Source organism: Oncorhynchus masou, chromosome 31 (assembly GCF_036934945.1).
Source record: "Oncorhynchus masou masou isolate Uvic2021 chromosome 31, UVic_Omas_1.1, whole genome shotgun sequence".
NCBI lineage: Eukaryota > Metazoa > Chordata > Actinopteri > Salmoniformes > Salmonidae > Oncorhynchus > Oncorhynchus masou.
In genome coordinates, this window is record NC_088242.1 from 68,349,070 (window position 1) to 68,637,427 (window position 288,358).

At 44.3% G+C, this 288,358-nt stretch overlaps 8 protein-coding genes, 2 long non-coding RNA genes and 2 pseudogenes across 12 annotated transcripts in view; 5 read left to right on the forward strand and 7 right to left on the reverse strand.

Annotated features, from left to right (window-relative positions):
- The window catches only part of LOC135524331 (peptidyl-prolyl cis-trans isomerase FKBP4-like), a 6,487-nt gene extending 1,677 nt beyond the window's left edge, over positions 1–4,810 (reverse strand). Inside the window, exons 1-10 of the mRNA XM_064951788.1 lie at positions 4,377–4,810; positions 3,219–3,363; positions 2,990–3,132; positions 2,756–2,876; positions 2,488–2,644; positions 2,108–2,198; positions 1,855–1,938; positions 1,551–1,736; positions 1,291–1,434; positions 1,077–1,172 (exon numbers count right to left, since the gene is read on the reverse strand). Coding sequence (XP_064807860.1) covers positions 1,077–1,172; positions 1,291–1,434; positions 1,551–1,736; positions 1,855–1,938; positions 2,108–2,198; positions 2,488–2,644; positions 2,756–2,876; positions 2,990–3,132; positions 3,219–3,363; positions 4,377–4,469 — 1,260 coding nt within the window. The 5' untranslated portion in view covers positions 4,470–4,810. The remainder of the gene's footprint in view (positions 1–1,076; positions 1,173–1,290; positions 1,435–1,550; positions 1,737–1,854; positions 1,939–2,107; positions 2,199–2,487; positions 2,645–2,755; positions 2,877–2,989; positions 3,133–3,218; positions 3,364–4,376) is intronic.
- Positions 4,811–12,205: 7,395 nt separating this feature from the next.
- On the reverse strand, positions 12,206–38,518 carry LOC135524330 (WASH complex subunit 1-like). The gene is made up of 11 exons (XM_064951787.1): positions 38,455–38,518; positions 29,736–29,876; positions 22,556–22,667; positions 22,310–22,456; positions 16,758–16,894; positions 16,542–16,677; positions 16,194–16,386; positions 15,928–16,086; positions 14,097–14,252; positions 13,404–13,472; positions 12,206–13,284 (listed from the first exon to the last, which is right to left on the reverse strand). Exons 1-11 carry the CDS (start codon positions 38,469–38,471, stop codon positions 13,136–13,138), a joined length of 1,416 nt encoding a protein of 471 aa, XP_064807859.1. The 5' UTR covers positions 38,472–38,518; the 3' UTR covers positions 12,206–13,135.
- A 9,909-nt stretch (positions 38,519–48,427) lies between these two features.
- On the forward strand, positions 48,428–49,241 carry LOC135524338 (uncharacterized). Of its 2 annotated transcripts, XR_010452928.1 has the most exons (4): positions 48,428–48,470; positions 48,780–48,850; positions 48,938–49,114; positions 49,205–49,241. It is a non-coding gene; the product is annotated as an uncharacterized LOC135524338 (long non-coding RNA). The 2 variants fall into 2 exon arrangements; XR_010452927.1 differs by lacking the exon at positions 48,428–48,470 and having other exon boundaries at positions 48,507–48,850.
- A 1-nt stretch (position 49,242) lies between these two features.
- Positions 49,243–49,774, forward strand: LOC135524339 (uncharacterized). The gene is made up of 4 exons (XR_010452929.1): positions 49,243–49,266; positions 49,349–49,435; positions 49,523–49,564; positions 49,633–49,774. It is a non-coding gene; the product is annotated as an uncharacterized LOC135524339 (long non-coding RNA).
- A 360-nt stretch (positions 49,775–50,134) lies between these two features.
- On the forward strand, positions 50,135–51,809 carry LOC135524333 (putative nuclease HARBI1). Its single transcript, XM_064951790.1, has 4 exons — positions 50,135–50,572; positions 50,642–50,757; positions 50,854–50,965; positions 51,060–51,809. Exons 1-4 carry the CDS (start codon positions 50,140–50,142, stop codon positions 51,395–51,397), a joined length of 999 nt encoding a protein of 332 aa, XP_064807862.1. The 5' UTR covers positions 50,135–50,139; the 3' UTR covers positions 51,398–51,809.
- A 4,736-nt stretch (positions 51,810–56,545) lies between these two features.
- Positions 56,546–108,191, forward strand: LOC135524323 (IQ motif and SEC7 domain-containing protein 3-like). Its single transcript, XM_064951779.1, is given in 16 exon segments — positions 56,546–57,647; positions 71,225–71,290; positions 74,342–74,471; positions 75,174–75,397; positions 75,399–75,516; positions 75,637–76,385; positions 77,502–77,663; positions 80,814–80,936; positions 89,196–89,362; positions 91,377–91,516; positions 93,982–94,113; positions 103,052–103,151; positions 104,448–104,606; positions 104,873–104,968; positions 105,049–105,092; positions 105,880–108,191. Coding segments are annotated over 16 exon segments (3,402 nt in total). The 5' UTR covers positions 56,546–57,114; the 3' UTR covers positions 106,339–108,191.
- A 535-nt stretch (positions 108,192–108,726) lies between these two features.
- LOC135524992 (phosphatidylinositol phosphatase PTPRQ-like) lies at positions 108,727–166,429 on the reverse strand (annotated as a pseudogene).
- On the reverse strand, positions 165,787–230,214 carry LOC135524993 (otogelin-like protein). Its single transcript, XM_064952790.1, has 56 exons — positions 230,142–230,214; positions 229,546–229,588; positions 229,244–229,289; positions 228,963–229,041; positions 221,000–221,092; positions 218,939–219,215; positions 218,034–218,239; positions 217,408–217,532; positions 217,162–217,268; positions 216,844–216,950; positions 215,531–215,656; positions 215,335–215,443; positions 215,219–215,265; positions 214,948–215,093; positions 214,628–214,760; positions 214,288–214,465; positions 214,025–214,149; positions 213,726–213,935; positions 211,327–211,495; positions 210,728–210,802; positions 210,538–210,581; positions 210,062–210,245; positions 209,153–209,260; positions 208,490–208,628; positions 194,748–194,879; positions 194,229–194,375; positions 193,965–194,084; positions 193,403–193,519; positions 179,360–179,516; positions 178,984–179,010; positions 178,636–178,815; positions 178,270–178,548; positions 178,053–178,170; positions 177,841–177,920; positions 177,476–177,759; positions 176,933–177,235; positions 176,615–176,792; positions 176,348–176,490; positions 176,188–176,211; positions 176,004–176,096; positions 175,713–175,902; positions 174,973–175,332; positions 174,523–174,708; positions 174,123–174,335; positions 172,074–172,178; positions 171,873–171,980; positions 171,620–171,721; positions 171,398–171,502; positions 171,194–171,234; positions 171,029–171,092; positions 170,776–170,954; positions 169,689–169,793; positions 169,458–169,577; positions 169,342–169,387; positions 167,226–167,305; positions 165,787–167,146 (listed from the first exon to the last, which is right to left on the reverse strand). The coding sequence occupies exons 1-56, from the start codon at positions 230,212–230,214 to the stop codon at positions 166,946–166,948; spliced, it is 7,536 nt and encodes a 2,511-aa protein (XP_064808862.1). The 3' UTR covers positions 165,787–166,945.
- Positions 230,215–232,282: 2,068 nt separating this feature from the next.
- LOC135524994 (synaptotagmin-1-like) lies at positions 232,283–235,220 on the reverse strand (annotated as a pseudogene).
- Positions 235,221–235,758: 538 nt separating this feature from the next.
- Positions 235,759–239,504, reverse strand: LOC135524334 (calumenin-B). 2 transcript variants are annotated; one of them, XM_064951791.1, is made up of 7 exons: positions 239,398–239,504; positions 238,653–238,879; positions 238,367–238,560; positions 238,089–238,255; positions 237,944–238,004; positions 237,561–237,760; positions 235,759–237,465 (listed from the first exon to the last, which is right to left on the reverse strand). In XM_064951791.1, exons 2-7 carry the CDS (start codon positions 238,874–238,876, stop codon positions 237,361–237,363), a joined length of 951 nt encoding a protein of 316 aa, XP_064807863.1. In that variant the 5' UTR covers positions 238,877–238,879; positions 239,398–239,504; the 3' UTR covers positions 235,759–237,360. The 2 variants fall into 2 exon arrangements, with proteins under 2 accessions (XP_064807863.1, XP_064807864.1); XM_064951792.1 differs by having other exon boundaries at positions 239,375–239,474.
- Positions 239,505–245,661: 6,157 nt separating this feature from the next.
- LOC135524319 (NACHT, LRR and PYD domains-containing protein 12-like) lies at positions 245,662–258,162 on the reverse strand. The gene is made up of 16 exons (XM_064951759.1): positions 258,043–258,162; positions 257,311–257,554; positions 257,096–257,194; positions 255,606–255,704; positions 254,147–254,245; positions 253,428–253,526; positions 251,017–251,130; positions 250,811–250,912; positions 248,882–250,675; positions 248,611–248,784; positions 248,320–248,493; positions 247,740–247,913; positions 247,313–247,486; positions 246,981–247,154; positions 246,681–246,854; positions 245,662–246,477 (listed from the first exon to the last, which is right to left on the reverse strand). The coding sequence occupies exons 2-16, from the start codon at positions 257,487–257,489 to the stop codon at positions 246,297–246,299; spliced, it is 3,810 nt and encodes a 1,269-aa protein (XP_064807831.1). The 5' UTR covers positions 257,490–257,554; positions 258,043–258,162; the 3' UTR covers positions 245,662–246,296.
- A 19,065-nt stretch (positions 258,163–277,227) lies between these two features.
- The window catches only part of LOC135524996 (zinc finger homeobox protein 3-like), an 11,934-nt gene continuing 803 nt past the window's right edge, over positions 277,228–288,358 (forward strand). The window contains 9 exon segments of the mRNA XM_064952791.1: positions 277,228–277,348; positions 277,405–277,635; positions 277,671–277,864; positions 278,076–278,093; positions 278,246–278,629; positions 278,801–279,029; positions 282,778–283,028; positions 283,955–287,578; positions 287,681–288,358. The exon segment at positions 287,681–288,358 is cut by the window's right edge and continues 803 nt beyond it. Of these exon segments, the coding sequence (XP_064808863.1) occupies positions 277,228–277,348; positions 277,405–277,635; positions 277,671–277,864; positions 278,076–278,093; positions 278,246–278,629; positions 278,801–279,029; positions 282,778–283,028; positions 283,955–287,578; positions 287,681–287,926 (5,298 nt within the window). The 3' untranslated portion in view covers positions 287,927–288,358.

Genomic DNA, 288,358 nt, shown 5'->3' on the forward strand with positions numbered 1-288,358 from the left:
CACAGCCATGTACAGTGCATTTGGAAAGTATTCAGACCACTTGACTTTTTCTACATTTTGTTACGTTACATTTTAGATTGTATCTGGGGGGTTTTTTCAATAAATTGGCAAAAAATTCAAAAACCTGTTTTTGCTTCGTCATTATGGGGTATTATTGTGTGTATATTGAGGGGGAAAAAATATATTTTATCCAATTTAGAATAAGGATGTAGAAAAAGTCAATGGGTCTGAATGCTTTCCAAATGAATCAGGCTAGGCCAATTGTGCGTCGCCCCATGGACCTCCCGGTCGCGGCCGGCTGCGACAGAGCCTGGCCTCGAACCGAGTCTCTGGTGGCACAGCTTAGACCATCGCGCCACCCGGGAGGCCCATAATTATACAATCAATTTGACCTTTTTTTTTACCAATTACACAACGGTAATCATTTATTTGAATGGTAAATCTTGATTTACCCAGTTTATCAATAGAGATGTAGCGTAGGCCTATCCACAATACAGGTGAAGGCATTTTCAATAGGAGTGTGTACAAGCATTATTGAGTTATTGAGAAGTTATTAAGAGTTATTGAGCTTGTGTTGGCTGATTTCATGGGGCTAAGATAAAACAACCTGCTTTCCTTCCATTTTGGACTTATTATAATGATCAACAACATTTGCATAGAAGTATCTTAATTTATAAATGACTAAGTGGATCGCCCAAATGGAAGGAAAGCAGGTTGTCTATTATAAGCTATAATAAGGTGTCAACTGCACTGATAAACAAACTTGATCCGCGAGACACATGAGAATTACCGGAATTAAACACATTCTAATACCAAAATGTTTTTCATTTTCTAATATTGAAAAAGTACCAACGTTTTGGTATACCGTCACTTTTGTTGATTAACAACCAACCTGTCTATAGGATGCTAAGTGTGAGTTAGTCTGCCACCTGGTGGTTAATTTAGAGAACTACAGCCTTGTTTTGTGTTTTCTTCAGTATTCCATCAACACTTACATTGGGGCAAGGGGAATTGTGTGGTGTGGAAGGACTAGGAAAAGTGTGTAGTGTGTAGGGGCTAAGGGCTGTTTGTCTCACCTTAGCGTCTCTCTCAGCAAACTTCTGGAACATGTTGGCATAGAGCCTCTTGTCCTTCTCATGCTGCTCCTTAATCTGTTTCTGGCACAGAGCCACCTGGAAGGGCAGAAAAACAGAGATACCCAGATCAGACAGACAGCAGGACATGAGATGGGGCATCCAGAAGAGGGGGAAGTTTCGACTGAGGTACACAAAGACCATTCTAGTACAGTACCTGGCTTTTGGCGGCCTTGTTGCTAGGATACAGTTGTATGACACGCTGGAAGTCTGCTCTCGCCCTATCAAACTCCTTCATGGCAAACAGCGCCTCCCCCCTCCGGAATAGAGCCTTTTCATTAGTGTCGTCCAGGTCCAGGGCCTACACACAAGAATGAGAGAGAGCAGGAACCATAGGTGAATAAGTGTGGTGTGGAATATTCAGGTGGTCAGATATGTTCAGATACAGTCAGGTGTGTGTCTTCTGAGTGAGTGTACCTTGTCACAGTTGTCAAAAGCAGAGCTTGGTTCCTGAAGCTTGAGGAAGCACATGGCCAGGTTGAGGTGAGCAGCCAACCGCAGGGCTTGAGCCTTCTGCTCCTCCCCCTCGGGTAAACTCGATTCATTCTCCAGCCAGGACACAATCCTCTTATACTGGACAGACGCTTGGCGATACTTTCCCTCCTACACACAAACACATATCATATTACATCCTGTGTAAATCTGCACCAATGTTTGAAGCTACTTCCCTTCACACAAAGAAACGTTAATACACACAACAGAAACGTTAATACACACCCACCTTGAAGTACTGTGTTCCCTTCTCCTTGACAATGATGCTCTGCTCCAGTTTCTCTGCAGAGTTCATTTCCCAGGATTCCTTGGCCTGTGGAACAGGAAATACTTTAGTCAGCCAGCTAGCATATCACCTCTCAGAACACCAGACACATCTAGGGAACGTTCAGTAGGCAAAATGTGTGGAAATGCCATGAACAAAATGCAGAAGGGATGTTTCTGGACAGGACCGTCTAGTTGATATGGCTAAAGGGTCATACCTTGTCGAAGGTGGTCAGTTTGAGTTTGTACTGCAGAGTGGCTTCACCAGGAATATTGTACTTGCTGTTGCCTGTGTTTCCATAGCCATACCTTCACACACACACACACACACACACACACTTAGATATACAGAGCACAGGGGGCTGCTGAGGGGAGATCAGCTCATAATGGCGCAAATGGAATGGCAAACACACGGAAACCATGTGTTTAATACCATTCCGCTCCAGTCATTAACACGAGCCCGTTCTCCCCAATTAAGGTGCCACCAACCTCCTGTGATATAGAGTGAAGACAACTCGGCTAATATGCCCAGAGAACACACAATTACACATTTCTCAAAACAACATAGTATGTACACTGGGTTTGTAGTGGGTATTACTTGGGTTTGATGATGAAGAGGGACTCCTCTCCCTGCTCCATAGCCATCAGGGCTTTTTCCACTCCGCTTGGCAGACCAAGGCTCTCTCCATCTCCCAACTCAAACTTCAGCTCCCTCTTGTCAAACACCTTGCCCTCACAGCTGCCCTCCAAACACACTGCAGGGGAAAGAGAAAGATAGGTGTGTGTGTGAGAGCTGGTAGGTCTTAGTTTGGTTTAGCGTATCCCTGTTCCTTATTGATGATACATTTGTGTGTGCGCGCTCGTACCTTCTACTGCAGCTCCTTCATTAGGCTTAGTGTATCCCTCTCCCTTAGTGATGATGCGACGGATGATTCCTCCATCCTCTCCCTCAGTGATGTCCTCCCCCCGAAACTCAAACAACTCCACCTAACACACACAAAACATTAAATTTGAGCACTCTTACAAAGTCACACATCAATGTTGGCACAGAATGTGTATCTCAAAAACACAACTTCTAAATCCCTGACACAGAGGGTTACCTGGAAGACAAGTGTAGCGTTGGGGGGTATCTTCGGGGGGCTGCCAGCAGTGCCGTAGGCATACTCTGGTTTACAGATCAGCTGGCTGATCTCTCCTACTTTCATAGTAGCCACTCCCAGGTCCCACGCCTTGATGACCTGGCCTACACACACACACACACACACAGTTATAGTAGCCACATCAAGGTCCAACACCTTGATCACCTGGCCTACACTAACAGACACACACCTTTTCCCAGCTCAAAGGAAAACTTCTCTCCTCGGTCACGACTGGAGTCAAACGGGGTTCCATCCAGCAGGGTGCCAACATAGTGAACAAACACCTTGTCCCCAGTCATAGGCAGCTCTGTCCCTGTGCCTTCCTGCTTCACCAACTAGAGATGGAGGTGAGGTAGAGACTGAAGATTAGTTGTGCTGTAGCAATGTATGTGGTCTAGTACACTGAACAAAAATTCAACCTAACGTGAAGTTTCATGAGCTGAAATAAAAGATCCCAGAAATGTTTCAATACAGACAAAAAGCTTATTTTTCTCTAATTTGTTTTACATTCCTGTTCTTGAGCCTTTGTCAATATAATCCATCCACCTAACAGGTGTGGCATATCAAGAAGCTGATTAAACAGTATGATCATTACAGGTGCACCTTGTGCCGGGGGCAATAAAAGGCCACTAAAATGTGCAGTTTTGTCACACAACGCCACAGATGCTTCAAGTTGAGGGATCATACAATTGGCATGCGGGCTGCAGGAATGTCCACCAGAGCTGTTGCGAGAGAATTGAATGTTCATTTCCCTACCATAAGCTGTCTCAAATGTCATTCGAGAATTTGGCAGTATGTCCAAAAGGCATTATAGAATTTGGCAGTACACGCAACCATGTTCGGGATGCCCTGGATCGACATTGTGTTCCAGTTTCAGCAACAATCCCCCCTCCCCCCCAATGTTGCGTGTATTGGTCTCCAATGGAATGCTGCACGGTTGTTGCAGCACCTTCTGTGTGTGGTGCATACCTTAGATATAGTATTGTCTCGGCCGTAGGCCAACATCATGGTGGCAAGACATATGAACTTAAAGGTTATAGATCTGCTGGCTATCAAAGATGTGGGGAGCTAGCCAGTTAGCTTGCTAACCATATAAGTCCAACATATTTATCGCTGGCTAACGTTAGCAAACGGCAAAACCCAAATGTTGCCAATTCAGTCGTTGTACTGCGCAAAACCATCTAAGTAGTCTTAAGTTAACCTAGCTAACCAAATGACGAAAATAAAATGTTAGAAATAGTTTAGGCTACCGTAGTTCTGGTAATATCATTCATTGCATTGGCTAGGTAAGCGAGGAAGCCCACGTTAGCTAAGCTAGCTGACTAACTAACATAGCTTTCTCAGTTACCTTTAAAACCCCTCCATCTTTCTTCTGCGTGATATCCTCTCCCTCCATCGGGATGTTGTTCTGTTCTTCGTTGGTCACCTCTTCTGCAGTCATAGCCCTGGAGCCCCTGGCCTGAAACAATGTCTGCTGACGTTAGCTAGCTAACAATACGGCTGGTTAGCAGGGCGCAAGCTAGCTAGATAACTATGGTTCGGAAAGGAAATCAGCTAGATCAAGAATCCGTTTGTCTTGTTAGCTATATTTCGCACATTTAGCGCCAAATTATGCCGGATATCGATCGTTGTGCACCAGTCTCCAAACTGAATGTTTGCTATTGAGCTGCTTGGCAAATAAGTCAAGGGATCCACGTTGCCGTGTTGTTTGCTTAGTTCTAGCATCTGGAGGAAAAGCCGAGAACTTTCCAGATACGCAGCGAGGAAAGGGGGGTGGCGGAATTGTCGTCGTGTGAAGCAAGTGACTCAATTGCCGTCTAACGAAACACACATAATGTCCATTAGCTCACACATTGTTTTATGGTGTGATAAACACATGTATTGTGATCTTTTTTAAACAATGTTTTATTTGGGGGAAAGATGGCGTATTCAGGACAACTCGGAAACGTAACATTTCGACTTGTAAACACATTGTAGAAAGATGAGGCCCGAGTTTCCCAATTGGAAATGGTCAGAATCGACTAATATGAAGCTCTACGCAAATAACTTGCTTTAATTTTAACTCGGAGTTTTCGACTTGTCATGAATAAACTCTCTCTTAAATAATACATGTTTCTTCAAATAAAAGCCCAGCGCTGCGTTCATGATAATTTAGAACTCGGAAATGTCCGACTTGGAAACTAGTAGTAGAAAGATGACGTTTGGAAACGATCAGAATCAACCAATAGGAAGCTCTATGCTCTTTTTAACTCAGAGGTTCCGAATTTCAGAGTAGTCTTGAACACGCATGAGGTCTGAGCATAGATGACAGAGAAAGAGACATCTGTCACTGGCAAAAAAAAATCAAGTTAGGGTGGGTGAACAGGGAAGGGAAAATTGAGCACATTCGAGTGGATCACTTTGTCAAGACCAGGGGAGAATGACTGCCCCATTTCTTTGAAGACACTAAAGTTTAAGGCAGACCGTAGTACTGCAGGCATGTTTCTAAGACAATACTGATTGACTGATTATTTTTTAAATGCACACAGGGACACTTAAAGTCAATTTTAAATGGATCATTGTTTATTATCAGTTAACTGGAGAAGTTCCAACAAACTTGATGCACCATAGTGAACGTCTGTCAGGAGCTCTAACAGGGCAGTCCCATCAGATTGCTTATATATAGACAAGTTATATTTGCATGATTTAGCTTATTCATAATTCATTCATCATTAATGTTTGCTTAATTCATGTGACAAACAAATACTGGGTCATGTATATGACAGACCAACACCTCACAAGGCCTTTTCCTTGCTGAGACCTTGACACTGAGATATCTTTCATTCTCAAAACAAGGGTCTGGGCGTACTGCCAAATTGCAGATACTGATAGTGAGGATATGCTTAGTCAGTCACTTGCATGAACACAGAAAACAGTTATCAGTAAAGCACATGAATAGAGCACAGAAATTGATTTTTAGAAAAGCACAATAACATTTACATTTAAGTCATTTGGCAGACGCTCTTATCCAGAGCGACTTACAAATTGGTGAATTCACCTTATGACATCCAGTGGAACAGCCACTTTACAATAGTGCATCTAAATCATTTAAGGGGGGGGGGTGAGAAGGATTACTTTATCCTATCCTAGGTATTCCTTAAAGAGGTGGGGTTTCAGGTGTCTCCGGAAGGTGGTGATTGACTCCGCTGTCCTGGCGTCGTGAGGGAGTTTGTTCCACCATTGGGGGGCCAGAGCAGCGAACAGTTTTGACTGGGCTGAGCGGGAACTGTACTTCCTCAGTGGTAGGGAGGCGAGCAGGCCAGAGGTGGATGAACGCAGTGTCCTTGTTTGGGTGTAGGGCCTGATCAGAGCCTGGAGGTACTGCGGTGCCGTTCCCCTCACAGCTCCGTAGGCAAGCACCATGGTCTTGTAGCGGATGCGAGCTTCAACTGGTAGCCAGTGGAGAGAGCGGAGGAGCGGGGTGACGTGAGAGAACTTGGGAAGGTTGAACACCAGACGGGCTGCGGCGTTCTGGATGAGTTGTAGGGGTTTAATGGCACAGGCAGGGAGCCCAGCCAACAGCGAGTTGCAGTAATCCAGACGGGAGATGACAAGTGCCTGGATTAGGACCTGCGCCGCTTCCTGTGTGAGGCAGGGTCGTACTCTGCGGATGTTGTAGAGCATGAACCTACAGGAACGGGCCACCGCCTTGATGTTAGTTGAGAACGACAGGGTGTTGTCCAGGATCACGCCAAGGTTCTTAGCGCTCTGGGAGGAGGACACAATGGAGTTGTCAACCGTGATGGCGAGATCATGGAACGGGCAGTCCTTCCCCGGGAGGAAGAGCAGCTCCGTCTTGCCGAGGTTCAGCTTGAGGTGGTGATCCGTCATCCACACTGATATGTCTGCCAGACATGCAGAGATGCGATTCGACACCTGGTCATCAGAAGGGGGAAAGGAGAAGATTAATTGTGTGTCGTCTGCATAGCAATGATAGGAGAGACCATGTGAGGTTATGACAGAGCCAAGTGACTTGGTGTATAGCGAGAATAGGAGAGGGCCTAGAACAGAGCCCTGGGGGACACCAGTGGTGAGAGCGCGTGGTGAGGAGACAGATTCTCGCCACCACACGCCACCTGGTAGGAGCGACCTGTCAGGTAGGACGCAATCCAAGCGTGGGCCTCGCCGGAGATGCCCAACTCGGAGAGGGTGGAGAGGAGGATCTGATGGTTCACAGTATCGAAGGCAGCCGATAGGTCTAGAAGGATGAGAGCAGAGGAGAGAGAGTTAGCTTTAGCAGTGCGGAGCGCCTCCGTGATACAGAGAAGAGCAGTCTCAGTTGAATGACTAGTCTTGAAACCTGACTGATTTGGATCAACAAGGTCATTCTGAGAGAGATAGCGGGAGAGCTGGCCAAGGACGGCACGTTCAAGAGTTTTGGAGAGAAAAGAAAGAAGGGATACTGGTCTGTAGTTGTTGACATCGGAGGGATCGAGTGTAGGTTTTTTCAGAAGGGGTGCAACTCTCGCTCTCTTGAAGACGGAAGGGACGTAGCCAGCGGTCAGGGATGAGTTGATGAGCGAGGTGAGGTAAGGGAGAAGGTCTCCGGAAATGGTCTGGAGAAGAGAGGAGGGGATAGGGTCAAGCGGGCAGGTTGTTGGGCGGCCGGCCGTCACAAGAAGCGAGATTTCATCTGGAGAGAGAGGGGAGAAAGAGGTCAGAGCACAGGGTAGGGCAGTGTGAGCAGAACCAGCGGTGTCGTTTGACTTAGAAAACGAGGATCGGATGTCGTCGACCTTCTTTTCAAAATGGTTGACGAAGTCATCTGCAGAGAGGGAGGAGGGGGGAGGGGAGGAGGATTCAGGAGGGAGGAGAAGGTGGCAAAGAGCTTCCTAGGGTTAGAGGCAGATGCTTGGAATTTAGAGTGGAAGAAAGTGGCTTTAGCAGCAGAGACAGAGGAGGAAAATGTAGAGAGGAGGGAGTGAAAGGATGCCAGGTCCGCAGGAGGCGAGTTTTCCTCCATTTCCGCTCGGCTGCCCGGAGCCCTGTTCTGTGAGCTTGCAATGAGTCGTCGAGCCACGGAGCGGGAGGGGAGGACCGAGCCGGCCTGGAGGATAGGGGACATAGAGAGTCAAAGGATGCAGAAAGGGAAGAGAGGAGGGTTGAGGAGGCAGAATCAGGAGATAGGTTGGAGAAGGTTTGAGCAGAGGGAAGAGATGATAGGATGGAAGAGGAGAGAGTAGCGGGGGAGAGAGAGCGAAGGTTGGGATGGCGCGATACCATCCGAGTAGGGGCAGTGTGGGAAGTGTTGGATGAGAGCGAGAGGGAAAAGGATACAAGGTAGTGGTCGGAGACTTGGAGGGGAGTTGCAATGAGGTTAGTGGAAGAACAGCATCTAGTAAAGATGAGGTCGAGCGTATTGCCTGCCTTGTGAGTAGGGGGGGAAGGTGAGGGGGTGAGGTCAAAAGAGGAGAGGAGTGGAAAGGAGGAGGCAGAGAGGAATGAGCCAAGAACAAACATTTCCATCACATTACCCATGGTGCTGGAGATCAGAGGTGTCTGGTGTGAGAATGGCAGATTGAGTAGTGCAGAAGGTGTCGTATGCTGAGGCAGTGAAGAGAGTAGTAGAGGAAGATAGGTTCAGGGTGAGGGACCCTAAGAGGATCCCAATGAGTAGGCTGAGGCCAATAGAGAGTGATAGGAATAACATGTGCTTCAGTATTATTTGTGTGTGTGTGTGTGTGTGGGGGGGGGTGATAGTGATAGGGTCCCGTCCTCCCAAGCTGCTGGCGTGTTGTAGGATCTGATAGGGCCAAAGTAGTGGAATTGTGGTGAGGTTTTAATGGGTGCAAGGTTAGTTGGTTGGGCAACTTTTTCACAAAGTGTAATGAATTCCTCTCCAAGGCAATCAGCAATTTAGTACCGGGAGGTGTGCTCCTGTTTTCTCAGCGGTCCCGTCGCAAAACTAAGACTCTCGTCGCACACAACCCATGTGGAATACCTGGTCTCTGGCAGCGTTTGGAACTGCCGATCTGCAGTTAAGAATGCAGAGTTAATCTCAGCCTATGCTGCCCTTCAGTCCCTTGACTTTTTTTGCCCTAACGGAGACATGGATCACCCCAGAGAACACTGCTACTCCAGCTGCTCTTTCTTCATGTTTTTTCTCATGGTCCTAGAGCATCTGGTGGTGGCACACTGCTACTAATTTCTCCAAAGTGGAGATTTTCTCTTTTCTCCCTCTCTCACCTGTCCATCTCCTCATTTGAATTCCATACTGTCACTTGTCCACTCAAGCTTAACATTGTTGTCATCTGCCCACCAGGTGTCCTTAGAGAGTTCCTCAATGAGCTTGACACCTTGGTAAGCTAAATTCCTGACGATGGCTTACTGCTCTTTGTACTTGGCGACTTCAACTTCCCAACATCTGCCAGTTGGCACTATGCATTCAGGCAGGTAGCGTTCTCCTGGCATCCGCTAAACCCAGATTCGTCTGTCGGACTGCCAGATGGTGAAGCGTGATTCATCACTCCAGAGAACGCATTCCCACTGCTCCAGAGTCCAATGGAGGCCAGTTACACCACTCCAGCTGACGTTTGGCATTGCACATGGTGATCTTGGGCTTGTGTGTGGCTGCTCGGCCTTGGAAACCCATTTGATGAAGTTCCTGACGAACAGTTCATGTTCAGATGTTGCTTCCAGAGGCAGTCTGATATTCGGTAGTGACAGTTGCAACCTTGGACAGATGATTTTTATGTGCAACGTGCTTCAGCATCGGCGGTTCCTTTCTGTGAGCTTGTGTGGCCTACCACTTCGCTACTGAGCCATTGTTGTTCCCAGATGTTTCCAATTCACAATAACAGCACTTGCAGTTGAGCGGGGCAGCTCTAGCAGGGCAGAAGTTTGACAAACTGACTTGTTGGAAAGGTGACATCCTATGATGGTGCCAACGTTGAATGTTCCTGAGCTCTTCAGTAAGGCCATTCTGCCAATATTTGTCTATGGAGATTGCATGGCTGTGTGCTCAATTTTATACACCTGTCAACAACAGGTGTGACTGCAATAGCCAAATCCACTAATTTGAAGGGGTGTTCGCATACTTTTGTATATACTGTATAGTGTATATTAAATATTCCCACAGCACCCCCCCTCGCACCACCTCCCAAAATAAAAAAATACTTTTGTGAACTAACACTCACATGTTACTCCCCCCCTCCCCTTACAGCTCTGACTTGGCTGGTAGTAAGTACATTTTTCCTCAATAAAGTAGCTATAACTGTGATATGTGGTTGCCCCAACTAGCTATCTTAAGATGAATGCACTAACTGTAAGTCTCTCTGGATAAGAGGGTCTGCTAAATGACAAAAAATGTACAGAATAGTAGGCTGCATGCACCTAGACTATTTGTTGCGGCCCGCCATAATACAGAAGAATATATCTATTTTTAAGTTGGCTGTTATCTTTGCATCAGGTGACAGAAATCTAAATTCACTACCAGCGCTTTGAAAAGTTTATTTAATTATACTTTCTTTTGGATATATTATCTCACATTCCTGTCAAAAGGACCAACCACACGGACAACCAGTAAAGTATGTTAAAATACTTTTATTCAACATTCTGGCTTGTAAGTGGACATTTTCCAAAGAAATGTATGGCATTAATCTCAGACTGTGAACCAGAGGTATCACAGTCTAATTGTCAGGCAACCTATACTAGATGTGCATTTCCCTTTCTAAAAAGTTTTGACAGTACTGGTAATTACAACTGTTGTATACCCGAGGCAGCAGGAGCATTATTATCAGTTATGGAGGAGGCTGGTGCCCCCCATTTCCCCTACCAGCCATACCCCATCCAGGAGCAGTTCATGCAGGCCCTGTACACTGCACTGGAGCACGGCAAAGTCGTCATCTTTGAGAGCCCCACTGGAGTCTTGTCTTGTCTTGTCCTGTCCTGTCTTGTCCTGTGTGTGTGTTCCAAAACAAATCACTGTGTCTGATATGTGGAGCTCTGAGCTGGCTGAGGGATCATGCGGAGAAGAAGAGACAGGAGGCAGACAGACTGCCTGCAGGGGCACAGAGGTAGATCTCTCTCCATCCCCCCATCCTCCTCTGATGTGCCTAACTGGATCACTGACTTTGTGCAGAAAAAGGCAAAGCGGGATCTGGTGTCTAAACTGAAGGTAGTGGAATAGTTGGGGGGTCTTGGAGGTAGCTCGGTGTCGGTGACTTACTTGTTTGCCGATTGTCAGCATCACATTGTGTGTGTGTCTGTGTGTCAGAATGAAGAGCTGCGGAGGAAGAGGGAGGAAGCCTGGAAATGAATGAAATATTCTTATTAAATACTTTTTTCTTTACATAGTTGAATGTGCTGGCAACAAAAATCACACAAAAATTATCAATGGAAATCAAATGTATTAACACATGGAGGTCTGGATTTGGAGTCACACTCAAAATTAAAGTAGAAAACCACACTACAGGCTGATCCAACTTTGATGTAATGTCCTTAAAACAAGTCAAAATGAGGCTCAGTAGTGTGTGTGGCCTCCACGTGCCTGTATGACCTCCCTATAACGCCTGGGCATGCTCCTGATGAGGTGGCGGATGGTCTCCTGAGGGATCTCCTCCCAGACCTGGACTAAAGCATCCGCCAACTGCTGGACAGTCTGTAGTGCAACGTGGCGTTGGTGGATGGAGCGAGACATGATGTCCCAGATGTGCTCAATTGGATTCAGGTCTGGGGAACGGGCGGGCCAGTCCATAGCATCAATGCCTTCCTCTTGCAGGAACTGCTGACACACTCCAGCCCCATGAGGTCTAGCATTGTCTTCATTAGGAGGAACCCAGGGCCAACCACATCAGCATATGGTCTCACAAGGGGTCTGAGGATCTCATCTCGGGAACAAATGGCAGTCAGGCTACCTCTGGCGAGCACATGGCGGGCTGTGCGGCCCCCCAAAGAAATGCCACCCCACACCATGACTGACCCACTGCCAAACAAGGAAATGCTGGAGGATGTTGCGGGCAGCAGAACGTTCTCCACGGCGTCTCCAGACTGTCACATGTGCTCAGTGTGAACCTGCTTTCATCTGTGAAGAGCACAGGGCGCCAGTGGCGAATTTGCCAATCTTGGTGTTCTCTGGCAAATGCCAAACGTCCTGCACGGTGTTGGGCTGTAAGCAATGATCAACAACCAGAGCTTGAATAATTTTTAAAAGAATAATGTGCAAGTATTGTACAATCCAGGTGTGCAAAGCTCTTAAGACATACCCAGAAAGACTCACAGCTGTAATCGCTGCCAAAGGTGATTCTAACATGTATTGACTTAGGGGGTTAAATACTTAAATATTTAAGATGTTTTATTTTTCGTATTTTGTGTAGATCATCGACAACAAAATGACAATTAAATCCATTTTAAATCACACTTTGTAACAACAGGTGGGGAAAGTCAAGGGATGTGAATACTTTCTGAAGGCACTGCAGGTTTAGGCTCGGTCTGTCTCACACACACACCTCTCCAGCAGTACAGATCAGTCAACTCTCCACTGACAGTTTTATTTTAAATGCAAAAAGCCATTTATTGAATGAAATGTGTTAACATTTTGATTGAAATGTTCTGCTACTTTAGTGTGGTGTTACACATGATGTAATATTTACATGTTACTTTATTAAACATCTTTACAATGCTGAGATCTGACTTTTCTCCTGTAGCTGTTTGTCCTTTCATTTTCTCAGTAAAGATCAGTCCGTGATGGTTCCTGTGTGTTGATCAAAACTACAGAAAACCAGCAGAGGGAGTCACTGAACTATATAACACACCTGGGTCAAATACATGGCAGGCACTGGAATTGCGGCTGATTGCGTACGTAGGGACCATGTCACTATCGTCAAACAACCATATAATCTGCAAAGAAACCAGTGGCATTCCCGGTCTTTATTGAAGTTATGCTACGACCTGGAATGCCACCATTGTCTATCATCTAGAAGAAACTCAACCAACTGACAGCACAGCATTACCTCTCCTCAACAAGCGTTAGCTTCATCCTTCAGAATCGCCTCAGTATTCTGTTCTCTGATTGGCTTAGAGATAGATGTGCTCAGAGTTCCATTGGTTCTGACTGGCAAGTCTCAGTTGTTAGGCCTCCCAGTCGTCCTCGTCTTCAGCGGTTGGCTGATGGGGGGCAGGAAGAGGCGGGATTACATCGGACATCCTAGCGAATGCGCTGCCAGAACCAGCTGGGCCCTCCCCAGAGTCCCCGCCTCCAGGACCCTTACCAGAGATACCTAGGAAACACACACACCACGATCACCGACACAGAAATACTTATACACCACTTTACGACAATAACCCAGGGGAGATGAGCAAAGGAGGGAGGGACAGGCAGGGAGAGGGATGTGCTCACCTTTCCTTCGCATGGCCAACTTATTGAAGAGATCTGACATGAAGTCTCCTCCACTAGCTGCTGCTACCACTGAGAGAGAGGGAGGGAGAACACAGTAAGAAAGCAGTGATGATGGATTCCATTTCTATGTCCTTTTTAGTACAGTGGAGAGAGACCAGATAAGTTACATTACTGTAGCTACATACTACATAAATAGTATAGCTGGTGAACAACTGTAGTAGTTTTCATGACATGCTCAAATTAACCCAAATGTTAAATGTTGGTGGCCCGGCAGCAACTGAACCAGCAATGATGACGGGACTTACTCTCACACATATTCTCGCGCTCACAGCAAATGTCATAGAGATAAAAACAGCATGTAGTTTAATCAGTGCTTAATGAAGATGATGTTTATACATCTTAAGGTCATGCAGCCCTGAGCTGTTCTCTATGACTAGTTAGGTAACCCTGTGGTGTGTCTTTACACACACTAACACTATGTCCCAAATATGCTCTGTAAGTTAAAGAACTGGAGGCAGGTAGCATTGCTCTGTTGGTGCTACATGTTCTCAAAGAGTCACCAGATTCAAGACTGATTTCTCGCTTGTTATTCAAGTGGAGAACCAAGACACTCAACCAACGGCAATCTGTTTATTTCTCTCTCCCTCTATTCTTCTTCCTCCTCTCTCTCCCCACCACCTCTCCCTCTCACACCTTGTTCCTGTTCCTTCTGTTTCTTCTTTTCCATCTTGCGTTCTTTGATGTTGCGTAGTTTGGCCTTGCCGATGCCTCCAGCGTTGCGGATGGACTCTAGTAGACTGGCCCGGCTGTTTGATTCAACTACCTCGCTGGGAGCCCCCGCTACAGGAGCTGGACGTAAACACACAGTTGGAGAGGAGTGTGTGTGTGTGTGTGTGTGTGCTTGCATACAGTGCATTCGGAAAGTATTCAGACCCCTTCCCTTTTTCCACATCTTGTTACGTTACAGACTTATTTTAAAATGTATTAAATTAGTTTTTCCCCCTCATCAATCTACACACAATACCCCATAATGAGAAAGCTAAAACAGGTTTTTAGTAATTTTAGCAAATTGATTAAAAACAGAAATAAGTATTCAGACCCTTTGCTTTGAGACTCGAAATTGAGATCAGGTGCATCCTGTTTCCATTGATCATCCTTGAAATGTTTCTACAACTTGATTGGAGTCCACCTGTGGTAAATTCAATTCATTGGACATGATTTGGAAAGGCACACACCGGTCTATACAAGGTCCCACAGTTAACAGTGCATGTCAGAGCAAAAACCATGCCATGAGGTCAAAGGAATTGTCCGTAGAGGTTCGAGACAGGATTGTGTCGAGGCACAGATCTGGGGAAGGGTAAAAAAAAACATTTCTGCAGCATTGAAGTCCCCAAGAACACACTTGCATCCATAATTCTTAAATGGAAGAAGTTTGGAACCACCAAGAATTTTCCTAGAGCTGGCCGCCCGGCCAAACTGAGCAATCGGGAGAGAAGGGCCTTGGTCAGAGAGGTGACCAAGAACCCAATGGTCACTCTGACAGAGCTCCAGAGTTCCTGTAGAGATGGGAAATCCTTCCAGAAGCACAACCATCTCTGCAGCACTCCACCAAGCAGGCCTTTATGATAGAGTGGCCAGACAGAAGCTACTCCTCAGTAAAAGGCACATGACAGCCCCCTTGGAGTTTGCAAAAAGGCCCCCAAAGGACTCTCAGACAATGAGAAACAAGTTTATCTGGTCTGATGAAACCAATTTGGCCTGAATGCCAAGCTTCATGTCTGGAGGAAACCTGTCACCATCCCTACGGTGAAGCATGGTGGTGGCAGCATCATGCGGTGGGGGTGTTTTTTAGTGGCAGGGACTGGAAGACAATTCAGGATCGAGGGAAAGATGAACGGAGCAAAGTAAAGACAGACCCTTGATGAAAACCTGCTCCAGAGTGCCCAGGACCCCAGATTTGGGCAAAGGTTCACCTTCCAACAGGACAACGATACTAAGTACACAGCCAAGACAACGCAGGAGTGGCTTGGGGACAAGTCTCTGAATGTCCTTGAGTGGCCCAGCCAGAGCCCAGACTTGAACCCGATCGAACATCTCTGGAGAGACCTGAATATAGCTGTGCAGCGACGCTCCCCTTTCAACCTGATAGAGCTTGAAAGGATCTGCAGAGAAGAATGGGAGAAACTCCCCAAATACAGGTGAGCCAAGCTTGTAGTGTCATACCCAAGAAGACTTGAGGCTGTAATCACTGCCAAAGGTGCTTCAACAAAGTACTGAGTAAAGGGTCTGAATACTTATGTAAATTTAATATTTCCATTTAAAAAAAAAAAATTTTTTTTGCAAAAATGTCTAAAAACCTGTTTTTACTTTGTCATTATAGGGTATTGCGTGTAGATTGATGAATGGCATTAATATATATTTTTTATACATGTTCAAATAAGGCTGTAACGTAACAAAATGTGGAAAGTGAAGGGGTCTGAATACTTTCCGAATGCACTGTATGTAGCATGTGTGTGTGGTGTACCTGTGCTCCGAGTGCGGTTGGGTTCAGCAGGGCTGTCTGCAGGTGGAGGTGGGGGAGGAGGTGGAGGAGGGGGGAGACCAGGGGGAGGGGCGGGGGTGTGTGTGGGCTCTGGTGGCGGAGGAGGGGGAGGAGGCGGGACTGCAACTTGGAACTGAGAACCTGTAACACAACAAAACATCAACCAATAGAAACAGTTCCGTTAGTAGACATGACCGATTTCCAGGAAAACGTCTATATAATCCACACAATAGAAACAGCGTGTGTACCAGACATGTCCTCCCCAGTGAAGGTCGGTAGTTCAGGGAAGGTGTGTGTTGGTCCAGAGGGTGCGATGCCTGGCCCCAGGTCTTGGCTGTAGGACAAGTCGTCAGCAATGCCTGGCAAGTCTGGTAGGTAGGAGGGAACATCTATCTCTGGGACCTGACCCAGGTCTGGAACATAGAAGTAGCTCTCTGCTGTCTACAGGGGGACAGATGGAGAGGGAATGAGAGAAGAAGGGAGAGAGAAAGTGTCCTAATTCAAAGGTACACTTTAACCTGTTTGCAAGGCCCTTTGAAATAATCTTTCAGGCCTCCAGTTCTTTAGTGAACACATGTAAGGGAGTGTGTGTGTACCTGTCTCTCCAGCTGTTCTCTCTTGGTTATGGATAGCGGAGCGTCAAATGGTTTCTCTTCCTTCTCTGTCTCCAGGGTGGTGTGTGTCTTAGTCACCGCCCCAGCCAGGGGGTCCAGGAACACATACTTCTTATACCTAAACACATACACAAACAGTTAGAGGAGTGTGTGTTAAGAGTGTGTGTGTGTGTGTTAAGAGTGTGTGTATGTACTAACAGGTTCTCTGTAGTATTAAACAGCAGCAGGGAGCTGACAGAGGAGATGTTTCGAGGCAGACCGCCCAGCCCCTCCTCGGTCTCATCCTCTGAACGCTTCTTACTGCTCACACACACTGGGTAATAACACAACTTCTCCTAGATGGGGATATAGAGACAGGGGGTGTAAAACAAGAGAAGACCGATATTAAATGAGTCTGGTAAGAACCTACTTTTCTTTAAAAAACACAAATGGCCACCAGACATAAACATGCATCAGCATTGCTTTCCACCTCTGTTTTGAACAAAGAAAGAGTTTTTTATTTCTCCTTTATTTAACCAGGTATAATATAAAAAGGAATTTCATGTGTAGAATTTATTTTTACTTAAGTATGACAATTGAGTACTTTTTCCACCACTCTACTTAAGTACATTTATAACAAGATACTTTAAAACTTTTATTTAAGAAGTATTTTACTGGGTGACTTTCACTTTTACTTGAGTCATTTTCTACTAAAGGTATCTTTACTTTTACTCAAGTATGACAATTGAGTACCTTTTCCACCACTACACGCACACAGTAGTTTCCTGAGGGTAGTTTTAGTCAGGGCTTCTCATGTCATGTCCCCAGGTCAGAACAGGTCTGTCCTCAGGCAGGTCAGAGCCTAATCTAGCGGTAGGTGTCTCCCAGCCAGGTTAAAACCCATCACCTCAGTCCCCAGGTTTGTCTATGTAGCTGTTAATACCTGTGGACTCAGCTGTACGGTTGAGTGGAGCAGAATGTTCACTACCGTTCAAAAGCTTGGGGTCACTTGTTTAAAAAAAATGAAAGCACATTTTAAATCTATTAAAATAACATCAAATTGATCAGAAATACAGTGTAGACATTGTTAATGTTGTAAATGACTATTGTAGCTGGAAACGGTGGATTTTGTATGGAATATCTACAGTGGCGTACAGAGGCCCATTATCAGCAACCATCACTCGTGTTCCAATGGCAAATTGTGTAGGCTAATCCAAGTTTATCATTTTAAAAGGCTACTTGATCATTAGAAAACCCTTTTGCAATTATGTTAGCACAGCTGAAAACTGTAGTGCTGATTAAAGAAGCAATAAAACTGGCCTTCTTTAGACTCGTTGAGTATCTGGAGGATCAGCATTTGTGGGTTCGATTACAGGCTCAAATGGCTAGAAACAAAGCACTTTCTTCTGAAACTCATCAGTCTATTCTTGTTCTGAGAAATGAAGGCTATTCCATGCGAGAAATTGCCAAGAAATTGAAGATCTTGTACAACACTGTGTACTACTCCCTTCACAGAACAGCACAAACTGGCTCTAACCAGAATAGAAAGAGGAGTGGGAGACCCCGGTGCACAACTGAGCAAGAGGACAAGTACATTAGAGTGTCTCGTTTGAGAAACAGACGCCTCAAAAGTCCTCAACTGGCAGCTTCATGAAATAGTACCCGCAAAACACCAGTCTCAACGTCAACAGTGAATATGCGACTCCGGGATGCTGGCCTTCTAAGGCAGAGTTCCTCTGTCCAGTGTCTCTGTTCTTTTGCCCATCTTAATCTTTTATTTGTCAGTCTGAGATATGTCTTTTTCATTGCAACTCTGCCTAGATAATGGGGCCTCTGTACACCTATGTAGATATTCCATAAAACATATCCAGCTATAACAGTTATTTACAACACAAACAATGTCTACACTGCATTTCTGATCAATTTAATGTTATTTTAAATGGACAAAAAAATGCTTTTCTTTCAAAAACAAGGACATTTCTAAGTGACCCCAAACTTTTGAACAGTCGTGTATCTTGAGTTAAAGCCAAAAAGGCATGGTCATATTTCATTTATCTAAACAGCTAGGACTATTCTGCTATAAAGCTGTGCATTTAAACTATACATATATCAGCTGTAATGGGCAGCTTTAGCTGCAGAGGAGACAGTGCTTTCTGTGTCCAAAATCCAGCAATCTGTATGCTTATAAGAAATCCCGCTATGCCCTCAGACGAACCATCAAACAAGAAAAGCGTCAATACAGGATTAAGATTGACTCCTACTACACCGGCTCTGACGCTCGTCGGAATTGGCAGGGCATGAAAACTATTATGGACTACAAAGGGAAATCAAGATGCGAGCTGCCCAGTGACGTGAGCCTACCAGACGAGCTAAATGCCTTTTATGCTCACTTCGAGGCAAGCAACATTGAAGCATGCATGAGAGCACCAGCTGTTCTAGATGACTGTTTGATAATGCTCTAGGTAGCCGATGTGAGCAAGACCTTTAAACAGGTCAACATTCACAAAGCCGCGGGGCCAGACAGATTACCAGGACATGTACTAAAAGCATGTGCGGACCAACTGGCAAGTGTCTTCACTGACATTTTCAACCTTTCCCTGACCGAGTCTGTAATACCTATATGTTTCAAGCAGACCACCATAGTCCATGTGCCCAAGGAAGCGAAGGTAACCTGCCTAAATTATTCCTGCCCCGTAACACTCACATCGGTGGCCTCGAAGTGCTTTGAAAGGCTGGTCAAGGCTCACATCAACAGCATCCTCCAGGATACCCAAGACCAGGTATTCCCAAACTGGGTGCAATGCCAAATGTGATTCACATTTTTTTTTTATGCCTGGCAGGTCTGGTAGGTAGGAGGGGACATCTATCTTCACACTTTCAAACAGTCCTGAGTAGCCGAGTTTCACTGCCAAAAATAAAATTAAACCATTTAGTGTTGAGCAAAATAACAACACATTGTCAAATACAGGTAGCCTAGTCAAATAATTAACATCCAATCCCATTAACCGTTTTTCTGTCCTGGGAATTCCACTAACGATCCTTATGTATCTAAACGTAGCTGCTGCTCATGTTGGCATCTGTACTGATGGCACAAAAGCCATGGCAGTGAGACATAGTGGAGTGGTAACGCACATGCAAGCAGTTGCTCCCAATGCCACTTGTGGGTACCCTGCAGCATCCACCGAGAGGCTCTTGCTGCCAAGGGAACGCCTGACAGCTTGAAAGACATTTGACACTACAGTGAAAATGTTTAACTTTGTTAAAGCAAGGCCCCTGAACTCCCATGTATTTTCTGCACTATGCAATGATACGGGCAGCGATCATGTAACGCTTTTACAACATACAGAAGTGCGCTGGTTATCAAGGGGCAAAGTATTGACACTTTTTTCTTAATTGAGAGATGAGCTTAAAGTTCTTTACTGACCATAACTTTCACTCGTCTGACCCCATGCATGATGACAAGTTTCTCACACGACTGGCCATCTGGGTGATGTTTTTTCTCAACTGAATTATCTGAATCCATGATTACAGGGACTCTCCTCGACTATATTCAATGTGCGGGACAGAATTGAGGCTATGATTAAGAAGTTGGAGCTCTTCTCTGACTGCATTAACAAGGACAACACACAGGTCTTTCCATCATTGTATGATTTTTTGTGTGCAAATTATCTCAAGCTTACAGACAATGTCATATGTGATATAACGAAGCACCTGAGTGAGTTGGGTGCGCAATTACGCAGGTCCTTTCCCGAAATGGATGACACAAACAACTGGATTCATTATCCCTTTCAGGCCCTGCCTCCAGTCCACTTACCGATATCTGAATGCGAGCCTCATTGAAATTGCAACAAGCGGTTCAGTGAAAATTGAATTTAATCAGAAGCCACTGCCAGACTTCTGGATTGGGTTGTGCTCAGAGTATCCTGCCTTGGCAAATTGCGCTGTTAAGACACTGTTGTCCTTTGCAACCACGTACCTATGTGAGAGTGGATTCTTGGCCCTCACTAGCATGAAAACGAAATAGAGGCACAGACTGTGTGTGGAAAATGATTAAAGACAGACTCTCTCCAATACCACCCAACATTGCAGAGTTCAAGCATACCCTTCTCATTACTGTGTGATGAGTTATTCACAATTTTCGATGAACAAAAGGTTTTATATGTAAGATGGTTAAAAAAAAGAAGCAAAATTATTGATTATTATTAAATTATTATTTGTGCCCTGGTCCTATAAGTGCTCTTTGTCACTTCCCACGACCCCTTGTTGTGACAAAAACACATTTATCAAACATAAGAATAAGTGAATCATATAGTGTGTGTGGCAGGCTTATAACAATGGCAAAAAAACAACATTTGAGAGCACGCTGACCCTGGTGCTAGAGGGGTATGCAGCTGGAGGCTAAATGTTTGAAGGGGTACTGGACTATAAAAAGTTTGGGAACCACTGCTCTAAACCCACTCTAATTCACATACCGCACCAACAGATCCACAGATGACGCAATCTCAATCGTACTCCACACTGCCCTATCCCGCATGGACAAAAGGAACACATATGTGAGAATGCTGTTCATTGACTACAGCTCAGCGTTCAACACCATAGTGCCCGCAAAGCTCATCACTAAGCTAAGGATCCTGGGATAAAACACCTCCCTCTGCAACTGGATCCTGGCCTTCCTGACGGACCGCCCCCGGGTGGTAAGGGTAGGCAACAACACGTCTGCCACGCTGATTCTCAACATTTGGGCCCCTCAGGGGTGTGTACTTAGTCACCTCCTGTACTCCCTGTTCACCCACGACTGCGTGGCCAAACACAATTCTAACACCATCATTGTGGACTACAGGAAAAGTCGGGCCGAACAAGCCCCCATTAACATCGACGGGGCTGTAGTGGAGCAGGTCGAGAGTTATGCTCCTTGGTGTCCACATCACCAACAAACTATCATGGTCCAAAGACACCAAGGCAGTCGTGAAGAGGGCACGACGACAACTTTTCCCCTCAGGAGACTGAAAAGATTGGCGTGAGTCCCCAGATCCTCAAAAAAGTCCTACAGCTGCACCATCGAGAGCATCCTTAACGGTTGCATCCACCACCTGGTATTGCAACCAACTGCTCGACATCTGACCGTAAGGTGATACAGAGGGTAGTGCATACGGCCCAGTACATTACTGGGGCCAAGATTCCTGCCGTCCAGGACCTATATACTAAGTGGTGTCAAAGGAAAGCCAATAAAATTATCAGAGACTCCAGCCACCCTAGTCATAGACTGTATTCTCTGCTACCGCACGGCAAGCGGTACCGGAGCACCAAGTCTAGACCAAAAGGCTCCTTAACAGCTTCTACCCCCAAGCCATAAGACTGTTGAACAATTAATCACATGGCCATCGGACTATTTACATTGACCCCCCCTCCATTTGTTTTGTACACTGTTGCTACTCGCTGTTTATTACCTAAGCATAGTCACTTCACCCCAACCTACATGTACAAATTACCTCAACTAACCTGTACCCCAACACACTGACTCAGTATCGGTACCCCCTGTATATAGCCTCATTATTGTTATTTGATTGTGTTACATTTTATTATTTTCAACTAGAGTTTATTTGGTCAATAGGGCTTGATTAAGGGCTTGTAAGTAAGCATTTCACAGTAAAGTCTACACTTGCTGTATTCGGGGCGTATGTGACAAACAAAGTTTGATTTAACCTCTTTGTACTGCAATGTTTTGCAGATGATCACATAAAGTATTGTATTTGTGTGTTTGTCTGTGTTACCTGCAGGGCCTTGTCGTCAAGGGGTCGTAGTTTGGCCTGTATGTGGTATCTGGGGCGTGTTTGGGAGGCGGGGTCTGTGGCTCCACTGAAGATGGAGGAGTAATCCTGGAGACGATCTGGAGCTGGATACTTAGCACTGGAGAACACCTACACATTGTCACACATCAAAATCTCGTAGTACTCAAAAGTATTGTAAGTAATCTGTTTTGCAGATATCTGCAACTCTGTGTGTGTGAAGCGTGTTACCTTGGTGGCCTTCTTGCTGCCTTTGATCTTGTCGACGCGGGCCTGGGCCAGCCTAATCCGATCTGTCACACTCTGCAGCTGACAGCGATTCCGCTCTACACTCTCAGACACCCTACACACACACACCAGGGGAAACTCAAAGTGTAAATGCGTGGGTGTGTATGTTCTGCTGATCAAGTTTTTTTTTGTGATCAAATGTTTATTCAGCAAACAAGAATAAATACAGTACCAGTCAAAAGTTTGGACACACCTATCTCATTAAAGGGTTTTTCTTTATTTTTACTATTTTCTACATTGTAGAATAATAGTGAAGACATCAAAACTATGAGATAACACATATGGAATCATGTAGTAACCAAAAAAGTGCTAAACAAATCAAAATATATTTTAGATTGTAGATTCTTCAAAGTAGCCACCCTTTGCCTTGATGACAGCTTTACAAACTCTTGGCATTCTCTCAACCAACTTCACGAGGTTGTCACCTGGAATGAGTAGGTGTGTCCAAACTTTTGACTGCTACTGTACATACAAAATGAAGTGACACCCCCCTCCCCCATCACAATCCCACCCCAGTCGAGGACCTTAGGGGCAAAATTATATAAAAATAGATGGTTCAAATTAACAACAAAAAAACAAAACAAATCAAAGCAACACATCAAAGTGTTTCAGTGGCATTAAGACATTGGTTCAAAGTGTCTTTTTTAGCTCTATGAATGCAAGCAGTAAAATGCTCCATATCAATTACATCCAAGAAAGTGAGGATCCATTGACGGATAGAAAGTGTGTGGAGGCATCCATCGTACTGCAATATTTTTTTGCAGCAGTTTGGCCAGCAAGAAGAATGCGCTTCTGACAAAGAGATAAATGAAGTACAGAGAAATCATATCAAAGTCAAACAAAAGGAGATGCAGGAATATTTTCTGACAACAGAGTGGATAAGTTCGAAGCTACTTCCTCCCAGAATACAGACACCAGAGAGCATTCCCAAACCATGTGTATAAAGGCACCAGGTTCATTAAGAGGGCACAATGTACAGGAAACATTGCTGATGAAGTATGTGTGTGTGTGTGTGTGAGAGAGACTGTCAATCCAATCAAAATCAACTCAAATGTACTTGTCACATGTGCTGAATACAACAACAACCTTACCGTGAAATTCTTACTTTCAAGCCCTTAACCAGTTAAGAAAATATTAAGAAATAAACGAAAGTGAAAAAGGATCACACTAACGAGGCTATCTTCAGGGGGTACCGGAACAGAGTCATTGTGCAGGGGTACAGGTTAGTCAAGGTAATTGAGGTAACATGTACATGTAGGTAGGGGTAAAGTGACTATACATAGATGGCTGATAAACAGCAAGTAACAGCAGTGTGAAAAAAAATGCAAATAGTCCAGGTATAATTGTTTTATTAATTGTTCAGCATTCTTATGGATTGGGGGTAGAATCTGTTATGGAGTCTTTTGGACCTATATTAGACATTCTGGTACCACTTGACATGCAGTAGCAGAGAGAACAGTCTATGACTAGGGTGGCTAGAGTCTTTGACAATTTTTTGGGCCTTCCTTTGACACCGCCTGGTATAGGGGTCCTGGATGGCAGGAAGTTTGCCCCCAGTGATATACTGGGCCATACGCACTACCCTCTGTATCGCCTTACGGTCGAATGCCGAGGAGTTGCCATATCAGGCGGTGATGCAACCGGTCAGGATGCTCTCGATGGTGCAGCTGTAGAAGCTTTTGAGGATCTGGCTACCCATGCCAAATCTTTTCAGTTTCCCAATTGGGAATAGGCGTTGTCATCCCCTCTTCACGACTGTCTTGGTGTGTTTGGACCATTCTAGTTTGTTAGTGATATGGACACCAAGGAACTTGAAGGTCTCGACCCGCTCTACTATAACCCTGTCGATGTGAATGGGGGTGTGTTCTGCCCTTCTTTTCCTGTAGTCCCTGATCAGCTTCTTTGTCTTGCACACGTTGAGGGAAGAGGTTGTTGTCCTGGCACCATACTTGCCAGGTCTCTGACCTCCTCCCGATAGTCTGTCTCATAATTGTCCGTGATCAGGCCTACCACCGTTGTGTCATCAGTAATTTTAGTGATGGTGTTGGAGTTGTGCTTGACCACGCAGTGGTGAGTGAACAAGTACAGGAGGGGACTAAACACGCACCTCTGAGGGGCTCCCGTTTGAGGATCAGATGTGTTATTGCCTACCTTTACCACTTGATGGTGGCCAGTCAGTAAGTCCAGGATCCAGGTGCAGAGGGAGGTGTTCAGTCCCAGGGTTCTTAGCTTAGTGATGAGCGTTGAGGGCACTATGGTGTTGAACGCTGAGCTGTAGTCAATGAACATCATTCTCACGTGTTCCTTTTGTCCAGGTGGGAAAGGGCACTGTTGAGTGCAATGGAGATTGCGTCATCTGTGGATCTGTTGGGGCGGTATGCAAATTGGAGTGGGTCCATTGTTTCTGGGATGATGGTATTGATGTGAGCTATGACCAGCCTTTCAAAGCAATTCATGGCTACAGATGTGAGTGCTACGGGGCAGTAGTCATTTAGGCAGGTTACCTTTGCGTAATTGGTCAGGGAGAAGTTGAAAATGTCAGTGAAGGCACTTGTCGGTTGTCACATAGAAACTTAAAATTAGAAGGAAGGATGTTTTTGATACATTACACATTTGTATGACAAACTATTTTTGAGAAAATCATGAAAGTGGCCATTCTGGCCCTTTTTAGATTGATACATGCCTTCTGTTAGACCCTATCATCTGTGAACTGTACATACTACAGACAACATCTGTCATTATACTCCTTATAGTGAGTTCTAAAATAGAGTATCTTAATTCTGAAAAACACATTTTAACATTAATTTATTCTACATATAAAATGACATTTTTGATGTTCATTTTAAGACATATCGTTTTGAACAATATACTCTTCAAGTACATACTATTTCCAGAGTGGGCTCTCTGCTAATTCTGATGTTCTGATCAATTTCATGGGCACCAATAACACATTGAATGGTAAATGGATTCAAAGTGAACTCCCCCAGCTGGTGATTTACTGAATGTGCAATCCTAAAAGAGGGCTGTGATTGGTTAATGACCTATAATGTACAGTGGTTGCTCAACGAAAAGTTTTGCGATTATGCTGTGGGACTTACGAGGTTATTTGTGGTTTAGTACAGTACCCTGCGTCACTACTTGCATTACCCTAAACGACTTCAGTATTACTTACTAAAACTATTGTTTACACTAACGTTTTTATTCTAAGAGAGACTTAGACTCCAATTAGGGTGTGGAAATGTTAGGACTATTTTGCTCTTACTGTGGTACTGTAGCCTACTCCCGCCCGGTCACATTGTACAGCACCCGAGTGCATCGCAGTGAAAACTGCGTTGCTACAGATGCTGGTTCAATACCCGTGCCTGCCGCAACAGGGAGACCCATGAGGCGACTGTAGGCTTTTGGTTTCTCTCCCTCTAAAAACAGAAATAAATCATTCTAAATAACAAACTTGCTTTATTTACAAATGAGTAACAATGTCTCACCAATGTCTCACAAATTACTAACAACGTCTCAAGCAAACTTCAGGTCACCGAGAAAGTCTGGACATGGCCTGCTCTCCGTTATATAAGGAATTAGGCACTTTAACATGTTTACTACAGTATGTACTGTAGGCTGTTTACTTGTCAGACTTCACAGTAGCCTAAAACAAATGCAGGTGGCTTCTATCTTCAAAATGTTTTAAATACTTTATTATACAAATGTTTAAAGTGCGTGTGGGCATCCTCAAGCAACCGCAAAATGTCAGATAAAGCATACAGTGTAAAGTACTGTATTTCTTCATCAGTATCTTTATGCTTTCATTAATAAAATAATGATAAAAATACTCTTTCAAACACACAAGGTCACGTTGAAAAGAGCCAATTATGGCTCTTAGCAGGATAATAAAATCTTGCCTTGGAGGGTAGGGGGAGAATTGTATCGTAAAATTACTTTCTTAGGTTAGATTGGCTGTATCACAACCGGCCGTGAATGGTTGCAATTTCAATTCAATCCACCAGAAAAGACAGAACAAATAATACAACAAATATTGTGGTCAAACTCAAATATACTAATTGATAAAAACTTAATCAATTGGATCTTTGAACATGTTGGAAGGGGAAAAAAGTAATTATTATTATTAAACCCTGTTTTTCACAAGCGTAGCAGGCTGTGAATTCTGCAAACGTTTCTAGGATGGGTTATTAGCAGGACAATATAAACTCAGCTAAAAAGAAACATCCCCTTTTCAGGACCCTGTCTTTCAAAGATAATTTGTAAAAATCTGTCTTCACAGATCTTCATTGTATAGGGTTTAAACACCGTTTCCCATGCTTGCTCAATGAACCATAAACATTTAATGAACAAGCACCTTTGGAACAGTCATTAAGACACTAACAGCTTACAGACGGTAAGCAATTAAGGTCACAGTTAGGAAAACTTAGGACACTAAAGAGGCCTTTCTACTGACTCTGAAAAACACCAAAAGAAAACTGCCCAGGGTCCCTGCTCATCTGCGTGAACGTGCCTTAGGCACGCTGCAAGGAGGCATGAGGACTGCAGATGTGGCCAGGGCAGTACATCTGAACATCACACCGACAGGGCAGGTACAGGATGGCAACAACAACTGTCCGAGTTACACCAGGAACGCACAATCCCTCCATCAGTGCTCAGACTGTCTGCAATAGGCTGAGAGAGGCTGGACTGAGGGCTTGCAGGCCTGTTGTACGGCAACAACGTTGCCTATGGGCATAAACCCACCATCACTGGACCAGACAGGACTGGCAAAAAGCGCCCTTCACTGACGAGTCGCAGTTTTGTCTCACCAGGGGTGATGGTCGGATTTGCGTTTATTGTCGAAGGAATGAGCGTTACACCGAGGCCTGTACTCTGGAGTGGGATCAATTTGGAGGTGGAGGGTCCGTCATGGTCTGGGGCGATGTGTCATAGCATCATCGGACTGAGCTTGTTGTCATTGCAGGCAATCTCAACACTGTATGTTACAGGGAAAACATCCTCCTCCCTCATGTGGTACCCTTCCTGCAGGCTCATCCTGACATGACCCTCCAGCATGACAAAGCCACCAGCCATACTGCTAGTTCTGTGCGTGATTTCCTGCAAGACAGGAATGTCAGTGTTCTGCCATGGCCAGCGAAGAGCCCGGATCTCAATCCCATTGAGCATGTCTGGAACCTGTTGGATCGAAGGGTGAGGACTTGGGCCATTCCCCCCCAGAAATGTCCAGGAACTTGCAGGTGCCTTGGTGGAAGAGTGGGGTAACATCTCACAGCAAGAACTGGCAAATCTGGTGCAGTCCATGAGGAGGATATGCAATGCGTTACTTAATGCAGCTGGTGGCCACACCGGATACAGACTGTTACTTTTACATTTTGACCCCCCTTTGTTCAGGGACACATTATTCCATTTCTGTTAGTCACGTCTGTGGAACTTGTTCAGTTTATGTCTCAGTTGTTGCATCTTGTTATGTTCATACAAATCTTTACACATATGAAGTTTGCTGAAAATAAACGCAGTTGACAGTGAGAGGACGTTTCTTTTTTTGCTGAGTTTATATAGCCTACCAGCTGTGGTCAACAATTTCAGCATAATTTCAGCGCTGCTCTGAAACTAGCATGGAGAAACTAAAATGTTCAATTATATTCCATGATATTCTTAAGATATATGTGTTGACTGAATATAAGCAAGGCATGTCTGCTAAATAATCAATTTGAAGGCACAGTCATATAGCCTCGACACCTACATAAAGCTGAGTGACTCACTCATTCATGGCTTTGGATCAAAATAAATAAGTACCAACATTCTTAGTCTTTAATAAAGAAATGTTTTGGTTATCCTGACCTGGACATCATGTACTGTATTATAATAGCCCATTACAGGTTATGAGCAGGACAATGTACGCTTACCAACACCTCTCTGTAATTTGATACTTTGTGCAAGGCAATTGATCACCATTAAAAACTTTGTGGATTATTATTATTACTATTAATTAACTTAGAATTTAGAAAAGCCCCTCAGATATTCTCACAGATCAGATTTGTCGTAATGAAAAATGCCCCTTAGATATGAATTTAGAATCCTCTAAATGTAATTATTGGCAGAGAGTCACGTCATTGAAAAAAATATTTTTCAATATACTGTAGGCCTACCGTAGGCGACATGACTCTCACTAGTGTTGAGTAATGTGCAGTTAAAAGTGGTGTAGATCTTATTTATTTAAAAATTATATTGAAGTTAGAATGCTATGCTCTTACTACTGTAGCCTACTCCCGACCGTCACGTTGGACAGCGCCATATTTTCCGTTCAATCCTGAGGGTTTTGTTTTACTTGGAAATAGAAACACCATAATATTAATCAAATTAATTAAGCAAAATTTCTTAAAATCAATCCCATATATGACGTTCTTACAAAAAAGCATTAAAAATTCTCTAGTACAGCCACTATTGAAGGCTATCAAATGCTTCTCAAAGATGCCATCTGGAGGTCAAACTATCACTAACTAGCATTAATGGTAACACTGGCTGACAATTAAATAACGTGCCATTGAACTCTGTGGCATGCCGCAAGATGTGCTGCAGTATGACGCAACTTTTAAAGGAGGAACCACTGTTCATTTCTATGTATAAGATGGGTCATATCATTATAAGTACCAGAGAGCCCACTATGGAAATTTGATGTGTTTGAAGAGTATATTGTTCCAAGCAATATGTCTAAAAATAAGCTAAATCAAAAAGGGTTGAGATATTACTATTAATATTTTTTTAAGTTGAATAACTCAATGTAAGAAAATATATTTCAGAATCTAGACACAGTTCATATTTGAAAGCGCATTGTATAATGACACCAACATATTGTCTTTATCGTGTACAGTTCACAGCCGAAAACGGCCACTTTCATCATGATTTTCTCAAAAATGATTTGTGATACAAATGTAAAAATCATGTTGAACATCCTTCCTGCCAATGAAGTCTCTGTGTAAGAATTCCCAGAACAATCTGAGACACCAAAATATTTTCCACTCCCGCTGGCATGGAATAAATCAGGAGGATCTTTGCTAAAAAACAACACATATAGCACATGCTTTTATTGGACGACTTATACTCCTCGATCTCAGTGTGTGTGTACCTGGTAAAGATGTCAGTAGAGATGGTCTCTAGGTAGAGCAGGGCATCTGCTATCTGGTGAACAGCCTCTTCCCTCCTCAGGTCTGACTGGATCAGAGGCACAGAGTACACCTGACCCTCGAGACACTGCTTCACACTCATCCTACAAACACACACACAAAACAATGAGTGAGTGATGAATGAATGAGAGGGAGAGAAAATCCTCTACATTATCATTGACAGCAGACTCCTACATTTCCTCAAATGTCAAATTGGCTTCTTACCAAATTACTGTATGACAGACCAGGTATTCACCTTGCACACCCTTATTGACAAACAAACAAAACAAAAGCCTTTTTCATGCTTTGTTGATTTCAAAACAGCTTGACTCAATTTAGCATGAGGGTCTGCATTATAAATTTATGGAAAGCGGTGTTGGGGGGGGACATCCAACATTATCAAATCCATGAACACAACAAATGTGAGGTTAAAATTGGCAAAAAACACAAACATTTCTTTCCTCAGGGCCGGGGGGTGAGACAGGGATGCAGCTTGAGCCCCACCCTCTTCAACATATATAGTGAACAAAAATATAAAACGCAACAGACAACAATTTCAAAGACTTTACGGAGTTACAGTTCTTATAAGAAAATCTGTCAATTTAAATAAATGAATTAGGTCCTAATCTATAGATTTAAAATGACTGGGAATACAGCCTTACATATGTTGGTCACAGATACCTTAGAAAAAGTTTGAGGCGTGGATCAGAAAACCAGTCAGTAGGGCCTCCCGGGTGGCGCAGTGGTCTAGGGCACTGCATTGCAGTGCTAGCTGCAACTCCCGTACGGGCTCGGGAGAGATACCACGAAATTGGGGAGGACGCATGCTTTCGACCTTCATCTCTCCCGAGCCCGTACAGGAGTTGTAGCGATGAGACAAGATAGTAACTACCAACAATTGGATACCATGACATTGTGGAGAAAAGGGGGTAAAATTCAACAACAAAAAGTCAGTATCTGGTGTGGCAATAATTTGCCTCATGCAGCGCAAAACAGCTCCTTTGCATAGAGTTGATCAGGCTGTTGATTGTGGCCTGTGGAATGTTGTCCCACTCCTCTTCAATTGCTGTGCGAAGATGCTGGAACAGGTGGCTTAAATTAACATTCAATTCTATGGCAACAACTTAAATTAACATTCAATTCTCTGACAACAGCTCTGGTGGACATTCATGCATGCAACTTGCACGCTCCCTCAAAACTTGAGGTGGCATTATGTTGTCTGAAAAAACTGCAGATTTTAGAGTGGCCTTTTATTGTGTAATGATCATGCTGTTTAAATCAGCTTCTTGATATGCCACACATCAGGTGGATGGATTATCTTCCCAAAGGAAAAATTCTCCCTAACAGGGATGTAAAATTTGTGGACAACATTTTAGAGAAATAAGCTTTTTGTGCATATGGAACATTTCTGGGATCTTTTATTTCAGCTCATGAAACATGGGAACAACACTTTACATTGCGTTTATATTTTTGTTCAGCGTATATCAACGAATTGGCGAGGGCACTAGAACAGTCTGCAGCACCTGACCTCACCCTACTAGACTCCGTAGTCAAATGTTTACTATTTGCAGATGATCTGGTGCTTCTGTCCCCAAACTGGAAGGGCCTATCGCAGCACCTAGTTCTTCTGAATAGAGTCTCTCAGACTTGGGCTCTGACAGTCAATAACGGTGTTCCAAAAAAGGTCCAGTTGCCAGGACAAGCATCACATTTAACTTCCACAAAGATGATGTGAACAATCTGAGAGACAAGGCAAGAAGGGCCTTCAACACCATCAAAAGAAAGATCAAATTTGACACACCCGTGTGGCTCAGTTGGTAGAGCCTGGTACTTGTAACGCCAGAGTTGTGGGTTCAATTCCCATGTGGGACCAGTAACAAAAATATATGCACTCACTACTGTAAATCAATCTAAATAAGAGTGTCTGCTAAATGACAAAAATGTAAAACATACATTAGGATCTGAGTGGAATCAGTTATATAACACATTGCCCAATATGGTTGTGAGGTCTGGGGTCCACTAACCAACCAAGAATTCATAAAAATGGGACAAACACTAAATTGAGACTGCATGCAGAATTCTGCAAAAACATCCTCTGTGTAAAACACCAAATAATGAATGCGGAGCAGAATTATGATGATTCCCGCTAATCATCAAAATCCAGAAAAAAGCATTCAATTCTACAACTACCTAAAAAGTAGCGATTCTCAAACCTCCTATAACAAAGCCCTCACCTACAGAGAGATGAACCTGGAATAGAGTCCCCTCATCGTGCAGGTACGGGAACTCTGTTCAAACTCAACAGAGCTCCAGGACAACAATGCAAATCAAGAGAAAACAAAGAGATAATTACTTAACACATTGGAAAGAATCAACTACAAAACAGAGCAAACTACAATGTTATTTTGCCCTAAACAGAGAGTACACAGTAGCAGAATGACTGACCATCGGCAGACCTGGCTCTCAATGGAAGACAGTCTTTGCCCACTGCCCAAAAAAATGAGGTGGGAACCGAGCTGCACCTTCTGCCAATTGCGTGACCATAGTAGAGATGCATAATTTCCTCAGATTACACAGACCCACAAAGAATTTTAAAACAAATCCAATCTTGATAAACTCCCATATCTATTAGGTGAAGTGACACCACAGTAGCAAGATATGATCTGTTGTCACAAGAAAAGGGCAACTAGTTGAGAACAAACAACATTGTAAATATAATGTATATTTATCTGTGATCTTTGTTTTCCCATTCATACTTCAACTAATTGTGGACTGTTACAACAGTTGAAATGTCTATATTCTTTAAAAACTTTTGTGAGTGTAATGTGTACTTTTAATTTCTGATTGTTTATTTCCCTTTTGTTAATTGCCTATTCCATTTGCTTTGGCAATGTAAACACATGTTCCCCATGCCAATAAAGTTTTTTGCATTAAATTGAATAGAGAGAGATCATCCTGATCCAAGATGGTGTAGCAGTCAGACGTCTTGTCCTCGTCTTGTAATCTCCCCAATGTCAATATGCCTTGTCCATTGCTCTTTTGGTTAGTAATTATTGCCTTATTTCACTACAGAGCCCCTAGCCCTCCTTAGATAACCATTTAGTTCCACCTCCCACACATGCGGTGACCTCACCTGGTTTAAATGACGTTTCTAGAGACGATAGCTCTCTCATCGTCACTCAATGCATAGGTTTACCTCAACTGTGTTCACATCCTACCATACCTTCGTCTGTACATTATGCATCGGATCTACTCTACCGTGCCCAGAAAGCTGCTCCCTTCACTCTCGGTTCCGAACGTACTAGACGACCAGGTCTTATAGCCTTTAGCAGTAACCGATTCCTACTCTGTTCCTCTGGAAATGTAGAGGTTAATCCAGTCACTGCAGTGCCTAGCTCAACTCCCACTCCCCAGGTGCTCTCATTTGTTGACTTCTGTAACCATAAAAGCCATGGTTTCATGCATGTTAACATTAGAAGCCTCCTCCCTAAGTTTGTTTTATTCACTGGCTTAGCACACTCTGCCAACCCGGATATCCTAGTTGTGTCTGAATCCTGGTTTAGGAAGACCACCAAAAACCCTGAAATTTCCACCCCTAACTATAACATTTTCCAAGAAGATAGAACTGCCAAAGGGGGCGGAGTTGCAATCTACTGCAGAGATAGCCTGCAGAGTTCCGTCTTACTATCCAGGTCTGTGCCCAAACAATTTGAGCTTCTACTTCTAAAAATCCACCTTTCCAGAAACAAGTTTCTCAACGTTGCCGCTTGCTATAGACCACCTTCTGCCTGTGGCGTACTGCATTAGCATTGAATAGCCCCTGCGATATGTAACTTTTCAGGGAAGTTAGGAACCAATATACACAGGCAGTTTGAAAAAGCTAGCCTTAGCTTTCATAACAGAAATTTGCATCCTGTAGCACAAACTCAAAAAAGCACTGGGACACTGTAAAGTCCATGGAGAATAAGAGCACCTCCTCCCAGTTGCCCAAGACCTTTCTAAGGTCTTCGAAAGCCAAGTTAACAAACAGATCACCAACCATTTCGAATCCCACCGTACCTTCTCTGCTGTGCAATCTGGTTTCAGAGCTGGTCATGGGTGCACCTCAGCCACGCTCAAGGTCCTAAACGATATCATAACCGCCATTACATTTACATTTAAGTCATTTAGCAGACGCTCTTATAAGAGACATTACTGTGCAGCTGTATTCATCGACCTGGCCAAGGCTTTCGACTCTGTCAATCACCACATTCTTATTGGCAGACTCAACAGCCTTGGTTTCTCAAATGACAGCCTCACCCGATTCACTAACTACACCAACTACTCCAGCATCACTACTCTAGACGGTTCTGACTTAGAATATGCGGACAACTACAAATACCTAAGGAGAGGTCGACCGATTATGATTTTTCAACGCCGATACCGATTACTGGAGGATCAAAAAGGCTGATACCGATTAATTGGACTATTAATTTTAATTAATTAATTTTTTTACATTTATTTGTAATAATGACAATTACAACAATACTGAATGAACACTTATTTTTACTTAATATAATACATCAATAAAATCAATTTAGCCTCAAGTAAATAATGAAACATGTTCAATTTGGTTTAAATAATGCAAAAACAAAGTGTTGGAGAAGAACGTAAAAGTGCAATATGTGCTATGTAAGAAAGCTAACGTTTCAGTTTCTTGCTCAGAACATGAGAACATATGAAAGCTGGTGGTTCCTTTTAACATGAGTCTTCAATATTCCCTGGTAAGAAGTTTTAGGTTGTAGTTACTATAGGAATTATAGGACTATTCCCCTCTATACCATGGCAAAACGCACGAAAGTGCTGTTTGAATGAATGTTTCCACGCCTGCTTCTGCCTACCACTGCTCAGTCAGATACTTAGATACTTGTATGCTTGTATGCTCAGTCAGATTATATGCAACGCAGGACATGCTAGATAATATCTAGTAATATCATCAACCATGTGTAGTTAACTAGTGATTATGATTGTTTTTTATAAGATAAGTTTAATGCTAGCTAGCAACGTACCTTGTCTTACTGCATTCGCGTAACAGACAGTCTCCTTGTGGAGTGCAAGGAGAGAGAGGCAAGTCGTTATTGCGTTGGACTAGTTAACTGTAAAGTTGCAAGATTGGATCCCCCGAGTTGACAAGGTGAAAATCTGTTGTTCTGCCCGAACAAAATCAGTTAACCCACCGTTCCTAGGCCGTCATTGAAAATAAGAATGTGTTCTTAACTGTCTTGATTAGTTAAATAAAGATATAAAATAATAATAAAATACATTTTTAAAAATCTGCAAATCGGCGCCCAAAAATACAGATTTCCGATAGTTATGAAAACTTGAAATTGGCCCCAATTAATCGGCCATTCCGATTAATCGGTCAACCTCTAATACCTAGGTGCCTGGTTAGACTGTAAACTCTCCTTCCAGACTCGCATTAAGCATCTCCAATCCAAAGTCAAATCTAGAATCGGCTTCCTATTTCACAACAAAGCATCCTTGACTCATGCTGCCAAACATACCCTCGGAAAACTGACTATCCTACCGATCCTCGACTTCGGCGATGTCATTTTCAAAATAGCCTCCAATACTCTACTCAACAAATTGGATGCAGTCTATCACAGTGCCATCCGTTTTGTCACCAAAGCTCCATATACTACCCACCACTGCGACCTGTATGCTCTCGTTGGCTGGCCCTCGCATCATATTCGTTGCCAAACCCACTGGCTCCAGGTCATCTACAAGTCTTTGCTAGGTAAAGCCCCGCCTTATCTCAGCTCACTGGTCACCATAGCAGCACCCACCCGTAGCACACGCTCCAGCAGGTATTTCTCACTGGTCACCCCCAAAGCCAATTCCTCCTTCGGCCGCCTTTCCTTCCAGTTCTCTGCTGCCAATGACTGGAACGAACTGCATGAATCACTGAAGCTGGAGACTCATATTTCCCTCACTAGTTTTAAGCACCAGCTGTCAGAGCAGCTTACAGACCACTGCACCTGTACATAGCTCATCTGTAAATAGCCCATCCAACTACCTCATTCCCATACTGTTATTTATTTTGCTCCTTTACACCCCAGTATCTCTACTTGCACACATCGATCACTCCAGTGTTTAATTGCTATATTTGTAATTATTTCTCCACCATGGCCTATTTATTGCCTTACCTCCCTTATCCTACCTCATTTGCACACATTGTATATAGACTTTTTCTATTGAATTATTGACTGTATGGTTGTTTACTCCATGTGTAACTCTGTGTTGTTGTTCGTGTCGCACTGCTTTGCTTTATCTTGGCCAGGTCGAAGTTGTAAATGAGAACTTGTTCTCAACTAACCTACCTTGTTAAATACAGGTTAAAAAAGAGAGAGTATATAGCCATAATATAACATTTGAAATGTGTCTATTCTTTTGAAACTTGTGAGTGTAATGTTTACTGTTTATTTATGATTGGTTATTTCACTTTTGTTTATTATCCATTTCACTTGCTTTGGCAACGTAAATATATGACTCCCATACCAATAAAGCTCTTTGAATTAAATTTTGAGAGACAGATGGCGCAGGGACAAAGGGATATTGCTAATGGAACTCTCTCTCTCTCTGATAGCAGAATGCAGAAACGAACCGCTTTACCCGTTCTGTCTTTTCACCATCTGTCAGCAAAGATGGGTAGCTCACATCATAGCTGCTTCTGAGCTTTCTTCTTTGTGGAGTTTAACGACGATAGACAATCCAATATGTTGCATTACCGCCCCCAGATTAATTATAGTATTAATCCTTTACACTTTGTGATACAAAATGGGAAAAGGGAGAAAATTTTAGAAAAAAATACTAATATAATGTTTTATTACCATACCAACTAACCCTACACTCATTAATACCCACCACCTTATTCCACTACCTAAACCCTATCTGATCCTATCCCAGGTCAACGACAGAGGACGAGACACTACCACTCAACACACCCTGTAACTCTTCTGAAGTCAAATCTTGTACCCCCAAGTACTTCTCTGCAGCTGCCACCACAACATCTATTTTCTGTTGATAATCATTGCTATGAATGCTAAGAAGCCAACCTTACTGAAACATATATCACTCATTGGGCTATCCCTCTATTCTGGACCAGATGTACTATTCACAGGGATCCTATCAGAATTCCTCACCCTTGATCCACTCTCCTCTACCTTCTTCACTGCCTCAAAATAGGACATCTTCTGCACTACTCTGACCCTGGCCACCTCAACCTGCCTCTTTCACACAGGACACCATTGATCCCCTGCAACATGGGCACCCCTTACACAACTTTCCCCGCCGAAACTACACATTCTTCTCTCCCATGTCCTCCTGCACACTTCCCACATCTTGGAATCTCCCTCCTACACACTTCCGCAACATGCCCATTAACGCAACACCTGTAACACTGCAGTGTATTCGGCATAAAAGCTTTAACGGTATAACTCATATATCCTAACATTACTGGTCAGGTAAAGACTCCGAATCAAATCTCAAAAGAGCAGACTGTCACCTCTGTTTCATCAAGCTCCCCATCGCACAAACACCAGGAATCTTCAACTTAAATGCTTCCACCTTTACACACAGCCGCGGGAAATAGTTTGGGGGTGGGGGTGCTGCGATTATTTTGCTGACGGGGAGGAGGGGGGATGCAGAAAAGATGTATAGCCTGCGCTGAAGACATCTATATCAGTCCGCTAATACAGAACAAAGGGACTGGTTCCAACCTCGTAAAAAATCTCACTCCCACTGGACCAAATGTATCTTTACCATAACCATGTCCATCAATACAGGGCTCGGGCTTCGAGCTCCTCACAACACCTTCTACCCCTTCCATTTCACCTCCAAAACTCAAACTGGCGTCCGACTCACTCTGAACTTGACACCAATCAACCCTCGACATACAGAGGGTTATTGTTATTGATACCTTCAACAGATTCAAACCTATCCTCTGCATCCCTCAGTCTTTTCAAAATCCTCTCTCTTTGCCTCCAATCCTCCTTCCTTAATCAATTACCCGACTCCTGAAAATATATAACTTTTCCAAGCCGAAATATCCGTTCAGCCTCCTCGAGAGTCATACCAAACCTGCGTTACAACTCAACCAGTTAGCAAGTCTGACATTTCCCAGGTTCCTAGTTCCGACCTGTCCATGAACGCGGCATCTGTATCGGTCTCGGCTGACTGTCATGTGACGGTGTTTACCACTTCCCACCCTCAGATCCAGGAAGGCATGTTCTGTCAGCTGTCCTTCACAGATAATCAATAACTATATATACACACAGATAACTAACTCGGGAGTGAAGCAACAGCCTTGACAGCTCATCTTTATGTTAATGTCTCATATTATATGACAACGTTAGCATTCTTAGCAAGCTAGCTAGGTCACGTTAGCATTGTCCAGTTAACTAATTAGTAATGTGCAGCGAGACCATGTAAATCCTGCCTACATGAATTTCACCACTACGAAAATACTTAACACCAGAGAGCTTCTCATATCATGCCCGCTCTCGGCAGAGACGCTACCCGGCTACATCCCCAGGGCCGTGGACCCATATCTCGGCACTGACACTCACAAATTATTAAAATAATCACTAAACTTTATTATGATCGATAATATAATTAAGTTAATGTATGTTTCATTGGTCTTACCTGACCGCTGACAGCATATAGTGTGTACACGGCCACTGAGAGTTCTTTCTTCGATGAGGCTTAATGTCGGTTGGCATCCAATATGTTACATTACCGCCACCTACTAGACTGGAGTACAACTCGCGTATACTTTGCCTGAAAAAAAAAAATATATAAACAAATAACCTACTATCTAATATTACACTCGAAAAATTCAAAATAAAAATAACACCATCATACTCCACTATTTTAAAAATATTTAGCCCTGCCTCATGCCAACAACCTGAAAGGATGGGACACCACCACTAAACACACCCTGTAACTCTTCTGATGTCAAGTCTCGCACACCCAAATATCACTCTGCATCTGCCACCACCACATCCATTTTCTGCAACTTACGTTCCATCCTTGCAGGCCAGTTGATAACCATTGCTATAAATACTAAAAATCCAATCTTACTGAAACATATATCACTTGTTGCCCTATCTGACAGTTGCTTGTTTATTATTCTCCGCTAAAACACAACGACCCTCTGTGTCTCAGCATGAAACTACAGCCACAATAACGATAAGCCATAATAGTGGAATACATGTCACCCGTTGAAACTTATTCATTAGGATACAAAGAGGATTTAATGCCGTATTTAGACTAGATAATGTTAAACTAGGTTGGAATGTTCTGTAGGTTAGGCTTTACAGTCCAATATTAATATTCAATACCCACAATAGACTGAGTGGTGAGGTGATTCCCACAGTCAAGTTCTGCAATAAGAGCTATGACACTAATATTTGTGGGTGTCACTGAGTCGGCTGATACCACATGGGTAAGGCTGTACACCGCTTATACACTGTGGACAAAACATTAAGAACACCTGCTCTTTCCATGACATAGACAATTCAGGTGAAAGCTATGAAATCTTATAAACTCAGCAAAAAAATAAACATCCTCTCACTGTCAACTGCGTGTATCTTCAGTAAACTTAACATGTGTAAATATTTGTATGAACATAACAAGATTCAACAACTGAGACATAAACTGAACAAGTTCCACAGACATGTGACTAACAGAAACGGAATAATGTGTCCCTGAACAAAGGGGGGTCAAAATCAAAAGCAAGAGTCAGTATCTGGTGTGGCCACCAGCTGCATTAAGTACTGCAGTGCATCTCGTCCTCATGGACTGCACCAGATTTACCCGTTCTTGCTGTGAGATGTTACCCCACTCTTCCACCAAGGCACCTGCAAGTTCCCGGACATTTCTGAGAGGAATGGCCCTAGCCCTCACCCTCCAATCCAACAAGTTCCAAATGTGCTCAATGGGATTGAGATCCGGGCTTTTTTCTGGCCATGGCAGAACACTGACATTCCTGTCTTGCAGGAAATCACGCACAGAACGAGCAGTATGGCTGATTGCATTGTCATGCTGGAGGGTCATGTCAGGAAGGGTACCACATGAGGGAGGAGGATGTCTTCCCTGTAACACACAGCATTGAGATTGCCTGCAATGACAACAAGCTCAGTCCGATGATGCCGTGACACACCGCCCAGACCATGACTGACCCTCCACCTCCAAATTGATCCTGCTCCAGAGTACAGGCCTCTGTGTAACACTCATTCCTTCTAAAATAAACGCAAATCCGACCATCACCCCTGGTGAGACAACACCACAACTCGTCAGTGAAGAGCACTTTTTGCCAGTCCAGTCTGGTCCAGCGACGGAGGGTTTACGCCCATAGGCGACGTTGTTGCCGGTGATGTCTGGAGAGGAACTGCCTTACAACAGGCCTACAAGCCCTCAGTCCAGCCTCTCTCAGCCTATTGCGGACAGTCTGAGCACTGATGGAGGGATTGTGCATTCCTGGTGTAACTTGGGCAGTTGTTGTTGCCATCCTGTACCAGTCCCGCAGGTGTGATGTTTGGATGTACTGATCCTGTGCAGGTGTTGTTACACGTGGTCTGCCACTGTGAGGATGATCAGCTGTCCGTCCTGTCTCCCTGTAGAGCTGTCTTAGGTGTCTCACAGTAAGTTCATGGCAATTTATTGCCCTGGCCACATCTGCAGTCCTCATGCCTCCTTGCAGATGAGCAGGGACCCTGGGCAGTTTTCTTTTGGTGTTTTTCAGAGTCAGTAAAAAGGCCTCTTTGGTGTCCTAAGTTTTCCTAACTGTGACCTTAATTGCCTACCTTTTGTAAGCTGTTAGTGTCTTAGCGACCTTCCCACAGGTGCATGTTCATTGATTGTTTATTGAACAAGCATGGGAAACCGTGTTTAAACCCTTTACAATAAAGATCTGTGAAGTTATTTGAATTTTTACTAATTATCTTTGAAAGACAGGGTCCTGAAAAAGGGACGTTTCTTTTTTAGCTGTTTAGATGTCACTTGTTACACCCACTTTAATCAGTGTAGATGAAGGGGATGAGACAGGTTAAAGAATGATTTTTAAGTCTTGAGACAAAATATATAAGGCCCATTGAATGGGTTATGATAGTTCTGACTTGTATTTAACTAGGCAAATCAGTTCAGAACAAATTCTTTTTTACAGCTGGATGTGATTATAACTGGATTTGAACCAGACTGTAGTGGCACCTTTTCCACTGAGATGCTGTGCTTTAGACCACCACGCCACTCAGGAGCCCAGGATCACCAGTTTGTGTCAAGAACTGCACCGCTGCTTGGTTTTTAATGCTCAGCAGTTTCCTGTGGGTGCAACTCAATATTAGGAAGGTGTTTTTAACGTTTTGTACACTCAGTGTATATATGCTCCCAATGCAATTATGCAGTCTAATAAATCCACACTGGGATTTGAAACTTAAAAAACAAACATTTTATTGCCTAATTAATGAATAATTGTATTTATTTTGAAGTTATATAACAACATTCCAAACTTGTTTAGCACTATCTACACCAAATATGGCATTATTCCACTATTTGTGTCCCTTTGGATCAGTTTCAATGGGGGACTTGTATTTTGAAGGCATACCGCAAATTCCACTATTGTGGATAATCCTTATTCTGGCTAGTTTCTCACAGGGGTCTGTCTACTTCCGCATAGTCCTACCGCGTGATAGGTTCTGGTACTTAAAGTGACAGAAAGCCATGAATTTTAACGTTAGAGTCATTCCACCTCAAAAAGCACAAGAAGGAGGATTTTGACACCCACCATCTCGGATTGTTATGAAATCGTTTCTATATTTACAAACAGATGTATTCTGTATTTACCTCCAATGTATTCACATCCTACCGTACCTTTGTCTGTACATTATGCCTTGAATCTATTCTACCGTGCCCAGAAACCTGCTCCTTTTACTCTCTGTTCCAAACGAACTAGACGACCAATTCTTATAGCCTTTAGCCGTACCCTTATCCTACACCTCCTCTGTTCCTCAGGTGATGTAGAGGTTAATCCAGGCCCTGCAGTGCCTAGCTCCACTCCTATTCCCCAGGCGCTCTCATTTGTTGGCTTCTGTAACCGTAAAAGCCTTGGTTTCATGCATGTTAACATCAGAAGCCTCCTCCCTAAGATTTTTTTATTCACTGCCTTTGTACACTCTGCCAACCCGGATGTCCTAGCCGTGTCTGAATCCTGGCTTAGGAAAACCACCAAAACCCCTGAAATTTCCACCCCTAACCATAACATTTTCAGAGAAGATAAAACTGCCAAAGGGGGCAGAGTTACAATCTACTGCAGAGATAGCCTGCAGAGTTCTGTCTTACTATCAACGTCTGTACCCAAACAATTTGAGCTTCTACTTTTAAAAATCCACCTCCCCAGAAACAAGTCTCTCAACGTTGCCACTTGCTATAGACCACCCTCTGACCCCAGCTGTGCCCTGGACACCCTATGTGAATTGATTGCCCCCCATATATCTTCAGAGCTTGTGCTGCCAGGTGACCTTAACTGGGACATGCTTAACACCCCAGCCATCCTACAATCTAAGCTTGATGCCCTCAATCTCACACAAATTATCAATGAACCTACCAGGTACCCCTCATCACTGTCAAACACTCCCTTGAACACTTCAGCGAGCAGGCCTTTCTAATCGAACTGGCCCGGGTATCCTGGAAGGATATTGGCCTTATCCCATCAGTAGAGGATGCCTGGTTATTCTTTAAAAGTTCCTTCCTCGCCATCTTAAATAAGCACGTCCCAATTCAAAAAATGTTGAACCAGGAACAGATATAGCCCTTGGTTCATTCCAGACCTGACTGCCCTTGACCAGCACAAAAACATCCTGTGGCATACTGCATTAACATCGAATAGCTTGAATATGCAACTTTTCAGGGAAGTTAGGAACCAATATACACAGGCAGTTAGGAAAGCTAAGGCTAGCTTTTTCAAACAGAAATGTGTGTCCTGTAACATAAACTCCAAAATGTTCTGGGACACTGTAAAGTCCATGGATAATAAGAGTACCTCCTCCCAGTTGCCCACTGCACTGAGGCTAGGAAACATTGTTACCACCGATAAATCCACTATAATTGAGAATTTCAATAAGCATTTCTCTACGGCTGGCCATGCTTTCCACCTGGCTACCCATACCCCTGTCAACTGCCCTGCACCCCCCACAGCAACTCACCCAGGCCTCCCCATTTCTCCTTCACCCAAATCCAGATAGCTGATGTTCTGAAATAGCTGCTATATCTGGACCCCTACAAATCAGCCGGGCTAGACCATCTGGACCCTGTCTTTCTAAAATTATCTGCCGAAATTGTTGCAACCCCTATTACTAGCCTGTTCAACCTCTCTTTCGTATCGTCTGAGATAAGCGATCTCTGCCATGATCATCCCCCTCTTCAAGGAGGGAGACACTCTAGACCCAAACTGTTACAGACCTATATCTATCCTACCCTGCCTTTCTAAGGTCTTCGAAATCCAAGTTAACAAACTGATTACCAACCATTTCGAATCCCACCGTACCTTATCCGCTATGCAATCTAGTTTCAGAGCTGGTGATAGGTGCACCTCAGCCACGCTCAAGGTCCTAAAAGATATCATAACCGCCATCGATAAGAGACATTACTGTGCAGCTGTATTCATCGACCTGGCCAAGGCTTTCGACTCTGTCAATCACCACATTCTTATTAGCAGACTCAACAGCATTGGTTTCTTCAATTCTCGGGCCGACTCTCTTCCCTGTATACATCAATGATGTCGCTCTTGCTGCTGGAAGTAAAACTAAATGCATGCTCTTCAACCGATCGCTGCCCACTCCTGCCCGCCCGTCCAGCATCACTAATCTGGATGGTTCTGACTTAGAATATGTGGACAACTACAAATATCTAGGTGTCTGGTTAGACTGTAAACTCTCCTTCCAGACTCACAATAAGCATCTCCAATCCAAAATTAAATCTAGAATCGGCTTCCTATTTCGCAACAAAGCATCCTTCACTCATGCTGCCAAACATACCCTCGTAAAACTGACCATTCTACCAATCCTCGACTTCAGCAATGTCATCTACAAAATAGCTTCCAACACTCTACTCAACAAATTGGATGCAGACTATCACAGTGCCATCCGCTTTGTCACCAAAGCCCCATTTTCTACCCACCACTGCGACCTGTACGCTCTCGTTGGCTGGCCCTCGCTTCATATTCGTCGCCAAACCCACTGGCTCCAGGTCATCTACAAGTCTTTGCTAGGTAAAGCCCCACCTTATCTCAGCTCACTGGTCACCATAGCAGCACCCGCCCGTAGCACACGCTCCAGCAGGTATATCTCACGGGTCACTCCCAAAGCCAATTCCTCCTTTGGCTGCCTTTCCTTCCAGTTCTCTGCTGCCAATGACTGGAACAAACTGCAAAAATCACTGAAGCTGGAGACTCATCTCTCCCTCTCTAGTTTTAAGCACCAGCTGTCAGAGCAGCTCACAGATCACTGCACCTGTTCATAGCCCATCTGTAAATAGCCCATTCAACTACCTCATTCCCATAGAGTATTTGTTTATTTATCTTGCTCCTTTGCACCCTAGTATCTCTACTTGCACACTCATCTTCTGCACATCTATCATTCCAGTGTTTAATTGCTATATTGTAATTACTTCGCCACCATGGCCTATTTAGTGGCTTGCCTCCCTTATCTTACCTCATTTGCACACACTGTATATCAACTTTTCTACTGTATTTTTGACTGTTTGTTTGTTCCATGTGTAACTATGTGTTGTTGTATGTGTCGAACTGCTTTGCTTTATCTTGGCCAGGTTGCAGTTGTAAACGAGAACTTGCTCTCAACTAGCCTACCTGGTTAGATAAAGGTGAAATTGTTTTTTATTTTATTTTTAAAGACAAGATTAGCATACAGTAAATATTATTTTGTTGAAATATAATGTGATCTCTGAGAAATTAAGATAATTGACTACCCCCAAATGGCTATTTTAATTTATAGGATTCATATAATTTTCAATAAATATAGTACCTGAAATCTAATTTGTACCATAATTCTTCTTAACAATGAGGAAGACATGAGGAATCCAATAAAATGACCAAAAGCCACCCATGGACCCCCACATCCCACGCCAATCCCACCCGAACAACCAGTATACAGTATCTGTTCTCTTTGTCCGACAAGTATGGGGATGCTGCTTGGGATATGTGAAGTGGAAGAGTTGAACCTATGAACAGAGAATGAACCAGACCCGGAATCAGCGATTTAGGAAAAACAGGATATTGCTACTTCATCCTTGTATTCCCTTTAAATCTGGCGATGTTTTCCTCTCCTGTTGAGGTAAATTCAGTTAATCAAATCAAACCACATATAACCACTTACAAAGCAAAATATGTTAATGAGCTAGCAATTATTTTCACTCCCACAAAATGTGTCCACAATGCCCCATAATTTGCAGAATTCTACAGTTAATATACAGCAAAACAGCACATAACTGTAAAATTGTATTGTAATTGGTAATAGTGATGACTAAATATACATTATAGCATACCAATTAATATTTTGTGTTTTAGAGTACATTCGGAAAGTACTCAGATCCCTTCCCATTTTCCACATTTTGATACTTTACAGCCCTATTCTAAAATGGATTAAGGTCATCCCCCCCCCCATCAATCTACACACAATCCTCATAATGACAAATCGAAAACAGGTTTTTAGAAACTTTTGCAAATTTATAAAAAATTCAAGTTCAGGCCTTTTGCTATGAGACTCGAAAATGAGCTCAAGTGCATCCTGTTTCTGTTGATCATCCTTGAGATGTTTCTACAACTTGGTTGGAGTCCACCTGTGGTAAATTCAATTGATTGGACATGATTCGGAAAGGCGCACATCTGTCTATATAAGGTCTCACAGTTGACAGTGCATGTCAGAGCAAAAACCAAACCATGAGGTCGAAGGAATTGTCCTTTGAGCTCCGAGACAGGATTGTGTTGAGGCACAGATCTGGGGAAGGGTACCAAAAAATTATGCAGCATTGGCCTCCATCATACTTAAATGGAAGAAGTTTGGACACACCATGACTCTTCCTAGAGCTGACTGCCCTGCCAAACTGAGCAATTGGGGGAGAACGGCCTTGGTCAGGGGAGGGTGACCAAGAACCCGATGGTCACTCTGACAGATTTCCAGAGTTCCTCTGTGAAGAGGAACAATCATCTCTGCAGCACTCCACTAATCAGGCTTTTATGGTAGAGCGGCCAGACAAAAGCCACTCCTCAGTAAATGGAACATGACAGCCCGCTTAGAATTTGCCAAAAGGACTCTCAGACAATGACAAACAAGATTCTCTGGTCTGACAAAACCAAGACTGAACTTTTCGGCCTGAATGCCAAGCGTCACATCTGGAGGAAGCCTGGCACCATCCCTATGGTGGAGCATGGTGTTGGCAGCATCATGCTGTGGGGACGTTTTTCAGCGGCAGGGACTGGGAGACTAGTCAGGAACGATGGAAAGATGAATGTAGCAAAGTACAGAGAGGTCCTTGATGAAAACGAACTTCAGAGCGCTGAGGATCTCAGACTGGTGCAAAGTTTCACCTTCCAACAGGACAACGACCCCAAGCACACAGCCAAGACAACGCAGGAGTGGCTTTGGGACAAGTCTCTGAATATCCTTGAGTGGCCCAGCCAGAGCCCGAACTTGAACCCGATCAAACATCTCTGAAGAGAACTGAAAATAATTGTGCAGTGACGCTCCCCATCCAACCTGAAAGAGCTTCAGAAGATTTGTATAAATTTGCAAATATGGCTAAATGCTCAACCATTAAAGGTTAGAGACTTGCTGACACTCTTATCTGTCCCCTATATACATGTAATTATTAGGGAACTACTACCACGTCACTTAAATTGGTACAGCACTCTCATTAACAGGTGCAGCAAGTATAGCCTCTTACAAGGCACGCCTCTAAATTTGTTCATAAGCCACAACAACACCATGCACCCACAAAATGTTTTTTATGCTCCAAAACTACAGTATGGTATTGTATTCTGTGGGGGTGGTAATTACAGTCAATAACTTGCAGCACAGTAGCCAGTAAATTACTGTTCCAGGAAAAGGTTTTTAGATTCCAAAAATAGAATGTGGTACTGTATTCTGTGGGATGGTACTGATTTACAATAAATTACTGGGAGCCAGTAAATTACTGTAGATTTACAGAACAAATAGAAACAAAATATGGTATGTACTGTATTCTGTGGGGTACAGCATTCTCACTCATGGGTGGAACAAATATATTTAACAAATAAACAGTATATTGTCACTAGAGGTCAACCGAAGATTTTTCAACACCGGTACAGATACCGATAATTGGAGGATCAAAAAAAGCCAATACTGATTAATCTGCCAATTTTTTACATTTATTTGTAATAATGTCAATTACAACAATACTGAATGAACACTTATATTAACTTAATATAATACATCAATAAAATCAATTTAGCCTCAAATAAATAATGAAACCTGTTCAATTTGGTTTCAATAATGCAAAAACAAAGTGTTGGAGAAGAAAGTACAAGTGCAATATGTGTCATGTAAGAAAGCTAATGTTTAAGTTCCTTGCTCAGAACATGAGAACATATGAAAGCTGGTGGTTCCTTTTAACATGATTCGTCAATATTCCCAGGTAAGAAGATTTAGGTTGTAGTTATTATAGGAATTATAGAACTATTTCTCTCTATACAATTTGTATTTCATATACCTTTGACTATTGGATGTTCTTATAGGCACTTTAGTATTGCCAGTGTAACAGTATAGCTTCCATCCCTCTCCTCGCCGCTACCTGGGCTCGAACCAGGAACACATTGACAGCAGCCACCCTTGATGTCATAGCTGATTTCCTCCTCTTCCTCTGAAGAGGTGTATCAAGGATCGAACCAATACGCAGCGTGGTAGGTGTCCATGTTTTTAATAGGGAAAAAACTGAACACACTTTACAAAATAACAAATGTGGCAAAACCGAAACAGTCCTATCTGGTGCAGAGAACACAAAGACAGGAAACAATCACCCACAAAATACCTAAAGAACATGACTGCCTAAATATGGTTCCCAATCAGAGACAACGATAAACACCTGCCTCTGATTGAGAACCAATCTAGGCAACCATAGACTTACATAAACACCTAGAATGATCACAACCCCATAAATCTACAAAAACCCCTAGACAGTACAAACACCCTAGATGAGACAAAAAAACATACATCACCCATGTCACACCCTGGGGCCTGTTGCACAAAAGTAGAATTAAGACATCCGGGATAAATGACTCAGCTGAGCTCAATGAAGCCAAAACATGTGCGTCCAGGCTTAATTGGTTGCACAAAGACCAAGCCAGGATGAGCAGACACCGATTCATTAAGCCAGGTGAAACCAATCCTGGATAGGTGCGCGCTCACGGCTCACTCAAATAGACCCCGCCACAGATCACAGATTAACTGATTTACCATGGCAACTAGAGCCGCGTACTTTTCCCCGTCGGAAGCACAAATCCTCATGGAGGCATACGAGGAGGTAAAAGATATAATTAAGAAGAAAGGCAACACCGCCACACTGATAAAGCAAAGAGAAAAAGCGTGGCAAAGTATTGCAGACCGCCTGAATGCGTAAGTAGTGCACAATTACACACTCACCGCTCCGCTGAAACATCACAATTACAATTCAAATATTTAATTCACATCTCCAAAAATGCAGTTGTACTGTAATTATGAAACGGTTAAATTTTTAATTGAAATGCACTGCAGATATGAGTGAAATTGTGTAAAGTAACTCCATCACACTGTATAAAGCTATGATAAATTTTTTGATATTTTTACTGAAAACAAGACAAAAATACCAAGTAATTTTTTGCAGTGTGACTCCATTAAGTGTGTGTGTGTGTGTGTGTGTGTGTGTGTGTGTGTGTGTGTGTGTAGATTAAACATGAACGGGCCAAAACGGACATGGCAGCAGGTCAAAATCAAATACAAGAACATTCTGCAGAATGGTATGGTCCCTGACTAATATTTAACAAAGCACAAGCATATATTGTACCCAGAAGGTGCCTGCTCACACATTGTCTGTACTGTTTTAGCAGTGAAAAAGAATACCCACAGACAAGGCACGGGTGGTGGGTCACCAAAGGCTGACCTTACCCCAGCAGAGGACATGGCCTTGGAGCTAAATAAAGGCAGGCCCGTCTTAGAGGGGATCCCTGGGGGGAAAGAGACGAGCATAGGTTCCTCCCAAGATGCCACCCGCTTCATTCAAGGTATGTCCTTCCATCTCTACATGGGATACAACCACATTCATATTGAATCAATTTGGACTGTCTGACTTTGGTTTACCTATTGCCTTGCAGTGTCTGGCAGCACTGTGTTCCTGTTAGAGCCACCAGCGCAAGCACCAGACGATGCTGATCCAGTGAGTACTCCATCAAAGGCATACTGTAGGCCTGGCATGTCTTGTCTACTAGCTTCAATATGAATCCGATTAAATGTGATAGGGTGAAGGCCCCAGTGCAGCAGCAACAGCACATGATGGAGACGATGATGAGGAGGAGACCATCTCTCTGGATTCCAGAAGGCATGAGGTATCATGTTAAGACTGTGAAAGTACTATTTACTCTACAATGGTGAGGAGTCCTCATCAAAATCAAAAAATCTAATTTATTTTACAGGACCCAGATGCTATACAGTGGGAAAACCAGCCTGGCAACATAGTGCGTATTAATAAAAGGACACCACATCCTGCCAAATTCCAGCTGCGCTAATTGTATTGTGTTCACAGAGCTCACAAGCTATCAGAAAGTTGTATGGCAACCACCTCCGGCGCCAAATAGAACTGGCAGACATAGACATTCAGTACAAGAAGAAAAAGATGGAAAATCTTGCACTGGAGTCCGAAATAAAAAAGAGGACAATTAGGAAACTGGACCTTGAGAAAAAAAAACTTGAGAGGGAGGTGAGATATGCCTTCAATGTACACTGTATGCTAACTGTAACACAAATGTATTAATCATTATTTTTCTTTCCTCCCCCAGCTCCAAGAAGATGACACAGCTCAAAATAAAAATTAGGTATATTCTCGTAAAGTCAAGTGAGCCATGACATATGAGCTCTTATTGTGAGCACACAGGACGGTGGCATCTTTCTAAGGTTTTTTTTATTTTCCCAGCAATCAGTACAACCAAGTCATCGTTATAAGGCATCGCCTCTTTTGCCCACCCCCCAGCACCAGGTGTGGCCACTAGCCTATATGAAGGCCCAAAATTGTGTGTTCCTTTCTGCTCTGACAATGGCATGCCCATTCGTGCAAGATGTGGTGGATGAAGAAGCACTTGTGCTGAGGAGAGCCTTCAGGCGAGAAAGGGTCTTCAGGGACCGGTTGGACCCACTGGCCTTCCCTGATGACCATCTATATGAAAGATACAGGTTTTCTGCAGATGGCATCAGGTATCTATGCAGACTACTGGGTCCCAGGATTAAGCACCGCACTGCACGGAGCCATGCACTGAGTGTGGAGCAAATGGTTTGTGTGGCCTTGCGCTTTTTTGCTAGTGGAGCCTTCCTGTACTCAGTGGGGGATGCAGAACAGCTGAACAAGGCCACAATTTGCCGCACAATAAGGAGTGTGTGTCTGGCTATCAAAGCATTAGCAGATGTCTTCATCTCCTTCCCTGGCCACAGAAGACTCTGTGACATCAAAGAGGAGTTCTATAGGATTGCAGGTAAGAGGATCTACAAATTACAGGACAACTGTTAACACATAGTAGGATACTCATTACTTTGTGTGACAGGTTTCCCCAATGTCATTGGTGCAGTGGACTGCACACACATAAGGATAAAAGCCCCCTCAGGTGCCCATGAGGCCGATTTTGTGAATAGGAAATCCTTTCACAGCATTAATGTTCAGGTGAACATAACTTTTTGATATTGTCCATTGACGAACACTCTGCATTGCCAGTGATGTGCATTGATTGGTGTAATATTCCTCATCTTATGATTTCAGATGGTCTGCAATGCTGACTGTGTGATCAGCAATGTTGTGGCAAAATGGCCTGGCTCAGTCCATGACTCCAGAATCTTTCGGGCCTCTGAAATCTATCAGTGCCTATCACAAGGTAAGCCACACAACCCCTATTTATAACCATCATGGCTGTGTCAAGAATATCACTGTGTTTATGAGGTAGTAATGATGAGATTTTGTGTTGACAGGTGAATTCTCTGGTGTGTTGCTGGGAGACAGGGGGTATGGCTGCCAGCCTTTTCTCCTGACACCTTTCACAGACCCCCAGGAAGCACAGCAGGCCTACAACCATGCCCATGCCAGGACCAGGGCCAGAGTTGAAATGACCTTTGGCCTCCTGAAGGCACGCTTTCACTGCCTTCACAAATTAAGGGTCAGCCCTGTTAGGGCATGTGATATTACTGTGGCTTGTGCTGTCCTCCACAATGTGGCCTGCCTGAGGAAGGAGAGGGCCCCAGAGTGCCACCAGCCATGGACTGGGACAATCCGGCAATCTTCCCTGATGACGACAGTGGTCGGCTGCTGAGGGACCAATATGTGTTGAATTATTTTAGTTAGTATGTGTGCTTTCAATTTTGGTTAAATATGTCCTGCGGTGGCAGAGGAATTTGGGTTTTTTGGGTTCGTTTTTTGACGAATTTGGCCTCTTATGATGTTTGTGCGGTATACTGTGTGTAATACAAGGCTGCAGGGAGGCTACTGCATCCATTCATTTGTCTGTTCAGTTGATGTGTATGGATTTGTCCTGCATTTATTTTAGTGTGCAGACATGCAGGGTGTGTTATATACAGACCTTTGAATGTGTATGTATCATTTTGTATAATATGCTTGGATTCTGTGCTTTCCATCTTGTAGAGTCACTGTGACTTCAGTTTCGAAAGGAGCTGATGGTTTACCTGCTTTGTTTTGTCCTTATTCAATAAAGGAACATAATGTTACACATTGTGTTTTTATATTCATATGGAATGTGTATTTGTTTATATGACAGAGTACTAGGGCCACACTGAAGAAAAAGGATAAAGTCATACATTTATGAGGCTGGTTCTTTCTGCAGAAAAGCTACATATTGTTTTTACAGTTTTGATACTTATGACAATGTGATACTTAATATTCTGGCACATCAGCATGTCTTTGTTTATGAAACCATACTGAAGTACAATTTCACGAAATGCCCCACATCTGTCATTTTAACAACTGTCCTCCTTTAAAACAACTGGTTACAATATTATGACGTGTTTTTTTCCCCTCTGTGGCCCTAATATTCAATCATTTTATATATAGCCTTATAGTCTATGGGAAACTGTAAATTATCTAATGATAGCAACATCATCTAAAATCATTTTTTATCCAAAATCATTGAAATTAATGATCACAAACGTTTAAATAACAGTGGGTCTAGTTATATGTGATAACAATGTATAGTGAGCAGTGAAATAACTATTGGTTTCCATTTGTGGTGACTGCTGACTGACATTAGGGATGAGATTAAATAGATCCTGGAATTTAGCCTGGTCTGGAGCAGGCTAGCTCCACAGAATAAATCTCCATGGTAATTTATACCATAACATATCCTCCTGCCCCCTATCCATCTTTAGTGCAACCGGATTGCGGATCAATTGAGCCAGGATCACCAAGATATCCTGGCTTAATCCCTTATCCTAGTTTTGTGCAACAGGCCCCTGGCCTAACCAAAACAATAAAGAAAACACAGATAACTAAGGTCAGGGCGTGACAGTATCCCCCCCAAAGGTGCGGACTCCCGGCCGAGGTTCTGGGTGGGCGTCTGTCCACGGTGGCGGCTCTGGTGCGGGACGTGGACCTCTGGCAGATCCTGGCTGACTGGCGGATCCTGGCTGACTGGCGGATCCTGGCTGACTGGCGGATCTGGCGGCTCTGGAGAATCCTGGCTGACCGGCGGCTCTGGCGGCTCCTTGCAGACCGGCGGCTCCTTGCATACTGGCGGCTCTGGCGGCTCCTTGCAGACAGGCGGCTCTGGCGGCTCCTTGCGGACAGGCGGCTCCTTGCAGACCGGCGGCTCCTTGCATACTGGCGGCTCTGGCGGATCCTGGCTGAACGGCGGCTCTGGCGGCTCCTTGCAGACCGGCGGCTCCTTGCATACTGCCGGCTCTGGCGGCTCCTTGCAGGCAGGCGGCTCTGGCGGCTCCTTGCAGACTGGCGGCTCTGGCGGCTCCTTGCAGACTGGCGGCTCTGGCGGCTCCTTGCAGACTGGCGGCTCTGGCGGCTCCTTGCAGACTGGAGGCTCCTTGCAGACTGGTGGCTCTGGCGGCTCCTTGCAGACTGGCGGCTCTGGCGGCTCTAGCAGCTCTGGACAGGCGGGAGACTCTAGCAGCTCTGGACAGGCGGGAGACTTCCTGTGTGCCCCCCCAATAATTTTTTGGGGGCTGACTCTCAGGCTTCCATCCGCGCCGCCGTGCTGCCTCCTCATACCAGCGCCTCTCCGCCTTCGCTGCCTCCAGCTCTTCTTTGGGGCGGCGATATTCTCCTGGCTGTGCCCAGGGTCCTTTTCCATCTAGGATCTCCTCCCAAGTCCAGAAGTCCTGATTGCGCTGCTCCTCCTGCCACTGCCTGTTACCACGCTGTTTGGTCCTGTACTGGTTGGTGATTCTGTCATGGCTAATTTCCTCCTCTTCCTCTGAAGAGGTGTAGCAAGGATCGGACCAATACGCAGCGTGGTAGGTGTCCATGTTTTTAATAAGGAAAAAACTGAACACTTTACAAAATACAAAATACCAAACGTGGCAAATCAGAAACAGTCCTATCTGGTGCAGAGAACACAAAGACAGGAAACAATCACCCACAAAATCCCCAAAGAACATGGCTGCCTAAATATGGTTCCCAATCAGAGACAACGATAAACACCTGCCTCTGATTGAGAACCAATCTAGGCAACCATAGACTTACATGAACACCTAGAATGAACACAACCCAATAAATCTACAAAAAAACCTAGACAGTAAAAACACCCTAGATGAGACAAAAACCATACATCACCCTTGTTACACCCTGGCCTAACCAAAATAATAAAGAAAACAAAGATAACTAAGGCCAGGGCGTGACACTCGAAGCAGCGTTACCCATGCAGAGCAAGGGGAACAACTACTCCAAATCTCAGAGCGAGTGACATTTGAAACGTTATTAGCGCGCACCCCGCTAACTAGCTAGCCATTTCACATCGGTTACACAAGCCTAGTTTTTGGAGTTGATAGGCTTGAAGTAATAAACAGCTGGCAAAGAGCTGCTGGCAAAACGCACGAAAGTGCTGTTTGAATGAATGCTTACGAGCCTGCTGGTGCCTACCATCGCTCAGTCAGACTGCTCTATCAAATCATAGACTTAATTATAACATAATAACACACAGAAATACAAGCCTTAGGTCTTTAATATGGTCAAATCCGGAAACTATCATTTCGAAAACAAAACGTTTATTCTTTCAGTGAAATACGGGACTGGATGGCATCCATAAGTCTAAATATTGCTGTTACAGTGTACAACCTTCAATGTTATGTCATAATTATGTAAAATTATGGCAAATTACTTCGCAATTAGCCAGGTGGCCCAAACTGTTGCATGTACCCTGACTCTGCGTGCAATGAACGCAAGAGAAGTGACACAATTTCACCTGGTTAATATTGCCTGCTAACCTTTCTTTTAGCTAAATATGTAGGTTTAAAAATATATACTTCTGTGTATTGATTTTAAGAAAGGCATTGATGTTTATGGTTAGGTACACGTTGGAGCAACGATCAATTATATTCAATGCAGGACACGCTAGATAAACTAGTAATATCATCAACCATGTGTAGTTATATCTAGTGATTATGATTGATTGTTTTTTATAAGATAAGTTTAATGCTAGCTAGCAACTTACCTTGGCTTCTTACTGCATTCGTGTAACAGGCAGGCTCCTCGTGAGGCAGGTGGTTAGAGCGCTGGACTAGTTAACTGTAAGGTTGCAAGGTGGAGTCCCTGAGCTGACAAGGTAAAAATCTGTCATTCTGCCCCTGAACAAGACAGTTAACCCACTGTTCCAAGGCCGTCATTGAAAATAAGAATGTGTTCTTTACTGACTAGCCTCGTTAAATACAGTAGTAAAAATAAATAAATAAAAAATCGGCAAAATCGGTATACAAAAATACCGATTTCCAAATGTTATGAAAACTTGAAATCGGCCCTAATCGGCCATTGATCGGCCATAACACTGACAGAGGAGATTTACGATGTCTTTGGGTGATAAAACCTAAAGTGCATTCCAGAGAACATGGGTTAATGTTTCTGCTATATACCGTACCAGGGAGAGATGGTTCTCGTTTGGAGTCTTAACCTTGTGACACATTCTATGTATCTGTTGTTCGTCATGTAGGTTGAAAGGGGTGTATCTTGACTATAAAAGACCTTTGTACTTTTGTCTTGACACTCTCAACGGATCATTAGAAATGGTGAATCATTGCTATTGCAAAGCTTTGTTTAAAGAATAAACTTTAGTTTTTCAACACTGTCTGCACCTGGGTCATACCTGAAACATGATAGTATATAATGGTTGAGTGTTTAGCCATGTCCTTTTGATTTGTTTTGTCCTGTAGTCACTGCCAGTTTAGTAGCCTTTGTTAAGGCCTCTACAAATGCAATTGATATAAAATACAAAATACTAATTGGTATGCTGTAATACATAATTACTTATTCACTGTTAGCAATTGCTGTAATTTTATTACAATACAATTTAGCAGAATACCATTAAGTTCCTATAAAGCGTTGCTCTTTACAGTACTGTACTGTAATATAGAATTACAGTAGCTAACTGTTCAAGGTTTGCTGTAAATTTACAGCAATTTGTTAGTGTACTACATTGGTGCCAGAAATGGGATGTGTGTGGGTTGATAGTGACTGGGTCACAGATAATTATTGCAGGGCAGATTGGCAAGGGAATAGGCACGTGGGTAAGTGTGTGTTATATCACAGAGAAGTGCTCCTTTCATCTTTCATCTTGTCTGCTGCTGCACCATGGAAACTATCAGGGATACAGGATTTTCTTTCGCTCTCGCAACTCCCCATCACACACATACCTGAAATATTATTATCATGAGCAAACGGATAGGAGACAGGTCAAACACACACATACATGACTGTAATCAAGCAGCCGCATGGCAACAGCGCAGTCAGTATGGGGTAACCATGGCAACAGTCAGTTCTTGGCTACCATAGCAACAACAATAAAGCACTGGATTACAAACACCAGCTTGATTTCATTCAACTTTGTCCAGGTGACCTATTTGAAACATTAGGCCTTCCAATGATGACCTAGAGACAGACACAACTACAAACAACCACATACAGATCTTTCTCTCTCTCTCTCTCTCACTCTCTCTCTCTCTCAATTTAATTCAATTAAATTCAAAGGGCTTTATTGGCATGGGAGACATATGTTTACATTGCCAAATCAAGTGAAATAGATAATAAACAAAAGTGAAATAAACAATCAAGAATGAATAGTAAACATTACACTTACAAGTTTCACAGGAATAGACACATTTGAAATGTCATATTAAGGCTATGTACAGTGTTATAATGATGTGCAAATAGTTAAAGTACAAAAGGGAAAATAAATAAACATAAATATGGGTTCTCTCTCTCTGTGTATGTGTGTGTGTGTGTGGGGGGGGGGGGGGGTGCGTGAGTGCTTGCGTATGTGAAGGGCTATAGTGCACAGACAGAGCATGTGTTGCATAATTCTGAAATACAGTAAATAACTCATAGATACAGAGGCGTGTTAAACACGCTAGGCTGAGTGTGTGCGCGTGCGCATTCATGTGTGATGACGCCACACTCCCCCGCCCAACTCGCTTTGCGTCGCATCTGGATCTGAAAACTGTCATCAGCAGCAGCAATCAGCAGCACAGCGGTATCGGTGGCCGCAAGGGAGAAGAGGACAATCTCATCACGGGAAGACGGGAAGGTGTACCTCTACATCTGATCATCATATCTATTTTTTCCTGTCTCTCTCTTGCTTTTTTCCGTTTGAACGGAATAGTCTCTTCTCTTACACCTGATCATCTCTCACAGAAACAGAATAGGTTTAAAAACAGAAGAGAAGAGTAACGTTACAACGAAGGGAGGGACTAATGGAGGCATAAAAAGCAAAGGAGAAGAGAGGAGAAATTTACCTCTCCCCTAGACTACACTCGATAATCTCAATATCGCTCTCCTTTGCGCTATCTCTCTCTGGTCATGGCGTTGCAGGGGACCAGCCTGCTAGAGAACCCGGTCCAGGCAATTCTGTACCTTAGAGAACTGACCACTATAGTTCAGAACCAGCAGAGCCTCATCCAGACACAGCGCCTGCGCATTGATGAACTGGACCGGCGCGTGGACGAGCTGCTCGGGGAGAACAGGAATCTGCGCGAGGCAAGAGTACAACATCATTATCATCATCACCCGGACTCCAACAGGAACCTTCATCATCCTCAGCACCAACATCCAGACACACATCCTCTTGACACCGGGTCTCTGCCTGCCCAGCCTCCGCCTGAAATCCACCCGGACCAAGAAAAGCCGCCTCCACAACCCGCTAATCCGGAGGACATGCAGTTGGTACCGGCCCAGCCGCAGTCAACGAGCCCTCCGCCAAGCGAGGCCGGCCCGGGCAAGGGGGAGGACGGCAGGACCAGCCCGGGCTGCCGCACACTGAATCCCCTGGTTCCCCTAGCTCCCCTCACTCCTACCACTCTCTGCCGCTCGGTGGGTCTTGCCAATCAATCAGAGTGAGTCCATTTACTATCTTTTATCAACGCGAATGTGATAAAGTGTGTGTGTACTGTAAAAAACAAAGCAACAACGAGTTGTTTCAACTAATTACTATTAAGTAACTGCTTCCACAGACTTTTCTTTTGTTTACGTAAAACTTCAATTAAACACTGAGTCTCAAATAGCCACCTGTCCCTTTTAATAGCCAGGCAATATTACACATTACAGCAAATAAACACCCTTTCAAATAAACGCGGAGCCTAAATGAATGGTTTAGGAGGTTACCATGAATTGTTTTAGGTTTAATGTTTGACTTGTTACATAAAAAAAATCAGTAATGACTCGAAAAAATGATGGCAATCATCCGTTTTTATTGTCAGCAAGAAACTGCTAGCCATCTGCTAACAGCTGAAAACTGCTTATTTTTTAAATATTTTTCTTTACATTATGGCAGACTACACCTGTTGGTGTATTGCCGCCACCTACTATACAGGGTATTGAAACAAAAAAAGATTACATTTGGGGAAAAAGGGGGGACCCGAAATACTGTATTACAAAAATAAATCAAACAACCATCCCACTCCTTCAGTCAACTCTCTACATACAGTGCCTTGCGAAAGTATTCAGCCCCCTTGAACTTTGCGACCTTTTACCACATTTCAGGCTTCAAACATAAAGATATAAAACTGTATTTTTTTGTGAAGAATCAACAACAAGTGGGACACAATCATGAAGTGGAACGACATTTATTGGATATTTCAAACTTTTTTAACAAATCGTAAACTGAAAAATTGGGCGTGCAAAATGATTCAGCCCCTTTACTTTCAGTGCAGCAAACTCTCTCCAGAAGTTCAATGAGGATCTCTGAATGATCCAATGTTGACCTAAATGACTAATGATGATAAATACAATCCACCTGTGTGTAATCAAGTCTCCGTATAAATGCACCTGCACTGTGATAGTCTCAGAGGTCCGTTAAAAGCGCAGAGAGCATCATGAAGAACAAGGAACACACCAGGCAGGTCCGAGATACTGTTGTGAAGAAGTTTAAAGCCGGATTTGGATACTAAAAGATTTCCCAAGCTTTAAACATCCCAAGGAGCACTGTGCAAGCGATAATATTGAAATGGAGGAGTATCAGACCACTGCAAATCTACCAAGCCCTGGCCGTCCCTCTAAACTTTCAGCTCATACAAGGAGAAGACTGATCAGAGATGCAGCCAAGAGGCCCATGATCACTCTGGATGAACTGCAGAGATCTACAGCTGAGGTGGGAGACTCTGTCCATTGGACAACAATCAGTCGTATATTGCACAAATCTGGCCTTTATGGAAGAGTGGCAAGAAGAAAGCCATTTCTTCAAGATATCCATAAAAAGTGTCGTTTAAAGTTTGCCACAAGCCACCTGGGAGACACACCAAACATGTGGAAGAAGGTGCTCTGGTCAGATGAAACCAAAATTGAACTTTTTGGCAACAATGCAAAACGTTATGTTTGGCGTAAAAGCAACACAGCTCATCACCCTGAACACACCATCTCCACTGTCAAACATGGTGGTGGCAGCATCATGGTTTGGGCCTACAGGCTGGAAGAAAACCTTTTCTTCAGCAGGGGCCAGGGAAGTTCATCCATGGTTACCATTGAAATTCAGCCCAGTTGCTCTGGAATGGTGGATGGTCAATCACCACCTTGGAAACCCCACCTCTTCAAGGAATACCTAGGATAGGATAAGTAATCCTTCTCACCCCCCCCCTTAATGATTTAGATGCACTATTGTAAAGTGGCTGTTCCACTGGATGTCAGAAGGTGAATTCACCAATTTGTAAGTCGCTCTGGATAAGAGCGTCTGCTAAATGACTTAAATGTATGTTAAATGTCTGCAAAAGACCTGAGACTGGGACGGAGATTTGTCTTCCAACAAGACAATGATCCAAAACATAAAGCAAAATCTACAATGGAATGGTTCAAAAATAAACATATCCAGGTGTTAGAATGGCCAAGTCAAAGTCCAGACCTGAATCCAATCGAGAATCTGTGGAAAGAACTGAAAACTGCTGTTCACAAATGCTCTCCATCCAGCCTCACTGAGCTCGAGCTGTTTTGCAAGGAGGAATTGGAAAAAAGGTGGCGCTACAAAGTATTAACTTAAGGGGGCTGAATAATTTTGCACGCCCAATTTTTCAGTTTTTGATTTGTTAAAAAAGTTTGAAATATCCAATAAATGTCGTTCCACTTCATGATTGTGTCCCACTTGTTGTTGATTCTTCACAAAAAAATACAGTTTTATATCTTTATGTTTGAAGCCTGAAATGTGGCAAAAGGTCGCCGAATACTTTCGCAAGGCACTGTAGGCTCAGGTGCCTGGGAGGACGGAGCATTCATCAACATAATTCCTTGTAATACCTCTGCAGAAAAATCTCTTAGTCACAAAAAACGCTCAGCCGCACTCACAATGAAACCTATTTTCTTCGATTTCCTCTCTGTTTGCACTGTGCAGTTGATAACCAAAGTAATAAACGCTACAATGTCCACCTTCTTAATATGGAACATGTCAGGATTCCTCTGTTGACAAGGAACATCATCTTGTGTCTCAACTCCTACTACCATTACTTCTTTAACTTCACTCCTTTCTTCCACGTTTCTCAACGTCTATGGAAAGGAGACATTCTGGACAGCCCTTATTCTTGTCACTTCCTTCTGCTTAGCTAACTGGCAAGCACAAGAACAATCAACAACTTGGTGAGTACAGACCCCCAGAAATCGGCCGATCGCCTTCTAGTGGCGAAAGTAAAAACAGCAAAAAATGCATAGTCAAAGAGGAAAATAATTATTCTGTCTAATAGGCGCCTGTTGTGTTCAGTGATTTAACCTTTTTGGGATAGGGGGCAGCATTTTCACTTTTGGATGAATAGCGTGCCCAGAGTGAACTGCCTCCTACTCTGTTCCAGATGCTAATATGTGCATATTATTATTAGTTTTGGATAGAAAACACTCTGAAGTTTCTAAAACTGCTTGAATGATGTCTGTGAGTATAACATAACTCATATGGCAGGCGAAAACCTGAGAAAATTCCAACCAGGAAGTGGGAAATCTGAAGTTTGTAGTTTTTCAAAGCTTGTCTGCCGAGTACACAGTGTCTATGGAGTCAAGACTAGATGTCAACCGTCCTTAGAAACATGTTTCAGGCTTTTGCTATAAAGGAGGGGGGAATGGGAGCTGAATGAGTCATGGGTCTGGCAGAGTGTCTCAGGCTCGCGACGTGTGCTCCCGACAGAGTTAGCTCTCGTTCCAGTGTTTTTCTTCAGACAATGAAAATCTCAGGTTGGAACCTTCTTGATGATTTATGTTAAAAACATCCTAAAGATTGATTCCATACATCGTTTGACTTGTTTCTACGACCTGTAACTGAACTTTTCGAGTTTTTGTTTGGACGAAGTGCTCACGCCTCATGAAGATGGATTACTGGGCTGAACACGCTAACAACAAGTGGCTATTTGGACATAAATTATGGACTTTATAGAACAAATCAGTAATTTATTGTCGAACTGGGATTCCTGGGAGTGCCTTCTGATGAAGATCATCAAAGGTAAGTGAATATTTATAGTGTTATTTCTTACTTCTGTTGACTCCAACATGGCGGATATTTCTGTGGCTGGATTGGGCTCTGAGCGCCGTTCTCAGATTATGCTTTTCCCAGATTATGCTTTTCCCGGGATTGTGTAAAAGTTTAGCATAAAAAAAATTTCTGACAGAAAATAAGCTACTCTCAAGTTTGCATTATCTCAGATTTTCAAAATAGCTTTTCTATCTTTAATTCTGTGAATAACACTTGTATCTTTTATCAATGTTTATTATGAGTATTTCTGCAAAATCACCAGATGTTTTGGAATCAAAACATTACTGCACGAAACTGAGATTTTTTGATTTAAATATGCACTTTATCGAACAAAACATACATGTATTGTGTAACATGATGTCCTATGAGTGTCATCTGATGAAGATCATCAAAGGTTAGGGATTCATTTGATCTATATTTCTGCTTTTTGTGACTCCTATCTCCTAAAAATGGCTATGTCTTTTTGACTTGGTGGTGACCTAACATAATCATATGTTGTGCTTTCGCTGTAAAGCATTTTTGAAATCGGATACATTGGGTAGATTAACAAGATGGTTATCGTTCATTTGCTGTATTAGACTTGTTAATGTGTGAAAGTTACATATTTCAAAAAAATATTGCTCTCTGCCTCTTCAGCGGAATGTTGTCGAGGGGTTCCGCTAGCGGAACGCCTGCTCTAGAAAGGTTCATAAAATAAACGGCACGATATTAATTAAAGTTTTAAAATAAATGAGTTAGCCCAAATGTAGCTAAAACTTGAGAAAACGTAGGCAAAAATTCAGTTAACTTAAAATTATTTTTGCTCACTTTTTCTCATATTTATTCAACTTTAAATTGTTATTTGGCCATCTTACCTAAAAAAAAATGCAGTGGAACTAGTTACAACAGGGGAGAACGACCGAACCCTCACATTGAAGCCACGGCAGTTGAAGGCCAACTGCGGTTCTGCAGGAATTTCCATGGCTTCAATGAGAGTGGGCATTGTTTCTCCCCTGATTTGAACCTCTTGTTTCATGGCATTCTGAGCTTCCTGCTACTCCACCGTGTCTGTTTCAATTTTCATTTAATCTATTCTCTCATCATTGATTTGTTTTACTTATTTCAGCAATTGTAGGTTTTAATGTATAGTTGTCTAATGTTTGTGGTGCATATTTAATGTTTCTCCTTAATCACTATGATAAATGCAATAATTTTCTATTTTAACATAGTTGAGATATACTTTGAAGTACAAAGTGTAGCAATACAGGTGAAATCAGTTATTGACACAGACATGGTGGCTTAGCAGGAAGACTGGAATGCTGTAACCCAACAGGTTGTGAGTTCAAGTCCCAGGTGAAGAAATGTTGAGTATATTTGTAAGTACGGTGTCTAGTAGAGGTCAGCGGTTGAAAGTAGCTTGGAATTGAAGAAAGCACTGGAACCATGGTGAAAATCTGTGGGATCTCATATTTTGGAACACATGGTTTGAAAAAATGACATGTGATCAAATTTGTGACATATGGAGCTCTGGTATCAAACTTAACATCACTATTAATTACTGTATAAATGAACATGCACAATGTAACATCATTGATGAAAACATTGTATGTTAAAACATGTGTAAATAGTTCCACACTTTAAGGTAAGTAATGATTTTACAGTGAAATGAGACAATTTGAGCAACCAAATCATTTTAAGTTGACTGAATTTTTGCCTACAGTATGTCAAATCCAATAATCAAATTTGTGTCACATGCTTTGTAAACAACATGTGTAGACTTACAGTGAAATGCTTACTTCTGGGCCCTTCCCAACAATGCAGAGAGAAAAAAAAGACAAATAATATAAAAAATAATAACACAATGTCACCCTGACCTAACCAAAATAGGGAATAAAAAGGCTCTCTAAATTCAGGGCGTGACACACGAGGAATAAATATATCATGATTAACGATAACTTGGCTATTAAGTGCCTTCAGAAACTATTCACACCCCTTCACTTTTTCCACATTTTGTTGTGTTACAAAGTGGGATTCAAATCGACTGAACCAGGTTTTCTTCTAGGATTTTGCCAGTGCTTAGATTTATTCTGTTAATTTTTATCATAAAAAACTCCATAGTCCTTGCCGAAGATAAGCATACCCATAACATGATATGAAAAGTTGGATATGTGTTGTTGGATTTGCCCCAAACATAACTGTTTAGGACCTAAAGTTAATTTCTTTGCCATTTTTTTTACAGTTTTACTTTAGTGCCATGTGAACAGGATGCATGTTTTGGAATATATTTTTTATTCTGTACAAGCTTTCTTCTTTTCACTCTGTCATTAGTATTGTGGAGTAACTACAATGTTGTTAATCCATCCTCAGTTTTCTCCTACCACAACCATTAAACCCCTTTTAAAGTCATCGTGGGCCTCACGGTGAAATCCTTGAGCGGTTTCCTTCCTCTCCGTCAACTGAGCTAGGAAGGACGCCTGTATCTTTGTAGTGACTGGGTGAATTGATACACCATCCAAAGTGTAATTAATAACTTCACCATGCTCAAAGAGATATTCAATGTTTGCTTTTTTTTTTACCCATCTACCAATAGTTGCTCTTCTTTGCGAGGCATTGGAAAACCTCCCTGGTCTTTTTAGTTCAGAGTGAGGCCATGCAACATATTACGTGACTTGTTAAGGAAAACTCTACTTCAAAACTTATTTAAGCTTGCCATAACAAAGGTGTTGAACACTTATTGACTCAAGACATTTCAGCTTTACATTTTTTATTAATTTGTAAAAATGTCAAAAACATAATTCCACTGACATTATGGGGTATTGTGTGTAGGCCAGTGACACAACATCTCAATGTAATCCATTTTAAATTCAGTCTGTAACATAACAAAATGTGGAAGAAGTCAAAGGGTGTGAATACTTTTATAGGCAATGTATTATCCAACCACTGGACGCAGATGTCAATTCAACATCTATTCCACATTGGTTCAATGTAATTTTCTTGAAATGACGTGGAAACAACGTTGATTCAAACAGTGTGTGCCTAGTCGGCAGGACCTTGTTCAGTCACCACTTCGAGAAACATAGGACATAACAGTTCTTCAAGTCCCGTTGGTAGGATAGTCTCGAACGGTGCTCGTCCAGTTTGTTCTCTAGTTATTATACGTTCGCCAATAGAACGGAGGGTAGAGGCAGTTTATTTACTCGCCGTCGTAGTCTCATCAGGGAGACCGCTCTTTTTTCTCTTTTGCACCGTCTCTTCCTCTTTCGAGTCACAGGGATTTGTGCCTGGTCTGGAATGAGCAGTACATCCACAGCTGCTGACTCGTTGAAGTAGAAATCTTCATCCAAATCGAGGTTTGTGATTGCTGTTCTGACGTCCAGAAGCTGTTTTTGGTCAAACGTTTATTTATTTTTTTGTAACACTTGGACCAAGAAGTTAAGTAAACTAAAAAAAGGCAGTGGAATCAGTTACTTAATAATAATTAGTTGAAAACACCAGATTATTTTTTATAGTGCGTGTGTGTGTGTGCCAACTTCAATTTCAACTTGAGTAGACCCATAGGGTACCAGGTTGTAAGATGGGCCTGCCTGCTTTCCTGATGATTTTGGCTGGTACAATGGTAGGATCATCATGAGTGTGACGTGGATAATTTAAAGTAGCGGATTATTTGCAGAGAGAGCCCAAAACATAGGAGATTATATAACACACAGCTGTGTGTGTGTGTGTGTGTGTGTGTGTGTGTCTGTTTGGGTCTGTGTATGTGTTTGTTTGGAGGGATATTGCTCAAATGCATGCTACACCCTTGGCAAAGAAACACTGCTTTAAAACCTGGTTGAGGGGTGAGGTTTAAAAATCAGACTGTAGTTGGATTGAATACAACTCTACTGTTGTAGCTGTGTAGGTTACTGTTACAGCTGTTGTAGACCTACTGTAGTTGGTTTAGCTGCAGCTCAGCTCTACTGTTATAGCTTTAGTGGCCATGTCCTTGGTTCTGAATCCATTTGAATTAAACCCTGTGTGCGTGTGTGTGTGTGTGTGTGTGTGTGTGTGTGTGTGTGTGTGTGTGTGTGTGTGTGTGTGTGTGATTTGATTATGAGTGAAATCCCAACATGACTGCTGATTATGCTCTCTGGGACTCCTCTCCCACTGAGGACAAGAATAGAGTAGAAGAGATAAAGAGGGAAGAGAGGAGGGGAGATTGATGATGTTTAACTGTGAGGAAGAACCAGGGTTCCATGAGGCTGTTGGACCTGTGGACTGTTACTGATATTTAGACTTTGGAAGCATTGAGGAAATGGCACACGGGATATACAGGAACTACAGTAGAAAATATCCAATGAGGTTAAGTCAAACATTTTTATTCTTGCAATACATAAACCATAGAAAATAAAGGCTTTAAAATGTTTCCACTACATTCATTATTTCTGGAAGTTTTTTGCACAAAGGCTTTTTTGTGATTGTTCATTATCCAGCATCAACCTATTTTTGTTCTATCAACATTTGCTATACCGTGAATATTCAAGAACAAGAATATTAGCTTTTAAGTCTTAATTTGAGGTTAAGATTGGGTTCAAATCGGGGGTAGTTTTAAAATACATTTTACAACCGTTTCCCCCCGATGATGACAACCATGTCTAGGGGTTAGTGTTCAGAGCTCTCTCCTACTCCTTCTCTCATTTTCTCTCCCTTCAACCGCTACGTCTCTCCATATGATTGACAATACTCTCACATTACACAGTGCACAAACTGCAAATGTGGGGGGATGACGTGGAAGTTGACGTAGAATCGGCACACTATATAACATACAGTACACACTAAAATAGGGTGTGTGTGTGTGTGTGGGTACGTGGGTCTGCTTATTTCTCCCCCCGCCTCCTTCCAGCTGGTCCAGATGTATCTGGCCCGCTTAGCCCTTAGAGCAAACTATAATCAGTTACTCTCAGGACAGAGAGAGAAATAGAGATGAGAGGGGGAAAGAGAGAGAGTAACTGTCTGCACTGACCCCCGCTCCTGGATAATTTATAACATGTTAGAGTGTCTAGGCTAGGGCTAGGGGAGAGAGAGACTGAGTGAGAGAGCAGAGAGAAGGAGAGAGAGAAGAGGGAGATGTGTAGTGTTAAAATATTAACCTGCTCTCTGTGTTAGAGATGTTACAGCATTTGTGTGTGTTGTACAGACAGAGAGGTGACCTTGCTATGGCCAACACAGACAGGAAGAGTACTCCACTGTTACCTGAGATAAAGCTCTGGGTTGGTCCTATGAGCGTTTTGAACCAGCTGGGTTTGAATTCTTCCTGTAACGGAGTTCCTACCTTGATGTTGTTTTGACAATATTTGGCATGACAACAAACATGATTTGCCACTGGTCTTATAAAAGCTAGAATGACTTTGTATGCGGATGATTCCCCACTCTACATGTCAGTACCCAAAGCCAGCGAGCTCACTCTAAATAAGGAGTTATATTCAGTATCACAAACGGGTGAATAATAATAAACTGGTCTTAAATACATCAAACTAAAAACATTGTATTTGGTTCAAAACTTTCTCTAAGACCTACACCTCAACTGGAGTTATGTATAAATTATGTGACCATTGAGGAAGTCGAGGAAGCTAAACTCCTATGTATAACATTGGATGATAAATTATCTTGGTCAAGTCATTTTGACAGAGTTGTTGTGAAGATGGGCAGGGGGTATGTCTGTTCTAAAAAGATGATCTGTGTTTTTGACACAAAAATCACCTGTACTAGTTGTTCAGGTTCTGGTCTTGTCCCATCTTGATTACTGTAATATGGTCAAGTGCAGCAAAGCTGCAGCTGGCTCAAAACACAGCAGCACACATTGTCCTTAACTGCACCTTGTTGGTGATTTTTCGTTGTATGTATTGGTGCTTTGTATGTTATGGTGTGCGATGGGATTTGTACCTACTTTCTTTATTTTATATATGTTGGTTTTCAGAGTTTGTGAGCATTTATTAAAATACTCTGTTTATACCAAGTTCCTTCTCCTGCGCCTGACTTCCCTGCCACCAGCACGCACCCCATTACAAAATCACTGACCCTTCTATGGAGTCAGCAGGAGAAGGTACCCCAGCCATAGAGGTAGAGGAGCGCGTCCAGGAGCATGCAGTAATACTTTACCATCTTGGTGCCGCCATGGACCGCGTAGTCCAGACAATGGACTTCTGGGAGAGACAAGGAGTTCTTCCAGCACCTCCACCAGAACAACCCGGGTCTCCCCTGAGCGCCCCTTTCCCGCCTGAACCCAGTGGGATCCGTCTCTCCTTACCACAGGAGTACGACGGGAGTGCTGCCAACTGCCAGGGTTTCCTCCTTCAATTAAACCTCTATCTGGCCACGGTCCATCCAGTTCCATCGGACCATGAGAGGGTGTCCACCCTCATCTCGAGCCTCAAAGCCCTGGAGTGGGCCAACACCGTATGAAGAGAAGGAGATGCGGCGTTGGACCAGTTTGAGGAGTCCACCCAGTCTTTGACCACCCACCCGAGGGTAGAGCGGCTGGTGAGCACCTCTACCATCTGAGGCAGGAGACAAAGAACACCCATGTTTTTGCCCTGGAGTTTAGGACCCTGGCTGCCGGCACGGGTTGGAACAACAGGGCCCTGATCGATCATTACCGCTGCAGTCTACGCGAGGACGTCCGTTGGGAGCCAGCTGGTGGACCAGGCGCTCGTCTATTCAGGCGCGGCTGGGAATTTCATTGATAAAGCTTTAGCCCATAGTTTTGGGGATCCCCATTTTTCCCGTGGATGTGCCTTTCCCCGTTCATGCCTTAGATAGTCGACCTTTAGGGTCAGGGTTGATTAGGGAGGTCACCGCTCCTTTGGGCATGGTGACGCAGGGGGGTCACATGGAAAGAATTAGTCTTTTCCTTACTGACTCTCCTGCGTTTCCCGTGGTGCTGGGCCTACCCTGGTTAGCTTGTCACAACCCTGCTGTTTCTTGGCCACAGAGGGCTATCACGGAGTGGTTGCGAGAGTGCTCAGGTAGGTGTTTAGGGGTTTCCGGGTTGTGCTACTACGGTGGAAAGTCCAGACCAGGTATCCACCGTGCGCATTCCCCCTGAATATGCCGATTTGGCTGTCGCCTTCTCTAAAAAGGCGACTCAATTACCACCTCATCGACGGGGCAATTGTGCGATAGATCTCCTGGTAGACGCTGCACTTCCCAGGAGTCACGTGTATCCCCTCTCACAGGTGGAGACGGAGGCTAAGGAAAAATATGTCTCCGAATCCCTGCGTCAGGGGTACATTCTGATATACTCCGCTACATGCGCCGAACATGTATTCCTGGTGCGCAGAGTGCTTGGTTGCCTGTTGGAGCATGACCTGTACGTCAAGTCTGAGAAATGCCTGTTCTTCCAACAGTCCGTCTCCTTTCTAGGGTATCGCATTTCCACATCAGGGGTGGAGATGGAGTGTGACTGCATTGCAGTCGTGCGTAATTGTCAGACTCCTACCACGGTAAAGGAGGTGCAGCAATTCATAGGGTTTGCCAACTACTACCGGAGGTTTATCCAGGGTTTTCGTCAGGTAGTTGCTCCCATTACTTCACTGCTGAAGGGGGGTCCGGTGCAATTGCAGTGGACAGCTGAGCCGGACAGTCACCTGAGGGGTTTGTTTACCTCGGCTCCCGTACTGGCCCATCCGGATCCCTCTTTGGCGTTCATAGTGGAGGTGGACGCGTCTGAGGCTGGGATAGGAGCTGTGCTCTCTCAATGCTCGGGAACACCAGCGAAGCTCCGCCCTTGTGCCTACTTCTCGAAGAAGCTCAGCCTGGCGGAGCGAAACTATGACGTGGGGGACCAGGAGTTGTTGGCTGTCGTCAAGGCCTTGAAGGCGTGGCGACATTGGCTTGCGGGGGCTAAACACCCTTTTCTCATCTGGACTGACATTGAGCGGACATTGAGTGGGCGTCACGTGCAGAGCCCGCTCCCCCCCAGTGTCCAGCTTCACAGGGTAACACCACTATCCTGGTCGTAGTGGATCATTTTTCTAAGTCCTGTCGTCTCCTCCCTTTGACCGGTCTCCCTATAGCCCTATAAATTGCGAAGGCCCTGTTTACTCACGTCTTCTGGCACTACAGGGTGCCTGAGGATATAGTGTCTGATCGGGGTCCCCAGTTCACGTCGAGGGTCTGGAGGGCGTTCATGGAACGTCTGGGGGTCTTGGTCAGCATTACCTCAGGTTTTCACCCCAAGAGTAACGGGCAGGTGGAGAGAGTTAACCAGTATGTGGGTAGGTTTCTGAGGTCTTATTGCCAGGACCGGTCGGGAGAGTGGGCAGCATCCGTGCCCTGGGCAGAGATGGCCCAAAACTCACACCGCCACACCTCAACTAACCTCTCTCCCTTCCAGTGTGTTTTGGGGTATCAGCCGGTCCTGGCTCCTTGGCATCAGAGTCAGACCGAGGCTCCTGCGGTGGATGACAGGTTCCAGCGCATGGAGGAGACATGGGACACCGCCCATGTCCACCTTCAGCGCGTTGTGCTGCGCCAGAAAGTTGGAGCAGACCGTCACCTCAGTGAGGCTGTCATGACTTCCACTGAAGTCGGCCCCTCTCCTTGTTCGAGCGGTGTTCGGCGGTCGACGTCACCGATCTTCTAGCCATCACCGATCCATTTTCTATTGGTTTTGTCTTGTCATATATCACACCTGGTTCCAATCCAATCAATTACATGTTGTGTATTTAACCCTCTTGTCCTTGTCGGTGATTGTTCGTTGTATGTATTGGTGCTTTGTATGTTTTGGTGTGCGACGAGTTTTGTACCCACTTTCTTTATTTTATTATTATTTTTAGTTTTTTTCCCCCCTCTGTTCCATGAACTGTGGAGCCACACACAAACAAGCACACACACAGACACACTCTAACACGTCATGACAACGCCTCTTCCCCCTCAGATCCTCAAAAAGTTATACAGCTGCACCAGCGAGAGCATCTTGACTGGCTCCATCACCACTTAGTATGGCAATTGGTTGGCCTCCGACCGCAAGGTGCTACAAAAGGTAGTGGGTATGGTCCAGTACATCACTGGTCCCGAGCTCCCTGCCATCCAGGAACTCTATACCAGGCGGTTTCAGAGGAAGGCCCAACAGACTCTTGCCACCCAAACCACAGACTGTTCTCTCATGATAACATACGGCAAGCGTTACCAAAATGCACCAAGTCTGGAACCAACAGGACCCTGTACCTCTCTTGTACGGACTCTTTGCACACACACTGGGCTTTACCCTAACATTCACACATACTTACACCAACACCCCAACACACACACACACACACACACACACACACACACACACACACACACACACACACACACACTACATATGCACACACACACACCCTAACCTTAACCCTTAGCCTAAACTTAACCCCAAATCCCTAACCCTAACCCTAAGCCTAAAACTATACCTAACCTTAACTCCTAACTCTAAACCTAATCGTGACCCCTAGTCTGCATTGTTGGAAAAGGACCCTTAAGTAAGCATTTCACTGTTGTTCTACACCTGTCGTCTACGAAGCATGTGATACTTAAAAATAAAAAATATAATTTTTAGTTGTATTGTTTGTACTGTATATCGTATAATTGTTTATTGTGTGACTGTCCTGGTCTATCAGTGTATCAGTGTTTTGTTACTTGTCACTGCACATGTGTGCATATGAATGAGTGTGTGTTTGTGTGTGTGTGTGTGTAAGAGGGAGCGAGAGAGATAAAGAGAGAGAGAGTAGCCATCTGAGTAACCATCTGTACTTGTTAAATCTTACTAAAACAACAGATATGTCTGATGTCTCAATTATTTTCATGTAGATAATAAGGTTTGTGTGTGTTGAGAGTTTGGTTCTGATTAAACTCTGCTCTAATACCATAAGAGTAAAATAACTCTATCCAACTCTTTGCCCCCTGTTGTCCCACCCACCTCTCCCCTTCTCACCACACTCCCATCTCCTCTGCCCCATCTCCTCCCCCTCTCTTCCTCTACAGAAGTCAGACAATACTACATCAGTTCTGCTGTCCTGCCCCAGAGGCAGCTCCCACTGGCTCCTCCAGGTAAGGTTGAAATCTGAACTCTGAAATCACTCCATCGCGATCTCTTTTTCTCTGCCTCTTCCTCTGTGACTTTCTCAGTCTATTAGCTGTTCTTCTTCTTTTTCTTCTGCCCACCTTTCTTTTCTCTCTCTCTCTCTCTCTCTCTCTCTCTCTCTCTCTCTCTCTCTCTCTCTCTCTTTTTTTTTTTCTTTCTTTCTCATTTCATCTTCCCTCTCTCCAGTCTACCCTGCAGTGCCATTACTGATTCTCTCAGAGGGGCTATCTAATGGCTCTGTGATTGTGCCCCTGTGGAACTCCCTTTAGTTTGTCTGTATGTGTCTGTGTGTGCTGCTCAAGCCATGTCCACACACTACACAAATGCCATCAGACTCATTCTCTGTCTGTGTTGCGAAGTAGTGAAAGTGCTGCCAGTGATTGATTCAACCTCTCTAGCCCTGAAGGGGTTGGAGGGAGCAGAGCAATGTTGTCATTACATTTTATGTCTATGAACTGGGAGTAGAGAAGTCAAGACCAAAACCGGGGGGAGGGGGGATACCGAGTTAAGACCGAGACTGCAAGTGGGGCGAGAGGTCCAAGACTGAGTCAAGGCGATAATAAATAAATGTGTCATGAAATGAGTGTGGATATTTGCCCTGGCAAAGTGGTTTAATGCAGGGAGATCGTTCAAGATTGACGTCGAAATTGGACGTTTATCCATGTCCTGAGGAGGTTGGGAAATGTCTTCAAAACCAGCCACTAAGGGTAACAGTGATCGCTATTACCATCAAGTAGACTTGGGTTTTGATAGGGTGTTGATGAGTGCCTAACCTTAATGTTTTAACCCTATCCCAAACCTTAACCATTACCTTAACCATTCGGAACGAGTGCATAAACTTAACCCTTAACTTCGAAATTTGATGTTTAGATAAATGGAACAATACAGTGCAGCAGGAGGAACGATACAGAGAAGCAGGAGGAACGATACAGAGCAGCAGGAGGAACGATACAGAGAAGCAGGAGGAACGATACAGAGAAGCAGGAGGAACGATACAGAGCAGCAGGAGGAACGATACAGTGCAGCAGGAGGAACGATACAGTGCAGCAGGAGGAACGATACAGTGCAGCAGGAGGAACGATACAGAGCAGCAGGAGGAACGATACAGAGAAGCAGGAGGAACGATACAGAGAAGCAGGAGGAACGATACAGTGCAGCAGGAGGAACGATACAGTGCAGCAGGAGGAACGATACAGTGCAGCAGGAGGAACGATACAGTGCAGCAGGAGGAACGATACAGTGCAGCAGGAGGAACGATACAGTGCAGCAGGAGAAACGATACAGAGTAGCAGGAGGAACGATACAGAGCAGCAGGAGGAACGATACAGAGCAGCAGGAGGAACGATACAGAGCAGCAGGAGGAACGATACAGTGCAGCAGGAGGAACGATACAGTGCAGCAGGAGGAACGATATAGAGAAGCAGGAGGAACGATACAGAGCAGCAGGAACGATACAAAGCAGCAGGAGGAACGATATCGAGCAGCAGATGGGACGATATTGAGAAGCAGGAGGAACGATATAGAGAATCAGGAGGAACAATATAGAGAAGCAGGAGGAACGATGTAGAGAAGCAGGAGGAACTATACAGAGCAGCAGGAATGATACAAGCAGCAGAAGGAACGATATTGAGAAGCAGGAGGAACGATATAGAGAATCAGGAGGAACGGTATAGAGAAGCAGGAGGAACGATGTAGAGAAGCAGGAGGAACTATACAGAACAGCCGGAGGAACGATACAGAGCAGCAGGAGGAACATCAAAATTTGACATTTGGGGAATGTGTATTAACTTTTATTTATGCAGTGAGACTGTGAGAGCTTGTTGGCTTTATGCTCTGACTGATTGTGAGCTGATAGTTATGGTCTCGGCTAGTCTCAGGAAGAAATTACGAGTCCTCATTGTCCGAGACTGAGTCAAGGCCGAGTAAAAATATACCCGACACCGAGACAAGACCGAGACACTAAATATGTGGTCTCAAGACCGGACTCGAGACGGCCTACTACAATACCGTTGCATATTATCTATCTAAAATAAGATTGGGGTCATTGCTCCATCGTATTTTAGATAGAATTGTGCGTGTCTGTTTGTGTATGTGCAGGTGTGTTTGTGTGTCCTCTGGCTGTAGGTCTCTGTGCGGCTCTTGAGTGATGTGAGATGACAGATGTTAATTTCTCTTTCACTGTGACAGAGGAGTAGGCGGAAAAACCAGTGTGTGTGTGTGTGAAGCAGGAGTACTATTAAATAGCCATTACTGTCCATATCTACTTGTCTGTTAAAGCCTTAAATACATTTGAATGTACTTTGTTGTATTCTGATGCAGTGCTGAGGCATGATGGTGTTTTTAATAGAGTCTTAATAAAATGCAGCCTCCAGCATGCGCCAAACACACACACACACACACACACACACACACACACACACACACACACACACACACACACACACACACACACACACACACACACACACACACACACACACACACACACACACACACACAGTGTGTCAGGCTGAATAGCAGAACCAGAGAAGAACATTATTGATGTAGTCATTATTTAAGCATGAGCAGTCTGCTTTTATACAGTAGCTGCGGTGTTAGAGCTGGCTTATATAACAACTGAAAGACTAAGAAAGATAAGTAAAGGACACACACATACATACATACGTTCAAAAGTTTGGGGTCACTTAGAAATGTCATTGTTTTTGAAAGAAAAGCTATTTTTTTGGTCCATTAAAATAACATCAAATTGATCAGAAATATAGTGTAGACATTGTTTATGTTGTAAATGACTATTGTAGCTGGAAACGGCAGATTTTTTAATGGAATATCTACATAGGCGTACAGAGGCCCATTATCAGCAACCATCACTCCTCAAATCAAATTGTATTTGTCACATACACATGGTTAGCAGATGTTAATGCGAGTGTAGCGAAATGCAGTGACCCCAAACTTTTGAACGGTAGTGTACATACACACGTTTTCCCAGGGGTTGAAGGTGAGTGTTGTTGTTTCCATAGTGATGGGCAGCTGCTGAGTCTGGAGGGCGGGAATTCCTCCAGCGGACAGGAAAAAGAGGGGTCGGAGGGCGTGGCTCGGAGAGAAGGACCCAGCGACTACGAACTTGCCCTGGAGAACAAGACCAAACAGGTGTGTGTGCAGCGGGATACAGGCCGGCAGAAACGGACCTTGCTAGTGCCTGTGTGTGTTTCTTTCTCTCTCTCCCCCCTTCTCTGCATCTCCTTCCCACTCCCCCTCTCTCTGAGTCTCAGAGGATGTAAAAGGGGATTGCTTGCTGAATTGAGATGTTGGATCTTAATTTGTGCCAGTTTGCTACAGCTGGAAAATACTCCTGTAGCCACAGGAAATTTGAAGTATTATGTGGATTGTAATTATTGGGCATTTTTGTAGGGGTGGATCCATTTTTCGTACGGGAAAATCTAGTCTGAACTTTTTAAGTGGAAATGGCAAACTTAAAAAGCCTTTTAAAACCTTCTAAATCTCCTGCATTGCAGGAAGGTTGTTCTGCAACAGGGTGATCAAATTAAGATCCTACATCTGTATGTGAAACAGAAGAACGTCTTAATAAAATAGCTTTCTTTTTTACTTCTGTTTCCCTGAAACACAGTGATGTAGTGATTGGTGTCTGTGATGGAGAGGGATTGGAGTCTGTTGTACTGTTTTAGGAGAGGAGAGCTTGTCCTGCTATCCTTTTATTTTGGAGAAATATCCAGTTTAACAAATGGAGGCTTGTAGAATTGCTCTGTGACTACAATATCCCTCCCCCCAAAACCTTACTAACAATATTTTTCTATGTTCTTCTCTTTCCTCTCTCGCCCTCTCTGTTTGTAGATAGAGGAGTTGGAACAGAGGTACGGTGGCCACCTGGTGTCGCGGCGTGCTGCATGTTGTATTCAGATGGCGTTCCGTCAGTACCAGCTCAGTAAGAACTTCCAGAAGATCCGTAACTCTCTGTCAGAGAGCAAGTTGCCACGCCGCATCTCCCTGCGCCGGCCCAACCCCAGCCGGAACCAAAAATCCACCCAGCGACACAGCTTCCTGTTAGAGACCGGGAGACCCCCTGCACCCCAAAACACCCCCACCACCCCCTTCACGCTCCACCTCCCTGCCCCCCTCCCCCGCCACGGGCCCCGGGCCCTCGCTCACACAGCTGGAGGACTGCTTCTCAGAGCAGGTGGGCTTTATATGTAGCACTTTAGCCTAGCATAGTCTAGCATCAGTAAACAGTAAGCCTAGCGTAGCATCATAAAACTTACAGGTGTTCCAATGACTCGTATTATGATTCTTATTCCAGGTACGCTCACTGGCCCATTCGATAGACGAGGCCCTGCGTGGGTGGAGCCTGTCGGAGGGGGTTGAGGGGGGGACAGGGGGGCTGCTGATGGACCCCGGGGCGTTTCGGATGGCTGCACAGAGTGCCTGCATGCCTCGCAGTGCCAGCTCCCTGCTCATGGCCTTCAGAGACGTCACCGTTCACATCGACACCAACAACTACACTGTCTCCACGACTACCACCTCCACAACCACTGCTACCCACGGCAACACAGGGGCAGGAGCGGGAGGGAGCAGGCAAGTCTCAGTGGATGGGGGAGAGAGGGGAGGAGGGGTGAGGACTCAATCAACAACCTCCCAGCTAAGGGGTGAGGCGGAGTTTCCTGCCCCCCCTCCCAGTGAGTTGTTGGAGGGAGGAGGGTCGAGAAGGGGGTCAACTGTGACAGGGCAGGGGGGAGAGATGGGGAGGCAGAGTGGCTCAGAGAGACTCAGTTCCACCTCCACCTCTACCTCAGCCCAGTCTAACCAGTATACCACTCAGTCCTCCTATTCCCAGTACCCCCAGTACTCCACATACCCCAAGGCTCATCACCCCCAGTCCCAGCCAGGGTCCCAGTCAACCAGGGACCCCACCTCTGAGGCTCTCCAGGCCCTGGTCCTCTCTCTGCCGAGAGACCGCTGCCAGGACCCTACCTCCTGCCGATCCCCCACACTCTCCACTGATACGCATCGCAAACGACTCTATCGCATTGGACTCAACCTCTTCAACGTGTGAGTGCACACACACACACACACACATATGCACGCAAATACAAATACGCAAATACTTTATATACCTAATACCAGGGTTGTGCTCAATTACGAATTTTGGAATTGACTCCCATTCAACTCATGATTTGAAATTTTAATTGAATTGGCCACAACCCACAGGATGTAGAATTTGAATTTGAGTGACAGGAAGTAGAATTTAATTCAGTACAATTCAAAGAAATTCCTTTCAGTCATAGAACATGAGAGTTTCATTTAATCTGAAAGGTCAAACTTCCAGATACCAAAGAATATGTAATTCTCTGGAAACAATGTACTCTTGTTCATGTACTCTTTAACCTTAGTGCTTAGAATAGCCAATTATATTCAACCAACCACTTAATTTGTTTGGCTTGTTTTTTTAAGGGTCAACTTGATGGTCAAATTAATGCATTCTGGGAAAAGTAGTATTTCCCCCATATTAAAACAAATGTAAGGGATTAATGAAATATGGTTGAATCAACGTTGTTTCCATGTCATTTAAATGAAATTACGTTGAACCAACGTGGAGTAGACGTTGAATTGACGTCTGTGCCCAGTGGGTTTGTTTTCCTTGATCATTCCTTTTAAGAGTTAGTCCTGAAAATCAATTGCTTCAACAATATTTTATATGCATGTATATAACGACATGTTTGATGTTTTATGTACAAGATGCATATTTGTATAGACTATACCTAAAATAGCAGAGGCATTTGCATTGTATTTCTTTTCACTGAATTCAATTCTATTTCCTTTAATTAAAATAAAAATTGCAATTCTGCATCCTGTTTACTACTTCAATTGAAATTCAATAATTGAATTGGAATTTATGAGGCACACACAGGGTCGAATTGTCCTTTAGCTACTCACAGAATTATTCACAGAACAGGTATCTGGTCTAGAGAGGAGTAGAGGGAAAAGGGAGAGAGAGAGAGGTGTTCTCTATATATAGTGGTACATACTGTTGGCCTGCAGCCTGTAGTTAATGTAAATTAGCTAAAGTGCTTCACTGATAGAGTTGCCTGTTACTTTACGGTCCTATCCACATCCACCCACACACACATGCATACACCGATATTGTGCTGTCTATCTCTGCTGTAGGAACCCAGAGCGAGGCATCCACTTCCTGATCACCCGTGGTTTTGTCCCAGACACACCCATGGGCGTGGCCCACTTCCTGCTACAGAGGAAGGGCCTGAGCCGACAGATGATTGGAGAGTTCCTGGGGAACAGTAAGCTACTCTTCAACAGAGATGTCCTGGAGTGAGTCCACACAAAATATAGCACACACACATGCACAGACAACCACACATACACACTTGAATGCATGTATACGGCATATACAATATGTTTTACACATACAGTAGGGTCCGGAATGATTGGATCCCTTAATAAAGATGAGCATAAAAGACTGTACAAATACTTAGCTACTGTATATTGTATGCTGTGGTGGAAAAAGTACCCAATCGTCATACTTGAGTATAAGTAAAGATAACTTAATAGAAAATGAAAAAGTTAAAATTGAAAGTCACCCAGTAAAATTCTGAATAAAAGTCTAAAAGTATTTGATTTTAAATATACTTAAGTATCAAAAGTAAAAGTATGAATCATTTAAAATTCGTTATATTAAGCAAACCAGACAGCGCCATTTTCTTGTTTTATTTATTTATTTATGGATAGCCAGGGGCACACTCCAACACTCAGACATAATTAACAAACAAAGCATGTGTGCTATGAGTCCGCCAGAACAGAGGCACAAGGGTTGACCAGGGAGGTTCTCTTGATAAGAGCGTAAATTTGACCATTTTCCTGTCCTGTTAAGAATTCAAAATGTAAAGAATACTTTTGGGTGTCAGGGAAAATGTATGGAGTAAAAAGTACATTATTTTCTTTTGGAATGTAGTGAAGTAAAAGTAGTCAAAATTACAGATACCCTGAAAAACGACTTAACTTCAGTCGTGGCCAAATGTTTTGAGAATGACACAAATATTAATTTTCACAAAGTCTGCTGCCTCAGTTTGTATGATGGCAATTTGCATATACTCCAGAACGTTATGAAGAGTGATCAGATGAAATGCAAATAATTGCAAAGTTCCTCTTTGCCATGCAAATGAACTGAATCCCCAAAAGACATTTCCACTGCATTTCAGCCCTGCCACAAAAGGACCAGCTGACATCATGTCAGTGATGCTCTCGTTAACACAGGTGTGAGTGTTGACGAGGACAAGGCTGGAGATCACTCTGTCATGCTGATTGAGTTAGAATAACAGACTGGAAGCTTCAAAAGGAGGTTGGTGTTTAGAATCACTGTTTTTCCTCTGTCAATCATGGTTAATTGCAAGGAAACACGTGCCGTCATCATTGCTTTGCACAAAAAGGGCTTCACAGGCAAGGATGTTGCTGCCAGTAAGATTGCACCTACATCAAAAATGTATCGGATCATCAAGAACTTCAAGGAGAGCAGTTCAATTGTTGTGAAAAAGGCTTCAGGGCACCCAAGAAAGTCCAGCAAGCTCCAGGACCGTCTCCTTAAGTTGATTCAGCTGCGGGATCGGGGCACCACCAGTACAGAACTTCCTAAGGAATGGCAGCAGGCAGGTGTGAGTTCATCTGCACGCACAGTGAGGCGAAGACTTTTGAAGGATGGCCTGGTGTCAAGAAGGGTAGCAAAGAAGCCACTTCTCTCCAGGAAAAACATCAGGGACAGACTGATATTCTGCAAAAGGTACAGGGATTGGACTGCTGAGGACTGGGGTAAAGTAATTTTCTCTGATGAATCCCCTTTCCGATTGTTTGGGGCATACGGAAAAAAAGCGTGTCCGGAGAAGACAAGGTGAGCGCTACCATCAGTCCTGTGTCATGCCAACAGTAAAGCATCCTGAGACCATTCATGTGTGGGGTTGCTTCTCAGCCAAGGGAGTGGGCTCACTCACAATTTTGCCTAAGAACACAGCCATGAATAAAGAATGGTACCAACACATCCTCCGAGAGCAACTTCTCCCAACCATCCAGGAACAGTTTGGTGACGAACAATGCCTTTTCCAGCATGATGGAGCACCTTGCCATAAGGCAAAAGTGATAACTAAGTGGCTCGGGGATCAAAACATTGATATTTTGGTTCCATGGCCAGGAAACTCCCCAGACCTTAATCCCATTGAGAACTTGTGGTCCATCCTCAAGAGGAGGGTGGACAACCAAAACCCCACATTCTGACAAACTCCAAGCATTGATTATGCAAGAATGGGCTGCCATCAGTCAGGATGTGGCCCAGAAGTTAATTGACAGCATGCCAGGGCGGATTGCAGGAGTCTGGAAAAAGAAAGGTCAACACTGCAAATATTGACTCTTTGCATCAACTTCATTTGACACTTATGAAATGCTTGTAATTATACTTCAGTATTCCATTGTAACATCTGACAAAAATATCTAAAGTCACTGAAGCAGCAAACTTTGTGGAAATTAATATTTGTGTCACTCTCAAAACTTTTGGCCACGACTGTAGTACTTTGAAGTAATTTTACTTAAGTATTTTACACCACTGATTGTATGCTCCAAAAATATTGTATGCTAAACTTAAAATCACCAGATTTTACAGTAGGGATGAGGTATTTTCTGCATATGCATTGTTCTTTCGAAGGCCAAACCCACTGCTGGTGTGCACGGCCATTTTGTTGTGTGCTTGGGGTTATTGCTTTAGTACAATATATGTAGTTTGAGCATACAATATAGTATAGCATAGTATTTGTATGATTTATTTTATACAGTCTTTTTGCTGATCTTTATCAAGGGATCCAATCATTCCAGACCCCACTGTAAATGCGCACACACACACACATGGATGCATGCTCTCATACTGCAGAGAGAGAGAGAGCCAGGAGAGAGTGTGTTTTGCTTTGAGAAAAAATAGGTCACAGCACTCAGCACAATGTTTTTCTCTACATCTCTCGCCCTTCTCTCTCTTCTTTTCTCTCTACTCCCCCTCTATCTCTCTCTCTGTCTCACACAGCTTTCTTTGCCCTTATCCATTGGACGGAATATGTACTGTATATTTGCATTTGTCAAGTGTGTAAGCATATTTGTGTGTGTGTGTGTGTGTGTATATGTGTTCCAGGTCAGTGGTTCTGTAATGAAGCTATGACTAAAAAAGGATGAAAAAAAACACCAAGAGCAGTTGTACACTCACCCTCGTACACACACACACACACACACACACACACACACACACACACACACACACACACACACACACACACACACACACACACACACACACACACACACACACACACACACACACACACACACACACACACACACACACACACACACACACACACACACACACCAATGACGTCAACAGTGACATGAGCGAGACATACGCAACTAACCTCTCCTCCCCCTCTGTCTCTCTAGCTGTGTGGTGGATGAGATGGACTTCTCTGGGATGGAGTTGGATGAGGCTCTGAGGAAGTTCCAGTCTCACATCAGAGTCCAGGGAGAGGCCCAGAAGGTGGAGAGACTCATTGAAGCTTTCAGGTCAGACCCATCAACCAATCACATCACACCCTTAAACTGATCAGTCAATCAGGGTTACTCCAGGGTTAGGCACTCTAGTTCTGGAGTGCCATGAACAGCAGGTTCCAATGTAGCACCACATTTGACCTAACTACTAATAACCTCAGCAGCTGAGATAATCTATCAATATCAGAGATGAGCTCAATTCCACCTACCGAGTGTTCTCTCAGGTCTAAAACAAGAAGTGTCCTACATCCTGGATTAGGGTCTTTGGTATTTGGTATTGGTATTTTACTAGGATCCCCATTCAGCAGCTACTCTTCCTGGGGTCCACACAAAACATGAAACATAATACAGAACATCATTAGACAAGAACAGCTCAAGGATGACATAATACAGAACTGGGAGGGGGTAGTAGGGTAGACATGGTATTACAGGTCTGTTAGGTAACGGATGTTATGTCATCTGTCATAAGGGTGACATAGGAAGTCATTTTAACAGAGTTATTCCTTTACGGATAAACACATTAATTTCGCAAGTGATCATGTGAGCACGTGATCTTGTGAGATCTCATTTAATGTGAAGTTAATGTGATAACATGTGACAACCATGTGAAGCAATATGTGACAACATATGAAGCAGTGGCACTCATTATTTTGGCATTAATACATGTCACATATCAGTTTGCAAACAAGGTTAAAAAAATAACAAAAATGATCATTGATTAATAAAGCCACATTTTGTAAGGCATCTCCAAATGCAGGTTTTTCAGCCTAGCTCAGTGCATTCTGTGGTTGTGGGGCAGCCAGCGGAAAATAGGGAACGTAGGGGTTGGTAATGTTTTCTAGTTGCGCCATGATTGGCTCAATGTTCTTTCACTCGTGGGGAAACTACGCCTTGAAAAATCTAAGGGTAGAGCTCAAGAATTCGAATCCCTTAGGTGCTGCCAAAGAGTTACATTAGAAGTGCCCATCCAAGAAGGCTCAAGGTCATTGGCCACAGATAAAATCGAGTCAAATTACATATATACAGTAGCTTTGATGGCAAGCTAGCATTCATCAACATGAATGAAGTCGACAATCTACTGGCAAATCCTTTTCAATCCCTGTCATATGAAGATAAATAATGAAGAGAAATTATAGATAAAATGTATCGGTGCTCATCGGCCATTGGACATAAACATTACACAACAAGTTGGAAATCGCAAATTCAACAAGGAGCTGTTTGGAAGGAATCAGTGTCTAACTGCAAGCATTGCAAAGCAATCGCTAGCCTGCTATTCAGTGGAGTGGGTGTGTGGTCCCAAATCTGGGTTTAAGGGTGTCTTTTCCAAGCTTAAAAGAATTAACATTCAACATTGACAATGCTGTCAATCCAGCATGACTTCTGCCGTGCTCAAAACAACTGGAAACTCGTAACTGGAAAATCTGACTTGCATTCAAGACAATTGGGAACTTGGAAAATCGAGCTCCGACTGGGAAAATAAGTTTTGAATGGTCATCCAACTTGGAATTGCAAGTCACCTCTTTCTAGAGCTCCAACCTGAAGATCACTGATGTCATCATGATGTAACCTTGTTTTTTTAAGTGTTCCCAGTTGTCTTGAAAGCACCATAAATCCTGAGAATGACAGACTTTAACGATAAAGTTTGATGACAAAATTTTCCCACGAAGGACCGCCGTGCCACCTTCCTGTTCAAGTGGGCAAAGCACAAAAAGGTGAGTCCAAAAATGTCTTGTATGCTGCTGCATAAATGATATAATATGCCAGGGATATATGTATACTGTAGCTAAGAAAGTAATACTAGGTGTATGTTGTGTAGTAAGCTGTTTAGCCTATAGCCTGTTTTAGAGAAATGTCATCTTCAAATATTGTAAGAGCTTTCATTGTATGCTTATATGCCCCCTTTATTTATCCACGGTTCTGACTTGGGAAAATACTGTAAGACCGGCCCATGTTCTGTATTCTGTCACTGTACATTTCAAAAGTGCTAAACAAATAGTTATATGACCACGTCCATCCTAGTTCACTCATTAAAGTCTCAATCGAAATAACAGATTGCCTCTTATCCGCTCGTCATCCCCTTATGACAGTTTGTACATCTCAATTGTCAGCAGAAACCAATTTTTTTTCAAGCAAGTAAGCCATATTAGCTCAGTTTTTTTATGCACACTTAGAATCTAGCCCTATCAGATCTGCACTAACAAACACCTGCATAGCGGTTGTTTTGGTGGTGGATGTCACGTTGGCATGAAGGATCAGGAGACAGACGCAAGAATGCGTAATAGTTTTTTAAATTAAGCCCAAATTACGGCGTGCCGTGTAAATGAAGACCTAGCAAACAGGGATGAAGACCTAGCAAACAAGTAACAAAACACAGGGTAGAAACCCAAAACAAAAGAGCGAGGGGTACCTTGAATAAATAATACACGCGCACAATGATTAACCCACAGGACGAGACCCATAATCATCTGCGCAATCCACAATGGCAAGAAAGCCATTGTAACAATAAACGACAGCCCAATGGAGACCAAAGGGCACACTTATACAAGTACTAATAATTGGGAACAGGGTACAGGTGTGCGTAATAAATGTTCTGGAGGGATCCGTGACAGTGGAACTGCATTAGAGCTGTCAAATCCACAAGTGGCTCCTGGAATTATAACAGGACTTGCATGTTTACTAGTTGGAACACCAGGATATGGGGTGGCAGTGTAGCCTAGTGGTTAGAACATTGGACTAGTAACTGAAAGGTTGCAAGTTCAAATCCCCAAGCTGACAACGTACACAATCTGTCATTCTGCCCCTGAACAGGCAGGTAACCCACTGTTCCTAGGACGTCATTGAAAATAAGAATTTGTTCTTAACTGACTTGCCTAGTAAAATAAAGGTAAAAAATATGATACGTAATCTACACCTCAATTAGGCTGATAGAAATCCTCACTATTTTGATTTTAAATTTGAGTGTCATTATTTCTATATAGAGTAGCCTACACTTTCTCATTCTGAAATACGAATGTGAGTAGGACTGGTGTGGCTTCGTGACAATGATTACACAGGCAGCTGCTCACCGATTTTGACAGGTCTGATGCAGTTACAACTCCATCACCGCCAAAAAAGGTGTCGGCAGTCACGTTTTTATGCTTGATCTGATTGAATCTAGGTCTTAATGTCAAGTGTCCCAGAGAGCTGCTTCATTTTTGTTGGTGTTGTTAATCACACGTTTATTGACTTGATTCCAGACAACTTGAGAGCTCTATCAGAGTGACCATCAGGTTCTTGGTCACCTCCCTGACCAAGGCCCTTCTCCCCGATTGCTCAGTTTGGATGGGCGGCCAGTGTTGGTGGTTCCAAACTTCTTCCATTTAAGAATGATGGAGGCCACTGTGTTCTTGGGGACCTTCAATGCTGTTTTCGCTTTGTCATGATGGGGTATTGTGTGTAGATTTATGAGGATGAGTATTTAATCCATTTTAGAATAAGGCTGTAACGTAACAAAATGTAGAAAAAGGGAACTGTAAGTATAAATAAGAGGTGATACTATACTGCAATGTAAATTATTGGTGGTAAAATTATACACTGCTCAAAAAAATAAAGGGAACACAAAAATAACACATCCTAGATCTGAATGAATTAAATATTCTTATTAAATATTTTTTTCTTTACACAGTTGAATGTGCTGACAACAAAATCACACAAACATTATCAATGGAAATCAAATTTATCAACCCATGGAGGTCTGGATTTGGAGTCACACTTAAAATTAAAATGGAAAACCACATTACAGGGTGATCCAACTTTGATGTAATGTCCTTAAAACAAGTCAAAATGAGGCTCAGAAGTGTGTGTGGCCTCCACGTGCCTGTATGACCTCCCTACAATGCCTGGGCATGCTCCTGATGAGGTGGCGGATGGTCTCCCGAGGGATCTCCTCCCAGACCTGGACTAAAGCATCCACCAACGCCTGGACAGTCTGTGGTGCAACGTGGCGTTTGTGGCCTGCTGGAGGTCATTTTGCAGGGCTCTGGCAGTGCTCCGCCTGCTCCTCCTTGCACAAAGGCGGAGGTAGCGGTCCTGCTGCTGGGTTGTTGCCCTCCTACGGCCTCCTCCACGGCTCCTGATGTACTGGCCTGTCTCCTGGTAGCGCCTCCATGCTCTGGACACTACGCTGACAGACACAGCAAACCTTCTTGCCATAGCTCGCATTGATGTGCCATTCTGGATGAGCTGCACTACCCGAGCCACTTGTGTGGGTTGTAGACTCCGTCTCATGCTACCACTAGAGTGAAAGCACCGCCAGCATTCAAAAGTGATCAAAACATCAGCCAGGAAGCATAGGAACTGAGAAGTGGTCTGTGGTCACCACCTGCAGAACCACTCCTTTATTGGGGGTGTCTTGCTAATTGCCTATAATTTCCACCTGTTGTCTATTCCATTTGCACAACAGCATGTGAAATTTATTGTCAATCAGTGTTGCTTCCTAAGTGGACAGTATGATTTCACAGAAGTGTGATTGACTTGGAGTTACATTGTGTTGTTTAAGTGTTCCCTTTATTTATTTTTTAGCAGTGTATATATATCATATATAATAATATATAATAATGTATATAATTAACACAGAACATATTTGAATAAGTATTTACACTAAGCAGTGTGTAAATTGAACACTTTTCCAGTGTCTATATGGGTCCACAGACTCCACACTTTCAGTGACAGATTTACCACTCTCAGTGTTAATTATTATTATTAATTATATATTTTTGGACATAAAAATGTGTCTATCATATGTCCATGTCCTAGGCCATTTGTCCATGTCCTAGGCCAGTTAAAGAATCATAGGCTATGACAATGATGTAAAGAGTAATGAAATGCAGGATGTAAAGCAATTCTGAAAAATGTCAACACTTCTTTGGCAGTCAAATAACTTGCATATATTCAAATACCTTCAAATATTATTTGTTTTTCTGAGACCTGTATTTGAATATCAGAGGAAATAGATGCCAATGAGATGCCTTTAGTTGAATCTCTAAATTCGACTACCTCGAGTATTGAAAAGGTATTTTCAAATAAATTACAAAATACAAGTATTTTCTCTAGCTGTGAGTAGAAGATCTGTTTAGGAAGCCTTGAGTCGATATCCTTGTCTCACCGTGCACCAGCGACTCCTGTGGCGGGCGCACATTGGTGCGGCTGGCTTCCGGGTTGGATGCGCGCTGTGTTAAGAAGCAGTGTGGCTTGGTTGGGTTGTGTATCGGAGGACGCATGTCTTTCAACGTTCGTCTCTCCCGGGCCCGTACGGGAGTTCTAGAGATGAGACAAGATAGTAGCTACTAACAATTGGATACCACAAAATTGGGGAGAAAAGGGGTCAAATTCATGCAAATAGTCTGGGTAGCCATTAGATTAGCTGTTCAGGAGTCTTATGTCTTGGGGTTAGAAGCTGTTAAGAAGCCTTTTGGACCTAGACTTGGCGTTCCAGTATCGCTTGCCATGCGGTAGCAGAGTCAACAGTCTATGACTAGGGTGGATGGAGTCTTTGACAATTTTTAGGGGCTTCCTCTGACACTGCCTGGTATAGAGGTCCTGGATGGCAGGAAGCTTGTCCTCAGTGATATACTGGGCCGTACGCACTACCCTCTGTAGTGCCTTGTGGTCAGAGGCCGAGCAGTTGCCATACCAGGCAGTGATGCAACCAGTCAGGATGCTCTCGATGGTGCAGCTGTAGAACCTTTTGAGGATCTGAGGACCCATGCCAAATATTTTCAGTTCCCTGAGGGAGAATAGGTTTTGTCATACCCTCTTCACGACTGTCTTGGTGTGTTTGGATAGTATGTTGGTGATGTGGACACCAAGGAACTTGAAGCTCTCAACCTGCTCCACTACAGCCCCGTTGATGAGAATGGGGGTGTGCTCGGTCTTCCTTTTCCTGTAGTCCACAATCATCTCCTTTGTCTTCATCACGTTAAGGGAGAGGTTCTTATCCTGGCCCCACACGGCCAGGTCTCCGACCTCCTCCCTATAAGCTGTCTCATTGTTATTGGTGATCAGGCCTACCACTGTTGTGTCGTCTGCAAACTTAATGATGGTGTTGAAGTCGTGCTTGGCCATGCAGTCATTGGTGAACAGGGAGTGCAGGAGTGGACTGAGCACGCACCCCCTAATGGCCCCCGTGTTGAGGATCAGCGTGGCAGCTGTGTTGTTGCTTACCCTTCCCAACTGGGGGCGGCCCGTCAGGAAGTCCAGGATCCAGTTGCATTGGGAGCTGCTTAGTCCCAGCGTCCTTAGCTGAGTGATGAGCTTTGAGGGCTCTATGGTGCTGAGCTGTAGTCAATAAATAGCATTCTCACGTATGTGTTCCTTTTGTCCAGGTGGGAAAGGGCAGTGTGGACTGCAATAGAGATTGGATCATCTGTGGATCTTTTTGGGCGATATGCAATTTGGAGTGGGTCTAGGGTTTCTGGGATAATGGTGTTGTTGTGAGCCATGACCAGCCTTTCAAAGCACTTCATGGCTACGGACATGAATGCTACGGGTCGGTAGTCATTTAGGCAGGTTAACTTAGTGTTCTTGGGCACAGGAACTATGGTGGTCTGCTTGAAACATGTTGGTATTACAGACTCAGTCAGGGACAGGTTGAAAATGTCAGTGAAGACGCTTGCCAGTTGGCCAGCATGCTTCCGTGTTGCTAGCCTCAAAGCGAGCATAGAAGTAATTTAGCTCGTCTGGTAGGCTCTTGTCACTGGGCAGCTCACGGCAGTGCTTCCCTTTGTAGTCTGTAATAGTTTGCAAGCCCTGCCACATAAGACGAGCATTGGAGCTGGTGTAGTACAATTCAATCATAAGTCTTGTATTGATGCTTTGCCCGTTTGTTTGATGGTTCGTTGGAGGGCATAGCGCCATTTCTTATAAGCTTCCAGGTTAGAGTCCCACTCCTTGAAAGTGGCAGCTCTACCCTTTAGCTCAGTGCGGATGTTGCCTGTAAACCATGGCTTCTGGTTGGGGTATGTACATACGGTCACTGTGGGGACAACGTCGACGATGCACTTATTGATGAAGCCAGTGACTGATGTGGTGTACTCCTCAATGCCATCGGAAGAATCCCGGAACATATTCTAGTCAGTGCTAGCAAAACAGTCCTGCAGCTTAGCATCTGCGTCGTCTGACCACTTCTTTATTGAGTGAGTCACTGGTGCTTCCTGCTTTAGTTTTTGCTTGTAAGCAGGAATCAGGAGGATAGAATTATGGTCAGATTTGCCAAATGGAGTGCGAGGGAGAGCTTTGTACAAGCCTGTGTGTAAAGTTGCTCTAGAGTTTTTTTCCCTCTGGTTGCACATTTAACATGCTGGTAGAAATGAGGTAAAACAGATTTAAGTTTCCTGCATTAAAGCCCCCGGCCACTAGGAGCGCCGCCGCTGGATGAGCGTTTTCCTGTTTGCTTATGGCCTCATACAGCTCATTGAGTACGGTCTTAGGACATTATCCATTAGGATATTGGTGGAGAGGTGGCTACCTAGGTATGTGAAACTGGGAATGTTTTCAAGTATTGTATTGTTGGCAGTGACCTTGGGGGATGGTAGGTTGCTTCCCATGGTTGCTGGAAGTAGTTCTTTGTTTTTCTGGGGTTGAGTGATGTATGCTTTTGTGAATACGTTAGCAGTGACCTGGAGATCAGTTTCTGAACTCACACAAACACTGCTCCTTCCCAGTGTCAAGAGTATTTGATGTGCAGCAGGACTCTCAAGAAACTGAAAACTCAGGAAGCTTGTATGTGTGTATCTCTTCTCAGGATGTAAGAACCCACAAATAAACAGTATTACATAATGTCTCAAGTTAAGAAAGAAAAATTAAATAGTTACTAACTAATGACACGAATGGACAAGCAGTTTGTCTTTCAGGCCATTACAACAGAATAGCTTTCTGTCTTGGCAGAGCCTCGTATTTAGTATTGGGCGAGAGACAAATTGGAAAATCTGTTGATGTGCCATTGAGCAAGGCACTTAACTCTAATTAAGTCAGGGTTGCTGTTAAGAACTCTCACTCTCAGGGGGAGTTGGTATATGCAAAAAACACATCCAATTCATGTCCAGTGCACAGAAATAGGACACATTTATGCATCCACCAAATTATTATTGTTATTATTTCACTTTGTCTTTGTGTCCCTTTCACTGTCTCTCTCTTTGACTATCTCATTCTCTGTCTCTTTTTCAATATCTCCCTCTACCCCCTGTTAGAGGTACTGTATTTCTAACAACAACTCTCTTTACATCTCTCTCTCTCCAGTCAGAGGTATTGTATGTGTAATCCCGAGGTGGTGCAGCAGTTCCATAACCCAGACACCATTTTCATCCTGGCCTTTGCTGTGGTCCTCCTCAACACTGATATGTATTCCCCTAACATCAAACCTCAACGCAAGATGGGCCTTGACGACTTCATACGTAACCTACGAGGTGACTGGCTGTCTTTGTATATGTGTCTGTGTTTGTCTGTCTGTGTGTTGTTTGTGTGTGAAACACAAATCTATAAACGGTACCTAGCTTATTAAATGGTACCTACCTTATTAAACGGTACCTAGCTTATTAAACGGTACCTAGCTTATTAAACAGTACCTAGCTTATTAAACGATACCTCGCTTGTAGCTTGTTAAACGGTACCTAGCTTGTTAAACGGTACCTAGCTTGTTAAACGGTACCTAGCTTGTTAAACGGTACCTAGCTTATTAAACGGTACCTAGCTCGTTAAACGGTACCTAGCATGTTAGTGGGGTTGCGTCTTTGTTTTTGGCTTTTTTGCTTTTCTTTTGAGCCTACTGATAGAAGAAAGAATAAAAATAATCTGAAGTCCACGGTGGTAATTTATGGACAGTGTGTGCCTGTGTGTGTTTGACTCAGTATAATAAGCTGCAGAAGTCTTGCAACATTTATGACAGTGTTTCTGAGCCTGGTGTTAGAGACTAGAGACACTAGAGCGGTTATTTATAGAACAGGTGCACAGACAATGCTTTGTACACTTAGTATACCAAACATTAGGAACACCTTCCTAATATTGAGTTGCACCCCCTTTCGCCCTCAGAACAGCCTCTATTTGTCGGGGCATGGACTCTACAAGGTGTCAAAAGCGTTCCACAGGGATGCTGGCCCATGTTGACTCCCACAGTTGTGTCAAGTTACACACGGGAAACACACGGGAAACTGGAGCGTGAAAAAAACAGCAGTGTTGCAGTTCTTGACACAAACCGGTGGGCCGGGCACATACCACCATGCCCTGTTCAAAGGCACTTAAATGTTTTGTCTTGCCCCTTTACACTCTGAATGGCACACATACACAATCCATGTCTCAATTGTCTCAAGGTTAAAAAATCCTTATCTAACCTGTCTCCTCCCCTTAATCTACACTGATTGAAGTGGATTTAACAAGTGACATCAATAAGGGATCATAGCTCTCACTTGGATTCACCTGGTCAGTCTGTCATGTTTTGTATACTCAGCATATATTTTAATACAACACAGGACCAATTTCATATCTAATGATTGACAGCTGGTTGAAGCAGACAGATTGAATTGTGGGGGATCAGGGATGGTGAATCTAGAGAACACACCAAATCGGGGGGTGAGAGAGAATGGACTGGGAGCTGAACATCATTAACTCCTGTCCTCTCCCGAGTGGCGCAGCAGTCTAAGGCACTGCATCTCAGTGCTAGAGGCATCACTACAGACCCTGGTTTGATTCCAGGCTGTATAACAACTGGCTGTGACTGGGAGTCCCATAGGGCGGTGGACAATTGGCCCAGCGTCGTCCGGGTTTGGCCGGTGTAGGCTGTCATTGTAAATAAGAATTTGTTCTTAACTGACTTGCCTAGTTAAATAAAATAAATAACTCAGTAAAATGTTCTACTGGGGATGAGGCTTCTGTTGAGTCTCTCTTGACTGAAACACAGCACAAGATCTCTCTCTAGTGGTGAGATACAGCCACAGCAGGGTGATAGATTTCCTTTTTATTTTGTCACATGCACAGGGTCGCAGATGAAGTTGCTGTGTACAGTGAAATACTTAAGCTCAGTGCAGGTGTGAATGAAACAATAATATTAATAATAATGATATGGTAGGAATAGTGGTGGCTATTCAGTATGATAAATGTCCATCGGGCTGGGGGCAGGGTTGATGTCCAGTGGGGAAGCAGATAAGGGTGGTGGGGGGGGCTGACTAGTGGTGGCTATTCAGCAGTCCGATGGTCTGGGGGTAGAAGCTATTGGCCAGTCTGTTCGTTTTAGCCATGATGCTCCTGTACTGCCCGCATCTGAGTGATGGAAGTGGGGAGAACAGGCCGTGGCTTGAATGGCTGAGGTCCCTGATGATCCTAACATCAGCCACTCCTGCCCTGTCCTGCAACGAGCCTGAACCAGGGGTGGAGCAATTCATTTTCGGAATTCCCTTTCTAGTTCCTTGTGTGTCCCTGTTCCCTCAGGAGTGGACGACGGGGCAGACATCCCCAGGGAGATGGTGACAGGGATCTATGAGAGGACCCAGCAGAGAGAGCTACGCTCCAACGAAGACCACGTCACCTACGTCAGCCGCGTGGAACAGTCCATACTGGGCATGAAGACTGTGAGTGTGTTGTGTGACTGAGCGAGAGCCAGAAAGAGAGATTGGTGTATGTGTGTGTGAGAGAGAGAGAGAGAGAGTGGAGTCTGTGTGTGTGTGTGTGTGAGAGAGAGAGAGAGTGGAGTCTGTGTGTGTGTGTGTGTGAGAGAGAGAGAGAGTGGAGTCTGTGTGTGTGTGTGTGTGAGAGAGAGAGTGGAGTCTGTGTGTGTGTGTGTGTGAGAGAGAGAGAGAGTGGAGTCTGAGAGAGAGAGAGTGTGTGTGTGTGTGTGTGTGAGAGAGAGAGTGGAGTCTGTGTGTATGTGTGTGTGAGAGAGAGAGAGAGAGAGTGGAGTCTGTGTGTGTGTGTGTGTGAGAGAGAGAGAGAGTGGAGTCTGTGTGTGTGTGTGTGTGTGTGAGAGAGAGAGAGAGTGGAGTCTGTGTGTGTGTGTGTGTGAGAGAGAGAGAGAGTGGAGTCTGTGTGTGTGTGTGTGAGAGAGAGAGAGAGTGGAGTCTGTGTGTGTGTGTGTGAGAGAGAGAGAGAGTGGAGTCTGTGTGTGTGTTGAGAGAGAGAGAGTGGAGTCTGTGTGTGTGTGTGTGTGAGAGAGAGAGAGAGTGGAGTCTGTGTGTGTGTGTGTGTGTGTGTGTGAGAGAGAGAGAGTGAGAGTCTGTGTGTGTGTGTGTGAGAGAAAGAGAGAGTGGAGTCTGTGTGTGAGAGAGAGAGAGAGTGGAGTCTGTGTGTGTGTGTGTGTGAGAGAGAGAGAGTGGAGTCTGTGTGTGTGTGTGAGAGAGAGAGAGAGTGGAGTCTGTGTGTGTGTTTACCCCATGGTTTACAGTTGAAGTCGGAAATGTACATACACCTTAACCAAATACATTTAAACTCAGTTTTTCACAATTCCTAACATTTAATCCTAGTAAAGAATCCCTGTTTTAGGTCAGTTAGGATCACCACTTTATTTTAAGAATGTGAAATGTCAGGATAATAGTAGAGAGAATGGTTTATTTAAACTTTTATTTCTTCCATCACATTCCCAGTGGGTCAGAAGTTTACATCCATTAAATTAGTATTTGGTAGCATTGCCTTCAAATTGTTTAACTTGGGTGAAACGTTTCAGGTAGCCTTCCACAAGCTTCCCACAATAATTTGTGTGAATTTTGACCCATTCCTCCTGACAGAGCTGGTGTAACGGAGTCAGGTGTGTTTGCCTCCTTGCTCTTTTTCAGTTCTGCCCACAAATGTTCTATAGGATTGAGGTCAGGGCTTTGTGATGGCCACTCCAATACCTTGACTTTGTTGTCCTTAAGCCATTTTGCCACAACTTTGGAAGTATACTTGGGATCATTGTCCATTTGGAAGACTCATTTGCAACCAAGCTTTAACTTCCTGACTGATGTCTTGAGATGTTCCTTCAATATATCCAGATTATTTTCCCGCCTCATGATGCCATCTATTTTGTGAAGTGCACCTGTCCCTCCTGCAGCATAACACCCCCACAACATGATGCTGCCACCCCCGTGCTTTACGGTTGGGATTGTGTTCTTTGGCTTGCAAGCCTCCCCCTTTTTCCTCCAAACATAACAATGGTCATTATGGCCAAACATTTTCTATTTTTGTAGACCAGAGGACATTTCTTCAAAAAGTACGATATTTGTCCCCATGTGCAGCTGCAAACCGTAGTCTGTCTTTTTTTGGGGCGGTTTTGGAGCACTTGCTTCTTCCTTGCTGAGCGGTCTTTCAGGTTATCTCGATAAAGGACTCGTTTTACTGTGGATATATATACTTTTGTACCTGTTTCCTCCAGCATCTTCACAAGTTTCTTTGCTGTTGTTCTGGGATTGATTTGCACGTTTTGCACCAAAGTACGGTCATCTCTAGGAGACTGAACACATCTCCTTCCTGAGTGGTATGACGGCTGTGTGGTCCCATGGTGTTTATACTTGCGTACTATTGTTTGTACAGGTGAACGTGGTACCTTCAGGTGTTTGGAAATTGCTCCCAAGGAAGAACCAGACTTGTGGAGGTCTAAAAATGTTTCTCTGAGGTCTTGGTTGATTTCTTTTGATTTCCCCATGATGTCAAGCAAAGAGGCACTGAGTTTGAAGGTAGGCCTTGAAATACATCCACAGGTACACCTCCAATTGACTCAAATTATGTCAATTAGCCTATCAGAAGCTTCTAAAGCCATGACATTATTTTCTGGAATTTTCCAAGCTGATTAAAGGCACAGTCAACTTAGTGTATGTAAACTTCTGACCATTGGAATTGTGATACAGTGAATTATAAATGACATTATATGTCTGTAAACAATTGTTTGAAAAAATACTTGTGTCATGCACAAAGTAGGTGTCCTAACCGTCTTGACAAAAATAGTTTGTTAACAAGACATTTGTGGAGTGGTTGAAAAAATAGTTTTAATGACTCCAACCTAAGTGTATATAAACTTCCGACTTCAACTGTATATGTGTGTGTGTGTGTGTGTGTTTTTCTGTAGATCCTGTCTGTGCCCCACCGTAGGCTGGTCTGCTGCTGTCGTTTGTTTGAGGTGGCAGACTTCAACAAACCTCTGAAACAGAAACTGGCGAACACCCAAAGAGAGGTGTTCCTTTTCAACGACCTCATACTGGTGAGAACACACACAAGCACACACACACGCACTCATGGACACATGCACACACACACACCCAGACACCCACACGTGAAAGCATGACTAGTGTTTATTTAAGTGATAATGCCCGAGAAGCTGGTGTTTGGAGGATATATTGGCAATGGTGTTGTTAGGCCTGGAAAACCGTGCCAATATATCCTCCAAACACCGGCTTCTCAGGCATTATCATTTTTATGCAATGGTACCAACATAATCAAATAATGATTTTCATTAAAAACATTATTCTGATGAATTTATTCATACTTTTCTTCCTTTCACAAGATATAGTCCCAAAACAAATCTAGAATTGCTACCCAAGCCGGCTGGTCGTTTGTTCTATTGGTTCGGTTGCCAGAGATGCGACCTAGTTGTTCAGTCTTTTTGTTCTGTTTCTATGGACGCGACCCAGTCGTTCAGTATTTTTGTTCTGTTTCTATGGACGCGACCCAGTTGTTCAGTCTTTTTGTTCTGTATCTATGGACATGACCCAGTCTTTCGTTCTAAATCAGTGGTCATCAACCGTTTCTGAGTCAAGATCACTTTCTGAGTCAAAATGCATGCTGAGATCTACCGCTCTGATTTTTTTATTAACATGACTTAAAAAATGTAAGCCTATGCAACATTAACCAATTAAAAACAGTACTGTAGCAATGAGGTTGGTGCAGTAAGCTATAGGCCCAATACATTATCACCACATACTGGCTTTGCTTGAATTTACCTGCCAATGCATTGTTGTTCAGGACATTTAAAAAATATACATATTTCAAATCTTGAGGTAGGCTGTATGATCACACCGGTAATAGATCCATTGTTCTATTACTTGTGAGGCACAGCTGAGTGAAAATACATTTAAATAATTAGCTTTTTATTTTACTGGGCTGATGGTTGCTGCATCTGATGGTCAGTCTCAGGGAGAGAGCAGCAGACTGAGGCTCTGTCTCTCAACATCCCTCTGCTCTCCATTTCCTCCACTGACCAAAAAGGGACACTGTCTTCCAGCTGATGGTGAAACTCGAGTCGCACCGCATTATTTCTGCCTCATGCACAAATTCTTGTTGTTACTCCTATGAACAGAGAAATTTAAATATTCCTTGATATTAAAAATTATCCAAGCCGCTAATAATAACAACAACGCAAGCCTATAGATACACTTTCCTACTCATTCATTACTGCTACAATGCTTGTTGTAGCGCTGAGTGGAAATAGGAAGAATGCGCATTTTATGGGTTATAAAAGTGTTGAATACAAAGTGTTGACAGTGCTGAGTGAGAACTTAAATATGAACTCACTCATAAAAACAGCAGCTCTTTGCTGTATTCTTTGACAGTCTCTCTCTAGTCATGGTTTTAAACGTTTTGAAATCTCACAGTATCAATTTTGCCGTAGCTTTCTTTTACGCCTCCTACGTTACTGCAGATTTGGTCATCTGAGCAATCTGATTGGCCAGCGGTACACATAGTGTACTTGATTTCCTCTCCAGGCCCACCGGGAAGGCAGAGTTTATACCTTCAGACACATGAAATGGTATCAGTTTTCCTACCCGGCGCCCAGGGCTGCACCTACTACCAACAGCCTGTGACTAATAAAACAAATTAGGAACACAAAGGCTTTATTTATGGGTTTATGTCACATTCTGACCCTAGTTATTTTGTTATTTCTTTGTTTTAGTTGGTCAGGACGTGAGTTGGGTGGGTATTCTATGATTTGTGTTTCGAGGTTGGGTTTCTTGTTTGGCCTGATGGTTCTCAATCAGAGGCAGGTGTTAGTCATTGTCTCTGATTGGGAACCATATTTGGGTAGCCTGTTTTCTGTTGGGGTTTGTGGGTGGTTGTTTTCAGTCTTTGTGTGTCTGCACCAGATATAACTGTTTCGGTTGTCACTTTGTTGTTTTGTATTTTTGAAGTGTTCAGTTGTTTATTAAAAAGATGAACACTAACCACGCTGCGCTTTGGTCCCCTCTATCTCCAGACGACAACCATTACAGTTTATTACAGAAATGTTTGGCGATCGACTAGAAATGCTTTGGAGATCGACAAGTCAACTGGTTGGTGACCATGGTTCAAAATGTTCCATTGCCATACTGGCTGGCAACGTTCTTATGGCTTGCTTGCTAGCTAGCCAACTATGGCTAACTTACAGTCACGTCAAACAGTGCAAACAGAATAACAACAGTAGCTGCATTTGTTTAAGCTGTTTTCTAGTGATATTTATTTGGATAATTCCATAATAATGAGCTAATGAGGCACGATTTCGCCTGGAATAGAAATGTACTCTCTTTTAGGTAAGGTGACCAGATTTCTGAAATGAAAACCGGGGACATTTCCAGTTCGGTGGTCAATATATAATTAAAATAGCCAATGTTATATTATCTATGAAATAAAAAAGGGGGACAATTCCGGTTTCATGTATTTAGTCTAACAGGCACCTGTGATAGAGAAAACAACTATATTACAGAAACACTACAGACAAGACAGAACTGTCTGATCTGAACAGCCATTCAGTGGTCCTGCTATAATAAGAGCAGAAGAGAACATGAGCAAAATTGAAAAAACAGACAATAGTATATGTGAAATACTTAACATAATAAAGAAATAAGATGCTGATGAGATTGGTAACTACATAATATACTTATACCAACCTAATATGTATATTTCTCAGAAGAATGTATCTTCATCAGGATTGCTCTGTCTTTGGCCAGCTTCTCCATGAACTCCTGGCAGGGGAGGTTGAAGTTTATCTTCACAATAAGCATGGCCTTGATGGTAGTAACAGTGAACCTATTTCTTGCTGCTGTCCATAGATCATTAATTTGGGAGAACACTCTCTCGACTGGTGCATTACTTCCAGGTAAGCACATGACAACAGACGCTAATCTAGCCAGGTTAATGTGTGGGATGTCATTCTCTTTGAAGTGGGTAACCACCGTGCTCCATCTCTGACTAAGCGGTGTCTCAGATGTTTTCCATTCTTCAAGCGATCCCCCTTTAGGAACTCTTGCAGGCCAGTAACCTCATCACACAATGCATCCTCATTGATGGTCACATTGGGGCATTTTTCCTGCAGTGTGCCTGCTGCCTTCTGGATCTCTCCACGCAGAGGTTGCCTTTTTAAAAGGAGGCCATGTACATTTTTTAGATTACCTGTGTGCTTTCCCATGCTTGCAAGTAGTTCACAGCCATAGTGAAGAATGATTGTGATGTTTTGAGAAAGCTCTCTTTAGACATGGCTCCATTTTCCTCTACTTCTCTCAGAAGTCCTCTGAACAAAACTGGAATGAAGTTGTCATCATCTCTTGCAGAGAATTTTGCCTCAACGTTTCTCAGAATTGCAGCTGACGCCACAGCAGAGTGGTCCTGGCCTCCAAGCATCTTGATCGTGTCACTGAATACGGTCAAGTTTCCATGGACAAAGGCCAGCCAAAGTTCAGTCAGTGGACCTTCGAACATTGTTCACAGGACAACAGGGCATTTGTCTTCAGAAATAAAAAAGGATTTCAATTGGCACATACATTTTCAGCACTCTTTCTAGAGCAGGGAGCATGGACATCCAGTGAACATTGCTGTGTCCTACAATGTTATGGTACTCCTGGCTAACAAACTCACAAAAGCCCTTCAGTCTTTCTACTCTGACGGTGAAAATATGAACATATCCAAATATATTTGTGAGCAGGTACTCAACATCGTATCCAAAGCTGTTCTGGCCGTGTTATAAGTGAGGACAACCGAAGCCAATCACCTCCCGCTGCAGAGCATTTTTAACTTTGGTATGGACATTGACCCTCCCAAAGTTGGTATTTGTTGTCGGGAGAGAATGTTTTCCAGGTTACATTTTTGGATGACCACCAGGACCTCGGCTGCAATTTCCTCTGCTGTTTCTCCATTCAATTCAACAAAATCAAGCAGTTTTGTTTCCACAGATGTGCTGCCATCATATATCTTACATATCTGACTACTATTGGCAGCAGCTTTGTCCATTATTTGACGTATCAATGGACAGGGACACAAATTCAACCTGGTCTAGGTCCTGTGTTAGCAAAGTAGTTGCCCATGTTGCAAACACGTTACTCACTATGGCGTCACATTTTGTCTTAGCACATGTAAACTTTGGCTCACAAATTGTCACGGCTTTCGTCTGTAGAAGGAGAGGCGGACCAAAATGCAGCGTGGTTGTTATTCATTGTACTTTAATAAAGAAACTGTACACGAATAAACTAACAAAACAACAAACGTGCGAAAACCTAAAACAGTCCTATCTGGTACAAAACACAGAGACAGGAACAATCACCCACAAACACACAGTGAAACCCAGGCTACCTAAATATGGTTCCCAATCAGAGACAATGACTAACACCTGCCTCTGATTGAGAACCATATCTGGAAGACATAGAAATAGACAAACAAGACATCAACATAGAATGCCCACTCAGATTACACCCTGACCAACCAAAACATAGAAACATATAAAGTAAACTATGGCCAGGGTCTGGAGAGTCCCCCAAGGTGCGGACTCTGGCCGCAAAACCTGAACCTATCGGGGTGGGTCTGGGTGGGCATCTGGCTGACTGGCGGCTCTGGTGCTGGACGTGGCCCCCACTTCACCGTAGTCTTCCCCCACCTTGTCCGGATCTGTGACCTCCTAGCCACGGCAACCCTACTCAATAACACGGGACAGAGGGGCAGCTCGGGACAGAGCTCTGGCAGACTGGCGCAGCAGCGGACAGGCGGGAGACTCCGGAGCAGCGCCGGACAGGCAGACTGGGAGACTCCGGCAGCACAGGAGAGGAGGAAGGCTCTGGCAGATCCTGGCTGACTGGCGGATCTGGAAGAGTCTGGCTGACTGGCAGATCTGGAAGAGTCTGGCTGACTGGCAGATCTGGAAGAGTCTGGCTGACTGGCAGATCTGGAAGAGTCTGGCTGACTGGCAGATCTGGAAGAGTCTGGCTGACTGGCAAATCTGGAAGAGTCTGGCTGACTGGCAGATCTGGAAGAGTCTGGCTGACTGGCAGATCTGGAAGAGTCTGGCTGACTGGCAGATCTGGAAGAGTCTGGCTGACTGGCAGATCTGGAAGAGTCTGGCTGACTGGCAGATCTGGAAGAGTCTGGCTGACTGGCAGATCTGGAAGAGTCTGGCTGACTGGCAGATCTGGCAGACTGGCGGATCTGGAAGAGTCTGGCAGACTGGCGGATCTGGAAGAGTCTGGCTGACTGGCGGATCTGGAAGAGTCTGGCAGACTGGCAGATCTGGCAGCTCTGGCAGACTGGCGGATCTGGACAGTCTGGCAGACTGGCGGGTCTGGACAGTCTGGCAGACTGGCGGATCCTGGCAGACTGACGGCTCTGGCTGCTCCATGCTGACTGGCGGCTCTGGCTGCTCCATGCAGACTGACAGCTCTGGTGGCTCCTTGCAGACTGGCAGCTCCTTGCAGACTGGCAGCTCCTTGCAGACTGGCAGGTCCTTGCAGACTAGCAGCTCCTCCATGCAGACTGGCAGCTCTGGCTGCTTCATGAAGACTGGCAGCTCTGGCTGCTCCATGCAGACTGGCAGCTCTGGCTGCTCCATGCAGACTGGCAGCTCTGGCTGCTCCATGCAGGCTGGCAGCTCTGGCTGCTCCATGCAGGCTGACAGCTCTGGCTGCTCCATGCAGACTGACAGCTCTGGCCGCTCCATGCAGGCTGGCAGCTCTGGCTGCTCCATGCAGGCTGGCAGCTCTGGCTGCTCCATGCAGGCTGGCAGCTCTGGCTGCGCTGAACAGGCAGGAGACTCCGGCAACGCTGTAGAGGCGGAAGGCTCTGGCAGCGCTAAACAGGCGGGAGAGTCCAGCAGCGCAGGAGAGGAGGAAGGCTCTGGCTGCGCTGAACAGGCGGGAGTCTCTGACAGCGCTGTAGAGGAGGAAGGCTTGGGCAGCGCTGAACAGGCGGGAGACTCCGGCAGCGCAGGAGAGGAGGAAGGCTCCGGCAGCGCTGGAGAGGCGAGACGCACTGTAGGCCTGATGCGTGGTGCTGGCACTGGTGGTACTGGGCCGAGGACACGCACAGGAAGCCTGGTGCGGGGAGCTGCCACCGGAGGGCTGGTGTGTGGAGGTGGTACTGGGTAGACCGGACCGTGCAGGCGCACTGGAGCTCTTGAGCACCGAGCCTGCCCAACCTTACCTGGTTGAATAGCCCGCACTGGGCTATGCTGGCGAACCCGGGGGACACCGTGCGCAAGGCTGGTGCCATGTAAGCCGGCCCAAGGAGACGCACTGGGGACCAGATGCGTAGAGCCGGCTTCATGGCATTTGGCTCGACGCTCAATCTAGCCCGGCCGATACGCGGAGCTGGAATATACCGCACCGGGCTATGCACCCGCACTGGGGACACCGTGCGCACCACTGCATAACACGGTGCCTGCCCGGTCTCTCTAGCCCCCCGGTAACCACAGGAAGTTGGCGTAGGTCTCCTACCTAGTGTCGCCATACTCCCTGTGAGCCCCCCCCAAGAAATTTTTTGGGCTGACGCTCGGGCTTCCATCTGCTTCGCCGTGCTGCCTCATACCTGCGCCTCTCCACTTTCATCGCCTCCAGTTCTTCTTTGGGGCGGCGATATTCTCCAGGCTGAGACCAGGGTCCTTCACCGTCCAGTTCGTCCTCCCATGTCCATTCCTTCTCTTGCTGCACCTTGGGGCGGCTACACTCCCCTGGTTTAGCCCAGGGTCCTCTCCCGTCGAGTTTTTCCTCCCAATTCCAGAAAGTCTTGTCACGCTGCTCCTGCTGCTGCTGTTGCCTGTTACCACGCGGCTTGGTCCTGTTTTGGTGGGTGATTCTGTCACGGCTTTCGTCTGTAGAAGGAGAGGCGGACCAAAATGCAGCGTGGTTGTTATTCATTGTACTTTAATAAAGAAACTGTACACGAATAAACTAACAAAACAACAAACGTGCGAAAACCTAAACCAGTCCTATCTGGTGCAAAACACAGAGACAGGAACAATCACCCACAAACACACAGTGAAACCCAGGCTACCTAAATATGGTTCCCAATCAGAGACAATGACTAACACCTGCCTCTGATTGAGAACCATATCAGGCCAGACATAGAAATAGACAAACAAGACATCCAACATAGAATGCCCACTCAGATCACACCCTGACCAACCAAAACATAGAAACATACAAAGTAAACTATGGTCAGGGTGTGACACAAAGCTTCTGTGTCAGTTGTGCTGTGCAATCCATAGATCTGTAACTATGATTGTGTCACATGGTGTGGTATGCAAAGACACCCTACTGCACAGCTGAACCATATTCTTCTTGGGAAGGCTCTACCTTCTTGCAGAATGTGGTGACAGAGGGCATACCAACACGGGCAATCAGAGGCTTTATGCTTTTTCGTCTGCTGATTTTCTACCACTGCCGTTCTTCTCCAGCTGCCAATTGAAAGAGAGGAATTACAAAGGGTGCAGTGAACCATTCTATCGTCTTGACCTATAAATGCGTATAAATGGAAATTCTCTCATCATGTTTTTCAGAAAAAGAGCATTTCCGTTTCTTGGGAAGAGTCATTGTATCTCCTCTGTCTGTTCTTCTTCACTCTCCTTGTGTCATTCTCTTTTTACTCTCAACATTTTCTTCTCCTCCTCTTTTCTTCACTCGTCTTCCTTTCCTTCTCTTCACCTTTCCACCTCACTCTTCTACACTCTCCTTGCTTCACTGTTTTTACTCCCTTAATTGTTCCTTCTCCTTTCTCTCCAATCTGTATTAATAAACAGCATACTATTACATAAAATACTTTGGTTAACAGATTCCCATTGCTTGCCTCATTTTTGTATTTATCTCAAAAACATTGTTTGGAATAATAAATTGGCAGGCTCTGTAACCATATCTTTACCTTTCCTCCTCTGTCTCCTTCACTCTTCTTCCTCCTCTCCTTCCTCTCCACTACTAATGTTATCCATGAACATTTCTAAATATATTGTAATGACCCTGGGTTTATAAGCGCGGAAATCGACCCTGCCATTTGAGCATGCTTTTGCGGCACAGTCGATAGCGCGCCGGACCTCGGGCTCGAAGGTCGAGGGTTCGAGACCTGCTCCCTGCTGTTTCATTACAATATTGTCACACTACTTATTCTAATGCCAAACCATTAAAATTGTAATCTACAAAAATATTCTCAGAATTAATTGTGCATTAATTTAATATAATCATATTTTCAAAATATCCCGTCCACTGCATGTTTCAATGTGAACGTTTTTTAACCTAGCTACCATAACAGTAGCTAGCCAACTTAACGTTAGTCTACATAGCTAACGTTAGCTAGCATAACCTATTTAAAACCTTATAGAGCAGATCATCTATCTATCTAATACATTTTTACATAACATCACTAGCTAGTATCTCAAACGATTTTAACTTACCTGGCTTGAAAAGACGTTTCTGGTGATGTTGTGGATTCACTTGACACTTGCTAGCTTCTGGCCGAGTTTTCCACAGCAGTTTTCTCTAAAACTATCGCAAGCAACTAGTTAGTAGAAGAAGAAGAGTGAATGAAGCTGTATAGCGAGCAGTATAGCTGAATTTGAATATTGAAACAATGTTCCAAATGTCGGAGAGACAGACAGTAAGGTTTATACATATACATACATTTTCGCTGTTGAAAACTAAATGTTAGTCTAAAAGAAATGTGAGGTGAAGTCTAGATGCTTTTTATAGTGGAGATCAAGTTCATTTAATTGTCTGGCTGGGCTGATGAGACACTGGATGGCGCAGTCAGATCGAACAGTCATAGATTTAGCCGGTGGTAATTTGTGGAATAGACACCAGCTGGAATGCGCTTTTAACCAATCAGCATTCAGGATTAGACCCACCTGTTGTATAAGTGTGTGCGCACGTATGCGTGTGTGCTCACTGTATGGCGTATGTCCATTCTGTTGTCTCCTCACACAGATCCTGAAGCTGTGTCCAAAGAAGAAGACTTCTGCTTCCTACACCTTCTGTAAAGCCATGGGTCTACTGGGCATGCAGTTTCACCTCTTCAGCAATGAATGTAACTACTACAACTACTACAACTTGATACTACTACTATAACTACTCTACTACCTCTACTACTACTACTCTACACTCTACTATTGCTACTACTACTACAACTACTACTACACTACTACTACTACACTACTACTACTAGTAGCTCCCGAATGGCGCAACGGTTTAAGGCACTGCATCTCAGTGTTAGAGGTGTCACTACAGATCCTGGTTCAATCCTGGGCTGGATCACAACCGGCCGTGATCGAGAGTCTGATAGGGTGGTGAACAATTGGCTCAGCGTTGTCCGGGTTAGGGGAGGGTCTGGCCGGGATAGGCCGTCATTGTAAAATTGTAAGCATTTGTTCTTAACGGACTTGCCTAGTTAAATAAAGGTTAATAAAAAAAACTATCACTACTACTACTCTATTATTATTATTACTACTACTACTAATCTACTACTCAACTACTTCTACTCTACTATTACTACTACTACTACTACTACTAGTATTATGACTACAACTACTCTACTACCACCACTACTCTGCTACTACTATTACTACTACTCTACTATTATTGACTATTATTATCACTACTACTACTCTACTACTACTACCACTACTCTGCCACTACTATTACTACTACTACTACTCTACTACTTCTACTCTACTATTATTATTACTACTAAGACTACTTTACCACTATTACTACTACTGCTTCTACTATTACTATTACTACTACTACTACTACTCTACTATTATTATCACTACTGCTACTCTACTACTACCACTACTATACTACTACACTTACTATTACTACTACTACTACAACCTCACATCTACTGCACTACTACTACTACACTACTACTACTACTACGACTATTCTACTATTACTATTATTGCTACTACTACTCTACTATTATTATCACTACTACTACTCTACTACTACTACTACTACTCTACTACTGCTATTACTATTATTACTACTAGCACTACTACTATACTACTACTAGTACTACTACTACTCTACTATTATTATTACTACTAATACTCTACTACTACTCTGCTACTACTACATCTCTACTATAATTATTACTACTACTACTCTAAAAGTACTACTACTACTACTACACTACTACTACTACTACTGCACTACTACTACTACTCTACTACTACTGCTATACTATGCTATTACACTGTACTGCTCCATACATAGCTAACTATGAGCGGTGACATTATCTGTCCAGAGTCCTACTATGCCCATGGCATCGCCATTCTATTTACATAGCTAACTGTTTTTGTGTGTGTGTCTGTGTGTTCAGACTATGCTCATGGCATCACCATGTTGAGTCCGTTCTCTTCAGAGAAGAAGCAGCTGGTGAGTTTTTGCTCCCCCAGCGGAGAGGAGCTCAGGAATTTCACAGAGGAGCTACGTGAGTCCATCACTGAGGTCAACGAGATGGAGCAGATACACATCCAATGTGAGCACACACGTATACGCACGCACGCACACACATACGCACGCACACACACGTATACGCACGCACGCACACACATACGCATGCACACACACGCATACGCACGCACAAAACACACACACACGTATACGCACGCACGCACACACATACGCATGCACACACACGCATACGCACGCACAAAACACACACACACGCACGCACGCACACCACACACGCACACACAATCCGGCTCTTTATGTAATTATATGGTCATATCTCGCTGTCTGTAGGGGAGCTGGAGAGAGAACAGGGGGTGCAGACTCACACTCCCCACACCAATGGAGGACAGATGGACACACTCAGTCGACACACAGGATCACCCACTGGTAACAAACACGAAGTTAGCGACTAGCATCCACACATCATGCTGTGTCTCTGAGTGTCACTTGTGTGTTTCTCCCCTCAGCCCAGCAAGACCTGTATGACAAGACTGGCAACAACACTGTGGAGGTGAGTCACATACACACTCTGCCTCAGGTAAGTGTATGTGTGTTAGCAAAGATGCACACAGGCGAGGAGTAGGGAGACCCTCCTCAGCTCCCTCCAGCTCTGTGTGCCTCATAGCAACACAGCTACAACTGGAGGGATAGCTTTAGCCATCAGCCTTCTGCTAACAGAGACCAGTAATTAGCTATTAGCCACCTGCCAATGCACGGTTATCTATTAGCTATTAGTTTCCTGCTAGTAGGGAGTTAGCTATTAGCCTCCTGCTAACACAACATCTGCCTCCCAGCCATCATAAGCTTTTCTAAGCTCTGCTGGCTTGCTAGAAAACCATCTCCATGGCAAGACTCAGAGTTAATGTACGTGTGTGTCTGTGTATGCATGCACATGTATGACTCAAGCCCAGTTCCTCCACTCTAAATACCCTCTCTACAGACCTAGCAGCCCCAACCCCTAATTCTTAGTCAGTCCTTTAGCATTGCATATCTCTGTGTTGGGGAGACACCATGCCCTCGGTGTCATCTCCCCCCACACACTCATCCCTCTCCAGACACACTCCTCCTCCTCCACACACGCACGCAAACTCACACCCACCCACTGGAGCCCAAATGTTGACCCTGAAACGCCTTTCCACCCAAACACAGGTGTGTCTCTGGGCTGGTGTGTGTGTTAGCATGCGTTCACTCCCTGCATGCCTGCATGCTGCCAGTGTATCTAACCCACCAGAGGGCTGCTGTAGGCTGCATTCAGGCTGGTAACTCCTCATGCCATTCTCTGGCTGTTTCTAAACTAGGTGTCAATTCACAATAGGCTGCTGCAGACCTACCACATGACCCAGCCCAGCCCTGATAGGCTGCTCCAGACCTACCATGTGACCAGTCCTGATTCCACCCAACTGGCTCTGGCAGCACCGGCCATGCTAAGTGCCACCCACCCCGGAGAGTTCCGCCCAGACACCCTCATTCAATGCCAGCAGATCGTCAAGGTGATCGTCATGGACCAGAGCGGCCGTGGGAGAATGGAAGCTTTCCTCAACCAAGGAAGCCCCGCCTCCCACCACCGCCTCATCCAATCAGCGATGTCCACTCCAGTACGGGTCAGAGAGGGATCTGAGCCCCCTCTGCCTCCCCCTCCTCCCCCCTACAACCACCCCCACCAGTACTGTCCCCCCGACTCCCCCTGCCCTCTCTCACACACCCTGCCTCACCCCCTCCGCAGACGCAACTCTAGTGGCTCCCGCAGCCTCGTCTGACATATGACCCCCTCACCCCTGACCCTACCACACCTTATCATGCGCCCTCTGACCTTTTGTTAAATAGTCATGTACAGTATTGGTGAAACACACACAACACAAACACTCATAGACAAAGATAGAGAAAAGGTGAGACGAGGAAGGGAGGAAGAGAAAGAGGGCGGGAAGGAAGTCGTCTGAGAGAAAGGGAATAAGCCCATAAAGCGAGTGGGAGATAATAGAGAGGATTCAAATCAATATGAAATCAAAGTCATCTAATGATTTCATGTGTATTTTTGAATAGGATGTCATTTTGACAACATTTGTAAACAGAGATTTTCTAATTGTGCAGCTCTTGTGACACAGTGTCATCTGTACATATCTATATCTGTTCCTGACTTTAGAAAGAACGATTTAGGATACAACCTCTCACCACCTGATCCCCGACTCTAACCCTGCCCTGATGTCACACAGCTGATGGAACACACAGATCTCCTCCATGTGTGGAGCTGTCTGGACATGGAGACATGTCACCTCAATGACATCATCAACATCATCTAGGGTTTTAGGGTTGGTGATGTGTGGTAAAATATGATAATCAGATGCTAATAATACTTTTGATCGTGAAGAAGTGAGTATGTCTGAGTAGCATGGAGGGAAGAAGTGAGTATGTCAGATTTGCAGGGAGGGAAGACTGTTACTCCTGGCTTACAGATGACTACAATCTGTATTTCTATTCGTAATGTCGGACTTCTACCCTGATTAACATATCTGCGTGTGTATGTGTGTTTGAGAGTATAAGGGTCTGCCAGTGTATGTGCGAGTGAAATGGTGTGTCTGTGTGTGCTTGTTTGCGTGTGCGAATGTGTGTGCGAATACCATTGTTCTATTCTCTGAGGTTTTGCTACACTGGTCCAAGCCTCACACTCAGGAAAATACCAGTACTGACGACAAACTGTTCAACATTCTAACTTATTGTTTGATTAGTAATAACATGAACATTGTATGTTATAAACTGGTAATGTTCTAACGTTCTATCTAATTTGTCCTTTTGAATATTCAATCTCACTTGCTGAATCCCTAAAGGGTTAACTATTACCCATTCCCACATGATTAACCTGTTCTCCACTGGAATGCATGTTACATAGGAATGTATATACACACACAGTACACACACATAATTACTTAAGTATGTTTATTTATCAGAATATTGAACATGTTTCATTATTATTATAATAGTGTTGTTACATCTCTTCTTTCCCTTTCCCTCTCTCTGAGGGCTGTGACACGTGGTGACCCACTGAGGCTGATCTTCTTCGTGTTGCACCATATTATTAGAGTATATCGGAATACTGAACATGTGCACAGTATATAGGTGGTATATATATATATATATATATAATGTAAAAGGAATGGACGGACTGCCGATGTGTGTATTTATGTATTTGTACAGAGAGGTGGAAATCTATTTGTTTTTCAGATTATGGGGGAACAGCACCCCACTGTTACCACGAGAGACACACACACAGATGACACATTATCATAATTAGAGCTCTGTGTAAAGGGCTATACTGTAGCTGTGATCACACTAGCGTTAGCATTAGCTAGATGGTTTAGTGGAAAACAAGCAGGAGTCATAGTAGACATTTTAGCATGTTCTAAAGCCCTAACATATCACCTTAACACTGAGTCTGGCTCGCCTGTCCTGCATCCATCTTGGAGATGTCTTACACTGTTGAAGAGAGCACCTGTGCACCGTCACATTAAGAATTTACTAAGATATCATGTTTATAACAATTACAGTGTTTACTAATGGAATATTTCTAAAGATTTATGTTTGAAGAGAATTACATAATAAAGTAGTTTATACTCTACCTTGAGTCCTGGGTCCTGTCTGTCTGTTTGTGTGTGTGAAAGGTTTGCCTGCCGACAGTACTTAGCACCTCTGAACAGTGTCGGCAGTCAATCTCTTTTGTGTTCACACAGCAAAGACTTTGGAAGTCGTCAGCCACTCAGCCTTGTTACAATACTCCAAACCAGAAGGGGGCAGTAACGTTGTTTGGCAATGCATATCCATGCGTATTGCTTATGGTCATAATTCTATTTTGTAGAAAGCCCCTATATATATATATATTATTATTTTTTGGCTCCCCCACATGGAGGTTTGTGTTTCTGATTGGCTCCAAGTCAAGCTGTTGGCCACTGACAAGCATTGTGTAGGTTCTTCGCTACCGGGTCGGCGCGCAACAGGTACCGCTTTTGTACTAGCAAGAGAAGGAACGGCCTCCCACTGTGATAAGTACTTACAGTATCAGCAGTCGGTGAGATTCTCAGTGTATTTCATGCTTCACTCTTTTGGGGTATCATTTTTATACACTAAACAGCTCACTGAGACAGACAGACAGTAGGTGAGTAGTGGAGTTGATTTTACTTCTGGTCCAAAACACAGATGTGGAACAAAATACATCAAATACACAAGAACACCCCACAAATATATTATACCTCAAACCTCCCAATTACACTGACAAACATAGCAACACGTGATATAAACGTAGTAACACAGCGAAGCAAACATATGAACACCTTGACAACACTATTTGGCCGAAAAACCTAATATACAAAAACATGATACAAGAATACAATGAAATACACAGTGGAATAACTATTGCAAGATACCTGTAAACCTCCATGTGTGATATATATCCCTCTCTTTTCTGCCTGTGAACTTATACAAAAGATGCAGGACTCCACGAGGACTGTAATTGTGTGATGATTCAGGCCAGGTAAATAACTAAGTTTCGTTGTGTTGTTTTGACCCTCCTGCCAGAAAAGGGCAACTGGTGTTCCCAAAGAAGCTAGAGGAAACATTACTCTGTTTGGACTACACAATTCTCTCTCCCTCCTCTTTCTCTATCTCTGGTGGAGCAATCCATCTGACAAACAGTCAGTGTGTCCAGGATTTGGCCCCATGACCCAGGGATAGATGTGTGTTCATCAGGTGTGAAGTTGACTGATAAGTTCTCAGCCTTTACATCGTAGTCTCCTCCCATTCCAGCTCGACATCACCTGCAAGAGAACAAAAAAGTAGATATGTGAAATGTGCGTATGCTAGTGTGTGTTCTTGTATATGTGTGTGCTCACCCTCCATAGCTTCCAGTGAGTCCATCTTCTCCAGAGCAGAGTAGTTGATGAACCAGATGGACTGGCTGTTTCCTTTACTGTTCAGCAGATCCAGAGTACTCTGGTGTAGGAACATATACTGGGCCTGGGGATATGCGTGAACAGACTCTCTTAAGATTCTGTCTGGCAGGTTTGAATGCACCAAATAAAACTAGATCATACTATGAAGTATCATATCCATATCACAGTAATAATATTATATTATGATACATGTTGTATAAATGCATATTTCTCACCAGGTTCTGCACCATACACATCCTCTCACTGCGTAGTTCAGCCACCAGACCGTAGATGTCCACAAAGTCGTGATCACTGACGTGTTGGATCAGGTGATCCAGTGTTATAAACACTCCTGTCCTGCCCACGCCAGCACTGCAGTGCACCACTATAGTAGTGTTATCATGCCTGTTGGCTCTGATGGCTCGAACAAACTGTATGAGTGTGGTGCTGGAATCTGGTACACCATGCTCTGGCCAGGAGGTGTAGTTGAAGTGGTGAACCACCATGTAGTCCCCATGCTAGGGGGAGAAAGGGAGACAACAGACAGAGAGAGAGGGGGGGGAGAGAAAAGGAGTGTCAGAGGGAGAGAGAGCGAGGGAGTTAGAGAAGGAGAGAGAGAATAATGATTTTATTGTCAAGAGGATAACTCTGAACTTGTTTACTCTGGGGTACTCAAATATACACTGATTGTACAAAACATTAGGAACACCTGCTCTTTCCATGACAGACTGACCGGGTGAATCCAGGTGAAAGCTATGATCCCTTAATGATGTAACTTGTTAAATCCATTTCAATCAGTGCAGTTGAAGGGGAGGAGACAACTGAAAGTAGGATTTTTAAGCCTTGAGACAATTGAGACATGGATTGTGTATGTGTGCTATTCAGAGGCTGTATCGGCAAGACAAAATATTGAATTGCCTTTGAATGGAGTATGGCAGCAGGTGCCAGGTGCACCGGTTTGACTGTGTCAAGAACTGTCGTGCTGCTAGATTTTTCACACTCAATAGTTTCCTGAGTGTATCAACCAACAATTGTTCACAACCCAAAGAACATCCAGCCAACTTGACACAACTGTGGGAAGCATTGGAGTCAACATGGGCCAGCGTCCCTCTGGAACGCTTTTGACACCTTGTAGAGTCCATGTTCCGATGAGTATTCAGACCCCTTGACTTTTTCCAAATTTTGTTACGTTACAGCCTTATTCTAAAATGGATAAACTTGTTTTTTTTCCCCTCATCAATCTACACACAATACCCCATAATGACAAAGCCAAAACAGTTGACATTTTTGCAAATTTATAAAAAAAATATTATATATATATATATATATATCTTGTTTAAATACTAAAAATCTCTTTGCTTTGTCATTATGGGGAATTGTGTGTAGATTGATGAGGAAAATATACAATTTAATCCATTTTAGAATAAGGCTGTAACTTAACAAAAGGTGAAAAAAAGTCAAGCGGTCTGAATACTTTCCGAATGCACTGTATGTATATATGTGTGTGTGTGTGTGTTACCCGCTCCACTTTGAGAGCTCTGACGGTCCAGTCAGGATAAACGTCCTCTGTCAGCTTGGTGATGATGATGTCCCCAAACACTGTCACCGGCTTATTGTCCTCTGGCCAGTACTGGTGACACCGGATCTAAACACACCCACACACAGCACTCACACACAAAATTGGTGACCGGATCTAAACAGACATACAAACCTGACACTACTAAAACCTTGGTCCGGTCCTTACCCTTCCTTTCTCATAGCACTGTGTGAGCATAGCGATGGTTCGTGTGCGAGTCTCCCAGATCATCCTCCAAAAGTCAGCCACAGTGCCGGGGAGAGGACCCTGGGTCGCTATGAACTCACTAGGACACAGGTAACCCTGAGCGGGAGAGGAAGAATGTTATAGTCAGAACAGAGGAGGTCACAGGTCTCCAGTTGTGTAACACAAACGTTGGGGTGTTTAGAAATGTGAGCTTCTCTGAAAGAATGAGTGTTCTCTTTTCTGTGTCTGTGTGTGTGTGTGTGTGTGTGTCTCACTGAGATGAAGCTAGCGTTAATGTAGTCAGATCCAGGCATGCCAGGTTCAGACAAGAGCTTCACACGGTTGTTGTTGTCTGTAGAGGAGAGAATGTGTTAGGTTGTGTGTGTGTGTTACGCTCACTGTGTGTGTGTGTGTGTGTACATACAGGGTTTGATGTTAGTGAAGCGGTTCTTGGATCTGTTCCAGGGAAGGTCAGCGTCTGAAGTAGCCAGATCCTGCAGCAGTTTGGGCAACTCCTAGAGAAGACAGGGTTAACGCTGTCAATCCACGTACACACACACACAGGTTTTCACATGGGGTCAGAGGTTAGAGTTACATACTGCAAACTCTTCCTGGAACTTGGTGTTCTCGTTGGCACACAGATCCTCTACATGCTGCAGGAAAGACTTCTTATTGACGGGCCTGAGAGACAGAGATAATCAGAATCACGTTTTTTGTCCTACAAGAGCAAAATCTTGGCACAGCTCACACATGAATGCATAAACCATATATGAATATCAAAAATCAAACAAACAGGAGGTGGGGATAAGAGAAATCCTTCACAGGGCAGCAATCCAAATCCAACTATTACTGCCCAACAAACTCACATAATGTACACATAGAACAACATACACACTCATTAGGTGACTTACTTGAGAGACTTTCTGTAGCTGAGAAGTCTGAAACAGAGTTGACAGAACAATATGAGTGCTTTATTTTCCAGTCACAACAGTACACTGTGAGTGCTTTATTTTCCAGTCACACCAGTACACTGTGAGTGCTTTATTTTCCAGTCACACCAGTACACTGAGTACAGCAGACTTTATTTTCCAGTCACACCAGTACACTGTGAGTACAGCAGACTTTATTTTCCAGTCACACCAGTACACTGTGAGTACAGCAGACTTTATTTTCCAGTCACACCAGTACACTGTGAGTACAGCAGTCTTTATTTTCCAGTCACACCAGTACACTGTGAGTACAGCAGTCTTTATTTTCCAGTCACACCAGTACACTGTGAGTACAGCAGTCTTTATTTTCCAGTCACACCTGTACACTGTGAGTACAGCAGTCTTTATTTTCCAGTCACACCAGTACACTGTGAGTACAGCAGACTTTACTTTCCATTACTGTACAGTTACAGGCAGACTGGCAGACTGAACAGCACTTCAGTAGACTAAAGCCATGAGACAACAATACACACTTCCAACTGTAGCAATGCAACACAGCAACACACACACATGGAGTGCTATATAACAAGGGCTACACACTTGAAGGGCTACACACACTGCCCACTACAACTTACTGGATGACAAATATCTCCTTCCGTCTAAAGAAGAAGGAGGAATACCTGGAGAGAGAGTTTGAGAGAGGAGTTGGAGCAACGCTTGATGATTAGTTGATCATTTGAATCAGCTGTGTAGTGTAGGGGCAAAACCCAAAACGGGCACCCGTGGGGTCCCAGGGACCGAGTTTGTAAAACCCTGGGTTAGAGTGAGAGTGGAGAGCACAGACAGCCTTTGTGTGATTGTGTGTGTGTTTATGTGTGTACTGTAGTGTGCGTGCGTGTGTATGTGCGTGTGTTAGCAGCAGCCATGCACATTCTGTAGGCATGCAGGTAGAGTAGTAGAGGCAGAGTGAGCATAATGTTACAGTGGGTAAACCTTTGTGAAGTTGTGTGCGAATGAGAGAGAGGGAGTGTGTATGTGTGAGAAAAAGACACACACAGGCATACACACACTGACCGGTGTAGTTTCTCTTCCTTCAGCTCCAGGTCAGCCACAGCAATCAGTTGATCCAGTTTAAACTTGGTCTCTATAATCTCCGCCTCCCGGGGAGAGTAGGTCCCGCCCTCCTTCTGCCGCTGACGGATCCTGTCATTGGATGAGGAACATGTCAATCACTCTGACACACCTGACTATGGCTGGCTGGGTTTAAACGAGAAAACTTGAGGTTATAGATTTCAAAACTCTAATTAATACTTTTAAAATAAATTGGATTCTGAAGTATGATAAGAACCAGAACAGTATTTAGAATGTCTTAAGTATTTATTTGGCTCTGTTGGTGGTTTAGAATGTTTGCTTTAATGTAATTTTGATGTTGATAAAATCCCAGTAAAGTTGGCCAAATTCCATAAGCAGGCAATTTTAGCTTGGATGTTAGTGTATAAACACAATTTTCCCCCTCACAGATACTTTCCATGGAACAAAAAAGATAAACAATTTAAAAATACGTCTCTTTTTTTTCATAACTAGTTTGAGAATAAATGATTTTGGTTGATCAGTTACTGAATGAGGATGGATATCTACTCTCATTTGGAGAATTTCTTGATACATTTTAAATTCCAATAACACTGAAAGAATATGCAATTGTTTTTGATTTCAATTCCAATGGGGGTTGTATCTCTTTTAAATTGCTCTGTGGTTGATGTAAGTAACATAGATTTACATGAAAATATATTAATTGGCAATATTAACATCAAAGATAAATGTAGTAATAAACAGATTAGGAATATTGTTTGTGACACTACAATTCCCCCAGCAAGATTATTTTGGTCAAATATCTATGGTGATATACAATGGGGGAAAGCATTGAAAATTGCTAACAAATATTGTATCAGTAACAAGGTAAAGGGAGTTTCATTTAAAATGTTACATAGAATCTATCCTGTGAAACATGTTTTGATAAGATTCAAGCTGAATATTGACGATAAATGTGATTTCTATGGAATGGAGAAGGAGACCATTTTGCATTTGTTTTTTGCCTGTATTTATCGTAGAATGTTTTGGATTGACATACAGAATTTTGTTACAAAAAAAATAGGACTGGTTGTACTATTTAATGGTTTTGATATAATGACTTATTTAATAAATTATGATATAGATAAAGATGTAGTATATTTAATTAAACTGCTAATAATACTAGGTCAATTTCATATTCACAAATGCAAATGGTCTAATTCAAAACCTAACTTTTTGCACTTTATAAATTAATTTAAACAATATGGCACTACTTTAACTAAAATTAAAAACAAAAAGGCAATTAAAACTAGTATTATTAATGAATATGATTTGTTTGTTTAGGATTCCTGGCAATGTAAATCGGTTGTATGTATGCTTGTTTGTATGTGACTATTTATCTTTTGTTTGTTGATATTTGTTAATAATAATTTAAAAAATATATATATTTAGAAAAATAAAATAAAAAACTACAAAACTAGAGGCATCAGCTATAACCAGTTTACCTGACAGAGGCGTAGATGATGAGGATGAGCAGCAGGGCCAGGAAGAAGGAGAGGAGAACTCCCAGAATGATCTGTTCATCTCTGGTCAACAACCCATCCACTGACAGACAGGAGGGGTTGAGGGAAAGAGAAAAAATAAGCCTTTCGTGAACTCACACTTGCACTTACATCGACGGGCTGCAATGGATCGGGTCGAGAGCTTCAAGTTCTTCGGTGTCCAAATCACTATGGACTTAAAATGGTCCACTCAACCACGCACAGTCGTAAAGTTGGTGCCCGAAGAGCTTCTATTCCTAAACCACAAGACATAGCTAACAGAATGGCTACACGGACTATGTGAGTTGACCCTTGCATTTTGTTTGTATTTTTTGCACTGTGTATATGCATACTCACAGGACTCTACACACTCACGCACGCTGACACTCCAACACACGCATATCATGCACACACATTTATACTAACGCTACCGTACACACACGTCCACACACTCACATACAATCATCATTTACTCTGCTTGAGCTCCTGTTCCTCTTCTAGCATATTAGCTCAAAAGTATCGTGGAGCTCCTGCACCTAAATATAAACAAACAGTACCGGCACCCAAAATGAGAACAGGTGTTGTACCGAAAATCTCCCCCATGCCAGAATTCTTCCCCTCTTCGCGTTCTTCATTGCTGCGACTTGCTTGCTAGTTAAGATTTCTGCTCTTCACTACGTTGTCAGTTTAGCCTACATTTCACTGACATATTAGAATAAAGCATTTTTGTCTGCAGTTTTCGGTTTGGCTATATGTTTCAAGTGTATGTGGCGGTTCTAGCTTGTATGGCGCCCTGCGCGAACCCGTCTTCAGCGCCCGCACCCGGGGGCGGCAAGATGCAGCCCTGGGCGGCTGGCCATGTCGCCCGTACCTAAATCCCCTACTGATTTTGTATTCGTCTATAAATAAATCTCTTTGGCAAAATTCGTCATCTCTCCCATGTCTTATTCGACTAGTATGTTTCAAAGTGTAAGGATAATAATTCAGCCATAGTTGTTCTGAAATGTTCATTGCTTGCCAACATTTGACTCCCTCCTCTATGTTTAATATAACATACATACATTAATTATTAATTTCGGTTGCCTATGACGTGAAGTTTGTTCTATAGAAAGTATTTGACTCTGATGTGTGTCTCAGAAAGTATTTTATCTAGACACAAAATTAAGGAAATTAGAAGGGGGGGGGGGATTCTGGCAGGGGGGAGATTTTCTGCACTACACTGGAACTTATTTCAGTCAAAGTCAAGCACTCACTATACATATCTACCTCCATGAGTCCAGTATCTCTGCACATTGAAAATAATATTATATTGAAACTGGCCCTGTATTTAGATTCTAATTTTCATGTGTTCTTCTTCTTATTTATTTTTCTTGTGTGTTTTTGTTCTACCTTATGATACTTTTAGTATTGCATTACTATTGATTCCTGCATTGTTTGGTTTAGAGCAAGAAAGGCGTTTCCTGTACTTGTGCATGTGACATTAACTTACTAGCTCTGAGTTTGCAGATAGCTACTTTATTTAGGAAAAATGTACTTACTATGACTGAGAGATGTGGTTGACCTGCCTAGTAATCTTAAGATGAATGCACTAACAGTAAGTTGCTCTGGATAAGAGCCTCTGCTAAATGACTAAAATGTAAACAATTCAAATGAAGGAGTGAGAGTGGTGTTGTTTAATCAGTTTGCATCAGAGAGGAAAGATGTTTGTGGAGAGAAGAGGAGTGCTTACCTGCTGTTCTGATATGCTCAGAGTAGTCGGAGTCTGTGTACTGGCCCCGGATGTTGGTGGCTCGGAACTTAAACCTGCCACACAGACAAAGACATGCACTGTATTAAACTTTGTACGTATGTGTGTGTATGTGTTTATATCTATGTGCACGTGTATGTGTTTACATGTTTGTGTTGTGTATACTCACACGTAGACAGTGTTTGGTTTGAGGGGTCCGTTACAGAGTGTGTTACTGTACTCTTCAGTCAGACAGTTGTCCTTCTCTCCGATGACATAGTGATCATCCTGGTGGTCTATGCGCTCCCCCCCTGAGTCTCTATGTCCAAGAACCCTGTCCCTCACAATACTGTATCTACTGAGTGAGAAAGTGAGTCTGCTGGTTTGTGTGTCCCTGCTCATACGGTCCCTCACGCAGAGTGGGTTGGGGAAGCCATTGTCTGTTAGGTAGGGGGCGGGACGAGAGAGAAATGCTGTCTTCCAGTTGGTCAGGTTCATGCTGTCCATCACTGAGACAGAGAGACAGACAGATGTCAGACTAGACCTATAGCAGTGGCTCCTACATACTTTAGTTCAGGATATATTTTCTGTGTGATTGATGTGTGTTTATGTGTGTGATGTCATACCCCCAGATTCGGACATGATGACCTGGATGCTGCTGATTGGTCCATTGTCATTGCTGTAGAAACAGGCTGGCATGCGAACTATGATGCTTCTGGAGGTTACCATGGCAACTCCTCCTCGGTCCAACATCACCTGGGGTCTCTGGGTGGGCTTGGCAGGAGCTACCCACACACACATTTCTGTATCATGAAGTGTTCGTAGTGCATACACATATATTCACAATATGACACCCCCTACAACTAAGTTTCTAAGGATGTTGGGATTATAAAGGGGTTATGTAGGGATTATGAATGGGTTATGTAGTGTTTATGTAGCACTGTACCTTTGATCCCTGTAGTGATCTGAACCTCTGAGCTGGGGGGGCTTAAACCTGCTCCGTTTACCGCTGCAATCTGTGTGTGAGAGAGAGTTGGTTGGAGTGTTTCAAATGGTGAGAATAATGTTTCAGAAAGCACAATTGTTATGTGACACTGTGTGTGTTCCTCACCCGTATATTATAGTTGTGAACCATGTGTTTGTGTAGTTGTGCCTGTGTGTGAGATCCTCACCCGTATACTATAGTTGTAGCCTCCCTTAAGCCCGTCGATGACTGCGGTCAGGGTGCGGTTCTCATTTTGGACCACGGTGAGGCGGTCGATGGTCATCTCTAGCTGGCCCTGGCGGTAGACCAGCACCGTATAGGAACTGATGTTCCCATTAGGCTCCTCCGGGGGGGCAAAGGTCACAAACACACGGGTCACTTCCTCTGGAATTACCTGGAGGGTCACGTTCTTAGGAGGATCCCTGGGCTCTGGAGGGAGCAGGGGAGAGGGATGGAGGGAGGATGAGGAGGAGGAGGAGAGAGAGAGTGCTTAACTACCTTCTAGCAGTTGAATAAAGTAGCTACTGTATTACTGTATGTGTGGGTTCCTCACCCTCCTCCATTGTTCTGATGACAGTGGGCTCAGTGGCTTGTCCGTCCCGCCGTGCGTTCTCCAGTCGTCCAGTGAAGGCGGTCACGGTCACAGAGTAGCGAGTGAACGCAGTCAGGTTTGACACAACTACGGTCCTCAGCTCCTCTGGGCCGCGTACTACAGACTGGTTTAACCCCTCGCTATCCAGCTGAACAACAACACAACATACAGATGCAAGAAACTCCTTTTTTCTCATTATTCTTTGAGTGTGTGTGTGCATGTGTACTCACAGAGATTACGTCTATGAGGTAGGAAGTGGGGCCGGTAATCACATCTGGGAGTTGCCATTCGATACGGAGGCCATTGGAGGACATGGTCATTGAGAGGTTGCTGGGAGGGGCATCAGGGTCTGAGGGGAGAGACAGGTATGAATATACGCATACTGCCCGGGTGTGTAGGTACTTGTATTTCCAGTCACATCCAGAATTATTGCTACCATGATAAAGATGATTTAAAAAAGACTGTATAAGCTATATTGTATGCTAATTTTAAAAATATATATACAGTACCAGTCAAACGTTTGAACACAACTACTCATTCAAGGGTTTTTCTTTATTTGTACTATTTTCTACATTGTAGAATAAATTTAGGCGGCAGGTAGCCTAGTGGTTAGTGTGTTGGGCCAGTAACCAAACGGTTGCTAGATCAAATCCCTGAGCTGACAAGGAAAAGTTATGTTGTTCTGCCCCTGAACAAGGCAGTTAACCCACTATTCCTAGGCCATCATTGTAAATAAGAATTTGTTCTCAACTGACTCCTGAGGAGGAAAAGGTTTCGTTGTGCCCTCTTCACAACTGTTTTGGTATATTTGGACCATGATAGTGTCACGCCCTGACCATAGAGAGCTGTTTATTCTCTATGTTGGTTGGGGTGTGATAGTGACTAGGGTGGGTCATCTAGGTTATTAATGGTTTATGTTGGCCTGGTATGGTTCCCAATCAGACATAGTTGTTTATCGTTGTCTCTGATTGGGGATCATATTTAGGAAGCCATTTCCTCATTGTGCTTTGTGGGATCTAGTCTACAGATAGTTGCCGGTGTGCACACCAGTAGTGGCATGGTTAATTTTTGCTTGTTTATTTTGTTTTGGTTAGTTTCTATGAATTACAATTATGTGGAACTCTACGCACACTGCGCCTTGGTTCAATCATTTCGACAAGCGTGACAGATATTTTTTTGGTGATGTGGACACCAAGGAACTTGAAACTCTAGACCCGCTCCACTACTGATTATGTTTTGCTTTTCGTGTATTGTTGTGTATAATGATGTGTTTTAATGTGTAGTTTAATGTGTTTATTGTATTTTGATGTGTATTGTGGTGCTATACAGGGCTCAACTGGTCTCAACATGTAATAATTTTTTTGTATCGTCATTAGCACAATATTCATTATCCTAATTCTAGCTCCAAGACTCCGGCAATTAGAAAAAAACAACAATGTAGATTGTGCTGTTTATTGGCTCATTGAACCAGGTCGCGCACTGTAGTCTAAAACAATTATATCATATCTGAATTATGTCATCTTTATGCACATTCACCATTGTATTAGTATAAAATAATAGATTTTTCTCATTTTTTGGAACATACAATATTGCTCGGTATTTGTATTATTTATTTTAAACAATCTTTTTTGCTCATATTTGTCAAGGGTTCCAATCCTTTTGGATGTGACTGTATGTGTATGTGCGTGCGTGGGTGGGTGTGTATACTTACTCCCAGCCAATGTGTGTGTGTATCTCCAGGGTGTGTGTTCTCCTGGCCCAGCATTAGTAAGGGCTGTGATTCTGAAGCGGTAGAGGCGGTACTTGACCAGAGACTGGAGAGTGATGCTCCTATTGCCCTCACCACCATCAGAACCATTCACTGACACCAACACCTGACCAGGAAGATCATGAACATGAATATGATGTTGAGTTCAATGTTAGGAAGTTTATTCTGCAAATATACATGTAGAAAGATGACGACACAGCAGCTTAACAACATTTACATTCAGATATCCAGGTAAACGTACCTCCTGATCCACGCAGCCTGGAGCCAGGGAGGGGCTCGGCTCTGGGAGGGGTGTGGCTTCAGAAAGGGGTGTGTTGGACAGGCAGTCAGGTGACAGTAGCTGCACAGTGATGCGGTACTCAGTGAGCATGCCCAGAGCAGAGAGGGGAGCAGCCCATTGGAGCGTCACGCTGGTGGACGTGGCCTCTGACACACTCAGGAATCGAGGGACACCAGGAACTGCAGGAGGATGGGTTGAGTGGGTTGAGTGGGTACAGTTCATCTGGTCTCCTGGTGTAGTGTACGTGTGTATGTGTGTGTGTGTACCTGACTCGGGGTGTGTGTAGGCAGTACAGTTGACCTGTTCTCCTGGGCCAGCAGAGTTGACAGCTGTTACGGTGAGTGTGAATTCTGCGTCCGGTGCCAGCCCGCTGACCGTATACTGGTTTGTGTCAGCCTGGTGTATGTATGACTGTGAGTCTGAGTGTCTGTCCACCTGGACCTGGTAGTACAGGATGAGTCCATTGGGGTTGGCTGGAGGCTCCCAGTGTAGAAACACAGAGTCCCAGCCCAGACCAGAGCAGGACAGGTTACCCACCACTTCAGACACTGGAGCCAGGAGACACAGGGGTTATGCAAAAGGATTAATAGCCAATTCCACACGCATATGGCACTTGATTTCTAGTTCCACAACCATACATACCCACACACACATACCACCTACACCCACATACATACCGGACTCATTGGTTGTGAAGGACACAGGAGTGCTATACTGGTCTCCATGACCCACTCTGGTGTAGCTAAGCACACTGATCACATAGGAGCTGTGAGGCCTGAACCCACTCAGCTGTCCTTCTGTCCACGGACCTGTAGAGTTCTGAGAGTGAGAGAGAGAAAAATTTGGAAATCTTCTAGTCAGAACATAGCAAAGTTGCAGCATTCCAGTTTAAAAATGTTAATGTTTCTTTGTGAGTGTTTGTGTTTGTGTGTGTGCAATACCTGATATCTGATTGTGTTTGTGTTAATCTCCCAGATCCTGAAGCCGTAGTTTGTGACCACACCATTGGGTTCCAGAGAGGGTTCCCAGGTCAGCCACACAGAAAAGGCTGTGTGGTTATACAGAGACAGGTTCCGGGGAGGAGACATCGGACCTGGTGGAACACAATGTTAGAGTACATTACTGGCCTTCGTCTGTATGCAGCACAGTTGGAGGGGTTATGGTAGGGTAGAGGTTAGAGGTTAGTAGGGGTTAAAGGTGAGAGGTTAAAGATGACCTGCTTCATCTGTGTGCAGCATCAGTAGTAGCGGGGGTCCGGAGCCCTTGCGGGTGGCTGCAGTGATGGAGAGGTTGTAGGCTGTGTAGGGCAGGAGCTGTGTGAGTGTGAGGATGGTGTTGGGGGTGTGTGTGGTGTTGGAGCCGCCAGGGCCAAACATGGTGAGGGAATACTCTGTTATCTCTCCATTGGCCTCCAGGGGGCGCTGCCACACCACAGACACAGAGGAGGACGACAGGTTCCTACAGGACACCAGCACTGGAGCTGAACTGGGAACTGGTGGGAGAGAGTGGGTTAATAGTATGTATGTGTATGCACATGTGTGGATTTGTGTGTGTGTGTGTCTGTAGACTCACTATCATCATCAGTCCTCACGTGCAGCAGGCTGGTGTGGTTGTGGGCCGGGCCGGCGCTGGTTGCCGGGGTAACGGTGAAGACGTAGGGATAGTACTTCCTGAGTTTGGTAAACAGGAAGACGTTATCGTTGGTTGTCTTGGTGATGGTATTGTTGACAGCGGGGGGTCCGGGGGGGTTGGTGTTAGGGTAAGAGGGGTTCAGAGGTTTAGGGGGTTGGGGGTGTCCTGCTTCCTGCAGGGTGAGCAAGTAGAAGGGGCGTCCATTGGGTTCCATAGGGGGGTCCCAGCTTACTATGATGGCTGTAGAACTGAAGATCTGAGCACTGAGATTGTGGACCGAATCACTGGGCACTGTGGAGAGAGAGGGGGAATTAGTATCACTGACTGAACTACATAATTCTTCAGACTTAGTCCTAGCACTAGAAGAACACTACAGGTTATTTATGCTGTATATACACATAATAGTACATCTACACCCAAACCAGCAACATCAACCAATCAAACACTGGCACCACCCCAGGGAGAGAAACACACCAACAAACATAAAACAGCACTTTGTCATCATCATCATTAACAACATCGTCATCATTAACATCATCATCACCCCATGAGTCATATGGAGAGAATAACCTCAGTGTGGAATAAAACAAGAACACTTTGACCAGAGATACTTCAAATCGAGAAACAAAAAAAACAGAGACATTTTGAATAGCAGATACTCATCCTGGCCACACCCACTTCCGGTGTCCATCCTCTAAGTTCCGGTCACTGAGTCTGACCATATGGAGAGAGCAAACTGAGCATGTGCACCAGGGGAAACAGGGATGGAAAGAAGGAGAGACGCAGAGATGGAAGTTATAAGGAGAGAGGGGAGACCTCAGTGAAGGCAGATTGAGAGGCTGGTGAAGTGGATGGATGGGTGGAGGAGAGAGGGCGGTGTGTGGGTGTCTGAGCCCAGGGCAGTGAGCCCTACTGGGCTTGGCAGGGCAGGAGAGGCAGGGTGAGCTGGAGGTCCCGTGGCTGGAGCACAGAGGCAGAGACACACAGTCAGTGTTAGAGATATCTTCAGACCGAAACAAGAGGCAGTCACTATTATACGTCAGATGGAGGCAGCAGTCTGTCTACACAATTTTTCCCAAAATCACATAAAAACAAAGAGATCATCGTCAAATAGGAACAATAACTATATTTCTTTTGAATAACACAAAAGCTACTATTTTTATCTACATAATTTATTTGACAGGAACATTGCTACTTCTTGTGATCATCCAGATACTGCCATTTGAAAATGATTCATCTGCATCTTAAGCTACAGACTAAACTACTAACACGAATACGATAATGACCTACTCACAAAACTACATGATGAAACATCTCTACTGGATGTATGTTGATAGCATTGTGACATTGTTGATAGCCAATGTGTTTACAAAAGAACTGGATGCCTGTATCATTGCTCTGTTGGGAATATAAGACATTATCAGATATCCAACAGGTCAAAGAGTAAGCTTCCACAGGCTTCAGTAAAAGGAGATACAAACTGGTTGTCTGAGGTACGGAGGCCTCGGAGGGACAAAAAGGGCCAGTTTGTCAGACTGACAGACTTACCTCCTTTTACCAGCCAGCTGAAAGTTACACTTCAATCGCAGAATTTTTACGTGATTTTAGCAAGTTCAACAAGAGGATGGAAAAAACAGTGCATACTCTCTCTCTGTGTCTGTGTGTCTGTGTGTGTGTGTGTGTGTGTGTGTGTGTGTGTGTGTGTGTGTGTGTGTGTGTGTGTGTGTGTGTGTGTGTGTGTGTGTGTGTGTGTGTGTGTGTGTGTGTGTGTGTGTGTGTGAGAAACTGACCGCCATCTGGGGTGAGTAGGTCTAAAGGATCAGTACGGACCCCTCCGTCCCCCTGCATGGTGCTGGAGGTCAGCCAGAGGCTGTAGTTCTGTCCTCCTCTCAGGCCAGACAGACAGTAGGACAGGTCCTCCCCCAGAGAGACAGGGTCCAGCTCTGACACTGGGATACGCTGATGGAGAGGAGAGAGAGAAATGATGCCTTTACAGTAGAAAATAACTCACTTTTACACACGAGCATACAGTGTGTGTGTGTTACTCACCTGCTTTATAACAGTGTTATTGTCTGTGTAGTATAGAGTGTAATGCTGTAAAACTCACCTGCTCTGTGACAGTGGTATTGTCTGAGTAGTACAGAGTATAGTGAAGGAGGATTCCATTTGGCTGAGTGGGGGGTTGCCAGAGGACGGTCACTGAAGAAAAGGTCAGGTTCACCAACGACACATTCTGGGGTGGGTCAAATGGCACTGGAAGAGAATTGCAGGATGAATTGGTGCAAGTTGCATGTCACTTGTGTTTACTAAAAATGAACTGGAGGCATGTTCAGTTGGGACTACAAGATTTTCTCAAAGGATTGTGTGTGTGAGTGTGAGTGCGTGCTTGCCATACGTATATGTGTGTGTATACCTGCGTCAATAATACTGAAGCTGATGTATATGAGGACTCCCCCGTCCCCCAGGCGCGTCCAGCTGGAGACAGAGGCATTGAAGCGACTTTCTGAGTCAACGCTGATCACCACCGCTGTACCTGTTACATTCTGCCACACCTCAGATGACTCATTCCTACAGGAGAGAGAAGGAAGGAAGAAGAAGAAGAGGCCATGTTGGAGGCCATGTTGGAGCTGTGTTGGAGCTGGCCATGTTGCAGCTGTAATTCATGCTTCAATCAGAATGACTCATCCCTCAACATCTCCTTTTTCAACATCACATCAGCAGTAGGTTTCAAACTAACGATCAATATTGAAATCAAACTCACCAGACTCTGACTATGTAGTAGAGGATCTCAGAGTTGGCCTCTTTCGGCGGTTCCCATGACAATTCTACCTCGTAGTCTGACAACTTCCTGGCTAACAGGAACTGAGGGGGAGTGTCTGGGTCTGAAACACACTTCCTATTATTTAAGACCAACCAGGTCCCTAGGGGAAATGGACTGGAAGGAGGAGAGAACGTTAGCTAAACGCTCCTTGATCATTGGAAATAGCGCCTGCATGCTGGCTCATCTGTAAGCACAGCCCTGTGAAGTAAAGCTGGTTGGTTAGAAGTGATGGTGTTGATGTTGTTAAATAACACTGTGGTAGCCCCTGACCTTTGACTTGTATTGTCAGAGGATCAGGAAGACTTGAGACAGAGAGGAAGTGAGAGGAGGTGATGATGAACATTCTGTGGTCCAGGATCTCTGGTCTTGTTAACGCCATAGTCCACTACGCGGCCACCTGAAACACAATGACCCTAACCATGGCCTCCCTCTACCTCCCCCCTCTTACCCCAGATCCCTCACTCCATTGGGGTGATGTATAGTGGTTTACTGCGGTGGTTCTGGGGTGTGTTTGTGTGTTAGAGAGGCTCTCACCATCCTCCAGTGTGGTGATGTTGAGTGGGTCACTGCTGTGGTTTCCAGGGCCCATTCGCGTGTGTCCCTTCACCACCAGAGTGTATTGCGCAAACTTCCTTAGGTGAGTGATCTGGACGTGGCTAATGGGTGTGGTCAGGTTGAGGAAGTGGGAAGAGTTTCGCAGCTCAAGGCTGTAAATCAAATCAAATCAAACGTAATTTAAAGTGCCTTTTCATCATGAGACAGTACAAATCCAGAATCCATGTAGAAATGTACCTGTAGTGCGTGATAACTCCATTGGGCACGAGGGGGGGTTCCCAGGTCACATTCACCTCATTGGGACTGACGGACTCATAGGACAGGCCGTAGGGAGGACTTCCCGGTACTAGAGGGTACACACACACTTCAACATGTGGCGTTAGTGTGTGAATGTGCCTAGTTTGTGTGTGTGTGAAATAAAAGGTAAAATAGGGGGTGCTTATATTTGTCCTGTTTCACTGCATGTACAAGTGGGTAACCACTCGGAGAGTGGTGTGTGTGTGTTTGTATGTACTGTATGTTTGTGTGTATGTATGTGTGTGTGTAGACTCACCGTCCTCCCCAGACAGCATAGTGAGTGTGTCTGAGGTGTGGTTCCCGTGTCCGAGGCGTGTGTATGCTCTGACAGACACGTTATAGTAGGAGAACGGCATCAGCCCTGTCAAAGTCACTCTGGGGACAGAGCTGTTCAACACTGCCTCATATGATTGGTTCTTGTACAGGACCTCATACTGTTGGATCACTCCATTTGCTCTCTCCGGGGGCGACCAAGAGAGGGTGGTGGTGGAAGGAGAGGTGTCTACCACTGTTAATCCTATGGGTGGGGAGTCAGGTTCTGAGAGGGAGAGAGAGAGGGATAACATTGGACTCTCTATCATGAAACCCACATAATGAGAGAGGTGGGGGTGGGGGTGTGTGCATGTATGTGTGTGTGCCAGGTACCATCCTCGGGTGTGACAGCGAAGATATCGTCTCGGTCAGACAGAGAGCTCTCTCCTACAGCAGTAGATGCAGCCACTCGCAGCTTATAACCTGTATACTTCTCCAGTCCTGAAACACACAGCAAGCAGCTTATAACCTGTATACTTCTCCAGCCCTGAAACACACAGCAAGCAGTGTATAACCTGTATACTTCTCCAGCCCTGAAACACACAGCAAGCAGCCTATAACCTGTATACTTCTCCAGCCCTGAAACACACAGCAAGCAGCTTATAACCTGTATACTTCTCCAGCCCTGAAACACACAGCAAGCAGCTTATAACCTGTATACTTCTCCAGCCCTGAAACACACAGCAAGCAGCTTATAATCTGTGTACTTCCCCAGCCCTGAAACACACAGCAAGCAGCTTATAACCTGCATACTTCCCCAGCCCTGAAACACACAGCAAGCAGCTTATAACCTGTATACTTCTCCAGCCCTGAAACACACAGCAAGCAGCTTATAACCTTTATACTTCCCAGCCCTGAAACACACAGCAAACAACTTAACACCAATACAACTTAACAGGCTTGAACCAGGCCTGTCCCATGTGTGTATATTACTTCCGGCGCCGACAGAGATGGCCGCCTCGCTTCGCGTTCCTAGGAAACTATGTAGTTTTTTTTTTACGTGTTATTACTTACATTAGTACCCCAGGTCATCTTAGGCTTCATTACATACAGTCGAGAAGAACTACTGAATATAAGAGCAGCGTCAACTCACCATCAGTACGACCAAGAATATGACTTTCGCGAAGCGGATCCTGTGTTCTGCCTTTCACCCAGGACAACGGAATGGATCCCAGCCGGCGACCCAAAAAAACGACTTCGTAAAAGAGTGAAACGAAGCGGTCTTCTGGTCAGACTCTGGAGACGGGCACATCGTGCACCACTCCCTAGTATACTTCTCGCCAATGTCCAGTCTCTTGACAACAAGGTTGATGAAATCTGAGCAAGGGTAGCTTTCCAGAGGGACATCAGAGACTGTAATGTTCTTTGTTTCACGGAAACATGGCTCACTGCAGAGACGCTATCAGAGTCGGTGCAGCCAGCTGGTTTCTCCACGCATCGCGCTGACAGAAATACACATCTTTCTGGTAAGAAGAGGGTGGGGGCGTATGCCTTATGGCTAACGAGATGTGGTGCTGTCACAAAAATATACAGGAACTCAAGTCCTTCTGTTCTTCACAATCAAATGTTGACCGCATTATCAACCAAGGGAATTCTCTTCGATTATAATCACAGCCGTATATATTCCCCCCCAAGCAGACACATCGATGGCTCTGAACGAACTTTATTTGACTCTTTGCAAACTGGAATCCATACATCCTGAGGCTGCATTCATTGTAGCTGGGGATTTTAACAAGGCTAATCTAAAAACAAGACTCCCTAAATTGTATCAGCATATCGATTGCGCAACCAGGGCTGGCAAAACCTTGGATCATTGCTATTCTAACTTCCGCGACGCATATAAGGCCCTGCCCCGCCCTCCTTTCGGAAAAGCTGACCACGACTCCATTTTGTTGATCCCTGCCTACAGACAGAAACTAAAACAAGAAGCTCCCACGCTGAGGTCTGTCCAACGCTGGTCCGACCAATCTGATTCCACACTCCAAGACTGCTTCCATCACGTGGACTGGGATATGTTTCGTATTGCGTCAGACAACAACATTGACAAATACGCTGATTCGGTGTGCGAGTTCATTAGAACGTGCGTTGAAGATGTCGTTCCCATAGCAACGATTAAAACATTCCCAAACCAGAAACCGTGGATTGGTGGCAGCATTCGCGTGAAACTGAAAGCGCGAAACACTGCTTTTAATCAGGGCACGGTGACCGGAAACATGACCGAATACAAACAGTGTAGCTATTCCCTCCGCAAGGCAATCAAACAAGCTAAGCGTCAGTATAGAGACAAAGTAGAATCTCAATTCAACGGCTCAGACACAAGAGGTATGTGGCAGGGTCGACAGTCAATCACGGATTACAAAAAGAAAACCAGCCCCGTCACGGACCAGGATGTCTTGCTCCCAGGCAGACTAAATAACTGTTTTGCCCGCTTTGAGGACAATACAGTGCCACTGACAGGGCCTGCAACCAAAACATGCGGCCTCTCCTTCACTGCAGCCGAGGTGAGTAAAATATTTAAACGTGTTAACCCTTGCAAGGCTGCAGGCCCAGACGGCATCCCCAGCCGCGCCCTCAGAGCTTGCGCAGACCAGCTGGCTGGTGTGTTTACGGACATATTCAATCAATCCCTATCCCAGTCTGCTGTTCCCACATGCTTCAAGAGGGCCACCATTGTTCCTGTTCCCAAGAAAGCTAAGGTAACTGAGCTAAACGACTACCGCCCCGTAGCACTCACTTCCGTCATCATGAAGTGCTTTGAGAGACTAGTCAAGGACCATATCACCTCCACCCTACCTGACACCCTAGACCCACTCCAATTTGCTTACCGCCCAAATAGGTCCACAGACGATGCAATCTCAACCAGACTGCACACTGCCCTAACCCATCTGGACAAGAGGAATACCTATGTGAGAATGCTGTTCATCGACTACAGCTCGGCATTTAACACCATAGTACCCTCCAAGAATAATTTTGCACGCCCAATTTTTCAGTTTTTGATTTGTTAAAAAAGTTTGAAATATCCAATAAATGTCGTTCCACTTCATGATTGTGTCCCACTTGTTGTTGATTCTTCACAAAAAATACAGTTTTATATCTTTATGTTTGAAGCCTGAAATGTGGCAAAAGGTCGCAAAGTTCAAGGGGGCCGAATACTTTCGCAAGGCACTGTATATACTGTACTCGATACCATCTACTGTATCTTGGCTATGCCGCTCTGTACCATCACTCATTCATATATCTTTATGTACATATTCTTTATCCCCCTACACTTGTGTGTATAAGACAGTAGTTTTATAATTGTTAGTTAGATTACTTGTTGGTTATTACTGCATTGTCGGAACTTGAAGCACAAGCATTTCGCTACACTCGCATTAACATCTGCTAACCATGTGTATGTGACAAATAAAAATTTATTTGATTTGATATGTGTACATACAGCATGTGTGTGAGTTACCTGTGAGCAGTATGCTGGTGTTGTTTGTAACTCTCTGCAGGGCCTGGTTGCTGTGCAGGTTGAGTCCATAAACGGTGTAATGTGTGATTCGTCCGTTGGGGTAGAGGGGCGGAGTCCAGCTGACCAGGATGGAAGTGGAGCTAACGTTGTGATAGGACACAGCCACCACTGAGCTAGGAACTATGACAACAACAACACACAACAATAAGAACAATAATAATCAACAATGACACTATTAAAAAACAATGTATATACAGTATCTATGTGTACCCTGCTCGCGGGTCTTCTCAGAGACATGTGAGGCAGGACCCTCTCCAATAGCGGTAGCCGCGGTAACGGTGAAGGTGTATTCAGTGAAGGGACTAAGACCAGAGACAAGGTAAGACAGCTCCTCAGACTTCATGTCTATCACCTCCTCTCTCACATACAGTCCTGGAACACACACACAGTATAAAGGACAGACTGTAGTGCAAGGTAACACACCTCACTCTACTCATCAACTCTATAGTCTTCAATCAAGTTTCTAGTTGTAATGTCACATGCACAGGTACAGTGAAATGCATTTCTTGCTCTAAACCCAACAATGCAGGAATCAATAGTAATGTAATACTAAAAGTATCATAAGGTAGAACAAAGAAAATACGAGAAATAAAAATAAGAGAACACAAGTAAGTAAGCAAGCATACAAAAAGTTACAAAAAATGGCAGCAATTTTACAGGCGCCCAACCAATTGTGCTATTATGTGTTTTTTTCACGTTATTTGTAACTTATTACGGCAAAAAAGAGCTTCTGGATACCAGGACAGCGATCACTCACCTCGGATTAGACAAAGATTTTTTCTATAACAAGGCGGACGCACAAGACATTCTCCAAACACCCCACAGGGCCGACATCCCCGTTATTTGCAAGAGGAAGCGACGCAGGTACAGAGGACAAAGAGCCGGATGCCTGGTCATGTACCGGAGAAGGCGAGTGGGAAAGCTGCCGTTACCGTCAATACTTCTCAACAACGTGCAATCATTGGACAATAAATTAGACGAGGTATGATCATGAATATCCTACCAACGGGACATCAAAAACTGTAATATCCTATGTTTCACTTAATCGTGGCTGAATGACGACATGGATATTCAGCTAGCGGGATATATGCTGCACCGGCAAGATAGAACAGCACACTCCGGTAAGATGGGGGGGTCTGTGCATATTTGTAAATAACAGCTGGTGCACAAAATCTAAGGAAGTCTCTAGATTTTGCTCGCCTGAAGTAGAGTATATTGTGATAAATTGCAGTCCACACCACCTGCCTAGAGAGTTTTCAGCTATACTTTTCATGGCTGTTTATTTACCACCACAGACAGATGCTGCCACTAAGACCGCACTCAGTCAGCTGTATAGGTAAATAAGCAAACAGGAAACCACTCACCCAGAGGCGGCGCTCCAAGTGGCCGGAGACATTAATGCAGGGACACTTAAATCAGTTCTAACAAATTTCTATCAACGTGTTAAATGTGCAACCAGAGGGAAAAGAATTCTAGATTACCTGTACTCTACTCACAGAGACGCGTAAAAAGCTCTCCCTCGCCTTCCATTTGGTAAATCCAACCACAACTCTATCCTCCTGATTCCTGCTTACAAGCTCAAATTAAAGCAGGAAGCACCAGTGACTCGGTCTATTAAAAAAGTAGTCAGATGAAGCAGATGCAAAACTACAGGACTGTTTTGCTATCACAGACTTGAACATGTTCCGGGATTCTTCCGATGGCATTGAGAGGTACACCACATCAGTCACTGGCTTCATCAATAAGTGCATAGAGGACAACGTCCCCACAGTGACCGTATGTACATACCCCAACCAGAAGCCATTGATTACAGGCAACATTTGCACTGAGCTAAAGGGTAGAGCTGCCGCTTTCAAGGTGCGGGACTCTAACCCGGAAGCTTATAAGAAATCCTGCTATGCCCTGCGACGAACCATCAAACAGGCAAAGCGTCAATACAGGGCTAAGATTGAATCATACTACACCGGCTTTGATGCTTGTCTTATGTAGCAGGGCTTGCAAACTATTACAGACTACAAAGGGAAGCACATCCGCGAGCTGCCCAGTGACACGAGCCTACTAGACGAGCTAAATCACTTCTATGCTCGCTTCGAGGCAAGCAACACTGAGACAGCATCAGCTGTTCCGTAGCCGACGTGAGTAGGACCTTTAAACAGGTCAACATACTCAAGGATGTGGGGCCAGACGGATAACCAGGACGTGTGCTCCGGGCATGTGCTGACCAACTGGCAGGTGTCTTTACTGACATTTTCAACATGTCCCTGATTGAGTCTGTAATACCAATATGTTTCAAGCAGACCACCATAGTCCCTGTGCCCAAGAACACAAAGGCAACCTGCCTGAATTACTGCAGACCGGTAGCACTCACGTCCGTAGCCCTGAAGTGCTTTGAAAGGTTGGTAATGGCTCACATTAACACCATTAACCCAGAAACCCTAGACCTACTCCAATTTGCATACCGCTCAAACAGATCTATAGATGATGCAATCTCTATTGCACTCTACACTGCCCTTTCCCACCTGGACAAAAGGAACACTTATGTGAGAATGCTATTAATTGACTACAGTTCAGCGTTTAACAGCGTTGTGGGTGAACAGGGAGTACAGGAGGGGACTGAGCACTAACTGAGCACAAAGCTTATCACTAAGCTAAGGATCCTGGGACTAAACACCTCCCTCTGCAACTGGATCCTGGACTTCCTGACGGGCCGCCCCCAGGTGGTGAGGGTAGATAGCAACACATCTGCCACGATGATTCTCAAAACTGGAGCTCCCCAGGGGTGCGTGCTCAGTCCCCTCTTGTACTCCCTGTTCACCCACGACTGCATGGCCAGGCACAACTCCAACACCATCATTAAGTTTGCAGACGACACAACAGTGGTAGGCCTGATCACCGACAACGACGAGACAGATAATAGGGAGGAGGTCAGAGACCTGGCCTGGTGGTGCCAGAATAACAACCTAACCCTCAGCGTAACCAAGGCTAAGGAGATGATTGTGGACTACAGGAAAAGGAGGACCGAGCACGCCCCCATTCTCCTCGACGGGGCTGTAGTGGAGCAGGTTGAGATCTTCAAGTTCCTCGGTGTCCACATCAACAACAAATTAGAATGGTACAAACACACCAAGACAGTCGTGAAGAGGGCACAACAAAGCCTATTCCACCTCAGGAAACAAAACAAAAACATGGCATGGGTGCTGAGATCCTCAAAAGGTTCTACAGCTGCAACATCGAGAGCATCACTGCCTGGTACAGCAATTGCTCGGCCTCTGACCGCAAGGCACTACAGAGGGTAGTGCGTACGGCCCAGTACTTCACTGGGGCTAAGCTGCCTGCCATCCAGGACCTCTACACCAGGCGGTGTCAGAGGAAGGCCCTAAAAATAGTCAAAGACCCCAGCCACCTCAGTCAAAGACTGTTCTCTCTACTACCGCATGACAAGCGGTACCGGAGTGCCAAGTCTAGGACAAAAGGCTTCTCAACAGATTTTACCCCCAAGCCATAAGACTCCTGAACAGGTAATCAAATGGCTACCCAGACTATTTGCATTGTGTGCCACCCCCCAACCCCTCTTTTACGCTGTTGCTACTCTCTGTTTATCATATATGTATAGTCACTTTAACTATACATTGATGTACATAGTACCTCAATTGGGCTGACCAACCATTGCTCGGGCACATTGGTTAACCGGGCGATCTGCATTGTGTCCCGCCACCCGCCAACCCCTCTTTTACCCTACTGCTACTCTCTGTTCATCATATATGCATAGTCACTTTAACCATATCTACATGTACATACTACCTCAATCAGCCTGACTAACCGGTGTCTGTATGTAGCCTCGCTAATTTTATAGCCTCACTACTGTATTTGGCCTGTCTTTTTACCGTTGTTTTATTTCTTTACTTACCTATAGTTCCCCTAATACCTTTTTTGCACTATTGGTTAGAGCCTGTAAGTAAGCATTTCACTGTAAGGTCCACACCTGTTGTATTTGCCGCACATTTATATATAGGGTTAGTCAGTTCCAGTACCATATTTACAATGTGCAGGGATACTGGAGTGATGGAGGTAGATATGTATAATGTTAAAGCTGCAATATGTAACTTTTCCGGCGACCCAACCAAATTCACATAGTAATGTTAGTTATAGATCTGTCATTGGTATTGAAAGCAAGTCTAAGACGCGTTGGATCTGTTCTATGCGCGATATTTCTATGCTTCCCGTTCTTAAATTTCGCGTTTGCGTCTTACGTTCGGTTTTGTACACCAGCTTCAAACAACTGTAAATACTAGATTTCTGGTTATTTCAAATATATTTTACAGTGGTATAGATTGTACAATGATTCTCTACACTTTGAGTGCTTGTTTGGTCATGTAAACTGAAATTGGGAGAAATATTAGAATTTTAGCAACCAGGAAAGGGCAGAGCAATTTCTGCATATTGCACCTTTAAAAGGGTTTAGAGGTTAAAAGGTGAAATGGTTATAGGTTAGAGGTGAGTGCAGTACCTCCCGGGGTGCTGGAGGCTGCAGCCCTGGTGGAGGGGAGTGTCTGGAGGTGTCCAGTGACTGCAGGTGCAGAACGGGTGGAGAGGCGTGGCTGGCCAGAGGTGAGCTGGCCGGGATGTGAGTTGGCAGTGAGCCAGGGGAGGGGTGTGGCCGGGGTTGAAGAGGTCAGGGAGAGGACAGAAGTCACTGAAGTTACAGCATCAAAGGTCATAGGGGAGGATTCTGGAAAGTCAGAGGTCTGGTCAGTCCCAGGGCCCATACTGGTCAGACTGGGGCTCTCAGTGACTGTGGGGACAGTGTAATTGTTGTGGTCAAGGTTAGGATTAAGGTCAGGGGGGGTTGAAGCGCTGTGTGTGCGGCTGGTTGGGGTCATGGTCTTGCCAGTGATGACTGTGTGGTCGGACAGGGTGACCGTGAATGCAAGTGGAGAGGTGGTCAGGCTGAGGTCAGCTGATCTCTTACGCCGCAGAGAGTCACCAGGGATACCTGGCACTAACGTTCCATCACCATGGAGATCAGTGTCATTTAGGTTCTGAAGATAAGAGGAAAACATCAGGCAATAACACACACACACAAAATCGTTTGTTTTACAATCGTTTGTCTTGCTTCAAAACCTACCCCTAAGCATTACCTTAAACCCTAACCCTAACACCTAGCTCCTAACCCCTAACCCTAATTCTAACCCTAACCCTAAACCAGGTATGGGCAACTTTGATGGGGGTAGTGGGGGCCATAAAAAATCTGAACCCATCATGAGGGGCCGCAGTTGCTCGGGGGTCAGGGATACCCCGACTGAGTTCCTAAATTAAAAATATATATATACAGTACCAGTCAAAAGTTTGGACACACCTTCTCACTGAAGGATTTTTCTTTATTTTTCTACATTGTAGAATAATAGTGAAGACATCGAAGATATCAAAACTATGAAATAACACATATGGAATCATGTCGTAACCAAAAAAGTGTTAAACAAATCAAAATATATTTTATATTTCAGTTTCATCAAAGTAGCCTTGATGACAGCTTTGCACACTCTTGGCATTCTCTCAACCAGCTTCACCTGGAATGATTTTCTAACAGTCTTGAAAGAGTTCCAACATATGCTGAGCACTGCTTTTCCTTCACTCTGTGGTCCTACTCATCCCAAACCATCTCACTTGGGTTGAGGTTGGGTGATTGTGGAGGCCAGGTCATCTGATGGAGCACTTCATCATTTTTTTTATTTTTTAAATTGTACCTTTATTTTACTAGGCAAGTCAGTTAAGAACAAATTCTTATTTTCAGGAACAGTGGGTTAACTGCCTGTTCAGGGGTAGAACGACAGATTTGTACCTTGTCAGCTCGGGGATTCAAACTTGCAACCTTCCGGTTACTAGTCCAACGCTCTAACCACTAGGCTACCCTGCCGCCCCGCCATTCTCCTTCTTGGTAAAATAGTTCTTACGGTTGCCGACAGATAGGGCAGCTCTGCTTCTAGCTCCGAAGCAACTTTGTAGTATTTAATTTTTTTGTGTGTTATTTCTTACATTATTAGCCCAGGAAATGTTTTGTGTTATTACATACAGCCGGAAATAACTTTTGGATATAAGAGCGGCGGTAACTCACCAGCATTACGACCGGGAATACGACTTTTCAGAATTGGATCCTTTGTTCGTACCTCCCAGGGCAATTGAACTGATTCTAGAGGCTTATCCAAAACACGGCTGGCGGAGCAAAGGTAGTCGGAGTGGACTTCTAGTCCGACTCAGGAGGCACGCATCCACCACTTCCGAGTATATTACTCGCTAATGTTCAGACTCTGGATAATAAAATAGACGAGCTCAGGGCGAGAATCTCCTTCCGGAGAGACATAAGGGATTGTAACATACTCTGTTACACGGAAACATGGCTCTCTCGGGATATACTGTCTGTGTCCATACAGCCAGCTGAGGTCTCAGTATATTGTGCAGACAGGAATAAAGAACTCTCCGGGAAGAAGAAAGGCAGAGGTGTATGTTTCATGATTAACCACTCATGGTGTGATTGTGATAACATACAGAAACTCAAGTCATTTTGTTCACCCGACCGACAATACCTCACAATGAAATGCAGACTGTATTACCTCCCAAGAGAATTATCTTCGGTTATAGTCACAGCCATGTATATTCCCCCTCAATCCGATACCACGACAGCCCTCAAAGAACTTCACTGGATTTATGCAAACTGGAAACCACATATCCTGAGGCTGCATTTATTGTAACTGGGGATTTTAACAAAGCAAATTTGAGGAAAAAGCTACAGACGTTCTATCAACACATTGACTGTACTACTCGTGCTGCTAAAACACTCAACCACTGTTACTCCAACGACCAGGATGCCTGCAAGCCCCTCCCCCGCCCTCCCTTTGGCAAATCCAAATCGGCAGAAACTCAAACAGGAAGTAGCCGTGCTATGGACTATTCAACGCTGGTCTGACCAATTGGAATCCACGCTTCAATATTGTTTTGATCATGCGGACTGGGATATGTTCCGGGTAGCCTCTGAGAATAACATTGACGAATACACGGATATGGTGACTAAGTTGATCAAGAAGTGTATAGGAGATGTTGTGCCCACTGTGACTATTAAAACCTACCATAAAACCAGAAACCGTGGCTCGATGGCAGCATTTGCGCAAAACTGAAAGCGCGAACCACTGCATTTAACCATGGCAAGGTGACTGGGAATATGGCCGGATACAAACAGTGTAGTTATTTATTCCCTCTGTAAGGCAATCAAACAGGCAAAACGTCAGTATAGAGACAAAGTGGAGACGCAATTCAACGGCTCAGACACGAGACGCATGTGGCGAGGTCTTAGGACAATCACAGACTAGAAAGTGACAACCAGCCACGTCGCGGACACTGACATCTTCCGGCCCAGATTGCATCCCTAGCCAAGTCCTCAGAGCATACACAGACCATCTGGCTGGAGTGTTTAGGACATATTCAATCTGTTCCTATCCCAGTCTCCTGTCCCCACTTGCTTCAAGATGTCCACCACTGTTCCTGTACCCAAGAAAGCAAAGGTAACTGAACTAAATGACTATAGCACTCACTTCTGTCATCATGAAATGCTTTGAGAGGATAGTTAAGGACCGTATCACCCGTACCTTACCGGACTCCCTAGACCCACCTCAATTTGCTTACCGCCGCAATAGATCCACAGACGATGCAATCGTCATCGCACTGCACACTGCCCTATCCCATCTAGACAAGAAGAATACCTATATAAGAATGCTGTTAATCTACTATAGATCAGCATTCAACACCATAGTACCATCCAAGCTCATCATTAAGCTTGGAGCCCTGGGTCTGAACCTCGCCCTGTGCAACTGGGTCCTGGACTTGTTGACGGGCCGACCCCAAGGTGGTGAAGGTAGGAAACAACAACTCCACTTCACTGATCCTCAACACAGGGGCCCCACAAGGCTGAGTGCTCAACCCCCTCCTGTACTCCCTGTTCATCCACGACTGCGTGGCCAAACACAGCTCCAACACTATCATGAAGTTTGCTGGCATGGCAACCAGTACCGGAGTGCCAAGTCTAGGACCAAAAGGCTGCTCAACAGTTTCTACCCCCAAGCCATTAGACTGCTGAAGAATTCATAAAAATCCCATCGGACAATTTACTTTGACTAACCTCCCCCTCCCCTCCCTTTTGTACACTGCTGCTACTCACTGTTTGTTTGTTACCTATGCATAGCCACTTCGCCCCCACCTACATGTACAGATTACCTCAACTAGCCTGTACCTCTTCACTGACTCGGTACCGGTGCCCCCTGTATATAGCCTTGTTATTGTTTTTCTTATTGTGTTACTTTTTATTATTAACCTACTTGGTAAATGTTTTCTTCTTCTTGAACTGCACTGTTGGTTAAGGGCTTGTAAGTAAGCATTTCACGGTAAAGTCTACACATGTTGTGAGTATGGCGCATGTGGCAAATAAAGTTTGATTTAATTTCACGCACACCTCCAACTCAATCATCAAGTTTTCAGATGACACAACAGTAGTAGGCCTGATTACCAACAATTACGAGACAACCTACAGAGAGGAGGTGAGGGCCCTGGGAGTGTGGTGCCAGGAAAATAACCTCTCACTCAATGTCGACAAAACAAAGGAGCTGATCGTGGACTTCAGGAAACCGTAGAGGGAGCACGCCCCTATCCACATCGATGGGATCAAAGTGGAGCAGGTGGAAAGCTTCAAGTTCCTCGGCATACATATCACTGACAATCTGAAATGGTCCACCCTCTGCAGCAGAGGTAACTCCAGGTCTTCCTTTCCTGTGGCGGTCCTCATGCGAGCCAGTTTCATTATAGCGCTTGATGGTTTTTAAGATTGCCCTTGAAGAAAGTTCTTGAAATGTTCCGTATTGACTGACCTTCATGTCTTAAAGTAATGGTGGACTGTCATTTTCTTTGCTTATTTGAGCTGTTCTTGCCATACTATGGACTTGGTCTTTTACCAAATAGGGCTATCTTCTGTAAACCACCTTACCTTGTCACAACACGTCTGATTGGCTCAAACGCATTAAGAAGGAAAGAAATTGCAGAAATTAAATATTAACAAGACACACCTGTTAATTGAAATGCATTCCAGGTGACTACCTCATGAAGCTGGTTGAGAGAATGCCAAGAGTGTGCAAAGCTGTCATCAAGGCAAAGGGTGGCTACTTCAAAGAATCTCAAACATAAATATATTTTGATTTGTTAGCACTTTTTTGGTTACTACATGATTCCATGTGTTATTTCATAGTTTTGATGTCTTCACTACTATTCAACAATGTAGTAAATAGTAAAAATAAAGAAAAACCCTGGAATGAGTAGGTGTGTCCAAACCTTTAACTGGTACTGTATACATTTTGTTCTCCACTTGTCTGAATTTTACTTGTTTTGGTATCCTTGTGAGGACTAGTAAAACCAGATCCACAGAGTGGTACCTGTGTTCCGATGAGAGTGATGTCCTGCAGCAGTGTGTTGTCAGACAGAACCAGGAGTCTGTACTGTGTGATCAGACCATTGGGTTGGGCAGGGCTTCTCCAACTCACACCCACCGACACAGAGTCTAGTGCTACTGCCTGCAGAGCCTGCACCGCACTGGGAGCTACACGCACGCGCACACACACGCGCGCACGCACGCACACACACACACACACACACACACACACACACACACACACACACACACACACACACACACACACACACACACACACACACACACACACACACACACACACACACACACACACACACACACACACACACACACACACACACACACACGCAGAGAACCAGACAGTCTTAGAGACAATGTTAGAGAACCAGGCAGAATGTTTAGATGTTCAAGGTAGGAAAATACTTCTGGACTCACCTCGTTGACCAATAGGGAAAGGAAAGCTACTGCACTGGTAGAGCACATCACTCAAGACATGTGTCTGTTCTTACCCTCAGCATGTGTCAGTACTGCAGAAAAGGCCTCAGGCCCCAGCAGGCCAGCAGACTTAGCCCGGACCTCTACTCTGTAGTGTGTGTAGGGAGTCAGACCAGAGTACGCAAACTTCAAGTCCCCTGTGCTGTTCTCATAGATAAACCCTGACACACACACACACACAGTGTTAGGGTTAGATCTGCCACCTTCAGTGTTTTTACTTCAGCAAGTATTTTAAATGTACTGTATATGTGTGTGTCTGCATGTGTGCATGTGTGTGTACCTGTGGGGCCGTAGAGATGGGTGACGTAGCTGAAGCGTCCGGTAACAATGGTTGGCGGATCCCAGGAGACAGAGACTGACTTAGACGTCACATTCCATACCGACAGGTTGTAGGGAGGGTCCTCTGGGGCTGCAGCACACATGCATATTCACATGTTGAGAGAGAGAGATGAAGTGAGGAATAGATATTGAGACACGGAGGGATTGAGATGTAGACGGTTATAGAAAGAGATATGGAGAGATGGGCAGAGATATGTAGATGTAGAGAGGTGGAGTGTGTGTCTGTGTACCTGACTCAGGCATGCGGACCATGGTGGAGGCTACCTGTCCCTCTCCGTCGGAGGTGAAAGCGGACACTTCGAAGACGTATGCTGTGTAGGGACGCAGCTGGTCCACCCCTACGGATATTGGTACAGCCCATGTGGCGGCAGGTGGGACGGCTGACAGGGTGACAGGAGGAGAGGACGCTGTCACCTCTGATGGACTTGCGGTCCCACGAGACAGGATTTCTACTGCATCCTACAAACACAGACACACACTATGTATTTACGTACACAAAGGCAGAGCTTACATTTTTTAACTGCTAATAATATCATATTTTAAAAGCTGTCTAATGTTTACTGTTAATGTCTGATTGTTTTTGTCTTCATTTTGTTTAATTCGCTTTGTTGGTTTTTGTCGATGTTGTTTTGTTTTTTCACTTGCTTTGGCACTGTAAACACATTTTTTTCCATGCCAATAAATCCACTTTGAATTTAGTTGAATAGAGAGAGAGAGAGAGTGAAAGAAAGAGAGGGAGAAAAAAAACTGGAGGCCTGTAGCATTGCTCTGTTTGGACTGCAATATATTTTCTGAAAGTTGAAAAACCAGTTGAAAAAGCTCATCTCACATCGGTCACAGAGGACCAAAGTTAAAACTAGATAGTCTTCTGTTTCCGATATAGTCAGAGTATCTCTAGACAGACAGAGAAAGAATGAGAAAGACAAAGACAGACATACGTACGTTGCAGTGTGGTAGCGCTACGGTCATGATTTCCTCAGCATCCAGCTCCAGCATGCGGACAGTCTGACCGGTACGAGCGTGTTTGGCTTTGACCGCAAACTTGTTGATCAGACCGTTGATGCGGAGTGGCAGGAACCACGTGACCACTACGAACGTGTGGTTCTGAGCAAATGCTGTCAGATTAGTCACCAGGCCGGGGGCTTGAGAAAGGGATAGACAAACTGATGTCATTGTCTGTGTGTATAAGTGTGTCTGTGTTTGTATGTTATTATTGGATACCTACGGGCCTCAGCAGTTTTGATGTACATAGACTTGCTATAGGGACCAATACCAGCAGAGTTTTCTGCTGCAACCTAGATTTTATATATATATATATATATATAAAGAGAGAGAGAGAGAGAGAGATTATTACTAATTCAAGATTCAGTCATCAGATCTCCCCATGTTAATATCTACCAGCAGTCAGGAACTTTTACTGATTCAACAGCCACACAACACCAGGCAGGCAGGTACTCACACACATAGCCATAGCATCCCACTGCTAGTTTGTCTTTGAAACTAAGCAGGTTGGGCCTGGTCAATCCCTGGATGGTCCATGCTATCCGGGGTCCTTTGGAAGTCCCTACCCCATTGAAGTAGAAATGTAAAATGGTAAAGATATGGGTTAATGTTAGGGTTTAGGGTAGGGACATCCCAAGGATCCCAGATAGCACTAATCATCCCTGGAAGGGAGACACAGATGATGCTGGCTGTGGTGTTGGGGAGTCCAGATGGGGTCAATATTAAAGGAAATATTAGTCTTAAAGGAAATATTCACCCATTTTTAATGTATATAATTTGTGTCCATCTCTGAGCGATTCCCGGGGTCATTTCCTGTGCATCTGAAGTATTCCCCGTTCAATCAGGCATACATTTAGGGGGTGTCCTGGTGGCGCAGCTGTTTAAGACACTGCATCTCAGTGATAGAGGTGTCACTACAGAACCTTGTTCAATTCCAGGCTATATCACAATCACCCATGACTGGGAGTCCGAAAGGGCAGCGCACAATTGGCCAAGCGTTGTTAAGGTTTGGCCAGGGTAGACCGTCATTGTAAAGAAGAATTTGTTCTTAACTGACTTGCCTAGTTAAATAAAATACAGCCAGTATGACAAGTCTTGCATCATATAATGGGTAACTACCGTGTAGGGCCACATTGGGATTTCAAAATTCAACGGAGGGCCACACAGATTATTTTTGTACCATTTTTTTTGTCAAAATCTATTTCACGGGCCAGAAAAAGGGCAGGTATTTGAAAATATATGAATCCATTATAATTTCTACATCCTCTCTATCTAGTTTTAGAAGTTCATGAGTGGCCTGGAGTGTTTTTTAAACCCCAAATAATCATTTGCCCAATTACACAAGGGGTTTTACTCAAACCTCCTGCACAGTGGATTGAATGGGCTCGCGGGCCATAGTTTGCCCAACCCTGCTGTAGAGAGTACCCTTTAGATGAGATGTTAAAGTGAGGTTCTGACTCTAATAAGATAATGAAATGGCTACGTAGCTTTGAAAATAGAACAGAGAATATTAATAGAAGACCAGGAAGAGAAAAGGAAACAGCGGATAGAGATTATTGAATGAGGAGCAGGACAAAGCAGCACATAGCTCGCTCAGTACTGCTGGGTGTGCTTATACAGTACACATAAGTAACGTCTGGTAATGTGACACACACACACACACACACACACACAGGTAATTAAGGATTAATGAATTCTGAAAACTATTAACCATGACCACATACAATATGTTGACATAAGAGTATGTGGAAAAAGAACAGCATGGCTGATCTATAGATCTGTTTATACGATCAATAATTTAATCACAATGAATTATTCAACCAGACCAAGAGAATAGTTTCCCCGCTAGAAGCATCTGCCTAGAACACACAGGCATGCACACACACACACACACACACACACACAGCCATTAGGGTAAAGCTAGGCCTCAAAACAAGGCCTCATGAGATATGTAATGTATTGTCATAAAGATTTAATTAAGCAATAAGGCCAGAGGAGGTGTGGTATATGGCCATTATACCACGGCTAATGGTTGTTCTTATGCACGACGCAACGCGGATGTCACACCCTGACCATAGTTTGCTTTGTATGTTTGTATGTTTTGTTTGGTCAGGGTGTGATCTGAGTGGGCATTCTATGTTGGATGTCTTGTTTATCTGTTTCTGTGTTTGGGCCTGATATGGTTCTCAATCAGAGGCAGGTGTTAGTCATTGTCTCTGATTGGGAGCCATATTTAGGTAGCCTGTTTTGTGTTGGGTTTTGTGGGTGGTTGTCTCCTGTGTCAGTGTTTGTACCACACGGGACTGTTTCGGGTTTTCACGTTTCTTGGTTTGTAGTTTATTCATGTATAGTTTCATTATTAAAGAACCATGAATTATAACCACGCTGCATTTTGGTCCGCCTCTCCTTCCCAGGAGGAATCCTGTTACAGCGGAGTGGTATTTTGGCCATATATCACAACCCCCCAGGTGCCTTATTGCTATTATAAACTGGTTGCCAATGTAATTAGAGCAGTTAAAATACATGTTTTGTCATACCCGTGGTATATGGTCTGATATACCACGGCTGTCAGCCAATCAGCATTCAGGGCTCGAAAACACCCAGTTTATAATGATTTTTAGCTTGACTGTTTTGCATGTTATTTTGGCATTAATACGTGTCACATATCAGTTTACAAACAATGTAAAAAAATATATATCATTGAGTTAATAAGGTGGCATACAAACATTGTCTCTTTTTTGTTTTCTTGAGTAAGGCAGTTTCAGCCTTGCTCAGTGCTTTCTGTGGTGGTGGGGCAAGCCAGCAGAAAATACGGAGCGTTGCACCGTGATTGGCTCAGTGTTTTGTCACTTATGGGGACACTACGTCACCGCCAAGTCTAAGGGTTAGACCTAAAAAATTGTAGCCCTTTGGGTTCTGCCATCGAGTTACATTAGAAGTACCCATCCAAGAAGGCCCAAGGTCATTGGCCACAGATAAAATTAAGTAAAATCACGTTATATCTACAGTAACTTATCTAGCAAACTTGCAGTCATCATCATGAATCAAGTCAACGATCTACTGGCAAATGCTTTTCAATCCTTGTCATATGAAGAGAAATAATGAAGAGAAATTCAGTGCAGTGGTTGTGTGGTCCCAATTCTGGGTTTAATGGTATCTTTTTCAAGCTTAAAATTATAAACATTCAACATTGGCCATGCTGTCAATCCAGTATGATTTCTGCCGAGCTCAAAACAACTGTTAACTCGGAACTGGGAAATCTGATTTCAGTGAGTTCAAGACAACTGGGAACTGGGGGAAAAAACGAGCTCCGACTGGGAAAATACGTTTTGAACGTTTATCCAACTAGGGCCTCTTTCCAGAGCTACGACCTGAAGATCACAGACGTCATCATGATTTGACTTCTTTTTTTTCAGAGTTCTCAGTTGTTTTGAAAGCGCCATAAATCCAGAGAATGCCAGACTTTGATGACAAAGTTCAATGACAAAATCTACCCACGAAGGACCGCCGGGCCACATTCCTGTTCAAGTGAGCACAGCTCAACAAGGTGACATACTGACCAGACCGCACGCGCGCATTTGTCCGCGTGCGCCATTGCATGTAAGTTGATTTTGTCTACCCACACCAGACGCGATCAGGACACGTAGGTAGAAATATCAAAACAAACTCTGAACCAATTATATTAATTTGGGGATTAAACGTTTATGGCAAATGTTAGCTCCTGGGACATAAACATTGGGTTGTTATTTTACCTGAAATGCACAAGGTTCTCTACTCTGACAATGAATCCACAGATAAAATGGTCAACTGAGTTAATTTCTAGTAATCTCTCCTCCTTCAGGCTTCTTCTTCTTTGGACTTTATATGGCGGTTGTTAACAAACTTTAAGGTGCATTACCACAACCGACTGGACTGGAGTGGGTACCTCAGTTCATCTTTCAATCACCTAAGTGGGTATATGCTCCTAAAAACCATTGAGGAGATGGTAGAGGCAGGACTTGCAGCACGTTGAGTATCACAAATAGAACCAAGTTCTATTTTAGAGCCTGGCTACGCAGACGCTCGCTGACGTGCACGAGCAGTGTTGGTGCAATGATAGAATAACATGTATGTGTAAATATACTGTATTTTGCAACGCTCCCGTACGCAATGTGTCCAGTTCAGCATGTGACTCCAAAAATGTCTTGTATGGTGCTGCATAAATGAAGTGATATGCCACAGAGATATGTATACTGTAGCTAAGAAAGTAATACCAAGTGTATGCTGTGTAATAAGCTGTTCATAGCCCATGTGCCTCATCCTTATAATTTGGTATATTTTCCTTTCTTCATTTCATCTACTGTTCTGACTTGGTGGTGCACATGTAGCCTTTAACATGTTTTAGAGAAATGTAATCATTGAATATTGTAAAAGCTTTCATCGTCTGCTTATATGCCTCCTTTATTTATCCTACGTTTCAGACTTGGTGAACAGGGAGAACGGCCCATGTTCTGAATTCTGTCGCTGTACATTTCCAAAGTGCTAATCAAATAGTTATATTGACTACGTCCGTCGTGGCTTGCTTATTAATGTCTTAATCAAAATTACAGATTGCGTCTTATCCTCTTGTCGTCCCCTTATGCCATAGTTTGTACATCTCAATTGTCAGTAGAAACCACATTTGTTTAAGCAAGTAAGCCATATCACCTATGTTTTTTTAAAGTCAGTAAATGAGGTTGAATGAACTGTTTCGCTGCCAGACAAGGCTCCGTTGATAACCAAGTGTCATAGTGGTAAGGTGTTGGGACTGCTGTCCTAACAGTTTGTGGGCACCGTTTGTCACCATTACAGGGCAACTAATGTATTGTTTAGTGTTGTGTTGTGTAGTGCCTTTGCTGGCATGCATCTCCCCAAATTTTTGGGGGTTTGCCCCCCCAAGAATTACATGCTAAAATCACCACTGCACCTACTGTCAACAGCGCGAAACAAGAAATAAAAATAGGAACTCAAAGCTTTATAGTTGGATTTTATACAGAAATGTTTGGTAATCGACTACAAAAGGCTTAGAGATCGCGATCGACCGGTTGGTGACTACTGACCTACAGGGTCACAGTGAATCTATTGGTTTGAGTAATGACTACAAAATCACTTAGAGTAACTGTACTCAGATATTTGAAGTGCAACAGGTTTCCTCAAGAGTGTTGAGTAATGACAACACATTGGGATTTACAGTGCACTTATGTGTACTGATTGAGTGTTACCTTAATGTTATAGGTAGATCCTGGTAAAAAGAGGTTGAGGAGGGTCTCAGGGACATCTAGGTGCTTGGTCACCTCTTTGAAGGTGGTATCTGGATATGGACACATCTCCTTGTACCTGAAATAGATACACATTTATTTTTAACTAGGCAAGTCAGTTAAGAACAAATTATTATTTACAATGACGGCCTACACGGCCAAACCCGGACAACGCTGGGCCAATTGTGTGCCACCTTATGGGACTCCCAATCACAGCCGGTTGTGATACAGCTTGGAATTGAACCAGGGTCTGTAGAGACGCCTCTAGCACTGTGATACAGTGTCTTAGAATGCTGCGCCACTTGGGAGACCAAAATTTAAACACCAGATGATATAAAAAAAAACTTTATTTAAATTTGATTTAGAAGTAAATAATAGTGGAATATCAACAACCGATTCCCCTTATAGTGTTATTCCCGACCCAGATTAAGCTTGCACTGTAAACTCCAATTTGCTGCCATTACTAAAAACCTTTGAGGAAACCCATTGCACTTCATATACATTTTCTCCATTAGCTGACGCCCATATGTAGTGTGAGTGTGGTCACATGGGGGAGAGGCGTTGTGCTGTGAGGTGTTGCTTTATTTGTTTTTTGAAACCAGGTTTGCTGTTCACTTGCACACTCATGAGTCTGTATGATACTGTATGTTTCCTTGAATTTTTTCTGGACCTGGGGACTGTGAAAAGACCCCTGGTGGCATGTTAAATGTCGCATGCACAAGTACAGTGAAATGCCTTTCTTGCAAACTCAAAACCCAACAATGCAATAACTAATAACAATGTAGAAAGAAAAAAGATGAGAAAAAAACATGAGAAGTAAAAATAAGAAATATTAAATACACAATAAAGTAAGTAAGTAAGCATACTATATATAGGAAATATTTAAAAAGTCAGTTCCAGTACCATATTTACATGTACATGGATACTGGATTGATAGAGGTAGATATGTATAGGGGTAAGGTGACAGGGATACTAGAGTGATAGAGGTAGATATGTATAGGGGTAAGGTGACAGGGATACTAGAGTGATAGAGGTAGATATGTATAGGGGTAAGGTGACAGGGATACTAGAGTGATAGAGGTAGATATGTGTAGGGGTAAGGTGACAGGGATACTGGAGTGATAGAGGTAGATATGTGTTGGGGTAAGGTGACAGGGATACTGGAGTGATGGAGGTAGATATGTATAGGGGTAAGGTGACAGGGATACTGGAGTGATAGAGGTGGATATGTGTAGGGAGACAGGGATACTGGAGTGATAGAGGTAGATATGTGTAGGGGTAAGGTGACAGGGATACTGGAGTGATAGAGGTAGATATGTGTAGGGGTAAGGTGACAGGGATACTGGAGTGATAGAGGTAAATATGTGTAGGGGTAAGGTGACAGGGATACTGGAGTGATAGAGGTAGATATGTGTAGGGAGACAGGGATACTGGAGTGATAGAGGTAGATATGTGTAGGGGTAAGGTGACAGGGATACTGGAGTGATAGAGGTAAATATGTGTAGGGGTAAGGTGACAGGGATACTGGAGTGATAGAGGTAGATATGTGTAGGGAGATATGGTGTTTCCGGGCTAAGTGGGCGTTGTGTCAAGAAGCAGTGCGGCTTAGCTGGGTTGTGTTTTAGAGGACGCATGGCTTAGTCCACCTTAATCTGGGGTTACATCATACAGTATGTCTCTTTACCTGATCACATAACCGTCGATGGGAGAGTCAGAGGGCATGGTCCAAGACAGAAGGATCCCATTGGAGCCTACCCTCTCTCCCTCTAGATTGGTAGGTGGGGATGTTGGGGCTAGAGGAGGAGGAGGAGGAAGAAGAAGTAGTTCAAGCCATATTCACCAAAATCTCCTGTCATTCTATTAAATATGTCATCATAAAGCATCCAATCCATACATAAAGGTCCTTAACAAGTAAATCCATTCAACAAATTGGGAGGATGTTGTGAAAGATGGAGGTGACCGGGGTTGGTTGCCACTATGTTTGCTAGTAGCTTATTCCTTTTGTAACAGGAAATTAAGCACTATACCATACAGTCTTAGAAATAGCAAAGCCTTTCTTTGATCGAACAATATTCCTAGCAAAATTCAGAATTTTATGCTGTAAGAATAATATATGACATTTTGTGTAAATGTGAGTGTACAGTATTTACAGTATGCGCGTGTGTGCGTGTGTGGGTATGTGACAGAAAATGGATAGGCTTGAAATATATCTCCCCTGTTTCTCTTTTCTACAAACCATAATTGTTCATGGATACTCACATAATTCAAACATTTCCATAGAAAATTCCAAGATTATTTTTTTAAACTTTCACCTGACTTTCACACTTTCACTTTCATCTGAAAAACATAGATTCACACACCTCAATTGTTTGTCATGAGTGTGAGTTGACCAGTTGGATGAGTTCTTTTTTTTTTAAATCACGCATTTTAACCTTAAAAATATTACACAGGTCCATTTAGATTGGGAATAATTAAAACTATGACAACTAACCCTTGAGACAACCAGCCCCAGTCTCCCCTACTCTTGTTGCAGATACTGCAGATACTGTTGTTGTTTGGTATGGGGGCAACCAACTGGGTGTGGGTGTGTGTGACCAGCTTGCTCTATTCTGGTGAGAGCTCTGGCATTTCACTGATAATGGCTAGCACTAGACGCTAACACGGCCTCTTCCTCTCTAACCTGCTGCCTCTGACCAGCTAACTGTGCTAACTCCATCATGGGCCTCACTCTCCTCCTGCTCATCACCTACCTGGGATACACACACTCACAGGTTAGACTGGCGAACATACACACACACACACACACACACACACACACACACACACACACACACACACACACACACACACACACACACACACACACACACACACACACACACACTGTGTGGGAGATAATAAAGCAGAGGGCAGCAGCAGAACAGACCCAACGATTCCTCAGAGCACTATCAGTTTGGCTGTCACACATTAAAGTGTTTGTGTATGCGTGTGCATGTGTGTGTGTTTGTGACTCACCGGTTTCGTTGGTGTTGATAATTCGGCTGACCGGAGGGCTGAGGTTGGAGGAGGATGCGGCAGTCACCATGACTGTAAACGCTGTTCGAGAACTCATACTGGATACATCAGCCTGATGAGAGACCGCATGGTCAGAACATGACCACAACACAACTATGCGGTTGCAGACGTGTGTGTGTGTGTGTGTGTGTGTGTGTGTGTGTGTGTGTGTGTGTTCGCCAGTCTAACCTGTGAGTGTGTGTATCCCAGGTAGGTGATGAGCAGGAGGAGAGTGAGACCCATGATGGAGTTAGCACAGTTAGCTGGTCAGAGGCAGCAGGTTAGAGAGGAAGAGGCCGTGTTAGCGTCTAGTGCGAGCAATTATCAAAAGATTCTCGATTAGTTGGCTTAGTCCAGAGTTAGCAGTTAGCGTGAAGTTCTAGTTGGCAGTTCTTCCGCCCAGTGTTGTCAACAGTTTAGCTGCAGCAGGTCAGTGTTACAGCAGGTTACAACAGCTTAGTTCTTAGTGCAGTAGTCCAGGCCTAAAGTAGTAACCCAGTCCACAGTTAAGAACAGTTAGCCACGGTTAGTCGGTTAGAGTTGAAGAGTTTCAGGGCGGTGCATACCACCGTAAAGTAGAAACAGTTAGAGCAGGTAGGTTACAGTAGTAGTACTAGTCCAGGGTAGCAACTGGTTAGCTCCAGCAGTAGTAGTTATAGTCCAGCTCTGGTAGTAACCCAGTTGTCCAGTGGTCAGCAAGTTAGGGTCAGAGAGAGTCAGGACATTGTGTCCACCATAACTCCATGCAGGCACTCTCTCTCTCTCTCTCTCTCTCTCTCTCTCTCTCTCTATCTCTCTCTTTCTGGGGAGAGCAGCTTCACTGAATAAATGATTCAGGGTTTAGCTCAGGAGGTCTACCTAATAAATAATGAGCTCTATTACTCAACCTGTGTGTGTGTGTGTGTGTGTGTGTGTGTGTGTGTGTGTGTGTGTGTGTGTGTGTGTGTGTGTGTGTGTGTGTGTGTGTGTGTGTGTGTGTGTGTGTGTGTGTGTGTGTGTGTGTGTGTGTGTGTGTGTGTGTGTGTGTGTGTGTGTGTTAGGTTACATTGAGGGTTATCTGACACCTGGCTGCTGAGCAGGGCTGGGAATGGTTTGGGTCTGGGGGATCTTCAGTGCCTTGCAAATGTATTCATCCCCCTTGGTGTTTTTTCTATTTTGTTGCATTACAACTTGTATTTGTATTTCATGTAATGGATGAAGTGAAATGAAAAAATAACTTGTTTAAAAAAAATAATAATAATAATAAAAAATGTACAAATAAATAAAGGGAACACTAAAATAACACATCCTAGATCTGAATGAATCAAATATTCTTATTAAATACTTTTTTCTTTACATAGTTGAATGTGCTGACAACAAAATCACACAAACATGATCGATGGAAATCAAATTTATCAACCCATGGAGGCCTGGATTTGGAGTCTCACTCAAAATTAAAGTAGAAAACCACATTACAGGCTGATCCAACTTTGATGTAATGTCCTTAAAACAAGTCAAAATGAGGCTCAGTAGTGTGTGTGGCCTCCACGTGCCTGTATGACCTCCCTACAACGCCTGGGCATGCTCCTGATGAGGTGGCGGATGGTCTCCTGAGGGATCTTCTCCCAGACCTGGACTAAAGCATCCGCCAACTCCTGGACAGTCGGTGGTTCAACGTCTGTGGATGGAGCGAGACATGATGTCCCAGATGTGCTCAATTGGATTCAGGTCTGTGGAACGGGCCGGCCAGTCCATAGCATCAATGCCTTCCTCTTGCAGGAACTGCTGACACACTCCAGCCACATGAGGTCTAGCATTGTCTTGCATTAGGAGGAACCCAGGGCCAACCGCACCAGCATATGGTCTCACAAGGGGTCTGAGGATCTCATCTCGGTAACTAATGGCAGTCAGGCTACCTCTGGTGAGCACATCTTCCAATGTACTGGCCTGTCTCCTGGTAGTGCCTCCATGCTCTGGACACTACACTGACAGACACAGCAAACCTTCTTGCCACAGCTCGCATTGCTGTGCCATCCTGGATGAGCTGAACTAACTGAGCCACTTGTGTGGGTTGTAGACTCCGTCTCATGCTACCACTAGAGTGAAAGCACCGCCAGCATTCAAAAGTGACCAAAACATCAGCCAGGAAGCATAGGGACTGAGAAGTGGTCTGTGGTCACCACCTGCAGAGCCACTCCTTTATTGGGGGTGTCTTGCTAATTGCCTATAATTTCCACCTGTTGTCTATTCCATTTGCACAACAGCATGTGAAATTGATTGTCAATCAGTGTTGCTTCCTAAGTGGATAGTTTGATTTCACATAAGTGTGATTGACTTGGAGTTACATTGTGTTGTTTAACCTCTTCGATATAGGAGGTGCTCTTTTAATATTTGGATGAAAAACGTTCCCATTTTAAACAAGATATTTTGTCACGAAAAGATGCTCGACTATGCATATAATTGACAGCTTTGGAAAGAAAACACTCCGACGTTTCCAAAATTGCAAAGATATTGTCTGTGAGTGCCACAGAACTGATGTTACAGGCGAAACCCAGATAAAAATCCAATCAGGAAGTGCCGCATTTTTTGAAAACGCCTCATTCCAATGACTCCTTATATGGCTGTGAATGAGCTAGGAGTCAGCTTACGTTTTCCACGTTTTCCCCAAGGTGTCTACAGCATTGTGACTTATTTGTAGGCATATCATTGGAAGATTGACCATAAGAGACTACATCTACCAGGTGGTCGCTTGGTGTCCTCCGTTGCAATTATTGCGTAATCTCCAGCTGCAGTATTTTTCCGTTTGCTTCTGATGAGAAGCCAACTGCCACCACTGATAGATTATAGAATAGATATGTGAAAAACACCTTGAGGATTGATTCTAAACAACGTTTGCCATGTTTCTGTCGATATTAAGGAGCTAATTTGGAAAAAAGTTCGGCTTTGTAAGTGACTGCATTTTCCGGTATTTTTCTTAGCCAAACGTGATGAACAAAACGGAGCTATTTCGTCTACACAAATAATATTTTTGGAAAAAATGAACACTTGCTATCTAACTAAGAGTCTCGTCATTGAAAACATCCGAAGTTCTTCAAAGGTAAATGATTTTATTTGAATGCTTTTCTTGTTTTTGTGAAAATGTTGCCTGCTGAATGCTAGGCTTAATGCTATGCTAGGCTATCAATACTCTTATACATTTGCTTGTGTAGCTTTGGTTGAAAAGCATATTTTGAAAATCTGAGATGACAGTGTTGTTAACAAAAGGCTAAGTTTGTGTTTCAATATATTTATTTCATTTCATTTGCGATTTTCATGAATAGGAAACGTTGCGTTATGGTAATGAGCTTGAGGCTATGATTACGCTCCCGGATATGGGATTGCTTGTCGCTAGAGGTTAAGTGTTCCCTTTATTTTTTTGAGCAGTGTATTCACCCCCTTTGCTACGAAGCCCCTAAATAAGATCTGGTGCAACCAATTACCTTCAGAAGTCACATAATTAGTTAAATAAGTCCATTTGTGTGCATTCTAAGTGTAACATGATCTGTCACATGATCCCAGTATATATACACCTGTTCTGAAAGGCCCCGGAGTCTGCAACACCACTAAGCAAGGGGCACCACCAAGGAAGTGGCACCACCAAGCAAGTGGCACCATAAAGACCAAAGAGGTCTCCAAACAGGTTAGGGACAACGTTGTGGAGAAGTACAGATCAGGGTTGGGTTATAAAAAAATACCAGAAACTTTGAACATCCCACAAAGCACCATTAAATCCATTATTAAAAAATTAAAAGAATATGGCAACAGAACAATCCTGCCAAGAGAGGGCTGACCACAAAAACTCACAGACCAGGCAAGGGGGGCATTAATCAGGGAGGCAACAAAGAGACCAAAGATAACCCTGAAGGAGCTTCAAAACTCCACAGCGGAGATTGGAGAATCTGTCCATAGGACCACTTTAAGCTGTACACTCAACAGAGCTGGGCTTTATAGAAGAGTGGCCATAAAAAGCCATTGCTTATAGAGAAAATAAGCAAACACGTTTGGTGTTCGCCAAAAGGCTTGTGGGAGACTCCCCAAACATATGGAAGAAGGTACTCTGGTCAAATGAGACTAAATTTGAGCTTTTTGGCCATCAAGGAAAAAACTATATCTGGTGCAAATCCAACACCTGTCATCACCCCGAGAACACCATCCCCACAGTGAAGCATGGTGGTGGCAGAATCAAGCTGTGGGGATGTTTTTCATCGGCAGGGACTGGGAAACTGGTCAGAATTGAAGGAATGATGGCTCTGTCGCAGCCGGCCGCGACCGGGAGGTCCATGGGGCAACGCACAATTGGCCTAGCGTCGTCCGGGTTAGGGAGGATTTTGCCGGTAGCGATATCCTTGTCTCATCGCACACTAGCGACTCCTGTGGCGGGCCGGGCGCAGTGCACGCTAACCAGGTCGCCAGGTGCACGGTGTTTCCTCCGACACATTGGTACGGCTGGCTTCCAGGTTGGATGCGCGCTGTGTTAAGAAGCAGTGCGGCTTGGTTGGGTTGTGTTTCGGAGGACACATCGACCTTTGTCTCTCCTGAGCCCGTATGGCAGTTGTAGTGATGAGACAAGATAATAACTACTAACAATTGGATACCACGAAATTGGGGAGAAAAGGGGGTCAAATTCAACAACAACAAAAAAAATCTAAAAAAATAATTGAAGGAATGATGGATGCTGCTAAATACAGGAAAAGTCTTGAGGGAAACCTGTTTCAGTCTTCCAGAGATTTGAGACTGAGACAGAGGTTCACCTTCCAGCAGGACAATGACCCTAAGGATACTGCTAAAGCAACACTTGAGTGGTTTAAGGGGAACATTTAAATGTCTTGGAATGGCCTAGCCAAAGCCCAAAACTCAATCCAATTGAGAATATGTGGTATGACTTAAAGATTGCTGTACATCAACAGAACCCATCCAACTTGAAGGAAATTGAGCAGTTTTGCCATGAAGAATGGGCAAAAGTCACAGTGGCTAGATGTGCCAAGCTTAAAGAGACATACCCCAAGAGACTTGCAGCTGTAATTACTGCAGAAGGTGGCTCTACAAATGATTGACTTTGGGGGGGTGAATAGTTATGCACTCTCAAGTTTTCTGTTTTTGTGTTATTTATTGTTTGTTTCACAAGAAAAAATATTTTGAATCTTCAAAGAGGTAGGCATGTTGTGTAAATCAAATGATACAAACCCCACAAAAATAGATTTTAAATCCAGGTTGTAAGGCAACAAAATATGAAAAATGCCAAGGGGGGTAAATACTTTCGCAAGCCACTGTATGTGCTAGTATGTTCGTGTGTGTGTGTTTCTCCATAACTGTTGATGTTAACAAAAGCAGGTTAACTTCTCGTCTCCACTGCTGCTGATAACATCTACTGTGTAATTGCTTCCTTGTGTGTTTGTGTGTGTGTGTGTGTGTGTGTGTGTGTGTGTGTACCTGTACGTGTCCATTGTGTGTGTCGTAGACAGAGACAGTTCCTTGGATGGGCAGCAGGCTGACAAGGTACTGATCCACACACCCCTCTGACTGCTCCCAACGCGGAGAGAAGTTCTGAGCAGACACACTCACCATACACACACCCCGCACACGGCCGGGTACTGAGAGAGAAAGAGAGGGAGGGAGGGAGAGAGATGAAGGGAGCGACAGATAGAGATATATGTATTTTTGTGGAGAAAAACTAATTCTGACTGGCTGGGCCTGGATCCCCAGTCGGTGGACCTGGCTGCCAAGTGGGTGGGGCTATGCCCTCCCAGACCCACCCATGGCTGCGCCCCAGTCATGTGAAATTCTTAGATTAGGGCCTAATTTATTTGTGTCAATTGACTGATTCCGTTATATGAACTGTACTCATTAAAATCATTGAAATTATTGCATGTTGCATTTATATTTTAGTTCAGTAATAGTTGTGTTGCACTCAGGTACCTGTGGTTATGGTCAGGGAGGCTGCTGTCCCTGCCACGTCTTGTCTGATGCACCCCACCCCACACGCATGTTGTAGCTACAGCCGTGCCTCAACCACTAGCGTATGTGAATGCAAGCCATTTCCCACAGTTACCCTGTGGAAGTCAAACTGGCCAATGGCAGCGTCCCACTTCACCATGGCACAGGAAGAGTTAACATGGAGGAGAGCGAGGGAACACACACCAGCCGGACCTGCAGCGCGCACACACACACACACACACACACACACACACACACACACACACACACACACACACACACACACACACACACACACACACACACACACACACACATTAGTATAACGTCTCATCTGGCTTATCTCACACTCAGCTCTGTCTCAGTCTCTCCACATATCTGAGGTTCAAAGGTTACAACTAGGAACTCTAATACGGCCCTGATATGGCCAGTTACATTTAGAGTTGCCACAAAGAGGTTGATTTGTGTGTGTGTGTTTGTGTCTTACGTATGGAGAACTGTGTAATGACAGGTTGCCTGGTGTCAGATCCCAGCAGGCTAAGGATGGTAATGTTATAATCTGATCCTGGGGTCAAACCTCCAACTTGGAGACTATTGCTATGGACCAACATCTCACGACATGATGACTTGTCCCCTGATGGACACAACAGTAGCTAAGAAGAACACACACAATCAGACAAAACATTAGAAGACCAAATCAAATGTGGGATGTTGTTTGGGCAAAATCAAATGTTGTTTTGGCAGTGACAAACCCCAAATCAATGACAGAGCGAAGAGCATTTCTGTTTATCTGGACAGAATAAAGCAGTAAGTCTGTCTGTGTGTTTGTTTGTGTGTGTACGTGCGTGTGTGTATTGTGCTTGGTCATTCTCCCTGGCGGTGGCTGTGGGGGAGGGGGTCATACATCTTTAAATGGCCGGTAACCAGAGCCAATCTGCGCTGACGTCGATCACTTGGCAACCACCAGGTGAGTGTGTTCTCTTGAGTGTTACTTGACACATCTGTCCTGCTTCCTCTGACGAAGAACTCATTCTATGTGTGTGTGTGTTAGTGTGTGAGAGAGAGCGAGTGATGACTGTGTGTTTGAGCATTTGTGTATGTAAAGGGCTTATTATGAATGGGTAAACCTAGACTGTTGTTGCTAATGATTTGCCATTGTTAATGATTTGTCAGGGGATGTAAATTATAAATTATGGAGAAAAGAGGAAATGAAAGGAAAGGAGAGGAGAAGAAAATAGGAGAGCGAGAGAGAGAAAGGAGTGAGTAAGGGAGAGGACAGGACGGTGTACTACCTTGTACCCCTCCATCCCCCTGCGGCATCTCCCCAGCTCACAAACACTGATGAGGTCACATCCTCTTCCACCAGCAGCACTTCCTGTGGGGCTCCTTTGACTAGTGAGAAACACCAATCAGAACATCTTTTGTCATATCAATCAATCAACATTCCCCTCGTCGCTCTCAACCAATCTTAATTAATCGTACTGGGTTCGTTGTATGTGGTTAATATGTAGTGTGTGTAGGTATGTGTATGTGCGTGTGTGTGTGTGTGCATGTAGAAAAAAAGCAGTTGCACTTGACCTGGAACATAAACTGGAGATAAACTCTGAATTCCTCAGTTCCTGCTGGAACCTCCCAAGATAACTCACAGTTGCTGCCAGTCAAATATCTGGTGTGTGTTTGTGTGTCTCCATTACTCACTGGTGTTGATGTCTACAGAAGCATTTGTACTCCTCCTCTCTCCATTGCTGCTGATAACATCTACTGTGTAATGGCTTCCTGGGGAGAGGCACTCAAACCTGTAGAACCTACACACACACGCTCGCACGCACGCACGCACGCAGGCGCGCACACACACACGAACATACAAATACACACAAACACAACCAGTGTTACCCAGACAGCAAGGGGCAGCTAGATCAGCCAATAAGGACAGTGTGCCAGGACGGCAGGACTCACCATGTCTCCTGGGCAGAGAGGTTCAGCTGCTGATTGGAGGTTTGGTTTGTAATTGACAGGATGAAGCCTTTCACATCGCCGCTGGCTTGGCCCCAGCCAACTGTCACAGACGAGGTGGTCTTACTGAGGATAAAAAAACTCCACTGGACTGGGAGCTAACATACACGCACATGCACACACACACACCGATTAAGCTGAGTCTGAGGCTGAGTCACTGGCTTACTGGGGCTCTCTCATGCCGTCCCTGGAAGGGGTGCGTCACCTGAGTGGGTTGATTCACTGATGTGGTCATCCTGTCTGGGTTGGCGCCCCCCCTTGGGTTGTGCCATGGTGCAGATCTTTGCGGGCTATACTCAGCTTTGTCTCAGGATGGTAAGTTGGTGGTTGAAGATATCCCTCTAGTGGTGTGGGGGCTGTGCTTTGGCAAAGTGGGTGGGGTTATATCCTTCCTGTTTGGCCCTGTCCGGGGGTGTCCTCGGATGGGGCCACAGTGTCTCCTGACCCCTCCTGTCTCAGCCTCCAGTATTTATGCTGCAGTAGTTTATGTGTCGGGGGGCTGGGGTCAGTTTGTTATATCTGGAGTACTTCTCCTGTCCAATTCGGTGTCCTGTGTGAATCTAAGTGTGCGTTCTCTAATTCTCTCCTCTCTCTCGGAGGACCTGAGCCCTAGGACCATGCCCCAGGACTACCTGACATGATGACTCCTTGCTGTCCCCAGTCCACCTGGCCGTGCTGCTGCTCCAGTTTCAACTGTTCTGCCTTATTATTATTCGACCATGCTGGTCATTTATGAACATTTGAACATCTTGGCCATGTTCTGTTATAATCTCTACCCGGCACAGCCAGAAGAGGACTGGCCATCCCACATAGCCTGGTTCCTCTCTAGGTTTCTTCCTAGGTTTTGGCCTTTCTAGGGAGTTTTTCCAAACCAATGTGCTTCTACACCTGCATTGCTTGCTGTTTGGGGTTTTAGGTTGGGTTTCTGTACAGCACTTTGAGATATCAGCTGATGTACGAAGGGCTATATAAATAAATTTGATTTGATTTAAAGCCATGACATAATTTTCTGGAATTTTCCAAGCTGTTTATTAAAGGCACAGTCAACTTAGTGTATGTTAACTTCTGACCTACTGGAATTGTTATACAGTGAATTATAAGTGAAATAATCTGTCTGTAAACAATTGTTGGAAAAATGGCTTGTGTCATGCACAAAGTAGATGTCCTAACCGACTTGCCAAAACTATAGTTCATTAACAAGACATTTGTGAAGTGGTTGAAAAACAAGTTTTAATGACTCCAACCTAAGTGTATGTAAACTTCTGACTTCAACTGTATCTACCTCAAACAACTTGTACCCCAGCGCATTGACTCGGTCCTCGTACCCCGTGTAAATAGCCAAGTTATCGTTACCCATTGGATATTTATTCCTGGTGTTATTATTTTTCTATTATTTCTCTTGTTTTCTCTTTGCAATGTTAGGAAGGGCCCAAAAAATGCTGCTTAAGTAAGCATTTCACTCTGAGTCTACATGGCACTTGATTTGATACTCGACCACATACACACACATTATACAGATACTCGACCACATACACACAGTATACATGCACACACACTTTATAAACACACACACACACACACACACACTCTACAGAAGTACCATAAGCGTGTGATGACAGTCGAGACAGATGACTTCATAGTTGTGTCCATGTCCAAAACATCTCTACTGACGACTCTGTAACTGACCCCTCTCTCACACTGCTGGGTGACGGCAGAAGTACACACACGCACCTGACAGGGTCGGCCAACACGTTGTCAGATTCTCCCCTCTGCTAGAAACATACACACCACCTGGAGGGCTCAGCGCTACACACACACACACACACACACACACACACACACACACACACACACACACACACACACACACACACACACACACACACACACACACACACACACACACAGTCAATATACTGTACAGAACCACATAAACACACACTCAATATATTTATAACACACACAACCACGCAGAAGCACACCTAAAGAATTACACGAACACAGAGTTTCATACCAGTGTGTATGGTCAGTTCCTCCACTACTTGCCACATCATGTTCTGTGAGTTAACTCTGACATTTACATTACATTTAAGTCATTTAGCAGACGCTCTTATCCAGAGCGACTTACAAATTGGTGAATTCACCTTCTGACATCCAGTGGAACAGCCACTTACAATAGTGCATCTAAATCATTTAAGGGGGGGGTGAGAAGGATTACTTATCCTATCCTAGGTATTCCTTGAAGAGGTGGGGTTTCAGGTGTCTCCGGAAGGTGGTGATTGACTCTGCTGTCCTGGCGTCGTGAGGGAGTTTGTTCCACCATTGGGGGGCCAGAGCAGCGAACAGTTTTGACTGGGCTGAGCGGGAACTGTACTTCCTCAGTGGTAGGGAGGCGAGCAGGCCAGAGGTGGATGAACGCAGTGCCCTTGTTTGGGTGTAGGGCCTGATCAGAGCCTGGAGGTACTGTGGTGCCGTTCCCCTCACAGCTCCGTAGGCAAGCACCATGGTCTTGTAGCGGATGCGAGCTTCAACTGGAAGCCAGTGGAGAGAGCGGAGGAGCGGGGTGACGTGAGAGAACTTGGGAAGGTTGAACACCAGACGGGCTGCGGCGTTCTGGATGAGTTGTAGACCCTGTACTTCCTGAACCCCTCCAGTCCTCCAATCACAGTCGACCTGGAACTGCTGGCCACGCCCCTTATCCTCCCCTGGCCTGAAGCTACATCCCCCCCCAGCAAACCAGGAAACCCCACTGCACAGCATGCTGGGAGACTGGGGCCGTTCAGCTTACTGTGATCTGACTGGCTGTCACATTGCAAATGGTGATGTTACGAGGGGGAAGGGGCCGTGCGTGAGTGATGTGCGTGTTCCCAAGGCTTCAAGCGGCCCCAGTGAGGTGAGAGGCTCTGAGGGACAGAGAGTAGATCTTCCCTGGGGACAGACCTTGCACCTTCAGCCCTCTGGACAATAGGGACACTGAGACACGACCTGCACTTCTCTTCTCCCTTTCTTTCTCCTCTTCCCCTTTCTCCTGATCTTTGTATTGGACATAGAGCTGGGGGGGGGTGACGTCACTCCAGTGGATATCTGCTTTTCTCTTTGTTACATCCAGCAGTTCAAAGGTGAACAAACGAGGGAAGAGAGGGAATGAGAGCGACAGAGAGAGATAGGGTTAATGTGTGTCTGGCAGTGGTAAAGAGGTATTGGTTGTATATTTACTTGGGTATTGACTGTATTAATGCATACTTTCCCAGTGACGGATAAAGGGTAAAAGGATGTGGCAGAAGAACGGCGTAAGAAAGTAGCCGGGTACAGTAGAGTTCTTCTGCAGGGCAAAACAGTCCGTCTGATTGGCTAGCAGCGATAATGATAGCACTAGCCATGTTGTAGGAGGAGCCATCGGACGAGTGGGGCCACCTCTTATCCTGTAAAGAGAAACAACAACAACAAAAACATTTTGTGTGTAACGGTTGTCTTCTTCCTCCTCTGAGGAGGAGTAGTAGGAAGGATCGGAGGACCAAAATGCAGCGTGGTATGTATCCATAATGTAATTTAATGAATACAAAATACAAAAGAACAAGAGAATCAAAATGAAAACCGAAACAGTCCCGAATGGTGCAAACACTGAAACGGAAAAATAATCACCCACCAATCAAGGGTGAAAACAGGCTGCCTAAGTATGGTTTTCAATCAGGGACAACGATTGACAGCCACCTCTGATTGAGAATCATACGAGGCCAAATACAGAAATACCAACTCATAGAAAAACAAAACATAGACAACCCACCCAACTCACGTCTACCAGGTGACCTCCTAAAGCCACACCCATACATGGGCGTCGCCCCATGACAGTCTCTGCCTACTCACACTATAGTAGCTCCTTCCGCTCGCCAGCCAACCAATAGGACATTGGGCTGATGAGAGACAATAGTCAACTCAGACAAATAGCAGTCAACGTTAATTACATCTATGTGTGTTATTCTTTTTTCACAGATCTTGCCTCTTGCCTAAATAGCAGGAAGAAGATTATACAGTCAACTCCCCTGTTCTTGACTATGGTCACACCATTTACCAGATTGCAGCAGACAATACAGTCGTGGCCAAAAGTTTTGAGAATGACACAAATATTAATTTTCATATGATGGCAATTTGCATATACTCCAGAATGTTATGAAGAGTGATCAGATGAATTGCAAAGTCCCTCTTTGCCATGCAAATTAACTGAATCCCCCAAAAACATTTCCACTGCATTTTAGCCCTGCCACAAAAGGACCAGCTGACATCATGTCAGTGATTCTCTCGTTAACACAGGTGTGAGTGTTGATGAGGACAAGGCTGGAGATCACTCTGTCATGCTGATTGAGTTCGAATAACAGACTGGAATATTCAAAAGGAGGGTGGTGCTTGGAATCATTGTCCTTCCTCTGTCAACCAAGGTTACCTGCAAGGAAACATGTGCCGTCATCATTGCATTGCACAAAAAGGGCTTCACAGGCAAGGATATTGCTGCCAGTAAGAATGCACCTAAATCAACCATTTATCGCATCATCAAGAACTTCAAGGAGAGTGGTTCATTTGTTGTGAAGAAGGTTTCAGGGCGCCCAAGAAAGTCCAGCAAGCGCCAGGACCATCTCCTGAAGTTGATTCAGCTGCAGGATCAGGGCACCACCAGTACAGAGCTTGCTCAGGAATGGCAGCAGGCAGGTGTGAGTGCATCTGCACGCACAGTGAGGCAAATACTTTTAGAGGATGGCCTGGTGTCAAGAAGGGCAGCAAAGAAGCCACTTCTCTCCAGGAAAAACAGACTGATATTCTGCAAAAGGTACAGGGATTGGACTGCTGAGGACTGGGGTAAAGTAATTTTCTCTGATGAATCCCCTTTCCGATTGTTTGGGGCATCTGGAAAAAAGCTTGTCCGGAGAAGACAAGGTGAGCGCTACAATCAGTCCTGTGTCATGCCAACAGTAAAGAATCCTGAGACCACTCACTCACAATTTTGACTAAGAACACAGCCATGAATAAAGAATGGTACCAACACATCCTCCGAGAGCAACTTCTCCCAACCATCCAGGAACAGTTTAGTGACGAACAATGCATTTTCCAGCATTATGTAGCACCTTGCCATAAGGCAAAAGTGATAACTAAGTGGCTCGGGGAACAAAACATTGATATTTTGGGTCCATGGCCAGGAAACTCCCCAGACCTTAATCCCATTGAGAACTTGTGGTCAATCCTCACGCGGGGGGACAAACAAAAACCCACAAATTCTGACAAACTCCAAGAATTGATTATACTAGAATGGGCTGCCATCAGTCAGGATGTGGCCCAGAAGTTAATTGACAGCATGCCAGGGTGGATTGCAGAGGTCTTGAAAAATAAGGGTCAACACTGCAAATATTGACTCTTTGCATCAACTTCAGGTAATTGTCAATAAAAGCCTTTGACACTTATGAAATAGTTGTTACTATGGAATACTGATGTATAATTACATCTGACAAAAATATCTAAAGACACTGAAGCAGCAACCTTTGTGGAAATTAATATTTGTGTCATTTTCAAAACTTTTGGCCACAACTGTACTCTTACACCTTCAGCCATCAACTGAACTTGAAAGCATTTTACAGGACAGTACTCATCCCCTTCACTTAAAATTCAGTTCAGCAGCAGCCGGACAAGGGGAAAGAGACTTCTTCAAAATAAAATCAAAACAGATAAATATGGGGACTGGTTTATTCCGACAGCCATTAGGCTGTATAATAGATAGTCTGTTACATTTACATTACATTTAAGTCATTTAGCAGACGCTCTTATCCAGAGCGACTTACAAATTGGTGAATTCACCTTCTGACATCCAGTGGAACAGCCAGTTTACAATAGTGCATCTAAATCATTTAAGGGGGGGGGGGGGGGGGGTGAGAAGGATTACTTTATCCTATCCTAGGTATTCCTCCTGTTGGTCCTTCATGTACACTTTCATTTTTAATGTGGAGCTATAGCACTTGGACTAAATTCTATTGTGTCATTTTTGTGTTGTCATATTTTATCTACCGTCTTTTCAAGCACATGACCAAATAAGTTTCCCTCTGGTGGGATAATACAGTTGATGTGAATCTGAATCTGGTTGGCTGGTCCTCATTAAAGTCCCGTAGATCACTTCATTATTCCCATTTTGTTTACAAAGCTCTACTACACAACATTCCAACTCACCTAACTTCACTGTTAAAATATGAGATACCAAACTAGGTAAATCCGCTTTTAGTTTTAAAGCACCTCATTGCTGGCACCAACTACAAAATACATTACGACTGGATGTTCTGGTGTTGCTCGAGCAATTTCAAATACTGATTGGGAACCTTCTTATTGAGGAATGCAATTGTTTTTCTTGAATATTTATGTTGTATTTTACTTGTTTTATATTGTATTAGATTTGAGATTTTTGTCTCATGACATTGTATATGCAGGGCTCCCTTATGAAAGAGTCCTGGTCTCAATGTTAACTCCTAGCTTAAATAAAGGGAAAACATGTAAAAATATACCTGTCTCCATGGTGGTGTGTAGTCTCTGGGTGAGGCTGATGTTGAGGTGTGTGAAGGGCGTGGTCAACTCTGCTGTGATGCTGTAGTGTGCTCCAGGCTGCAGACCTCTCACTGCGTACGAGGAGTTGTGTGTGTGGTCAGTGTGTGTGTGTGTGTGTTTGGTGTGCATGGTTGTGAAGAGTGAGGGCAGTGAGAGTCTGATGGTTCTGTAGGGTGCAGGACAGCAAAGCACTGGTGGTGGTCACCTCGACACGGAGAGAGGAGAGGGGGACAGGAGCTACACAGTGCACACATAAACAAACAAAAATGCACGCACACACACACACGCACGCACACACACACACACACACACACACACACACACACACACACACACACACACACACACACACACACACACACACACACACACACACACACACACACACACACACACACATACACACACACACACACGAACCTGTTACAACTGCACAAGTCTAATTGTGAAACAGTAAACCATTCCTTTTCATCCATTATCTATTAAATTCTGTTGTATAACAGGACCATAGAGGTCAGGGGTCAAGGTTAGGCTCACCAATATGAAAGGTCTTAGTCTCCAGTGTGGCGTTTTTTTTATAGTGTTCAATGGGATGTCACTTCCTACTGGGTCCTCAGCCAATTGCAGCTGCAGCCTGCAGTTAGGTGAACACTCAGAGCGGCCAATGAAGGGCCAAGCCACACCTGAAGGGGCGAGGACAGAGAGTGGTTTGGTGGTTGCAATGTTTGTGGTTGTCCAGTGGTTGTGTGGTCAGACCGTGATCAGTGCACAACAGGAGTGACATGCACTATCCTCTAAAGATAGTACCACAACATGCATACATCCAATATCAATATGGCTTTGGAATCAGAAAACCTGTCTGTTTGGATATCTCATCTATGTACCGAAGAGCGAGGTAATGTCCAGTGGCTTCAGTGAGGACTGAGGTTGTCAGAGTTCTGTGTAAGAGGAGGTGTGTAATCACAGCTGAACTGTACCGAGGAGTCCTCCCCAGTGACGCAACACAACTTTGAATTTAGCGCTCCGCAGCAGCATACCGAGAAGCAGAGCCTCGTGTGAAGACACGCACAGTCCAATTCAATCAGTCTGTGTGTCGTTCTGCCCAATTGTTTCTGCCCTGCTGCCCTTTCCTTTTTGTTGGGATAAGAGCCGGTTACTATGACAACCAGGCTTGCAGCCACACAGAGAGCAACTCCTGGGGAGAGAGGGAGAGAAGGATAGGGAGAAAGAACGGGATGAAAGTAAAGAACTTAAAGTAGACCAGATAGACAACATTCCATATACCTCAGCCTCTTTGCAGATTTATTCTCTAGTGCATTCAGGACCACTCTCTCTTTCTCACACAGACACACACACCCACTGTTCAGTCGATTCATTTCTGGGCTGTATTGATTCAGTGATTTGCTAACCAACTCCACTGCTGTCGATGTGTGTATGAGAGAGAGTGAGTGTAGAGAGAGCTGAACAGCGAGTAGTTGAATGTGAGCTAGTGGTCTGTGCGAATGATAAAAAAAAGGAATAATTTCCTGATCAATCACTAATCAATGACGGATCAATGTGGTTTCCTGCCTCTTCAATACTTCACTTCTTCCTGGTGGAGGTCACTGGATTTTACCGATGATGAAGTGTCATTAACATGGTTTATTTAGATGGTAATTATACACTGAGTGTACAAAACATTAGGAACACCTGCTCTTTCCATGACATAGACTGACCAGGTGAATCCAGGTGAAAACTATGATCCCTTATTTATGTCACTTTTTAAATCCACTTCAATAAGTGTAGATGAAGGGGAGGAGACAGTTTAAAGAATGTTTTTTAAGCCTTGACACTATTGAGACATGGATTGTGTATGTGTGCCATTCAGAGGGTGAATGGGCAAGACAAAAATTTAAGTGCCTTTGAATGTGGTATGGCATTAGATGCCAGGTGGTTTGAGTGTGTCAAGAACTGCAACACTGCTGGGTTTTTCACAATCAACAGTTTCCTGTGTGTATCAACAATGGTCTACCACCCAAGGGACATCCAGCCAACTTGACAAAACTATGGGAAGCATTGGAGTCAACATGGGCCAGCATCCCTGTGGAACACTTTCAAAACCTTGTAAAGTCCATGAACTCAATATTAGGAAGGTGTTTCTAATGTTTTGTACACTCAGTGTATACACACACACATTGTTACACAGACCCCCACACAATAATTACACACTACCAGGCCAGAGAAACACAAACACACATCAGCACTGAACACACTGAGTCAGCAGGGGAGTGTGTGTGTGGAGGAGGATGGTTTTTCATTCATGCAAAAAAACACCAACCAGTCAGTCAGACACTGTTGAGTATTTTATTGTTCTATTCTGAGTCATAACATCTGTGTGATGGCAGCAGCACATACTGTATGATTACTGGCACAATGCTTCATAATAAACAACACAGCACATACTGTATGATTACTGGCACAATGCTTCACAATAAACAACAGAGCAGATACAGCCTTCTGTAGAATTACAGATCATCTACTTCCAGATGCGTAGGTGGATTAGTAATTAATTGATTTAAATCCAAATACTTTTGTATAAAAGCTTTACATTTGTAATGAATGTTTTTTTATTCTAAGACAAATATTAGCGGCATATTAAACATGTCAGTCATCAGGAGAGAACTAGATCACTGACATACTAAATCAGCAGTAGTCCTGTCAGCTGGGACCAACTGATCTGAACATTATAAAGCCAGAGAGGACTAGCTAGTGTTACACACGAGGAGGAGCAGGCTACAGCAGTACAGATAGGACTAGTGTTATCATAGTACAGGAGGAACTGGTTACAGCATTACACATCTGTAATGACAGGGTCACTACAACAGGCCAGCATACACTCTTCAACAACAGACTGAAGGAAGACTAAAGAACTCGCCTACCTGGACACTTGACCTGTCTGACCTCTAACCTTCCATCCTCCGTCCAACCTACCGTTTGCCATACTGGAACTCACATTGACTAGATCAGGGTAGATAGACTTCAGTTTTACGTTAAAAAAGACTGTAAAATCACCAGGAATTCAGCTAAAAATGAGTTTAGTTTTGTAAATGTTTCCAAGTATTCCCACAAATAAAAAGACGTGTCTCAATGTATGAAATTATTGTTATTTTCAAATAGCATTTATTTTTTGGCTTAGTTGTGGTCAATTTGCAGTGTAACTAATCAAAAGAGAACTATCACGCTCTCCCAGAAGCTTGGCTGGTGCATAAAACCTGTGAATTCAGACAAACAGAGGTGTAATGGGTTCACAAAATATGTTGCATAAAGCTTACTTCATTATTCAATATGTTACATTTTTCTACTGCATCAGGGATAGCGTACACAGATGTTTCATCTTTACAGCCTTCTTCAGTGTGTAGGTACCTGTGTACAGTGTACAAATTATTATAATTATTTTCCATGCCCCCGACCATCCTCCTGAATCTAGTTGCCTACCCCTTGATTACAGTAGATCTCTTTAGTTCCATAGGCAGGAGCAGTCTAGAGGTTCCTGGAAGCTGTAGTCCACCAGGGTAGCATTGCGTGAGCAGTAGAGGGTGACGGAGCGGGATTGTAGTCCACTCTCTCTGCAGCACTTACAGAAGCGGGCATGGCTGTTGATGTTGAAGTTAAAGATGGTGGCAGACGGACACTTCCCATCACACGAATACACTGTCAACTGAGAGAGAGAGAGAGAGGGGTGGTAAGATTTTATACTCCATAAAAAAAACATCTTATTGATACTGTCTCTCGCTTACCGGTGCGTTGCTCCTGCAGTCGTCTTTCCTGATGGTGGTTCGGATTGCTACACGCTTACACATCTTACCGTCCTCCTTACCTAAACACACACGCACACAGAGGAAACGCTGAGATACACGCAAGCACACACACAGCTTTCAGCCCCAGAGTCCTGTCATTCACACAGTAAAAGGCCTATTGAGCAGGACTCTTTTGCCTAGCAGCGGGGGCTCAGTTTAATTGACAGCCAGCTGACTGGGGGGCAGTTCTCATGCCAGAGACCCAGCTCCCATTGGCCACTGGCCTGAACTTAAACTCACTCTAGCCAATCGGGGATAAGACACAGGGGGCAGAGGGGTGGGGGATGATGGAATGTTGAGAGGTAGCAACATGACGTCCAGCTCTACACTTGGCCAAACTCTCTGTATATGTGAAGGAATGGGGATGATTCTTACTCACATAGAGGATTCAGCACAGCAATAACATGTTGACACATTGGAATGGGGTTTTGTCCTGAGGAATGTTAGGTGAACCTTGACCTGTAGTTTATATGTATGGTGTGGTAGGGTTAGGACTAGACAAACACACACTATGATAGGTGAAGGATGAGAGGTTGTGGTACCTGTGTCACAATTAGTACTACCAGTGAGGGTTATGGGGTGAGAGGTTAAAGATGAAAGGAGAGAGGTCGTGGTACCTTTGTCACAGTTAGTACTACCAGTGGGGGTTACGGGGTTAACGGTAAACGGTATAACACCGACTCCAGAACCTGGGAGCAGCGGCAGGAACAACAACGTCAGGAGAACGATAGGAGAACACACAGGTTAACGTTGGTTTAGAACACATTGAAAACACACAGAGGAATCAGCGCAGTGGCATGCACAGCCATGGGAGCCAGACAATGTTCTCTGAGACTGGGGAAGACAGCCAGATGGCCAAACACTCAGGATTACTACACGCTGATGCACCAAGGCTCATTCTCATTGGCCACACTAAACACCAAGCATCACCATTGGCCAAAATGTAACAAAAACAAGCATTCCCATTGGCTAAACTGGTAAAGCAGGCAAGCGGACAAGCTGCTGTATTACTGGGAGAGCAGACTGGGTCTGTGTTCTTCACCTTCACCTTTACATGCACAATTTGTGTTTAATGGGACAGTTCACCAGTGGTGTAAAGTACTTAAGTAAAAATATGTAAGTACTACTTAAGTAGTAATAATGTAGTTTTATTCCATACATTTTACCTGACATCCAAAAGTACTTCATTTTGACCGCTTAGCAGGACAGTGTCCAATTCAAGCACTTCTGCCTCTGATCTGGCAGACTCACTAAACACAAATGCATCTTTTATAAATGATGTCTCAGTGTTGGAGTATGCCTCTGGCTATCCATACACTTTAAAAACAAGAAAATGGTGCCATATGCTTTGCTTAAAAGAAGGAATTGGAAATGATTTATACTTCTGATACTTAAGTATATTTGAGCAATTACATTTACTTTTGATACTTAAGTATATTTAGAACCAAATACTTTTAAACTTTTACTCGAGTAGTATTTTACTGAGTGACTTTTACTTTTACTTGAGTAACTTTCTATTAAGGTATCTATACTTTTACTCAAGTATGACAAATGGATACTTTTTCCAACACTGCAGTTCACTTAAAATACAAACTGCCTTCCTCTTATGGACATCTAAGTATTTTATGGATTTACAGTCTGTTTAGCTACAGTTTATCATTAGCATCAATTGATTTTAAAAGAAAATTGGAGTGGTAGGACGGACCACTGTTTGCATGCTGTTAATCTCCAGATAACTGTGAGTTATGATCATTTATCCACTAAATAAAGTATTTTCCAATCAACAGTAAAATCCTTCTACAATATTATCATGACAGTGTATAAGGACCATCAGGCAGATCTAGGACCACCCCTACAGCAGAGGCTGCTGGGTAGTGTAGTGATTCATGCTGGTTGTTGCCAGCCAACCACAAGCTTTTACTCTGCTTTAGGCTGCTACAGGCCACACCCCCCAACCAGTCAGCCAATAAGCCCAACCGTTGCCAGGCAATGCCCTGCCCGCCCCTGTGATTGACAGCTGAAAGCATATGAGAAGCAAATGTGATCGGTCACTTACACGTTCTGCAACAGCCGTCCACATAGCTCTGGACCACACCCCCATTCTGCAATGATTGAAAAAAGGTTACAGACAGACCTCATTGTGTGTGAATGTTAGAGTGTGTGTGTGTTTACCTGAGTGCACTCTGTGTCGTTGAAGGGGGGGCAGACCACCCCCGAGGCCAGCACCACGGTTCCCCCTGCCGTCTCCACACAGTCGTACCGTGTACAGTTATCTACCCAGGAGCTCCCCGCCTGTTCACACACACACCGTCAAAGTTATCCATCCAGGATTTTCCTGTGTGTTAGGTAGATTATTTGTGTCTGTTTGGCAGTATTAGGTTGTGTGTGTGTGTGTGTTCTCACAGTGAAGACCTCAGTGGTTCTGTTGTGGATGTTGAAGGAACAGGAGACGTTCTTACAGGAGCCACAGCACACCTGAGGATCTGACGATGCTGCGTAAAGCTGGTGCTGAGAGGTGGGAGGGAGGTCAGAAGGGGGGGGCGGAGAAATCAGAAGGAGGGGGTGGAGAAATCAGAAGGAGGGGGAGAAGTCAGAGGAGGGAATAAGGAGGGGTTGAAGAGAGGGGGAGATCAGGGGGAGGAGGGGAGAAGTCAGAAGGGGGAGAGGGGGAGAAGTCAGAAGACGGGGAGAAATCAGAAGGAGGGGGAGAAGTCAGAGGAGGGGAGAAGTCAGAAGGAGGGGGAGAAGTCAGAGGAGGGGAGAAATCAGAAGGAGGGAGGAGAAGTCAGAGGAGGTGAGAAGTCAGAAGGGGGGGAGAAGTCAGAGGAGGGGATAAGTCAGAAAGAGGGGTTGAAGTCAGAAGGGGGAGAGAAATCAGAAGGGGGGAGAAGTCAGAAGGAGGGGTTGAAGTCAGAAGGGGGAGAAATTAGAAGGGGGAGAAGTCAGAAGGAGGGGAGAAGTCAGAAGGAGGGGTTGAAGTCAGAAGGGGGAGAAATTAGAAGGGGGAGAAGTCAGAAGGAGGGGTTGAAGTCAGAAGGGGGAGAAATTAGAAGGGGGAGAAGTCAGAAGGAGGGGGAGAAGTCAGAAGGAGGGGACAAGTCAGGAGGGGGAAAGTCAGAAAGAGGGAAGAAGTCAGAAGGGGGGGAGTCAGAAGGGGGGGTTAGAAGGGGGAGAGGAGTCAGAAAGGGGGGGAGAAGTCAGAAGAGAGGGGAGAAGTCAGAAGGAGGGGTTGAAGTCAGAGGAGGGGTTGAAGTCAGAAGGAGGGGTTGAAGTCAGAGGAGGGGTTGAAGTCAGAAAGGAGGAGAAGTCAGAAGTCAGGAGGGGAGAAGTCAGAAAGAGGGGAGAAATCAGAAGGAGAGGGAGAAGTCAGAGGAGGGGACAAGTCAGAAGGAGGGGGAGTCAGAAGGGGGGGGGGGGTCAGAAATGGGTTGACGTAACTCTGATCAGGATGGAAGTTTGGAGTGTGTGTGAGAGAGAGAGAAAGACATACTGGGCCACACTTCTGAGAGCAGTTGACAGCGGACACGTCCATGGCGTAGTATCCGGTGTGTGTGTCACGGTGTGTCAGACAGTGTACGGTGTAACACAGCTCTCCTTCATAGTACTGAATCAGGCTCTGCCCTGGCCCCAGCACCGTGACTCCCTGGAACACACACACCTCTGCCTTCTCTACACACAGAGGTCAGGGGTTAGTAGCCTAGGGTGTGTTTGTGCATAGTGTGTGTGTATGTGTGTGTACTTACTGCAGGTGTAGCGGGGGCAGCCACAGATGCTTCTGCTGTCTGGAACCTCCACCTGTACCTCCCCCTGAGAGACCAGAGACGTTACTATGACACACACAAACACACACATGCACGCATGAACATTGCACACACAAACAGGAATATTCCTGAAGTTGACTGACTCACCACCTGACAGACTGGGAGAGAGCTGTCCTCACACTGGCATTCTGAGAGAAGAAGAGAGACTTTGTTTACTACAGAACTGGAGGCCTAGAACCATGCTCTGTTTGGACATTATTCAAAGACACAGTTCTGGCATGATGGTATGTGTGTGCATTTAGATGTGTGTGTGCAACTATTGCGTGTGCAAAAATGTGTGTTTGTGTGTACCACAAAGGTGGTCGGGGCAGCATTGTCCAGGGTGGGTGGTTTGGACCAATGACAGGCCAGGAGAGCAGGTCAGAGACGACTCAGGACACAGGTTCACATCACACACTGCACACAGGAGAACACTGCTGTAAACATCAACCCTGTGTGTGTGTGTGTGTACATGAATGTGTGTTGTCTATACAGCTTGTATAGTGTGTAGAGTATAATGTGTGTGTGTGTTACCACAGTGGTATTGAGGGCAGCAGCTGTTAGTGGTGTTTAGATTCACAGCTAATATCTCGCCATCGGAACAGGCCGGGACGGGCTCGATACATGACTCACACACTGCAGAGAGAAGACACACACACCGTTGGTCACTGACTGTTTTTGGCCGATCGTCGGTCCTCTACTTTTTTCAACATCTACCCAAAGTTCAGCTACAGTAATGTTGGACGGAGACGGTCGACCCAGGAAGCAGTAGAAGGTCTGACCTTACCACACAGGAAGGAGTAACAGCAGGAGTTGTCCTCACGGACCTCCACGAGGAACTGATCTTCTCTGCAGTCAGGGGCGGTGACGGGTGGACAGGCATGGGGGTCGCACTCTGAGACAGACCAATCACAGGACTCAGTTATTAAACCACACCTAACAATACCAGTGAATGATTAAAGCTATTATCTTTTGGTTCAGTACCTACCACAACGGTACTCTGGGCAGCAGGACAAGGCACTGTAACCAATCACCAGCCGGTTCCCATTTTCACAGGGCGGAGCCTCACTCTCACAGATGGTCAGATTACACTCTGAGAGAGAGAGAGAGAGAGATGCAGCTTAAGCCCCACCCTCTTCAACATACATATCAACAAATTGGCGAGGGCACTAGAACAGTCTACAGTACCCTGCCTCACCCTACTAGAATCTGAAGTAAAATGTCTACTGTTTGCTGATGATCTGGTGCTTCTGTCCCCAACCAAGAAGGGCCTACAGCAGCACCTAGAACTTATGCATAGATTCTGTCAGACCTGGGCCTGACAGTAAATCTCAGTAAGACAAAAATAATGGTGTTCCAAAAAAGGTTAAGTTGTCAGGACCACAAATACAAATTCCATCTTGACACAGTTTCCCGAGAGCACACAAAAAACTATACATACCTCTGCCTAAACATCAGCACCGCAGGTAACTTCCACAAAGCTGTGAATGATCTAAGAGACAAGGCAAGGGGCTCCCGAGTGGCGCAGTGGTCTAAGGCACTGCATCTCAGCGCTAGAGGCGTCACTACAGACACCCTGGTTTGAATCCAGGCTGTATCACAACTGGCCGTGATTGGGAGTCCCATAGGGCGGCGCACAATTGGCCAGTATCGTCCGGGTTTGGCCGGTGTTGGCCTTCATTGTAAATAATAATTTATTCTTAACCGACTTGCCTGGTTAAATAAAGGTTCAAATAAAAAAGAAGAGCCTTCTATGCCATCAAAAGGAACATAACATTTGACATACCAATTAGGATCTGTCTAAAAATACTTGAATCAGTTGTGGAAACCATTGCCCCTTATGGTTCTGGGGTCCACTCACCAACCAAGAATTCACAACATGGGACAAATACCAAAAATATCCTCCATGTACAACGTAAAACACCAAATAATGCATGCAGAGCAGAATTAAGCCGATACCCGCTAATGATCAAAATCCAGAAAAGAGCTGTTAAATTCTACAACCACCTAAAAGGAAGCAATTGCCAAACCTTCCATAACAAAACCATCACCTACAGAGAAATACACCTGGAGAAGAGTCCGCTCAGCAAGCTGGTCCTGGGGCTCTGTTCACAAACAGACCCCACAGAGCCCCAGGACAGCAACACATTTAGACCCAACAAAATCATGAGAAAACAAAAAAATAATTACTTGACACAATGGAAAGAATTAACAAAAAAACAGAGCAAACTAGAATGCTATTTGGCCCTAAACAGAGAGTACACAGCGGCAGAATACCTGACCATTGTGACTGACCCAAAATGAAGTAAAGCTTTGTAAGTCGCTCTCCAATTTGTAAGTCGCTCTGGATAAGAGCGTCTGCCAAATGACTTAAATGTAAATGTAATGTTAAATGACTATGTACAGACTCAGTGAGCATAGCCTTGCTATTGAGAAAGGTCATCATAGGCAGACCAGGCTCCCAAGAGAAGACAGGCTATGTGCACAATGCCCACAAATTGAGGTGGAAACTGTGCTGCACTTCCTAACCTCCTGCCAAATGTATAACCATATTAGAGACATATTTCACTCAGATTACACAGACCCACCGAGAATTTGAAAACAAATTCAATTTTGATAAACTCCCATATCTATTGGGTGAAATACCACAGTGTGCAATCACAGTAGCAAGATTTGTGACATGTTGCCACAAGAAAAGGGCAACCAGTGAAGAACAAACGCCATTGTAAATACAACCTCTATTTAAGTGTATTTATTTGAGCTTTTTGCGCAACGTTACAACACTGTATATAAACATAATAACACTGTATATAGATCATAATATGATGTCTTTATTCTTTGGGAACCTGTGTGAGTGTAATACTGTTAACTTTTTATTGTTTATTTAACTTTTGTTAATCCATTTCACTTGCTTTGGCAATGTAAACATGTTTCCCATGCCAATAAAGCCTCTTGAATTGAATTGAGAGAGAGAGAGAGAGAGAGTCGATGGTATATGTAGGTGTCTAAGCATGCATGTGTGTGTGTGTGTCCTCACCACAGATCTTCTTGGGACAGCAGGCCCCCTCTTCCAGGACATCCAGTACGTACTCTCCCTCCCTCTCACATAGTGGAGTGGGACTAAAGCTGCAGTCAGGTTCTACTGCCACCACAGAACCGTTCTCCAGGCAGCGGAACAAACAGCAGCCACGCAATGACCCGTTCCACACCTCCCCAGGGGCCCGCGGAGACCCCTCGTTATCCGTACACACTACAAACACACACATAGCCACATGTATCAGTACACTCTAAAAAACACAGAAGCAGAACCATAACAAGAGTCATACAGAGCACAAGCTCATAGAGCTGACATACGAGAGAAGACGTACACTGACATAGAGATGATATACAGCTGACATAGAGCTGACATACAGCTGACATAGAGCTGACATACTCACCACACTGCTCCTCTGTGACGCAGTAAGTGGAGTCTGCACGGTGCAGGATGGTTCCAGAGCGACACACACACTCCTCTCTGATGTGGGAGCAGGTGGTCTCCTCATAGAACTCTCTGTTCTGACAAGTCCGGGTGGTACAGGTCGACACACACGCCTGGTACTCCCTACCTGAAGGACACCTCAACGCTACACACACAGACAAGCATGCACAGACACGCAAACACACACACACACACGTACGCATAAGCATGCACAGACACGCAAACACACACACACACATACGCACAAGCATGCACAGACACGCAAACACACAGACACACGTACGCACAAGCATGCACAGACACGCAAACACACAGACACACCGCTGTTGTTGTGACGTCACCAGCTAATACAGACCTGATGTGTGTGTGTATTAGTGTGTATTGGTGCGTGTGTGTACGAGGTCCTTACGGCAGAAGTTGTGTCGTCTCCAGTTGATGCAGACTTGGTAAGTGTAGCAGACAGCTACGTAGGCTGCCAGGAAGTCACACTGGTGGGCCTTATAGTGGAGGTCCCCTGCCCACATCACATCACAGAACTGCTCTGGAGACACCTTGCTGTGGCAGGGAGTGAAAGGTCTCTGTCTGAGCATGGAGAGACAGGTGGAGCAGTCTCCAGTGGTACAGTTGTCTCCGATGCGTCGTGTGTGTTCCGTGTCCTCTGAGGTGTGGACCCTCCAGGCCTGCAGGAACAGACCCAGGTCTGCCACCTCCCTCACCACCGTACCGTTAGGCAGCTTCAGGTCATCAGCCGGGTTCCCGTCACAACACCCTGGGAGACACACCAGCAGGGATTAAAAGGTGCTTAACCAAGATGAGACAAGGTGCAACCAAATAATAGTATGAGCATTGAGAAGGAAGAGGCGCAACTCTCGATCACAATTTAAAAACAACTTGATACTTTATTTACAAAACTGTTACAGATACACTTATATTCATCACATGCACGGATGAACAAATGCACGCCCACACGTGCACACCCTGAAGAAATAGGCCATAAATAGGGCAAGGTCTGAGAGAAACGTTCTCTCTTCTCCAGGTTCATTAAATCATGCTAGTGGACATCTTCAAAACAAACCCACATCCCTGATCTGACAATGAAGTATGGAAGCGTTAAGAGTAAATGCCAAATCTAGCTCATGGATGTCTTACCACAGAGGCCTCTAGTAGGAGCAGATGTGTTGGAGGGGGCGGTGTATTGCAGCACCATGATGCCAGTGCTGTGGTACCACTGTATGTTGACTCCTCCAGGAGTGGTGATCAGGTACATACTGCCTGTGTCCTCTACTGACAGAGCCTGGCGGGAGAAAGGCAGCCGCGCCTTGATGTGGTTCACTGACACCTGTATACCCACACGCACAGATATAGCATGAGCTGTGTTCTACAGTGTATACGATCGAGTAATGGTTCAGTGGTCAGTCGCTTGCGGTCAGTGATGGTCACCTTGCGGTCAAGACGGTTGATGATGATCCTGTAGGAGGGAGTGGTGATGTTCAAGTTCTTGAAGCACAGACCTGACGTTCCACCACTAGGGCTCTGAGAGAAAGATGTCCAAGTAACACAGTGTAATAATGACCATACAATTACTATGATAATGATCATGATTAGATGTTAAAAGGAAACTCACAGGTCGTCTGATGGAGTTGACGCTCTAAATATGAAATAAGAAAAAGTAAACCAATCAGAATCAGGTGCTTATAGCATCCTATGACAGTTTGTAATAGTGAGTGTATTTAAAACAGAGAGCGTTTGTGTGTGTGTTTTAGCTTGTGTGTGTGTGTGTGTACCTGGCTGGTAGGGCATTTGTTCACTGTTCCTATGATGTTCTCTGTGGGCAGGTAGACCAGGATGTAGGAGCCGTTATCATACAGCGCCACGTTGTTACCGTCAAACGTTATCACACGCAGGTCTGACATCACAGAGCAGCGACCTAACACATACACACACATGCACGGATAGGCAAACACACACAAGCACAGTATGTTTGTAAAATGTGTGTGTGTTGGTATGTATGTAGTGTATGTGTGTGTATGTACAGTAGTGTGTGTTCTTACAGGGGCACTGCCAGAGCGGGCAGCAGGGGTCGGTGTTGGTGAGGACAGCCATGCCCAGCAGAGAGCAGCGAGGAGGAGTGGTGTTGTACCGACAGTGGAGGGAGGAGTTATGTAGGAGCAGCTCCCCATTAAAACAGATCAGCTCTGCACATTCATCAACACGGTAGGAATATGGGGGCTGGAGAGAACAGAGAGAAACGAGAGAGAGGGAGATCAGAGAGATCAAAAATTCAGATACTGGCAAAGGGAGTTCTCCAGGGCTGCATGCTTGGCCCTCTTATCATGTCCATGCAAACTGTCTCACTGATAGGCTCTTACTGTGCAGGGGGTGGTGGGCAGGAGGAAGGGGGACAGCACTGTCGGCATGCTGACTGCCTCAGGTGTATGAGAGGAGTCTGGGCTAGTGGCTGTTTCCGTTGTTATGGACTCCGTCGTCTCGGGGGGTGATGTCAACATGGTAACGGAGGTGTCATAAATGACTGGGAATATAGAGGTAGTCTCCATGGGCGTAGCAACAGGACGGTGTGTTTCTGTGGTGGTGGCGGTGGAGGAGGAGAGAGGGGGAGCAAGGGAAAAGGAAGTGGGGGAGGAGATAGGGGGAGCTGAGGGGGAGCTGGAAGGCTGGGGAGGGGTAGCAGGAGGGGGAGAGCGAGAGGGAGAATCAGGAGAGAGAAGAGGAGTGGTGGATTCGGTCACTACCAGGCTGGGGGAAGTAGGGGATGGCATTTCCATAGTTACTCTAGTGACCACTGCAGGGGTCAAGGTCGGGGTTGTGACCCCAGTGGTGCTGCTAGTAATGGTGGGGGAGGGAGAGGGGGAGATGGAGGGAGAGACTGCAGGTAAAGGGGTGTCCTCAGTCACAGTGGGGGTGGAGGGTGCGGGCAGAGAAGGGGGAAGACGAGAGGGGGAGTGAGGAGGGGTGAGGGTGGGAGTGAAACTCTCAGTTAGGTGGGGTGTACTGGGCGTAGTGGGGGCTCTGGTGGCAGTAACAGTTGTAGAGGCAGCACTGGTTGTAGTTCTGGTACTACTAGTAGTGGTCCTAGATGTAGTAATAGTACTAGTAGACCTAACAGTAGTAGTAGTTGGGATGGTGGTCGTTCGGTTTACGAAGGCGTAGGGTGTAGGAGTGGGAGGTAGGGACACACCTGAGGAAAGACACATAGACATACATTACTCTAAAAACGATGTAACTTTACCGATCCTGGTGTGATGCACACTCTACTCACAGTCCTCTGTGTAGACACATCTCCTGGTGACCTCATCAAGAACCATGTTTTTGGGGCAGCGAGGGAAACAGCCCTCCACCCTGCCAGACACACATATAGACATGGACCAATGTTCAAAGCGCGTATTAATCATGCCCTTACAGTGTATAACCATGTTGTAAGTGTGTGTTTGTAAGTGTGCATTTCTAACTGTGTGTTAGGCGTGTTCTTACGGGGGCAGGAAGTGGCAGCGTGTGGCAGCGGGGTCGCTGCATGTACGGACACACGGACTGGCACATGCATGGTAGCGCCACTCACACATCATGCGGTACGGGATCACAAAACTGCTCTCTGTAATACAAACATACACATTGTGAACATACACATAAGAACTACAGTAAAATAAACTGTGTGTGTGCTGCGTATTATAAATTTGTATTTCTATCTAACCTTCCAGGGTAAAGGAGCTGCTGGTCTTGAAGTTGTCAGAGTTGTCATATTTCTGAGCTCGTGCAGATGTGCGTGTCAGAGTCAGGAACACTCCTGGCTGGCCAATCAGCTCAAAAGAGGTGTGGCCAGGCAGGAACACCCCCTGGTGCTGCAGGAAGGAAGCCCTGTGGCCAAACTCCTCCCCTCGGGTCCACTGCTCCAACCGCAGCCCAGTACGCTCAGACACAACCAGGAAGTAGTTAGGACGCTCTGCTGACTCCAGAGAGACCACCGGGAGACCTGTAATACAGAGTTTAACATATGGGTGAAGCTCATGTGAGTTGAGTTTGTGTGTGTTTTGTCTGTGTAGGTGTGTGTGAGACTCACGTGATGTGCGGTCCTTCTGTAGTCCTGCTGTGATCATGAAGTTGAAGAGTAGCCCAGGGGGAGGCAGCCCGCCTACGAACTCCCTAACTAGAGGAAACACTGACCCACTGGTTCTGTTCACACCGAAGACTGTAGCGTTATAAACAGCACTGACCACCGAAAACGGTCCTTCACCTAACTCTATAGAGGGAGAGAGAGAGAGAGAGAGAGAGAGAGAGAGAGATAGGGGTGGAGGATATTATGTTGAGTGACAATATTAGGTATCTCAGTTTGTATATGTGTATTTGTATTTTTGTGTGATTGAATGGTGTTCCTTTGTGAGTCATTTTGGTTAGCGTTCAAACAGACCTTGGTTGTAGTATTCACAATCATAGGCTGAAAGAAAAAACAAGTACAAACATTTAGAAACATACAACATCACATATGTACAGTATGTGATAGTACTGTAGCCATTCATAGCCAAGACATACTGTGTAGATCAAGCAGGGATAGAGAGACCATGGTATTGTGTGTGTGTGTGTGCACGTGTATCTGTGGTCATTTGATAACAGATATAAATATTTTAGGGTCAGAGGGGGTACTCTATAGTTTTGTGTACTGGCATGTGTGTGTGTGTGCATGCGGGCGTGTAGGAGCATTGACTGACCCAGCACCTATGCTGACAGACAGAGAGAAAGTCAGAGGAACAGACACACAGTGCGTGTGTATATGTGTCTGTACTCACGGCAGACAGAGGGGTTTCTCCAGACCACAGTGACACCGTTTTGACAGCAGGTGTGTGCATAGGCAGCAATGGACGTACACAGACACTCACAGTCTCCGCCTCGGTTACAGTTACACGTGTCTGTCAAGCAGTTCCTATAGAACCATGATACATCCACCTACACACACACAAAAACACACACACATGAAAACACACACACACAGGTCATATCTACCTGGGGGGTGAGTGAGGGTTTAGAGTGGGAGACAGGTCATTGGGGTTAGATGTGGGTTAGGAGTGTGTGTGAATAATGTAGGTAGGAATGAGTGACATGTTTGTGTGTGTTGAAGGGGAGTGAATAGGAGTGATGGGACATCAGAACAATGAGATGTGGGTTAAACTCTGGAACACAGGGATCAAATCACATTTTATTTGTCGCATGCTTCGTAAACAGGTGTAGACTAACAGTGAAATGCTTACTTATGGGCTCTTCTCAACTATGCAGAGACAAAATAGAAAAATAATAGAAAAATAATAACACGAGGAAGAAATACACAATGAGGAACGTTATATACACGGGGTACCAGTCCTGAGTTTATGTGCAGGGGAACAATGTAATTGAGGTAGATATGTACACATAGGTAGCGGTAAAGTGACTAGGCAACAGGATAGATAATGAACAGTTGCAGCAGCATATGTGATGAGTCAAGTTAGTTCATAAAGGGTCAATGGAGATGGTCTGGGTAGCTATTTTGTTAACCTTTTAGTATACTTATGGCTTGGGGGTAGAAGCTGTTCAAGGTCCTGTTGGTTCCAGACTTAGTGCATTGGTACCACTTGCCATGCGGTAGCAGAGAGAACAGTCTATGGGTGGCTGGAGTCATTGACAGTTTTTAGGGCCTTCCTCTGACACCACCTGGTATAGAGGTCCAGGATGGCAGGGTGCTCGACCCCAGTAATGTACTAGGCCATATGCACTGCCCTCTGTAGCACCTTGTGGTCAGATGCCAAGCACTTACCATATGAAGAAGTGAAGCAGCCGGTCAAGATGCTCTCGATGGTATAGCTCTGGGCCCATGCCAAATCTTTTCAGCCTCCTGAGGGGTAAGAGGCCATCTTGTGCTTTCTTCACAACTGTGTTGGTGTGTGTGGACCATATCAATTCTTTAGTGACGTGAACAGCGAAGAGCTTGAAGCTCTCGACCCATTGATGTGGGCATGCTCGGCCCTCCGTTTTCTGTAGCCCACGATCAGCTTCGTCTTGCTGCCGTTGAGGTTGTCACTGACCTCCTCCCTATAGGCTGTCTCATTGTCGTTGGTGATCAGGCCTACCATCATCGTATCATCAGCAAAACTTTTGATGGTTTTGGAGTCGTAGGTTGAGATGCAATCATGGTTGAACAGGGAGTACAGTACGGGACAAACACACACACCCCCGAAAGCCCCCATATTGAAGGTCAGCATGGCAGATGTGTTGTTGCCTACCCTCACCATATGGGGGTGGCCTGTCAGGAAGTCCAGGATCCAATTTCAGAGGGAGGTGTTCAGTCCTAGGGACATGAGCTTCAGTAGTGGTGAGTGGGTAAAATCAACGGGGAAGGAATGCCAGGAAAAAAAGCCATATTACAACCTATGTGTTGTGATAATTGCATTGTTTGTTCTATAACCTGTTAGTTCATATTTCTTGACACCGTGATTTATAGGTCTACAGCTGAGACAAAAAGACACAGTGTCAGAATAAATTCAACCACATCAACCACAAGTCCACAAAACATATTGCAGGTCACAAACCCTTACATGACCTACAGCATGGTCAAGCAAATTAATGTTTCCCACATTTTCGGACAACTAAACAACTATTGATTTAGAACCATGGAGAGTTACCACAAGTCGCAAAGAAAACAGGCGTTGCCTCCACTATTCCAGCACCATTTCAACATCTAATATAGTGACAACTAAAATGTACCAAAAACGATTTAGTCCAATCAACGTAAGCTAAATATGGTGTGGCTGTCTATGGTACTGATTTGTGTGTGTGTGTGTGTGTGTGTATGTGTGTGTGGGTACGTGCAAGTAGAAAAAACATGTTAACTCACCTTACTTGTAGAGAAACGCCAATGCCATTCTCCTATTTCATGTTGCCTAAACGGTGTATGACTCTGTCATACATGCTTTTAGTTTTTATGGTCCTTGGCTACCTGGATAAAATGCTTGCTCGCTTCCCTAACTTCCTTTCACGGGCAACGATGCGCCAGGCCAGCTAGTTAACATTAGCCTACATTACAGTGCATTCAGAAAGTATTCAGACCTCTTGACTTTTTCCACATTTTGTTACGTTAAAGCTTTGTTCTAAAATGTATTAAATGGGGGGTTTCCCCGTCATCAATCTACACACAATACCCCATAAGGACAAAGCAAAAACAGGTTTTTAGCAATGTTTGCAAATGTACATATTTACACAAGTATTCAGACACTTTAATCAGTATTTTGTTGAAGCACCTTTGGCCGCGATTACAGCCTCAAGTCTTCTTGGGTATGATGCTACATGCTTGGCACACTTGTATTTGGGGTGTTTCTCCCATTCTTCTCTACAGATCCTCTCATGCTCTGTCAGGTTGGATGGGGATCGTCGCTGCACATCTATTTTCAGGTCTCTCCAGAGGAACTCTGGAGCTCTGTCAGGAGACCATCAGGTTCTTGGTCACCTCCCTGACCAAGGCCCTTCTCCCCCGATTGCTCAGTTTGGCCGGGCAGCTTGCTCTTGGAAGAGTCTTGGTGGGTCCACAATTCTTCCATTTAAGAATGATGGAAACCACTGTGTTCTTGTGGACCATCAATGCTGCAGAAATGTTTTGGTACCCCAGATCTGTGCCTTGACACAATCTTGTCTCAGAGCTCTACGTACAATTCCTTCAAACTCATGGCTTGGTTTTTGCTCTGACATGCACTGTCAACTGTGCGACCTTATATAGACAGGTGTGTGCCTTTCCAAATCATGTTCAATCAATTGAATTTACCACAGGTGGACTCCAAACAAGTTGTTGAAACATCTTAAGGATGATCAATGGAAACAGGATGTGCATGAGCTCAATTTCGAGTCTCAGTGAAGGGTCTGAAAACTTATGTAAATAAGGTATTTCGGATTTAAACGTTTTATAAATTTGTAAACATTTCCAAAACCTGTTTTCACTTTGTCATTATGGGGTATTGTGTGTAGATTGATGAGGAAAATTTGTTTTTGTTAATTTTAGAATAAGGTTGTAACGTAACAAAATGTGGAAAATGTGGTCTGAATACTTCCCGAATGCACTGTATTGGATCAGAATCCCTTGGATCAGAATCCCAATTATAGTACTTGGCCAGTACGGAGAATAAAGTAAAACCACAAGTCCAAATCCCTATCTCCATCCATGCCTAATAAGGAAAGGGACGGTTTTAAATATGCAACAATTCAAGTTTTCTGTCAATGACGTTTATCTTCTGATGTGATTGATCTGAAACCAATCCAGTGAGACTTTTCTTTGGTGAGCCAGGACCATTCACAGCTGAGATTACTCAGTTTAGCTCAATGCTGATAGGCTATTATTTTATGTTTTTATCAAGGGACACCAAATGCTCGCTGGCTTCCCTTGCATTCAAAGCTACGGGCGGCAACAATGTCATACGCTTTTTGACCAGACACCATAGATGGGCTACATATACAGACAGAGGGGTGGTGTTTCTTTCAATTGGATGCTTTCTCCGGTGAGACATTTAACCTCTTGCGAATTAAAGGAAATTTATGAAACAAAAGCTAAATTATTTGTATGTTTTTTTCTTGGTCATTTTTGGGGGGAAGCCTGGCTTCCCTTGGCATCCATGAACACACGCCATGCTGAGCATAGTAATGAGCTTGGAGGGCACTATGGTGTTGAACACTGAGCTGTAGTCAATGAACAACATTCTCACATAGGTGTTCCTCTTGTCCAGGTGGGAGAGGGCAGTGTGGAGTGCAATTGAGATTGTGTCATCAGTGGAACTGTTGGGTGGTATGCAAATTGGAGTGGGTCGAGAGGGTCTGTAATGATGATGTTGATGTAAAACATGACCAGGCTTTCAAAGCATTTCATGGCTATACTCCTAAAAAAAAACTAAAAGGGTTCCTAAAAGGGTTCTTCAGTAGTCCCCACAGGAGAACCCTTTGAAGAACACTTTTTTGTTCCAGGTAGAACCATTTTGGGTGGATGCGAAAAAAACGCATACCTGTTTAGGCGAAGTGCTGGCTAGTGGAGTAGAACACTTAGAAAAGAAAAGGACAGCCGCACACTCTAGGAGCTCAGATGCAATAATTGAATAACCTAATAACCAACGTTTCAACAGACAAGCTGTCATCATCAGGGTATAATGACAAACACTGTGGGTCACAGAAGGTTCTACATGGAACCCCAAAAGGTTCTACCTGGAACCAAAAAAGGGTTCTCCTATGGGGACAGCCAAAGAACCCTTTTGGAACCCTTTTTCAAAGAGTATACAGATGTGAGTGCTACAGGGCGATAGTCATTTACACAGGTTAACTTGGTGTTCTTGGGCACAGGGTCTGCTTGAAACATGTACTATAGGTAGTACAGACTGGGTCAGGGAACGTTTGAAAATGTCAGTGAAGGCACTTGCCAGCTGGTCAGTGGAAGCTCTGAGTACGTCTGGCCCCGGATGCGGGGCCATGTGAATGTCAACTTGTTTAACCTTTTCACGTGAGTTCAAAATATCTCGGTCCCCCTAGCATGAGTTGTCTTATGTGTGTGATGCCAGAATTAGTTCCAAAATGTAATTGTTACGCAACAGGACAGTTAACTCTTGCTGCCCTCAAATCAAGGCTCACTCCCTGCTAATTATAGGATATGTTTCAAGTTGTACATTCTACATGATTTTCAAAAGGTTTGAAATTATGTGCGTTCCGCCTCCTTATTAATTCATATAGAAGTAGCCCATTTCACAGTGTCAGACAATTTACATTTGAGGCATGCTATGCTAATCTAAGGCGAGGATTAGCTAGATGAGCCGGATACATTTTTCTATTACATGAGAGCCCAAGCACTCCCCTAAAGTTTTCTCAGGTCATATACAGATATATGTGCATCTCCAGTCAGAACATAACCTGCCCAAACTTTTTCCCCCTGGTGCATTATCCGGCTGGCGCCCGCATTGCCTTTATCGTTGTTTTCCTTACTAATAATTATTATGTGCATTCTTATCAAAGTACATTCGTTATTACCTTATCATAATACAGTTTCTGTGTATTGTGTTATGTAATTTCTACTGTAGCACACCTTATTTATGTATGGAGTATAATGTATTCTGTGTGTATGCCTTTACCGTGCACCCTTGAGGTACTGATTTCATAAACGTTATGGTGTCATAGGAGAATTGTGCTTATGTAAACTAAGAAAAAAAGAAACATCCCTTATTCAGGATCCTGTCTTTCAAAGATATTTCATAAAAATCCAAATAACTTCACAGATCTTCATTGTAAATGGTTTAAACACTGTTTCCCATGCTTTCCCAACAATTAATGAACATGCACCTCTGGAATGGTCGTTAAAACACTAACAGCTGACAGACGGTAGACAATTAAGGTCACAGATATGAAAACGTAGGACACTAAAGAGGCCTTTCTGCTGACTCTGAAAAACACCAAAAGAAAGATGCCCAGGGTCCCTGCTCATCTGCGTGAACGTGCCGCAGGCATGCTGCAAGGAGCCATGAGAACTGCAGATATGGCCAGGGCAATAAATTGCAATGTCCGTACTGTGAGACGCCTAAGACAGTGCTACAGGGAGACAGGACGGAGAGCGGATCGTCCTCACCATGTCAGACCACGTGTAACAATACCTGCACAGGATCGGTACATCCGAACATCACACCTGCGGGACAGGTACAGAATGGCAACAACATCTGCCAAGTTACACCAGGAACAATCCCTCCATCAGTGCTCAGACTATCTGCAGTAGGCTGAGAGAGGCTGGACTGGAGGGCTTGTAGGCCTGTTGTAAGGCAGGTCCTTACCAGACATCACCGGCAACAACATCGCCTATGGGCACAAACCCACCGTCACTGGACCAGACAGGACTGGCAAAAAGTGCTCTTCACTGACGAGTCACAGGTTTGTCTCACCAGGAGTGATGGTCGGATTCGTGTTTATCGTTGAAGGAATGACCGTTACACCGAGGCCTGTACTCTGGAGAGGGATCGATTTGGAAGTGGAGGGTCCGTCATGGTCTGGGGCGGTGTGTCACAGCATCATCGGACTGAGCATGTTTTCATTGCAGGCAATATCAACGCTGTGCGCTACAGGGAACACATCTTCCTCCCTCATGTGGTACCCTTCATACAGGCTCATCCTGACATGACCCTCCAGCAGGACAATGCCACCAGCCATACTGCTCGTACTGTGCGTGATTTCCTGCAAGACAGGAATGTCAGTGTTCTGCCATGGCCAGCGAAGAGCCCGGATCTCAATCCCATTGAGCATGTCTGGGACCTGTTGGATCGGAGGATGAGGGCTTGGGCCATTCCCCCCAGAAATGTCCGGGAACCTGCAGGTGCCTTGGTGGAAGAGTGGGGTGACATCTCACAGCAAAATCTGGTGCAGTCCATTAGGAGGAGATGCACTGCAGTACTTAATAGGCCGTCATTGAAAATAAGAATTTGTTCTTAACTGACTTGCCAAGTAAAATAAAGGTAAACATTTTTTTTTTAAATTAATGCAGCTGATGGCCACACTAGATACAGACTGTTACTTTTGATTTTGCTCCCCCCCCCCCCTTTGTTCAGGGACACATTATTCAATTTCTGTTAGTCACATGTCTGTGGAACTTGTTCAGTTTATGTCTCAGTTGTTGAATCTTGTTATGTTCATACAAATATTTACACATTAAGTTTGCTGAAAATAAACGTAGTTGACAGTGAGAGGACGTTTCTTTTTTTGCTGAGTTTAGTTACCTTTTCTATTAGTTATGTAAAGCAATGCTAACGCTAATGGAGTCAAAGAAGTTTTAAACGTTTAAAGCTGCCCTGGCCTTATCATGATCATTGCATTGGCCTGTGTATTCATTTTGCCTGCATAGCTCTGCCTTACCCTGCTCCCTATTGGAGCCCTTGTGGAGCTCTTCAGTTATTAAGTTACTTCATTGTAATAAGGATCTATTGCTATATCCTGATAATTTATTATAATTACCAATAATTCCTCTTCATTCTGTACTTTCAGAAACCACACACACAGTATTAAACATAACATGCCAAAATCATAACTTGAACCGGACATCTTTCTTGCCGAAGTTTGAGGACAGCTTTTGTATGCTCGCAACAGGTTGTTTGGAGATGGAGTAGGGAGGATGAGGGAGTGGGGAGGTGGGTGAGATATTGTCCATTTAATTGCATAATGGAACTATATTTGATTTGTATGTGAACTGTATGTCCAATTACAAAACACCTTGTTCAGTAATCATTTAGTTTGTTAGCCATTGAGGACAGCAGTACCGATCAGATGGAAAAATATATACCAATTGGTGGTTTTCCTAGCGCATGCCACAAAGCTGTTCATCATGTCCGCCATTTCCACTGCCCCCATTTTGCGATTATAGTCAAGCACACAGTCTGGTTTGATCTTTCTCTCTCCCATCAGGTTCCCTGTGTCTCTCTTCTCCTGTAGGTCCAAGGCATAGCGATTGGTCTCCTCCACTATATCTCCATCACTTCCTCTTTCAGAAATAGCTTGAAGCACTCTGCCTCAGAGGGAGATGGCAAGGGACTTTGCACTCCAGACTGGAACTCGTCAAAGCAAACAGCAGAGCCAAACGGGGTGAAATGGATGGCGGCCTTCCAGCTACCGCAGACCCTTCGTACTTCACCCACTGTTGGTCTGCCTCCATCACCACCAGCATCTTCAGAGGGACCAGGGACTTTGTCAGTTGGAAAGGGTTCCTCAGATTCGGAGTTATCAATGGCCACAAGGCTGGGGGCAGCTCCTCAGTGTCACTGTCAGAATCTGATTCCTCACTGTCATACTCAGAATCATTGTCAGAATTTATAAATATCTCCAGAATTTCCTCATTTGTGAGTTGTCTCATTTTGAAAGACATTGCTAATGCTACAGCTTAGCCCACTATCTGCATACATAAACAACTAAACTAATTGGCTCCAAGTGAGTGTCAGGGGAGATGTGATTGGCTGCCGGTGTGTTGATACTGATGATTTGTCTCCACAGATGGTTTGTTTATATAGCAGGTTAGGAGAACTAACACAGCAGGTTAGGTGAATTAACGTAGGCTATAATTAGCTACTATTGCCCCTGACACAACGACCAGATGGAGCTGTTGAAGGCCTAGCTACTCCATCTAGCCACAACAGTGGAAACATAAAACAAACTACCTGTGGCGATCAGTATCATTACACCGGCAAGAGCCACTTGTATCCATAAATCACTATCAGAAAATGGTTTGTGTGGTAATCATTTCTTTATTTGTTGTTTAATTCATATGTTTTCAAGTAATGGTGACAAATCATGCATTCTGATTCTTGCATAGATTTTAATGGACACGTATGATGTGTGTAAAATTATTTTTTGAAGGCTGTACTGAGTATGATGAGCTAATGCTAAGCTATTTGCCAGCTATGTATGGAGCAATGTTTGTTGACATCATTCAATACATTCTGGTTGTCATGTAAATATCTGTCAAACCAAAGATATTATAGAAAATGAGGTGAAGGGATGGTTCACTCGTCTTTCGAGTCAACTTCAGGAAGAGAATGATGGGAAGTAAATGATGGTAGATGACACAGCCCCTTTCGCCTTTGAAATGCATACCGCAAACAGACCCAACTCATCTTGTCATCGCTTCTTATCTTTGGTTGACACAGAAAAACAAACATGGCGGTGCGCACAAACTCTGCCCACAGCCGGATTACATTAGCATTTTAGAAAGTGTTTTACTCAATTACTTCAATCACTGGTGAGCTCACCCGTGATTTGATTAATTGTAAATAGTAACTGCTATTAGCTAATTCATATTATGGTTTCGATCAGCTGAGAGTTAGCTAAATATGACAGTTTGCGTTAGCTCCCTCTTTATTCAGTTAGCACTAGGACTAACGTAGCCTACATTTCTCTGATATGGATGAGAATTGTGTTACACTGTTGCTACTTCTGTGCACATTGCATCCAAAAATAAACTGCTCACATTGAGGACATAGCGTTATTGTAAGGGATCTCGTCCTCCTCTTCTGAGGAGAAGTGAGAAGGATCAGAGGACCAAAACGTAGAGTGGTAAGTGTCCATAATGTTTATTTTAAAACATAAACTGAACACTACGAAATAGTCCCGTGTGGCGACAAACACTGACACGGAAGACAAACACCCACAACCCAAAACTGAAACCCAGGCTACCTAAGTATGATTCTCAATCAGGGACAACAATTGACAGCTGCCTCTGATTCAGAACCATACTAGGCCGAACTCAAAAACCAACATAAAAAAACAAACAGACTGCCCACCCAACTCACGCCCTGACCATACTAAAACAAAGATAAAATAACAGAACTATGGTCAGAACTATGGTCAGAATGTGACAGTACCCCCCCCCCCCCAAAGGTGCGGACTCCGGCCGCAAAACCTGAACCTATAGGGGAGGGTCTGGGTGGGCGTCTGTCCGCAGTGGCGGCTCTGGAGCAGGACGTGGAACTCACTTCACCATAGTTTTTTTGCACCTCTTAGCCCGCCTCCGTGGCCTGTTTAGAGCGGCGACCCTCGCCGCCGACCTTGGACTGGGGACCCACGCCACGGGTCCCGAATGGACGGGAGATTCCGGCAGCGCCGGACAGGCGGGACCCTCCAGCAGCGCCGGACAGGCGGGAGACTCCGGCAGCGCTGGAGTGAAGGGTGATTCTGGCATCGCCGGCATGACAGGCAGCTCTGGCAGTTCCTGGCTGACTGACGGCTCTGGCAGGTCCTGGCTGACTGACGGCTCTGGCAGGTCCTGGCTGACTGACGGCTCTGGCAGGTCCTGGCTGACTGATGGCTCTGGCAGGTCCTGGCTAACTAACGCCTCTGGCAGCTCCTGGCTGAATGACGGCTCTGGCAGCTCCTGGCTGACTGACGGCTCTGGCAGCTCCTGGCTGACTGACGGCTCTGGCAGCTCCTGGCTGACTGACGGCTCTGGCAGCTCCTGGCTGACTGACGGCTCAGGACAGACTGACGGCTCTGGCAGCTCAGGACAGACTGGCGGCTCTGGCAACTCAGGACAGACTGGTGGCTCTGGCAGCTCAGGACAGACGGGAGACTCTGGCAGCACTGGAGAGGAGGAAGGCTCTGGCAGCACTGGACAGGCGGGAGCACCTGTAGGGAGAAGACAGAGAGACAGCATGGTGCGGGGGGCTGCCACCGGAGGGCAGGTACGTGGAGGTGGCACCGGACAGACCGGACCGTGAAGGCGCACTGGAGCTCTTGAGCACCGAGCCTTCCTAACCTTACCTGGTTGAATGCTCCCCGTAGCCAGGCCAGTGCGGCGAGGTGGAATAGCCCGCACTGGGCTGTGCTGGCGAACCGGGGACACCATGCGTAAGGCTGGTGCCATGTACACCGGCCCGAGGAGACGCACTGGTGACCAGATGCGCTGAGCCGGCTTCATGGAACCTGGCTTGATGCCCACTCTAGCCTGGCTGATACGAGGTGCTGCAATGTACCGCACCGGGCTATGCCTGCGCACCGGGGACACCGTGCGCTCCACCGCATAACACGGTGCCTGCCTGGTCCCTTTCTCTCTCTGGTAAGCACGGGAAGTTGGCGCAGGTCTCCTACCTGACTTCGCCACACTCCCCGTGTGTCTCCCCCGAGACATTTTTGGGGCTGCCTCTCGGGCTTCTAGCCACGCTGCCGTGCTGCCTCCTCATACCGGAGGATGCTTTCGCTGCCTCCAGCTCTGCTTTGGGGTGGCGATATTCCGCTGGCTGTGCCCATGGTCCCTTGCCGTCCAGAATCTCCTCCCATGTCCAAGAGTCCTGTGTTTTTAGCCGCTGCTGCTGCTGCCCGTTACCACGCTACTTGGTCCTTGGTGGGTGGGTGTTACTGTAAGGGATCTCGTCCTCCTCTTCTGAGGAGGAGAAGCGAGAAGGATCAGAGGACCAAAACGCAGCGTGGTAAGTGTCCATAATGTTTATTTAAAAAAATAAACTGAACACTACGAAATAAAAAACAATAAGCGTGAAATGAACGAAACAGTCCTGTGTGGCGACAAACACTGACATGGAAGACAAACACCCACAACCCAAAACTGAAACCCAGGCTACCTAAGTATGATTCTCAATCAGGAACAACAATTGACAGCTGCCTCTGATTGAGAACCATACTAGGCCGAACTCAAAAACCAACATTGAAAAACAAACATAGACTGACCCACTCACCAAAAATAAACCAACTCACGCCCTGACCATACTAAAACAATGATAAAATAACAGAACTATGGTCAGAACATGACAGTTATAAAGACTGTGTTTGAGAAAAAATGTATGTGAAAAAACGGTATGGCCAGCTCAAATGCTAGATGTTCTAATCAAGTGTTCTAATCACTGGTTTGAGCGTATGCTGCAGGGACCACTGTAGAATGATCACACCTGTGTGTTTGTACGTGTCAAAGGGTTAAAGTTCTTATTCACATTGGCTACGGAGAGCGAGATCACAGTTGTCCGGAACAGCTGGTGCTCTCATGCTTGGTTCAGTGTTTGCTTGTCTCAAAATGAGCATAGAAGGCATTTAGGTCATCTGGTAGGCTTAAGTCACTGAGCTGCTTGCAGTTGGGTTTCCATTGGTAATCTGTGATTGTTTGCAAGTCCTGCCACATCCAACAATTGTCGGAGCTGGCCTAGTAGGATTCAATATTAGTCCTGTATTGATGCTTTGCCTGTTTGATGGGTCGTCAGAGGTCATAGCAGGATTTCTTATAAGTGTCCGTATTAGTGTCCTGCTCCTTGAAAGCAACAGTTCTAGCCTTTATCTCAGTAAGGATGTTGCCTGTAATCCATGGCTTCTGGTTGGGCTATGTACTGTATGTACAGTCAATGTGGGGACGTCGTCGTCGATCCACATACTAATGAAGCCGGTGCCTGATGTGGTAAACTCCTCAATGTTATTGGATGAATCCTGGAACATATTCCAGTCTTTGCTAGTGAAACAGTGATGTAGCTTAGCATCTGCTTCATTGGGCCACTTCCGTATTAAGCCTGTCTCTTGTACTTCATGTTTGAGTTTTGGCTTGTAAGCAGGAATAAGGAGGATAGAGTTATGGTCAGATTTGCCAGGGAGGGCAAGGGAAAGCCTTGTATGCATTTCTGTGTGTGGAGTAAAGGTGATCTAGAGTTTTGTCGCCTCTAGTTGCACAGGTAACATTCTGGTTAAAATTAGGTTGAACAGATTCCAGGTTCCCTGCATTAAAATCACCGGCAATGGTAGCGTTGCCTCTGCATGTGCATTTTCTTGTTTGCTTATGGCCCTACACAGATTAGACATTAGAGATGCATGGTATGCATGTGCATGTGTGCAGTCTTTGTCATGACAACAAATTACACCCAATAAACAATAATATTTTTTTAAATAAACATTCACATACTGTAATTTCCAGAGTATAAGCCGCTACTTTTTTCCCACGCGTTGAACCTCGCGGTTTATACAATGACGCGGCTAATTTACAAGATTCATGCCGCCAAAAAACTGAGCACCGTCACATAATGTGACGTAATTCGAGCGCGCTCAAACTTTCCATCATTCTGATTACGGTAGTCATTTTGTCACCCTCATCATGGCAAAGACACGGAGAAATGCATATGATGCAGCTTTCAAGTTGAAGGCGATCGATCTGGCTGTTGGAAAAGGAAATAGAGCTGCTGACAGCGTGGAGCATTGTGAAAAATCCACTATCCTCAACGGGTTTCGAAAGGCTGGACTGCTGCGTGTTGAAGAGGGCAGCGATCCAACATCGGATGAAGCAATTCTGAGGCTATTCAACTCCGACACCGAAGGAGATGACTTCAGTGGTTTCAGTGCACAGGAGGAGGAAGATAGTGACCATTGACTTTCTCGGTAGGCTACTGTTTAATTTTCGTTACAAGCCGTGTTTCGTTAAAGCCTATTTATTTTTGTTACAAGCCATGTTTCGTTTAAAGGCTGTGTAAAGTTCATTTGTTTCAATGTACCGGTAGGCACCTGCGGCTTATAGACATGTGCGGCTTATTTATGTATAAAATACATATTTTTTAATAATTCAGTGGGTGCGGTTTATATTCAGGTGCGCTTAATAGTCCAGCAATTACGGTGCATTATCTTACTAAAACTGTCAGCTTAATAAGGGTCACTCTTGTTATTGTTTTATTATTCAATTTGTAAGCAGATGGTGTCATTCAGCACCATCTGTTGGCCGCTTAGAGAATAAGAGCACACAACCTCCAATATCCACCTCCCGCACACATTTAATAATAATTTGGTGGGTGCTTATATTTGTTTTTTTGCATATCCCAACTCCCCCTGAGACACCCTTGGAGAGTGGGGCCATGGCCAGGGTTTGCCATTATCTTGGTGACACTGGAGCAATTAGGGTTAAGTGCCTTGCTCAAGGGCACATCAACAGAGTTTTCACCTTGTCGGTTCAGAGATTCCAACCAGCAACCTTTTGGTTACTGGCCTAATGCTCTAACGGCTACACTTAGAAAAAAGGTGCTATCTAGAACCTTAAAGGGTTTTTGGCTGTCCCCATAGGAAAACCCTTTGAAGAACCTTTTTTGGCTGCAGGTAGAACCCATTTGGTTCCAGGTAGAATCCCTAGAACCCTGGAACCAAAAAGAGTTCTCCTATGTGGACAGCCGAAGAACCCTTTTGGAACCCTTTTTTCTAAGACTGTAGGCTACCTGCCGCCTACATTTAACCTGAACCCTGTATGTGTGTGTCCATTAGTGTATATCTCCTGAGAGTAGAGCATGTTTACTGAGAGCAGATAAGAATCGTTCCCATAACCCACTCCCCAGTGTGGGTGTGTGTGTACTCACCACGTTGTGACAGGGGATAAAGATGTCACTGTAGAGTAGTGCACACTCTCTCTTGGCGTACGGCTGTCTACCCAGGTCTCCTTCACACGCTCTCTTCACCACATAGTCACTCTCACACTGACACACGCACGCAGACACACACACGCACGCACGCACACACACACACACACACACACACACACACACACACACACACACACACACACACACACACACACACGCACAGAGTGAGTGGGTGGGTGTCTGATTTCTCTTAAATATCACAGGTAGGCCCTAGAGACGCAGGAGACTGGGTTGAAGGGTGGAAGCGGGGGGGGGGGGATTAGGGTAGGGGCGGGGAATTAGACCTTTTTCACTTTCCCAACTAGATACCAAGAACATGAAATGGAAATGTTAACCCTTTTAGCCAGCTGGTATTCATTACTCTAGGCATCATTTTTATCATTAGAAAGAAATCAAAAAAATCGCTGTAAATCTGTTTAGCTCAGTTGTTATCGTTCTAAGTGGGAGTTAGAGCAGATGGTTCGGAGTTTAAAATTCCACTTTGTGTGTGTGTGTGTACCTGTCCCAGAGCCCAGCTGTCTCCAAAGCCCTGAGCATTGCTGACCTCCATGTGACTGGACGTGGTCATGTCATTCACCGTCACACTGTCAAAGTTCCCACACAGACCACTCAGGAGACCCTAGAGACAGACAGGGGGAGAAAGAGGGAGATGCGAGAAAGAAAAAGACGGAATAGGGGTGGGGGTGGGTGTGTGTGTGAGTGTTCCAACTCAGTTCTGGTGAGAGAGAGAGAGAGAGAGTGTGGGCGGTAAAAGTATCCTGACCTTCCACTGTGGTCCAGCTCTGATGTGCACGGTTGTCTTGCGGTCCCAGAGAACGGTCAGGTCCTGTTTGGGGAAGTGGATGGCTGTGTAGTAGCCTGCTGACCACAGCTCAAACTCTGACCCCTTACCTACCACACTGGAGGGGCTCTGGATGAAGAGAAGAGATCACACACACACACGCACGCACGCAGGCACGCACACACACACACACACACACACACACACACACACACACACACACACACACACACACACACACACACACACACACACACACACACAAACACACACACACACACCGGACCAGACCTTGGTTAGAACACATCAGGAGTGTCACACATACCAAACACATAAACTCAAATAATATGTTTGTTATAGCGGCTATCAGATCAGTAAGAGTTTCTAGCTAGTCCTAAATGAGGGTTAGTGCTGCCCACCAGGGAGCGCTCGTGGACTTTCAGGTTTTAGAGTGAGAAGGGAAAGGTTGGTGTGCGTGTATTGTATGTGTGTGATGCGCACAGGCTGGCCTGAGTTGTCGTTGAAGTAAATCTTGGTGAATCCAACATGGATGACCAGCATCTTCATACAGACGATCCCACTCTGATAACAATCCTTATTCTGGGCTACGATGGACACCTCACCATCTATACTCTGGAGAGAGGGAGAGAGAGAGAGAGAGAGAGAGAGAGAGAGATAGGAGAGAGAGTGAGCAAGAGAAAGAGCAGTCCTTATCCCGGGCTACTATGGACTGCACTTCATCTATACTCTGGGGAAAGAGTACTGTGTGGTGTGCAGGTCTGTCCCCAGGGCTGATAGAGTGCATTCCTGGCGCTCACTGTTCCTCCTCTGGGGGACTCTGACATTTACAGTAGCAACATCACATTCAGGGTAGGGAGCGTACTAAACGATGCAGATTACAAAGTCATGAAAAGAGCTGACATACACTATATAAATACAAAAGTATGTGGACACCCCTTCAAATTAGTGGATTTGGCTATTTAAGCCATACCCATTGCTGACAGGTGTATAAAATCGAGCACACCGCCATGCAATCTCCATAGACAAACATTGGCAGTAGAATGGCATGTACTGAAGAGCTCAGTGACTTTCAACATGGCACCAACATAGAGCTGCCCCGGTCAAGTACTGTGAAGTGGAAACGTCTCGGAACAAGAACGACTCAGCCGCAAAGTGGTAAGCCACACAAGCTCACAGAACGGGATGATCGAGTGCTGAAGTGCGTAACGCATAAAAATTGCCTGTCCTCAGTTGCAACACTGACTGCTGAGTTCCAAACTGCCTCTGGAAGCAACAGCACACAAACCTACGATCACCATGTGCAATGCCAAGCATCGGCTGGAGTGGTGTAAAGCTCGCCGTCATTGGACTCTGGAGCAGTTGAAACAAGTTATCTGAATCACGCTTCACCATCTGGCAGTCCGACTGAAGAACCTGGGTTTGGCAGATGCCAGGAGAACGCTACCTGCGTTCTTGGATAGGCCCTTTAACTCTAGTGAAGGGAAATCTTTAATGCTACAGGATACAATGACATTCTAGACAATTCTGTGCTTACATCTGTGTGGCAAAGGCCCTTTCCTGTTTCAGCATGATAATGCCCCCGTGCACAAAGCGAGGTCCATACAGAAATGTTTTGTCGAGATCGGTGTGGAAGTACTTCAACCCCATCGAACACCTTTGGGATGAATTGGAACGCCGACTGCGAGCCAGGCCTAATCGCCCAACATCAGTGTCCAACCTCACTAATGCTCTTGTGGCTGAATGGAAGCAAGCCTCCGCAGCACTACCATCTAGTGGAAAGCTTTCCCAGAAGAGTGGAGGCTGTTGTTGCAGAAAAAGGGGGACCAACTCCATATTAATGCCCATGATTTTAGAATGAGATGTTTGACAAGCTTTTGGCCATGTAGTGTATCTTTGTGTACCTGTCAGTTAAAAGGCATATCTGTTTCCGGAAGGATCGGGTGACTTAATGCTTACCCCAGCTCATAGCCCTGAGTAAAATAATAGACAACAGAACAGGGAAATGTGATGTGTTCAGCATTAGATGGAACACCTAATATGGCTGCATTCCAGCCACCACAGAACCTTGATTAGAACTGGAATGTCCCAACGTCCTGCTCATTCTAATTGTATATCCCTGGGAGTCTGCCGCGAACAGGCCTCTCTTTGTGTTACTCAGGTGTGTGTGTGTGTGTGTGTGTGTTGCTACAGCTTTGCTTACCTCAGTCGCTCTAATTAAAAATCGTTCCCAGATTAAAGAAACTCCTTGGATCCCCTTTCCCTGATCCCAATCTGCCTACACTCACACACACACACACACGCACACACAAACGGCCGAGGAGCACAGCGGCTCTCTTCAAACATTGCACAGTCGCTAACCCAGTGACTCTCTGACAGCCCAAGCCCCTAGATAATTCCCATTATTACTACTCAGTCCCATGTACTGTCTGTTAGAAATTCTCTCAGTTCTAGTGCTGCTAAAATCAGTAATCTTGTTGAGCTATTTCTCCCCATTAGTACTGTTAGATCTGCTAGTCTCCAACTGTACACTCTCCAGCAGACTTTAAAAAGGAGGCTTTGGCTAATGGAAATTAATGTACAAATGAAGTATTATCTCCAAGATGGACATGTTGGACATTTGGGTCCAGGATACAAATCCCAACATGTTAGTGTGCTCTGAAACATGGTTAAAAAGCTCTGTTGATGATAATTCCATTGCACTTCATGATTAAAAAGTTTACAGATGTGATAGGACAAAGAAGGGTGGTGGTGTAGCAATTTATGTGAAAAACAACTTTAAGGTGACCTACTAGTTGAGCTACTAGTTATAAATGTTATTTCTCAGAATATTAATTTCTATGTTGCTGGGATCTATCGACCTCCCTACACCACAGCGGCAGCAACTAGCTCCATTAATAGCCTCTGAAATAGTGATATCGGGGGGTCTGAATCTCGATTAGCTTACTCCCTCGTCTGATTGTCTTAAATCAGCATGTACTGATCCGAACTTCGTCCAACTGATTTCAGAGCCCATTTGTTTGAATGTGGAGAATCCTGCTAAATCAACTCTGATTGATTTCATACTTACAAATAACCCTCCTAAATACTTAACTCGTGGTGTCTTTGCTATGGGACCTCAGTGACCACTGTCCCAAAGTCCGTGTCAGAAACACAAAGTTGCCTAAAACTCCACCACGCCTTACTGCTAAGAGACACTTTAAGCACTTCCATGAGTAGGGTTCTGACATGACCTTAACCCTTGAGTCTTACTTAGTGTTAATGACACTCCGGAAGCAGAACTTGACCTTGAACAATTCTTTAGTATGTTTATCTCTTCATCTCATAAACATGCTCCTATGAAGAGATTAAGAATGAAAGATAGAGCCAATCCATGGTTCACGCCTGAACTTGATGAGTTAATTCAGCTTAGGAACAAAGCTTGGTCTGAAGCCAGACACAATGGTAGCTCTGCTGACTGGCTCACCTTCAGATAACTTAGAAATATATTTACTGCTTCCATAAAAAGGGCTAAATCTAACTATTTCATGAATTCCATATCTGACCCTCGTGGCAATCCAGCTAAGTTTTGGAAGGCTATTAAATCAATAAAAATAAGCAGCCACACCTTTCAGCCCAATGAGGTTCTATTGAACTCCCAATCCTATAGCAGACAAAACTGAAATAACTGATGAGTTAACCAACATTTTATTGCAGCAGGACATTGTTTTGAAAGGGGAAATAGCAGCAATAAGGACAACTCTGAAAATACTGTTCATGAACATAATACAAGCTAATCTCTGATGCAACCCTGTTTAATCAGACTTGGCTGCTACTGTAAATGGTGACCCACTGTTCTCTCTTCGGCAAGTCACTAGTAGGGATGTTCTGGACACTCTCTTAGCTATTGATGTTAAAAAATACACTGGGGCAGACATGCTTGACCGATGTCTTCAACAGTATACTGCACCTCTGATTATGGAGCTCTTGACATATTTTTTGTACATTAAAACACACATTGATAAGCTGACAAAAAGTTGTGAGTAAAGATTGGTTTCATGTAAATAAATGTTTTCTCACTTTTGAAAATAGGAGGAAAATTGGTCAAACAACACTGTGTTAAAACCTCTAGATTCAGTCTATCTGTAACGAGTTTCTTCTAACTCCTCCTCTGACGAAGAGGTGGAACAAGGATCGGACCAAAATGCAGCGTGGTTAGTTAGATACATCTCTAATGAAGATGAAACACGAACAATACAAAACAACAAACGTGGAAAACCGAAACAGCCCTATCTGGAGCAACAAACACAGAGACAGGAACAATCACCCACAAACACACAGTGAAACCCAGGCTACCTAAATATGGTTCCCAATCAGAGACAATGACTAACACCTGCCTCTGATTGAGAACCATATCAGGCCAGACATAGACATAGACAAACAAGACATCCAACATAGAATGCCCACTCAGATCACACCCTGACCAACCAAAACATAGAAACATACAAATAAACTATGGTCAGGGTGTGACAGTAAGGTGCGGACTCCGGCCGCAAAACCTGAACCTATCTGTCCGCGGTGGCGGCTCCGGTGCTGGACGTGGCCCCCACTTCACCGTAGTCCTCCCCCACCTTGTCCGCTTCCGTGACCTCCTAGCCACGGCAACCCTACTAAATAACACGGGACAGAGGGGCAGCTCGGGACAGAGGGGCAGCTCGGGACAGAGGGGCAGCTCGGGACAGAGGGGCAGCTCGGGACAGAGGGGCAGCTCGGGACAGAGGGGCAGCTCAGCACTGAGGGGAAGCTCAGCACTGAGAGGAAGCCCAGCACTGAGAGGAAGCCCAGCACTGAGAGGAAGCCCAGTACCGAGAGGAAGCTCAGCCAGGCAGTTGAATCCAGCAGATCCCGGCTGGCTGGCAGTTCTGGCAGATCCTGGCTGACTGACGAATCTGGAAGAGTCTGGTTGACTGGCGGATCTGGAAGAGTCTGGTTGACTAGCAGATATGGAAGAATCTGGTTGACTGGCAGATCTGGAAGAGTCTGGCTGACCGGCAGATCTGGAAGAGTCCGGCTGACTGGCAGATCTGGAAGAGTCCGGCTGACTGGCAGATCTGGAAGAGTCCGGCTGACTGGCAGATCTGGAAGAGTTCGGCTGACTGGCAGATCTGGAAGAGTCTGGTTGACTGGCAGATCTGGAAGAGTCTGGTTGACTGGCAGATCTGGAAGAGTCTGGTTGACTGGCAGATCTGGGAGAGTCTGGCTGACTGGCAGATCCGGGAGAGTCTGGTTGACTGGCAGATCTGGAAGAGTCTGGAGTCTGGCACACTGACGGCTCTGGCTGCTCCATGTTGACTGACAGCTCTGGCTGCTTCATGCTGACTGGCGGCTCTGGCTGCTCCATGCAGACTAGCAGCTCCGGCAGCTCCCTGCAGACTGGCAGCTCCTTGCAGACTGACAGCTCCTTGCAGACTGGCAGCTCCTTGCAGACTGGCAGCTCCTTGCAGACTGGAAGCTCCGGCTGCTCCATGCAGACTGACATCTCTGGCTGCTCCATGCAGACTGACAGCTCTGGCTGCTCTATGCAGACTGACAGCCCTGGCTGCTCCATGCAGACTGGCGGCACTGGCTGCGCTAAACGGACAGGAGACTCCGGCAACGCTGTAGAGGCGGAAGGCTCCGGCAGCGCCAAACAGGCGGGAGACTCCGGCAGCGCAGGAGAGGAGGAAGGCTCCGGCAGCGCTGGAGAGGCGAGGCGCACAGTAGGCCTGATGCGTGGTGCTGGCACTGGTGGTACTGAGCCGAGGACACGCACAGGAAGCCTGGTGCGGGGAGCAGTCACCGGAGGGCTGGGGTGTGGAGGTGGTACTGGGTAGACCGGACCGTGCAGGCGCACTGGAGCTCTTGAGCACCGAGCCTGCCCAACCTTACCTGGTTGAATACTCCCGGTCGCTCTGCCAGTGCGGCATGGTGGAATAGCCCGCACTGAGCTATGCAGGCGAAACGGGGATACCGAGCGTAAGGCTGGTGCCATGTAAGCCGGCCCAAGGAGACGCACTGGGGACCAGATGCGTAGAGCCGGCTTCATGGCATTTGGCTCGACGCTCAATCTAGCCCGGCCAATACGCGGTGCTGGAATAGAACGCACCGGGCTATGCACCCGCACTGGAGACACCGTGCGCACCACAGCATAACACGGTGCCTGCCCGGTCTCTCCAGCCCTCCGGTAACCACAGGAAGTTGGCGCAGGTCTCCTACCTAGCGTCGTCATACTCCCTGTGAACTCCCCCCAAGAAATTTTTGGGGCTGACTCCCAGGCTTCCTATCGCGCCGCCGTGCTTGCTTCAACAACTCCATTTTTCTATACCCCTCCTCGCACTGCTCCAGCGAATCCCAGGCGGGCTCAGGCACTCCTCCTGGGTCGGCCGCCCACCTGTCTATTTCTTCCCACGTAGTGTAGTCCAGATTCTGTTCCCATGTCCTTTCCTCTCTTTGTTGCTCCTGCTGCCACTGTTGCCTGTTACCACGCCGCTTGGTCCTGTTGTGGTGGGTGATTCTGTAACGAGTTTCTTCTAACTCCTCCTCTGACGAAGAGGTGGAACAAGGATCGGACCAAAATGCAGCGTGGTTAGTTAGATACATCTTTAATGAAGATGAAACATGAACAATACAAAACAACAAACGTGGAAAACCGAAACAGCCCTATCTGGTGCAACAAATACAGAGACAGGAACAATCACCCACAAACACACAGTGAAACCCAGGCTACCTAAATATGGTTCCCAATCAGAGACAATGACTAACACCTGCCTCTGATTGAGAACCATATCAGGCCAGACATAGAAATAGACAAACAAGACATCCAACATAGAATGCCCACTCAGATCACACCCTGACCAACCAAGAAACATACAAATAAACTATGGTCAGGGTGTGACACTATCACTCTGCTTTACGTTTCACCACTGGTGATAATTTCTGTACGCATCATTGTTTCTTATAGTTCTTATAGTTCTGAGGCTCTGACTACTAGAAGGGCCCAACATTAGCTATTATTCATATACACTGCTCAAAAAATAAAGGGAACACTTAAACAACACAATGTAACTCCAAGTCAATCACACTTCTGTGATATCAAACTGTCCACTTAGGAAGCAACACTGATTGACAATAAATTTCACATGCTGTTGTGCAAATGGAATAGACAACAGGTGGAAATTATAAGCAATTAACAAGACACCCCCAATAAAGGAGTGGTTCTGCAGATGGTGACCACAGACCACTTCTCAGTTCCTATGCTTCCTGGATGATGTTTTGGTCACTTTTGAATGCTGGCGGTGCTTTCACTCTAGTGGTAGCATGAGACGGAGTCTACAACCCACACAAGTGGCTCAGGTAGAGCAGCTCATCCAGGATGGCACATCAATGCGAGCTGTGGCAAGAAGGTTTGCTGTGTATATCAGTGTAGTGTCCAGAGCATGGAGGCGCTACCAGGAGACAGGCCAGTACATCAGGAGACGTGGAGGAGGCCGTAGGAGGGCAACAACCCAGCAGCAGGACCGCTACCTCCGCCTTTGTGCAAGGAGGAGCAGGAGGAGCACTGTCAGAGCCCTGCAAAATTCAAATCAAATCAAATCAAATCAAATTTATTTATATAGCCCTTCGTACATCAGCTGATATCTCAAAGTGCTGTACAGAAACCCAGCCTAAAACCCCAAACAGCAAGCAATGCAGGTGTAGAAGCACGGTGGCTAGGAAAAACTCCCTAGAAAAGCCAAAACCTAGGAAGAAACCTAGAGAGGAACCAGGCTATGTGGGGTGGCCAGTCCTCTTCTGGCTGTGCCGGGTAGAGATTATAACAGAACATGGCCAAGATGTTCAAATGTTCATAAATGACCAGCATGGTCGAATAATAATAAGGCAGAACAGTTGAAACTGGAGCAGCAGCACGGCCAGGTGGACTGGGGACAGCAAGGAGTCATCATGTCAAGTAGTCCTGGGGCATGGTCCTAGGGCCGCGGTTCAGTTGAAACTGGAGCAGCAGCACGGCCAGGTGGACTGGGGACAGCAAGGAGTCATCATGTCAGGTAGTCCTGGGGCATGGTCCTAGGGCTCAGGTCCTCCGAGAGAGAGAAGGAGAGAATTAGAGAACGCACACTTAGATTCACACAGGACACCGAATTGGACAGGAGAAGTACTCCAGATATAACAAACTGACCCCAGCCCCCGACACATAAACTACTGCAGCATAAATACTGAAGGCTGAGACAGGAGGGGTCAGGAGACACTGTGGCCCCACCCGAGGACACCCCGGACAGGGCCAAACAGGAAGGATATAACCCCACCCACTATGCCAAAGCACAGCCCCCACACCACTGGAGGGATATCTTCAACCACCAACTTACCATCCTGAGACAAAGCCGAGTATAGCCCGCAAAGATCTCCGCCACGGCACAACCCAAGGGGGGGCGCCAACCCAGACAGGATGACCACATCAGTGAATCAACCCACTCAGGTGACGCACCCCCTCAGGGACGGCATGAGAGAGCCCCAGCAAGCCAGTGACTCAGCCCCTGTAATAGGGTTAGAGGCAGAGAATCCCAGTGGAAAGAGGGGAACCGGCCAGGCAGAGACAGCAAGGGTGGTTCGTTGCTCCAGAGCCTTTCCGTTCACCTTCCCACTCCTGGGCCAGACTACACTCAATCATATGACCCACTGAAGAGATGAGTCTTCAGTAAAGACTTAAAGGTTGAGACCGAGTTTGCGTCTCTGACATGGGTAGGCAGACCGTTCCATAAAAATGGAGCTCTATAGGAGAAAGCCCTGCCTCCAGCTGTTTGCTTAGAAATTCTAGGGACAATTAGGAGGCCTGCGTCTTGTGACCGTAGCGTACGTGTAGGTATGTACGGCAGGACCAAATCAGAGAGATAGGTAGGAGCAAGCCCATGCAATGCTTTGTAGGTTAGCAGTAAAACCTTGAAATCAGCCCTTGCTTTGACAGGAAGCCAGTGTAGGGAGGCTAGCACTGGAGTAATATGATCAAATTTTTGGTTCTAGTCAGGATTCTAGCAGCCGTATTTAGCACTAACTGAAGTTTATTTAGTGCTTTATCCGGGTAGCCGGAAAGTAGAGCATTGCAGTAGTCTAACCTAGAAGTGACAAAAGCATGGATTAATTTTTCTGCATCATTTTTGGACAGAAAGTTTCTGATTTTTGCAATGTTACGTAGATGGAAAAAAGCTGTCCTTGAAATGGTCTTGATATGTTCTTCAAAAGAGAGATCAGGGTCCAGAGTAACGCCGAGGTCCTTCACAGTTTTATTTGAGATGACTGTACAACCATTAAGATTAATTGTCAGATTCAACAGAAGATCTCTTTGTTTCTTGGGACCTAGAACAAGCATCTCTGTTTTATCCGAGTTTAAAAGTAGAAAGTTTGCTGCCATCCACTTCCTTATGTCTGAAACACATGCTTCTAGCGAGGGCAATTTTGGGGCTTCACCATGTTTCATTGAAATGTACAGCTGTGTATCATCCGCATAGCAGTGAAAGTTAACATTATGTTTTCGAATAACATCCCCAAGAGGTAAAATATATAGTGAAAACAACAGCGGTCCTAAAACGGAACCTTGAGGAACACCGAAATTTACAGTTGATTTGTCAGAGGACAAACCATCCACAGAGACAAACTGATATCTTTCCGACAGATAAGATCTAAACCAGGCCAGAACTTGACCGTGTAGACCAATTTGGGTTTCCAATCTCTCCAAAAGAATGTGGTGATCGATGGTATCAAAAGCAGCACTAAGGTCTAGGAGCACGAGGACAGATGCAGAGCCTCGGTCCGATGCCATTAAAATGTCATTTACCACCTTCACAAGTGCCGTCTCAGTGCTATGATGGGGTCTAAAACCAGACTGAAGCATTTCATATACATTGTTTGTCTTCAGGAAGGCAGTGAGTTGCTGAGCAACAGCCTTTTCTAAGATTTTTGAGAGGAATGGAAGATTCGATATAGGCCGATAGTTTTTTATATTTTCTGGGTCAAGGTTTGGCTTTTTCAAGAGAGGCTTTATTACTGCCACTTTTAGTGAGTTTGGTACACATCCGGTGGATAGAGAGCCGTTTATTATGTTCAACATAGGAGGGCCAAGCACAGGAAGCAGCTCTTTCAGTAGTTTAGTTGGAATAGGGTCCAGTAAGCAGCTTGAAGGTTTAGAGGCCATGATTATTTTCATCATTGTGTCAAGAGATATAGTACTAAAACACTTGAGCGTCTCTCTTGATCCTAGGTCCACGCAGAGTTGTGCAGACTCAGGACAACTGAGCTTTGAAGGAATACGCAGATTTAAGGAGGAGTCTGTAATTTGCTTTCTAATAATCATAATTTTTCCTCAAAGAAGTTCATGAATTTATCACTGCTAAAGTGAAAGTCATCCTCTCTTGGGGAATGCTGCTTTTTAGTTAGCTTTGCGACCGTATCAAAAGGAATTTTGGATTGTTCTTATTGTCCTCAATTAAGTTAGAAAAATAGGATGATCGAGCAGCAGTAAGGGCTCTTCGGTACTGCACGGTACTGTCTTTCCAAGCTAGACGGAAGACTTCCAGTTTGGTGTGGCGCCATTTCCGTTCCAATTTTCTGGAAGCTTGCTTCAGAGCTCGGGTATTTTCTGTGTACCAGGGAGCTAGTTTCTTATGAGAAATGTTTTTAGTTTTTAGGGGTGCAACTGCATCTAGGGTATTGCGCAAGGTTAAATTGAGTTCCTCAGTTAGGTGGTTAACTGATTTTTGTCCTCTGGTGTCATTGGGTAGACAGAGGGAATCTGGAAGGACATCAAGGAATCTTTGTGTTGTCTGTGAATTTATAGCACGACTTTTGATGTTCCTTGGTTGGGGTCTGAGCAGATTATTTGTTGCAATTGCAAACGTAATAAAATGGTGGTCCGATAGTCCTGGATTATGAGGAAAAACATTAAGATCCACAACATTTATTCCATGGGACAAAACTAGGTCCAGCGTATGACTGTGACAGTGAGTGGGTCCAGAGACATGTTGGACAAAACCCACTGAGTCGATGATGGCTCCGAAAGCCTTTTGGAGTGGGTCTGTGGACTTTTCCATGTGAATATTAAAGTCACCAAAGATTAGAATATTATCTGCTATGACTACAAGGTCCGATAGGAATTCAGGGAACTCAGTGAGGAACGCTGTATATGACCCAGGAGGCCTGTAAACAGTAGCTATAAAAAGTGATTGAGTAGGCTGCATAGATTTCATGACTAGAAGCTCAAAAAGACGAAAACGTCATTTTTTTTTTTGTAAATTGAAATTTGCTATCGTAAATGTTAGCAACACCTCCGCCTTTGCGGGATGCACGGGGGATATGGTCACTAGTGTAGCCAGGAGGTGAGGCCTCATTTAACACAGTAAATTCATCAGGCTTAAGCCATGTTTCAGTCAGGCCAATCACATCAAGATTATGATCAGTGATTAGTTCATTGACTATAATTGCCTTTGAAGTAAGGGATCTAACATTAAGTAGCCCTATTTTGAGATGTGAGGTATCATGATCTCTTTCAATAATGACAGGAATGGAGGTGGTCTTTATCCTAGTGAGATTGCTAAGGCGAACACCGCCATGTTTAGTTTTGCGCAACCTAGGTCGAGGCACAGACACGGTCTCAATGGTGATAGCTGAGCTGACTACACTGACTATGCTAGTGGCAGACTCCACTATGCTGGCAGGCTGGCTAACAGCCTGCTGCCTGGCCTGCACCCTATTTCATTGTGGAGCTAGAGGAGTTAGAGCCCTGTCTATGTTGGTAGATAAGATGAGAGCACCCCTCCAGCTAGGATGGAGTCCGTCACTCCTCAGCAGGTCAGGCTTGGTCCTGTTTGTGGGTGAGTCCCAAAAAGAGGGCCAATTATCTACAAATTCTAACTTTTCGGAGGGGCAGAAAACAGTTTTCAACCAGCGATTGAGTTGTGAGACTCTGCTGTAGAGCTCATCACTCCCCCTAACTGGGAGGGGCCAGAGACAATTACTCGATGCCGACACATCTTTCTAGCTGATTTACACGCAGAAGCTATGTTGCGCTTGGTGATCTCTGACTGTTTCATCCTAACATCGTTGGTGCCGACGTGGATAACAATATCTCTATACTCTCTACACTCGCCAGTTTTAGCTTTAGCCAGCACCATCTTCAGATTAGCCTTAACGTCGGTAGCCCTGCCCCCGGTAAACAATGTATGATCGCTGGATGATTCGTTTTAAGTCTAATACTGCGGGTAATGGAGTCGCCAATGACTAGAGTTTTCAATTTGTCAGAGCTAATGGTGGGAAGCTTGGCGTCTCAGACCCCGTAACGGGAGGAGTATAGACCAGAGAAGGCTCGGCCTCTGACTCCGACTCGCTACTTAATGGGGAAAACCGGTTGAAAGTTTCTGTCGGCTGAATGAGCGACACCGGTTGAGCGTTCCTACAGCATTTCCTTCCAGAAACCGTGAGAAAGTTGTCCGGCTGCGGGGACTGTGCCAGGGGATTTATACTACTATCTGTACTTGCTGGTGGCACAGACGCTGTTTCATCCTTTCCTACACTGAAATTACCCTTGCCTAACGATTGCGTCTGAAGCCGGGCTTGTAGCACAGCTATCCTCGCCGTAAGGCGAGTACAGCGACTGCAATTAGAAGGCATCATGTTAATGTTACTACTTAGCTTCGGGTGTTGGAGGTCCTGACGAATCGTGTCCAGATTACCTCCAGCAGGCCACAAATGTGCATGTGTCTGCTCAAACGGTCAGAATCAGACTCCATGAGGGTGGTATGAGGGCCCGACGTCCACAGGTGGGGGTTGAGCTTACAGCCCAACACCGTGCAGGACGTTTGGCATTTGCCAGAGAACACCAAGATTGGCAAATTCGCCACTAGCGCCCTGTGCTCTTCACAGATGAAAGCAGGTTCACACTGAGCACATGTGACAGACGTGACAGGGTCTGGAGACGCCGTGGAGAACGTTCTGCTGCCTGCAACATCCTCCAGCATGACCGGTTTGGAGGTGGTTCAGTCATGGTGTGGGGTGGCATTTCTTTGGGGGGCCTCCATGTGCTCACCAGAGGTAGCCTGACTGCCATTAGGTACCGAGATGAGATCCTCAGACCCCTTGTGAGACCATATGCTGGTGCGGTTGGCCCTGGGTTCCTCCTAATGCAAGACAATGCTAGACCTCATGTGGCTGGAGTGTGTCAGCAGTTCCTGCAAGAGGAAGGCATTGATGCTATGGACTGGCCCGCCCGTTCCCCAGACCTGAATCCAATTGAGCACATCTGGGACATCATGTCTCGCTCCATCCACCAATGCCACGTTGCACCATAGACTGTCCAGGAGTTGGCGGATGCTTTAGTCCAGGTCTGGGAGGAGATCCCTCAGGAGACCATCCGCCACCTCATCAGGAGCATGCCCAGGCATTGTAGGGAGGTCACACAGGCACGTGGAGGCCACACACACTACTGAGCCTCATTTTGACTTGTTTTAAGGACATTACATCAAAGTTGGATCAGCCTTTAGTGTGGTTTTCCACTTTAATTTTGAGTGTGACTCCAAATCCAGACCTCCATGGGTTGATAAATTTGATTTCCATTGATAAGTTTTGTGTGATTTTGTTGTCAGCACATTCAACTATGTAAAGAAAAAAGTATTTCATAAGAATATTTCATTCACTCAGATCTAGGATGTGTTATTTTAGTGTTCCCTTTATTTTTTTGAGCAGTGTATGCTCCCATACTATTTCACCTCACTTCTAAATTGGAAATCCAGTAACAAATAGACTCAGTTTCTAGACTGGTTGGTACAAGAGGTTCCACGAGTCTCCTCTGAGTTAGGGAAGACTGCTTTCAGTTACTATGCCCCGCCGTCCTGGAATGACCTACAGGTCACTCTAAAACTTTATTCTTTGGTCCCAAAAGGTGAATTTAGGGAAGAAAAAAAAATTGATTATGACAAGTGCACTTGTTTTGATTGATTATATGTATTTGTTTCTACTTACTGCCCCTTTGAATGTAACTTAATTTATTTGAAATTATGTAACTGCAATTGTTTTGTGATCATGCTCACATTGCTTGAACTGCTGTTCTCAGGGCACCATTGGAAATGAAACTCTGGGCTCAGTGGGTTTCCCTGGTTCAATAAAGGTTCATAAAACACACACACACACACACACACACACACACACACACACACACACACACACACCTTGAGTAAGTAGACCTGACAGTCCGAGTGATAGTCATACTCCAGGCCGTCGAAGGTGTGGTAGTGTCTGTCGCTGTAGACTGTACATACTGCCGGACACGGAGAGTAATTACAGTTAAAATACCCCCGGTGACACACACTGGAGAGAGACAGAGTTAGGGAGAGATAGATAGATAGACAGAGGGGGAGAAAAACATACAGACAATAATAAAGACAAAGAGAAGACAGTAAATGAAACACAATATTTAGGATACTATTTTTTTCATATTAACAGCATTTCACAATCCTTAATGGAAACACACCAAAAAACAATCTTTTGGTATTTGTTTCATTAGTCCATTGTTGATATAGTCCCTAAATGTTTTGCGTGTCAGCAATCAAGTTTTCAAGATATATAACTTTCAAAATACAGAAATACAGCCGGCATCAAATTAAATCAAATTGTATTGGTCCCATACACTGAATACAACATGTGAAGATTTTACAGTGAAATGCTTACTTACGAGCCCATTCCCAACAATACAGAGTTAAAAAGTATGACAAATAATTTCTAAATAAAAAAAGGAAAACATTTTGGGACTTCATCAATAATGGACTAATGAAACAAATACCAAAATATTGTTTTTGGGTTGAGTTTTCCTTTAAGGGATGGGAGGGTCTTACCATCTGTAACAGGGGGTGTCGACGGTCTCTCCTGGCAGATACTCCAGGCCCAGCCAGGCACAGGGACAGTTCTCTGGGTAGTAACACTCCCCACGGTGCAGAACCAGCCTACACACACACATACACACAGTCGGGTAGAACCATTACAACAATCAGGGCTCAAGCATGTGTGTGCTAATAACGTACTTTTTTCTGTGTTAAAAATCTAAGCCTCGGGGGTAATATTAAGCTAACATACGGAATTGTTTTAAGATGGTCATACCATGGATCATTTAGCTATTTGATTTGGAATTTTAGGACCCCTGCAGTTATAAAAAATTATCTAAAAACATTATTTGATAAAATATTGAATTTGGCCTTTACTGCCATAGCTCATAGAAAATGCATTGAATAACACATTCCTTGCGGCACAAAACTACTTCCATACTACTTCCAAAACTACTTTTCCAACCGGTACTGGGTTACCTTTGGACGAGTCCTGTGACACTTGTGGGGGTCATAGAATGAGTCTCCCCTCCCCTGGTATTAGTTTGTACCCTAAACGGTTTGGATGTTACAAAACGGAGAACACCATCATCTTCGTGAGCCTTATCTTTCCATAGTTTGTAGGCCAAACCATTCGGACGCTACAGATGTTTTTTCATGATAAGACCGATTTTCAGGATGTCTCCAGGTCTGACAAACAGCGCTGTAGCTCTGCCACTTTCCACAGCAGATGCGGAAGGCCGACATTGGAGGATGTGTTGCATTGAGACGCAGCCCATACGAAAAAACTGATATTTCTAACTTAAAACAGATGGATTTTGATGGGGATTTTTTTATCATGTTAATTAGTTTGACGCAAGGGTGTGCCAATCGACTCCAGGTTTTTTAAAAATAGTTAAACTAACACACAGACACACACCCTACCCAGGTGGGCAGACACAGCCAGGTATGCAGGGTGTGGTGGGAGGACAGGTGAGGTTCAACATCAGGTTCCGACAGGTGAGCTCACAGGCCACACCTCCTCGCCAAGCCACCACCCCCTGGACCCCCTGGGGCTCAGAACAGCTGTGGAACACCTTTCCCTCCGGACACTGGCCTCGCTCCGGCTCTAAAACACAAAGACAGAAGTCATTCAGAAACAGAGCTTTGTTGATGGATGGATGGATGGATGGATAGATGGATGGAGAGGAAAAAAAACAAAACATATTTAACTAGGCAAGTCAGTTAAGAACAAATGATGGCCTAGGAACAGTGGGTCAACTGCCTTGTTCATGGGCAGAATGACAGATTTTTAACTTGTCAGCTCGGGGATTTGATCTAGCAACATTTCAGTTACTGGCCCCCTGCTCTAACCACTAGTCTACCTGACACCCTGAATAAGAGAGGGATGGTGGGTTTACCTCTTTCTTCTGGTACACACTCCATCCTTCCATTCCTGCAAAGGCTGTTGATGGGAGACAGAGCGGGAGAAGAGAATAAACATTTCAATCAGGGAGATTGTTTGAGGGCGTTATGTCTGTGAAGTGAACTCTCTATAACCTCTCTATGAACTCTCTATGTACCATAGCTAGTGTGTGTGTGGCTGCTTACCAAGGGCCGGCGGCGCTGAAGGACACCTCCCCTGGCTGGGACACTCCGCCAATAGAGTAACAATGACACTGAGACCTGAGAGAGAAAAGAGGAGAGGATGATGGGAGGGTCAAGTCCTATGTGTTTGACGATGATGATGATGATAATGTGCTTTTGATCAAGATTATGGTGCATACTTGCCTGACTACTCAGAATTCTTCCGCTGCTCTATGTTTGCTGCATACATCAGTCTGAGACTGCCATCACTGAAATCGTTTGTGGTGATGTCGAAATTTGGGTTGTTGTACAAAACTAAGTCAACAGCGATTTAATAATTTCTAAGCAATCGGGTATCAAAGCCTATGATGAATTTTCTAAATGCTGCTTTACAAACGTGGGTTCTGGCTCTGGCCCCACCCATCAGATTCTGGGACCAATCAGAACAGTTAGAATGGGTTTGCGTTCCAGAAATCGTTGTGGAGATACTAAGATCCAGACTCATTGCGGACAAGAAACTAACGTCCATGGACATGTCGTAGCGTTTTTTTTCGAAGCAAGGGGTTTGGGAAGCCAGGCAAGATGCATGTTAGATGATAATGTGTAAGGGGGCGGAGTCTTACGGCTGAACACAGCGTTGTCGTACGTCATCGTAGTAACTGCCCTCTGAGCAGCCACACCCCTCAGCACAGTCATCATGGTTACAGGTCTCTCCACTGGAAAGGGAGCGGCACGAGCGGCCACAGGACGACACACAGGAATGGAACAGCATCCCACCCATACACACCACCCCTACACACACACACACCTGAGTTAAACACCTCCGTCACACCACCTACACTGTAACAAATTGCTGTAACTTTACAGCCAAAAATATACAGTTAGCTACTGTAATTCTATATTACAGTGCATTACTGTAAAGAGCAATGCATTATGCGGGCTCAATGTCATTCCGCTACACTGCTGTAAAATTGTGCTGTATATTTACAGTAGCATACTGTGAATTATGGTGCATTGTGGGAAAATGTTGTGGACAGAGAAAGAATGTCTGGAAAGAATGTCATATTTGGAGGTGTGCCTTGTCAGAAGCTATATTTGTTGCACTCGTAAGTGAGAAAGCTGTACAACACAGAACACAGAAACATACCGTATTTTTGTTCCCGACAAAAACCTTTTGAACAGTAGTGGATGCATGGTATTGTTGTTTCTGGCTCATTAAAATATTTTGAGGCATGCCTTGTAAGAGGCTATATTTGTTGCACCTGTCAGTGCTGTACCAATTTAACTGAAATGTGGCAGAAGTTTCCTAACAACGATAGACAGCTGTCCCTGATTGAGAACCATACCCGGCCAAAACATAGAAACAGAAAACATAGAATGCCCACCCCACATCACACCCTGACCTAACCAAATAGAAAAATAAAACGGCTTTCTAAGGTCAGGGCGTGACAGTCATTGCCAGTTTAGACGCCTTTGTTAAGTGCATTACAAGTGGAAGTGATATAAAACACCAAATATTCATTGGTATGCTGCTGTAAAACATAATTACATATTCAATTTTATTACAATACAATTTAACAATAAAGTATTTTATTGCGGTTTTGTTGTATATGTAGTGCAGCATTCTGGAAATTATGTTGCATTATGGGAGGGGAAAAAGTTGCTGGATTATTAACATATTTTGAAGCGTGCCTTGTAAATGAGTGAGAATGCTGTACCAATTGAACTGATACAGTACATGGTAGTAGTGCTCTAAAAATTTCATGTGGATATGGAACAGATCAGAGTGGCAGGAAGTCTTAAACCTTAAAAGGTTAAGTGTTTTGCCAAGTCCTTTTGGTCTGTTTTGCCCTGTAATCACGGCCAGTTTGGAAGTCTTTGTTTAGGCCTCTAGAACAATGATGAGTGAGAAAGTTACAGACGCACAAATATCCTACCCCCAAGACATGTTAACCTCTCACCATTACAATTACATTAACAGGGGAGGTTAGCATTTTTTTTGGGGGGGGGTATGATATTTATGCCTCTGTAACTTTCTCACACATCATTATTCAGGATTCCTTCACATTAATGTAGACGTGTTAAGAAACATTCTGTTCTTATTTACAATAAAAGTGACTTCAAAATGACACAATACATTATTTGCCATTAATTTCTCTTAGGCACAAAATAATCTGAAACACAACCAAAACAAACAGCAAATACATCCAACAAATTTGTAGTCACAAGCTTGATGTAGTCATTGTATGCTATGAATATGGGGTCAAATACTTAACTTTTTAGTAATTGAATACACATATAAAGTGAAATTGTCCCAATACTTTTGGTCACCCCTAAAATGGGGGGACTATGTACAGAAAGTGCTGCAATTTCTAAACGCTTCACCCGATATGGATGGAAATACCCCCAAAATAAAGCTGACAGTCGGCACTTTAACCTCATAGTCATTGTATCATTTCAAATCCAAGTACATAGCCAAAACAACAACAAAATTGTCACTGTCCCAATACTTTCGGAGCTCATTGTATATCAAATACTACGAAACAGAAATGCTGCCCATTGTTGGGACTAGCTGCCTGCACTGTAAATATGCTACAGTTTACTAACCACTGTGCTTCAAGTAATGCACTGTACATTCTAGAAATACAGCATGTTGCTGTAGTCAGGTGTTACAGTACTTGGCTGTAAATGGGGTGGCAGGGTAGCCTAGTGGTTAGAGCATTGGACTAGTAACTGGAAGGTTGCAAGTTCAAATCCCCGAGCTGACAAGGTACAAATCTGTCGTTCTGCCCCTGAACAGGCAGTTAACCCACTGTCCCTAGGCCGTCATTGAAAATAAGAATTTGTTCTTAACTGACTTGCCTAGTTAAATAAAGGTAAAAATGTATGTTTCAGTAATTTACTGATGTCTGTGCTGCAAGTATTTTACTGTAAATGTACAGTAACCTACTTTTTACAGTGTAGACACACCACCACTACACATAGAGATATCATTCTCCAGCTCTCCACTGCCCTGACTCACCACACTCTGAGACGTGGGCCCTGTAGTTGACTGCAACATGGTGTTTGGAGCAGAGGTAAGTGTAGTGGGCCAGGGCCGTACACAGACAGGTGTTTCCACAGCGACATGCCTGGTAGCGACACTGTTGCTGGTACACACTGGGACTGACGTAACCATGGCAGGGAGAAAACACACTCCCCAACAAAACCTCACACAGAGAGGCATAGAACACTGTAAAACACACACACACACTTCTTAGCTTTTGAGAGGATATGGCTGCAGCAAACATGAAGATATATCAGGCAGTCAATGGAGGTTACCGTTGTGCTGGTTCATCTCACAGGGGTCGATGATTGGCTGGTTGATGGGGGCGGAGCAAGCAGATGAGACCCTCCAGGAGTTAGCATGGAGCTGGGGAGTCCCCTCTATCATCCCTGCTGGGGAACTATACACACACAGGCCAAAATGTCATGAATATACTTACTGTAATACTCTTTTACTCAACTGTTTCAGATAGAAATGCCGTAAACCTTTTCTCCAAAAAACATTTAGGGGTAAATATGAGAGGAAGTAGTTTCCTTACAGGAAGTCGTCCCGAAGATTTCCGTTGAAGGTTCCACAAAGGCCTAGCGTGTTCCCACGCCATTGGCTGTCCAGTTGTAGGTAGACGCGCCCACCACGGCCGTCATACTGCAGACGCAGTCCAAGCAAGGTCCTCAGCTGGACGAACACCGATGTTAGCCTCTGCACCTCCACTACATCTACTCACATAAACATATATTAAATCTGACGTTAAATAAGGTGTTCCACAAGGCTGTGTTGGGACCATTACTGTTCTCTCTATACCTGATGTTATCCGTATCATACTGCATATTATACGAAGTAATGATAGGAGTATCAATTGTAAGTTGATCGTATCGTACCATTGGTGTAGGGCAAGGTGGGAGCGGGGTTGACCCCTATAAGCACCTCCCCCTCTCGGGTCAGAGTCACCTGGTGGCTAACATTTTCATCCAGTACCACCGTCACCGACTGGATACACGCCTGCTGCTGGGCCTACACACACACGCACGCACACACACACACACACACACACACACACACACACACACACACACACACACACACACACACACACACACACACACACACACACACACACACACACACGCGATTGTTTCAGATTGTGTGCATGTTACCTATGTGAAGGTGGTATACTGCAATATGTGTTTGTGTGTGTTACCTCTGTGCAGGTGGTATACTGAACGGTAACAGTGAATCTGTTGCCAATCCGGCTCTTAACCAAGACGTACTGACACGCCCCCGGCTGCAGGAACATCCTCCCATCGAACGACGTCACAAACACATCACCGACTACTGAACACTCCGCTGAGAGACAGAGATAGAGAGAGAAAGAAGAAGGTAGGCAGGCAGGCCGGCACTCATTGAAAGGTGTGACATTGGATCATTCAGCATATGAATTTCTGATCATATGACTTGAGAGGTTAGCTCACCTGTACAGTTGTTCTCTGTGCAGTTCCACACTCCCCCCATACACACACTGTAAATACACCACAGGTTAGCAACTCACAAACACACACACACGAACAAGTCACACACACACACTCACCAGACGCTGCAGCCCTGCTCCAGAGTGTGTCCCTGTGTGTATGAGGTGCCGTGATAGACACAAGGACACTGAGACACTGCTATACACGTCCCATTCTGTAGAATCAACCCTAAAATAGTCGGACACAGAGGGTGAGATGAAGTGTGTGTGTGCGTGTGTGCATGCAACGTGTGTGTATAAATGTGTTTGTGTGTACCATCAGGGCAGTAGCATCCGTCCAGACAGTGCAAGTTGGTTCCCAGACATTCCTTGTCAAAGGTACAGGTGGGAGGGCAGCAGCTAATACAGTCTCTATGGACAAAACTCTCCTCACAACCATCATCTACGGAACAGTCAAATGAAGAACTTACTGCAGTAATAAGTTAGCTAACTGTCAATTAAAGGTTGGGGTTGATGTTATGCTCCAGAGCTTTTAGAACATTTCAGCCAAAACGGGTCCCCGTTTACATCATCCAGTTGTGTACTCCCTCATCCATTTCGTATGATATGTTTCGTCATGCAAAAGATTATTCTCATAATTTTTGGGGCAATTTGTATGATATGCAACGAATCCAATTCGTACAATATGTTGCGAATTAGTTGTGCAGAATGGGAAATAGATGATTTTTTTCTACTTAATAGTCATCCCCAGCACCAACTCAACATCAACATATGTGAAAATTGCACGTATACATGTTTTGTAATAAGAAAGATAGAGGAAGGTAAGGCTTTTCAATAACATCATCAACCAATTAGTAGGCGATTCGTAGGCAAAGCATACTTATAATTGGTTAAAATCACATGATGCACACCGATGATGTCATTGGAAACACTTATCTTCATATATATTTTTTCCCACAAAACATACAGACAGTAGACAACGTTGTACCAGATCTTCAGTTTCTTGGCAATTTCTCGCATGGAATAGCCTTCATTTCTCAGAACAATAATAGACTGACGAGTTTCAGAAGAAAGTATTTTCATCTAGCATTTTGAGCCTGTAATCGAACCCACAAATGCTGATGGTCCAGATGCTCAAGTCTAAAGGCCAGTTTTATTGCTTCTTTAATCAGAACAACAGTTTTCAGCTGTGCTAACATAATTGCAAAAGGGTTTTCTAGTGATCAATTAGCCTTTTAAAATTATAAACTTGGATTAGCTAACACAACATGCCATTGGAACACAGGAGTGATGGTGCTGATAATGGGCCTCTGTATGCCTATGTAGATATTCCATAAAAAGCAGCCGTTTCCAGCTACAGTAGTCACTTACAACATTAACAATGTCTACAATGTATTTCTGGTCAATTTGATGTTATTTTAATAGACAAAACATGTCCTTTTCTTTCAAAACAAGGACATTTCTAAGTGACACCAAACCTTTGAACGGCAGTGTAGAAACGCGCCATTTTCACATATGTTGATGTTGGGGTGGTGCTGGAGAAGATGAATATGAACTAGAACATTTTTTAAATTTCCCGTTAAGATCCTGGACTGCATGTTTAAGTTAGGTTAGTATAATGTTACTGACTGCAGGAAGGGAAGCTGTCTCGCCACTCTCGTACAGGGTATCCTACATGGCTGCAGGCTCGTGTGTACTCCACCAACGCACGACAAAATGTCTCCTCATCATCAGACCTGGATCACAGAAGACAACAGTCAGAAATACTCAAACAACAGTCAGACAACACTCAGACAACAGTCAGAAAACATTCAGACAAAACTCAGACAAGACACACACAACATTCAGAAAATAGTGAGACAACACTTAAGACAATAGTCAGCCAGAAGACAGACAGGCAACTCACTCACGCACGCACACACGCACACACACTGGGGTGTGACTTACACACAGAGGTCAGCGACACAGCTGGCCACATAGGGGTTTGGATCAATGTTATCATGACAGGACAGGAAGGGGAAGAACAGGAGAGCACTGCACTTCTCTATGGCATCCTACACACACACATACACAAACATCAACATAATACAACAAAACACAGAATATCATTGTACAGTCTTATGGCACACTGACAACCTAGGTTCAAGTAATATGTTCCAAACAGACAGACAGACACAAACAGACAACTCTTACGTCCATTTCAGACTCAGAGTGGCAGGGTCCAGTGAAGTCTATGTCCACCAGAGGACAACCTCTCTCATGGGGCAGATCTACTGACCAGCTGTTAGCAAACACTGCTGGCTCCTCTGTCTGCACACCTACACATAGACACACACACACACGAAACACGCACACACACAGTTAGGGATCCTTCCTCTAGATGCCTGAAAATAATCCAATATAATATAATAACTGTATAATGACTGTATATTAAAATAACTTCTCTCCTCTGCTCTACTTTCCTCTCTTCTCCTCTCCTCTGCTTTCCGCTCATCTCCCTTCCTCCCTCTCTTCTCCTCTCTGCACTCCTGTCCCCTTTGTACTCTTTTCCCTCTCTCCTCTCTTCTCCTCTTCGTTTCCCACTCTCCTCTCCTGTCTAGGTCATGTTACAGCACTACGGCCTCCACCTCAGTAATAATAACTATAATGGTTCCCTGTGGTGCTGAGAGGAGAAAGGTTGTGACGGAAGGATGATTGGGTGCTGAGACAGAGGATAAGAGATGGGTGGAGGAAGGAGGATAAGAGGCTGGTCGGACCCACCTGTCCAGTCTTACAGTGGGCTTTGATGAGGTGTGAGTGAGTGAGTGTGTGTCTCTCACCGCGGGCAGTGGTGAGGTCATCGTTGGGCAGGTTGTTATAGTTCCCACAGAGGCCACAGGGGGTGCCGTGGTGCTGTTCAGACATCTTCAGATATACTCCGCTCTCTCCGTCCCACGCCAGAGAGAAGCCAAACACACTCTTCACCAGAAGGTAGTCAGCCAGACGCTCTATAAACACACCTCCTATTGTTTGGGGCAGGCTCAGCCTATGCACATATGCAGGGATAGGCAAACATTTCAAAATACAATTACAAAATACCATAAAGATCAATGTATCAAAATAAACAACAAAATACATGTGTTTTGTAATGTTTTTATTTAATTTAATTGTTTTATTTAAAATGTATACATTTGCATTTAGCCGGCCGAACAGGAACAACATATTTGTACTGGCTATGACTGTGTTATGTTGTTGCTTAACTACCTTAGTTGAGCAAGTCACTCTGGATACGTGTCTGCTCAATGACTAATATGTAAATGTATGTGAAAATGAACATACCAAAAAGAACTGCAAAGCACACTGTGTATTGTTTCGGCCGGAGCTCATTAGAATAATACTCAGCATGCTTTGCAATTGTTAATTTTTACATATACAGTTATATTTAGTTGATTTAGCACACACTTTTATAACACCATAGTGCTATCAGACTTCTGATACCAGTGCAGGGTGAAAGGGTGGACACAAAATATGAACTTCTATTTAAAAAATGGTATAGAATTATTTTGTATTTTGAAAATACAAAATGCACTGGAGTGTAATTCAAATGACAAAATACTCAGAAGTAATTCAAATATTTATTTCAAAAACTGCCCATCTCTGCACACAGGCGCACACACACACACACACACACACACACACACACATTACAACAGAAAACATGCACATTCCTCCATATCTCACCCACCTGCGACCCCCCTGGTGGACTTGGTATCCAGAGATGTGGATCTCCTCCTCGTTGGGGAAGAAGAGACTGAGAGCCCTGGGACAGGAGTACACACTGCCCTCACACACACGGCTGTTATGGACCCACACTGTGTACTGTGGTGTGGCTGAGCGGCAGTCCTGGGCCAGTATGTAGGAGCAGGTTCCAGGGTAGTAGAAGTAGCTGCCATCGAACGTCTCATAGTGGTGCTGACCCCAAGACCTGCAGATCCCATCTCTGTCTTGGCCCTGGTTAGGAACTACATGCACACACAAACTCTGAGTTGTGCACGCTTATCTCAACTCTGAATTGGCATGATAGTGCGCTGGTGTGTTTGTTTGTGTGTAGGGGGCATGGGGAGGTGTGCCCACAATGCTAGCTCACTAAAAGCCGCTCAGTTACAGGAAAACCCGTCTCTGTGCCATACCCAGCCAACTACACCCACTGTCTAACAGTGTTGGTGCTCTGGTGGTACTTTAGCCAGGTAGGTACTTGGTTGACAGGAACAGTGTGTATCAGAGTTCATCTGCCACACCCAGCATGATAAACGAACAGCAACACTTCATATTCCTGACGCTAGGGTGCTTACCATTGCGCCAACAAAACCATGGTGGTTGGGTGAGGGAAACACTACTTTAGGTCTCAGGCAAGGTATCACTATAGAGCAATGGTTGCCAACCGGTCAATCGTGATTCCTAGTCGATCACCAAATATTTCTGTAGAAAAGCCAACAAATGATAAAGGCTTGCACTCCTTTTTTAGAATCATGTTGTGCTGTTGCCGGTAGGTGCACTTGATTCATGAGACAAACTCCGCCTACCTGGCGGACCGGCAAATCTGTGACTAAATCGAGTGCACCTACTGTGCTGCCCAAACGGATGGCTTAAATCGCCGTGGCTGCAGAGCTTCCGGGACCCTGGCCACAGCCAAGTTGAATAGGCTACTAGCCTACATAAGATTAAATAACTTTTAAAATCATGACCACAGAGAGACTGTCAAAGAATACAGCAAAGAGCTGCTGTTTTTATGAGTGAGTTCCTGTTTAAGTTTAAATTTAGCACTGTCACTGTTTTTATTCAACACTATTACAAAACGCGCTTCTCCATATTCCGTACAGCTGTAATGAATGAGAGGCCAAGTATCGATAGCCCTGCATTTTATTATTACTATCAGCTCATCGTGTCGATTTTAATATTAAGCTTTCTCTGGTCATAGGAACAACATTAATTTGTGCATGAGGCAGATGCGGTGCGCTCAAGTTTCGTCATCAGGTGGAAGACGATGTCCCCACTCTCTGGTCAGTCTCACCAGAGGAAAGGACGGAGAGAGCAGGGACTGTGAGAGGCCGTTGGGAAAAATAGTTTTGAAAGGTCATCCAACTCGGGAATTCCAAGTCGGAAACTCGGGCATCTTTCTAGAGCTCCGATTTTTCGACCTGAAGACCACTGACGTCATGATTTGACCTCGTTGACCATCAGATGCAGGTACCATCAGTCCAGTAAAAATAAAAAAGTGCTAAACCAACTGATCTATTTTGTTATCAAAACTTCAGTTTTGAAATATAATATGGTCTGTTTAACAATATTGGCAGACCAATCATATAGCCAATATGTTGTGATAATCTATTAGGCCTACTGTCCAAACCTCATTCCTACAAAAATGTTTGTGTGTGGTTAATGTAAAAAAAAAAATCTGAGCGTAGATCTCAACTTGCTTTTTGACTGCGAAAGTGATCTTGACTCAAGAAAGGTTGGTGACCACTGCTATAGAGGCTCTACTAGAGATACATCTCTGATGTATAGAGACCCTGTGTAGTCTACAGAAACTCAACCCTAATCCTCCAGTCTTAATCATACACACTATGGACTGGTGTGTATGTGTGTGTGTGTATGTGTGTGTGTGTGTGTGGTTATTTATGACAGTGTGGACAGCTTATTAATGGTTGCTGATGGATGTGTCAGTCTGACTCTCATGCAGGCACACACACACCAAAATGAAACATACATTGTGGTTCTAGGTTCAAGATGTGTGTGTGTTACTCACTGATCTGGCAGCGGTCTCCGAGGGCCTGGAACTGTGCACAGTCACACACACCTCCCTCCTGACACCAGCCCCCATTCAGACAGCCACAGTACTCTGGTGAAACACAGACACAATCTTTCCTCAATTCCTTAGAACTCCTCTGGAAATACATTGAGATTCACCAATTGATGAATAACTTATTCTTTACGAGAGAAATTGCTTTAACCCTTTACACTTGTGAGAATTGGCCTATATGGATAGAGACAGATTAAAATGTTTCTAACAGAAGAAATATGAGTAGCATATGCATAACCATGGTAGCAATTGAAAGGGAACACTTTGGAGATTATTGTGAAATGATCAGACCAAAGATAAGGACCAAACAGTTCACCTGACACAAGACTGAATCAAAACATTACACTGTTGATGTTACATTAACTGAACTTTTCATATTATTTGTCAACATCAAAATCAGAAAATACTCAGGATATTTAGTAACATAAGAATATTCATGGTAGTTTTGGAGTCAGTGCAACATTTTTAAAAATGACAAGGGTCCACACACCTCTCCAAAGTGTGCACAGTTCCTAAGTCATTTCAATTCTCAAGGAAAGAGCCTTCAAGTATTAGGTGCTTTTTTGAGCTCTCTTAGCTGTGTTGTTGAGGAACTGAAGCAAGCAAACGTGTTGTTTTTTGTTTGGAACACATCCCTGCATCCCCCCATCGCACAATTACTGTTGTTTTTACGGAATCCAAAAACGGTCCATTATGAACCATGAAATGGGTCAGGTGGGCATAATTTGAAAGCTTATTCAAATTGCCAACATGACTAACTAAGTTATAAAATACGGTCTTACAGTGTTTGGCTTTCACAAGGAGAAACAGATACTAATTGTGGTGCTCATAGAATGGAGTCATGAGAACATTTATACAGTTGAAGTCGGAAGTTTACATACACTTAGGTTGGTGTAATTAAAACTAGTTTTTCAACAACTCCACAAATGTCTTGTTAACAAACTAGTTTTAGCAATTCGGTTAGGACATCTACTTTGTGCATGACACAAGTCCTTTTTCCAACAATTGTTTACAGACAGATTATTTCACTTATAATTCACTGAATCACAATTCCAGTGGGTCAGAAGTTAACATACACTGTGCCTTTAAACAGCTTGGAAAATTCCAGAAAATTATGTCATGGCTTAACAAGCTTCTGATAGGCTAATTGACATCAACTGAGTCAACTGGAGGCGTACCTGTGGATGTATTTCAAGGTCTACCATCAAACTCAGTGCCTCTTTGCTTGACATCATGGGGAAATCAAAAAAAAAATCAGCCAAGACTTCAGGAATCAGGAAAACAATTGTAGACCTCCACAAGTCTGGTTCATCCTTGGGAGCAATTTCCAAACGCCTGAAGGTACCACGTTTATCTGTACAAACAATAGTACGCAAGTATAAACACCATTGGACCATGCAGCCATCATACTGATCAGGAAGGAGACGCGTTCTGTCTCTTAGAGATGAACATACTTTTGTGCGAAAAGTGCAAATCAATCCCAGAACAACAGCAAAGGACCTTGTGAAGATGCTGGAGGAAACAGGTACAAATGTTTCTATATCCACAGTAAAACAAGTCCTAAATCAACCTGAAAGGCCACTCAGCAAGGAAGAAGCCACTGCTCCAAAACCGTCATAAAAAAAGCCAGACTATGGTTTGCAACTGCACATGTGGACGAAGATTGTACTTTTTGGAGAAATGTTCTCTGGTCTGATGAAACAAAAATAGAACTGTTTGGCCATAATGACCATCATTATGTTTGCAGGAAAAGGAAGAGGCTTGCAGGCCAAAGAATACCATCCCAACCGTGAAGGACGGGGGTGGAAGCATCATGTTGTGGGGGTGCTTTGCTGTAGGACAGACTGGTGCACTTCACAAAATAGATGGCATCATGAGTGAGGAAAAGTATGTGGATATATTGAAGCAACATCTCAAGACATCAGTCAGGAAGTTAAAGCTTGGTTGCAAATTGGTCTTCCAAATGGACAATGACCCCAAGCATACTTCCAAAGTTGTGGCAAAATCGCTTAAGGACACCAAAGTCAAGGTATTGGAGTGGCCATCACAAAGCCTTGACCTCAATCCTATAGAACATTTGTGGGCAGAACTGTTAAAGTGTGTACGAGCAAGAAGGCCGACAAACCTGACTCAGTTACACCAGCTCTGTCAGGAGGAATGGGCCAAAATTCACCCAACTTATTGTGGGAAGCTTGTGGAAGGCTACCCCAAACGTTTGACCCAAGTTAAACAATTTCAAGGCAATGCTACCGAATACTTATTGAGTGTATGTAAACTTCTGACCCACTGGGAATGTGATGAAATAAATAAAAGCTGAAATAAATAATTCTCTGTAATATTATTCTGATATTTCCCATTCTGAACAATGCAGTTCAAGAAATAGAGTTCAGAAAATATAAAACTAAATAAACTAAAGTTAAAAAAAATAACAAATAAAGTAACACAATAAAATAACAATAACGAGGCTACAAACAGGGGGTAACAGTACCTAGTCAATGTGCGGGGGTACAGGTTAGTTGAGGTAATTTGTACATGTAGGTAGTGGTAAAGTGACTGTCCATAGATAAGAAACAGCGAGTAGCAGCAGTGTAAAAATAAGGGGGTGTCAATGTAAATAGTCCAGGTGGCCATTTGATTAATTGTTCAGCAGTCTTATGGCTTGGGGGTAGAAGCTGTTAAGGGGCATTTTGGTTCTAGACTTGGCGCTCTGGTACCGCTTTCCGTGCGGTAGCAGAGAGAACAGTCTATGACTAGGGTGGATGGAGACTTAGGCAAATTTTTGTCCCTTCCTTTGACACCACCTAGTATATATGTCCTGGATGGCAGGAAGCTTAGCCCCAGTGACGTACTGGGCCGTGCACACTACCCTATGTAGCACCTTAAGGTGACGAGCCATTGCCACACCAGCAGTTGCCACACCAGGTGGTGATGCAACCGGTCAGGATGCTCTCGATGGTGCAGCTGTATAACTTTTTGAGGATCTGGGGACCACCGTGTCAAATATTTTCAGTCTCCGAAGAGGGAAAAGGTGTTGTCGTGCCCTCTTCACGACTGTCTTGGTGTGTTTGGACCATGATAGTTCGTCGGTGATGTGGATACCAAGGAACTTGAAACTCTTGATCCGCTCCACTACAGCCCTGTCGATGTTAACGGGGGCCGGTTAGGCCCACCTTTTCCTGTCGTGCACGATCAGCTCCTTTGTCATGCTCACATTGAGGGAGAGGTCTTTGTCCTGGCATCACACTGTCAGGTCTCTGACCTCCTCCCTATAGGCTGTCTCATCGTTGTCGGTGATCAGGCCGACCACTATTGTGACAGGTTACCTTCACTTTCTTGGGCACATGGACTAAGGTGGTCTGCTTGAAACATGTAGGTTTTACAGACTCGGTCAGGGAGAGGTTGAAAATGTCAGTGAAGACACTTGCCAGTTGGTCCGCACGAGCTTTGAGTACACGTCCTGGTAATCCGTCTGGCCCCGAGGCTTTGTGAATGTTGACTTGTTAAAAGGTCTTGCTCACATCGGCTACGGAGAGCATGATTACACAGTCGTCCGGAACAGCTGGTGTTCTCATGCATGCTTCAGTGTTGCTTGTTTAGAAGCGAGCATAAAAGGCATTAAGCTCTTCTGGCAGGCTCGCGTCACTGGGCAGCTCACGGCTGGGTTTCCCTTTGTAGTCCGTAATAGTTTGCAAGCCCTGCCTCATCTGACAAGCATCAGAGCCAGTGTAGTAAAATTCAATCTTAGTTCTGTATTGACGCCTGTTTGATGGTTTGTCTGAGAGCGTAGCAGGATTTCTTATAAGCGTCCAGATTAGTCTTCCGCTCCTTGAAAGTGGCAGGTCTACCCTTTAGCTCATTGCGGATGTTGCCTGTTATCCATGGCTTCTGGTTGGGATATGTATGACCAGTCAATGTGGGGATGAGTCATTGATGCACTTATTGATGAAACCATTGACTGAGGTGGTGTACTCCTCAATCTAGAAGACAAAGAAACGCACACCTATTTAGGCGAGGTGCTGGCTAGCGGAGTAGAAAACTTGAAAATAAAAGAGCCGCACACTCTAGGAGCTCAGATGCAAAAATGTAATTACCAACGTTTCGACAGCCAAGCTGTCTTCATCAGAGTATAATCACAAACACTGCGGGATGACTCGTTTATGTAGTGTCAAAAGACACAGGTGTCTGTAAACATGGCCAAGAGTGGCCTAATATCATTGGTTAATTATCAAATATTAAAATGTCATACAAAGAACAGCATACAAACAACAAATGGATAGCATACGATCATAAATTCATTTGACTACACAAGCTTACAAACAATTACAATGGCAAAGTCACAATAATCACAAGAATGGCTTCAGATCAAAGTCTACGTTGAGACCGAAGGGCGCAAGGGTCTTTAAGTTAAAGATCCAGGCAGCCTCTCGTTTTAACAATAAATGATCAAGGTCACCCCCTCTATTAGGGAGGGTGACATGTTCGATGCCAATATAACGCAAAGACGAAATCGAGTGGCCTGCCTCCAAGAAGTGGGCCGCAACTGGGTAAGTAAAGTTTTTACACCTAATGGTGCTACGATGCTCTGAGATACACACTTTTAATTTGCGCTTTGTTTTACCTACATAATTTTTACCACAAGGGTAGTTAGAACACAAGAATGCGTCTTTTTGCGAGACTGACCTTGAAAAAGGTCATGTCTCGTTTTGTTTTGAATTTTCTCAATGGCAATATTATTTGTGAGACTGACCTTGAAAAAGGTCATGTCTCATTTTGTTTAGAATTTTCTCAATGGCAATATTAATCTGATCATTCTTGTAGCCCCTAGAGGTTTACTCACTCGCTTACGAATTCTCACAAGGCAGGCACCATGACCTCCACCCCATTTTTCTCCGTCTTTTTTTCACGTGAATGATGGGGATTTGGGCATGGTCTCGAGAAAGCAGCATGTCCTTTGTGTCGGACTTGTTAAAGAAAAAATCTTTGTCCAGTTCGAAGTGAGTAATCGCTGTACTGATGTCCAGAAGCTCTTTTCATAAGAGACGGTAGCAGCAACATCATGTACAAAATAAGTTACAAATAACGTGAAAAAAATAAATAAAGAGCACAGTTGGTTAGGAGCCCGTAAAACGGCATCTATCCCCTCCGGCGCCATTATTAGGGTACACAGGGCGAAAGAAAAAGTATAGTATTCTAGGTGACAGACAAACACATTCAATAACACCTTGCCCACTCTTGCCTGCATCTAGCTGATCTAGGGTGTAATCATTACTCCAAGCAGTTGCAAAAGAGAGTTTCTCTTGGACAAATTCAGATATGTTTATTCCTGTTTTGTTGTATTTGCTTCCGTATAAGAAAAGTTTTTCAACAGAATCGGCAGAATGAATCAACACATCCCTGATCACCCACAAATACAGTTCACTTTCATAGCAGCCACATACAAACAGCATGATAACATTGATCTTTGTATAATCTTTTCCCTTCGCTTGTGGACTTCAGTGGACAACACAACAACTGTCTGTGACCAGGTAAAAAAACATTTCCAAGCAAAACCTTCATGCCATAAGCGATAACCGCTACACGCTGCCTAGTCAAGATAGCTTCTAGTTTCTAGACCTGACGTGTTAGTAAACCCGCTACAATCATGCAGTACAGTGTACAGCAAGCAGTTAAGCAGTTACCTCGCCGGGCCCCAGTTGCAATAAAATAATAAAACCAAAAGCTTACCTTGACTTGGAAGAGTTCCAGTGTTGGATAACTATAGCCAGCTAGCTAACATAGCATCCCTCTCTGTTTGAATACTTTAAAGTATTACTTAAGCCATTTTTTGGGGTATCCGTACTTTACTTTACTATTTATATTTTTTATACTTTTACATCACTACATTCCTAAAGAAAAGTATGTACTTTTTACTCCATATATTTTCCCTGACGCATAAAAATATGTTACATTTTGAATGCTTAGCATGACATGAAAATTGTCTAATTCACACACTTAATCAAGAGAACATCCCTGGTCATCCTACTGCCTCTTATCTGGCGGATCACTAAACACATGCTTTGTTTGTAAATTATAGTGTTGGAGTGTGCCTCTAGCTCTGCTTTGCTTATTATATGGGTTATACTTGTACTTTTGATACTTAAGTAAATTTTAGCAATTATATTTACTTTGATACTGAAGTATATTTAAAACCAAATACTTTCAGAATTTTACTCAAGTAAAATTTTACACTGGGTACTTTTTTGCACCCACGGTATACCACAGTAACTTTACTTTTACTTAAGTATGAAAATTGGGTACTTTTTTCCACCACTGGGTGTTTGAGTAGGCTAAACTAGCTAGCTGCATTTTATAGCTAAGTAATGAAAGTTTAAAAAATATCTCTCTCAAAACTGTTCAACGATTGACTTTCTCTCTATTTGTGTTAACTACTCACCTCATGTTATGCACTGCAGTACTAGCTATCTATAGCTTATGCTTTCAGTACTAGATTCATTCTATGATTCGTTGATTGGGTGGGAAACATGTCAGTTCATGCTGCAAGTTGGAGGACATCCCCCGGAGGATATCATAATTACTGTGCAAGTCAATGGAAGGGGTGAAAAACATGACCCTCCTGGGTTTTGTATTAAAGTCAATGTACCCAGAGGAGGAAGGAAACTAACTGTCCTCTGGCTACATCATGGCGCTACCACAGAGAGTGATGTTGAGGGTAATGTAGACATTGAAACAGTGTGTTTTAATAAATTATTTGGTGATGTGAATATATTTAGCATGATTTTATCTAAAAAGGATAACTTTTTTATGTTTCACTATATTTTTTTAATGAAATTCACTGAGGCGGATGGTCCTCCCCTTCCTCCTTTGAGGAGCCTTCAATATATGCAAACTATTATGTGACTTGAACTTCTTAAATATCCGCACCTTTTTTTTTCTTTTTTTCCGCCTAATATGACATACCCTAATCTAACTGCCTGTAGCTCAGGCCCTGAAGCAAGGATATACATATTATTGGTACCACTTGAAAGGAAACACTTTGAACATTGTGGAAATGTGAAGGAATGTAGGAGAATATTACACAGATCTGGTAAAAGATAATACAAAGAAAGAACCAACCGTTCTTTTGCAATTTTTGGACCATCGTCTTTGAAATGCAAGAGAAAGGCCATAATGTACTATTCCAGCCCAGGTGCAATTTAGATTTTGGCCACTAGATGTCAGCAGTGTATGTGCAAAGATTTAGACTGATCCAGTGAACCATTGCATTTCTGTTTAAATGTTGTATCAAGACTGCCCAAATGTGCCTAATTTGTTTATTAATAATAACTTTTCATGTTCAAAACTGTGCGCTCTCCTCAAGCAATAGCATGGTATTCTTTCACTGTAAAGCTACTGTAAATTGGACAGTGCAGTTAGATTAACAAGAATTTAAGATTTCTGCCAATATCAGATATGTCTAGGTCGTCCTGGGAAATGTCCTTGTTACTTACAACCTCATGCTAATAGCATTAGCATACGTTAGCTCAACAATCCCAAAGAAGCACATTTTTACTCCTGAACTTATTTAAGCTTGCCATAATAAAGGGATAGAATACTTATTGACTCAAGACATTTCAGATTTTAATTTTGAATTAATTTGTAAAAATGTCTAAAAGCATACAGTAATTGCACTTCGACCTTATGAGGTGTCATAATGAGGTATTGTGTCTAGCAAGTGACACAAAATCAAAATGTTATCAATTTTAAATTCAAGGGGTGTGAATACTTTCTGAAGGCAAGGCACTTTAGGCACTGTGTGTGTGTGTGTGTGTGTGTGTGTGTGTGTGTGTGTGTGTGTGTGTGTGTGTGTGTGTGTGTGTGTGTGTGTGTGTGTGTGTGTGTGTGTGTGTGTGTGTGGTGTGTGTGTGTGTACCTGATGAGGCATCGCGGGCGGTGTAATTGTGTAGAACACTGCGAGGGAGAGTTGCTTCAGAGAGAAGTGGACTGAATGTCTGGTGAGAAGAGAACACTGATGATCACACACACATGCACAAACATGTGTAGTAAATGTGTATCTCTACCCCTGTGTGTATTTGCACCAGTGTATGTATGTGTATGTGTGTGTGTCCTACAAAGGCGTCTTTGTGCTTGTCAGGGTGTTGTGTGTGTGTATGCCCTGACCTCATCTGCTTCTCTTAGGTGTAGTGTGCCTACCTCCTCCCCTAGGAGATCCCGTTTCCTCCGCAGTGCATTAGCCCTCCTGCACGCACGCACGCACGTACACACGCACACACACACACACACACACACACACACACACACACACACACACACACACACGGCACAGGGAGATATACATTCATTATGAGGAGAAACATGCAAACTGAAGTTAAGTGCACTTTTGACCACTTGAATACATCCAAACCAAACACACACATGCATCAGTTTAGCCATGACATTGAATTAATGAATCCCCTGAGATTATGAATGTTTCTCGCTTCCTCTCCTCTTCTTACCTCTGTAGTCTACTGTCTGTCTCTGTCAGTTGGCTCTGAGCTGCTGAACACAACAAAAAATCATCAGTAAAACCTCACACACCATCAAAAGTATTACTTCATTGCACTATCACAACACATAAAATATCATCACATATATACCACAAGTCGACAAAAGATATAAAATGTATTAAGTTAAACGTTCGAATTTAGAGTCGCTGGAGCACATTATTGAACAGCAACAATTTAGGCTACACCTCTGAATAATTTAAAAGACAGTATCAGCTCTAATGTATTCCTATCCAAAGGAAAACATTTGTCAATCATAATTCCCCAAGGCCATAACGATGTCACTGCGGGGGGTTGAAACCCACATTTCAAACGTGAACAGTACAATTTGCCTATCATCCGATATTTCCTAAGGTTAAAACAGCAAAAAATGAACTTTTCAAAAATGTCTCGCGCATACAACACTGGTGCTAGTTTTCTGCTCTCTCTTTGACATTTTTGGAATCACTCTTAGAACGTCAAACGTTTATGTTGAAACAGTAAAGGTTATAGTACTCATCTAAGTTATGCATTTTGATATGATGCGCGTGTGTCGCTGGGAGACTCACCGTGTGCTGTCAGCAGCTGGAGAACTGAACACCACGAAAGAAGGACCAGTATTACTCTACGTGGACCGTTCATCTCAGAGCTCATCCACCCGAAGGTTAACGGAACATTTCACAGGACAGACCAGAGAGTAGAGGAGGGTCTCTGTTCGTTACCGGACTTCCCGCGGTTCACTTCCACGCGCACATAGCTGAGTGTGCAACTCGGATGGATGACGAGGTCACGAGTTCACCTTCGCGCAGGTGCGGTGGGAGCGCATGATTTTTGTGTAAAACTGGTGACATCAAACCGACTGAAAGTGGTGTAAAGTACTGAAGTAAAAATAGTTTAAAGTATTGCTATGGTCATCGTTATTGCATCTGACCTGGCAGACTCACTAAACACAAGTACTTAATTTCTAAATGATGTCTGAGTGTTGGAGTATGCCGCTGGCTATCTGCTATACTTTTACTTCTGATAGATAAGTATATTTTTCTTAATTGCATCTACTGTTGATACTTAAGTCACTAAACAGTACATATACAGTACCAGTCAAAACTTTGGACACACCTACTCATTCAAAGGTTTTTATTTATTTTTGACTATTTTCTACATTGAAGAATAATAGTGAAGACATCAACACTATGAAATAACACATGGAATCATGTAGTAACCAAAAAAGTGTTAAACAAATCAAAATATATTTTAATAGGGAACAACATTGCATCCTTCAATATTGTTGGAAAAGCCAGGTGAAGCTGGTTGAGAGAATGCCAAGAGTGTGCAACGCTGTCATCAAGGTAAAGGGTCACTACTTTGAAGAATCTCAAATATAAAATATATTTTGATTTGTTTAACACTTTTTTTGGTACTACATGATTCCGTATGTGTTATTTCATAGTTTTGATGTCTTCACTATTATTCAACAATGTAGAAAAAGGTAAAAAATAAAGAAAACCCCTGGAATGAGTAGGTGTGTCAAAACTTTTGACTGGTACTGTATATTTAAAACCAAATATTTTTAGACATTTGCTCAAGTAGTATTTCACTCGGTGACTGACTTTTAAGTCATTTTCTATGAAGGTAACTTTACTTTAACTATAATTGGGTACTTTTTCAACCACTGTCCCTACCCCATTGAAGTTGACATTTAAAATGGTTGAAGTAAGGTTAGGGTTAGGTAAGGGTTATGGTTAGGTAAGGGTTATGGTTAAGGTTAAGGGTAGGGTAGGGGTTAAGGTTAGAGTATGGGTATGGATGTTCCAAGGATCCCTGATTGCAGTATCCACAGGAGAATAGTGGGCTACCTGCAAGTTAGAGAGATTCTCTGAGTTTAGGACACAAATGCAACAAATAAATTGACTGTAGGGCCTACTTATGATTACAAATATAGTCTTACTTTAGAGACAGTAATTTAACTTTAATAAAATTATAAATTAGATTGTATATGTGTATATATGTGTGTGTGTGTGTGTGTGTGTGTGTGTGTGTGTGTGTGTGTGTGTGTGTGTGTGTGTGTGTGTGTGTGTGTGTGTGTGTGTGTGTGTGTGTGTGTGTGTGTGTGTGTGTGTGTGTAAGACTTGGACTCCCTCTGCTGGCCATTGATGTATGCCTATCTGATATGAGTGAAAATGGACACGAGCAAAAATCTCTGAATGTTTAATAACATAGTATAATGTACATGTTTAATAGTATTATCATGATATACATGTTAATGTCCTGGATACATAATGCGTCTTAAATTCTTTAAACAGTCGAGGAGGGGGTTTTGGGTGGCACGAGTGGTGGTATTGTTAGAAAGTTAGTGGGGGTTGAGTAAGGCTTGATAGGGTTGCATACCAGTAAAGTATTGGGGGGTTAAGGAGTGGGATTGCTGATGAGGGTTCATGAGTGGTGGATGGGTATCAGGTATTTTGGAGTGGGTAAGTGGGCAGCAGTAGAGGCTGCTGAGGGGAGGACAGCTCATAATAATGGTCGGAAGGGAGTGACTGGAATGGCATCTAACACCTGGAAACCATGTGTTTGATGTGTTTGATACCATTCCACTGATTCCGCATTAGCCGTTAGCACGAGCACGCCCTCCCCAATTTGGTGCCACCAACCTCCTGTGGTGGGTAGGAGGGCAAAGTCAGTCTGCTACATAGAGCTGCCTAGTAATGTGACATCACTTCCTGGCAGCCAGTTCAGCGTTGACTTGATCCTCAGTTTTGAGGCCATGCCATTGGGCGATGGGTCTGCGGGGGTTGGCCAGCATGTCTGACCAATGACGGCATCATTCTCCCCAATAGTCCAACACTGTCACTTCTACCTGCACCTTCTACACACAGAGAAACACAGACCTCTGCTTGAAGGGTTGATCAATCATAAAGGAATTCATTGTAAGGGATAAGTGAGAGAGAGGGAGAGAGAGAGAGAGAGTGTGTGTGTGGGTGGGGGGGGGGGTGTACCTTTATCTGGTCGAAGGGCACCTCAAAGCTGAAGGACTCATTGCAGTAAGGATGAGAGTGTTCTTCTTGATGCTGTTTTTCTTCTTCAGTCTTTTTCCATTCTGCAGTAGGTGGATCTTTGCATAGGGGTCTAACAGAGGAGACAGAGATCAACCTAACACAAAAACACTCTCACTTTCTGTCTCTCTCTGTCTCTCTCTCTCTCTCTCTCTCTCTGTCTCTCTCTCTCTCTTTCTATCTCTCTCTCTCTCTCTCTCTCTCTCTCTCTCTCTCTCTCTCTCTCTCTCTCTCTCTCTCTCTGTCTCTCTCTCACACTCACACACACCCAGCTCACCCGACAGTCCTCCTACGTCCATCTTCTTTTGTTTTTTTTGCCTCGAGGACAACGATGCTTAATTTCCCTGCTGTAGGAACATATCTCAGAGACAGACAGATATCACCCAGCTGCTCTGACTGGAGAGAGAGAGTGCCAGAGGTAAGTGCTTTGTGACTTTCTTTCCTATATATTTCTTCCTTCTCTCTTTTTTACTCTGTCTATCCTCCTGGTCTCTCCATTCTCACCTCCTCTTTCTCTGCCTTCTTCAGCTCCCGCCACTCATGTATCATCTGACTGAAGTCCAGGCTGCACATTGGTACTCGTAGTGCTCCAATCGCGTCATGTTTAGAGAAACGGTCAAAGTCATACACTGTCATCACCAGAGTCCTGCCTCCCAGCTCACTGTACAGTACCTACATACACATACAGTATATATACACACACACACACACACACGCACGCATGCACACAGACACACACACACAAAAATGTTGTTGAATGTGGGGTCAGGGTTAGGGTTTAGAGGTCAGAGGTTGGAGATTAGGGGTTATGGTTAGGCTACCTTGAAGGTGAAAGTCTTATTGAAGGTTGGGTTGTGTGTCTTCCTGTGGACTTTAGTCTCAAACTTCCTCTTCTTGTCTGGTAGAGTTTAACATACGGGTCTGAACTTCCCCCCACATCATCACAAGCCTGCAGGATACCTACTACCATCTATAAACGGGAAAGGGGGGAAAAGGGGGGCAGACGGTATGGAGAAGACCCACAGCTATAGCATGTGTCTGATGGAATAATATTTGGTACTCAGAGAACACGGTGAGAACTCCTTGTTCCTGCTCCGCAGGACATTGGTTAGCAGAATCAGATGTGTTAGAGCAGGGATCGAACAAGGAGTTCTCACCGTGTTCTCTTTGAAGTTGTAGTTCAATGAGAACTCCAGTCTGCCTAACTTCACTTCCTCTTTAGGCTCCTCCTCCCTGCCAGTCAATCCAGTCTCTGTGTCACCCTCATCCTTTAGGGGCTACAGGACACACACACAAACACACAGAAAACCTGATACATACTAAGCAGCAGACCTACACAGGTTATAAACCGTATTCAGGATCGGTGGGACCCCTACGGGACGGTTGACCTAACGTAGGCTAATGCGATTAGCATGAGGTTGTAAGTAACAAGAAAATTTCCCAGGACATAGACATATCTGATATTGGCAGAAAGCTTACATTCTTCTTAATCTAGCTGCACTGTCCAATTTACAGTAGCTATTACAGTGAAATAATACCATGCTATTGTTTGAGGAGAGTGCACAGTTTTGAACATGAAAAGTTATTGATAAGCAAATTAGGCACATTTGGGCAGTCTTGATACACAATTTTGAACAGAAATGAAATGGTTCATTGGATCAGTCTAAATCTTTGCACATACACTGCTGTCATCTAGTGGCCAAAATCTAAATTCCACCTGGGCTGGAATAATACATTATGCCCTTTCTCTTGCATTTCAAAGACGATGGTAGAAAGAAAATACAAAAGAACGGCTTTGTTTTTTCTTTGTATTATATTTTACCAGATCTATTGTGTTATATTCTCCTACATTCCTTTCACATTTCCACAAAGTTCAAAGTGTTCCCTTTCAAATGGTACCAAGAATATGCATATCCTTGCTTCAGGGCCTGAGCTACAGGCAGTTAGATTTGGGTATGTCATTTTAGGCAAAAACAAAAAAAATCCTCAAGAGGTTGTTGCTTTACTCCTCGCTATTTATTAAAAGTTTGTGTGTAGCCCTCCACAGAAAGTTGATATTACACAATGTCTCTCTCTCTGTGTGTGTGTGTGTGTGTGTTTGTGTACCTCAGAGTTGTCTCCCTCCAGCTCAGTCTCCGTGTTCAAGCTGTTCTTTCCCTTCCTCTCCTATGTTAGCATACTGAGACTTCAGCAGGAGACATCTACATTCCAACTGGATGACTGGTATTAATGTATACATGTCCCTGTGTAACTGCGCATGCATTTATGACATAGGCATTACTGTATGTGTGATTGTGCGTGCATATACTGAAAACCGGAATGCATTATGTTTCCGGTGGTTGATACCGTTTTGTCTCATATTGACTCTATGTATAGATGCTGCTGCCTGAATTAGAACTGTAGGATGCGGTTTCTGCAGCAACGCCGGTATCAAGTTCTGGCCCCACCCAGAGATAGAGATGCAGATTCACACACATACTGTACACACACACACATAGAGCTTAGACCTCTGTGGAGCATTGTGACTTCAACTCTGTTGTTCACCTTGCTGATGATTCGTTGGACAGGGACGTTGTATTGATCTGTGTGTTGATTCATGTCTTATAGGGAATTATAAACTGGGTGGTTTGAGCCCTGAATGCTGATTGGCTGACAGCCGTGGTTTATCAGACTGTATACCACGGGTATGGCAAAACATTTTTTTTTTAATGCTCTAATTACATTGGTAACCAGTTTATAATAGCAATTAGGCACCTCAGGGGTTTGTGATATATGGCCAATATACCAGGGCTAAGAGCTGTGTCCAGGCACGCGATGCATTGTGCAGAACAGCCCTTAGCTGTGGTATATTGGCCATGTACCACACACCCTCGTGCCTAATTGCTTAAATGTACTCTGTGATTGGAGGCACTATAAGAGGGTCATTCATTTAGATACACCCACAGCTTTCTATTCCAGTTTCATTTTTAGAAGAAACTGAATAATAATTTAATATAACGTCTTGGTTGATCCGATGGTTCTAAAATATGTGGAAACAGATATTTTATTTAGATTGGTCTAAAACTTTTCACCCTATATAATACATAGCACCCAATGGTTCATTATATTTCTATTAAAGCAACCCCACACATCGGTATTCCACAAAATCCTTTTAATCAGAAAAACACTTCTCCATATGATTGGTAACAGCACACACACTGTCGACAAATAGGTGACAATGTATGTACAGGGCAGTCACCAGTGACAGGCATGGCACTGCATTGTGTGTAAAAAAAAACCCAGCTATATCATATACATTATATAAAACAACGCAAACACTTTACTAGAAGCCTCTGTCATAAGGGCTACATAACATGTCATAAACAATCATACTGTGTCAATTTATCACAACTGATTTTACACCAACAGTCATGACTGTTTATGATATTATGGCAGTGTTAAATAGCCCTTATAACAGAGAGTTTAAGTCAAGTTGAACCAGACCAATAACAGTGGTTATAGATGGTCATACAGTGAGGGGCATTATACAGTTATGACAACGATAACTAAAGAAGCCTGAGGGGAAATCTGACTTTAATAATCCTCCAAACATAGTGTAGTATGTGTATGATTGTGTAGTGTGGCACAGCATAGAATTCAGCAGATTCCAAAATAAAACAGGATGTCCCAGCACAGAATATGTACTAGCACAGAATATGTTGCGCAAATACAGGGACTAGATCAGAAATGTATGACCCAGGAGGTTCTCGGACTAAAGTTGAGAAACCCCTAATTAAGCATCACCAAGGGACTAAAACCTGCACACAGGGGTCACAGAGGACCGCTATTGGCCGATGCATGAAGATTGAGGCACACTCTTGGATTACACCACTAACCCTGGCAGGATTGGCCACATTGCTGGTCTGCGTATCAACTCGAAGTGCCCCCCCCCTGTTATAGCTCCCCTTCATAGTGGCCAATCCTGCCAGGGTTAGTGGTTGTAATCCAAGGAGTGTGCCTGAAAATCTTCATGCATCAGCCAATAGCAGTGCATAGCAGAATACACACGCAGCTATTTATATTTTACCTTTATTAAACTAGGCAAGTCAGTTAAGAACAAATTCTTATTTTCAGTTACGGCCTAGGAACAGTGGGTTAACTGCCTGTTCAGGGGCAGAACGACAGATTGTAACTTGCCAGCTCGGGGATTTGAACTTGCAACCTCCGGTTACTAGTCCAACGCTCTAACCACTAGGCTACCCTGCCGCCCCTATACACACACACCAGGGTTGAAATCAATTCAATTAGTTTCCTATTACATTTTATTTCACTTCCTAAATTGAACACTGAATTGACCCCAACACGCAGTTCGGCACATAATTGCATGCACGATATTGTTTTTGTAACCTTGTTTGAACAAACACTGTCTTCTATAAATCTTTTTTTTTAAATTTTTATAACAAAGTTGCTCTGCAAACAAAAAGACAAGCCAAAGGAAATATCCTTTCCATTGTCCGAGAGGGTGGTGGAGGCAGAGCTGGAACAAGGTGTCCTGATTGTGTACTACTTAGTACAAAGTAATGCATTCACTAGTGTGTATAATAGGCCAGGAAATCAAATAAATTGTCCTTGGCATCAGAGTGAAAAACTCCATCTCAAATGTCACTCCATATAGTGCGCTACTTTAAAATTGAGATTTTAAATTCCATGACTGAGTTGAATTGGAATTGAGCCCAACCCAGTATGGGAAGTAGAAGGGTTAGAATTCATCGTGTCTTGCCAAGGCTTCTCCAAAGTCAGTAGCCTGGCTACCAACGAAGAGGTCATACTTCTCAACGATCTCTGCCTTTGTCAGTTTGCCATCCTACAAAGGGAGAATAAATAAATAAGTGTTTCAGTATTTGCTTAAATGCACACACACAACGCAGGCAACTAGCTCAAACATCAACATGTGTATACCTTGTCATTATCTGACTCGTAGACCAAGTGTTTGGCTTCTGCCTCTGCGTGATCATAGTCTGAAGGCAGGATCCAGTCTTTGGTCTCCTCCTTGTCCATGCGGCCATCTTTGTTTGTGTCTCTGAACTCAGTAAACTGTTCTCTCTCTGTCCTCACCCACTCTGGCTCTGACGGATCCCCCTCTTGGTTATACATGTCACCTTGAGGATGGGAGAGAAGGGAAAGGAAGGGAGAGAAATGTTAATGAACCGCTCTCTGTTCTCACCCACTCGGGCTCTGCTGATGCTATAAATCGCACCTATGTCCTCCTCCAGGTGTAATAACGCCATGTATTATAGCAGGCATTAAATAACCCATGTACTTCTCCAGATGTTATAACTTACCTATGTACTCCTCCAGGTCTATAAAGCCGTCTCCATTCTTATCAATGTCCTCCATGGTCTCCTACAGGAGGGTGATGGCACAAAGATGTTTGAAGGTAGCCCAGCAGTAACAACTTAAATGTTTTATTTATTGTCTATAACCTACCAGTACAACTATATCCTTCATATGGTCGTACTCCTCAGGATGGAGGAAGGCTGTAAACTCCTCTTTATTGGCCTTCAGGTCAGCATCCAGGTCAGACATTTTGAATCTCCTCTCATCACGTGAAATCATCTGTCTGAAGCTGAAGCCATCCTCTGGGTCTGGATCATCTAAAAGGTCACACACACCAATTAGAAAAATCAGACCTTCCAATAAAAAAAAGGCACTGGTCAGGAGTCATAGATTACATTCTTATACTCCTTTCAGAGTGTCCTCCGTACCCATAATGTATCCATATGTAGCATTCTTGTACTCCTCCCAGGACACAAGTCCATCTCCATTATGGTCATGACCTTTCCACTGGCGGTCCACATCCTCATAGATCCACCTCTTCTGACTGTGTTTGATCCACTTTTTCATCTCTTCTACTGACACATACCCATCCCTGTCCTCATCTATATGCTCTACCAACATACTGTAGGGAGAGAGAGATGGCGTGTTAAACCATCTTTTCTATACAAATCAATTTCTCAATTCTATACAAATGTAGCTGCTAGAGTGTGTTACCCAAGTCTCTCCTTGCTCTCCTCTGGTGTAAGCTGATCGAAGGTCTTGGCCTCGTCCTGTCCTAGAAACGCCTCGTGGTCGTAATCAAAGTTCTCTGCATCTTCATGGTCGCGGTTGCTAAGCGGGTCGTCATGGTGGACGCGGTCCTTTTTCTCGATGGTGGGTTTACTAAAGGCATAGACCACGCACAGCGCAAAGCACATGACCAACGGCCGCAGCTCCATAATCTGGCACACATACACACAGGAGCGAGAGAAGAGTTAACTTGGTTTACTACACAACAATATCGTTTGTGACAGTGCGTTTAGTTGACAGGAATTCGTCATGACTTTCCTGAGTTTAACTAATTCGGAGTTTCCCTTACTCATCTGTGGGTTCACCGTTTCTGGCTAAAATAAACAGGGTAGCTAGCTAATTTGTGAGTGCTAGGACGTATTCATTACGGAAACCGTTTAAGAACCTAACAGAGTAAAACAAGAATTTCTATCGAACAAATTCAGGTACGTCACTCCACGTTCCGTTTGTTTCCGTTTAAAAAGCGTTTTGCAACAGAATCGGTGTAATGAATACACCCTTGGTACCGGTGCAGTTTGCAAGCTAGCCAGACATCAGTTGTTGTACTAAATGCGAGATGTCATTTGCACTGCCTACTTCAGTGTGTGTGTAATGTTACAATAACTAAGCAGGGGGGGAAAGCATAGATGAACTGTGCATTTACTAACCCTGAAATAGATACTTTACTCACCACCGGTCTTTCTGAAAAGTCTTTCGATTTTGAATATCTAGCTACTCCGGATACACACCCATCGTTTCCGGTCCTAAAAATTCAACCAGCCAACAGCGTTACATATGCGTTTGTGCCATGCCGCTTGTCCATTGGTCCACTTCAGGAAAGCTTCGGCCTTGTGATTGGTCAATAACCGCCACGTCCTCAAGCTATAAGCAATGGAACGCGGTTTGGGTCTTTGCTGTCAAAAACGATACACGTCAAATAACACTATTTGACATGTCAAATAAGATTTTTGACCAATCAATCAGGACACGAATATGACTGCACGTCACATAATAATTTAACGCCTTCATACATTTTTTTCAAATGTTGTTTTTTACGTAGATATTGTACATTGATTACACATTCACATTTCATGTCACAACAATTCATCAATACGTATGCTATGACACTGGTAAAGTTGTTTTGCGCTCCTACGGTGCTGGTCATTTAAAAGAAAGCTAGCTAGTTCATGGATGCAAACAATGTTCTTCCCCAAAACATAGAAAACGACATCTGTTTCAGTTGCTATATAGTTAGCTAGCTAGGTGTCATCATCTAAAATAACCCGAATGTATAAGAGAGTTCTTATTTATTTAATGGTGGTCGGGTCCATGTATGTGAAGCTAGCCACCATAAGGAATAGCTACAATAGTGTATTTTGCGGTTAGCCTTCAAAATAAACGTATGTCATTGACAGTGATGCAAATGAATACAAATAGTAGAATTATGCCATAATTGATTAGATCATGCTAAACGAGGTTATAATGTTATAGAAAATAAACAAACAACAATAATTTTCTAATTTGACAAAAATCTGTTTGAAATCACACTGGAGTATTGCATAGAGGGCATACTTATTTCACTGTACAGCCTTACCTATGGATTGTGGATCAATGACATGGGGTATCAGTCTACTCAGTGACACGCAGAGAACATTAGCGTCGAAGCTCTAATTGCGGGACTCTGAAACAACTGTGAATTGAGACACATTTTTTGTCAACCTATGTGTATTGAACACTATTCCAAAGGAAACACAATACTGGGTTGATGTTTTGGAGTCTAATAACTCTAACTAACTGGGGGAAAAAAATATTGGGTTTTGAGTAGACTGATAGCCCATTTCATTGATCCCCAATCCTTAGGTAAAGTTGTACAGTGCAATATGAATGTCTATACACACACTAGGCTGACTGGGGTTTGCTTCACGTGGCTAATGATGCTCGACCGGACCTGGTTATGGGTTGTGAAGCTAGCCACAATAAGGATTAGGCATAATAGTGGAATTTGCAGTTTGCCTTCAAAATAAAGGTACCTCTTTGAAAGTGATGCTGAAGGTTACAATTGGCTGGAATCATGGCATATTTAGATTAGATAATGTTAAACAAGGTTGGAATGGGAAACAATGGAATGAAGTACCAGTCTACTCAGTGACACCGACAGAACACAACTGTGAAGCGTTTACGCAAATATTAGCATTGTAGATCTTATCGCGGTACTGTGACTGTGTGAAATCACCTTATAAAGGTTAGCTTTGGGCAACAGGGTTAAGTAGCTGGCTATCTAGCTAATACTTACTCACAAGGATTCCTAAATCATTCCTAAGAATAATGAAAATGACTGCAGTCTCTAGTGGTCATTGTTTTCAGGCTGATTGTATTGGTGCAAGCTCGGTACCCCAGACGTTGCAGTCGAACAAATAATGCCCTATTACGTGGTATTGTAAACGCATCGTTCGTGGCCGGTGTTTGCTTATTTGCAGACATTTTGTACAACTTTGACAGCTACTGATAGTAGTGGTGGCGCTTGCCTTGAACGTACAAATTCAGAACACAACATTCTAGAATATAAGTGTTATTTTACGTGTCAAAGTAAAAGCTAATTTGAAGTGTATATTTTGACATGCAAAGACCCAAACGCGTTCCACAATAAGTATGTTAAACAAATTCACCTTCCCCATTCATGCAAATCAGCAGCACTTCAGGCAGTGAGCGATGAATTATCAAACACAACATTTATAGGTATTACGTATTTATTTTCACAACACAAACTTTAATTTGTTTTTTTAAACTGCACCACACAACCAAGTTTAATAGTAAGTCCTACATTAGTGCATCCCCTCTCAAACTGCATACACATCTCATCATCAATCAATGACATTTTGACTGAGTGGGGATGTTCAGAAATTAAAGAATCCCATTTCAGAGGTCACCATAATAAATATATATACTGTAGGATAGAGATGTAAGCAATGCCAGGCTTCTGGAAAGAATGATTTTTAAATGGACCACCCTTGGCCGGAAATTCATCCCGAGATTATTGTGTTTTCAGCCACCGGTAGCTTGTGGGTGCTTTATATGCGCTACAGTCAATTATGAGTGCATGTCTACTAATATTAAAGACATAATTATTAATATACGCCTACTGTATGAGAGCAAGGAAATTAATTAGGTAACTAACGTTAGCCTGCCAAACTGGAAAATGTTTTATTTTGACAATTTCCAAAAGATAACCAAACAAAAACACATTTACTTTTTACGAGACGTGTTTGTGCATTAGTTGCACAATTTCTAATTTATTTGCATTCGTTTTTACTTACACTTGTATGCTGACTTCGCCATTGATGTTGTTTTTAAGTGTTCGCAGACTTTTGTTAGCGGATGTACAATCGTCGCAAATTGAATTATGGGGAGTTTCGGGGCCAGGAGTGAACATAATTGTACACTCGCAAAGCCGACTAAAAACGAGGGCTGAGGGGCTTGCGTTGCAAACTTCCCTTGCTTGGCTAATCATTTGGAACGCCCGCCAAGATGGCAACGGGGATTCCCCCAAGGGCATAAGGCAATGGAAAGTGGACGAGGGTGAGTCTTTTAAGTGTTTGGACCGTAACCCGTGAAAATGTTTGTCCCTTGGCTACTGCGGTAGAAGTGCACATCCAAGAAGGCTCAAGGTCATTGGCCACAGATAAAATCGTGTTATATGTGCAGTAGCTTTGATTGGACTGATCATGTCAACATCATACTTTCACAATCTTAATTAGCAATCATCACATGAATCAAGTCGACAATATACTAGCAAATCCCTTTTAATCCTTGTCATATGAAGATAAATAATAAAGATAAATTATAGGTAAAACGTATCGGTACTCATCGACCATTGGACATAAACATTACACAAGTTGGACATCGCAAATTCAACAATGAGTGGAACGAATCAGTGACAGTGGCTGTGTGGTGGTCCCATATCGGGGATTAAGGGTCTCATTTCCAAGTTTAAAATGATAAACATTCAACATTGGCCATGCTGTCAATTAAGCATGATTTGTGCTGCGCTCAAAACAACTCGGAGGCCCGCGGCACCACCTTCCTGTTCAAGTGAGCACAGCACGAACATTGTGAGTCCAAAAATGTATTGTATGCTGCTGCATGAATTGTAATATGCCAGGGAAATATGTATACTGTAGCTAAGAAAGTAATAAGTGTATATTGTGTAGTAAAATGTTAGTAGGCCATGTGTCTCACCCTAATAATTTGGTCTATTTGCTCCTCTTCATTTTGCCTCTAAAGTTACGTCCGTCCTAGCTCTCTCTAATGTCTTAATCAAAATTACGGATTGCCTCTTATCTGCATGTGTCACAAGGAGACCAAGCCGCAGCTTGATGAGAATATATTCCTCTTTATTAAAGAACCACTTACACAAACTAACGTGACGCTATAAACACTGGTGCTGACACAGGCAACTAATAGATAGACAATAACCCACAGATAAACCAAGGAATATGGCTACCTAAATATGGTTCCCAATCAGAGACTGCCTCTGCCTCTGATTGAGAACCAATCTAGTCAACCATAGACATATAAACCCCTAGACATACAAAACCCCTAGACAATACAACAACTAAACACACCACCCTTGTCACCCTGATCTAACCAAATAAGAAAACAAAGATAACTAAGGTCAGGGTGTGACAGCATGTTGTCCCCTTATGCCATAGTTTGTACATCTCAGTTGGCATTAGAAACCACATTTGTTTAAGCAAATCAGTCATATCAGCTATGTTTTTTTTAAAGGCAGTAAATGAAGCTGAATGAACTGTTTCACTGCCAGACAAGGCTCCGCTGATAGCCAGCTGGAGTAGTGGTAAGATGTCGGGATTGCAGTTGGGACAGCTTTATGTAGGCCCTAACAGTTTGTGGGCACCGTTATAGTGCAATTACTGTATTGTTTAGTGTTGTGTAGTGGCTTTGCTGGCACGCATTCCACTTTTCTTTTCTTTTTGCCCCACCAAGATTTACATGCTAAAATCGGCACTGTAAATAAGACACACACACACACACACACAAAAATACAAATAAGAGGAAAATGCTAATTATTGTACCCCATTGTGTGTGCTCCCCCCTCCCCTGTTGTCTTGGAGGTCCTCTTTGTGTTCTGGATGAAGTAAGAGTCGTGTCTGGCTGGGAACGTTCAGTCACTCAGTGGCCGAAACTGTAATCTCCTGCAACAGAAACAGCAACAAACACCACAAACAGCTGAATTTAAGCTTATTGATATGGCATAAAAAACTGAGCTGAATTAAAGCATCTCAATGTTTGTATTTGGCTACAAAGGTAAAACTCTTTGCAGTACATTTGCAGTACATTTGGCATTGAATGGAGTCACTAGAAGAAAAGGTCCAACCCTACCGCAGGGCGAAAGGCTGGGTGCAACTCAGTAGTAGGAAGGTCTTATTAATGTTTTGTACACTTTCATATATATATATATTAGTACCAGTAAAAGTTTGTACACATCCACTCATTCAAGGGTTTTTCTTAATTTGTATTATTTTCTACATTGTAGAATCATAGTAAAGACATCAATACTATGACATAACACATATGGAAACATGTAGTAACCAAAAAAGTGTTAAACAAATCTAAACATATTTTATATTTGAGATTCTTCAAAGTAGATACCATTTGCCTTAATGTCAGCTTTGCAGGTAGTCACCTGGATTGCATTTCAATTAACAGGTGTGCCTTGTGTGGAATTTCTTTCAGTTCAGTTGAGTCAATCAGTTCAGTTGTGACAAGGTAGTGGTGGTATACAGAAGATAGCCCTATTTGGTAAAACACCAAGTCCATATTATGGCAAGAACAGCTCAAATAAGCAAAGAGACATTAGTCCGTCATCACTTTAAGACATGAAGGTCAGTCAATCCTGAAAGTGTCAAGAACTTTGTGCAGTCGGAAAACAATCTTGCTCTATGATGAAATTGGCTCTCATGAGGACCGCCACAGGAACGGAAGACCCAGAGTTATATCAGCTGTAGAGGATACGTTCATTAGAGTTAACTGCACCTCTGATTGCAGCCCACATAAATGCTTCACAGAGTTCAAGTAACAGACACATAAACATCAACTGTTCAGAGGAGACTGCCTGAATCAGGCCTTCTTGGTCGAATTGCTGCAAAGAAACCACTACTAAAAGACACCAATAAGAAGAAGAGACTTGTTTGGGCCAAGAAACACAAGAAATTGACATTTGTCACGGCTGTTGAAGGAAGTGGACCAAGGTGTAGCGTGGTGTGCGTACATTTTCTTTTAATATAACAAATTAAGCCAACAAACGAGAAAACAACCGTGAGGCTATGTGCCATAAACAAAAGTCAATTTCCCACAAATACAGGTGGGAAAAGGGCTACCTAAGTATGGTTCTCAATCAGAGACAACAATAGACAGCTGTCCCTGATTGAGAACCCTACCCGGCCAAAACATAGAAATACAAATAATTGAACATAGAATACCCACCCCAAATCACACCCTGACCAAACCAAATAGAGACATAAAAAGGATCTCTAAGGTCATGGCGTAACAACATTAGACTGGTGGAAATCTGTCCTTTGGTCTGATGAATCCAAATTTGACCTTTTTGGTTCCAACCACTGTGTCTTTGTGAGATATATATATATATATATATCTCACAAAGACACAGTGGTTGGAACCATATATATTTTAAACTATATCTTCCCGCTGTCTCTGAATTATTAGCTAACAATCCAGCATTCACGAGGATGCAACAAACATCCTTGTTTCTTGTTATAACAATGTTTATGTGTGACATTTCCCCATACATGCAGTGATAATGTCTTGTTACTATAATTTAATTATGCCAATGTGCTTTCATCAATTGAAAGCCCTTAATCTATTTTATGAGAATTTGTAAGATTTCTTGTTTGCATAAAATAGACGCAGACCAGTCTTTAAATAATAGGTAATAGAATTTATTCTCGGAGCGCGCTGCCACTTAATCACGTGCAGCAGTTTATATACAGATCATGACGTCATTTCACTGCTTTAACAGAATCCCCTCCTCTCGACCGGGACAAAGTAAGGTGAAAAGTTAATTCTAACTTACTAACACACTCCCAGATAGCTTTTGACCCCTCAACATAATCGATCACCACTGAACTGACAGTTTTAATTAACAGAAAACCTAGGAATGCACTCACTGCCTTATCTAAAAACCCCAGAGCTAAGTTTGTTGGGTCAAACATAGGCTAACGACCTTGTGTGTTTACACAGTCCACAACCCATTTGTTTCTGCCTAGTTGGAATGGTGTTCATTAACTTTTTATTACTCCTTGTCCGTGTCACACAATCCCTTCTTATGAACTCATATTGTCAATGACTTATAAAACAAAGTATAAGTTTACCTAGTTACAATTCTATTTAAAATGGGGATATTGTTTATTCATTTATCCAAAATAAATTCAACAGTCTGCAGACAGAAAAGGTTTCTTCACAGAAAACTCTTCTTGAAATGTATGAAAATGCATTAAAAGGTGGAAATGTACCAGAATAGTTTTATCAGACAAAAACGTTGTACAGAGTACATTATACAGTAAGTTTCTCCAGTTTACAGAGTGGATCCTCCAAGACATCAGATAACATCTTCTCCCCTGAGTCTCCTGGTTTATTCATTTGTAGATCTAACTCTCTCAGGTGTGAGGGGTTTGACCTCAGAGCTGAAGCCAAAGAGGCACAGCCTTTCCATGTGACCCAACAACATAACAGCCTGCAGAGAGAGAAACACCTGTCATTCTGTCAGTTCTGGACACACTGAAAAACCATTTCTGATTGCTTTCCTTAACAGCACATTATTTGCCTGATGGGTGGCAACAACTTAAAAAAGGTATAAACATGCTATTTTTGATTACTACATTTAGTTTATCATTTGTTTTCATGCAACTTCATGGTCTCCAAGAAAGATGGTCTTACCCCAGTTTTTCCACTTTACAGTGTCTATTCCCGAGTCCAGCAGAGAGCAGCTTCACTCCTGAATCCTGTAGGTTATTGTGACTCAGGTGCAGCTCTCTCAGACTAGAGGAGTTTGAGCTGAGAGCTGAGGCCAGAGACTCACAACATTTCTCAGTGAGGTTACAGCATTTCAGCCTGGGAATAAATATGAAGGTAATATTTGTAGATTGCACAAGCTGCCTGCACACTGCCTGCAATCCTCCAGGTGGATCAGTTATAGCGCCCCTATTCTGACATTATGGAATATGCTGTAATACTTACGAAAGTCTTTCCAGTTTACAGAGTGGATCCTCCAGGACAGCAGAGAGCATCTTCACACCTGAGTCTCCTGGTTGGTTGTTGGTCAGGTCCAGCTCTCTCAGATGTGAGGGGTTTGACCTCAGAGCTGAAGCCAGAGAAGCACAGCTCTCCTCTGTGACTCCACAGCCTACCATCCTGCAGACAGATTGGTTTGTTTGTATAATATGCATTTTCATAGGACATGATGACATATTATTCATATTCAAACATATAACTACCCAATTTAGTTTTCCTTTATCCTTTGTGAACATTAATGAAATAAACAAAGAACATGTATTTTAATTACACATCACCTCAGTGTTTCCAGTTGACATTGTGGTTCCTTCAGTGCAGCAGAGAGATGGTTAATTCCTGAGTCTCTTAACTTATTTCCACCTAGGTCAAGCTCTCTCAGGTGTGAGGGGTTTGTCATCAGAGCTGAAGCCAGATAATAACATCCTTTCTCTGTGGTTTTAGAGTTATACAGCCTGCAGAGGGATTCAACATAATTGAATGTCCTACTGTCATCGGCATTGTAGTACACTTCATTACTCATTGAGAAGTAACTTCGAGTTTCTAAGAGCAACTGGAGAGCTGTACTTCCCCATTCTCCCTTAGGTTTCTGATCTCAGAATTAAATGCCCATGCCCAGATATCCTCAACAAAATCAGATCACAAATCACAATCATTTGACCTAAATCCTGAAATTACAGACCATTCTTGAGATGTTCTAGTACTCACTTCAGTTTTTGCAATTTACACTGTGGATTTTCCAGGACAGCAGAGAGCAGCTTCACCCCTGAGTCTCCTGGTTGGTTGTTGTTCAGGTCGAGTTCTCTCAGGTGTGAGGGGTTTGAACTCAGAGCTGAAGCCAGAGAAGTACAACCCTCCTCTGTGACTCCACAACCAGAAAGGCTACAGAGGGAGAGAGTATTACATTTACATTTTAGCCAGTTAGCAGACAATCTTATCCAGAGCGACTTAGAGTTAGATTATAACTATCCTCATGTAAACAGCTATTAGAGATCCACGTATTGCTTAGTGAATGACAGATGAATGACCCAATCTTCTTTCCAAGAAGACAGCCAATTTCATTTGATCACCTTATTACAGGAGAACTTTCCTCAAAGCAGAAATGTAAAACTTGTAATATATTTTGAGTTTTTAAAAAGCTTCAGAAGTGTATAATTTCAATTTTCCCATAAAAAAAAATGTCCATGAATTATAATCCACATAATTCAAATTTCCTGTTGCTGCAGGATTCTTCTCCTGCTGTAGCAAACTGGCTCAAATTAGAATCCGACATCTGTATGAAACTAACCTCAGTATGTCCAGTTTACAGTGTGGATCCTCCAGTACAGTAGAGAGCAGCTTTAGCCCAGAGTCTCCAATGATATTCCTGCTCAGATCCAGCTCTCTCAGGTGTGAGGAGTTTGACCTTAGAGCTGAAGCCAGAGAAGCACAGCCAATCTTTGTGGTACCACAGCTCTTCAGCCTGCAATGGGAAAAATACTCCGCTCTATACACAACTGGACATTTAAAATAGTTGAATAATTTCGCATTTCCAAAAACGAAAGTAATTATATATTTCCACTCTGAGAGATGCCCTTACCTCAGTGTCTTCAATTTACAACCTGGATTCTTCAATCCATCAGAGAGCAGCTTCACTCCTGAATCCTGCAGTTTATTGTCACTCAGGTCCAGCTCTCTCAGTGAAGAAGAGTTCGATCTGAGAGCTGAAGCTAAAGACTTACAGCATCTTTCAGTCAAGTTACAATCTTTCAGGCTGGAATAAATAATAAAACAACACATTTGGTCCACAAACAGGGTAAAGACTACAAAGACCATGAGGAAATTATGAAAATGTGTCCATAAATACTCACATTGCTGTTCTGGTGGCTTTGACCACTGGTAGCAGCCTAAGAAGACCCTCCTCTGATCTGAAATACTTTCTCAGTTCGAAAACATCCTGCTTCTCCACTGAAGTCAGCAAAACAAAGACCAGAGCGGACCACTGTGCAGGTGACAGTTCAGCTTTTGAGAGACTTCCTGAGCTCATATAGCTTTGGATCTCCTCCACTAGAGAAATGTCATTCAGTTCACTCAGACAGTGGAACAGGTTGATGCACCTCTCTGGAGAGGGATTCTTCTTGATCTTCATCTTTATGTACTTGGCTGTTTCCTCACTGCTTTGGGACCTGCTTTCTGTCTGTGACAGTAAGCCTTGTAAGAGAGTTTGATTGGACTCCAGTGATAGGCCCAGAAGGAAACGGAGGAACAGGTCCAGGTGTCCATTCATACTTTGTAAGGCCTTGTCCACTGCACTTTTGTGTAGAAACAATGCAGGTGTTTCTCCTGACATTGTCTTAATATTTAGACCTTGAGACAGAAGATTTACATTGCTGTTTTTGAATGTGAGAAACACATACAGAGCAGCTAAAAACTCCTGAATGCTGAGATGTACAAAGCAGAATAACGTCTCCTGGCACAGCCCTTTCTCCTCTCTAAAGATCTGTGTGCACACTCCCGAGTACACGGATGCTTCTGTGACATCAATGCCACATTCTCTTAGGTCTTCCTCGTAGAAGATCAGATGACCTTTTTCCAGCTGTTGATAAGCCAGTTTCCCCAGTTTCATTATCACCACTGTATTCCAGTGGTGATCAATGTAATCTTCTCCAAGATACTTTTTACTACTCTGTTTGGTCTGAAAGATCAGGAAGTGTGTGCACATTTGAGTCAGAGTCTTGGGGATCTCTCCACTCTCTGCTTCACCCAACATTCTCTCTAGAACAGTGGCTGAAACCCAACAGAAAACTGGTATGTGGCACATGATGTAGAGACTCTTTGAGGATTTAATATGTGAGATGATTCTGCTGGCTAGGTTCTCATCACTGAATCTCTTCCTGAAGTACTCCTCCTTCTGTGGGTCATTGAACCCTCGTACCTCTGTCACCTGGTCAACACACTCAGGAGGGATCTGATTGGCTGCTGCAGGTCGGGAGGTTGTCCAGACAAGTGCAGAGGGTAACAGATTCCCTTTAATAAGGTTTGTCAGCAGCACATCAACTGAGGTTGACTCTGAGACATCAAAACAGGTCTTATTGTTCTGGAAGTCAAGAGGGAGTCGACACTCATCCAGACCATCAAATACAAACAGGACTTTGCACTCATCATAGTTAATCATTTTGGATTCTTTCATTTCCATAAAAAAAGACTGTAAAAGTTCCATCAAACTGCATCTCTTCGTCCTCATCAAATTCAGCTCACGAAAGGGAAGTGGAAATATGAACTGAATATCCTTATTGGCTTTTCCTTCGGCCCAGTCCAGAATAAACTTCTGCACGGAAATGGTCTTTCCAATGCCAGCGACTCCCTTTGTCAACACAGCTTTTATATGCCTGTCTTGTCCAGGTAAGGGTTTAAAGATGTCATTACATTTGATTGGTGTATCTTGTGTTGCTGGTCTCCTGGATGCTGCCTCAATCTGTCTTATCTCATGGTCATTATTGACCTTTCCACTTCCACCTTCAGTGATGAAAATCTCTGTGTAGATGTCATTGAGAAGTGTAGGGTTTCCTTGCTGTGCTAGTCCCTCAAAAACACACTGAAATCTCTTCTTCAGAGTTGATTTGAGCTTCTCTTGGATTTCTGCCTCAGCACTGACATTTTGGTGCCTGAAAATTATATAAAATGTTTAAACATTTTGTATCAAAGGAGGAACAAATGGAAACTGAATTTCAACAGTTATGAAGACCTGAGACAATGTGGTCTCCAAGTGATATGAAGCCGTAGAAACAGCAGACACTCACATTTTCTGATCTACGGGAAAGACATTCGCTCCTTCATATGGCTCCATGGACACAGTGCAGGAAGGAGGACAGTCCTGTCTCTGCTGAGGGAGTGGAGGGACCCTGTCAAAACAAACTTTTAAATCTTTACAAAGAACAAGAAGACCTGGGTGCGTGTTTATGAGTTTTGTTTTAAAGAAACCATGAACTCTAAATATTGTAATAACCTTTTATTTGACATAAGTGGTTCATTACTGAACCTCGTTGACAGGTCCATAGACTTGTCACTCTTCATAGACAAACAGCTGGGTACAGGAGACACTGGTCTCTCTTGTTGGATCCTGACAAAAAACAAGGAAATTATATTTAGTTGGGCTAAGGAAGAAATAGTCAATTGTTGTTGAGGAGTAATTATAATGTACAGTACCAGTCAAAAGTTTGGACACACCAAGAGTACTCGTTCCAGGGTTTTTCTTTATTTTTACTATTTTCTACATTGTAGAATAATACTGAAGACATCAAAACTATGAAATAACACATATGGAATCATGTAGTAGAAAAACAGTGTTAAACAAATCTAAATATATTTTATATTTGAGATTTTTCAAAGTCGTGACCCTTTGCCTTGAAAGTGTTAGACTGATCCAATGAACAATTGCATTTCTGTTCAAAATGTTGTATCAAGACTGCCCAAATGTGCTTAATTAGTTTACGTTTAACTTTTCATGTTCAAAATTGTGCACTCTCCTCAAACAATAGCATGGTATTCTTTCACTGTCATAGCTACTGTTAATTGGACAGTGCAGTTAGATTAACAAGAATTTAAGCTTTCTGCCATTATCAGATATGTCTATGTCCTGGGAAATGTTCTTGTTACTTACAACCTCATGCTGATCGCATTAGCCTAAGTTAGTTCAAACGTCTCACAGGGGACCCACCAACCCTGAAGTTTAATGCATTTGAGCCAGTTGTGTTGTGACAAGGTAGGGGTGGCATATTGAAGATAGCCCTATTTAGTAAAAGACAAAGTCCATATTATGACAAGAACAGCTCAAATAAGCAAAGAGAAACGACAGTTCGTCATTACTTTAAGACATGAATGTCAGTCAATCCTGAAAATTTCAAGAACTTCTAAAGTTTCTTCAAGTGTAGTCGCAAAAACCATAAAGCGCTATGATGAAACTGGCTCTCATGAGGACCGCCACAGGAAAGGAAGACCCAGAGTTACTTCTGCTGCAGGGGACAAGTTCATTAGAGTTAACTGCACCTAAGATTGCAGCCCAAATAAATGCTTCACAGAGTTCAAGTAACAAACACATCTCAAAATCAACTGTTCAGAGGAGTGTGCATGAATCAGGCGTTCATGGTGGAATTTCTGCAAAGAAACCACTACTAAAGGACAACAATAACAAGAAGTGACTTGCTTGGGCCAAGAAACACCAGCAATGTGTTGTGCCCACCATGAAGCATGGAGGAAGTGTGATGATGTGGGGGTGCTTTGCTGGTGACACTGTCTGTGATTTCTTTAGAATTTAAGGCACACTTTCCTGACCCCTCCAGTCTCAGCCTCCAGTATTTATGCTGCAGTAGTTTGTGTCGGGGGGCTAGGGTTAGTCTGTTATATCTGGAGTATTTCTCCTGTCTTATCCGGTGTCCTGTGTGAATTTAAGTATGCTCTCTCTAATTCTTTCTCTCTTTCTTTCTTTCTCTCTCGGAGGACCTGTGCCCTAGGACCATGCCTCAGGACTACCTGGCATGATGACTCCTTGTTGTCCCCCGTCCATCCGTTCTGCTGCTCCAGTTTCAACTGTTCTGCCTGCGGCTATGGAACCCTGACCTGTTCACTGTGATTACTACTATTTGACCATGCTGGTCATTTATGAACATTTGAACATCTTGGCCATGTTCTGTTATAATATTCACATGGCACAGCCAGAAGAGGACTGGCCACCCCTCATAGCCTGGTTCCTTTCTAGGTTTCTTCCTATGTTTTGGCCTTTCTAGGGAGTTTTTCCTAGCCACTGTGCTTCTACACCTGCATTGCTTGCTGTTTGGGGTTTTGGGCTGGGTTTCTGTACCTCACTTTGATATATCAGCTGATGTAAGAAGGGCTATATAAATACATTTGTTTTGATTCGATTTTTCAACATGACAAAGACCCAAAACACAACTCCAGGTTGTGTACGGGCTTTTTGACCAAGAAGAGATGGAGTGCTGCATCAGATGACCTGGCCTCCACAATCACCCGACCTCAACCCAGTTGAGATGGTTTGGGATGAGTTGGACCGCAGAGTTATGGAAAAGCAACCAACAAGTGCTCAGCATATGTGAGAACTCCTTCAAGACTGTTGGAAAAACATTCCTCATTAAGCTGGTAGAGAGAATGCCAAGAGTGTGCAAAGCTGTCATCAAGGCAATGGGTCGCTACTTTTAAGAATCTAAAGTCTAAAATATATTTTGATTTGTTGAACACTTTTTGTTACTACATGATTACATATGTGTTATTTCATAGTTTTGATGTCTTCACTATTATTCTACAAAAATAGTAAAAAATAAAGAAAAACCCTTGAATGTGTAGGTGTGTCCAAACGTTTTACTGGTACTATATGTGTGTGGTTAAAACAACAAGTCTTATAACCCTTGTTCACTGGAAAGGTTAATTGGTGGTCCCATAGACTGGTCACTCTTCATAGACACACAGCTGGTTACAGGAGACGCTGGTCTCTCCTGATGGACCCTGTCAAAAACCATGGAGATTAGTTTTAGTCTGAATGGGGAAGGGTGAGGTTGCTCAGATATCTGTATGGCAATCATTCTTAAATGGAAGAACTTTGGAACCACTAAGACTCTTCCTAGAACTGCCCATCCAGCCAAACTGAGCAATTGGGGAAGAAGGACCTTGGTCAAGGAGGTGACCAAGAACCCGAAATCAGAATTTGTTTTTGACTGACTTGCCTAGTTAAATAAAGGTTAAATAAAATAAAATAAAAACCTGACAGAGCTTGAGAGGATCTGCAGAGAAGAATGGGAGAAACTCCCCAAATACAGGTGTGCCAAGCTTGTAGTGTCATTCGCAAGAAGACTTGTGGCTGTAATCGCTGCCAAAGGTGCTTCAACAAAGTACTGAGTAAAGGGTCTGAATACTAATGTAGATTTCTTATGTAATATTTCGGTGTTTTTGTTATACATTTGCAAAAATGAATAAAGTGTTGTGTGTAGATTGATGAGGGGGGTGAAAACAATTGAATTAATTTTAGAAATAAGGCTGTAACGTAACAAAATGTGGAAAAAGTCAAGGGGTCTGAATACTTTCCAAATGCACCGTATATTTGTGGTTAAAACAATAAGTCTCATTACCCCTGTTCACTGGAAAAGTTGATTGGTAGTCCCATAGACTGGTCACTCTTCATAGACACACAGCTGGTTACAGGAGATGCTGGTCTCTCCTGATGGACCCTGTCAAAAACCATGGAGATTAGTTTTAGTCTGAATGGGGAAGGGTGAGGGTGCTCAGATATCTGTATGGCAATCATTCTTAAATGGAAGAACTTTGGAACTACTAAGACTCTTCCTAGAACTGCCCATCCAGCCAAACTGAGCAATTGGGGAAGAAGGACCTTGGTCAAGGAGGTGACCAAGAACCCGATGGTCACTCTGACAGAGCTCCAGTTATTCTGTGGAAATGGGAGAACCTTCCAGAAGGACAACCATCTCTGCAGCACACCACCAATCAGACCATTATGGTAGAGTGGCCAGACGGAAGCCACTCCTCAGTTAAAGTTAAAATACAGCCCACTTGGAGTTTGCCAAAAGGCACCTAAAGTACTCTCAGACCATGAGAAACAAGATTCTCTGGTCTGATGAAACCAAGATGGAACTCTTTGGCCTGAATGCCAGGCGTCACGTCTGGAGGATCCCTAGCACCATCCCAACGGTGAGGCATGGTGGTGGCAGGATTGAGGAAAAGATGAACAGAGCAAAGTACAGAGAGATCCTTGATGAAAACCTGTTCCAGAGCGCTCAGGACCTCCGACTGGGGCAAAGGTTCACATTCCAACAGGACAACGACCCTAAGCACACAGCCAAGACAACGCAGGAGCGGCATTGGGACAAGTGTCTGAATGTCCTTGAATGGCCCAGCCAGAGCCCGGACTTGAACCTGATCTAACAGCTCTGGAGAGACCTGAACATAGCTGTGCAACTACGCTCCCCATCCAACCTGGACTCCCAAGTGGCACACTGGTCCAAGGCACTGCATCTCAGCGCTAGAGGCATCACTACAGACCCTGGTTCGATTCCAGGCTGTATCACAGCTGGCCGTGATTGGGAGTTCCATAGGGCAACGCACAATTGGCCCAGCATCGTTAGGGTTAAGCAGTCATTGTAAATCAGAATTTGTTTTTGACTGACTTGCCTAGTTAAATAAAGGTTAAATAAAATAAAATAAAAACCTGACAGAGCTTGAGAGGATCTGCAGAGAAGAATGGGAGAAACTCCCCAAATACAGGTGTGCCAAGCTTGTAGTGTCATTCGCAAGAAGACTTGTGGCTGTAATCGCTGCCAAAGGTGCTTCAACAAAGTACTGAGTAAAGGGTCTGAATACTAATGTAGATTTCTTATGTAATATTTCTGTGTTTTTGTTATACATTTGCAAAAATGAATAAAGTGTTGTGTGTAGATTGATGAGGGGGGTGAAAACAATTGAATTAATTTTAGAAATAAGGCTGTAACGTAACAAAATGTGGAAAAAGTCAAGGGGTCTGAATACTTTCCAAATGCACCGTATATTTGTGGTTAAAACAATAAGTCTCATTACCCCTGTTCACTGGAAAAGTTGATTGGTAGTCCCATAGACTGGTCACTCTTCATAGACACACAGCTGGTTACAGGAGATGCTGGTCTCTCCTGATGGACCCTGTCAAAAACCATGGAGATTAGTTTTAGTCTGAATGGGGAAGGGTGAGGGTGCTCAGATATCTGTATGGTAATCATTCTTAAATGGAAGAACTTTGGAACTACTAAGACTCTTCCTAGAACTGCCCATCCAGCCAAACTGAGCAATTGGGGAAGAAGGACCTTGGTCAAGGAGGTGACCAAGAACCCGATGGTCACTCTGACAGAGCTCCAGTTATTCTGTGGAAATGGGAGAACCTTCCAGAAGGACAACCATCTCTGCAGCACACCACCAATCAGACCATTATGGTAGAGTGGCCAGACGGAAGCCACTCCTCAGTTAAAGTTAAAATACAGCCCACTTGGAGTTTGCCAAAAGGCACCTAAAGTACTCTCAGACCATGAGAAACAAGATTCTCTGGTCTGATGAAACCAAGATGGAACTCTTTGGCCTGAATGCCAGGCGTCACATCTGGAGGATCCCTAGCACCATCCCAACGGTGAGGCATGGTGGTGGCAGGATTGAGGAAAAGATGAACAGAGCAAAGTACAGAGAGATCCTCGATGAAAACCTGTTCCAGAGCGCTCATGACCTCCGACTGGGGCAAAGGTTCACATTCCAACAGGACAACGACCCTAAGCACACAGCCAAGACAACGCAGGAGCGGCATTGGGACAAGTGTCTGAATGTCCTTGAATGGCCCAGCCAGAGCCCGAACTTGAACCTGATCTAACAGCTCTGGAGAGACCTGAACATAGCTGTGCAACTACGCTCCCCATCCAACCTGGACTCCCAAGTGACACCGGTCTAAGGCACTGCATCTCAGCGCTAGAGGCATCACTACAGACCCTGGTTCGATTCCAGGCTGTATCACAGCTGGCCGTGATTGGGAGTTCCATAGGGCAACGCACAATTGGCCCAGCATCGTTAGGGTTTGGCCAGGTTAAGCAGTCATTGTAAATCAGTATTTGTTTTTGACTGACTTGCCTAGTTAAATAAAGGTTAAATAAAATAAACAAAAAAACTGACAGAGCTTGAGAGGATCTGCAGAGAAGAATGGGAGAAACTCCCCAAATACAGGTGTGCCAAGCTTGTAGTGTCATTCGCAAGAAGACTTGTGGCTGTAATCGCTGCCAAAGGTGCTTCAACAAAGTACTGAGTAAAGGGTCTGAATACTTATGTAGATTTCTTATGTAATATTTCAGTGTTTTTGTTATACATTTGCAAAAATGAATAAACTTTTTTGCTTTGTCATTATGGGGTGTTGTGTGTAGATTGATGAGGGGGGTGAAAACAATTGAATTAATTTTAGAAATAAGGCTGTAACGTAACAAAATGTGGAAAAAGTCAAGGGGTCTGAATACTTTCCAAATGCACCGTATATTTGTGGTTAAAGCAATAAGTCTCATTACCCCTGTTCACTGGAAAAGTTGATTGGTGGTCCCATAGACTGGTCACTCTTCATAGACACACAGCTGGTTACAGGAGACGCTGGTCTCTCCTGATGGACCCTGACAAAAACCATGGAAATTATTGTTCGTCTGACGAGGGAAGAAATAGTTTTTGACGGCGCTCAGATATCTGTATCAGGATTATGTAGGTGTGTGGTAAAACTAAGTCTTATTACCACTGTTCACTGGACAATGGTTCTTTACTGAAGTTATACGGAGGATCGATTGACATGTCACTCTTCATGGACACACAGCTGGGTACAGGAGACACTGGTCTCTCCTGCTCCTCTTTCTCGCCTGAGAGAATATTTTTCAAAAAACTGTCCCCCTCCTCTCTCTCTGCAGAGAGACTCATTTTAGAGGTCGTAATTCCCTTCTCACGGGAAGACAAATACTACTGTCCTCTGACCTATATCAGTCCTGTGAACACACACACACACACACACACACACACCCATACAGAGAGGGAGAGAGAGAGAATCAATCATACACAATGCTGTCAAATAGCTACTACACACACTACCAAATTTAAGTGGCTGATTTCTGTAACATTTGTTGGTTATCCAGGAAGTGTATCACTTTCGACTGTTACGCATTTGCCAACTATTGTCAACTGGACTACTTTAGCTTGTTAGCAACTTTGCTAGCATGTATACCTAGCTGGCACATGTACAAGTCATAGCAGTGACAAAGATTAGTAGAATTTAAATGAATGATGTGGTCCTTTCTGCAAACATTTTTATGAATTTAGCTGGCTAGATTACACAAACAAACAGGATCAATAGTTGAATAGACATTAAATATGCTACTTCTTTAATATCCCCTTTCCCCATCTCTGCTCTACTCTTCTCTTTCAATAACTTTCTATTTTCTTGTTGCAAGAAACAAAAACAGTCTGTAATGCTTACAACTGAGATGTTTTGCTCGGTTTGAGAATGCTGCTGTAGGCTGTAGCTTCTTTGTTTGACTACAGAACGTAGGGAGGGCAAGCCAGGGCAGGCACAGTATTTGACTTCCGCCTTATGGGAATTTGGTAGCTAGATGAGCTACATTTGCTTGGTAGGTTGTTGCTATGTCTCTTTCCTCTCACTGTGATCTTTATGGGTGCTTTTACGCTGTGTGGTGCATGGAAACAGAGTAATCTTCTGAGCCACTATCTTCAGACTGAAATAGGGTAAAGGGCAATGTGCATCACCAAAGTTGTCCGAAGTGATTTAATAAAATAACAGGAAGTAATTTACAACCAGCTGTCTGCATATGAAACCTTGTGAAACAGCCTGTTTTAAAACCTGGGAAAAAATGTATTAAAGGTGGATTAACAAGTGATTCGGTGTGGCGTACAAACAAACAAAGCCTACACTGTGATCCAACAGTTGTACATTTGATGAGATAGAAAATATCTTTGCTAATAAATGTAGATACTTTACGCCCACTGTAACAGTGTTCCTCTCCACCAGAGAGCACTGTTGTTTAATGAATGGTGAGGTTTGTCACCTGCTCCTCCTCTCTGCCAAATCATACTGCCAATATACCTTTTACTTCCCCTACGTTTGTCTTTTTCAATATAGCTTTTTACTTATCTCTATGGTTCTATTTTTATATTGATCTATTTCTCTCCTTCTCTCTCTCTTTCTCTCTATCTCTTTTTGCAACTCTCTCTGTCTCTGTGCATCATCTCCACAATGCTGGACTTCAATGGGGTTGGAATGGATGTTACCATAGCAATCGCTCATTTAGGTGGGATACCATCGGATACCATACTGTAACCAAAGACATATATATGTCAAATAGGGTCTGGGAGGTTGGGGGTTTGAGGTTGGGGTTTCTGGGAAGGGTTTAGGGGTGTTAGGGGTCTCGTTATCAGTGGTTAATTGCCACATTAGTAGGAACAGGGTAAATCTGTGGTGGATCAAACTGTATTACAGTGATAGCAACACCTCCTGGCACACGCCTGGGGGCAGTGAGAGGGGCAACTGGCATCAAAAAAACGACTCCGAAAAAGAGGGAAACGTGGCGGTCTTCTGGTCAGACTACGGAGACGGGCACATCGTGCCCCACTTCCTAGCATTCTTCTTGCCAATGTCCAGTCTCTTGACAACAAGGTTGATGAAATCCGGGCAAGGGTAGCATTCCAGAGGGACATCAGAGACTGTAACTTCTGTGCTTCACGGAAACATGGCTCACTGGAGAGACAATCTCGGATGCGGTGCAGCCAGCGGGTTTCTCCACACATCGCGCCGACAGAAACAAACACCTTTCATGTAAGAAGAGGGGTGGGGGTGTATTCCTTATGGCTAACGAGGCATGGTGCAATGAAAGAAACATACAGGAACTCAAATCCTTCTGTTCACCTGATTTAGAATTCCTCACAATCAAATGTAGACCGCATTATCTACCAAGAGAATTCTCTTCGATTATAATCACAGCCGTATATATCCCCCCCCAAGCAGACACATCGATGGCTCTGAACGAACTTTATTTAACTCTTTGCAAACTGGAAACCATTTATCCGGAGGCTGCATTCATTGTTGTTGGGGATTTAACAAGGCTAATCTGAAAACAAGACTCCCTAAATTTTATCAGCATATCGATTGCGCAACCAGGGGCGGAAAAACCTTGGATCACTGTTACTCTAACTTCCGCGACGCATATAAGGCCCTGCACCACCCCCCTTTCGGAAAAGCTGACCACGACTCCATTTTGCTGATACCTGCCTACAGACAAAAGCTAAAAAAAGAAGCTCCCACGCTGAGGTCTGTCCAACGCTGGTCCGACCAAGCTGACTCCACACTCCAAGACTGCTTCCATCACGTGGACTGGGACACGTTTCGTATTGCGTCAGATAACAACATTGACGAATATGCTGATTCGGTGTGCGAGTTCATTAGAACGTGCGTTGAAGATGTCGTTCCCATAGCAACGATTAAAACATTCCCTAACCAGAAACCTTGGATTGATGGCAGCATTCGCGTGAAACTGAAAGCGCAAACCACTGCTTTCAATCAGGGCAAGGTGTCTGGTAACATGACTGAATACAAACAATGCAGCTATTCCCTCCGTAAGGCTATCAAACAAGCTAAGCGTCAGTACAGAGACAAAGTAGAATCCCAATTCAACGGCTCAGACACAAGAGGCATGTGGCAGGGTCTACAGTCAATCACTGACTACAGGAAGAAATCCAGCCCAGTCACGGACCAGGATGTCTTGCTCCCAGGCAGACTAAATAATTTTTTTGCCCGCTTTGAGGACAATACAGTGCCACTGACACTGCCTGCAACGGAAAAATGCGGTCTCTCCTTCACTGCAGCCGAGGTGAGTAAAACATTTAAACGTGTTAACCCTCGCAAGGCTGCAGGCCCAGACGGCATCCCCAGCCGCGCCCTCAGAGCATGCGCAGACCAGCTGGCTGGTGTGTTTACGGACATATTCAATCAATCCCTATACCAGTCTGCTGTTCCCACATGCTTCAAGAGGGCCACCATTGTTCCTGTTCCCAAGAAAGCTAAGGTAACTGAGCTAAACGACTACCGCCCGTAGCACTCACTTCCGTCATCATGAAGTGCTTTGAGAGACTAGTCAAGGACCATATCACCTCCACCCTACCTGACACCCTAGACCCACTCCAATTTGCTTACCGCTCAAATAGGTCCACCGACGATGCAATCTCAACCACACTGCACACTGCCCTAACCCATCTGGACAAGAGGAATACCTATGTGAGAATGCTGTTCATCGACTACAGCTCGGCATTCAACACCATAGTACCCTCCAAGCTCGTCATCAAGCTCGAGACCCTGGGTCTCGACCCGCCCTGTGCAACTGGGTACTGGACTTCCTGACGGGCCGCCCCCAGGTGGTGAGGGTAGGTAACAACATCTCCTCCCCACTGATCCTCAACACTGGGGCCCCACAAGGGTGCGTTCTGAGCCCTCTCCTGTACTCCCTGTTCACCCACGACTGCGTGGCCACGCACGCCTCCAACTCAATCATCAAGTTTGCGGACGACACAACAGTGGTATGCTTGATTACCAACAACGGCACGAGACGGCCTACAGGGAGGAGGTGAGGGCCCTCGGAGTGTGGTGTCAGGAAAATAACCTCACACTCAACGTCAACAAAACTAAGGAGATGATTGTGGACTTCAGGAAACAGCAGAGGGAACACCCCTATCCACATCGATGGAACAGTAGTGGAGAGAGTAGCAAGTTTTAAGTTCCTCGGCATACACATCACAGACAAACTGAATTGGTCCACTCACACAGACAGCATCGTGAAGAAGGTGCAGCAGCGCCTCTTCAACCTCAGGAGGCTGAAGAAATTCGGCTTGTCACCAAAAGCACTCACAAACTTCTACAGATGCACAATCGAGAGCATCCTGGCGGGCTGTATCACCGCCTGGTACGGCAACTGCTCCGCCCTCAACCGTAAGGCTCTCCAGAGGGTAGTGAGGTCTGCACAACGCATCACCGGGGGCAAACTACCTGCCCTCCAGGACACCTACACCACCCGATGTTACAGGAAGGCCATAAAGATCATCAAGGACATCAACCACCCGAGCCACTGCCTGTTCACCCCGCTATCATCCAGAAGGCGAGGTCAGTACAGGTGCATCAAAGCTGGGACCGAGAGACTGAAAAACAGCTTCTATCCCAAGGCCATCAGACTGTTAAACAGCCACCACTAACATTGAGTGGCTGCTGCCAACACACTGACACTGACTCAACTCCAGCCACTTTAATAATGGGAATTGATGGGAAATGATGTAAATATATCACTAGCCACTTTAAACAATGCTACCTTATATAATGTTACTTACCCTACATTATTCATCTCATATGCATACGTATATACTGTACTCTATATCATTGACTGCATCCTTACGTAATACATGAATCACTAGCCACTTTAACTATGCCACTTTGTTTACATACTCATCTCATATGTATATACTGTACTCGATACCATCTACTGTATCTTGCCTATGCTGCTCTGTACCATCACTCATTCATATATCCTTATGTACATATTCTTTATCCCCTTACACTGTGTATAAGACAGTAGTTTAGGAATTGTTAGTTAGATTACTTGTTGGTTATTACTGCATTGTCGGAACTAGAAGCACAAGCATTTCGCTACACTCGCATTAACATCTGCTAACCATGTGTATGTGACAAATAAATTTGATTTGATTTGATTTATTGATCCAGTCTGCATTCCCACCAAGATTCCCACACAGATGAATCTCTTTCTTTCTTTCTTTTTCTCTCTCTCTCTCTCGCTCTCTCTCAAGCTCTTTCTCTCTCTCTCATGCTCTTTCTCTCTCTCTCTTCGCAGTCACATGTGTGTGTTTAGTTGTTGTTTACTAGATTTTCTGAATATACAGCCTATGCATGCCTCTGACACACACATATTCCCCTGAGAGATCTCTCCACATGCTGCTCCTGTCACAAGATCATATAATAACACAATTGTACATTGTTTAAAAAATATTTATCCTCCATGAACAATATTACATTTACAGTAGACATTAATAAGACCAGAATGGCTTTCCAATGATCTGTGCAATTTTACACATTTTGCCATTGGACGGAGAGAAAATGTAGTCATTTTATAACACATTTCATGCTAATCTACTCATTTTGCCATTGGGCAGAGAGTAATTTTTGCAGTTTTAAAGCTAATTTCCTGCAATTCTGCAAATCTTCCCATGGGGTGGAGATTTAACAGCCGGTCTAGAAAATCTGGACCCTCTCTGTCTAAAATTATCTGCCGAAATTGTTGCAACCCCTATTACTAGCCTGTTTCTCTTTCGTATCGTCTGAGATTCCCAAAGATAAGAAAGCTGCCGCGATCATCCCTCTCTTCAAAGAAGGAGATAATCTAGACCCAAACTGCTACAGACCTATATCTATCCTACCCTGCCTTTCGAAGGTCTTCGAAAGCCAAGTCATGAACCCTGACAGAACTTGAGAGGATCTGCAGAGAAGAAAAGGAGGAACTCCCCAAATACAGGTGTGCCCAGCTTGTAGCGTCATACTCAAGAAGACTCGATGCTGTAATCGCTGCCAAAGGTGGTTCAACAAAGTACTGAGTAAATGGTCTGAAAACCTATGTAAATGTGATATTTCAGTTATTTATTTGTAATAAATTAGCAAGAAATTACAAAAACCTGTTTTTGCATTGTCATTACGGGGTATTGTGTGTACATTGATGACAAAAAAAATGTTTTTAATAAATTGTAGAATAAGGCTGTAACGTAACAAAATGTGGAAAAAGTCAATGGGTCTGAATACTTTCCGAAGGCTGTGTGTGTGTGTGTGTGTGTTTGTGTGTGGTTTAGTTTGGTTTGGGCCTGACAGGCTACTTTGTGTTGCTTATACTTGGAGCTGGCCCTGGAGTCATTAAAATGTCATAATGTAGGCATAAATGGTCATTTACATTTAAAAAAAAAATACAATAATTCTTAGCAACACATTTTTCAATGGAGAGAAAGAAAATAAGTAACATATTAATTGGCCTATTTAACCTATTTAAAATGGTGAACTCATAAAATGTTCCTGCATATCTGGGATGCTCTTTTGAGTTGATTTTGATGCAGTTTTTATTATGCAAAATAATCTGATTTATTCAGCATAAACTTGTCAAGAACAACAACGGAAACAATAGAAATGTGTAGGCTTCCATCAGTGGAGGCTGCTGAGGGGAGGACGGCTCATAATGCGAATGCGAGCAAATTGAATGGCATCAAATACATGGAAACCAAGTGAAAATATGTCAGGATTTGGCCAGGGTTGTTCCGGGTTTTGGTCACTAGATGCCCCCATTGTGCTTTTTGACCTTATGTTTTTTCCATTTACATTACATTTACATTTAAGTCATTTAGCAGACGCTCTTATCCAGAGCGACTTTCCCTTGTTCCCCATTATTATTTGCACCTGTGCCTCGTTTACCCTGATTGTATTTAAACCCTTAGTTTCCCTCAGTTCTGTGCTCTGTGTTTGTATGTTAGCACCCAGCCCTAGTGTTCTGTGTATTCTTGTCGATTCCAGTGGATGCTCTTGTGGAATTCTGTTTTTGTTTTTGAGTATCTCTTGAGGCTTTTTTGTGCTATTCCTACCACCTTTTGGATTTGCCATTTTTGTATTTAAGGACTTCTCCTTTTTACTTTATTAAATACACCGTCTTAAGTACTGCTGTGTCTGCCTCATCTTCTGGGTTCTGCTGACTATTCGTGGCTCAGTTGGTTAAGTGACTGTTTCTCACTCCAGAGACCCAGGTTCGTAACCGGGTCCTGACAGAAACACAGAGCCAAAAATGAACCCAGAGGCAGCCAGTTCCCAGGACCTTTTTGCCATGCTGTCCCACCACCAGGAGACTGTCCAACGCCACGAAGCCGCCCTGGTTCAGCAAGAGGCCTTAATGGCTAGACATTGTCATCTTCTGTCGGAGATGCTGACTTCCATTAAGCAAATATCTGATCGTCTTACCCCGGCAACAGTTCCCGTCCCAGTACCTCAGATTCACGTACCCATGGCAGTTAACCCCCTGGCTGAACCTCGTCTTCCACCTCCCCAACGGTTCTCAGGTGATCCAAGTGCTTGTAAAGGGTTTCTCACCCAATGTTATCTCTCCTTTGAGCTACAACCCTCGTCGTTTCCCACCGACCGGTCTAAGATCGCTTATATCATCACCCTGCTGTCGGAAAAAGCCCTGGCCTGGGCTACTGCTGTGTGGGATGCCCATAGTTCCTGCTGTGCCAGCTACTCTGCCTTTACTGAGGAATTCAAACGAGTGTTTCAAGGCCCAAGCAGTGGTTCTGACTCAGCCAAACAGCTCCTGACTCTCCACCAAGGTTGGCGCAGCGTGACGGACTATGCCATCCAGTTCCGCACGGTGGCAGCAGCAAGTGGCTGGAACAACGAGGCGCTCACGGTGTGCTTTCTGAAAGGCCTTTCCGACACTATCCAAGATGAACTGGCCACTCGGGAACCACCGGACAATCTCGAGTCCCTGATCAAGTTGGCCTCACGCATTGACCAGCGTCTGAGAGAGAGAGAACTCAACCGTAGACCTCTAGCCCCTATCAGTCCCAGCTCCGAGTCCCCACCTTTATCCTCGCTGGCTCCATCGGAACCCATGCAGATTGGACGCATCTCCCAGGCTGAGAGAGACCGCCGGATGAGGGAGCGACGCTGTCTATATTGCGGCAAACCGGGCCATTTCCGTTCCACGTGTCCCGGGCTCCAGGGAAACGCTCTGTCCCGTACAGACCGGGGGAACTGAAATGGGAAACATAACCTCCTCCCATCCGTCCAACTCCCGTCTGCTCATTCCAGTCACCCTCTCCTGGGACAACCACAAGCTTCACCTTCAAGCCTTGGTAGACTCTGGAGCCGCAGGTAACTTCATGGATGGTGTCTGGGCGAAGGAGAATGGCGTTCCCTCTGAACCTCTAAGTGAACCCATGAGGGTCACTACATTGGATGGAAGCCCTTTGGGATCTGGACTTGTCACTCATGTCACTACCTCCTTGCGACTTTCAGTTTCACAACACCAGGAATTGATGAACTTTCATTTGATCTCCTGTTCCGAGTTCCCTCTCGTCCTTGGATACCCCTGGCTTCACAGCCATAACCCTCACATCGACTGGTCTGTGGGCACTATCAAGCAGTGGGGTCCTACGTGCCAAGCTACTTGTATTTTCCAGAATTCCCCGAGTTCTACTCCCGAGTCTTTAGAATCCATCGACCTGACCCGAGTTCCCGAGTGTTACCATGACCTCAAACTGGTGTTTAGCAAACAGAGGGCCACCATGCTACCACCCCATAGACCTTACGATTGCCCCATCGACCTGTTTCCGGGCACTTGCCCCCCAGGGGTCGGATCTTTTCCCTATCTCCACCCGAACGAGCTGCTATGGATACCTACATCAAGGACGCTCTGGAAGCAGGCCTCATGCGTCCATCCACCTCCCGGCGGGAGCAGGGTTTTTCTTTGTGGCCAAGAAAGACGGTGGATTACGTCCTTGCATCGACTACCGGGGACTCAATGCCATAACCGTCCGTAACCGTTACCCGCTACCCCTTATGGCCACAGCCTTCGAGCTGCTCCAGGAAGCAGTTGTTTTCACTAAGCTTGACCTGCGGAACGCATACCATCTTGTGCGGATCAGACCTGGTGACGAGTGGAAGACCGCTTTCAACACGCCTACTGGTCACTATGAATACTTGGTGATGCCCTTCGGCCTGACCAACGCCCCAGCGGTGTTCCAAGCGTTCATAAACGACGTGCTTAGGGATATGCTTAACATATTTGTGTTCGTTTACTTGGATGACATCCTCATCTTTTCGAGCTCCCTTCAAGAACACACTAAGCATGTCAGACAAGTACTCAAACGCCTCCTGGACAGCCATCTGTACGTTAAGCCGGAAAAATGTGAATTCCATTCATCCCAAGTACAATTCCTGGGATTTGTAGTGGAACCCGGTCGAGTCCAAATGGACCCCAGGAAGGTAGGGGCGGTAGCGGATTGGCCCACCCCCAAATCCGTTAAGGAAGTTCAGCGTTTCCTGGGCTTCACAAACTTCTACCGCAAGTTCATCAAGAACTTCAGCTTGGTGGCAGCCCCTCTCTCAGCTTTAACCAAGGGTGGCAATGCAAGGTTTTTGTGGGGAAGAGAAGCTGAGACGGCCTTCCAAGGACTCAAGCAGCGCGTTCTCTCTGCTCCCATCCTGATACTATCGACTACGGATGAACCATTTGTGGTGGAGGTAGACGCATCAGCGGTTGGTGTTGGAGCTGTCCTGTCTCAGAGGGGTGAAGACAAGAAGCTTCATCCGTGCGCTTTCTTCTCACACTTGCTTACCCCGACTGAGAGGAACTACGATGTGGGGGATCGTGAACTCCTAGCGGTTAAGATGGCATTGAAGGAATGGAGACTGGCTCGAGGGGGCTTCTCACCCGTTTCAAGTGCTTACGGACCACAAAAATCTGGAGTATATCCAGCAGGCGAAGCGGTTGAACTCTAGACAAGCTAGATGGTCTCTTTTCTTCAATCGATTCCAGTTTATCCTCACCTATCGGCCCGGGTCGAAGAATCTCAAACCGGATGCCCTGTCCCGAGTCTACGCTCCTGCCATTCGAGATGACACGGACATGCCTGTCCTTCCTGCTGCTAAGATTGTGGCTCCGATCTCGTGGCAAGTTGAGGATACCGTGAGACGTGCTCAAGCTAGCGAACCGGACCCGAAAGGAGGTCCTGCCAATCGGTTGTTTGTCCCCAAGGCAGTGAGGACTCAGGTCCTTCTGTGGGGGCACTCCTCTCGCCTCACCTGTCATCCGGGCGTAGGTCGCACCTTGGAGTTCATCCAGCGTAAGTTCTGGTGGCCTACCATAAGAGAAGACGTTGCCACTTTCGTCAATGCCTGTCCCGTGTGCTGCCAGGGCAAATCTTCTCACCTCCGCCCTCAAGGACTCCTTCACCCTTTACCTGTTCCCCACAGACCCTGGTCCCATATCTCATTGGACTTTATTACTGGACTTCCTCCATCCCATGGCAATACTACTATCCTAGTCATAATCGACAGGTTTTCAAAGGCGGCCAGGTTCGTCCCTCTGACTAAGCTACCTTCTGCCAAGGAAACGGCTGAGTTGGTAATTAATCATGTGTTCCGAGTCTTCGGCATTCCTCAAGATATGGTTTCTGACAGAGGTCCCCAGTTCGCCTCAAGGTTTTGGAAGGCCTTCTGCCAACTCATGGGGGCTTCTGCCAGTCTATCTTCAGGGTACCATCCGGAGTCCAACGGCCAAACAGAGAGGATGAATCAAGAGCTGGAAACCACCCTCCGATGTATGACTCGTGACAACCCGTCCACATGGTCATCCTTTATTGTTTGGGCCGAATACGCGCACAACACCTTACGTTCCTCCTCCACTGGTATGTCCCCGCACGAGTGTCAGTTTGGCTATGCTCCTCCATTGTTCCCGGACCAGGAGGCAGAAGTCAGAGTGCCTTCAGCCTTGAAGTTCGTCAGACGCTGTCGGCTTATGTGGAGGAAGACCCGTCTTAATCTTATGCGTTCCTCACAGAGGTACCAACAACAAGCCAACAGATGTCGCCGTCCCGGGCCTACCCTGCGCCCCGGCCAGAGAGTCTGGCTCTCCACAAGAGACTTACCTCTACGGGTGGAGTCTCGCAAGCTGTCCCAAAAATACATCGGTCCCTTCAAGGTTGCCAGGAGAGTTAACCCAGTTTCTTATCGCCTACACTTACCCAGATCCCTTAAGATTAATCCCACATTTCACATTTCATTGTTAAAACCTGTTGTTTTTTCTCCCCTTGTCCCGGCAGACAGACCTCCCCTCCGCCTCGTGTCATTGGAGGCCAGCCGGCTTATACCGTCCATCGGATACTGGATTCCCGCCGGGTGCAGCGGTCCTGGCAGTATCTGATGGACTGGGAAGGCTACGGTCCCGAGGGAGCGCTCCTGGGTTCCTGTCAAAGACATCCTGGACCCTGACCTCATTCGTCAGTTCAGGGCCCTCCACCCTGAGAGAGCTGGTAGGAACGTCAGGAGCCGTTCCTAGGGGGATTCTGTCAGGATTTGGCCAGGGTTGTTCCGGGTTTTGGTCACTAGATGCCCCCATTGTGCTTTTTGACCTTATGTTTTTTCCCTTGTTCCCCATTATTATTTGCACCTGTGCCTCGTTTCCCCTGATTGTATTTAAACCCTTAGTTTCCCTCAGTTCTGTGCTCTGTGTTTGTATGTTAGCACCCAGCCCTAGTGTTCTGTGTATTCTTGTCGATTCCAGTGGATGCTCTTGTGGAATTCTGTTTTTGTTTTTGAGTATCTCTTGAGGCTTTTTTGTGCTATTCCTACCACCTTTTGGATTTGCCATTTTTGTATTTAAGGACTTCTCCTTTTTACTTTATTAAATACACCGTCTTAAGTACTGCTGTGTCTGCCTCATCTTCTGGGTTCTGCTGACTATTCGTGGCTCAGTTGGTTAAGTGACTGTTTCTCACTCCGGAGACCCAGGTTCGTAAACGGGTCCTGACAAAAATAGGCCTATAAAAAGCCTTTTATTATGCATCAACATTAGGTTAATTCTGGAAATGGTAAGGGTCTTATGCATAATATTGTCTTCTAATATTACCTTTCTCAGGACCTAACAAGCAACAACAGCTGGTGTGCAGAGGACAATTTCAATATTTTAATCTCAGTACAACATGCCTTTAAATTCTGTCTCAGAAAGGTGGAGACTACAACAGTTTATATTGATGAATTTAATATTGTAGTGCATTATTTCACAATAACCATCTATGTTTAATGCATACCAATTGATGGGACAAGAGAGCACAGAGATAGAGGAATTTAGGAAGAGATGCACTTGCTGAAAATGTACCAACCTGCATGTTAATTATTATTCAAATTTCTCCCAAATGTAACCTTACAAATCAGCAGAAATTCAAATGTTAATGAATCATATATTGTAATTGTGTAGCCTATCAGATATATAATTACTGCATGTGATTTATGAAAAGAATAATTATTTGAAATTATGATATATTATATAATTGTATAAGGATGTAATGTGGTATGATCCTCTATTATATTGTTCTGTATTGTTAATATTGAAAATAATAATCCTATCATAATAATAATCCAGATTATGTTATGAGAATAAGCTTCTGCTAGGGAAAAAGCAGAAAGGATGATAAGGACATGTAGGCCTTAACCATTTATGACTAAAAAGAGAATACGTTTTACAAGCTACATTCTTTGTTTATGTTTTTAGTCATAAATATGGCTAGTGTTGGCCTATTTCTAAGAGGCAAAGCGAGAGACATGGCAGATATACAGTACCTGATTGTTAACACTAATGAACAATGTATCTGAAGGGATTTTTCAGTTAACTGACCAGTAGGCCTAGTCAAAGTTTCTGTGGATGGACAGAAAAACACTTGTCAAATAATACGTGTTCTTACGAGGTTGGGCAGGTTACTTTCTAAATGTAATATGTTACAGTTACAAGTTACAGTGCCTTGCGAAAGTATTCGGCCCCCTTGAACTTTGCGACCTTTTGCCACATTTCAGGCTTCAAACATAAAGATATAAAACTGTATTTTTTGTGAAGAATCAACCACAAGTGGGACACAATCATGAAGTGGAACGACATTTATTGGATATTTCAAACTTTTTTAACAAATCAAAAACTGAAAAATTGGGCGTGCAAAATTATTCAGCCCCTTTACTTTCAGTGCAGCAAACTCTCTCCAGAAGTTCAGTGAGGATCTCTGAATGATCCAATGTTGACCTAAATGACTAATGATGATAAATACAATCCACCTGTGTGTAATCAAGTCTCCGTATAAATGCACCTGCACTGTGATAGTCTCAGAGGTCCGTTAAAAGCGCAGAGAGCATCATGAAGAACAAGGAACACACCAGGCAGGTCCGAGATACTGTTGTGAAGAAGTTTAAAGCCGGATTTGGATACAAAAGATTTCCCAAGCTTTAAACATCCCAAGGAGCACTGTGCAAGCGATAATATTGAAATGGAAGGAGTATCAGACCACTGCAAATCTACCCAAGACCTGGCCGTCCCTCTAAACTTTCAGCTCATACAAGGAGAAGACTGATCAGAGATGCAGCCAAGAGGCCCATGATCTCTCTGGATGAACTGCAGAGATCTACAGCTGAGGTGGGAGACTCTGTCCATAGGACAACAATCAGTCGTATATTGCACAAATCTGGCTTTTATGGAAGTGGCAAGAAGAAAGCCATTTCTTAAAGATATCCATAAAAGTGTTGTCTAAAGTTTTCCACAAGCTACCTGGGAGACACACCAAACATGTGGAAGAAGGTGCTCTGGTCAGATGAAACCAAAATTGAACTTTTTGGCAACAATGCAAAACGTTATGTTTGGCGTAAAAGCAACACAGCTCATCACCCTGAACACACCACCATACCCACTGTCAAACATGGTGGTGGCAGCATCATGGTTTGGGCCTGCTTTTCTTCAGCAGGGACAGGGAAGATGGTTAAAATTGATGGGAAGATGGATGGAGCCAAATACAGGACCATTCTGGAAGAAAACCTGATGGAGTCCGCAAAAGACCTGAGACTGGGACGGAGATTTGTCTTCCAACAAGACAATGATCCAAAATATAAAGCAAAATCTACAATGGAATGGTTCAAAAATAAACATATCCAAGTGTTAGAATGGCCAAGTCAAAGTCCAGACCTGAATCCAATCGAGAATCTGTGGAAAGAACTGAAAACTGCTGTTCACAAATGCTCTCCATCCAACCTCACTGAGCTCGAGCTGTTTTCCAAGGAGGAATGGGAAAAAATTTCAGTCTCTCAATGTGCAAAACTGATAGAGACATACCCCAAGTGACCTACAGCTGTAATCACAGCAAAAGGTGGCGCTACAAAGTATTAACTTAAGGGGGCTGAATAATTTTGCATGCCCAATTTTTCAGTTTTTGATTTGTTAAAAAAGTTTGAAATATCCAATAAATGTCGTTCCACTTCATGATTTTGTCCCACTTGTTGTTGATTCTTCACAAAAAAATACAGTTTTATATCTTTATGTTTGAAGCCTGAAATGTGGCAAAAGGTCGCAAAGTTCAGGGGGGACGAATAGTTTCGCAAGGCACTGTACCTGTCCAAAATTGTAATCAGTAATATACATTTTGGATTACCCAAACTCAGTAACATAATCTGATTACATTCCGTTACATTTAGATTACTTTCCCTTTAAGAGGCATTAGAAGAAGACAAAAATGTATGTTACCAATTGAACGACATCTTTTGCAGGATAAATCAATGTTAAAGTTTGCATTGCTGGCCATCTATGGATGTAAAATTTTACTTTATGGGTTGGTTATGTAGGCTTCTTCTAACCCATGGCTTACTACTACATATAATAATACAATTAAATTATATCATTAAAAACCAAAGTATATTAGAATTCCAGTCATTCCAATAAATGTTATACCCCTTGATCTTCAAGAAAAGGACTTATATTAGCCAAATTGTTTAACCTGAGCATGACCCCAAAACTAAGGACTTATTAGCCAGCCCTACTCTGTTGTTTATGATTTTGTTGTCATGAAGGACTGATTGGGATCATTGATTCCAGTTGAAAGATAAATGCTGCGCTCATGGAATGACATGCTTTGAGCACTACTGAAAAGTGCTATTCACATGTGAAAAATGAATGCTATATGCTGCATTTGCTATAGGCCTATTGTTTACCTTTTTGTTGGTGACACTTTGATATCTTGATAATATGCAGCTGTTTAAAGGGCAAATCTACGGATGAAACCATAACAAAACGGTCACCGCTCTCAGATTAATAGACAGAGCTATGGACTGACCATCCCATGATATAAAAATGATTGTTTTAACCATGTTATGAGACTATAAAGTGGTTGTTTACATTTACATTGTTTACAAACATTGGAGAAAAACAAGCTTATATTTTGGGTTCTCATGGAGTGTGACAGTTGAGCTAAACTCATGAGGCATTTATGTTATATTCTTCAAGAATCAATGGATATATTTTTTATATATAATTTATACGTTGAAAAATGGATGTAGCAACTACAGATCGCCCCTTTAAGTCTATCAAAAGTGCGCAAGTTTTTTTTCTCAGCACGAATTAGATTTTTTTATTCCATAGGCTGGGATCCGCACTATGCAGCTGTTGCAAGAGCGCATTTTTCACTGGCTGTCCACTGGTTTCAAAAACAATGATTGATAGGCAGATTCAATTCTTGAATTCAACCATTATTGGGTTCAAATACACATTTAGATTTGTGAACAGCCATCCACAACAACCACAATCCGTAAAGCGTAAATAGGTAAATGAGAGAGCAGCAGTGTGATTCACATCAATGCGCTATGCAGATATCAATAATAAGTGTTATCCGTATCGCTGTAGACTACACCACTGATGTCTTCCTTACTGTACCTCTAAGCGTTTATTCAAGTTGGATCATCTTTGGATGCCGATAGCAGTTGCACCATTGAAAGACAACTTGGACTGTAGCACACAAAAACCTATTCCTGCTCGTTTCTCTCGAACCATCAAACACATTTGGTGTGTCATAATAGTGGTCTCTGACTTGTGGTCAGACTCGCTCTGGTGGAACAATTTTAAATCTGCGCCTTTTTTCAATGCTGATTTGAATGTCATTCAGAAAACAGAGAAGTGTCATCCTTTCTGAATTTAAGTAATACTCCATTTTTTCAAAAGTATCTGTGATCTGATTACAATATTTTTTTGCAGGTAACATAACGGATTACAGTTACCGTTTTTTGTAATCCATTACATATACAGTGGGGCAAAAAAGTTTTTAGTCAACCACCAATTGTGCAAGTTCTCCCACTTAAAAAGATGAGAGGCCTGTAGTTTTCATCATAGGTACACTTCAACTATGACAGACAAAATGAGAATTTTTTTCTCCAGAAAATCACATTGTAGGATTTTTAATTTATTTATTTGCAAATTATGGTGGAAAATAAGTATTTAGTCACCTACAAACAAGCAAGATTTCTGGCTCTCACAGACCTGTAACTTCTTCTTTAAGAGGCTCCTCTGTCCTCCACTTGTTACCTGTATTAATGGCACCTATTTGAACTTGTTATCGGTATAAAAGACACCTGTCCACAACCTCAAACAGTCACACTCCAAACTTCACTATGGCCAACACCAAAGAGTTGTCAAAGGACACCAGAAACAAAATTGTAGACCTGCACCAGGCTGGGAAGACTGAATCTGCAATAGGTAAGCAGCTTGGTTTGAAGAAATCAACTGTGGGAGCAATTATTAGGAAATGGAAGACATACAAGACCACTGATAATCTCCCTCGATCTGGGGCTCCACGTAAGATCTCACCCCGTGGGTTCAAAATGATCACAAGAACGGTGAGCAAAAATCCCAGAACCACACGGGGGGACCTAGTGAATGACCTGCAGAGAGCTGGGACCAAAGTAACAAAGCCTACCATCAGTAACACACTAATCCGCCAGGCACTCAAATCCTGCAGTGCCAGACGTGTCCCCCTGCTTAAGCCAGTACATGTCCAGGCCCGTCTGAAGTTTGCTAGAGAGCATTTGGATGATCCAGAAGAAGATTGGGAGAATGTCATATGGTCAGATGAAACCAAAATATAACTTTTTGGTAAAAACTCAACCCGTCGTGTTTGGAGTACAAAGAATGCTGAGTTGCATGCAAAGAACACCATACCTACTGTGAAGCATGGGGGTGGAAACATCATGCTTTGGGGCTGTTTTTCTGCAAAGGGACCAGGACGACTGATCCATGTAAAGGAAAGAATGAATGGGGCCAGCAAGGGCATTGAAGATGAAACGTGGCTGGGTCTTTCAGCATGACAATGATCCCAAACACACCGCCTGGGCAACGAAGGAGTGGCTTCGCAAGAAGCATTTCAAGGTCCTGGAGTGGCCTAGCCAGTCTCCAGATCTCAACCCCATAGAAAATCTTTGGAGGGAGTTGAAAGTCTGGGCAACAGCCCCAAAACATCACTGCTCTAGAGGAGATCTGCATGGAGGAATGGGACAAAATACCAGCAACAGTGTGTGAAACCCTTGTGAAGACTTACAGAAAACGTTTGACCTCTGTCATTGCCAACAAAGGGTATATAACAAAGTATTGAGATAAACTTTTGTTATTGACCAAATACTTATTTTCCACCATAATTTGCAAATAAATAAATTAAAAATCCTACAATGTGATTTTCTGGATTTTTTTTCTCATTTTGTCTGTCATAGTTGAAGTGTACCTATGATGAAAATTACAGGCCTCTCTCATATTTTTAAGTGGGAGAACTTGCACAATTGGTGGCTGACTAAATAATATTTTGCCCCACTGTATCCATTGATTACTCCCCAACCCTGGTGTTTTATTTCAAGCATGCGTCTGATGGTACAGATGATACAAGGTGTATGAGTTCGATATACTGTATATCCACAACTCAACTGTATTTGGCCTATAAATCTACATTTCACTTAAGCATTTTTGTGTCAGAATGTATCAATTATTCCATCCCTTTCTTATTTTCTATAACATCCAATATCAGCATTACAATGATAATCCATTACTTCCCTATTTTCTCCCTCCATCCTTCATCCTCTCCTCCGTAGTCTACTGCTCCCACTCTTTCCCCTTCCTCTCCTCCGCTCCGCCGCATCCAATTGATGCTGTCTGCGCAATTACGCACATGCGCAATGAGATGTTTTAGCCATTTGCAGGAAACCAACTAGCAGGAATAATAAATAGCTAAGTGTTTTTCTCTCCTATATGATCAGACCTAACTGTGCCTTTCCCCTTCCGTCCCAATGTTTACAGTAGATATAGCTTTAAGAAGAAGATTTTAGGAACATAGACTGTTATGCTGCTCTCTCTGGTTCAAAGGTAATATGTGGATGTTCAGTAGACCCTCTGTGTGACTGGATTACTTCAGCTCCAAGGAGTCCGCAGACGACAGACACCGCCGTACAGATGTGAGTCTGCGTATTTTTCTAACTGTCGGCGAAATCCCCGACAGCCCATGTAACCCAGTAATGAAAGCTGCATGGGTTCGTTGTTGACGGCTACTGGTGCCTGTTATATCAAAATTTGTATTACTTTATTATAGCCTAACCTAGACATAATTATTCTACAGACCAGCGGACTGTTTATCTTAACGCAAATGTGTTTGTTTCGTCAGTGCGAGTTTTGAGTGTCACCTTTGTTTGGCTGTGGTTGTTGACTGGAAAGAAGAGCGCTGTGCCTTTGTAAACTGGTGCGGGCTGTTTGTACTCGTTCTCTCTAAAGTAGGCTAAAAGAAGACAGAAGTAGGCTACAATAAGATTAACATCGCCAAAGTCACCATTCCAGTTAAATAATGTATGTCTGTGTCAGCCGGTGTAAGTTGGTTACCAGCAGCAGTTGCAGGCTACTGTCAGAGATACAGTAGTTCCACCACGTTTTTTAGTATTTTCTGGGGGCCATTATTTGGACATAGCCCTAGGTTATTGATCTATCTGTGTGGAAATGAACACTTTAGGGCCAGGGGAGCAGCTATAAGTTGGAGAGTCTTGCCAATGCCTACAAGTCTGTTGGTTATTGTGTTGCAGTAACAAAGTTATTGGTAGTGTATATGCATTTCTTAATTTATTCACAGTATTTATGTGAATACAACAAAAAAACAATCTGCCTCTCTCAGGTGGGGTAGCAATGTGTGGCTTTTGTAGGCACTGTTATGAACAGTGGTGAGGGAAGGAGAGGAAGAAAGGGAGGACAGGAGAGAGAACCTGAAAAGAGCCCCAAACTGTTATCCCATCCACCCCTGACCCTGGAAGTGATTGATTCCCTGTGAGGGGTTGTCCTCTCGAACCTTAGCCCTGACCCCAGCCAAAGAGCCCCCCACCTTGATCCAGACAGAGACAGAGCAGTGCAGAGGGGACTGCAGGCAGAGAGGAGACCCCGGGAGGGGAGAAGGTTGGACACTCGAAAGGAGGCAGACTAGAGGAACAGAAGCTAAAGGAGAAGAAGGAGAAAGAAAGATTGTTGCTGGTGGATGACAGAGAGGAAATGGTGGGGAGAGAGAACCTTGCACCAGCCTTTAGTAGCAAAGACAGAGAAAGAAAGGAGGAGAAACAGAGGGACGAGGCCATCTCAAACCAAAGCCAAATGTAGTCTATTACCTCGACGGAGCCAGCTCTGCCTCCTGCACAGTTATGGCCAGTGTCACACTGAACAATAACACCCTCATCACTTCTTCCTCTTCTCCAAAATGCTCTACCTTTTTTCCCTCATCTCCTTCCCTGCCTGAGTCCACCAGCACACCTGTTACAGATGTTAGGAGGGCAGACACCACTCACACTTCCCTTATTGCCAATGGAGACACCGCCTAAGTTCCAAAACCAAACAACAACCCGAAAGAGACAGATGGAAAAAGAGAGGGATATGGAGAGATAGAAGGAGATAAGGATAGAGAGGGAGATGAGAACTTAAAGACCGTTTCTAAATACCTCCACCCTTCTCTGTCCTCTCCTGGCTCACTGAACAGTCACATGGCCTTGATGCACTCCTGGAACTCCTGCAAGATGCTCAAATGCCCCAAATATAACTGGTACTACAAGTCCCAGCAGACACTGCATGCCCACCTCAGAGAAAAACACCCTGCATCTGGGGGCTTGTGTGTGTGGAGGGTCAAGGGTGTGTGTGTGTGTGTGTGTGTGTGTGTGTGTGTGTGTGTGTGTACTGTAGCATGGGGAAGGCCCACCCTCATCTGTCCCGGGGAGAGAGTTATGTCTGTGAGTACAAGCTCTACCGCTGTGGTGTGTGGGATTACACGACCCCCTGTAAAGGAAACCTCAGCATACACATGCAGTCAGACAAACACCTCAGCAACGTACAGGTAGCAGGACACACACACCCTGCGCACGGCACACACACACACTCCGCACACAATGGGGGCTATGCTGTCAGAGACACGGCAGGCGAACAGGGATACGGACGCACACACCCCACAGTCACACAGCCCCCTGCACACACAACACACCCTACCCCAGCCAGCCCCCTTCCCAGGGTAAGAGGTGGCGGTGTGAGGTGTGTGATTATGAGACCAGCATTGCCTGGAATCTTTGCATACACATCACCAGCGAGAAACACATGCCTAATGTGCTGCGCCTGAAACAAACACACAACGTGTTGCAGAGAAGCTACTACCTGGCCCACTGCAGGTGTCTGCCTCCTCAACTCACACACAACATAGGGGAGAGACCACACACACATACTCAATAACTGTTCTGTTGGGCTCTGTTCACTGGCACATCAAGTTAGGTTGATACTTGATTATATCCATGCTTATATGTACAGTATGTTTTCTCACGGCCTGTTTGTGTGCTGTGTATTCTAGGTGGGGAACAGTCTTTGGGTATGCATCAACTATCAGCAGAGGAGCCAGTCGCCCCAGATTCAACTCTGAACCCCTCCCCCTCTCATCCTCCCTCCTCCTCACCATCCCCTTCTCCCCCTCCTCCACTGTCTCTCTCCCCCTCTTCTCCTCTTTCCTGTGGTGTGTTCCAGTGCCTGGTGTGTTCCAGTTTCTCCTCTGACAGTCTGTAGTCTCTTATGTCTCACCTGAGTGCCCCCTGCTCCCTGCCTCAGTCTGAGTGGCGCTCTCTGATGGCTGGAGGCTGCTACTGCAGGCTGTGTGGCTACAGCACCGCCCTCAGGGCTAACTTCACCCTGCACTGCCAGACAGACAGACACAGGGCCCAGTACCAGCTGGCGTCCCACCTCTGGGAGAAGGGGAAGGCCGGGGACAGGGAGGAATTTGGGAAGTTGGTTGCTACAGGCAACCCAGTCCAGCTGAAGTGTAACTTGTGTGACTTCCAGACCACCAGCTTGGAGAAACTGAAAATACACAGCATCAACCCCCAACACCAGGCCAGCCTCAGAGTCTACAGGGTCAGTACACACACACGATTTGGAGACCTGTTTCATTGTTGTACTTGGACTATAAGATTATTTCTAAATATCTGGCATATAGACAGCAAATAAAGCACAGGGACCAGATGTATTTAGTGCATCTTTCTCTCCGTCACAGTCTAACCCCAACCTATCACCCTCTCTCTCTAGTTCTTACAGCAGTATGACACTGCAGTAGATGGAGGGTCCTGGTTGTTCCACTGTGTCCTGTGTAACTACTCCTCCTGTTCTAAACTCCACCTATTGAGACATACCCACTCCCCTGGTCATCAGAAGAGGGAGCTTCACTACTTGCAGTTAGTGAGAGGGAGGAGCCTGGAGGAAGGGGAGGGGCTAGCAGCTACTTTCACCATTAGGAAGTGTCCCAGTCCTGAGACAGGTAAGAGACTTTGCTGGTCATTTCCAAATCCCTCCTATCTGAAGTGTGCACTTGTTCAGTTCCCCTGATGAATTTAAAAGTTTATGATTAATTAATGCATTGGCAAGAGGGAGTTTCAACCATATTTGTACACCAGTCCAGAACAAGTTGACGAATAGAATGGAGAAAATGATCTGCAGGCCTATAATGTCAACGGAGAGAAGAAACCTGGAGAGATGGAGCAGGGTGAAGAGAGAGTGATAGAAAGAGAAGGAATGATTGATTATGGTCAGGGATCTATTGGGTTAATTGGTTTGTCGAAACAAGCTCGTTACATCCCATATTGCCCCTGACAATGCTAACTTGAGACATCACCACTGAGACACTGCTATTGAACTTTAATGTTCTAGAATATAGATTTAAAGGGTCAGTTACCCAGACTAAAAAGCACTGTCAATAGAGATTCTCCGGCATGATTTTTAGTCTAGCAGCACTAGGCTTAATCAGAACCCGGGAAATCTTCCCTCAGTGTATCAATCAAATACATTTATAAAGCCCTTTTTACATCATCAGATGTCACAAAGTGCTTATACAGAAACCCAGCCTAAAACCCCAGAGAGCAAGCAATGCAGATGTCTACGCACTGTGGCTAGGAAAAACTCCCTAGAGAGACAGAAACCTCGAGAGGAACCAGACTCTGAGGGGTGGCCACTCCACTTCTGGCTGTGCAATGTGGAGATTATAAGAGTACATGGCCATTAAGGCCATATCGTTCTTCAAGATGTTCAAACGTTCATAGATGACCAGCAGGGTCAAATAACAGTGGTTATAGAGTGTGCAACAGGTCAGCACCTCAGGAGTAAATGTCAGTTTCTGTTCATAGCCAAGCATTCAGAGGTAGAGAGAGCAGGTGCAGTAGAGAGAGAGATAGATGGAGAGAGCAGGTGCAGTAGAGAGAGAGATAGATGGAGAGAGCAGGTGCAGTAGAGAGAGAGATAGATGGAGAGAGCAGGTGCAGTAGAGAAAGAGATAGATGGAGAGAGCAGGTGCGGAAGATAGAGATAGATGCAGAGAGCAGGTGCAGTAGAGGGAGAGATAGATGGAGAGAGCAGGTGCGGAAGATAGAGATAGATGGAGAGAGAGAGAGCAGGTGCGGAAGATAGAGATAGATGGAGAGTACCTTTCTGATGACTCTAATTTCCTCTAGTCTAACTGTCAGGATTAAATCCGGTCTAACTCAGTCTGCGACTCTATTAATTAAACAGTCAATACCAGGTATTCAGTCTGAATGAACTGGTCTGAACCCCAGAAGGTTTCCTAATAGAAAATGTATACTGGATCAATTAGTATACAGTATGTGTGTGTGTTGCTGTGTATTAACATACAGTACCAGTTTGGACACACTTTATATTTACTATTTTATACATTGTAGAATAATAGTGAAGACCTCAAAACGATGAAATAACACATATGGAATCATCTAGTAACTAAGTATTAAATAAATATAAATATATTTTATATTTGAGATTCTTCGAAGTTGCCACCAATTGCCTTGATGACAGCTTTGCACACTCTTGGCATTCTCTCAACCAGCTTCATGAGGATGTCACCTGGAATGCATTTCAATTAACAGGTGTGCCTTGTTAAAAGTTAATTTGTGGAATTTATTTCCTTCTTAATGCCTTTTGAGCCAATCAGTTGTGTTGTGACAAGGTAGGGGTGGTATACAGAAGATAGACCTATTTGGTAAAAGACCAAGTCCATATTATGGCAAGAACAGCTCAAATTTTATTTATTTTATTTTATTTCACCTTTATTTAACCAGGTAGGCAAGTTTACAATTGCGACCTGGCCAAGATAAAGCAAGCAGTTCGACACATACAACAACACAGAGTTACACATGGAGTAAAACAAACATACAGTTAATAGTACAGTAGAAAAATAAGTATATATACAATGTGAGAAAATGAGGTGAGATAAGGGAGGTAAAGGCAAAAAAAGGCCATGGTGGCTAAGTAAATACAATATCGCTAGTAAAACACTGGAATGGTAGATTTGCAGAAGAAGAATGTGCAAATTAGAAATAGAAATAATGGGGTGCAAAGGAGCAAAATAAATAAATAAATACAGTAGGGGAAGAGGTAGTTGTTTGGGCTAAGTTATAGATGGGCTATGTAAAGGTGCAGTAATCTGTGAGCTGCTCTGACAGCTGGTGCTTAAAGCTAGTGAGGGAGATAAGTGTTTCCAGTTTCAGTGCTTTTTGTAGTTCGTTCCAGTCATTGACAGCAGAGAACTGGAAGGAGAGGCGGTCAAAGGAGGAATTGGTTTTGGGGGTGACCAGTGAGATATACCTGCTGGAGCACGTGCTACAGGTGGGTGCTGCTATGGTGACCAGCGAGCTGAGATAAGGGCAGACTTTATCGAGCAGGGTCTTGTAGATGACCTGGAGGCAGTGGGTTTGGCGACGAGTATGAACCGAGGGCCAGCCAACCAGAGCGTACAGGTCGCAGTGGTGGGTAGTATATGGGGCTTTGGTGACAAAACGGATGGCGTTGTGATAGACTGCATCCAATTTATTGAGAAGGGTATTGGAGGCTATTTTGTAAATGACATCGCCGAAGTCGAGGATTGGTAGGATGTTTGGCAGCATGAGTGAAGGATGCTTTGTTGCGAAATAGGAAGCCAATTCTAGATTTAACTTTGGATTGGAGGTGTTTGATGTTTGATGAAGCAAGATAAACTACAGTCCATCAATACTTTAAGACATGAATGTCAGACATTCTGGAAAATTTGAAGAACTTTGAACTTTTCTTCAAGTAAAGTCACAAAAACCATCAAGCGTTATGATGAAACTGGCTCTCATGAGGACTGCCACAGGACAGGAAGACCCAGAGATACCTCTGCTGCAGAGGATAAGTTCATTAGAGTTACCAGCCTCAGATTACAGTTCAAGTAACAGACACATCTCGACATCAACTGTTCAGAGGAGACTGTGTGAATCAGGCCTTCATGGTTGAATTGCTGCAAAGAAACCACTACTAAAGGACACCAATAAGAAGAAGAGACTTTCTTTGATCCAAGAAACACAAGCATTAGACAGGTGGAAATCTGTCCTTTGGTCTGATAAATCCAAATTGGAGATTTTGGGTTCCAACCGCCATGTCTTTGTGAGATGCAGAGAAGGTGAACGGATGATCTCTGCATGTGTGGCTCCCACCGGGAAGCATGGAGGAGGAGATGTGATGGTGTGGGGGTGCTTTGCATGTGACACTATCTGTGATTTATTTAGAATTCAAGGCACACTTAACCAGCATGGCTACCCCAGAATTCTCCAGCAATACGCCAATCCATCTGGTTTGCGCTTAGTGGGACTATCATTTGTTTTTCAATAGGACAATGAAACAAAACACACTTCCAGGCTGTGTAAGGGCTATTTGTCCAAGGAGAGAGATGAAGTGCCTCATCAGATGACCTGGCCTCCACAATCACCCGAAGTGTTCAGCATATGTGGGAATTTGTTCAAGACAGTTGGAAAAGCACTCTTCGTGAAGCTGGTTGAGAGAATTCCAAGAATGTGCAAAGCTGTCATTAAGGCAAAGGGTGGCTACTTTGAAGAATCTAAAATATATTTTGATTTGTTTAACACTTATTTTTTTGGTTACTACGTGATTCCATATGTGTTATTTCATAGAAGAAAAATATAGAAAAAACCTTGAATGAGTAAGTGTGTCCAAACTTTTGACTAGTACTGTATGTGTTACCTTTCTAGGTGGAAGCATTGAGGAGGAGGGGGAGAGGAGAGATTCCCTTTCTCCAGCCAAGCGATCGTTCTCTGGGCTGGAGGAGACACAGAGCCCCCTCTCTCCCAAACGCCCCACAACAGACCAGCGCTCTACTCACCAACAGGCTACTGGCAAGTGCCCACTGTGCCAGGACACACTGGTATACACACACCTGAGACGCCACCTCATACTCACACACAGTGTGGTCCAAGACTGTGTGGACAAGCTCATGAGTGTGGTAAGTGTGTGTGTTTCTCTGTGTGTGTTCTAGCTACCTTTTCTTAGCAGAAGGGCAGTCAAGCTGATGGAGCTCGTGTTTAGTATCTCCAGCAAACAAATAGTGCTCATTTTTATCCACATCACCAACCTTCATTACTTTGCCCTGCATGATCAGTGCTCTTTGTCTCCCTCTTTGACCCCCTCTTCCTATTTCCCCCTCCATCCCTCTCACACAACCTCTCCTCTCATCTCTCTCACCCTCTCCCTACTCCCTTTTTCTTTACTGACTTTTCTTATCTCTCCATCTTCTCTCACTTTCTCTATCCCTCTCTTTCCACTCTCTATCTCTCCATCTTTCTTTCTACGACCCCTTGTTCTTTCTCTATTCCCATCTCTCCACCCCTAGTTCTGTCTCTGTCTCTGTCTCCCCTCCCCAGCCCCCCCGTTTTCTCTCTGTACCCCACCCCCCATTCCTCCTCCCCCTCTTTCTCTCTGATAATAGCATAGGTTCATTAATTCAGACTTGGATCATGATGGCCATTATGTTCCGGGCTTTCCAATGTCTCTGTCTAGATTAAGCCTGACCTTCACTCTCTCACTGGGGCATATACGTTGTGTGTGTGTGTGTGTGTGTGTGTGTGTGTGTGTGTGTGTGTGTGTGTGTGTGTGTGTGTGTGTGTGTGTGTGTGTGTGTGTGTGTGTGTGTGTGTGTGTGTGTGTGTGTGTGGTTGATTTAAAAACACTCTTGATTTGGTTTTCCTCCATCTATTATTAGTGTGTAATGGGAGAATGAGGTGATGTAGACAATAAAGGAGCATCACTATTATTATTCCATCTGCACTATCAAACAGGAAAGACACTGTTTTGACTGACTATAAAGGCAATCAGTCATCTGGATAGATTCAGACTGACGTTTTAAACCTTTGTTGTTGGTTTCTTTTCCAGGTGGCAGTGGAGCTGCCAGAGATTCTGCAGAAAGTGACACTGCAGATGGAGTCCCACTCAAATATAAAGGAATCTCAAACAAACGATTGCAACACAAACAGCTCTTACACGAAGGAATCCCTCACAAATGACTCTCAAACAAACGACTACCATACAAAAAAAGAAAAAGTAATCACAGCCAAAGATGTCCCTGCTCTTCTGACTCCTCCCTGTGAGGACCAGCACCCAGTAGAGGACAACACCTCTCACCTCCTTGAGTCCCCCAGCTCTCCCCCTTCCACACCCACTCTTTCCTCTCTCTCCCCCAGCAACCTCCCTTCATCCACCTTACCCCTGTCTCCTCCCAGTGATGCCCCTCCCCCCTCTGATTGTCATGGCTACAGGTTTTGCTGCAGCAGGTGCAGTCTAGCGGTCCAAAGGCAGAACCACACCATGAGGGCGGCGACAGAGTGCCACCTCTGCCCCAGACGGTGCCGCAGCCAAGAGGCCCTGCAGAGACACCTGCTCAACACACACCTACAGGACCTACACCTACAGGGTACATACCCTGACCAGAGTGGAGCACACATCCAACAACCAATCAGCCTGGTGGGGGAGGAAGAGGAGGGGGAAAGTATGAGTGAAAAAGAGACAGATAAGAAAGAGGAAGATGATGAGGAGGGGGAGGGAGAGCAGGGAAAGGGAGATGAAGGAGTGGATGAAAAGGATGACCCAGATGAGGAGGAGGAGAGGCCCAGTTCAGGGGTTGGTGACAGTGACCAGGGTTCAAGGCAGCAGGAGGAGAAGGAGGCAGGGTCAGAACCCAACCCCTTCAGCAAGGGCTCCAACCCCACTCTGGAGCGGTTTTTGGACCCGGCTCAGCCCTACAAGTGTTCCTTCTGCTGTGAGTCCTTCACTCAGAGATCCATCCTGCCCGTCCTCTATAACTCTCTGTCCCACCAAGCCAGAGCCAGATGGGTCCTGCAGGACTCCAGCCCCAGTTCCCCTGACACCTGCTGCAGCCCGGACCCAAGTTCCTACCGCTGCAGAATGTGTCGGGTGGCTTACAGCCAGAGTTCCGCCCTGGACATTCACCTCTGCTCTGTACTGCACCAGACACGAGCCCGTGGAGCTCGGACCCAGCTATCACTGAAACCCCACACCCTCCAAACCCTAGTTCCAGCCTTGGTTCAGACCACTGCCTCCAGCCGTTCACCAGGGGGAGGAGAGGTATCTACCAGGGGAACCCCCCCAACAGCCACCAGATCATCCCCTTCCTCCCCAAGTCCCTGTTCCTCCCTCATTGAAGCCCAGCTGAGTGTGGGTGTCTCTGGGAAGGCTGAGGGCCACCAGGCTAAGAGGCGGAGAGTAGAGGACCTGACAGCAGCTGGAGGACAGCAGGACCTAACGTTACTCCAACAGCAGTTAGCCCAGGCCCAGATGCTACAACAGCAACATAAGTTAGCCCAGGCCCATATACAGGAACACACAGTCCTCCTCCAGCCCCAGCTCTTTAGTCCAACACTGCTCCCGCACCTCCCCTTACTGCAGCAGAACCTCTTAAAGCAGTTCCTCCCTTCAGCAGCAGAGAGTCTCCAACAGAGGAACCTCCTCTCTCCACTCCAGTTCTCCCCAGACAGCCTGTTTCCTCTACAGCAGCAGATGCTCCAGTCCTTCTACCTCTCTGGAGATCTGCAGCTCAACCCTAACATGAACATTAGTCAGATCACCTCAGCTCTCTCCCTCCAGACCATCGCTGCCCTCTCCTCTCAGACAAATGGGCTTAAACATCCCTCTCCAAAGCTGGTGACAACTAGCATCCAGTCTCCAGTCCGGCCCCCGAAATGTGAGACCCAGGCTGAGACAGCTGACAGTGACTCCCCCCTTCACCAGATGGAGAAAGAGTCAAACCCATCCTCATCTCCTGAGGGAGGTGGAGAGATGCAGGAGAGCGAGAAGAGGGATGGAGCAGAGAAGACCCTCAGAGTTCTGCTGGAGAGATATGGCTGGGAGCTGGCCCTGCAATCCAATCAGAGCAGACAGAGACAGCAGAACAGAGAGATGGAGGGATGCCTGGAGGAGGAGAAGCAGTGTGGAAAATGTGGGAAGCTGTTCTCTGACTCTCTGATCCTGAAGAGCCATCAGGAGTTTGTTCACCATCAAATTATCAATCCGGTAGTGTTGGAGACGTTCTCCAGACAGTATGACTGCCTCTACCCCTTCACACCCTTCCCAGTGGGGGACAATGATAATACTGTTGTTGCACATCTAACCCCAGCCACAGCACTTGTACTTGCACCCTTACACCCAGCACCAGTCTCAGATTCAATCTTTGACCAAGCCCAATCCCTCTTCCAAGCCTCCATAGGTCCAGATCAAGCTGTACCCACCACACCAGCATCTGTACCTGTAACCTTGTCCACAGACCAAGCTCCAGTTAATTCCTTCTGCCCAGCCCAAGCCTCACCAACACCCTCTCCTCCTCCACCCTCTTCCCAAACACAACCACTTCCAGAGCAGCAGCAGGACACTACGACATCGACAACCACCCCTGCCCCCTCTCCAACTATCATACCCCAGTCCAATCTCTCCATGCATTTCCCCTTATCCCAACTCCCCATGCCCCCTCTTTCTTTACCAAGCCTCTCCACTCTTCCCTTCCCCATAGACCTCTCTCTCCTCCCCCTTGGTCTAATGCAGCCCATAGTACTCCAGTCTATGCTTCAGTACCAGTCCCTGTTATCATCTGGCCACCAACCACCCCTTTCCCTATTCACCAACGCTCACTCCACCCACAAACCATCTCTAACCTCATACACTAACACACACTGTGATCCTAGTCCATCTCTAACCTCATACACGAACACACACTGTGATCCTAGTCCATCTCTAACCTCATACACGAACACACACTGTGATCCTAGTCCATCTCTAACCTCATACACTAACACACACTGTGATCCTAGTCCATCTCTAACCTCATACACTAACACACACTGTGCTCCAAGCCCATCTCTAACCTCATACACTAACACACACTATGCTCCAAGCCCATCTCTAACCTCATACACTAACACACACGGTGCTCCTAGCCCATCTCTAACCTCATACACGAACACACACTGTGCTCCAAGCCCATCTCTACCCTCATACACTAACACACACTGTGATCCTAGTCCATCTCTAACCTCATACACGAACACACACTATGCTCCAAGCCCATCTCTAACCTCATACACTAACACACACGGTGCTCCTAGCCCATCTCTAACCTCATACACGAACACACACTGTGCTCCTAGCCCATCTCTAACCTCATACACGAACACACACTGTGCTCCTTGCCCATCTCTAACCTCATACACGAACACCCACTGTGCTCCTAGCCCAGCCCTGCCCTTTCTGAAGCGTAGGCTGGAGGAGGGGACAGTGGTAACGCCTATGAGGGATGTGATGGATGGTGAGAGAGAGGAAGAGGGAGTTAGAGAGGGTGATGAGCAGAGGAGGGATAGGCGTCAGAGGACCACCATCAGTTCAGAGCAGCTAGAGGTTCTGTACCAGCGCTACAGTCTGAACTCCAACCCAACCCGCTCTGTACTGGAGGGCATCACCAGGGACACAGGCCTGAAGAAACGTGTAGTGCAGGTACTCTATCATTCTCACAGTAACATTTCTATAGTTATGTAATGGTGATCATGTTTTGTGTAATAACATGTAATACTGCTGTGTTTGTCTGTACTTCATCAGGTATGGTTCCAGAACACCCGGGCTCGTCAGAGGAAGGGCCAGCTCCAGACCCTGGGGAGAGGAGGAGGTCTGTGTCTGGGTGAGAACCACAGGCGCTGTCCGTTCTGCAGGGCTCTCTTCAAGGCTCAGAACGCCCTGGACGCCCATGTCAGGGCCCACCACTGTTCACAGACTGACAGAGCTGCCTATGGCTCATTTAATCAGATGGGTCCTGCAGATGACTCCAGCTTCTCTCACAACCATTGATCCTACAGAGACAGGGAGGGTCACTCTGTCTCCATCCAGCCTTTTCCCTCTCTCTCCCAGCATCCTCCTCTCTCTCCCTCCCTCCATCCCTCCCCAAGCCCGTTTCATCCCTCCCCAAGCCCATGGGGCGTCGCCACTGAGAGAAAATACATTTCTGGGAAAACCGATTTGTCCTTTGACCTGAACAAACCCCAAATTGAAGAGGAGGAGAAAGAAAAGAAAGAGCATCTGTCAGTAAAAATATTCCCTTTGTCTGACCAGGCTCATGAGGGTAACTAGCAATCTGTTGTCTCTGGGATACAATTATGGAATGGCGAGCTTCAACGTTCAAGACTGTGACCAGAACACCAGTCCAAGTCTGTCTGAGTGTGGATAGGCATGTACTGAGACAGCAGCAGAGGCCGCATACCCAGATGACCCACCAGCAGGTTG

What these genes read in the sequence shown, in the direction of transcription:
- LOC135524333 (XM_064951790.1), top strand. Translation starts at nt 50,140, where the DNA reads ATGGCATGCCCATTCGTGCAAGATGTGGTGGATGAAGAAGCACTTGTG. An exon ending in TTCACAGCATTAATGTTCAG is followed by an intron (nt 50,758 to 50,853) that starts GTGAACATAACT and finishes TTATGATTTCAG; the next exon opens with ATGGTCTGCAATGCTGACTG. An exon ending in CTATCAGTGCCTATCACAAG is followed by an intron (nt 50,966 to 51,059) that starts GTAAGCCACACA and finishes TTGTGTTGACAG; the next exon opens with GTGAATTCTCTGGTGTGTTG.
- LOC135524993 (XM_064952790.1), bottom strand. Translation starts at nt 230,214, where the DNA reads ATGAACGGTCCACGTAGAGTAATACTGGTCCTTCTTTCGTGGTGTTCA. An exon ending in AGACAGCTTCCCTTCCTGCA is followed by an intron (nt 215,657 to 216,843) that starts GTCAGTAACATT and finishes ACTGTTCCGTAG; the next exon opens with ATGATGGTTGTGAGGAGAGT. An exon ending in GGACGGCTGTTGCAGAACGT is followed by an intron (nt 167,306 to 169,341) that starts GTAAGTGACCGA and finishes GTGTGTGTTTAG; the next exon opens with GTAAGGAGGACGGTAAGATG.
- LOC135524334 (XM_064951791.1), bottom strand. Translation starts at nt 238,876, where the DNA reads ATGGAGCTGCGGCCGTTGGTCATGTGCTTTGCGCTGTGCGTGGTCTAT. An exon ending in GAGAGCAAGGAGAGACTTGG is followed by an intron (nt 238,561 to 238,652) that starts GTAACACACTCT and finishes CTCTCCCTACAG; the next exon opens with TATGTTGGTAGAGCATATAG. An exon ending in AGACCTGGAGGAGTACATAG is followed by an intron (nt 237,761 to 237,943) that starts GTAAGTTATAAC and finishes CCCATCCTCAAG; the next exon opens with GTGACATGTATAACCAAGAG.
- LOC135524319 (XM_064951759.1), bottom strand. Translation starts at nt 257,489, where the DNA reads ATGAGTCTCTCTGCAGAGAGAGAGGAGGGGGACAGTTTTTTGAAAAAT. An exon ending in CCATTGTCCAGTGAACAGTG is followed by an intron (nt 257,195 to 257,310) that starts GTAATAAGACTT and finishes GGTTTTTGTCAG; the next exon opens with GGTCCATCAGGAGAGACCAG. An exon ending in AAAGCCACCAGAACAGCAAT is followed by an intron (nt 248,785 to 248,881) that starts GTGAGTATTTAT and finishes TATTTATTCCAG; the next exon opens with CCTGAAAGATTGTAACTTGA.
- LOC135524330 (XM_064951787.1), bottom strand. An exon ending in TCTACTGACATCTTTACCAG is followed by an intron (nt 22,668 to 29,735) that starts GTACACACACAC and finishes GTGTGTGTGTAG; the next exon opens with GGTGTCTGAGAGTGTAGAGC. An exon ending in CAACCGCACTCGGAGCACAG is followed by an intron (nt 14,253 to 15,927) that starts GTACACCACACA and finishes GTTTACGTCCAG; the next exon opens with CTCCTGTAGCGGGGGCTCCC.